General features: G+C 44.1%; 17 protein-coding genes, 1 long non-coding RNA gene and 2 other non-coding genes across 41 annotated transcripts; 9 read left to right on the plus strand and 11 right to left on the minus strand.

Moving 5' to 3' along the window:
- The first annotated feature begins 1,355 nt into the window (after positions 1-1,355).
- Positions 1,356-18,126, plus strand: LY6G6F (lymphocyte antigen 6 family member G6F). Of its 4 annotated transcripts, none has more exons than XM_072637511.1 (7): positions 1,356-1,479; positions 12,487-12,594; positions 13,679-14,008; positions 14,312-14,575; positions 15,989-16,150; positions 16,460-16,526; positions 16,683-18,126. In XM_072637511.1, exons 2-7 carry the CDS (start codon positions 12,531-12,533, stop codon positions 16,705-16,707), a joined length of 912 nt encoding a protein of 303 aa, XP_072493612.1. In that variant the 5' UTR covers positions 1,356-1,479; positions 12,487-12,530; the 3' UTR covers positions 16,708-18,126. The 4 variants fall into 4 exon arrangements, with proteins under 4 accessions (XP_072493612.1, XP_072493613.1, XP_072493611.1 ...); XM_072637510.1 differs by lacking the exons at positions 1,356-1,479; positions 12,487-12,594 and adding exons at positions 12,860-12,981; positions 13,118-13,294 and having other exon boundaries at positions 16,683-17,149; XM_072637512.1 differs by lacking the exon at positions 1,356-1,479 and having other exon boundaries at positions 12,453-12,594; positions 16,683-17,149.
- Positions 18,127-21,661: 3,535 nt separating this feature from the next.
- LY6G6D (lymphocyte antigen 6 family member G6D) lies at positions 21,662-22,890 on the plus strand. The gene is made up of 3 exons (XM_072637557.1): positions 21,662-21,796; positions 21,931-22,068; positions 22,583-22,890. Exons 1-3 carry the CDS (start codon positions 21,742-21,744, stop codon positions 22,804-22,806), a joined length of 417 nt encoding a protein of 138 aa, XP_072493658.1. The 5' UTR covers positions 21,662-21,741; the 3' UTR covers positions 22,807-22,890.
- Positions 22,891-24,068: 1,178 nt separating this feature from the next.
- On the minus strand, positions 24,069-27,795 carry LY6G6C (lymphocyte antigen 6 family member G6C). Of its 2 annotated transcripts, none has more exons than XM_072637560.1 (4): positions 27,687-27,795; positions 26,600-26,661; positions 24,939-25,049; positions 24,069-24,691 (listed from the first exon to the last, which is right to left on the minus strand). In XM_072637560.1, the coding sequence occupies exons 2-4, from the start codon at positions 26,649-26,651 to the stop codon at positions 24,486-24,488; spliced, it is 369 nt and encodes a 122-aa protein (XP_072493661.1). In that variant the 5' UTR covers positions 26,652-26,661; positions 27,687-27,795; the 3' UTR covers positions 24,069-24,485. The 2 variants fall into 2 exon arrangements, with proteins under 2 accessions (XP_072493661.1, XP_072493660.1); XM_072637559.1 differs by lacking the exon at positions 27,687-27,795 and adding an exon at positions 26,774-26,792 and having other exon boundaries at positions 24,379-24,691.
- MPIG6B (megakaryocyte and platelet inhibitory receptor G6b) lies at positions 27,083-29,435 on the plus strand. 2 transcript variants are annotated; one of them, XM_072637529.1, is made up of 6 exons: positions 27,083-27,164; positions 27,407-27,498; positions 27,703-28,062; positions 28,319-28,409; positions 28,865-29,075; positions 29,233-29,435. In XM_072637529.1, the coding sequence occupies exons 2-6, from the start codon at positions 27,441-27,443 to the stop codon at positions 29,335-29,337; spliced, it is 825 nt and encodes a 274-aa protein (XP_072493630.1). In that variant the 5' UTR covers positions 27,083-27,164; positions 27,407-27,440; the 3' UTR covers positions 29,338-29,435. The 2 variants fall into 2 exon arrangements, with proteins under 2 accessions (XP_072493630.1, XP_072493631.1); XM_072637530.1 differs by having other exon boundaries at positions 27,085-27,164; positions 27,428-27,498.
- Positions 29,436-29,603: 168 nt separating this feature from the next.
- DDAH2 (DDAH family member 2, ADMA-independent) lies at positions 29,604-32,872 on the minus strand. 3 transcript variants are annotated; one of them, XM_072637525.1, is made up of 7 exons: positions 32,615-32,872; positions 31,321-31,668; positions 31,091-31,190; positions 30,902-30,975; positions 30,514-30,633; positions 30,114-30,263; positions 29,604-29,904 (listed from the first exon to the last, which is right to left on the minus strand). In XM_072637525.1, the coding sequence occupies exons 2-7, from the start codon at positions 31,618-31,620 to the stop codon at positions 29,788-29,790; spliced, it is 861 nt and encodes a 286-aa protein (XP_072493626.1). In that variant the 5' UTR covers positions 31,621-31,668; positions 32,615-32,872; the 3' UTR covers positions 29,604-29,787. The 3 variants fall into 3 exon arrangements, with proteins under 3 accessions (XP_072493626.1, XP_072493627.1, XP_072493629.1); XM_072637526.1 differs by having other exon boundaries at positions 32,780-32,869; XM_072637528.1 differs by lacking the exon at positions 32,615-32,872 and adding an exon at positions 31,872-31,894.
- A 426-nt stretch (positions 32,873-33,298) lies between these two features.
- CLIC1 (chloride intracellular channel 1) lies at positions 33,299-39,573 on the minus strand. The gene is made up of 6 exons (XM_072637544.1): positions 39,251-39,573; positions 36,369-36,478; positions 35,988-36,113; positions 35,720-35,826; positions 35,040-35,221; positions 33,299-33,689 (listed from the first exon to the last, which is right to left on the minus strand). Exons 1-6 carry the CDS (start codon positions 39,287-39,289, stop codon positions 33,528-33,530), a joined length of 726 nt encoding a protein of 241 aa, XP_072493645.1. The 5' UTR covers positions 39,290-39,573; the 3' UTR covers positions 33,299-33,527.
- Positions 39,574-44,015: 4,442 nt separating this feature from the next.
- MSH5 (mutS homolog 5) lies at positions 44,016-63,624 on the plus strand. 2 transcript variants are annotated; one of them, XM_072637482.1, is made up of 25 exons: positions 44,016-44,258; positions 44,700-44,840; positions 44,970-45,093; positions 45,403-45,483; positions 45,741-45,803; positions 46,022-46,143; positions 46,357-46,466; positions 46,914-46,949; positions 47,278-47,360; positions 48,015-48,060; positions 57,265-57,403; positions 57,522-57,584; positions 58,824-58,952; positions 59,301-59,373; positions 59,679-59,788; positions 60,263-60,343; positions 60,689-60,776; positions 60,958-61,147; positions 61,282-61,408; positions 61,806-61,955; positions 62,139-62,213; positions 62,462-62,605; positions 62,920-63,057; positions 63,205-63,278; positions 63,373-63,624. In XM_072637482.1, the coding sequence occupies exons 2-25, from the start codon at positions 44,715-44,717 to the stop codon at positions 63,482-63,484; spliced, it is 2,484 nt and encodes an 827-aa protein (XP_072493583.1). In that variant the 5' UTR covers positions 44,016-44,258; positions 44,700-44,714; the 3' UTR covers positions 63,485-63,624. The 2 variants fall into 2 exon arrangements, with proteins under 2 accessions (XP_072493583.1, XP_072493584.1); XM_072637483.1 differs by lacking the exon at positions 44,016-44,258 and having other exon boundaries at positions 44,626-44,840.
- A 524-nt stretch (positions 63,625-64,148) lies between these two features.
- SAPCD1 (suppressor APC domain containing 1) lies at positions 64,149-66,088 on the plus strand. The gene is made up of 4 exons (XM_072637555.1): positions 64,149-64,345; positions 64,693-64,833; positions 65,377-65,460; positions 65,799-66,088. The coding sequence occupies exons 1-4, from the start codon at positions 64,229-64,231 to the stop codon at positions 65,901-65,903; spliced, it is 447 nt and encodes a 148-aa protein (XP_072493656.1). The 5' UTR covers positions 64,149-64,228; the 3' UTR covers positions 65,904-66,088.
- Positions 66,089-66,149: 61 nt separating this feature from the next.
- Positions 66,150-75,610, minus strand: VWA7 (von Willebrand factor A domain containing 7). The gene is made up of 16 exons (XM_072637487.1): positions 75,200-75,610; positions 74,003-74,284; positions 73,571-73,667; positions 72,948-73,058; positions 72,334-72,529; positions 72,022-72,191; positions 71,187-71,299; positions 70,827-70,943; positions 69,380-69,556; positions 68,694-68,826; positions 68,366-68,518; positions 68,166-68,258; positions 67,753-68,042; positions 67,328-67,467; positions 66,965-67,139; positions 66,150-66,755 (listed from the first exon to the last, which is right to left on the minus strand). Exons 1-16 carry the CDS (start codon positions 75,425-75,427, stop codon positions 66,579-66,581), a joined length of 2,652 nt encoding a protein of 883 aa, XP_072493588.1. The 5' UTR covers positions 75,428-75,610; the 3' UTR covers positions 66,150-66,578.
- Positions 75,611-76,494: 884 nt separating this feature from the next.
- Positions 76,495-94,116, minus strand: VARS1 (valyl-tRNA synthetase 1). The gene is made up of 30 exons (XM_072637460.1): positions 93,718-94,116; positions 92,514-92,943; positions 91,256-91,390; positions 90,932-91,070; positions 90,377-90,501; positions 90,202-90,286; positions 89,691-89,791; positions 89,379-89,506; positions 88,762-88,926; positions 88,389-88,470; positions 87,050-87,169; positions 86,795-86,903; positions 86,618-86,712; positions 86,032-86,122; positions 85,604-85,728; positions 85,295-85,398; positions 85,018-85,176; positions 84,754-84,844; positions 84,258-84,363; positions 84,070-84,140; positions 83,726-83,851; positions 83,158-83,262; positions 82,760-82,828; positions 81,158-81,236; positions 80,828-80,955; positions 80,277-80,432; positions 79,642-79,848; positions 79,398-79,509; positions 78,207-78,532; positions 76,495-76,652 (listed from the first exon to the last, which is right to left on the minus strand). The coding sequence occupies exons 2-30, from the start codon at positions 92,898-92,900 to the stop codon at positions 76,584-76,586; spliced, it is 3,795 nt and encodes a 1,264-aa protein (XP_072493561.1). The 5' UTR covers positions 92,901-92,943; positions 93,718-94,116; the 3' UTR covers positions 76,495-76,583.
- An 8,043-nt stretch (positions 94,117-102,159) lies between these two features.
- Positions 102,160-107,549, minus strand: LSM2 (LSM2 homolog, U6 small nuclear RNA and mRNA degradation associated). Its single transcript, XM_072637566.1, has 5 exons — positions 107,242-107,549; positions 106,060-106,127; positions 102,955-102,985; positions 102,756-102,815; positions 102,160-102,657 (listed from the first exon to the last, which is right to left on the minus strand). Exons 1-5 carry the CDS (start codon positions 107,242-107,244, stop codon positions 102,532-102,534), a joined length of 288 nt encoding a protein of 95 aa, XP_072493667.1. The 5' UTR covers positions 107,245-107,549; the 3' UTR covers positions 102,160-102,531.
- Positions 107,550-112,284: 4,735 nt separating this feature from the next.
- On the minus strand, positions 112,285-115,140 carry LOC140522256 (heat shock 70 kDa protein 1-like). The gene has a single exon (XM_072637490.1). The coding sequence runs from the start codon at positions 114,549-114,551 to the stop codon at positions 112,623-112,625; it is 1,929 nt and encodes a 642-aa protein (XP_072493591.1). The 5' UTR covers positions 114,552-115,140; the 3' UTR covers positions 112,285-112,622.
- A 624-nt stretch (positions 115,141-115,764) lies between these two features.
- Positions 115,765-118,255, plus strand: LOC140522255 (heat shock 70 kDa protein 1A). Its single transcript, XM_072637489.1, has one exon. It carries the CDS (start codon positions 116,007-116,009, stop codon positions 117,936-117,938), a length of 1,932 nt encoding a protein of 643 aa, XP_072493590.1. The 5' UTR covers positions 115,765-116,006; the 3' UTR covers positions 117,939-118,255.
- A 12,020-nt stretch (positions 118,256-130,275) lies between these two features.
- On the plus strand, positions 130,276-130,338 carry LOC140530628 (small nucleolar RNA SNORD48). Its single transcript, XR_011976056.1, has one exon. It is a non-coding gene; the product is annotated as a small nucleolar RNA SNORD48 (small nucleolar RNA).
- Positions 130,339-130,949: 611 nt separating this feature from the next.
- LOC140530618 (small nucleolar RNA SNORD52) lies at positions 130,950-131,015 on the plus strand. Its single transcript, XR_011976046.1, has one exon. It is a non-coding gene; the product is annotated as a small nucleolar RNA SNORD52 (small nucleolar RNA).
- Positions 131,016-144,315: 13,300 nt separating this feature from the next.
- On the minus strand, positions 144,316-176,424 carry NEU1 (neuraminidase 1). 4 transcript variants are annotated; one of them, XM_072637501.1, is made up of 6 exons: positions 176,138-176,424; positions 174,651-174,843; positions 174,014-174,276; positions 173,194-173,376; positions 172,799-173,021; positions 144,316-144,473 (listed from the first exon to the last, which is right to left on the minus strand). In XM_072637501.1, exons 1-6 carry the CDS (start codon positions 176,270-176,272, stop codon positions 144,457-144,459), a joined length of 1,014 nt encoding a protein of 337 aa, XP_072493602.1. In that variant the 5' UTR covers positions 176,273-176,424; the 3' UTR covers positions 144,316-144,456. The 4 variants fall into 4 exon arrangements, with proteins under 4 accessions (XP_072493602.1, XP_072493603.1, XP_072493601.1 ...); XM_072637502.1 differs by lacking the exon at positions 144,316-144,473 and adding an exon at positions 144,546-144,666; XM_072637500.1 differs by lacking the exon at positions 144,316-144,473 and adding an exon at positions 156,199-156,284.
- Positions 176,425-176,703: 279 nt separating this feature from the next.
- Positions 176,704-190,642, minus strand: SLC44A4 (solute carrier family 44 member 4). The gene is made up of 21 exons (XM_072637488.1): positions 190,543-190,642; positions 188,465-188,513; positions 188,237-188,310; positions 188,044-188,122; positions 186,905-187,004; positions 186,415-186,537; positions 186,081-186,141; positions 184,373-184,460; positions 184,199-184,282; positions 183,665-183,900; positions 183,324-183,423; positions 182,032-182,129; positions 181,509-181,603; positions 180,966-181,237; positions 180,701-180,795; positions 180,425-180,528; positions 180,164-180,237; positions 179,878-179,948; positions 179,328-179,422; positions 179,128-179,212; positions 176,704-176,977 (listed from the first exon to the last, which is right to left on the minus strand). Exons 1-21 carry the CDS (start codon positions 190,574-190,576, stop codon positions 176,853-176,855), a joined length of 2,142 nt encoding a protein of 713 aa, XP_072493589.1. The 5' UTR covers positions 190,577-190,642; the 3' UTR covers positions 176,704-176,852.
- A 495-nt stretch (positions 190,643-191,137) lies between these two features.
- On the minus strand, positions 191,138-211,853 carry EHMT2 (euchromatic histone lysine methyltransferase 2). Of its 11 annotated transcripts, none has more exons than XM_072637457.1 (28): positions 211,721-211,853; positions 211,006-211,075; positions 210,526-210,747; positions 210,148-210,419; positions 209,961-210,045; positions 209,769-209,827; positions 207,116-207,271; positions 206,567-206,728; positions 206,355-206,493; positions 206,134-206,235; positions 205,671-205,819; positions 205,248-205,391; positions 204,840-205,075; positions 204,256-204,438; positions 203,990-204,072; positions 203,787-203,893; positions 202,703-202,825; positions 202,228-202,329; positions 201,528-201,632; positions 201,063-201,217; positions 200,744-200,911; positions 200,503-200,647; positions 200,125-200,202; positions 199,542-199,657; positions 198,974-199,060; positions 193,021-193,099; positions 192,674-192,849; positions 191,138-191,863 (listed from the first exon to the last, which is right to left on the minus strand). In XM_072637457.1, the coding sequence occupies exons 1-28, from the start codon at positions 211,760-211,762 to the stop codon at positions 191,683-191,685; spliced, it is 3,726 nt and encodes a 1,241-aa protein (XP_072493558.1). In that variant the 5' UTR covers positions 211,763-211,853; the 3' UTR covers positions 191,138-191,682. The 11 variants fall into 11 exon arrangements, 10 of the variants coding, with proteins under 10 accessions (XP_072493558.1, XP_072493559.1, XP_072493560.1 ...); XM_072637458.1 differs by having other exon boundaries at positions 206,355-206,469; positions 211,721-211,793; XR_011973264.1 differs by lacking the exon at positions 211,721-211,853 and having other exon boundaries at positions 193,021-193,122; positions 211,006-211,304.
- LOC140522299 (uncharacterized) lies at positions 193,053-195,315 on the plus strand. The gene is made up of 3 exons (XR_011973269.1): positions 193,053-193,143; positions 193,306-193,369; positions 195,227-195,315. It is a non-coding gene; the product is annotated as an uncharacterized lncRNA (long non-coding RNA).
- Positions 211,854-213,147: 1,294 nt separating the features above from the next.
- On the minus strand, positions 213,148-216,467 carry ZBTB12 (zinc finger and BTB domain containing 12). The gene is made up of 2 exons (XM_072637496.1): positions 216,064-216,467; positions 213,148-215,535 (listed from the first exon to the last, which is right to left on the minus strand). Exon 2 carries the CDS (start codon positions 215,507-215,509, stop codon positions 214,076-214,078), a length of 1,434 nt encoding a protein of 477 aa, XP_072493597.1. The 5' UTR covers positions 215,510-215,535; positions 216,064-216,467; the 3' UTR covers positions 213,148-214,075.
- Between the last annotated feature and the right edge of the window lie 14,160 nt (positions 216,468-230,627).

Raw genomic sequence — 230,627 nt, forward strand, 5'->3', positions numbered from 1 at the left:
GACCAGAGCTGAAAAGAAAATTTGACTTTCAAACACAAGAATGAAGAGAACCATGAAAAGGTGAACAACAAAGAGAAGTCATAAGGGACTTACTAAAGTTGAACTGTTTACATTCCTACATGGAAAGACAATATTTGTAACTCTTGAAACTATTCAGTATCTGGGTACTGGGTGGGATTACACACACACACACACGCACATGCACACGCACACACACACATAGAGACAGAGTGCACAGAGTGAATTGAAGAGGATGGGATCATATCTTAAAAAAATGAAATCAAGCAGTGAGAGAGAAATATATTGGGAGGAGAAAGGGAGAAATTGAATGGGGCAAATTATCTCTCATAAAAGAGGCAAGCAAAAGACTTATTAGTGGAGGGATAAAGAGGGGAGGTGAGAGAAAAACATGAAGTTTACTCTCATCACATTCCACTAAAGGAAGGAATAAAATGCACACTCATTTTGGTATGAAAACCTATCTTACAATACAGGAAAGTGGGGGGATAAGGGGATAAGCAGGGTGGGGGGGATGATGGAAGGGAGGGCATGGGGAGGAGGGAGCAATTTGAGGTCAACACTCATGGGGAGGGACAGGATCAAAAGAGAGAACAGAAGTAATGGGGGACAGGATAGGATGGAGGGAAATATAATTAGTTCTTACACAACACTACTATTATGGAAGTCATTTGCAAAACTACACAGATTAGGCCTATATTGAATTGCTTGCCTTCCAAAGGGAAGGGGTGGGGAGGGAGGGAGGAAGAGAAGTTGGAACTCAAAGTTTTAGGAACAATTGTCGAGTACTGTTCTTGCCACTAGGAAATAAGAAATACAGGTAAAGGGGTATAGGGTGGAGACAAGGGCAGAGAAGGATGATAGAAGAGAGGGCAGATTGGCAGACAGGGGCAATTAGAACACTCAGTGTTTTGGGGTGGGGGGAGGGGACAAAAGGGGAGAAAATTTGGAACCCAAAATTTTGTGAAAATGAATGTTAAAAGTTAAATAAATAAATACAGAAGGAAAAAATAAAAAAATAAAATTAAAAAAAATGGACTGTTCAATTGATTAGTTTGGACAGTGCAGAGGCAAGGTGGAAACATAGAATTCAGTAGTTCCACAAACTGCTTCAATTCAGTGTTTATGATTCAAACTCTTTGAAGATTATAACAATAGTTATAAGTTACTGATTGCTTCAGTCTTGTCAATACATGATGAATATTTTTGTGTCTTTTAGCATTTCGATTGTGTGTAGGAAATAATCTTGCCACATACCTGATTTATATTGTGATCCATCCTTTTGTGAAGACCCTAAACTTGAGCTAAAGACTAAACAATATGAAATATTTTTCCAGGGCACTGGAATGGGAGTGTAACAAGCCAAAGAATATGAGAGCCCAATTCATGTCATCAGAGACCATTAGAGACTCCTCCAGGATGAAACCCAGTACCGATCACATGAAGAGGTATTCTTTAGTGGTAAGTAAGACTAATCCATCTTCCCTGAGTCTAGAAGTGGTTATTATTGCTAAACATAGATAACTACAAGTACACAGAATTACATGATGATCTTGGCCTTCTAGACTTATTCCACATTTATTCCCTCCAAACCCTCTTCATTCCAGCCTAACTGATTGACTTACTAATGTCCCTGTAAGTAATCATTCCATTTTTTGCCCCCACCATCCCCGTGCCTATAACATATTCACTCTTCAACTCTACCTTTTGGGATCCTTATCTTCCTTCAAAGCTCAGCTAAAGTGTCACTTCCTGGGGGGAGCCTTTTCTGAGATTTCTAGTTGCTAGTGCTTTCTTCTTCCTCAAATTATCTTCCCTTTAACTTATTACATTGAAGCTACTCTGTTCAATGTAAGCTCCTTAAGGTCAGGAACTACTATTCCTAGGTCCTAGCACAGTACCTGGCACATAGTAATCAATCAGTAAGTTAACAAGCACTAATTAAGTGTTTACTATATGCTGTACTGTACTAAGTGAAAGAAATACAAAGAAAAGCAAATGTCCCTTTTCCTCAAGGAATTCATATTCTAAAGAACAGCATGCAAACAACTATGTTCATATAAGATATATACAGCATAGATGAAAGGTAATCATAGAGGAGAAGGCATTAGCAGTTGAGGGAAGCAAAAAAGGCCTCTTGCAGAAAGAGGAATTTGAACTGAGTCTTTAGGGAAGACATGAGGATGGAAAGCATTCCAGGCATATGAGACAGCCAGTGAAAAAGCATGAAATAAGGAGGTAAGAGTATTCTGTGTAAACCAGGCCACTGTCTCTGAATCATGGCATGGTACATGGGAAGGAGCAAAGTGTAAGAGAGATAGGAAATGGTCAAGTGGTAAAGGATTTTAAAAGCCAAACAGAGAATTTTATGTTTGATCCTAGACATAATAGGGAGCTACTGGAGTTTGTTGAGTGGGGATGATAGAAGGAATGTGACATGGTCAGATCTGTGCTTTAGGAAAATAAAGTTGGTAGCTGAGTGGAAGATGAAGTGAACTGTGAAGAGGGTGAACATATAAAATGGTTAATAATTGCTTGCTAGGTTGGCACACAGTAGACAATTAATTATTGTAAAGGTAGGGAGGTATTTCTGAGGGAAAATTTGGATAGAGGAAGATTGAAAGGGAAGAATTCTGAGGGAGGTGGCATTTTAGCTAGGTTCTGAAAAAAATGGCAGAATTTAATAACTGGGGGTAAATAAATGCTAAAGATGTCCCTCCACTTGAAAAAAAAAAAGAATTTATATTCTCCCATTTTATTATGGACAAAATGGAGAGATATGTGCTCAGTGATACTGCTGTAGAATTAGATGAATTTGGAACTGATTAAATGACCAGACCCATTAAATGGTACTGTCATCTTGAAGAGAGCTCCCTAGTGGAGTGCCTCAGCAATCTGTACTTAGTTCTGTGCTGTTTGACCCTGGATCACAGATCTAAAATTAAAATATATCTTAGAAAATATCTAGCCTATTCCCCTTATTTTCCTAATGAGAAAATTTAGGCCCAGAGATGTTGTCCAAAGTCATACAAGTAATAAGTATCAGATGTGGGATTTTTGTCAATATTTTTGATGATGACTTGAACAAAAGTGTAGCTAGCAAACTAATTAAATTTTTAGATGTATCAGTAAGCACCCCAACATACACAGGGAGGGGGGGCCTGTTATCATCACAGATTCTTAGATCTGCATTCATAAAAGGAAAGGTAACTTTTGAACAGTTAACAATCACTTTAATCAAGCACATACAACATTCACCTAGTTCAGGGGAGTCAGCACCCTGAACTTCAAAGAAAATACAGAGAAATCAAAGATCAACAGACATGGCTTCCTCTGCCTGACCATAATCAATACATATATCATAAATCAACAGACAGGTCCAACTGTCTGACCACAGTTACCAGAGAGGGAAGCAGTGACATCTGGGTTGTCAAGGCCAGGGGATGGGGGTGGGGGTGGGGTAGAAGGGTGCTCCTTAATGGCTTCCCAGAGTCCTTCTCTGACCAAACACTTCCAAAAACTGAGCCCCAAAGTAAAATCTCACCCTCAGATATTTATACCTTTTTTTAGAGCCAGAGGGCACCCCAACCCTTGAGAACCAGTGCCTCATTAACAAAAGGTATGGGCCTTCCTACAAATCTTCCCTAACCAAACTCCCCTTAATGGGTAGGCCTATTAATGGATGGGGAAGATCTTTAATCACATTAACAATACAAATAAATATACTGTTTCTAGTTAAAGAAACTCTTGTTTCTGTACTTTACTCCTAGTAAAGACTCTTGGTTGATAAAAGCAAGATTCAATCAGAAGCATTTGGTTATACTAAAACAAAAACAGCAAAAGATCTCACTTTGTTTGCCATCACAATAAATGACATAATTCTGGAATATCTAGATAGCTAAGATGTTGGAATACAGAGAAAGGATTAAAAAAAAATTCTTGACAAATTAGAGTGATAGATCAAATGCAGGCTATAACATTGAATAGGGATAAGTATAAAGTCCCTCACTAAGTATGAAGAAGGTTAGGACTTTACACCCAGCACTGTAGAGGATCCCTAGTTCAAGCCCCTATCTTTCCTGGGGCTGCCAAGAAAGTGTATGGAAAGTTGGAGAAGTGAGATGGAGAAGACACATTTGACAAAGTTTTGCATGCTGTCTGTGTGAACGTGGTAGGAAAATGTGAGCCTAGTACTTTGCACGTAGCAGGCATTTCACAAGAGGTTGTTGAATTGAATTGAACAGATAATAGATATGAAAGTTTGATGGCTTTCAGCAGGTTGAATGAAAGGACTCAAAGAGTAGTGATTAGTGGATCAATATCACCCTGGAAGGAGGTCTCAAGTACACAGTTCCAGGGATCTGTTCCAGACCTTGGGCTGACTTTTATCAGTGATTTGGATAAAAGCATAGATGTCATGTTTTTTAAATTTACAGATAGCACAAATCTAAGAAAGATAGATAGCTGGGATGTCAGTCAAGTTTTCCAAAACTATTTAAACAAGCTAGGATGGGGATGAATATAATGAAATTTTGATAGACCAAGCTCCTCCAGAATTGAACCTTGTCTGCATGCTTGGATCCATTCCACACTAAACATACGCAGTTCTCTCAATCACTTCTTCCACTCTGGCTCTTTGTTCCCCCATCCTATAGCCCCAAAGAGACTCACTTAAAGTTTAGATCTGGTCTCCCCCAAAAGGGGGTGAAATAGAAATATACTCAATGTACGATGTAAATCAAGTCTAGAACAACTAATATTTTCTTGTTCACAAAAGTCAAACCAACTAAAAAGAGATCCTTAACCCATGATCCTCACAAGAATGTGCTAGCAAAGACATAAGCAGCATCACAACTTATAACTATGGTCATACTCTCCTGGTTGAAAACCAACTCAACTCTGCAGAGTCCTCTACTCTTGCATCCTATTTATTCTATTGCTAATCACACCCTGCAAGCCCCAATCCTAAATTATCCTAACTATCCTGATTATCTTAGAAATCCTAATCCTAAATATCATCTACTTCCTTCACTCCTACTGACATCCACTTATGTGTAACCAAACATGGAACCAAAGAAGGCAGAACCAAACCATGCTGACTGAGTCCACTACAAACTGCTTTATCTAGTTTCATTTGGTCGTTCATGGCAGTAAAGCAATATTACTCCTCCTCCTTCCTAATGGATTCACTATTCCACTTTCTTGGATAGCAATTTCAATACTTCTCATCTCTCCTCAAGTCTCCCATAGTACCCTCACTGTTGAAGAGAGAGATGGGAGAGCTGGTTGAAAATGTGAACGAATTCACTTAGACCTTCTTTGTAGCCATTGGGAGCTTTACTGATGCAAAAGCAACAGACCTGAGATTTAGCAAGGAGCTAAACAAAGGCAGTGATACAGGAAAAGGACCAGATTATATAGGATGATTTCAGGGTTTCCTTATGGGGGTTGGAGATCTAGGGTAAATCTTGCAAGATAAAGACGTGGGGTGAGGACTATGAATTACACAAGGTTAGGGAGATAAGGAAATCCCATTCCCCAGGATGAGGGGTGGGGACAAGGAATTTTATGTCCCCGGATAAGGGGAAGTTTTGTGGTAAGCGGAGACTTTAGGGCACCTTCAGGTTGGAAAATAAACCAGGGGCTTCACAACGTCAATCCTTAATAATATATTTAACTCTTAGAGTATTGTTTCTATTTACATCTCTACCGTCTCAGATGGAGACTTTGCCTCATTCTTCATCCCCAAAATTAAAGCTATTCATTGAGAAGTCCTTCAGTCCAATCTCTGACAATGAAGTGACAGTCTTTCTCTTTATCATGCCAATCCCTCCAAATGTACTCTTGATCCCATGGCCTCTCATATTCTCCAGCAGATTACCCCTTTAGCATTCCACTTTCTCTGTTTTCTTCAGTCTCTGCTTATCTGTTTGGCTTCTACTTGCTGCTTGCAAACATGCCCCTGTCTCTCCCATACTTAAAAAAAAAAAATCTCTTTGATCCTACCATCCCCACTAACTTTTATCCTATATTTCTACTCCTCAGCTAAACACTTTGAGAAAACTAACTCTATCAGATGCCTCCACTTCTTGTCCTGCCACTCTTTTCTATACTTGCTGCAGTCTGTCTTCTATCCTCAACATTCAGTTGAAATCACCCTCTCCAAAGTTATCAGTGATCTCTTCATTGATTTTGGCCTTTTTGACCTCTCTTCTGTATTTGAACTATTGATCACCTTCTCCTCTTAGATAATTTTTCCTCTTTAAACCTTTGCACTGCTACTCTCTACCGTTTCTCCTCCTGAATTTTCCTTCTCAGTCTCCTTTTTTGCTTCTGTATCCATATCATATCCACTAATCATGGGTGTCCTCCAAAAGTGTTCAAGGTCCTCTTCTATTTTTATTGCATATGTTTTACTTGTCGATGTCATGAGCTCCTATGGGATGGATAATCAATAATCAACTCTATACTGATGAATCCCCGTTCTATACATCTCACCATGGTCTCTTTCTCCTAAACTACTTCAACAAAGGTGAATTTTTCTAAAACATAGGTCTGATCATGTCTCATACACAGACACAGACACAAACTCAATAGTTCCCTATTACTTCCAAGATCAAATATAAATTACTCTGACCTTTTTTTTTTTTTGAGGTAGTTGGGGTTAAATAACTTGTCCAGAATCTCACAGCTAGTTAAGTATCTGAAGTAGGATTTGAACTCAGCTCCTTCTGATTCCAGGGCTGGTGCCCTATCCACTACACCACCTAGCTGTCCCTTATTTGGCTTTTAAAGGTCTTTACAATCTGGCCTCTTGCTGTGTTTCTAGTGTTTTAACTTAATACTTGCCCCCTCCATACACTCTTCCTCACAAATTATTCTCCACTTCCTATATCCATGCTTTTGCACTGGCTGCTCCCCATGCCTGGAATGCTCTGCCCCCTCACCTCCACCTCTTAGAATCCCTGACTTTTTTCAAATCTCTAAGAGTCCCTTTCCCATTCTTCTAAGGCTTGCTTTCTGAAATTACTTTCCATCTACTCTATAAACTCAAATGAGTTAACATGTGTAAAGCACTTTGCAAACCTTCAAATACCATATAAATTTTGCTGTTGTTCAGTCATTTCAGTCATGTCAGACTCATTGTGACCCCTTTTTGGAGTTTTCTTGACAAAGGTACTGGAGTGGTTTGCTATTTCTTTCTCCAACTTATTTTACAGATAGGGATACTGAGGCAAACAGGGTTAAGTGATTGCTGGTCGAGCAGCTAGTAAATTTCTGAGGCCAGATATGAATTCAGAAAGAGGAGTCTTCCTGACTCCAGAGCTGGTACTCTCTCCACAGTGCCACCTAGCTGCCCCTATGTAAATGTTAGCTATCATTATTATATCCCTATATATCCTGCATGTATCTATGTACATGTGGTGTTCCATATTCAAATGAAAACTCCTTGAAGGTAGGAACTGTTTTTGCCTTTTCTTTCTATCCCCAGTGCATGGTACAGTACCTGCAACACTGTAAGCTCTTAATAAATTCTTGTTAATTAACTAGAGCAGTGATAGTCGTATTGTCCTCCTCACTGAACTGTATCTGGCGTATTGTCATCAGTTCTCAGTACCACATCTTAAGAAAGAGATTCACAAATCTGAATGGTTCATAAGAGGGAGACCACAACAACTGGAGATCATGTAATATGAGGGTCGGTTGAAGTAACAGGGAATGTTTAAGCTGGGGAAAAGAAAAAAAAAACTGTTAATTTGGAAAAGGGGTTAAACTCGTTCCACTTTAAAACAAAACTAGAAGCTATGAATAGAAATTGCAGAGAGAGACAAATTTTGATTAACTTTAAGGAAAAACTTGCTACCATTCAGGATTTCCTAAAAGAGAATAGGCTGTCTTAGAGGTAATGAATTCCTTGTTACTTTAGGCCTTCAAATGAAAGTTAGATGAGCACTTGGCAGGGGAATTTGAAAGAGAATTCCTTTTTCAGGTACAGGATGGAATAGAGGTACCTTCCAAATCTGAGATTCTGTGATGTATAGACAAGGGTATTCCAGGTATGGGGAACAGGGTAAGAAAAAATGGAAAAATGGTAAAGAGTAGTATGGAGGATAGAAAATAGTCCAGTTTAGTTACTGTGGGGAGTACACAAAGTAGTGTTAGGTTAAGGCTAGACATTAAACAGAAATGTATTAAAAAGACAAAAATAAAATAAAATTTGCCTTGAAAAAACATATTTTCAGGTTGGATCCAGTTTGTAAACAAAAATAGCATTTAATTAGACCCTGAAATCCCAGTGGTGGGGATATATCCAAAGAAGGTTAAAGAGAAATAGAAAGGTTCCAGGTATACCAAAACAATTCAAAGCATTTTTTGTAGAGGCAAAAAGCCAAGAGCACAGTAGATGACCATCAGTTGGAAAATGGCTAACCCAACTATAGGACATGAATGTAATGGAATATTACTGCACTATAAGTTTGAGAAAAATGCAGATAAGCTTGACAAGACATACATACTGATGAAAACTGGAGTAAACAGACCAAAGATATGATATGCACAACTACTTTCCCAGTTTAACAGTGGAGTAAACAGAACCAAAAAGATAATGTGAACAACAATGTAGATGTTGTTCAACAGAAACCCTAAAACTGAATGGTGTGTAATTACAATGACTAAGTCACCTCAAAGAAGAGATGAGAAAATGCATCTCCTTCCTCCTTTGTAGAGGCAGTTATTCTATTGATGTGGAACATTTGGACTCTCTCTCCTTTGATAAGTTTTGCTGAACTTTCTTCTCTCTCTCTCTTTCTCTTTCTCTCTCTCTCTCTCTCTCTCTGTCTTTCTCTCTGTCTGTCTGTCTCTGTCTGTCTCTCTCCATCTTTCTGTCTCTCTCTGTCTCTATCTGTCTGTCTCTCTATCTTTCTGTGTCTCTCTGTCTCTCTCTGTCTCTGTCTGTCTCTCTCTCTGTCTCTCTCCATCTTTCTGTCTCTCTCTGTCTCTCTCTATCTCTATCTGTCTCTCTCTCTGACTCTCTGTCTCTCTCCGTCTCTCTGTCTCTCTGTCTTTCTCTGTCTCTCTTCCTGTCTCTCTCTGTCCCTGTCTGTCTCTCTGTCTCTGTCTCTCTTTGTCTCTCTGTCTCTCTGTGTCTGTGTCTCTCTGTGTCTGTCTCTGTCTCTCTCTTGTTCTTTCATACAAGAAATATTTTTGGTGGTGGTTATTGTTTGTCCTTCCTTCTCAGAAGAGGACCATGATTTCATGGAGGTGATGCCATGACTTGCAAGTGAATTGGATTTAGGTGAGGGAGGGCTGCACAAAGTCACCAGCCTCACTTCTTCCTCTGGAGCCATCTGGGTCTAGTGGCAAGATATAGATCAGGATGACTGGAGATGACCCCACTCTTTTGGTAGGAGAGAAGGGAGGGATATATTTGGAAGTGCAATCCATGCACTTTAAATAAAAGAACCCCTTCATGGAAATTGGAGGTTCACAGGTGTTACACACCGCGCATGTATTCAGACTTTTTCCAATGTTGTGCTTTTTCAGTTGTGCTTCCTTTTTTCATCTTTTTTTTCTTTAAAAAATACTGTTTGTTATATGGGATGACTCCGTGGTAGGGAAACTATGACCATTTTTAAAAATTAGAAGGGAAGGAATTAACTCAGAAAAAATATCTTTGCAAAAATTTTATCTGATAAAAATCTCATTCCAAAAGATACAAAGAGTTGATTCAAATTTACAAGAAAAAGAGTCATTCCCCAATTGATAAATCATCCAAAGATATGAATAAATAGTTCTCAAAGAAAAGTATCTAAACAATGTATCAGCAGTCATGAGAAAACATGTTCCACTGATCCAACCATTCTGGAGAGCAATTTGGAACTATGCCCAAAGAGCTACAAAAATATGCATACCCTTTGACCCAGGAATATTGCTTCTAGGACTGTGTCCCCAAGAGATCATAAAAATGGGAAAGGGTCCCACATGTACAAAAATATTTATAGCAGCCCTCTTTGTGGTGGCCAAAAACTGGAAATCAAGGGGATGCCCATCAATTGAAGAATGGCTGAATAAATTATGGTACATGAATGTAATAGAATACCCTTGTGCTATAAGAAATGATGAACAGGAAGACTTCAGAGAGGCCTGGAAAGACTTATGTGATCTGATGCTGAGTGAAAGAAGCAGAACCAGGAGAACTTTGTGCAAAACAATGACCACAGTGTGCAAGAGTTTTTCTGGTAGACCTGGAACTTCATTGCAATGCAGGGACTTAAAAAAATTCCCAATGGCCTTTTAAGGCAAAATGCCTTCCACATTCAGAGAAAGAACTATGGAATTCAATCACAGAATGTAGCAGATCATTTTTTTGGTGTGTATTACATTTTGGCTTGTATGATTTCTCCCATTCATTTTAATTCTTCTATACAGCATGACTATAGTGAAAATGTATTTAATAGGAATGTATGTGTAGAACCTATATAAAAATTGTATGCCATCAAAGGGGAGGGAGAGGGAAGGAGGAGGGAGTGGGGGGGAAATCTAAGTTATATGGTAGTGATTGTAGAACACTGAAAATAAATAAAATTAATTTACAAAAAAAGAAAACATGCGCCAAATCACTAATAATTCAAAAAATGCAAATTGACATAATCCCCAAATTTCACCTCACATCTGTGAGATGGGCAAAGATGACTAAAAAATATAAATGACAAATGTAGGGGCTATGGGAAAACAGGAATATGAATGCACTGTTGAGGGAAATGTGAATGGGTACACCCTTGTTGGGAAACAATTTAGCGCTATGCCCTCCAAATCATTGAGCTGTGTGTAATGTTTTACCCAGCAATACCACCACTAGGCCTGTACTCCCAAAGGCATCAAAGAAAGAAGGAAAGTACAAAACTATTTATAACACTAACTTTTGTGGTGGCAAAGAGCCAGAAACTAAAGGGGTATCCACGATTTGGGAAATGACTGAACAAATGGTGGTATGTGGATGTAATGGAATAGTATATAAGAGATGATAAAAGGAACAGCTTCAGAGAAACCTGAGAACACTTGTGTGAATTAATGCAGTGTGAAATGAGCAGAACCCGAAGAATAACTGCAACATTGTATAAAGACAACTCTGAAAGACATAAGAACTCTGATTGACACATGACCATCTATGATTCCAGAGGATTTATGAAGAAGCATGTTACCCCCCTCCCTCTTCTGACACAGAAGTGATATACTCAGAATGTGGAATAAAACGTAAAATTTTTAACATGGCCAGTGTTAGAATTTGATTTGATTTTCCATGCATATTTATTTATTTTGTTTTCTTTTTCTTTTTTTTTTTAAATTTATTTATTTAATATTCATTTTAACAAATGCATATTTAGTTCAAGGGGTTTTTTTCCTTTTCTTTCAATGGGGAAAGGTAGAAGGGAGAGAAAATGTTTTTAGTTCATTGAAAATAATTTAATAAAAAAAGAACCAAAGAAAGAAAGAAAGCTATATAGGCAAGCCTTTGACTGGAACACCACCTGCAGGATTCTGAGAGCCAATGGATATCCAAGATAGGATTTTTCTGTTATTGGATACAAAATAATGTCAATAAAAGCCATTATTTCTAAAGAAGGAAATGAGGGAGGTTATAAATAAATAACATCAATAAAAATTTAAAAAAATATATTAAAATAGCATTTAGATTCCTACTCTCAGGGAAACCCCAGTCTGATGGGGGAATGAGAGGTATACCCAGGAAACAATGACCAATATATCACACTTTTCTTTACTAAGAAAAAACTTAGAGTCATAGGGCTAGAAAAGAACCATTAGAAATCACCTAGTCTAACTACTTCATTTTGAAGATAAGGAAACAGAGGTCTGAAAGAGGGAAGTAAATTGCCCAATTGATTCAATGGATTGAGTAAATTGAGGATAGGCCAAAAAGAGAGAGCAATATAGAGCTGAGAAGTCCACTCTAGGCAAAATTTGATAATTGTGCCCTGTGTTACTTTTTACAAGAGACTGTCTTCATTATAATAATTGCACCATAAATACATATGTATTTTGGAACTCTCTGGCATTAAAAAAAAATTGTACTTAAAAAAAAAGCTTTAAAAACTGTCTCTTCTTTAGGATCCCTCATTTTGCTGTGCCAAAGATAGTTGTGTACCCCTAGTCCCAAAGATATGCACGGGCTTGAGAGTCTTTAAACATGGCATAATGTTCTATCTGCTACAGGCCTTTTTGGGTTACAGGAAATGGTCAGTGGATCCCTCCAGATGTGATAGCCCTGAGAGATAATGAAGTGCTGAAGGAACTCCCCCGACACACACCAGAGAGGCCACTATCCTCTTATCTCCAGGGGACAGAACAGTCGTGGCTTTATTATTGCTTGCCTTCTCATCCCCATCAGGGGACCTCTCATCCAGGCCCCTGGAACCACAGTCTGTTATCTTGTCCCTATTTCCTTCTTAGGACTCCCATCTCCCTGTGAAAGCATTCTTGTGTAGACACTTCCCATGGCTTGCATACTCCTCCACTTCGTGTTTCTCCTCCTTCCATTTATCCCTCAGATCTCATCAGGTAAGTAGCAGCAGGTGGAGTTAGGGACCAGAAAATGTCTTCAGGACTGGGGATTTTACACTTTCCTCTAGATGAGGGGTGGGGAAGAAAGGTGGCCTGATGTCAGTGTGGAGGTGTGTCCCCAGTCTTCGCTGCCCCAGCAATGAAAGAGAATTGCCCATTATCTCTTAACACACCCCCCCCCCCCCCCCCCCGGCCCCAACTAATGGTGAAATCTGGCCAAGGAGGCTGTGGAAATAAACAGCACATAATCATTAAGATCCAGAGATGGAAGGAGGGACTGCCTAGAGGCAGAGCTGGGGAAAGAAAAAGAAAGCAGCAACTTCAGTATCTCTCTGTGGTAGTGGTGGTGAAGTATGATAGGCACCTTCATCCACCACCCCAAGGGTAAGTTTCTCTCCCTTTGTTTCAGTTTCCTTTGATTCACTTGTCCAGTGTTTTCTTTTGGTAACTTCATTCTTGGAAAAAATCTTGAAAGACAAAATCTGAACTGAGTTTGGTCCATTTCCCTATTGTTTTCCAGTCACTTTGCATGATTCCATTCTTGGGGAAGGAAGAAAGGGAAATCCATTTCTCCCTTTCCGGCTAGAGCTTGGGTCTGTTTCCCATTATGTCTTCATTCCTATAAAAGGAAGAAGCTTTCCTTCCATTCTCCTCCCCAACTCCATCCTACAGCTTGAGAAAGAGTATTCTCCCACAGGTAATATTAATAATAGTAATAAGCTAATATTTTTATAGTGCTTACAATGTGCCAGGCACTGTGCTAAGTTTATTATTTCAATTACCTTACAACAACCCTGGGAGGCAGATACAATTATTATCACCATTTTATAGATGAGGAAACTGAGGCAAACAGGTTAAATGATTTGTCCAGGGACACACAACTAGTTAGTATCTAGATTTGAACTTAGGTCTTCCTGAGTCCAGACTTGGTGCTCTATCCATTGTGCCACCTAGCACAACCAAGAATATGGCAATGTCTAATAAGGAGAAAGGAAGAAAGAGGTCAGTCTGGTGGGGGTAGGGTGGGGTCTGTTCCCTCTTCTTGGACTAACTTCCTATCAATCACCCTCCTTCTACACAGGTGATATCCAGTCCACATATGTGGCCCTCAGGGAAACTGTGGAACTCCCATGTCCTGAACCACCTACCTTATATGGAGATGAGATGCTATCATGGTTCCGAAGCCCTGTGTCTGGATTCCCTACCACCACAGTGATCCGTGTCCCCATGACCAACAAGGCTCCAGAGACAAGGAAGATCTTGAGGGAAATCAGGCTAAGCCTACTGGGGAATAATTCCCTGTGGCTAGAAAGGGCTAAGGAGGAGGATGCAGGACGATACTGGTGCTCTGTACTTGGCACTTATTTCAGCTACCAGAACTGGAGGGTGTATGACCTCTCTGTGATCAGAGGTAAAAGGGGGTTTATGGAACTTCTTTGGGACAGGGAGAAGAGAGAGGATACGTGGGTCCAAGGGAGTCTCATGGGGAGACCTTTGGGGAGAGGACAGAGGGAGAATATGTGATCATGAAACCCCATGCCAGGTTCTTCAGTCATCACAATGATCCATTTCCTGGAGAACACTGAGCTCTGAATATGATGAAGGAAGTTAGGCAAAAGCTGCTGGCTGCCCTAGTTGTTCACTGTGGCTGCAGGGGTTTGATGAACTTAGGCAATAATATAGTGGATTGCCCCCCCCCTTTTTTTCCCCACAGGTTCCCAGCTATCGGCAAAAACTACTGATGGTTCTCTCTGCTCAATCCTGGTGTGTTCAGTGGTCTCAGCAGTTTTCCTGGACTCTATTGTTTGGCTGGAAGGGAAGGGGAAAGTGAAGGGTAGGACGGAGACTTTCATGGGAAAGAATGCTTCCCTTCTCATGGTATGTCCTATGGAGGGAACATCAGAGTCCCGTATCCGAAAGGCCAGGAGCATTCGTTGCCTTTTCCCCCAGAACAAGGGCATCAGTTTCAACTTGACAGGTGAATTTGGGAAAGGGAATAATAATAAAAAAAAGTTCACATGGTATAATTATTTAAATTTGAGGGGAAAAAACACACTTTCTTTTCATTAACCTTGTATAGTAGATAGTGCAATAGAACTGTTTTATTTCTATTATTATTATAAAATAACCCCTGGGAAAGTCATTTAACTCTCAGAGCTTATTTCCTCATCAGTAAAACACAGATAGTAATATCTATACTTCTTACTTTCCAAGGTTATTGTGAGTCATATGGAAATATATATAAATAAATGTAAAAATATAAATGTGAGTTGTTATTATAAGAATAACACTTGGAGAGGAGAGGACAAGGAAACCCAAGTACTTTTGGTGTAATGGTCTGCAATCCAAAATTATCAAATACTTTTTGGTAAAGGAGTAGAAAGAGGAGAAAATAACACACACACACACACACACACACACACACACAATTTCTGATGGAATTGCTGTTAAAGAAAGGACATGTGTACACTGACACTAGAAATGGCTTACTGCTGGAAAGGGGAAGAGGAAGAGAGAAAAAAAATAATCCCAGTGGAATAGTGCATTAGACAGAAAAGAGTGATGTTATAATGCTGTTTGATGTGGCACAATCCATTTCCAGGGATTGGGGAAAAATCATGGAAAGGAAAAAGAAACCATCCACATATTTCAGGAGGAAAGGACCATTACAGAAAGTTGTTGATGAATAGTAAGAGGTGGGGGAAAGGCAAAATTCATTTTCATGGACTATTCCATTACTAGAAGAATCATCCCCTATTATTAAGAAGTTGGGAAATAAGGTAGTTCTTTAATACGGTTTTTCTCTTTGAGGTTGAGGTAGACAGTAAAATGTACGGCAACAGATTGCTCTGGTTACATTAAACAATTGTACAGAAAGTAGAAGCCTTCTGTTGTGAGAGAAAAAATAATATAGTAGAAAGAACATGTTGAGGAATCCTAACTAGTGTGTGACCTCAGGTGAGTCACTTTATCTTTCTGATCTCTTCTGTAAAATGACAGGGTTGGAGTAAAAGATAAGATCTCTTCCAGTATAAGAATTCTATTAATCTATACTAGTAGAGGAGCCATTCATTACCTGAAGTCATCCATTTTTATAGGGAATGTAATTTGGAATGAAGATGTGGGCTTTTCTACCGACTTCCCTACACATACCCCCAAACCTTCATCCTCCTCCTGAGTCATATATCTCATCTCACCTCAATCATTTATTAACAATATGATCCTGGGTAAGTTGCTTAACCCCTTTCAGCCTCAGTTTCTCCATCAATAAAATAGGGATAGCAATAGCACCTACATCACAAAGTTGCTATAAAGGTCAAATGAGATCATTATGTAAAGTATTTTGTAAACCTTAAGGATTGAAATAAAATGATTATCATTCTCCTTCTAGCTGCAGCCTCCCCAGACGCCCTTCCTGCCCACTGTGTGGTCTCCCCAACATGGGATATCCAAAAGATCCTGCTGCTATTTTGTGTTCTGGGACAAGGGGTCACTATCTTGGCCCTAGGAATAGTTCTTTGGAGACGTCGGAACAATGGGGCTCTATACAGAGGTTTGTGTATCTTCTACAACACACACACACATACACACACACATGACCTGAGAGAGGAGATGTTAGCAGACAAGGAAAAAGAAGGGAAAAAGGCATTTGGGCAGAGCTACAGAAAAGGCTCCTGAACCCAGATGTCTCCATTCCTTAGCCTCTAAACTTCCCATGATTTATGATGGTAAGAGAGAATGGTAAGTAAGAAGAGAACAGGAGTGCAGTTCTGGATATATGTGTATGTATGTCTGTGTGTGTGTTTGTGTGTGTGTGTATGTGTGTGTGATCTTTCTGTCACTTCTTTATACTCCTCCACAGATGACTCCACTTCTCATTTCAAACCAGAAACTCAAGTTTATGAAAACATCCACTTGGCCATCCCCAGGTAAGGAACTAGAAGGCCAGGTGCCTGAGTCCCTAATATGGTGTGAGAGAGGGAGTGTGTGAGAGAGGGAGGCAAAAAACTTAGGTATTTGAAGAGATGGGGTGTATGTCTGTTTCTCTATTTTCTTACCCATCTTCTCCTTCCACTATCTCTCAGTCCACCTGCCCCCAGGACCATGTGATCTTGATGATGTCATCTGCAAGGAGAAGGGATCCAGAGGTCTCCTTGGAAACTCAGGATGAAAAGAAGCTCCTGTTAACTCATCAAAAACATGGGGGATTGGGAGACTGTACCACTACAGTTCCTCTTGTGTCCTATTGAGGGGAGGGAAGATAGGGGAAAGGATGTTTCACAAATGAAATTATGTTGTCACCTATCTCCTTGTGTATACCCAAGCCAGTTTCAACATGTTGGGGAATGCTGTGGCCAACGGTGTGGGGGTGAGGGTGATACTGCAGAAGTAAGGAGGTAATATTAAAGGCAGAGAGAAGGGAGATTAAGGAACAGAAAAAAGAATAAGACTGAGGGAAGGAGGGGAGGCCAGAGAGGGAAAGACTGAGAGGACAAACAGAAGGACTGAATGATAGTGAGAGAGGGAAACTAGCACACAGATTAAAAAGAACAACTTAAAGATAGACATCTCCCATTGCCTCATTCTCCTAAAAGTAAGTCATGAAAGAAATCAAAAGATCAGGTGCCTGCTAATCTCCTGGCATTACATAGCTAGAGAGAACTGTCATTTTACTAGAGCGATGAGGGAATTCAGGCCACATTCTGCTTCAGGGAGCAGAATCCCATGAATCTTATCCATAAATTCACCCAGGACATACAACATACACATACATACATACATATATACATATGCATACCTACACACACTATTCCCCTTATTTTCCCAAAGACAGAAATGTCCAAAGCACTGTTTCCAGAACTGGTATTATCCACTCCCTCTCCACTGTCCATGAATCCCCTATGTATGTCCTCTCCCTTCTTGCCCCCACATCTCCTGAAAGTGACCATCCTGGAGGTATTGTGGGCATAAGGATGGGATGTTATGGTGACTGTCTTAAACATCCAGATTGAAATGAATATTTTATACCTTTCTCCTTAGGATTTTAAGGGTAGTTGGTCACTTCCCAGCGTCTAGGTTAACCCAGGCCCCTGAGCCATTATCTCCACCCTGTTGGCTCTCTGTTCACACACAACTCTCTCTCATTTCTGTTTTTTCTCCTCTTCCTTCTGCAACAGAGAAACTTGGACTGGGGGTTTAGGGTAGGATGAGGAAAGTATAACACCCACCTTCTCTAGCCCTTGAGGACCTCTAGAAAAGAAGGGATGTGCAGAAAGTGAAACTCCACTTATGTCATGATCTTGTGCCTTAGAAAAGTCATCTTGTTGCCCTAACTTAAACCCTGCCCTGGGAGAGGAGGGAAGGAAGATACTCAGTGACTGGATCTTGGTTCCACCTGTTGGGTCCACAGCCTAGAGCAGGGGTTCTCAACTTTTTTTAGGTCCCTGTACCTCTTGGCTTTCAATAAACCTACTGATACCCCTTTTTAAATGTAAAACTCTAAAAATAAATTCTAGAGTTTACCATGCATTTATACAGAAGAAATAAAGTAGATCAATTTCAATTATAATATTGTTACCTACCGATATTCCCCATACTCTTTGACAAGCTTCTCCTACTTCCTGGGGTTACACATACCTCAGGTTGGGAACCCAGGCTTAGAGTCTCTCGGTTTATCACCCTTCTCCCTGTCCCCCAGCCTCCAAGTTACCAAATCCCACAGGCAAATACTAGGGGAATGGGGGGAATTAGGGAGAAGGTCTCTTTGACTCAAAATCTTTGAAACTAGAAAAGGGAAAGGAATTATATTGTAATATTCCCCCTTCCCTAATATAGTCTCAATCCCATTCTTGCTCCCCTAGAGAAACCCACCTCCCACTACTGAGATCTGCCAGCTGCTCCAGGCCCAGAAATCATTTACCTTTCTGCAAGCTTCCTTGGTATTTATGGTCTTCATTTTCATCCTGCACCCCCTCCCCTTCTTTCTCCTGCCCAGGTTGTTCTGTCACAACTCCCACCCTTCCCTTTGGCCCTCTTTATACATTGACCAAATGGATTGAGAAGGCGATTGAAGTATTTTTAGGAGTATTTTTAGAAATGGGAATAGTACAGACTTATTTCTAAGTTTTCAAGGGGGCACATGTGGGAATATCAAGGATTTTAGTTAGTGCCTTAGGATAGGAGGTCCACAAAGTTAGATAGACTGGAGGAGGAGTGCTACTGCCTCCTGAAATAGGGTCAGTGAAGCTCAGATTGAGGAGGCTGCAGTTTACCAAGGTTCTGGTCCTTGGTAGCATCAGCCATACATACAGCCCTGGGGCCAGAAGCTTCCCTCCCAATAAATAGTATGTAGCCTGGGAAAGTAGCCCCACATCTCCATCTCTGGAAACAGAAAGGGAGTGTGGGTCAAAACTAAAAGACAAAAAGGTGGAATGAGGGCAGAGGGAGACCCAGGGGGTGGGGCTGGGAAAGTTCAGCTGCCTATGAAGACTTCTGCAAAACCTGAGTAAAGCTGCAAGTGTAACAGTGGAGCCATTGGGCAGGTGGGATAAAAAGTCCACTTGGGAGAGCAGGTCTCAGACAACACAGGACAGTCAGAGGGGATGGGGGTGGGAGAGACAGCACAACAAAGATGTAGAAAGAAAGAGACAGACACTGAGGGGAAAGAAACAGAAACAGAAGGTGTACTATAGAGAGAGATGAAAAGATCAAAGGATTTAACAAAGTTAGGACCTTAGAGATCATTTAATCCAAGCTCCGCATTTTAAGTAGAACAAAATCCAAAGACCAAAAAAAAAAAAATTGAAGAAAAGATAAAGTACCACAAATCAAAAACAACTGATCCAGTGATGCCAAAAAGAGTTCAGTGAAAAACCCATAAAATATTGAACTTCCTTGAAAGCCACAATTCACCATCATCCATAAAAAAAGTCTGGTACTATACATCAAGCAATCATGAATGAAACTTCAGGGCAAAGTGAAAATTCAAGAATCTACCACTCACCTCCTGAAAGAAACCTTAAACTGAAAATTCCAATGAATATCATAGCCAAAACCAAAAACTTTGAAGTCAAAGAAAAAAATGCAGTCATTCTAAAAGATTTCAAGTAAATGAAAAGTCACAGTCAAGATCAAGCAAAATTTGGCAGCTACCACCAAAAGGAAAGGAAATTGGATATAAGAAATTGGAAAAGAAGCGAGGGAAATGCAGAGATCAGAATAAGAAATCCATGAGTCTGATGTGTGTGTTTGTCCTTCGTTTCTGAAGACCATGCCATCAGAGAAACGATGACATGACTTGCACTTGACTTTGTTTTGAGTGAGGGTGGGCTGTGCAGGTCACCAGCCTCACTTCTCCTCCAGAGCTATCTGAATCCAATGACCAGATATTTATCAGGATGACTGGAGATGACCCAAGATGAGGGAGTTGGGGTTGTGACTTGCCCAAGGTCACTCAGCTAGTGAGTGTCAAATGTCTGAGGTGACATTTGAACTCAGGTCCTCCTGACTCCTGCACTGGTGCTCTATCCACTGGACCACCTAGCTGCCTCTGATACTCATATGTCATATAGCCTGGGATCCTCAAATCTTGGGAAGTCATTGGTTTGCATTGGGAGGCACAGTCAGACTAGCCCTGTCAGAGAATTTGGGAAAGAAAGAGCTTAGTGTTTCCCACATCTCTGTTCCCATAATCTGGGCAGCCCTTCTCCCTTCCTCTATACTGATTACTTTCTATATTCCTCTATCCTCTAGTCCTTTACTCCAGTGATGCTATTCTCTCCTCTCTTTATCTGTCCATCTTATATCTGTCTAAGTATTTTTCTGTCTCAGTTTAAATCTGGCATTTTCACCTCTATTTTCCTTCTTTTTGTCTTTCTCATTCTGTTTTTTTCTCTCTTCTCTCCCTCTTTCTTCTTTCCTTTACTTTCTCATTACTTTTTTATTTCACGTTTCTTTCTTTCCCATCTTACTTCTCTTTCATTTTTCCTTTCTTTCCTATCATTTCTTCCCCTCACCATTTTTCTCATCTCTTCCTACCCTTTTCTTTTTCCTTATCTCTAATTTTCCTTTTTCTCTCTTTTTCTTTCTTCTCTCTCTTCTTTCTTCATTATTTCTCTTATTTTCCCTTTCCTTTTGTTCTCCCTCCTTTTCTTTATCCTTCTTTTACTTTCCCCTTCCCTTTTCTTCTTGCTCTTCCCTTTGTGATCTCTTAATTTTCTTTTTCCTTTCCTCCTTCTATTTCTCTTATTTTTTTCTATCCTTATTCTTGTCTCTTCTTTATCCTATCTATTTTTTTCCCTTCTCATTTTATTCCTTTTATCTTTACACTTTCTTCTACCTCTTCTCTACTCTTTGTCCCTCCCTCTCTTAATGTAATGGTATCTCTGTTAATCTTTTTCCCCACCTGAAACTGAGATGTCACCTAAGTTGCCTTAATCTCAAAATATGTGTGAGAAATGTGGGAACCTTTGGGAAGACCATCAGAGTGTGGGGTAGGGGAATGACCCCACCCAGCCTCAGTTCCCTTTAATTCATTGGAGCTTCTATGTTCCAAATCTGTAATTAACCTCTCCTAGTTTTATTACTATGAAAGAGTTAAATCATTGTTTTGCTTCATTTGGAAAAGATGGAGCTTGTGGAGATAATTAGAAGAGGGATACAGATTATGGAAGGTCTAAGAGACCTGGTCAAGGGACAATGAGATCTCAACTTAAAGTTGTATTGGAATTGAATGGGGAGGTGCCATTGTTCATCAAGAGATAGGGAAGGCAGCATATACTAAACTGCCTGGCACATAGTAAGTATGTTTTATCTTTAAAAATGGAGAACTAGGGAAGGGACAAGACTTTCTGACAAAAGAGGGATGTGGGTGAGGGAAAATTGAGACCTCTGAGAGACAAAAGGCTGTCTGGAAAGGATTGGGGGAAGGTGTCATAGGGGCTTTAGAAGATGCTAGGATCTCCTCCAGTGATTAGAGGCCCCACCCAAGCCCCACCTGAGGCCCCCTGGCGTGGTGAGGTGAGGCATGACTCTGTCTTTTTTTATTGCCCCATAAAGCCCAGCACCAGGGAGATATAAGCCAGCTGCTTTGGTATGAGGGGGTGAGAGGGAGGAAGAGAGAGAGACTAGAGGAAAACTAACATCATGAATTCTGAAATCCTCTGGATCCTACTATGTACCCTATTGGGGAAGACCCTGGGTGAGGGGAGAGACCCAACTGTCTGGCTTTCCCAGCCCCCTACTCTATCTCTTCCTATCTCCCCATCCCTCCTGTTTTCCCAGGGACCCAGGTATATGGTCTTCCAGCTCATCTTTTTTCTGTCTTTGGATCAGGTAATCGAATGCGATGTTATGACTGTAATCCAAATGGTCCCTGCTCTGAAATTGTAAGGACATGTGGGGAGGGCGAGCGCTGTGGATTCCTGGAGCAGAGACTCAACCAAGAGGAGCAGGTCAAGTTCCCAGGGAACCGTGAGTCTGGCATTCTATTTCCTCTTCCCACTCCTCTGGAGAAGGAACCCAATTCCTGATCATTCATCTTCCCTTGAAGATCTAAGCATACATATGCTCCTTCTCCAAGCCCTCATTCCCTTTTCCTTCCCTTCAAAAAGGAAAGGATGTGATACATTTATTTAAACTTCTGTTAGAATTCAATTCTTCCCAAGAGATAAGGGTGAGGGGAGGGAGGGAGTAAAGAGGGGGAATGTTCAAATTTTAATAGAAGCAAATCCTTAAGCTAAATGATTTAATAGTTTAATGTGGGATTTTTAGGCATAAGATAGCAAGTAAGGCAAACATTTGGGGGTGAGATATAATGGGACTTTCATGCTACCCTTAAAATTATCCCAAGTATTATTCCACCAATTATTCCACCTGTAACCACTTGTTAAAAAAGAAAAATAGTCTGGAACCAGGTTTTCTTACTATCTTCTTTCTTCCCAAAGTAAAACTCTCAACTTCAGACGGTACTTGTTCTCTCCTACAGCCACAATCAACCTGATCCATCACCACCCTACCTGTGTGGCTGCCCATCGCTGTGAGCAGGAGGAAACAGAGTTGGTGGGTGGTGTGTTCTATATCACTCACACTAGCTGTTGCCATGGTGACCTCTGCAATGGTGCTGCAACTACTATGGTTCCTAGCATTACCTTGGCTACTCTGGTGGTCATCACACTGGCTTGGATCCTTCCAGGACTATGGGGAGGGTAAAGACATTTCTGTATGGGCACAGAGAGTGAGTAGGGCTCTGATACCCTCCTCCAATGCCTATTAAACTCTACTGACTGATTTACAGCTGAGCAGAAAATTCACATGGTGTGATGGAGGTGGGGGGAGGAATGTAAGGGAGAAAAATGGAAATAGGGCTTGGGAGCCTCAGGAATTGATCAGATCTCAACAGTCAGAGATCCTAATTGATGATGAGAGTAGCTGGAGTGCCTGCTAGGTGCTGTTGTTGGGGAAAATCTTCCAAAACAATCAGATTCTCTGAAACAAGGTATGTGGGTGGTGGGACAGACTCTTGAGCACTCAGTGAGGGTGACCAGGCCTCCCTAGAGCTATCTCTCTGTGTGTCTTCCTACCTCCCCCCACCCCCCATACACACCTTAACAAATAAGATAGAGTTGTTTGGAACTGAGGAGACAGGAGACAGAGGGGGGCATCTATTTAGAAATATTTATTTCCCAGACCTGAGACATTCCCCTATATAACTGAGCCAAAATCTCAAAGGTAAAGAAAACCATAGTAGTACTGGGGAAAGCTACTGGAATCCTAAGGGATAGTGGGGAATTGTCCCTACTTCATTCCGATCCTTCTCACCCAGCTGAAGTCTCAAGCCTACCTGTAGCTCTGGGTGGAAGTTCTCCAGGGGTGTGGTCCCTATATAGTGTGTACAACATGTTCCCCCAAACATTAGGTCCTCTGTGCCAATTCTCCAGGCAAAAGTAGGAACAAATAGTCCAGAAAAACTGGTTGGTCCAGCTCCTCCTTTCCCCACCTTAAACAGAGAAATTCCCTGAGGGAGCTTCAGGGATAAACAACTTGGGTGCCTCAAGGGATCATGAGTCCTAGGTATGAGGATGGGGGCGGGGGAATACCAGAGCTTAAGGGAGGGAACACCTGAATCTGTGGACAAGAAAGCACAGAATTCTTTGGAAAACAGACATTTATTCCAAAGGGGATAGGCACGAGTGAAATTAAAGGAGTGGGATCTCTTACCAGGGTTCAGGGAATCAGACCCTACAGAGAAGGACCATCACATCCCACCTGGAATCTATATTTTGGACTGTATAAGAACTTCTACTTCAGGTTCAGACTTCAGTCTCCCTGCTGGAAAAACTTTAGTGGGGAAGAGACTTGGGTAGGTGAAGGGAGGCAGGGGATAACCAGGAAGGGAGGTGAAGGAATTGGAGAGGGGCAATTGTGGGAAATAGGGCAAGGAGATGCTAGCATAGTAGAAAAAAACAATGGACTGAATTCATTGATTCATGAGAATCCCTAAGATCCATTTACACCTCTAACATTCTACAGTTCCCTGACCACAGGAAATGATTGGAAGAAAACTGAGAATGGGAGGGAGCGGGGAGGAAAAAGTCCAGAGAAAGGTCATTAATGGAACTACATGTATCATAGCATTTAAAGATGGGAAGACCTTAGAAATTACCTAGTCCTGCCCTCTCACTTTTACAGAGGAAACTGAGACCCTGAGAGTCAAAGGTCCAAGATCACACCAATGGTAAGTAGTAGAGAGCCAGGACTTCTAACTCCAAATGCAGTGCTATTTCTACAATACCAGAATACGGGGAACCAGGACACTAAGGGGCTAAAGAACAGAATGAAGTGAGAAGATATGAGGGTGGAATCTGGGGCTAAACAGACTCTAATGAGTTTCAGTGTAGAAGCCAGAAACCAAGGCCAGCAAAAGGGGTGAGCAGGCTGAGGCTCAGGACTGGAGAAGGTCGGGGGGCAAAGCTATTGCAGGAGTCTCTTCTGCAGCAAGTGGTATTGTAGGTTAACTCATTGGTCCTGTTGATGCCGGGTATGCAGGGTTCCGTAGCCGAACCACACCGATATTTGGAGTAAAGCCACATCTTACCTGAAGAGAGAAGGACACAGAGAATCAGCCAGAAGGGACTCTTCCTCATCCTCTCTAACTCAATCTTTCACTTTCCATCTCTCTGCTTTTTCCTCTCTCTCTTTCCTGCTCTGTCCTTCTTGTTCCTATCTAATTTTCTGTTACCTACCTGAGTCTGGTATCAGCACCAATCTCAGCCTTTTCCCTTCCCCTTTACCTTCCAGTTCTACCTCTACTCCCTTTCCCCCCTAAAATGAGTCCTTTTTACCTAAGTAGACATCTGTGCTCAAACACTGATGTCCTTGATCCAGAAGACAGGATTTTCTATCCACACAGCCAACCACAGGAAACTTGTTGCAGGAGTGACAGCGAATGTCAGCTGGGAAGATAAGAGAGTAAGATAGGCTCTGGTTGGGAAACCAAACTCAAGTTCCTGAGGGCAATGGGAAGTTAAAATAAGGCAAACCACCTACAAATTTACCTACAGTAAACTCTTTCTGCCGCCTCCAATGAAGCTTACAAAAGACATTTGGAAAGTATTCCACACGGGTGTGGGGTGGGGCTGTTGATTTTGAAAAGATCTACACCTCATCCTTGTTAACATCTGTCCCCTCTCCACACCTTCCTATTGGCTGAGTCATAAGGGAGGCAGTACTGCCAACGAAAAACAAGAAAGACCAAGGGAGGGAAAGAAAGAATGAAGAGTTTTCATCAGAGAAAATGGGACTAGAAGAAAAAAACCTTGAAAATGAAAAGGGGTGGGGGAACAAAATAGGAAGAAACCATGGGAGAAGACAGGGGAGGTTGGGATTGGACAAGAGTCAATACGAGAAGAAAATGGAAGAATACAAATTGGAGTAAGGAGAGAGAAGGAGGTAAGGAAGAATTGAAATGTGGGATACCATAAAGGAAAAATAAGAAAGATTATTATGGAAAATGGACTCATAAGTTGGGTCTGGAGAATAATTGTCCTCTGGGGACAGTCAAGGAAACTATGTCCTGGAGTTGCCGAGAGTAAAGGCGAGAACAGTTTAACTTCAAATTCCTCGTCCTGAATCTCTACAATAGTCCTCATCCTACCCTACAATCTGAAGAAGAGAATTGCTTGAAGAGAAAGAATCACCCTAAACAGTCCCACAGAACATCCCAGAAATGGAAGAGAGTGAAATCAGAAATTTCTGCCCAAGCTCTCATTCTCGGCTAATTCAAGGCTTGTGATGGCAAATCACCTGACTTTGGGTACTGAGAGTCTAATCTTTGGAGAGGCTGACTAAATGGAAACCTATTCTTTCTCCCATCCAAACAAAATGCCCCACCCATAGAATGATTTGACTAAGGTATCCCCTCCACAGCAACTACAGTGATGTCTCCCAAAGGGATTCCTAGGGATTCTTTTGCAGGTGACTCAGAAGCTGAGTCATTTCAAAGGTCCCCATTGTGGAGATGGAGTTGCCCCAAGTCCAAAACTAGACTTTGAAAAAGGTGCAGGGGTGGGTTCCTAAGGGAAGCAGGGGTTACACGAAAGAGCAAGGAGTAGGAGAACTATGCCTCTTGACCCTAAAAAAAGTGGGTGCTGGTTCAGGAAAAGGGGAAGAATGGAGAGCAGAAAAGAGATAAAATGCTAAGAGAACTAGCATAAAGAAGGCACAAAGAACTTAGCCCTTGAAGAATGAGAACTGGGGCAGGGAGGAAGAGGCATGAGAACACCAGGGAACTAAAATAAAAGATATCTAAGTCTCTGAGGGGGATGTGTACTGGAGGTTGGTCAGATGAGCAAAGGGCTTTTGGGGGCCTAGATCCCCTGAGAAGAGTGCTGGGGAAGGGGATGGAAATCAGGAGCCCAAGAAGCTCAATACCTAGATCCCTAAGCAGCAGCTGGGGATTGAAGGCAGAAGCCAACTGAACACCTGGATTCCCTAAGGAGCTCACCTGAAGCCCAGCAGACCAACGCTGAGAGGCTGAGAAGCAAGAAGGCATTCATGGTCTGGTTCCTGGAGTTGACAGAAGGAGATAAAGATTTCCAAGGATCCAACTCTTTGAAGGGAGGAAGATATTTGGGATTTATAGCAATAAAAGCCCCTCCCCTTCTGACCCAGGCAGCACCTCCTTTCTCAGTTTCATCTGATTGGGGACAGAGAGTATAGGGTGGAGAAAGGAAAGTTGAAGACTGAGGAAGCCCCTCTCCCCCCAAAAATGATTCTTGGTTCCCATTAGTGGATAAAAGGCATCTATAGTTCAGGATAGCTTGCTCCCCCCCCCCCCCCAAAAAAAATCCTTTTACCTTCCCAAGAGAAACAAACAGAGAGGGGGATTGTGACATCACCAAAACTCATTGTGATGTCATAGTTCCTGGGGCAGTAAAGGCTTTGGAACAACATCCAACAGGGTGCGGCTAACAGGTGGAGGAGTGAAAACAGTCCAGCCCCAGCTCCTCCTCCTCTTGGGAGAGGAGTGCCAGACCCCCCCCAGCTCCTGGTGGTTCTCTCCAGTCCTGGTGTGGCTCTCTGCCCTAATGTTCCCCGTGTGGGAAACTTTAGGCCTAGGATCTGGAGGGAGAGTTGGAAAGGCAGCATTGAGGGCTAAACCTGAGGGATGGATGTTAGGCCACCAAAACTTCCTTTGGGATTTGGTGTCCAGGAGGCTCAATCCCCGCCCAGTCCCCTTATCTGTGCCCCCAACCTAGCATCTGCTCCCTCTCTCTAACCAACTTCCCTCTGGTCTCTCTTGCTGACTCAGCTCCCCCATTTCTGTCCCCAGAAGATGCCTGACCATGGTCCCAGCCCTGGGACTTTTGCTGCTGCTCTCAGGGACTGGAGGGAACTTGGGGGGTGAGCGGGGGTGGGGTAAAAAAGGGGGGAATCAGGGAGGAGAAACAAAGACTGGAGGGGGTAGGGTCATCCCCTGAATCCCAGGAACAATCCAAGAATGAGGGAGGGGATGCCTGGGTCCTCAAGGAAAACGAGGTTTCGGGAGAAAGGTTGATGGTAGAAGGAGGGACTCAGAATCCCACCCTCACCTCAACTCTTCCGCAGTTCTTTTGGAGGGACGCCCAGGAGATCGAGTGAATATCTCTTGCACTGGGGTCTCCCGCGCGACCCGCTGGGCTTGGGCTCCTAGCTTCCCTGCCTGTGTGGGCTTGCATCGGGGCCGCCGCCCTGTCTTCTGGGCCTCCGCCCCAGGAAATCCCACCCCAGCCTCCACATCGCCTTTTGCTGGCCGCCTGCGTGCGGTGGACCCCAATGGAATCCAGAATCTGGAGCTGCTCCTGGCTCAAGGAGACTCCGGGACCTTCTTCTGTACCGGAATAGGAGGCCGCCAGAACTATGAGAGTCGTAGCACGCTCAAAGTGCTCGGGGACTTGGCTGCTTGCCGAACTCCCAGCTCCACTTCGGGTGAGTTGGGGAAAGGGTGACTATACTACAGTTTGTTGGGAGAACGATCTGAAACTCTCCAAAGGGAGAAAATAGTTATTTCGGTTTTCTTTGTGTTTGTATCCCCTGAGCCTGGCACAGGTTCAGGCACATAATAATTGATCGAATGAATGGATGGAGATGGAGGTTGTCGGGATGTGTATTGGTTGGTAATTAAAGAAGGGTTCCTAAAAGGGGAACTCTGAATATCCCCTTTCGATTCTGCTCCCCTCTTTAGGATCCTCCTATCCTGTGTTCCTGTACCCTCTGCTGGGCATCGGGTTGGCTTTAGGGCTGGCGGGCCTGGGGATGGCTTGGAGACTTCGTCGGTAAGTGCCAAGAACTAGAAGGTGGAGGAAGAAAAGAGGGGCAAGGGGTAGGACCTAAGGTGAAGAGCTCAAAAACTGAGGGTTGGAATTATCCCAGTGTGAGAGTGGAACTGATTTCTGAGGAAGCTGGAGTGGGGTGTGGAGAAAAGGGGAGATGTCAAAATTTGAGAGTGTTAGGACTGTGCGCCACAGGCTAAAGCCTGGCTGGGGATGGAGAAGAAGGGTCAAGGGGTGAGCTCTAACCAACCAAGCAAAAGACATTTAAATGCCTACTATGTGCTAGGCATGGAAAAGACTGTGGGTTGGAGGAAGTGACAGGTTGGGTAGCAGGAGCCTGCATTTTTCGATTTTGAGCGAGGAATTTAAAGAGATGACTGGGGCATGAGTTGGCTAAAGATAAGAGTAAAAAAAAGGTTGAGCAGAGTCCCGAATTTCCCTTCCCTATTCCTTTCTAGGCTACCCCTTTCCAGGCCTGTCAGAACGGTCCCAGGATTCGGTGAGAATTGCTCCTCTCCCCACCTCCAGTCTATGACTGGGCATATCCCCTCTCCCCATCCCTCAGCTCTGCCCCCATCCCCTCCCATAAAAGCTCCACCTGTGAACACCGAGATCCAGAATCAATCGAAAGAGGAGCCTCGGGAAAGAGGGGACTCGGATGTAGAAAGGGTAAGGATTGGATGAAGGTGTGAGCTGGGGGAAAATAAGTGGATGAAAGGAAGTGTGCATGAAAAGGGCACATTGCTGAGGTCCCCAAAGGAACGGTAGTCCCAGACTAGATGGGATCCCTATTCTACATCCTGTCCTCTTTTCCCATTTTTTCCAGAGCCTTCTCTACGCTGATCTGGACCACATTTCCCTCAGAAACCCTAGATGGGTTCACACCACCGTCCCTAAGGATGCTGCCACCATTTATGCGGTAGTAGTTTGAGAAGACGTCATCCCAACACATACAATGTGGTACTTCCGACTTTCCCTCCCATCTGCCACTTTCTGATTCCCAAAAAATCATCAGAAGCTAATCCTGAACCCTTCTGTGCCTTGGACACTTCCTGCTCCGTACAGCTCTCAAACATAGACCTGAATTCTAAACTCCACCCTTCCCCAAAATTATAGGCCCTCCTAGGGTCACTCCATCCCCTCCCCACATTGTGCCACACACCCCTGCATCACCCCTAATCAGACGCTAACACACAGTGAAGCCTAAAAGGTTAGTTTCATTTATTCTCAGGAAGATGATCTGTTCCCCCTACCCATGCCGCCCCACCCCAAACCCTGGTTCCTCTACCCCATAGCTAGCTTCTCCTACGCATCATCCTACGGATAAGCTAATCGTCCCCTTTCTAGTCCTCCTACTTTCCTGCTCCCACATTTGGGGATCTCAGCTGTGGGGGCGGGTACTGAGGACAAGGCAAAGGGAACTGAGCCCAGCCCCAGCCTTCTCCAGCTCAGAGCAGGACACAGGTACAAGAGTCACATCAGGCAGTTTCTGCAGTACCTAGAAGAAAGAGGTGGAGTTAATTATAAGCCCCGCCCATTTCTCCCCCACACCCCAATCCCCAAGCTCCCTCCCTGCACTGCTCAGCGATTCCAGAAATCCCGTCCCTCTCCTTCAAGGCTTTGTGTCCTATTTCTGCTTACCCCCTTCCTCACCCCCCAACAATTCTCCCTTCCTTTCGGGCTTTTGAAGGAATGCCACCTTCTCACCTCCTGGCTGTTGGGCAAGTCTCCACCCCCACGGTGCAGCAAGAAAGGGGAAGCCCCAGGGAGCCCTGGCCGCAGAAACAAGCAGTCTGCTGCCGCATCATCTGGGAGAGTCAGAGAGGCGTAGGGATGATCGGTCAGCGCTGCCATAGCCTAGAGGGCAGAAGGAAAAAGAAAGGATTTCAAATCTGGTCCCCAAATTACCGGGCTTTCTGGCCCCTACAATGCCCAAGGAACAGAAGGTCGGGGTTAAACTAAGCTTCGGTATTTTCAGCAATTTCATATTTCTCCCAGCACCGCCCCCCCCCCACGTCCATCCCGGTATCTAACACTCATTAAATAGGCTCCTCCCCATAACACTCAAATACCGCCCACCTGTTGCACCCCGGTCCCTCCTCCTCACCCTCACAGCTTTCTGGGCCGCTTCGCTGCTGCCAGCGACTACAGTGCGTGGCCCTCCCATCCCGCAGAGCCCCCGCAAATGGGAGGGGCCCGAGACAGGCACGGTGGAGACAGCAAAGTCCTGGGAAGATGGATAGGGATGGAAATACGTGTTAGAAAGGCAGGACAATACCAGGAGTCCTCCCCGGAATCCTAGAGAGCAACACCTGTTCCCCTTGGTCTTACCCACAGCTCCTCCCGACTCCACTCCTTCTCTAGTCTTACCTCTTCTCGAGACATTCGGTCCTTCCACTCCAGGAATCACCCACTACTCCCAGCTCTCCAGTTTGGGGACCCTTGACCCACAACTCCCTGAGGTCTTTGCTTAGGGACTAGTCAGTTCCCCTCACCCTGAATGTGTCAGCAACAATTTCAGCTCCTCGATGGTTGGTCCACTTAGAGAGGCCCACGAAAAATTCACGGCCTGGAAGGAAGAGTTCAAAAGAGAAATCTGTCTCCTAGCCCCTTCTCCCCAAAACTTGCTCCCCAGAGCACTCAAGCATACCATCCTTCCTCTCCTGGATCCCCTCAGGCCCCACCTGTGAACAGTACATCTGTCCCATCCAGTGTGGCATTCTCATCTTTAATCTCCACAATCCGAAGGCCCAGATCCTGTAGGGCTCTTCTGACCCCATCAACCTAGGAGCAGGGGAAGAGAACTGCAGTTTTAAGATACTGGTGTTCTGCTACCCCAACCCTGCTCTCCTAAAAACTCTAGACCTCAACTCTGTTCCCCTTTTCCCATGCACTCTCCCTCTTCTGCACTCACTTCTGGTCGCCTGGCAGGACTCCAGGGTCGAGTGATGAGGGCTGTATCCCCATGCACCACAGCTGTGTCTCCTAGCAGGGGTCCAAGCGGCAGTTGCTCCTCAGGGGGCAATTCCAATAGCTGAAGTCCCAGGCGCTGCCTCAGTTTCCCTCCCAGCACCCCGTGTTCTCGTTGTGCTTTTGCCAAGTCCAGAGGTGGGAGACCAACTGCCACTCCTTCCCCCTCTTTACCCAGACTTTCTGGGACCCCCCGGATCAGGGCATGGGAACAGCGGCCCAGCCCCTCCCCTGGGGTCCCCATCCCTGCTACACACTCTTGCTTTCTTTATTCGTTTTTCTTTCACTTCACCTGCCAGAAGGGAGAGACAAGCAGTTGAGACAGACAGGGAAGGGCAGGGGTTTAAGGATACCCGGGTCTCCTGCCACCCCCTCCTGGTTTTCCATCTGTCATCTTAATTCCACTCTGAATCTGACAGAGATTGCACTGGGAAGAAAACTGGGACTCCTCCTCTCAAACCCCCCCCCCCCAAAACCCCAATAACAAACCAACACCTGTTGTTTCTTAAAGCGGCCCCGAACCAATACTCTCAACTGCGGTTCCTGTCCGGTTCCCCCCACCTTCCCCACCCCTACCCCTCTCCATTAGCCTCTCCCCTCCTGGTCACCGCTAGGATGCGCTCACTCCCTAAATATGAGACGGGTCCACCCTCTTAACCCTCCGTTATTCGTAGATGATGGGGGACTCCGCGGGCAGATGCTTGGGACTCTGAGGGGAAGTATGGGTTGTGTGAGGAAAAAGGGGAGGGGAAAGGCGGATGAGTAGGATGCCAAGATCCTTAAGAGAAGCGAGGTCTAGAGGAAGGAAAGGAGATTGGAGACTACGGAGTTAACCTTCTATCCCGAGGGCAGGTCATGCAGCCCTTAGTGGACCCAGTATAAATCTGACCGAGTCCCACGGGACTGGGAGAGGTCCGGAGTGGAACTAGAAGGGGCGGAGGAAGGGTGCGTGGTGGGGAGCAGTTTTAGACAACGAAATTTAGTACTCCCCTTGATCGCGACCCCCAACAAATTTTCTCTACAGAATCCTACCTTCCCAGTCCTGGGAATTCAGACATTCGGCCTCCCCACCCGGCTTACTTTAGGGTCCCTGGCGTTAGACTCCTCTACTGCTCATTCCCCTCAGGACCCCAGATATCCGCCCCCCGCCCCAGGACCACTGCTTTCCTCAAGATCGCAAGCAGTCTGCATTTGCCCCCCAACCCCAGCCCCTGCTCCGCTAGCGTCAGATCACTCACCGCTGGCTGCCTCACCCCGCCCCTTCCCCTTTCCGATCAGGGTTCGGGGGTCCCCTCCCCCCCGGGTGCAAGGAGTACGGGGAGGGGAATTCGAATCTGTAGGCCTTGGGAGGGTCTGGGGCCCAGAAATGGAGTGAGGGTCCCCGGACAAGCAGATAGGCTCACAGGGAGCTGAGGGGTGGGGGCGCGGCGGACTGGCGGCTTCGGGGCATTGTCTGTTCGGGTACGGGCTGGACTCCGGGAGGCCACGCCCCCACCGCCCCTCTAGACCACACCCACTCCTCTGGGGCTTCCTTCGATCCAGCCCATAGCCACACCCCTTCCCTTCCTGGATTTCTCCTTCTGCCCCCGTGTAGCTCTCCCCAAATTCTTGAAAATTTGGAACAAGTCATCCTGCATTCCAGGCTTCCTCAAGTTCCTACTTTGTCGACCAACACAACTGAAAATACAGCAAATACAGAGGAGAAATTGCCCCTCAACCCCACTCCAAACTTTTGGTCCTCCCAGCTTTCACCTCAAAATACCCTTCTGGAACTCTAGGGTTCTGCTTCCTATCTCTCACAAATAACACCTAGTCTCACTCCAGGAATCTGCACTCAGTTCCCTCAATACCTCAAATACATCTGTTCTCTCCTGCCAGACTCAGGCTTCCAACATCTCAACACCCAACATGAAGACATCACGGTATTTTAACTGTTTTATTATTGAAATAGTTTCATCCTATCCCTTTCAAAAACAAACAAAAACAAACACATTCATTTTCCTCCCCATCCTGGCCCCAACCACTTCTCCTGCCTTTCTGTACTTTATTTCAAACTTCAGTACTCAGTGACCATCCTGTCATTGAGAAGCCTTATCAATCCATTTGTGAAAGAAGTAGCAGGGTAAAGGCAGAAAGCAGCTCTGTCCATGGCTACTGCAGGGCTTTGGCTACTAGCTCATAGGCCAGCTCTATCTCCTCAGCATCTGGACAGGTAGAGGCGAATTCCTCTCTGGCATAAGCATTACGCAGGTATCTTTGCACCCCTCGAAACTCCTCTGGGATAGAAAATCCCCGATATTTCTTACAAACAACCTGATGGGGAAAGAGAAGAGAGATGCAAATACATTATTATTTGGTGCTCAGCACTGATGATGGTGGCCACAGTGAAGGTCCATTGTGTGCCATGTTGACATCTCTTACGGACTCTAAACCTTTAATATCTCTTATAGAATAAATTCCAAACTCTTTGCCCTGAAACTTAAAAGTCACAACCTGACCCCAGTCTCCATCTCAATTTTCCACTGCCCCCTTGCCCAAGCCCTCCATCTATGTCAATGTAGTCCACTCACTTCTACTTTTGCTCAAGTAATTTAATCTACTTTGAATGCCTTCCCTCCTCTCCCTTCCTCCCATTCTTCCTAAGTCCTACCCTTCATTTTGAAGGCCTTGTTAAAGAAGACTTTACTATCAAATCTTTGTCTACCCTATTAAAACAGATCTATTCCCTAAACTTCTCCATCACTAAGTACTTGTAAAATGCCTTACATTATTACCTCTTTGTGTGAATGTGCTATTTGCTCAACGAGATTGCTAGTTCTTTAGCAAAAGACCCCAACTCCTCTCCACCCCCCGTGTTTCATACAACAGTTGTTGCTGCTTAACATATGTGTGCTGATTGATCAAGTTTGGGTTTTTCCTTTAAGAAGGCCACCAATACATTTACAGATTATCATAAAAAGGAATAAACCATTCTTTTTCTTCCACCAGGGGGAGCAGACTGATACTGCAATGGGAAGAATGAGGTTAGACCCCAGATAGAAGTCTCCAGAAGAAAGAGAGATTCCCCATCTGTTTGAGAGAAGGGTAGTCCACAGGGCATCCTTAACAGTAATCACAATGTGTATGTTGAATAGTCAGTCTTAGAACAGGAATCTTTAACCTTTTTTATGTCACAGACCCCTTTAGTAGGTTGGACTCCTTTTCAAAAATGCTTTTAAATGCATAAAATACAAAGGATTGCAAAGGAAAACAATTATATTAATGTAATACCAAAATAAAGATTTGCAAAGCACTTTACATGCTATCTCATTTGATTCTCACAACACTGTAAGTGCTATTATCCCCATTTTACAGATGAGAAAACCAGCTTGAGAAAAGAGATTAAGACTTGCCTGGGGTCACACAGTTTAAAAGTGTCATAGACACGAAGGACCTCTGGGCTAAAGTCTGGGGAGCCAGCTCAAGTGAGCAGAAACCAGAAATGAACATTAAGGGACACTGGGTTGTATACTATTATCAGATATATTGGAAAGTAAGTCACCACTGAGGAGACACCCTGCTGGAGTAGCCATGATAAGGGATGGTAGTCATTATGAATACAGTTGTGTTGAGAGTTCACTAGAGTAGCTACTTAGTTACTTTCTCCTTCCCCTGCCGACCTACCTGTACAATATGGAGCTTGGGCAGTAGATTACAATCAGCCAACGTAAGCTCATCACCATCCAGAAACTTTCTGTGGGAGACACCTTCATCTTCTGCACTTGTCTCATCAATCTCCTCGGGAAGTGGTGATGTCAGATAGTTGTCAAGAACCTTCAGGGCTTTCAACAGCCCCTTCTCCAAGTCTGTTGAAAAATTGGGACCAAAATGGTGGGGAAAACCTCACAGAAAAAATCAGGACAGAAAAGAATGTGGACCAGGAGAAAAAAATGAGGGATTGCTAATCAGAAGAGGCTAGAAAGTAGCACAGAGAATGAAGCAAACAATTAATGGTCCAAAGGACTAATTATGGAATGAACCGTTAAACACGGGGTGGACTAGAAGCAGAAATGGAACCAGAAAGCCTGGGGAAACAATCATGGAGATGGAAAGGGTTCAACTAATGAAAATGGAAGGAAACACAGGAAGCTATAAAAAAGAGGAATTTTATAACACAAGGTTAGGGAGAGAATGTAAATCACTGCTTTCCTCACTTATAAACTATTAGCATCTTTTTCCTTCTTCTATCTTCTGTTTCCCAGCTTCTGTTCTTCCCTGGCATCTAGGTCTTCCTAGTCCCTGATTTTTCCCACCCAGTTCCCACATTCCTACCAGGACCAAGGCCTCTGGCCTTTCAGACTTACTGGCATTGAGTGCAGGGTTTGAATTCTTGATGTAGGCAGAAAATTTGGCGAAGACATCTAGGCCAGCTGTATTGGATTCTGGGTTCTTAGCTGCCAACTTGGGATACCTGAGATCAGGTGGGAGATGGGGCAGTAAGAAAGAGATGTCCTAAGTAATACCCGACAGCCTGTGGGCTGCTCCCATCCCAGACATTTCAGATTCTTACTGCTCTTTTTCTCATTCCCCTGATCCTTGTGGTCTTCCCCAACCCAGGTCACCCATACATACCTAGGGGGACTCAGCACCTCCTCCAAAAACTCTTCAATCTTGTTAGTGTCTGTGTGTACTTCAGTGCCATACAGCAAAAATGGGAGCTGACCTCCAGGACATAGCTTCTGTACTGTCTCTGTTCTCCTGCAGTAGGAACGCAGGCATCAGGGGAATGGGGAGGGGGTTTGGGATTTCAGAAAGTCAGAAATTTAGGATGGGGAAGGAGCTAAAAAAGAGAATGGCAAGGGGAATGGGGAGATCAAGTCTGGGAAAGAGAGAAGACTTGGTAGTAGGAAGTAACCTCCAGGGGAGAAATTCAGCACAGTAAAAGGGTGGGGGAGTGGGGTGAGAAGGAGTAACAAAGAGAAAAGAAAGGAGTGGGTAGAAGCAGGTTCTCACCTCTTGGTGTCTACCGTGGTGACGTTGAAGGTGACACCCTTAAGCCAGAGCACCATGAAAAGTCTTTGGGAGAAGGGGCAGTTTCCAATCTTGGCACCATCACTGCCAGCCTGAAATGTACCCCCCCCCCACAAAAGTCAGAAATGGCTTCTTTATAAGAGCCAGTACAAGGCAGGGCAATGCAAGGTGGGTGTGAGGGACACTGTTTGATATTACTCTTGATAAATATTAATGCCAGAAAAGTCTGTTCTCAGCATTTCGGAATTCTATGATAAGTTGTTATATATGTTATAGCGAAGGCTCAAAACCTCTGGTAGATAGTCATGAGGGAGGGAGGCAGATGTCAGGGTGACATTTTTGAACATTTCCTAGTATCACAGAATATTTCAGCTGGTAGAAACCACAGATATCATTTAGTCCAATCCCTTCATTTTACAGACAAAGAAACGGAGGCTAAATGACCTGTCCAAGGTCATGGAGCTAGAAAGTACTAGAGTTGGGATGAACCCCAGTCTTCTGATTGCAGAATATCTTCTGATACTGAGACCAGTAGTCTTTCCACCCTACGTTGCTTTTATCCAATATAAATACTGTGTTTCATCTGTGACCCAGACTTCACTTGTTGCTCTCCCAACTTAATTGCCTTCTGTCCAAAGACTCCACAATCCCCTATCCTAACAGCACCAAACTCTCCAAAGCAGTACCCTCCACCACTTCTCAGGGAGGAGCCAGGCTGGACCCAGGAGTAGAGGAGTACTATTTCAGGGAGAACACTTAGTTCCTGAATAAAACTTGGGACTTGGAAGGGGTAACGGTCAGAATTATTGGGGGTCAGGAGCAAGACCTGGAAGATAAGAACTGGGTTCCATATACAAAGGAAGGTGTTGAGGACTGTGTTATAAGGAGAAGGTTGTAGGCCTAGTAGCCTTAATTCTGTAGGAAGCAGGGGATGGGAAAAAGAGAGCTGGAACTTGGTGTCCAGTGCCTAAGAGCTTTCTAAAACTCTTTTACTACCATCTATGCAGCTGGGCGTGGAAGGAGGATTCCCAGTTCCGCCCAGGGATGGGTGAATGTAGAGGGGCCACCAAAAGGGGCAGCACCCTCTGATTGGCAAGTGGTGACCTCATCCCCCTGGGGACCCCCCCCCTCTCCACTTGACTGAGGGTGATTCATTTCTTTATGTCTCCGGTCTGAGCCCACTTCCTTCCTGGAGGTGAGGGAAAATGGCATAGTTTCCGAGGCCCTGGTAGCCTAAGACTTATGTATGGTTCTTCTCTTTCACTAAAATCTACATTTCTTTTTTTCAATCACCACATAGGAACTCTTAGTCTCTAGATCTCCCCTGCCAGGGGACATCTAGGTCCCTAGCTTCTTCCTTAGTAATTTCAAGTAGATCTTGGACTAAAAATAGCCCCTGAGGCTGGTGTGAGAGTAAGGAGGTAAGGACCACACCTAAGTCAGCACTTCACTCTTCACTTGGGGGTGAATTAGAGGAAAGAAACAGAAACCAAGTCACAGACCCTAAAGGGGGGAGGGGTTTGCAGGAAGGCAAAGACAAAGAGAGGAAGAGAAGGTGGAAGGAGGGAGAAAAGAGAGGAATGTAAGAAGCAGAAGGAAAGGAAAGAAAAGGGAAGAGATAAGTAACCTACAGGAGGCTGAAAAATGAGAGGGGGTGGGGAAGAGGAGCAGAAAAGAGAGTCTAGCTAAAACTGCAGGAAAAGAGGAAACAGAAAAGAGAAGACCAGACAGGACAGGAAGGGATACAGAAACATGACAGAGAGAAGCTGAGGAGAGAAAGTAGGGAAGACATCCCACCCAACGTAGGGTGGATGGGGAGACAGAGGGTGGGGGGGAGTGAGGAGGGAGATAGATGACTAAGGGAAATAGCCCAAAGTCCAGTCCTCACCTAGATACCTAAACCTTGGACTCTATGGCAGAAAAGTTTCCTTAGATTCCTAAAGCTCTAAGAATCTCTAATAGATCATTTCACAAGGGGGAAAAATGGAAGTGAAGTCCTTCTGATCTCCTCATCTATCACCCTTATTTCTCCCTCTTTTTACTGCCCTATAGCTCAGTCCCTCCTAATCCCTTCACAAGATGATTCCCCTAAATTCTCCAGCAGTCTTATCACTCCTTTCCCTTCACTCCTTGATTCCCAAAATTGCTGTCATGCCTCAGTGGGTTACCCATTCCTCCTTTCTGTTTCTCCCAGATTTTTCTCCTCCCCAAGCTTATCTCCCATCAATCCCTCTTCTCTACTCAGTCTGATTCTCGTTTTCTCCAACCTTTCCCAAGCCTAGAGCCCCCTCTTCTTCCTTACCTAAGAATGACCCTTATGCCACCACTTTTTTCCTTACTTTTTACCCACCCCCGGCCTCACTCTTACACGCCCACTCCCACCCCACCGCCCCATCCCCACAACCCCTCATATCTTTTCTGATCTCTAACCTTTGGGGACTGTGGAGGGCAGGGGAGGAATTCTTCCCCAGACAGTTGAAAGTCCTCTTCCCAATCCCCTGTCACCCCATATTGCACCTCTGTCCTCGGAACCCAGATTTGTTCTGCATGTCCCATCATCCAGGCTTTCTCAACTCTCTTTCACTCTCAGGCTTTCCCTTTCTCACACATCTGAAAATCTCCACTTTTACAAACTTTCTTCTGTTGCTGAAGAGTCAGAGAGACTCCAAGCTCTGGTGCCACTTTCCATTTGCCACCCCACCCCTCAAAAAACCCCAGCCCTTGAGGCTCCCTGCCGGAGGTCAGCCCAGACTGGGATTGGAAGGAAAAGAGAGTAAAGGGACCTGGGGCGGGGGAGTTGAAGGGAATGAGAAAGGACAAAGTTGAATTTCTTGATGTGTGTGAAGAATAGAAGGTGTTCTTACCTTGACGAACAACTCGACCTGTGCTTGCTCCTCAGCCATGGCTGCAACTGGGACCAGGAAGCAGCAGGCGCTGGGGGAACTGGGAGGGGCCGAGGCTGGAGGGAAGGTGGGTTGTGGAGCTTTTCCCCCAAATGTCCTGGGACTCCCCCTCTTAGCTCACCAGGCAAGACACATATATATATACACACAAACACACATACATACACACACACACACTTAGCCACACCAGCTTGGTCCAGATCCTCCCCCACCCCCCATTCACCCCCAGCTCCTCCTCTACCTTTTCCCCCGCCCAGGCTAGAGCTAAGAGCTGATGACTCACCAACCAACCCCGCCCAGAAGAAGAGGGGAGGATTCCTGAATCCTGGAAATGGGGAGTCTGGGCAATCTAGCTCCCAGAGAGAGTCCTGGTTAGGGGAAGGAGAGAGTGGAACTAGGTACTTGGAGTCCCTTCGTTTCTCTGATCTCAACCCTAGAGCCCTTTCTTCTTGTCTCATTTCTGGGATTGTTGAAAAGGAGAAAAGTCCTATTTTTTCCCTACTCCACATGTGTAACCTGACACCTTGAATTAGGGAGACTTGGAGAACCAGGGAAGGGGTGTCTTAGGAAGCAAAAGGGGAGCGTCTCTCCACCATATCCCTACACCTGTCTTCTCGCTAGGTGACTGGAATTGTAGTCTGGGTCATAGAAGTTAGAACAAAATACAGGGCTGGGGTGGGGAGTAGACTGGCAGAAAGGTCAAGTGTGCTGAATGTGATGGAAACAATCGGTCCTGTGTGTAGAGGGGATCAGGAGGGAGAGCCAATCCCCATCCATGGGGAAAGATCTCTCAGAACTCTCATCCTGTCCATTCCTTCTAACCACTGATCCAGTATGTTGACTGGTTGCCCAGGGAGAAAGGATGATGGAATGGGTAGGGCACATAATTACTTGAGTTATAAAAATGTACCTGAACCCTGAGGTTTGCTTTACTAATCACACACTGAGTTAAAGCAAAAATCAGACAAAGTGAGAAAAACTAACAGTGAAGAACTTCAGAGAGACTTCTTTCCATTAACCTATACTAATGTGAACTTAGGGATAGGGGTGGGAGGGTGATGGTTAAGTTTTCATCCTCCTGAAATCCAGTATTTCACAGTGTTTCCTCAGAACCTGTGTTCCCTGCTACCATCCCTGGACCCCAGATCTTGGACCTCCCTTCTCTCCTGCTACTTTCCTAATATTAACCCTGTCATTCTATTTCTTTTCATCAACCAAAGCCTATACTTCCTAAGTGGAGAGGCTCACTCCAGGGAGAAAAAGAAAGGGTCAGAAGAAGCAGAAGCAGAGGAAACCTCAAACGCAAGGAGAAATGAGGATGTACCATGAGAGAAACTAACAGTTGGTGGCTTCCTCTCTGGTTTAAAGATGTCCTTCCCCTGTTCTCCCTCTGCCTGGAGAGCACTAGCACCCTTTCACTAGCTAGAGAGAATGTGCCCTGGATTGGAATGTTCTAAATTACAGGAACAGGGACCAACCAAACTGTTTGAGAGTGTGTTTTAGGCTGCTTGTGGATGATTCCCAAAGCTTGTCCCTCTTTCCCATGAAGAAGGTGGAATCAGGTATTCTTTACATTTAGGTATTTGGCCTCAAATAGATGACCCCTGTTAGGGGCAGTGAGGGAGTGGCAAAGGAATGGGGTGCCATACTGGGCTAAAACAGGTCCAGCAGCCTCTTCCATTTCCCTGTCCCCATTCCAGCCTCCCCCACCCCTAACTATCAAAGCAGCTTTAGCTGTCTTTATCATCAATATTGTCTTTGGCCTGAAGCCTTGGCCTACTAAACTTCTCCCTGTCTGTCAAGCAACTGCCCCGCCTCTCCCTCATCCCCACCCCACCCCCCCCCTTCACAACATTCATCCAAGTCTCATGAATTTGAGGGCAGGAGGCTTTACATCTGAAATATGCCATCAGGGACAAATCTCATTTCCCACCTTTATGGACACATTTCTTCCCTTTTTCCTTATTTCTCCTCTCTCTCTCTGTGCCTCTGTTTCTGTCACTCTGTCCATGTCTCTGTTTCTGTCTCTTTCCCTCTGTCTCTCTCTGTCACATACACAGAGACACAGAGACAGATTCAGACAGACAGGCACACACTCCTTGAGTACACATTCAAAAAGCTTTTCTTCCTTTTCCTTCCCCAATCTTCTCCTAGTTTCTACATCTTCGCCTCTCTTTACCTTCATCTGAATTACTCTGCCAAGGTGTGGCCCTCTGCCCATCCCCCTGATCTGAAGCTCCCTAGCTCTGGTGCCCTCCTCCCACAAGTTTCCACGTTGTTACTACTGCTCCATAACTACTCCAAGGTAACCATTAACGCAACTCAAGTCTCCTCACTCCCACCCCTCTCCCCGAAAGAGGATTTTCCAGCCACTAGTCTTTTCCTTTACTCATGCCAAGTTACCCAAATCCTCACACTCTCCCTAATTCCCATTCCTTCAGTGCTCATTCCTGTCAACTATATTCTTTTTCAAATTAATTAGTATCTTTTGTTTTTGCACCACCAAAATTTCTTACAGTACCCCTCACCACTCCCCCATATAAGCTACCCCATATAACAAATAATATTTTTGAAATAAAGAGAAAAAAGAGACAAAAAAAATCAACAGAACTGACAATATAGTGAGAAGATATGAAGACATACGCTTGTTCTTTGCAATTTTGCAATATTCACTTTTGAGTGTTTTTTTCTCCATTTCTATTGTTGTGGTCGTTACGTATATTGCTTTCTCAGATCTGCTTACATCACTCTTCATCAGATCATCCACTCTTTTGACTATCTACAAGTTGACATAACATAGAAAAGACGAAGGGGACTTTGGGAGGTGTATAACCAGAAGTGTGCTGATACATATTTAACAACCAGCTTTCAAAAATGCACTGGGTATAATCCGCATTATGAACATCTTCTCCTTCCCTTTTTTAAGTCAACGTAGTCAATAATACATCCAATAAAGTCATAAATTTAAATCAATAATTAAAAGAATAAATCAAAACAATAAAGGATTATATCATTTATAAATTTCTAAGGCTTAAAATTCACACTAAAAATTAACAATCAGCTCTTCCCAGCATCGTCTAGCTCTAGCACACTAGTGTACTCCACTCAGGGTAAGCATTTTGAAAAGGACTATCTGGGAGGAATGAAAGGGGTCTTCTTGGGGGAATGGAGAAGTGAGCCCAATTTACAGCTTAGCTTTAAGATTGGTTTCCAGGGAAGAGATGTGGGGCATGTGCTTTCTATTGGAAAGTGACATTATATGAGTGGTAAAAAATGGGGAACTTGAAGCAGGCATTTATCTTTATAGCCCATCTCACCTTATCTGTCAGAGGGGGATAATTTTACTTTTGGAATATTTTTGGAATTTAGCTGCCATCTATAAAGACCAAGTTTGACTCTTAAGCAGAGAAAATGTTCTTCCCTCCCTTCTTCAAGGAGTTTGGGAATATTGGCTATAGCATTAGATTTGGTTGAGGAGCGAGTTAGTTTTGCAGAACTGCCTTTTTAAATAAATATTTCTTTGAAGTTCAATGAAAGAAGAAATTTCTTCTTTCCTACAAGGGATAGTTCTTGGGCTAGAGTTGAGGAGAGGGATATATTTGGACATGATAATAAAAAGAACGACAAACTCATTTCTAAAGTAAAATTAATATAGTTATAATAAAAAAAACCAAAATCACACACCTTTTTGTTTCTATTATTGTCCTTTATTTTTATTCCATTATGTTTATTTTTTTAATTAAGAAGCATTTATTTTTTTTTTCTCCTCCCTGGAAAAAACAAAAACCTTGTAACAAATATAGTCAAGCAAAAAAAAAAATTCCCAGATCCCAATATGTAGGTCTCATGCCGAGCACCTTGAGTCTATGCTCCCTTTGTCAAGAGGCAGGGAATTCCTTCCAACACGTCATTCTTCACTGAGGCTCTGAAATTGGAGTTAGTCACTGCTTTGATCAGTTGTTTATTTTTGCAGGACTGCCCTCTTACAGGGTTCTCCTGGTCCTGCTCCCTTTGCTCTGCATCAGTGCATACAAATCTTCCCACTTTCTCCACTGCTTCTTACCCAACAATAATTCTTATACCACAATTTGCTCAGCCATCCCCCAGGGGATGGGCACTGCCTTAGTTCACAATTCTTTTTTGCCCATAGAAATCCTTTTCTTCTTTATATGATCTTTGGGGCACTGGTCTTATAATGGTATTGGCTGGGTCAAAGAGTAAGCCCAGGTTTGTGATTTTGGAGGGGGCATAAAAAGACACACACCTGGTTTTGCTTTTTAGGTCTGCTGAGCAGATTTTAAAATAAAGCCAGGAATTTTATTTTATGCACTCGCCCACTCACTTATTCATTAGCTTATAAGTTAATTGATAGGTAATGTTTAATTATTTGCCACATAGGGTCTTCCTCCTTTCCCAGAAGCCCCTGCCCCTTTAAGAATCTCCCCAGCTCTCAGATAACTCCTGAATATATCTCCTAGCTACTCCCCTCCCCCACCCCAACTCGAAAAGGCGGGAAGTTCGAAAGCAGAGCCCGACACCCCCCCCGCCGCCGAATGCATATAAGCCAATCAGCTTTCGGATTTGGGTCACGCGCCTCTGTCGCCTCGTCTGGGAAAAAGAGGTCGATCCCCTTCCACCCCGCCCCCGAGGCCGGAGAGCTTCCGCCCAGACTCACCCCATCCCCACCCCGGCCCTTCCCTCGCGCGCACCCGAGCTGCGCGTGCGCAGTAGACTCTGTCGGTGGAAGGGGAGGGATGCGTGTTAGAGATAAGCCTGTGGGTGTGGTGGCCGCCCGGAGGAAGGGCTGGGAGGACGTGAATTAGAGGGAGAGACGTGGGGGCCTCCACGTGTTCTTTGACATTACTTAATTCCCCCCAACTTCTGAGGAAAAAAAGAGGCAAATTCCACAGTCCACGGGCGGGCCGGAGCCGGGGGCGGGCGCTAGTTTTGCCCCGAAGCCCTTGAGCAGGTTCTCCTCCCCCTGAGAGCCCCCACCCCCCACCCCCTGACATTTCCCACAATCCTCCGCGGAGGCCGGACCCCCACCCGAGCCTAAAGTGCAGCCGCAGGTTTTGGAGTCCACAGACTTGCTGTGTGACCCTGGGCAAGTCGGCCAGCGGCTCTGGTCCTCGCTTTTTGTCAAACTGAAGGGGACGAGCTAGATGAGCTCCCACCTCCCCTGTCATCTGGAAGAATCCTTCGAGATAGATTCACCATTTATTAAGCACCTACTGTATACGTAGGGTACCTCGCCAGTTTGGGGATGGGGGAGAAGATACGCCCACACTTGGAGTGTCCCTCAGCTCACGTTCCCTAAAGAGAAGCTCTGTCCTCATTGGGGAACTTGTGGGGAGGGACAGGGTGGGGTGAAGAAAAGCAAGACCCGGGCCAACATTTTGTCTTTTTCTAGACCCCCGGACTCCCCATGGCTTTCTTGGGATCCCAGGCCAGTGATGTGCCCCAAGATCAGGGAGCAGGGGCACCTTCTTCTCCCCTCTGCCCCTCAATCCTGGTCCAGGAGGGAGAGGAAGAAGATGATGGACAAGCAGAGGTCTTTGGGGGGAGGGGGTATTGCCTGGGAAGCCTGAGTGTCTGCCCACGCAGAGGGGGGTCAGCAGGAACCAGGGGCCTGTGTGCCCCAGGGGAGAAGTGGGGATGACAATGGGTGCTTCTCTGACAGACCTACCTGTGCGTGCTGTGGCATTCTGGATGCCTGGGCATAGCCTACTATGACAGCGCTGACTCCACCATCTATTTCTTGCCAGACACCCCTGACTCTGATGACCTCAAACTTCTCCAGAGAGGTGAGAATGATCCTCTGGAGGTGCCAGGACTGCACCCATACTCATGGATACATGATAATACCTGTCTCTAAACCTATTCAGCCCTTCTTGTGCAGTGTATTATAAGATCTCCAGGGAGGATCTCCACCTAGATAACTTGACTGCCCTCCCTCCCCAGGTTCTCAGTGCCTGGCATTCCTGCCCAGATTCCCTGGTGCAAATGGGCCCTTAGGGTGACAAGAGTGAATACTTTGGCTGAGAGTGGGAGATCTAGGTTGCACTGAAAGGTGAAGTTCCATTTATTAACGAAGACTGCTTTCTCTCACCAAGTTGTGGATGAAATCAACCCAAGATCCATCATCACAAGTGCCAAGCAGGATGAGAACATGGCTCGGTTTCTGGGGAACCTGGGTGAGGGCTTGAGGGAAAACTGAGTGTGTGTGGAAAGGACTTTGGTGTCTAGGAGATTAGGTGTCTGAGAGTTGGAGGTTTTGAGGGAGGACTAGAGGTGTGTGGGGAAGGGCTGATGTATCTGGAAGATATCTAGGTATGTCTAGGAAGGATTGGCAGAATCTTGGGAGAGGCTAAAGATGTCTGATCAAGGCTAGGGGGAAAGAGGCAAACCAAGGGCTTCAAGCTGAAATTATTCTTCTCTGCTTCTCCTGCAGTCTCACCTGAGCACAAGGAACTTGGGACCCCTGAAACTATACTGTTGCCCCATGTGGATTTTGGTATCAGCCTAACGATAACTTGTCCTGCCTCAGTAGCCGCCATCCCCACCCTCATTCTTTAGCTTCTTTTCTTATCCCCCATCATTATCATTAGAGGTCCCTATCTCCTTCCACCAACTCGAGTCCTAAAATGAAAGGGTTGGATTAAACGATCTCTAAACATGCTACCAGCTCTGACATTCTGTGACTTGATTCTCCTAATTACCCTGTCTCCACAGGTCTAGAGATCAGTAAACAGCGCATCCTCTCTGGTAACTTTTCCTTCATGCCAGAGTCCTTGACATGCACTGAGAAAATCCTCTTCCTCTCTTCCATCATCCCATTTGATTGTCCTCTCATGGTTAGAAGGGTCCGGGGGGGGGGGGGGGCGGCGCAGAAGGGAAAGTTGGTCTTGGGGGGAAGAAAACTGCCCCAGACCAGATCAGAGGCCATGGGAGCCCAGTCCTGGAAAAGATCCCATTTGGGTTCTGCCTAGCATTCATACAACCCCCCACAATGACCTCAGAGGGTCTTGACACATCTCTCCCTCTGCCACTGGTCCTGCTATCACTAGATACAAGCCCTGGGAGGGTTGCTCAAGTTTCTGAATTGGAGAAGAGTCGGTGTGGAACTAGAAGATGGTAGCGTCAGTGTCCCGATTCTAGGCTTCAAGAAATTTGTCTTGTAGGTAACCCACTCAAAGTGTGTGTGTGTGTGTTTGTGTGTGTGTGTTGGGGGAGGGTAGGTAGGACTAAGGGAAGGTGATAGAGGGCAGGGAGTTGCCAGGGACCTCAAAGTCATCTGTACCAACTTATATTTGACCAGAAATTCCCTGTACAACACCCCTACTTGACAACATCATCCAGTCGCTACTTGAAGACCTTCAATGATGGGGAATTTCATGGGGCAGCCTTTTTCATCTTTCTATAACTTTTAATTTTTAGGAAGTTTTTTCCACATAAATTTTGCATTGTTACCCCAACACAAGATCAAATAGGGGACATGCAGATGATCAAAAGAAAAATAGGGAGCACAGAAGGGCTACAAAGTGAGACTCCTGGATAAAATGACATTGGGAGAAACGTATATTTCCAATCTCACTTGTCTTTTTGCTTTGCCTCCTATCCTCAGGACAGATCTCGTAAGCATAGACCAGGACACGTATAGGTGAGGAGATAAAGGGACTGAAGGGTCTTAGGGGAAGGTGAAAAGAAGGATTAAATCCCTAAAGCTCTAATAAGCCTAGTGAAGCTCCTTCTTCCCTAACCCTAGGTCTGTCTGGAGGAGGAGGGCAGGAGGGATTTGGGGGGTGGGGTGGGAACAGATGTGTATCATCTTTTTTAAAGGGGAAGGGAAGGCAATTGAGGGAAGAACCTATTTCTGGATTCCAGGATTCTGTGTCCTACATATATTCTTCACCCCCTTAGGGCATGTCATCTGGACAACTAGATTATACCTTTCTCCCTCCCTCCCTCCCCCAACTGTTCCCCCACAGTGTCCTGCAAATATTTAAGAATGAGAGCCATCCGTCTGTGTACAGAGTATCCAGTGGATTGAAGGAGGGACTCAGCCTGTTTGGTAGGTGGTGTCTCGTCCGCTGTCCCTGAAAACGCAGGGCATTCATTCACTTCCCCCACAGAGGCTTTGTCTGCTTTGTGTTTTTGTGTATGCAAAGGCTAAGTGCCTAGCAGCTAGCTGTGTGCCATTTCACTCATTATGTTTGTCAGTTTCTGGGTCCCCTTTGTGTGAGAGCTTTTCTGTACTTAGGAGTCTCTGGATTTTGTGTTTCTTGTAACTATATGTATTTGGCTCATATGTCTTTTCTTCATCATTTTTGCTTCTTCTGTAAATTCTCACTTTTTTTCTGTTCTAACTTACCCTCTTATCCATGTTTTCTCTCTATATATAGCTTTGTCACGTATGTATGTGCTATCTTTATGTGAAATTAGATACGTGGAATTCTGTGCTGTGTGTGTGTGTGTGCGTTATGTGTGTATACACCCAGCCCTGCCCCTTTCCACCACCCTGTAATGCTGGCTCAGGATGTGGCCTGGCACCTGGCTCTGGCTCCCTTTGTGTCCTAAATCCGGGAACGCCCCTGAGCATGCCTCACCAACACTAGGGCCCCAGGCACTGATGCCCCAGCCCTAATCTCCTTGCTGGGTCATGCCCCTACTTGGTCTGACACACCCATTCCCCTTCCCTGATGCTACACCTACTCCTTTCTCTCAGGAATTCTCAACCGCTGCCGTTCCAAGTGGGGTGGAAAACTGCTCAGGTGAGTCTGTTAGAATCACAGTGCCTTATAGGTATGTAGCCATTTACAATTTACAAAACACATTTTTCAACATTAAAAAATATTTATTCCATTGAGGGAAAAAAGTGAGCAACTCTACGGTTGAAAGCCCCCAGTGGCAAAATGGAGAAGAAGCTGCTATAGCCCCACTCCAGCTTTGCCAATCTCCAAATGTGACTCCACAGAAAGCAGGAAATGGTGGGAGACACAATACAAACTCTGCTTGGACAAAGCAAGAGATGCTGGGCAAACAAAATGCATGGAGATAGTGACGGTCGGGATTATGATCCCTATTTCTTTTAATAAAAAACTGTGACCCAGAAATATCCACTGACTTTTCCAAGGTTACACAGGTGATAATCATCGTTGGAAACTTGAAACCTAGGCTTCTGTACTCTTAATGATACACTGAGCTACCTTACATACAAACACTCACAGACTAAACCACTTAGTATACGCAGACACCTATGCCATGTCATAATACATACTGAGCACTTACACATACAAAATGCATGAATACTCATATGGGTAGTAAATATCCATATGGAACATAATGCAAAAACAAGTATGGCATACACACACACACACACACACACACACACACACAATGTGTGTTCATCCTTCATTGCTGAAGAAGACCATGCTAACAGAGAAATGATGACATGACTTGCACTTGACTTTGTTTTGAGTGAGGGAGGGCTGCGCAGGTCACCGGCCTCACTTCTCCTCCAGAGCCATCTGAATCCAGCGACCAGATATTCATCAGGATGACTGGAGATGACCCAAGATGAGGGTTAAGTGACTTGCCCAAGGTCACATAGCTAGTGAGTGTCAAGTGTCTGAGGTGAAATTTGAACTCAGGTCCTCCTGACTCCTGCACTGGTGCTCTATCTACTGCACCACCTAGCTGCCCCAACATATACAATAATATTATACATGAATGCAAACACATAGTTTGTAGTAGTACTCATTACAGTTTATACACACTCTTCCTAGCACCCAGACTTATAACACCCACTCACAAATGTTTACCTATTTCTTCATCTGTGTAATGAAGAAATTCAGCTAGATAACCATTAAAGTTCCTTCTGTCGTTGAACTAGAGGAATTGTTTAGTGCTGGGGTGGGGAATCTGTGGCCTTTTGTTCTATGAAGTTTGGATTCAGTCAAAGGGCCATACTTGAGGACCTAGAGAGTCACATGTGGCCTCGAGGCTACAAGTTCCCCACCCCTGGGATAGAAGGTAATAGTTAACATTTATATAGCACTTACTATGTCCCAGGCATTGTGCTAATCACTTTACAATTATTATTTCATCTGACCGTCACATTGATCCTGGGAGGTAGGTGCTATTATTATCCCCATTTTGCAAATGAGGAAACTGAGGCAAGCATAGACTAAGTGACTTGCCTAAGGTTACTGACTGACTTGCCTAAGGTCACACAGATTCAGACTCAAGTCTTTCTGACTCTGTGGTCCCAGGAGCTCTATCTAGTCCACCTCACTTACCTCAGAAGGAAGAAAAACTTGGGTCCAAGTCTCCTTCTGATATATAATGGCTATATGTGAGTGTCACCCTGGGCAAACTGAATAGCCTCTCAGTCTCTAGGTCAGAGCTGTCAAACAGGGCCCATAGGCTGGGCTAGCAACACACTGAGTATCTTAAACCAGATTAAAATGTAATTTGGAAACTTTGAAATAAAAATACAATAAAAGAGTGTTAAGATGTGGTTAATAAGTCAGTATGCACCCACAGGGATCCCTATGAACTGTTTAGTGGACCTGTTTCTATTTAAGTTTGACAATACTGCTCTAAGACTAAAAGCTGGAGAGGAGTTTCTTTATTTTAAGATATTCCTTGCATCATTGAAAGGAAGTTCTGATATTCTGCATCCATGAGTATGGGTGAATTGATTTTGATTGATTGAATTGATTCACATATACTTGGTACTGCAAGGTGGATTATAGAGCTAGAAGGGACCACAGAGGCCATTTCTTCAAGTCCTCTCATTTTAAGGGTGAAGAATCCAAAGCTCAGGGAATTTAGGGATCTGAGGTGGGATATGAACATGAATTCTCTGCTTTGAGAGTCTTTTTATGTGCCCTGCTACCTCTCTGGGGTACAGTAGTTACAAAACACTTTCCTCACAATACTTTGAAGCAGATAACTCAAATATTTTCATGTTTATTTCACAGATTAAAAAATTAAGATTCAGGGTAGGGGCTTCCCAAAACTAATAAGTGATTTAAATACATGGTTCTCCTGAGATTTATTCCACTACAACATGCTGCTTCCCATAATTCAAAATGAGCCATCTAACAAATAGGGTACTTTCATAACCAACACCCTCTCCAATGCTCTAGGGACAAGTTTCTGATCTCAGCCTAACATATGTGGTAGACATGCCCTTTGAAAAAAAACAGGTTTTGAGTAGGGTAATCATTCTTCATCTCTCCTCTGTCCTCCCCCCCCCCCCCCAAACCCACATTTAGGATAGCTGAAGACTCTGGGATGAACTGAGCCTGAACAAAAGCCACCAATGAGGTGGCTAATATTGGATGGAGCATAGTGGAAAAAATCTATAGACTGGGAGTCAGAAGATATGACCCTATTGTTACTAGCTATGAGACCTTGGACAAGTCACTTTCCCTCTCTGTTTCATCATGTATAAAAGGAGGCGGTAAGACTAATAAATGATCTCCAAGGCCCCTCCCAGCTCTAAGTCCTGGGGTCCCATGATCCTACTTAACATGAATTCTAGCATATGAATAGATATAGTTCTATAAACTGATAGAATTATTCCAGCCATATCCTTCCAGACTGGGACACCTAAAATCACACATACACACACGCACACACAAGATGACATACAAAGATGTTGAAACATTTTTAAAATACTGACATTGTGAGATCTACTCAACTGCCATGACTTTTCCCTCTGCTTCTTCCCAGCTTTAACACAGGGATGATCTTAATCTCACCATCAACCACAAGGACCCTGAAATTCCTTTATTTTGTCGTAATCCTTTATTTTTCCATCTCTGCCTTACTCCTCTTAAACCTACTCTTCATCTCCACTGTTATTTTCAATTCCTCTGGTCCCTTAGTACTGTCCTATTCCATCATTCCTACTTTGTTTACTCTCATCTCCCTTCCCAATCTTGACTCCTTGGTGAACCAGTTTAATTCTCTATTTTCCTTTACTCTTGGGTCCTTCATTTACTTGTCCTATCACTGGTCATGCCTTGTCAAATCTCAACCTTGTATCATTCCTGCCGTTACCTCCTACTCTCCTGATTGGAATGGGAGGAAATCAGGAATCTGTGATGGGATCCATTTAAAATTTATATTAGCAAATTTCAACTGGGCCTTCACAATAACAAACCAAACCTAGTATTTCTTGTAGGTTCTTTTTTAAAATATATTTTTTCCAATCACATGTAAAGACATTTTTCAACATACATTTTTGGAAATATTTTGAGTTCCAAATTTTTCTCCTTCTCTACCCTCCCCTCTTCCCAAGATGGCAAACGGTCTGATATAGATTTTATTTTTTATTTTTTTCTTTTGTTTATTTTTTATTTAACTTCTAACATTCATTTTCACAAAATTTTGGGTTCCAAATTTTCTCCCCTTTTGTCCCCTCCCCCCACCCCCAAACACGGAGCATTTTAATTGCCTCTATCACCAATCTGCCCTCTCTTCTATCATCCCTCTCTGCCCTTGTCTCCATCTTCTCTTTTGTCCTGTAGGGCCAAATAACTTTCTATACCCCTTTACCTGTATTTCTTGTTTCCTAGTAGCAAGAACAGTGCTCAACAGTTGTTCCTAAAACTTTGAGTTCCAACTTCTCTTCCTCCCTCCCTCCCCACCCCTTCCCTTTGGAAGGCAAGCAATTCAATATAGGCCATATCTGTGTAGTTTTGCAAATGACTTCCATAATAGTTGTGTTGTATAAGACTAACTATATTTCCCTCCATCCTATCCTGTCCCCCATTGCTTCTATTCTCTCTTTTGATCCTGTCCCTCCCCATGAGTGTTGACCTCAAATCGCTCCCTCCTCCCCATGCCCTCCCTTCCATCATCCCCCCCACCCTGCTTATCCCCTTATCCCCCACTTTCCTGTATTGTAAGATAGGTTTTCATACCAAAATGAGTGTGCATTTTATTCTTTCCTTTAGTGGAATGTGATGAGAGTAAACTTCATGTTTTTCTCTCACCTCCCCTCTTTTTCCCTCCACTAAAAAGTCTTTTGCTTGCCTCTTTTATGAGAGATAATTTGCCCCATTCCATTTCTCCCTTTCTCCTCCCAATATATTTCTCTCTCACTGCTTGATTTCGTTTTTTTAAGATATGATCCCATCCTCTTCAATTCACTCTGTGCACTCTGTCTCTATGTGTGTGTGCGTGTGCATGTGCATGTGTGTGTGTGTAATCCCACCCAGTACCCACATACTGAAAAGTTTCAAGAATTACAAATATTGTCTTTCCATGTAGGAATGTAAACAGTTCAACTTTAGTAAGTCCCTTATGACTGCTCTTTACTGTTTACCTTTTCATGCTTCTCTTCATTGTTGTGCTTGAAAGTCAAATTTTCTTTTCAGCTCTGGTCTTTTCATCAAGAATGCTTGAAAGTCCTCTATTTCATTGAAATACCAATTTTTCCCCTGAAGTATTATACTCAGTTTTGCTGGGTAGGTGATTCTTGGTTTTAGTCCTAGTTCCTTTGACTTCTGGAATATCCTATTCCATGCCCTTCGATCCCTTAATGTAGAAGCTGCTAGATCTTGTGTTATCCTGATTGTATTTCCACAACACTTGAGTTGTTTCTTTCTAGCTGCTTGCAATATTTTCTCCTTGACCAGGGAACTCTGGAATTTGGCCACAATGTTCCTAGGAGTTTCTCTTTTTGGATCTCTTTCAGGCGGTGATCTGTGGATTCCTTGAATACTTATTTTGCCCTCTGGTTCTAAAATCTCAGGGCAGTTTTCCTTGATAATTTCATGAAAGATGATGTCTAGGCTCTTTTTTTGATTGTGGCTTTCAGGTAGGCCCATAATTTTTAAATTGTCTCTCCTGGATCTATTTTCCAGGTTAGTTGTTTTTCCAAGGAGATATTTCACATGATCTTCCATTTTTTCATTCTTTTGGTTTTGTTTTGTGATTTCTTGGTTTCTCATAAAGTCATTGGCCTCCATCTGTTCCATTCTAATTTTGAAAGAACTATTTTCTTCAGTGAGCTTTTGAACCTCTTTTTCCATTTGGCCAATTCTGCTTTTGAAAGCATTCTTCTCCTCATTGGCTTTTTGAACCTCTTTTGCCAATTGAGTTAGCCTATTTTTCAAGGTATTATTTTCTTCAGCATTTTTTTGGGTCTCCTTTAGCAGGGTGTGGACCTGCTTTTCATGCTTTACCTGTATCTCTCTTATTTCTCTTCCCAGTTTTTCCTCCACCTCTCTAACTTGATTTTCAAAGTCCTTTTTGAGCTCTTCCATGGCCTGAGCCCATTGGGTGGGCTGGGATACAGAAGCCTTGACTTCTGTGTCTTTCCCTGATGGTAAGCATTGTTCTTCCTCATCAGAAAGGAAGGGAAGAAATACCTGTTCACCAAGAAAGTAACCTTCTATAGTCTTATTTTTTTTCCCTTTTCTGGGCATTTTCCCAGCCAGTGACTTGACTTCTGAGCGTCCTCTTTACACCCACTTGGCCTCCAGATCCGCCCAGCCAGCACTTGGGGTCTGAGATTCAAATGCTGCTTCCCAGCCTCAGGGCTTTGGGCAGGGGCGGGGCTGCTATTCAGTGTGAGATTAAGTTCAGGTGCTCAGGTGGGGGCAGGGCCTCCTCACGGGCTCAGTTCCCTCAGGGTATTTATGCAGAGACCTTCAACAATGGATCCAGGCTCCTGCCTGCTTGGGGAGCCCTGGTCTGCTCCCACCTCTGCTGCTGCCTCCCAAGGAGGCCTGAGTTATGGGGGCACCCCTCTCCCCTCTCAGCAAGCCGAGAAGACCCTCTCACCAACCTTTGGGGCCCGTGGGTGGAGGGACCCGCTTAGCTGCTGGAGATTCCATCCCTGAAGCCTGCTTGGATCTGCTCCTCTCGGTGCTGCGCGGCCAAGGCAGGGCTGGGCTCGGCTCCGGTTCGGGGGCAAGACGGACTTTTCGCGTCAGGTTTTCAGGTCCCTCTGGAACAGAAATCTCCTCTGCTCTGTTGTTCTGTGGCTTCTGCTGCTCCAGAACTTGTTGGGAGTTCTTTTTTACAGATATTTTATGGGCTGTGGGTTCGGAGCTAGCGTATGTGTGTCTTTCTAGTCTGCCATCTTGGCTCCACCTGATATAGGTTTTATATGTGCAATCGTAAAACATTTCTACAGTAGTCATGTTGTGAAAGAAGAAAGATCAAAAGAAAAAAACCCACAAAAAACTAAAACCAAAAAAATGAAAATAGTATACTCTGATCTGCATTCAGACTCCATTAGTTCTTTCTTTGGATACGGAAAATATTCTCCATCATGAGTCTTTTGGAATTGTCTTGGATCGTTGTATTGCTGAGAACATCTAAGTCAGTCATAATTGATCCTTGCAGAGTGTTACTGTTGCTGTGTACAATGTTCTCCTAGTTCTGCTCACTTCACTCAGCATTAGTCCAGGTTTTTCTGAAATCCATCTGCTTGTCACTTCTTGTAACGTAATAGTATTCCATTACATTTATATACCACAACTTGTTGAGCCATTCCCCTACATATGAGCATCCCTTCAATTTCTAATTCTATGTTACCTCAAAAAGAGCTGTTATGAATATTTTTTTACATGTAGGTCCTTTTCCCTTTTTTATGATCTCTTTGAGATATAGACCTAGTAGTGGTATTGCTGAATCAAAGGATATGCACAGTTTGATTGCCTTTTGGGCACAGTTTCAAATTGCTCTCCAAAATGTAAACCTGGTACTTCTTGATAATTGATTCCTTCTCCCACTCACCACTATCCTAAACATTTTCTTCTCTCTTCAAGCCTCTAATACCACTTCCTACCCAAACTCTTCTGAACACCTAACTTTCTACTTCAAAAAATTGAGACCAACATAGAAAACTACCTCTTCTCCCTTCTTTCTCATCTCACATCCTTCTGACATTATCTCCCACCATCTCCTTCCCTCTAGTCTCTGAGCCCTTCTGCTTCTCATGGCCAGTTCCTCTACTTGTGCCCTTGATCCCCTATTGTCTTCTGCAGCAGATTGCCAGAATCCTCATTCTCTCTTGAAGCTTTAATGTTTTCCTGGGGCCGCTAGGTGGTGCAGTGGATAGAGCACGAGTGCAGGAGTCAGGAGGACCTGAGTTCAAATCTCACTTCAGACATTTGACACTCACTAGCTGTGTGACCTTGGGCAAGTCACTTAACCCCAACTCCCTCATCTTGGGTCATCTCCATTCATCCTGAAGAATATCTGGTCACTGGATTCAGATGGCTCTGGAGGAGAAGTGAAACTGGTGACCTGCACAACCCTCCCTCACTCAAAAAAAAAAAAAAGTCAAGTGCAAGTCATGTCATCATTTCTCTGATGGCATGGTCTTCTTCAGCAGTGAAGGATGAACACACACAATGTGTTCCTATAGATTTACACCTTTTCCTGCTACCAACAAACACAACAAAATATTCCCCAGCCCTAAACAAATAAATACCGTCATGAGTTTCTACCATGCTTGCTATAGTAACCCTATCTCTCTTCTCCTGAATTCCTTAAAAATCCATCTATGATAGATGCTTCCATTTCCTCTCCTTTCACTCTTTTAAACCTTCTGCCATCTGACTTCCAGCATCATCATTCAGCGGAAATGGCCCTCTTCAAAGTTACTAACAGTCTCTTAGTTATCCATCTGATGACTTTTTCTCCTGAATTCCAGGCCAATATTGCCAACTACTCATTAGACATTTCAAGCTGAATACTCAATAGTTATCTCAAATTCAAAATGTCTGAAACAGAACTCATTATATTTTCCCCTAAGCCCATTCCTGTTCCCTATTACTGTTGAGGCTACCACCCATCCTTCCTATCCTACTCCTCTTTGAAATGTTGATGTCATCCTTTGCTCTCTTCTCTCAAATATACCACATATGAAATTAGTTGCCAAATCTTGTCATGTATTTCTTTACAACATCCCCCAATAATATCCCCTTCTAGCCACTCACACTGGCACCACTCTAGTTCAACCATTTATCACATCTAGCCTGGACTACTGCAAGAGCCATATAATTGGATTCCTTCCTTCAGTTCTCTCCCCAACCCAAGTCATTCACCACATAGCTGCCAAAGTGATTTTGCTGAAGTGCTGGTTTGACCATATCTCTTGCCATCCCTTTTTCTATTCAATATACTTCAGTGGCTCCCTGTTACCTCAAGGATCATGTCTAAACTCTTCTGTTTAGCATTTAAAGCATTTTACAATCTGGCCTCTCTCTACCTTTCTGTTCTTCCATTCTAGTCCCCTCCACACATTCTATGATTCAGCCAGACTGACCGATTTTCTGTTCCTCACACACTACACTGACATCTCTCATCTCCAGCCCCCCATGGCTGGAATGTTCTTCCTGCTCCCCTCTAACACTTAAAATCCCTGGCATCTCCAGCCCCTTCTAGCTCTAAATCTACAATTCTGGGATATACGTGTACTGTCTCACACACACATGAACAATTATATTACAGGGTTGTTGTGAGGAAAGCTTTTAAGTTAGGTTATAATTATGAGTGACTGTCCAGGGTAGTATTTCCTTTGCTTCTTGGCAACAAGGTGGCACAGTAGATGGAGGCTGGGCCTAGAGTCAGGAAGACCTCAGTTCAAATTTTGCCTTAGACCCTTACATGCTGTGTGACTCAGGGAAAGTCATTTCACCTTAGTTTGCCTCAGTTTCCTCAACTGTAAGATATGGATAATAAGAGCACCTACCTCACAGGGTTGTTGTGAGGATCAAATGAGATAATATTGGCAAAAAACTGTTTGGCTCAGTGCCTGGCACATAGTAGGTGCTAGATAGGTTCCTTCTCTCCCCACTAGTCATACAAATACAAAGTCACACAAATACACTCTGGTGTGTCATCTCGATGATACACACTTTGTAACACTGACTTTTGAGCTAGAGACCCATTGACATAGGAAAAAGATAGACTCAGCCTCTCTCCTGCCTACATTGCAGGCTGTGGCTGATGCGGCCAACCCAAGACTTGGAGGAACTGAATTCCCGTCTGGATGTCATCCAGTTTTTCCTGCTGCCCCAGAACCAAGAGATAGCACTGACCCTGCATGGACTCCTGAGCCATATTAAGAATGTGCCTGTAAGTCATGTTGCTTAGGGTGAGGGTGGAGGAAGCAGAGTAAGGGGAGAGACAAGGGCTATCCTGGGAGTTTGGATGCTTGTGTCCCTTTGAGGATAGTTGCCTGGTTTTTCTGTAGCTTATCCTGAGACGTATGGTCCTGTCACACACCAAGGTCAACGACTGGAAAATTCTCTATAAGGTAAGAATCCCTGCTTCCCCCATTCCTGGGTGACTCTGCTCCTGTCCTATCCCCTAACTGCTGGGGTCCAGAGAACTTCCCAGAGTAAAGCCTGTGAGGGCTAGGGGTCTGTCTTCTCTGAACTTTGTGTCCCCTAATACCTAGCACAGAGATCTTCATGCTTGTTCCACATCATTCTTTGTGCTATCGCGTCCATACTGAAATGCTCTTCTTGGCCTATCCAAATCCTCACCAATCTTCCAGGCTTAGACCAAGTTTCTACTCCATGAAGTTTTCCTCAACCATCCTGGCCTGCACAGATTATAGGAACATTGAACTTAGAGCCAGAAGGGTACGAGAGAGATCATGTAGTCCATTTCCTTCATTTTACAGATGAGGAAACTGAAACCCTGAGAGAACTTCAAAAAAGGCATTCAAGGTCTCCTTTTCTCCCCATATGATTTCTTGTTGCATTGATTATACCACACTGTGTAGTAATCAGTTATTCTGTGCAGCATGTACTAAGATCCTGTTCCCATGCTGTACCTCACTGTATTCTTAAAGGCCTTGCCATTGAAGCCACTGAAGCCAAAGCACAAGCTTTGGCAGGTCATCTCAAGCTGGAAACTTGAGTATGAGTTCACCTAGGTTGTCCCCAGGGACCACTGCATCCAACTATGTACCTCCTAGAAGCTTCCTTTCCATAATGTACTCTATGTTGTCTGAGGATCAGCTGAGCAAATCTTAGAGAAGCTTTTTTAGCCATATCAATTGTTTTTATAAGATTGAATTATAGAAGGGAAAGCTCATACAAAGGGTAAAATCCTTAAATATATTTAGATATTTATGTACATTAGTTGTATTTCCCCAGCTAAAATGTAAGCTTCTTGAGGGTAGAGATTACTTTACACTATCTCCTCCCCTTCCTGCCCTTAATGACAAAAACTCTTGAAATATTTGTCCCAAATTGATATCCCCAAGCCTTCCTCTTTTTAGCTCTTCCTTACCCAAATTCAATTTCTGCCAATCTGTGTTTTCCCAAGCATCATTTCTCTTCTTCATCTGCCTTCATCCCAACCATTTCTCTCTTTACCAGTATGTTTCTTTTTGTTTATATATCTTTCTTCATGGCTTATTTCTTGTTTTTTCTAGCTGTGGTCTCACTATTTCTTTTTCTCAGTGTCTGTCTTTCTTTGACACTTTTTTCAGGGTGTTCTAAAAAGAGAACCTCCCTGATTCTTTACCCATCCTCCTCTGCAGACAGTGTATAGTGCTCTGGGCCTTAGAGATACTTGTCGATCTCTGCCTCAGTCCATCCAGCTTTTCCGGGATATCGCCCAGGAATTTTCTGATGATCTCCACCATATTGCCTGCCTCATCAACAAAGTGGTGAGGGAAAGGAGAAAAACAGGCTAGAGGGATAGTACTGGATGGTGGCATAAGGGGAGAAATGATGACAGGGAGGGGCAGAATGTTCAGGACAGGTTTGTGGGGACAGAAAAGGATGTAGGCTAAGGGGGAAGGATAAAAAATAGAGCAAGGAAATTTGGAGATAAAGTACAAAAGTGGAAATAGAATGGGATTGGAAGCAGAGATGGATGGGCTACAGAATATTTGCGATTAATCTGGAGGATGAAGGAGAGGGACAAAACCAGGATGGCCGAAGGCCTGGGGGTGGGTTGGGGATAGGTAGTAGGGTTGGGACTGTGGTGACGGGAATAGGCTTTCCCTATCCAGGTGGACTTCGAGTGTAGCACTGCTGAAAATAGATTTGCTGTCCGACCCAACGTTGATCCAGATATTGATGAAAGTGAGTTTAGAGTGAGAGAGGGTTCCCATACTCTTTGAAATACAGATGTGCTCCATCACAGGATATTTATTGTTCCTGGAAACCTCTCCCACCCCCCCACCCCTATGGCTGGAACCAGGAGAAGGGTGTAGGGAGATCTCAGTCCTTACTTTTGCAACAGCAAAGATGTACAGAGCTGGAGAGGATATGTATACAGATTAGATCAAACAAGGTCCCTGCCTCTATGAAGTTTACAACTCTGTCCTCATATCAAGGAAAATATGTGATAAGTACATCTATCATTAATTCATCACTACTTTCTCTAGAGAAACGGAAGCTGATGGGACTTCCCAGTTTTCTCACAGAGGTTGCCCGGAAAGAACTAGAGACTCTGGATAGCCGTATTCCTTCATGCTGTGTTCTCTATATCCCCTTGGTGAGGGAAGGAGGATTGTGGCCATCTCCTTTACACTCATCCTTACACTTTGGGGCAGTGGTGCATTGGTAATGTTCAACACCTGGATCTCCAAATGGAAAAAAAAAAGTACATCAACACACCATTTAGTTTAATCTATATAATTTTCTATCACTTTTTTAAGTCTATACAGTTGACAACATAGTAAATCAAGCTCTGATTTGTAGTGTTTGCCACTTCCTGATCTATAAATGCACATACTGAAAATTTAATGTTGGCTTATGCTGTTTCAAGCTGGCTGCAGTACAGCTCGGTTTTTAGGGGACAGAAGCCCTATTTTGGTGGGGTATAGATGGATCCAGAGACTCTGGGTGAACCCAGTAGATATTGAGGGGAACATTAGAGCCTCTTGGGGAGACATGGAAGACAAAGGTCCTGTCCCCTTGGATAACTAGAATAGCCTCTAAATTTATTTGCCTTCATTCACCCTTTCAGATTGGCTTCCTTCTCTCTATCCCCCGGCTGCCATTTATGGTAGATCCAAGTGACTTTGAGATTGTGGGCCTAGATTTCATGGTGAGAAGCTGGTCATGTGCGGGATAGGGATGGTGGTAAATGAAGTGAGTGTGGGTGTGGGGCAAGGAAGGTGATGAATGAGCTGAGTCAAAGACCAAGGCAGTTCTATTTCTCAGTCTCAGCCCAAGGTGGGGGCCTCCACAATCTGATGTTTACAAACTCTAGAGAAAAGGGAAGAGAACAGAGAGGGAAGGAAAAAATGTAGAGACAAAGAATGGTTGGAGAGAGGAGGAAGAAGATGGGAGAGGGGAGAGAAGTAGGGGAAAAAAGGAGAAAAACAAGAAGGGGACCCCTATGGAGAAGGGTTGTGAGTATGGCTGTGGGTCCATGCTCCTTTCTCCACAGTTTTTGTCTGAAGAGAAACTACATTACCGAAGTACTCGAACCAAGGAATTGGATTCAATTCTAGGGGACCTTCACTCTGAGATAAGAGGTGAGTGAAGGGGTGGGTGTTGACCTTCTCTATCTTCTTAACTGGCTTCTTCTCTCCATCAACTCTTCCCCTATCTGATCCTATGTATCTGTGTTTCCCCTCTCTGTGCTCCTTTGGTCTTCCTCACTTTCCCTCAACCCTTTCTCCTGTTCTCCCTCTTTGGCTCCATTTCCCCACCCAGATGGAGAGACACTATTGATGTACCAGCTGCAGTGCCAGGTGCTGTCCAGGGGGGCAGTGCTGAACCGAGTGATAGAACTAGCTTCCCGACTAGATGTCCTGCTGGCCCTGGCTATGGCTGCCCGGGACTATGGCTATTCACGACCCTGGTATTCTCCTACAATCCTTGGGGTGAGAATACAAGATGGCAGGTCAGTATATTGTAGAAGTCAAGATGGGATGACGGGTGAGTGGGCATGATGATGGCTCCTACATTACTGTCCCTTGAACATCTGAAGAGGTCAGGAATAGGTAACATAAGTAACATTTCCTTGGCCTCCCCTAGACACCCACTGATGGAGCTGTGTTCCCATACCTTTGTACCAAACTCTGCTGAGTGTGGTGGGGACAGAGGAAAGATCAGAGTTATCACAGGCCCCAACTCATCAGGAAAAAGCATCTACCTTAAACAGGTGAGGGGATTCCTTCCTTTTATGATCTACCCCCACTCCCACCACCTGGCAAATATGTCTTAGAGCTTTCCATTTCTGTGCCTTGATCTGACTCTGGTTCTTATTCTGGTTTTTATTGATTTTTAATCCCTTTCACCCCTTTCTTCCTGAGCACACCTACTCTTTATTCTCAGAGCGACATGAGGACATTAGGTCAGAGATCTTGGGACTGGGATAGTGGGAACAAATGTTCAGTTCCCTTCTTACACCTTAAACATTGTCCATTTTTCTCACTTCCATAGCTCCCCCAAATCCTTCCAATACCTTAGCCTCTCCCTGACTTCAGCCTACAGACCCTGGTTCTTTCTCATTCCACAGCTCCTATTCCCAATACTTTCCTTTCCTCTCCACCATTCAGATAGGTCTGATTACATTCATGGCTCTAGTGGGGAGCTTTGTGCCAGCAGACAAGGCTGAAGTTGGAGCAGTAGATGCCATTTTCACCCGAATCCATAGCTGCGAGTCTATCTCCCTTGGTCTCTCCACATTCATGATTGATCTCAACCAGGTCAGGGGGAGCAAAGGGAGCCAGAGGTGGCAAAGAAGGTGGGGGGGGGGGGGAGTGTCAAGGGAATCTCTGCCTTGAAAACCGCACAGCATATGAGAGACATCCCCTCTGCCTGGCTGAGAGCAAGCGGGGATGGGGGGGAATGGATGAAATGAATCCTCCCTTCTCCATCTGTGTTGTCAGGTGGCAAAAGCTGTGAACAATGCCACTGAGAGATCCCTGGTCCTCATTGATGAATTTGGGAAGGGGACTAACACGGTGAGGCAGGAGTGACTGGGAAACGGAAGGGGAGGAACTGGGGGTGGGCAAATGGGAAAATGAGGGAAAGGGAAAGCCTCATGGAAGGGAAAGGAAGAGGAAGTTAAAGAAAAGAGACAAAGGAGAGAAATGGAGGGAGACGATTGGGGCTGGGGGAAGACTGAGACCAGAACAGGCCAGAGGAATGGAAGACATAGCTCTGGACATGACCTGTTACCCCCATTCTGCTCACCTCCCTCTTCCTCCAGGTGGATGGGCTGGCACTCCTGGCCTCTGTACTCAGACACTGGGAGTCCCAAGGGCCCAGGTGCCCCCAGATCTTTGTTGCCACCAACTTTCTGAGCCTCATTCAGCTGCAGCTGCTGCCCCCTGGACCCCTTGTAGAGTATCTGGTAAGGATATCAATTTACTTTTCAGATGAAAGCATCTTTTAAATCTAAAATTCAGAACCCCAGTCTGGGAGTTTTCTAAGAGCAGTGATCCTCCCTTCTGAAAAACTGAAAGCTAAGGATGGGAATTCTTGCTTCCATCATCATACTGGGAGCTTCCCAAGTGTAGGGATTTTGTCTCCACAGTTCAGACTAGGAGCTCCCCAAGGGCAGGGAAATGTGGCACCTCTTTCCTCTGTCTCTTAAAGAAGCAACTCATCCAGAACACTCAGAAAAATAAAGTTTGTGATAGATTTTCCATTTTTCTCTTCCACAAGACCATGGAGACCTGTGAGGATGGAAATGACCTCATCTTCTTCTATCAGGTTCGAGAAGGTGTTGCAAATGCCAGTCATGCCTCCCACACAGCAGCCCAAGCTGGACTCCCAGCTAAACTCATCACTCGTGGATTGGAGGTAATGGAACATAGCAGCCAGCTCCCTGATCTAGTCTTCTTTCCCTTTGAGTCCCCACTCCTTTCTAGGACCCAGGCATCTATCTGGTCTCTAAAATCTTTAGTCCTCACCTCCTTTCCACCCTATCTTCCTTCTTTCCATTCCCAGATCTCAGAGTTGATCCGAAAAGGAAAACCTATTAAGCCTGATAAAGGACTTTTAAAGGAGAATCAGATGGAAAAGTGAGCATCTAACCCCAGCTTCCATGTTCCTTAATTCCTTCTCCCTTAGGAAACCCAAACATACTCTTCCCCCAACATTCTTTCCACTTTTTAGTTGCCAGGCCTTGGTGGATAAGTTCCTGAAACTGGATTTGGAAGATCCTGAATTGGACTTGAGCATTTTCATGAGTCAGCAAGTTCTACCTGCAGCTTCCTCTATCCTTTGATCAGCCCTCCTTTCGCCAGGATATCAAGTACTCTTCTATCCTTTCTCTTCAACTCTGGACCCCGTACCTCTAATTTCAGTATTGTTTGCCTGAGAAAAAACTGTATGATTTGGGGAATAAAATGTATACTTTGGAAAAGGCATTGCTTTCCTGGACCCTCCAAAAACAGACAGGTGGGAATTGAAGCACCCCATTAGAGAAATAGGCACTTGTCCAACATCATCAAAGGCCTAGAAATTAATAAATTACTTTTGAGAGACCATATGGATAACTCAGGAGAGACCCAGTAATAACAAATCACTTCATGCTGAGAATCTGTTGACTGGCTCTTTGGGTCCAAACTGAACCAGTTGTGGGTTATTTGGTGAGTAGGAAAACAGGACTATGTCTCAGTGAGAAAATCCCTGGAGTGAAAGTAGAGAAATTTGGATTCAAACCCTGGTTCTGTCACTGACTGTGTAACCCTGGTCCAATTTCTAAAGTTCTTTCCAACTCCAACATTCTGTAAAGAATTATAGAATTAAAGAATCTCATAGAAATGAGATCCTTCCAATTCTAAAACAGAATGTCCCAAAAAAGAAATAGAAAGATGCATGGGAGGAAGGGTGCAGGCAGAAAGAATGAGAGGCAAAGAGGAGGGCTGTGTGGAGGGAGGGTGGTGGGAGGGATGTGTCCCCTGGTGGGTGGGGCTGTGCCCTGGGCTGCTTATGTGTGCTGGTCTCCAACCTCCATACACCAAAGGCCATGGGAAGTCAGAAGCTTGGAGGGTCCAGGGTCTCTGTGCAAACTCCTTACACTGTTTTGTTGCTGCCACTGGAGACCAACCGCCAGGATCCTGGGGCACTGAGCTTCTTCCTTTGGGTGAGGAAGGGGAATGAATGGGGAAGTCATCCCTCTGGGGCTCAGACATCCTGTCCTTTTAGGCTTCATTGAACCTTGGGTAAAGGAGCTCTCTCCCTCCTCCCCCCTCACCTTGGGGTCTTAGCTGGCTAGTCCTGGACCTGATCCTCAGTGGCTAGACAATGAATCCATCTGAGGATTAGTAGGGACAAAGAGTGATGTTCAAGGGCCAACCCCCACCCCCAATCCAGAAAGGGGCCCATGGAGCTTGAGGGAAGCAGCTCAGTTCCCTCTGATGGAAAAAACTAGTCATCTTGAGCTTTGACACAGGAGGTTGGTCACCCTCTTGTACCCCTACCCTCCCATAGCTTCAAGGGATGCGTGCCATAGAGAGAGAACAGGATGCCCTGTGGCAGGGGCTGGAGCTATTGGAAAAGAGCCAGGCCTGGTACAAAGGGAGTCTAAAGGAGGCTCAGAGGTGGCAGCTGCATCTGGGAAACCTTGGTGAGGTATGAGGGATGAAAGGGGAAAGACAGGAAATAGATGGAAGACACCTCTGGAAGATCCCTGGAAAGGAAGAAGTTAATGGTGATATCTGAATGGGATTGGATTATACCATTGTACACAGCAGGGAAGTGAGGGTGGGTAAGATTGGTCAATTAGATGGGGGATGGGTAAAGTATTAGGCTGTTCCATTGGTGTGTGGGGGAGATTGGGATATTCCATTGTCATAGGGGAGCATAGTGGGTTCCCTGGGGGGTGATAAATTGAGATACCTAAAAAGAGATTAGGGAGTGAGGGAAAGGGAGTGCTGGGTTTCCATAGGGTTGGAGGTCATGGAATGGTAAAAGAAATATGAGGATGAATTGAATGGAGTGTATAGAAATAAAATAATGAAATTCAGAAAGCAGGGGAGAGGGCTGTGGGATTGGTCAAGAGTTTTTCTTTGTGGCTGGGGTGGAGGGAGGGTGAGACAATGGATCGGAATATTTTACCCTGAAGAGATTGGGGTGGGGGGAGGTGCCATCCTTCTCCCTCTCCTTTCTTTCTAGAATTTCCATTCAGAGCCCAGGGCCCCCCTCCTGGCCCAGATCCAGAAAATGAACAACTGCCTGAAGAGTCTGATTCAAGGGAAGGTAAATTAGGTTTTTCTGCTAGTGGGGAGATTGGCTGGGGGCAGTGGAAACTGATTTTCCCCAGTTTTATCTACTTCTGAAAGTGTCTTATCCTCCCCACTACCCCCTCACCCCAGCCCAGTTTGACCCAGGCCAAGATGGGCTGGAACAAAATGCTGATTGAACAGAACTTGTGGCTGCTGCTGAGAGAATGGACAAGTAGAAAGGAGCAGAATCTCTCCTCAGTGAGAGGGAGAGGGGAGAGAATGCTGGATACACATGATCCGCCCCCCTCTCCCCCCCCAAAAAAACCCATCAAAACAAAAACACTCAATTCTCAACGTTCTTCTCTCTTCCAGAACCTGCAAGGGCAGCAAGAGTACAAGCAGGTGGCCCAGCCTGAGGGGGAAGAAGCCACTCCACTGGGCCAGATGAAAAGGCCGAGGGGCCCCACCCTAGTCTAAGGCCCTCTTCCACCCCCACTTTGGTGGATAAAGAGGAGATTGCTAGAAATCTGCTACTTCCCCTGTCCCCATTCTTGTCCAAGGTGAAATGACTTTGGGTGGTAAATATACGGATATTCCTACTTGTCAGGCCTCCCATGGGAGAGAAAAATAAAGTTTCTTCTTAAATCCTCTCAGGTCCTTTATCTCCTGATCTTCCCAGTACACTCTGTCCTCCCATCTCATATCCCCAAAGAAAGCAACAGCATTTATTGAGAATTTATTTAAATAATTAATATCTTTCCCTACAAAAATAAAACAGAAACCAATTCCCAGGCCTCAGATTTAAACTTCTATAACCAACAGTCCCTGGACTAGAGAGAAGGGAATGGCGGGGAGGGGCGTGCCGAAGTAACAAAACTGAAGTGATTTTCTGTAAAAATAAGTCTTTGATTTGATTTCCCCCCAAAAAAGGTTGTAGGGCAAAGGGCAAAATAGTGCATTATGGGAAAATATTTCTCTCCCTTGACTTCCCCAACCCCAACTCTTTCACCTGAAAGGAAACAAAATGAATGCCATGACTTGAAGAAAAAAACCCAGTCTCTAGATTGGTACAGGAGAGGCAGGGTCTGGGCAGGGTCATAGAGCTTCCCTTTCCTACCCAGAATTATATTTGGAGATGTGGGCAGGAAGTCATCACCAGGCTACTATGCCAAGAACCAGTAGCAACCCCCTCATTGGCCCCCACCAAGGGCCAGCTCCCATGGTACCCCCTGCCCCACTCCTTTGGGGCCCCAGAGTGGAATTGTGTAAGTGTGGCCTAGCTATATTGTGACTTGGCCTTGAGGAGGCACCAGGGTCATCCAGCTGCTCCTAGAAAGAAAACAGGAAAAAAGAGAGGGTACAGGAGTATATGAAAGAAAGAAGAGAAAATAGGTAGAAGGAGAGAGGGAAACAAAGGGTGAGAAAATAAAAATGTAATTGAATGTCCTTCCCACTCACTCAAAGCTAAAGTCTAATCCCTGTGGTTGGCCCAGGCTTCAACCTATCCAAGGGATTGGTGAAGGGTTGGTAGGTCTCACCTGTGGGGGGAAAGCCTGCACCAAGAGCTGGAGGAGAGCATGCGCAGGGGGAGGAGGGTCACTGGATTTGGCTTCTGCTGTCACTGTCACTGTCACTAATGAGTCCAGTGTGGCTGAGCCTGGAACCTGTAGCCAGAATTGCCCCCAGGCTGACTCATTCTGCCCCAGGTGAACCCTGTGAAATAACATATTTTGTTCACTGCTCTTTTACAGAGATCCTAAAGGCCCCTTAATAAAGTATCCCAAACTGAAAGAATTAATCTGAGCTCCACTGAAATAGGGTGGGGTTAAGCAGCCTAGAGCTGACAGTCAGAAAATCAGGGAGTGGCATTTAGAACTAAGTCTTAGGAGGCATACAGTTACCTTGAGAGGTTGGTGGTGAGGGGGAAGCTGGGACTGACAGAAGCTGAAACGATGAGATCCCAGGGTCCTGAGAAGCTAGAGATCTGGAGGCTGAGCAGAACCTGGTGACCAGGGCTAAGAGGGCCAGAAGGCCCACTGAGCTGGAGAAGGGAGATGAGAAGGGCTGGGTTGTGGATGGATCAACATCTTCCCCTCCTCTAAAAATTCAGTTCATAAATTCATCTATCACTACAGCTGGACAGGACCTTAGAAATCAAGTCCAATCTCATTTCAGAGACAAAAGAATGTCCCGAAAGGGGAAGTTACTTACCCAGTTCAATTCTTTTATTAATCACCTACTATATGCAGGACACCACTCTAGGATACAGTGATGAAAATCAAGTCAATTCCAGCTTCCTCTCTTACTTATAACCTCCAAATCTTACCTCAAGAAGGACAGGAACCACAGTGCAAGGCTGAGAGGCTACTCTCTGAAGACTGGATCTCCTATCATCCTGGCCAATCAGCTCCAGGAAGAAAGGCCTTTGGGTGAGAAGGATCTTGGGCTCCAGAAGGGCAGTGAAAAGTCCCTGTTCAGGGGCCCCAATTGGCTTCAGCGCCACATGGTCCAACTCTTCACCCTCTGGGCTTCCCCGAAGAATAACACGAGAGTGATTCATGTTGGGGATGCCAGAAACCAGTCCCATCACTTCAATTAGAAGCAGAGTGTGGAGACCTACGATGGGATAAGAGCAGAAAAGGGTGTGAAGAAAGAAGAAAGAAAGAGGGACTCCAGTTTTCATGTGTCTCAGAAGCCTGGAAAAGGAGGGAGAGACAGAGAACAGATTAACTGTTTTACCTGCAACTGGTTGGCTTAGGGGATAAAGGCCAGGATGGGGTCCACCCTCAATAGGAATCCCAAAAGAGAAGAGGAAATCCAAGGAAGTCTTAGCTGGAGAAGAAAGGGGATGTAAGCCATTTCATACCCGCTATATCAATCATCTCTAGAGGTTCCTGCTTTTTCTGTCATTACCCCTCCCCCCCCAACCTCTTCCTTACCTTTCACTCTTACTCCAGGCATCCCCTGTGCTGTGATCTCTATCACCCAGGCCCCAACCTGAGGCGGGTCATTTAAGTTCACTGTCCAGAACTGACCAAAGCATTGAATATGGCCCAGAGGCCCCCAATCCTGATGAATATCCTGAGAAATGCCTAGAGGGTCATAGTGAGGAGACAATTAATTTTTCTCATATATAACAGAACATATCTAAGGTGAAGGAATATTAGGTCTCTTGAGCTTTCTTTGTCACCCTGTGTCAGACATTCTCCAGCCCAAATCTGTACCCCCTTTATTACCAGTCCCCTTTTCTGCCTTCCCCCTAAGTACCTGTGGGGTCTGAGATCCTGAACATGCTTATCTCTCCATGGAGATGGATGATGACCCCATGAAGCATCTTGTCCACGTGGAACATGAGAGGCCCCTTAGGGGGTGGAACAGGAGGCACCAGGGCTAGGGTCACCTTGAGGTTGTGAGGGAGAGATATAAAGAGAGAGATACATAGGACAGGGAGGGAGAAGAACAGAGGTGGAGAATTTAAGTGACAGATGGAGAAAGGGGTAGAGCTAGTAAAGAAAGAAGGATAAGAGATATGGAGAAGAAAGGGGAAGAGTGATTCACAGGAATTGATGAGGCTAGGTTATGGGTGACCATATATCTTTGTCCCCAGCCTTATCAGGTGACTGCACTTTCAATGCACCCTCCTAGGGCAAGAGATAGTATTTTTATGGTGAGTGGAATCTGGAACTTTCAGGTTAGTCCAGATGACTCTGTAAAAAGTCTTCCTGTTCCCAAGGTTTTAAATGGCAATTTTTTTTAACGAGATCTATTTCCTTTACTCTGATAATGAAAAGAAGCTGGGGAATCCAGAGGGAGAGTATAAAGCAACCCTGCCCCAGCAAAGGATTTATTTTCTGTTTCCCTCACCCTCACAACATGATTGCATTTCCTGTGTAAGTTTTCTTGAGTTTCTCTTTGCCCACACCCAGTATTCCGCAGCTACTGCAGCTACTCACCATATCCATCATACTCTCGCCCACCACACTTGCCACATTCTGAATATACTGGTCCTTGGTAAAAATGACTTCTCCTCCTGAAGCCATGGCTATTGCCTGGTATGGCTGAAACCGCTTTGGGGAAAGGACCTCTCTTCGAACCCGCCTTGATGGGTCCTCTGTCACCAAGAATGTCACCTGTGTTCAGAGAGGTATCAATTTATTGAACACATTATCAATAAGTTTTATTATTGTTATCTCTAACTCTGGAAGCCTGCAGGATATCTCTGAAGCTGGGATTTTACAATGGGGGCTCATGTATTCTCTGGCGGAGTCTGCGATCTCTGCCTCAAGTTGTTGGAAGTTCTCATGCTCTAACACCATGTCACCTTTGTAAGTAATGTCCAGGACAATGTCTTCTGTAACATAACCAAGTTCCTTAGAGACTATGTCTTCTATTGTCATAGATTCCCTTCTAACCTCCACAGTTTCACACACACACACACACACACACACACACACACACACACACACACTCCTTCATGCTTCCCACTTTGAACATGTGATGGGAAAGACTTATCTTTGTGTAGGGGTAGATTATTCTATTTCTAGGTTGATGAAACAAGCTTTAATTTTATGGGAGAGTTCTTTCCATCCCCTCGTTACTTTGGTTGGAGGAAGGATAGATATCTAGCTAGCAGAGTGATAATTTAGGGGAGTGATAAGATGCGGAAGCACCAATGAAGAGTCATTGGATCAGGAAGCATTCCAATTCACTGAAAATTAGACTAGCATTGCAGAAAGGACTAGTAAGTTTTATATCCGAGATACTTCTCTAAAGCAGATTGGGAATGGTAGCTTGCATAGAACAGGTTAAAAGCTTCTCAATATTTTAAAGCATCATGCTTTGTTTATTTAAATTCTTTTACTAATTATATTTCTCTGGTACCTAATTTCTGAATTTGTATAGCTGCTTTTCCCTGGTAAAGAATCCCTGGAAAACAAACTCTGGAGTTCAAGGTAAGGGAAAAGGGAGCACATGTTAGAATAAGGTGCATCAGTTGAAGAACAGGAGAGATAATTAGGTTTCAGTATGACCTCTCTGAACCCCCAAAGCCACGAAAGCTTGGGATATTTGGGATCCAACAACAAGGGAAGTTTTAGCAAATAAGGAGAGTTAAAAAGGCCCAGGAGCAAAGGCAAGGTTTTGGTATCAGAGAAGAGCTGGTGTCCAGAGAAGCCAATGCATCAGTGGCAAAGCAGTAAGCTGTAAGGCCAAGAAGTGGGTTTCTCACAGCTCAGTACAGGATGTGGCATAGGATGAGTGTTCTACTCATGTTAAGAATAGATGTTTCTTCAATTACTATTTGCTGTTTTGAAGTCTCCTGCCAACCAATTTGTCCCAAATGGATTATTAAGATAGGGTCTCTTTCGGCTTTTGCTTACAGCATTATTGTGGAGTGTTCACCTTGCAGTGCTGCTTCTGGCTCAGGGCCTCTACACGATTGGTGAGATAGGCATCTTTGGGGGAGGCATCAGTGAAAACAAAGATGTCTGAGAACTGGGGTGTGTGGAGCAGGGCCAGCTGGAATGGAGAAGAGAGAGAGAATTAAAAATTGAGTTGAAGGGGTGAAAAGCTAGAAGCCCTTTCCATCCAAGAAAAAAAGGGATGTGGTCTAGAAGGAGCAAATTGTTGGGCAAAGAGCAAGGGCCTAAGTCAGGGAGGAGAAGAATTCTTGGAGAAGGAGGGAGGAGGAGGGAAGGAGAAGCCTGAGGATTGTGATAGGAAGGAAGGAGGAGGAGGGGAGGAAACTCAAGGGGGAAGGACCTCCAGGGCTGACAGACACATCTCAGGCTCATCTCCACCCCCCAGGGCATGGATCTCATTAAGATATTTCCAGAAAGTATCAGGGTCACTGGTCTTAAGAACAGGTCCAAATCCTGAAGAGGAGAAGAGAAGGATGAAGTAAGTAAAGGAAAGTAGTAACCCCCGCCCTACTCAAGAGTTATTACAGTAATTCCCTATTCTCCAACCAAAAAGCCCTCTGTGTACCTGGAAAGGGGAAGAAACAAATCAGAAAACGCTACCATTTTGAAATCATATTAACAATAACACCTCCAATGTGTACAGTGCTTTATACCCTTCAAAGAACTTTCATGTTCAGTATCTCATTTAATCTTCACACAGCAACCCCAGGAGGTAAACCAGGTAGACAGCATCACCTTCATTTTACAAATAACAGAAGTGAGACTCAGGGAAATTCAGTGATTTGTCTAAGGTCACAAGGTGTTGGCAGACCAGGACTAGATCTCTCAGAGTTCAAGTAGAAAACAGCAGTAGGGCATTACTGACCACCACTCTGCTCTAGCTGTTCCATGCTGATCTCTACCAGCAGGTTCCATTCCAGCTCCCAAAACTGAGGAAACTGGAAATTATTAGTTGTCATTTAATCCCCTCCTCTAGTCCACTCCCAAAATAAGACCCTCCTGGCTTCATAGCACCTAGGCACTCACCCTCCTAAGGATATGCTGCCATTTTGGAAAGAAGGAGAAGAGTGCTCACTATTCTTAGGCTGCCACAGAAAGGACTGTTGTTTTATAAGGGGAAAAAATAGGAAAGTATAACCCAGGATCCCTGCCCCCTGTCCTGGGGCCACTGTTACCAGGATCATGAAAAGGCACAAGAATGTAGTGGGTAGGCTCCATGGGGCCACCACGACGTTGGTCAATGATTCTCCGAGCCTGTATTTTGGCTGCATTAATTTCTTCCCCCATACTGCCTGTAGTGTCCAGGACAAAGCTCAGGCCTGAGGCTGGGGAGATTTGTAGGAGCCTGAAGGGTGAAAGAGTGCCAATGAGGGACCTAGTTCTCTGACTCTTACCCCCCTGACAGCTCTCACCTCCCACAGGGACTCAGAATTTTAAGTCTAACTGTTTAACCTAGTTTAAGCTGACCTTCCCCTGATCTTGCTCACCTGGAAAATCCAGTATCCCCTAATCGGCCCCGGAGGAGATTCAGGGCCTGGATGGAGGCCTGGAGAGCAAGCTGGGCAGCTTGAGGGTGCAAATCATGGTGTGGGGAGAAAGCTGGAGATGTGCTGTCTTTGTTGATGCCCCCTCGGGGGAGAACACGGCTGCTCTTGTCAAAATGGCCCCCATGGCTACATTTCCCTAAATTGAGGAAAAAGGCCCAAGAGAGATAAGCAATGGGAATGTCCCAGCACCTAGCACCAACCTCCTTAGGGGCTACGAAACAGGTTAGTAGCAGTACAGCCATTCAGACAAGAGAGAGAGTGCTGGCAACACTCCAGTAACCCTGAGGCATCCCCTCATCATCCTACACCAAAATTTTCTTGTGAGCTATAGAAACCTACCCCCAGAAAGATGCTGCATGATTCTGAGAAGACAGAATAGGAAGGACACTACCCCTCTCCACTCCTTATCCCTTTTATCTTCATTCATCAGTCACAGCTATCCCAATGGTACCAATTCTAATATTATCTTTCCCTAACTTTTCATAGGAAGGGGCACCTTACTGCGGAACCTTATAATGGGAAGTGAGTCTTTGGGGCCCCTTCCTGTAGTATACCTGGAGGTTTGGGGGGTTCTACCCCAAAATAGCCAGAGGTGAGGAATATGGAACCCAGCAAATTTCCAGGGCAGCTCAGCTCTTCACAGTCAGAGCACATCGGGTCCCCAGCTGAGAAGAAAGGATTGTCATGGTATGGAAGGCGAGGTGGTAGTGGAACAGAAAACAAAGAGCTTCCCAGGTCCCCAGTGTTTTTTACCCCTCCCTTATCTAGTCTTCTCTCTCCCGCTTCCCAAGAAAAGAAAAAAAACTACCAGGAAGCTTAATTGGTGCCCCTATATTCTTAATGGCAAGACAAGGAGTGAACCTGGGGATGGGACACAAGTGTTCCTCCCTCCCAAACACAAAAAGAAAAGGCAAATGATGTAGGTGGGGGGCAACACGGTGCAATGAAAGTCTCGTGACTTTGGGCAAGTCAAGTCTTGCTTCTCTGAGTCTCAGTGCCTCTATATATAAAGTAAAGGGATGTCCCTGATCTGTCTTGAAAGTCCCATCCAGCTCTCTCATTCTTCCTAGGATTCTATGAAAGACTGTTTTGGGACACTTTTGCCCCGGTAGAAGAGTTAACCAAAGTGACTCAGGACTTCCTACCCCAATCCAGGCAGTATGGCTTGTACCCATACCCTGTGCCAAGTTCTTGAGCTTCCGTGCGGGCCACAGAAGATCAGGGTGGGGCTGCTGCTCTCCCAGCTCTACCCAGTTGCTATGACTGTAGAAATCCTGGTGGTAGAAAGAGGTCAATTATGGCCCACTCCTTTCTCCCCCAATTTTAAATTCCATCCTTCTTCTCCATCCCTCTACTACCCATCAGGAGACTTCACTGCTTCTGTTCACCATGAGACTGTCATGGGTACCCCATAGGGCCAATTCCCTACCAATCTCAATACTATCTTTCAATTTTTCAATCCCTCTGATGACAAAATTCTCATAGGAAGTGCCACCCTCTTGGAAGAGGGGACATAGGAAGGGGCTTCAATTCTCTCCCCCATCCTGAGTTTCTCTTCACCCTTATTAATACCTATCATACACTTCCTCTCCCTTGGTCTCCAGCCCACCTGTAAGGCATGTAGCATGGCTCCTAGGCGTTGTCGGGCCACAGTATATTCCAAGGCACGGGCAGCACTAAGGGCTTCCCGAAGGCTCCCCACAAGGCGGGCCCGACTTCCAATCAGCTGTTCTGCATCAAAGTGCAGCTCAGGGTCATTCCTGGTCCCTGAGAGGAAGTCCTGAGCTGCATTGGCACGAGTCACCTCACCAAGGGCTGCCCGGAATCGGCGGGTTGGGGTCCCAAGTCCAAAGTAAGCGGCAAAGAGGTCATCAGCCAGCAGTGTCCGACCCTGAAAAGGAGAAAAATATCTAGGGTTTAGGAATCTAGGAAGAACCCCACTATTCACCACCAGATAGAGCATTGAGCACCCTAAAATAAAGTGTCTCTGTGCTATGCGGGGGAGGTAGGGAGGCAGAGGTTTTTGTCCTAACCCATGCACTGGGAAGACCTTTCCCTAGAAATCAAGGTTTCTCAAATTACCTTTAGTTTCCTTGTCTTTCCTAGTATAGCACCAATTCTTTGAAGAAAGGGATTATTTTATCTTGATGTAGTTTAGACAGTCAGTCAGTCGGCAAATATTTACTAAGCATGTGCCAGGCACGGTGCTAACCAAAGAAAGATAAGACAGCTCCTGTCTTCTAGATGCTCAAAATCTATATAAACAATTATATACATACGAGCTATAAATCTGATAAAAAAAAATCAAACAAGGGAAGGCATTAGAATTAAGACAGACGGGGAAAGGCTTCTTGTGGAGGGTGGGACTTTAGCTAGGACTTGAAGGAGGGGGTAGAGATGAAGAGAAAGAAGGTTCCAAGCGGAAGCTACAGCTAGTGAAAATGCCCAGAGTAATCTGTACAAAGAACGACGAGGCCAGCGCCCCTGTGTGCACTGGAGCATGCTTCCCCACTCCCAACCATGGGACTCGTAACAATATGACCAGATATGTGAGCTGGAAATGGACCTCAGAGGTCATCATGTAGAAATGACTTGACCAAAGTCACACAGGTGGTAAGGAATTTGAACTCAGATCCTCTGACTCCAAATGCTCAATTCTTGCCAATTACTGGGGACACCTCCCTTTCCACTAAATAAATGTTTGTTCAACTGAACTGGTGTCTTCCCCTTACCAATCAGAGCCCTAGAGAGACCTCAGGGGAAACAGAGCTCTTGGGAGATTTGGGAGCAGCAAATGGGTTCTTACCTGGAAGTCCTCCAGGCGGAGGGGATTCCTGCCAGGGGGTGGCCTTTCCAGGAAGAGCTGTAAGGTAACGTTGAGAGTAGCTTCCTCTGTCAGGTCCTGGTGGGTGATGGAACTGGGGGCGGCCACCAGGCTCCAGATGTTGGGGAAGAAGCCAGATGCTGGGCAAAGACACAGTAACAGCACAAGCAGGGAGCCCAGGCAGGGGCCAGATGTTTTGAGAGGTTCCATGGCTGAGACATGGACCTGAAGGGAGGTCAGGGGGAGGACAAAGACACGGGAGCAAGTGTGTGTCTGTGGGGTACAGAACCAAGAGAGACAGATGGAGTGGTATGCTGAGCTGAAGCTCCTCCCTCCCTGGCCAGCCCTGAGTCTGTTCCTGTCTCCCAGAGCACCTGCCTTCTCCACCCTCAGCCGCACTTATCTAACCCAGCTGGACGCCACTATCTAATCACCAGGACAACAAGAACGTTATCAGGAAACAGACTGAGTGGTGTAGACAAACATACCTGCCAGGAAAAGGTTGCTAAGGACCTTTCTGCTCTTCAGGAACCCAGGCAGCCAAGATCTTTCCTCCCAAGGACCCAACAAACTGGTGGTCTGCCCACTGAGCTCCCTGAAGGAGCTAGACATCCAACCCTACCCTACCCCCACCCAGCCTTCTCAGGTGTCACCTTCCTGTTGTTTTTCTCCACTCAAAAACCGGGGCACCCCTCTCCCACAAGGGGTTTCCCCTTAGGCCCCCCCCACCCATACCTGGTCTCTGGGGTCTCTTCCTGGATGGGGTCCCTGGTCACGCTAGGCAAGCAGTAGTGCGTCCCCGTCCTGGACTTTAGGTCAGAGTTATATTTAACCCAGGGCAGGGGGTGGGGTGTGGGTGTGGCAAATCAAAGAGCAGAGACATAGGCCCAGGAGCTTAGAGGATCCCCAACTGCATTGCTCCCCCAAATCCAAAGCAGTCAAACAGGGACACTGTGTGTAGAATAGGAAGTATACATACGTAGAACTGCCCCTCCTTGACTCACCCCACTGCAGTGCAGAGATGAAACGTGCTGATGAAAGCACATGAGTCAGGGGCTGGAGCCCAGCCAAGGCTGGACCAAGTTCCCTTCTCCCACAGAGGGGACCTAGGCTTCTGGCTCTCCAGCTTTGGGATACCACCTTGCCCCCAACCCTTAGCATCCTCCAGTGGCAAAAGCTCCCCCGGGATCAGATTCTGAACCCCTCCCCCTCCAAGGAATTAGGCATCCAATTCCTGCTCCCTTAAGAGAACCCATTCCTCATTACACAAAAAAATATAAGGTTTGTGCCAAAATATTTTATTGCTGCAGGGCCACCTCCCACCCAATGATGGTAGGTCAGGGTGCTGGGGAGTTGTCTCCAGGTCTCACAGCATCTTCTCAAACAGGGCAATGGCTTCATCTACCTTTTTCAGCTCTGCCTCTGTCTGTTGGAGCTGGGAAAGGGAAGGAGAGAGTGTATGAGAACCCCAAGATCTAAAGGAGATTCTCTTTGCCTCCCAAATGCAGGCAAACCCTCTAGCCCAGAGAGAAAAGACCATAGGAAGGAGCTAAAGGGAAAATGGAAACCACCAAGAGAACAATTTCCTGCCCATCTTGAGGGCTAACCCCAATCCCAGTTTCTGTGAGTCTTACTTAAAACTACCCTATCCCTCTTCTCCCTCTGAGCTCCCAGAGATCACATATTCAGATTTTACATTTAATTATAAAACTTGGATTTTGGAAGCTCGTTTTCCCACGAGGCAGCTGAAGCGTTGTACCAAGTGTCCCATCTCATGACCGTTCACAGGGGTGTTCATCTTTGAAGTAGGAGTTCCAACCAGATGACCCCCCTCCCCGCCAGTTCCACCAACACATCATCAGTATAACAAAGTGTTCATGATCCTAGGAACAGGTCGGGGCACCAGGTGGGAGCCAATTGGAAGATGACAGACAATGTGTTAGGAGGGCTATCATTCCTTTACCCTAATACACCTAACCTAAGGGAAAGCACTTGAGTCAGTTGAGCCTAGATTCTCTGGGAACAAATGGGTTTTCTCCTGGGCAGTTAGAGATAAGGGCCTCATTGTGTACCACAGGCAGGGACTGCCTTCTTTTCTTCCTATGTTCAACACTGCTGTATTGTCTCCCTTAGTTAAACAGTCAGGTTCCACAGGGCAGGCAGAGAAGCCAAGGTATCCTCTTCTCCCTGGTCCCAATGGAGTGGGTAGAATATAGGCAAGAAGGGTTACTTGTTGTCTTACTGACCAACTCCACATCCACCCTGGGAAATGGAACAGGACAGCATCCTAGGAACCTTCCAGAACACCTGCCTACTTCCTCACATTCCAACATTAGCCCCATTTAGTAAAAGGGCAACAGCACAGAGCTAACTCTCAACAAAATACAAAATTAATGCTGGTTTCCCCACTAACTTGCTATATGACCTTGAGTGAGCTGCTGGGCCTTCAGGTTCCTCTTCTGTAAAACTGGGAAGATGGTATTCCCACTAACTTCACCGAAGTATGAACTGTAGAAATGCGAGTTGCTACTGCTGTTGTTAAAATAACTTCCCTTCCCTAGACCTGTTTCCTCTTCAGATCTTCCCAGATCTGATGTTTTCACATGTGCATGATGTTAATGAAAGAGTAGGAGGACAGTCTCATCCCTCCCACTTCCTGCCCCAGCATTCATGTCAAGGATCCCAGGAAAACAACTCAAGGCTTGGTAAGAATATCTTCTGCTTCTAACCTTCTGAGTTCTCTTACAGTTAATGGCAAGAAAAATCCCACAGGAACTGCCAAGGAGCTGTGTACTTGTTAAGTAACAGGAGAGATGATGAAAAGCTGGGAAATTGCATCCTATTCTACTATGGGAGGGGAGAACCTAAAACAGGTGTTGGTAGCCAGGAAGGAACAGATAGACCAGTGCCTGGGACTTTCACCAAGAGAGAATCAAGGGCGAACTGGCCTTGGACCCTGAGGTGGGGATTAACGTGGGGACCCACACACCTTGGCCTCCTCAGACTCCTGAACTTGGGAGGGAACCTTGGTGGCATAGTCGGGAACAGCCCGACGCTCCCGAAGCCTTTCAGCCTGACGTTCAGCTTCCCCGCGTTTGGCCCGGAGCTTTGCCAGCTCTCGAGTAGGATCCACCAGCCCCTGAAGCTGCAGGTGGACAGAGCATCGGTCGGAGGCCAGGCCCACAGCACAGCCTTGTGGGGCGGGGAATCCAGGCAGCAGGATGGTCACGGGTCCAGTGTTGGAGAGGGCCTGCACATAGCCTGACACTGCAGAAGCCTGTGCTCCTGTTGCCTCATCTGCCACTTCCAGGAAACCTGTAGTTAAAGGAAGAGACAAGTGAGGCCAGACGCTGGGACATGTGGTGGGTGAGGAAGGTGAGCAGGAGCTGGCAGAGTGACCTAGACCAACCCTGAAGATATAGACATCCTAAAATGGTAGGGAGCATAGATGGGATAAGTGTCAGGGGCCTAGATGTGATAGAGGTAGAAGACGCCAAGACGGCAGAGTAAGCAGTACTCTATAGTATAGATGTTGAAAAACCCAGAAAAATCCTGGAACAGTGGGGTCCACAGAAAGATAGGGTACAGTAGTATTTTAGCTCACAAGGCTAGGGGGATTAACAGGAACGGTCCGTCCCTCTTGCTGTGATTGAAGGGGACCAGTACAGGACAGGAGGCTTCCAGGCAAGCCCCACCTCAGCAATCCAGCAGGAGATCCTGAGCCCCAGGGTGGTGAAGCAGGCAAGTATCAACATCAGGATCCCTGAGTACCTTCACACAGCCAGGAGAACCGGCAGACACCAGCCCGGAGAACCACCACTTGCACAGCGGCTCTACCTATGCTCTAGTGCAGCCCCCATCGATGAGGAAACCTCCATCAGTCAGATGACATCCCCCAAAAGCTTCAGTATAACCCCAGGGAAACACAGAAAAACTCCACCTGGCCTCGGTACACACCAGCCACCACCACCAGCTCCAGGTCAGCACCAGGTAAGCTACAGCCTCTACAACCTCCAGCACACAAAGCCAGTAACCAGGGCCCTACCCCGCAGCACAAGAAGCATGGGACAGTGTCTTGTATACCCCAGAAGCAGAGATCAACTTTAAAAGCCAGGAAAAAGGCAAACACCATGAGTGAGAACCAAAATAGAAAACAAAGAAAACAAGCTGAGTCGCTCACACTCAGGCTGGCTCCGGGTAAGGTTGTAATCTGCTCGGAGAGAACGAACAGCTCGGGTAATGCTGAGTGACAGCTCAAAAGCAGCCTCAGCCTCAGGATCCTTCCAAGAGAACTGTAACAAGGCAAAAATGCTCATGAGACAAAAAACGGGAAGACAAGCCTTCAACCCTCCCTGCCTCAGGCTCCCTTATGCCCCTCACCCCAGTCCCTACTTCCCCTCAGGGGCTCTGGCATCCATTCTAACCTCACTGGGCTCTGGGTAGGGGGTAACGCAGAGACTAGGTGGGGCCTGGGGTGCCCTCCGAGGCAGGCGCTGATACAGCTCCTCAGTCACAAAAGGCATGAAGGGTGACAGCAGTCTTAGGCCCACATCCAGGCAAGTGTAGAGGGTCTGCCGGGCAGTATCTGCTGCAGCTTGGTCAGTCCCAGAGAGCACAGGTTTCAGGCATTCCTGGGATACAAAAACAGACCAATCCCAACCAGTCAGATTTAGAATGGATCTCAGAGATTTTCTAGTCCAGTTTTCTTACTTTAAATACAAGAAACTTGAAGTACCCTGACACCCAGACAACCTCGAATCCTCCTGTGGAACCCTGAGTACCCAAACAAGTCTCCAGGTACAGTGGAAATGTCTTGGTGAGGGTCAGTTGTAACTTTTCTTCCCCTGGGATCCCAAGTGGCCTTCTGCACTGTCCTGTCCAAAACCCCTTCTATCTCTAGCCTCCCTCACCTTCACTTCTGCTTTTACAGATTTGGGTACCAGAGAGATATACCTCCCAAGATCTGATGATGACTGGAGCATTTCATGTGATTCTCTGGATGATAATACATCTACCCTCCCTGAACCAAGGTACATCCCAGAACCCATCCTACCCTTACCAGGTAAACGTTGCAGAGGTCATAGAGCCAAAAGCTGTACTGGGCAGTGGTGACAGTGGGGAAGTCATAAGCATGGAAACCCTGGTCGCTCAACGCAACAGCTTCACTCAGGCGGCTCTTAATCCAGCGGTCAGCCAAGCTCTCCTGACTGCTGGCCTACACAGGATGATGGTAGGTAGTGTGGGGGGAGTGTAGTGTGAGCAGGAAGAATGCCATTCCCAGAGTTTGGGAATGAGTTAGGTCAGCACAGTCCGCTAGACTAGCACCTGCTGAAACTGCTGTGACATTTGGGGTCAAGCCCTCGAACCTCAAGCCATCTGAGTCTGGCCTATGGAAAATTCCACCCAATTTGAAGTAAGGAATCATATAAACTTGTAGAATCTCAAGGAATTGATTTAAGGAGGTTCAAGATGAGCTAAAAGATTAGCTCATGTGTGGGCTGAACTGTCTTCTTGTCTTCACACCCAAGAATCACCTAGTGCCTATTCAGCTATATTGGAGGAGAGTTTGAGAGTACCACCCTCCCCTTATCAGCCCCTGAGGTCCCTCACTTGGGGAACAGGTGAGGGAACAAATCCATCTCCCAATGCCCTAAGAGCAAACTTGGTGGCGTTCCAGAGCTTGTTACAGAAATGTCGATACCCAAGGATTCGGTTCACGTCCAGGTTAATGTCTCGGCCTGGGGAGATATTGAGGAGTGAGCAAAGGGACATTAGGATGCACACTGTTCCCAGTTCTACATACTGTCCATCACCCTATCCCCCAAGGCTCCAGGGCTAGCAGGCCCCAGGTAAGACTGCAGGGGGCCCAAGGACAGACTACAGGGATAGCTTGGAGAGCAGGGAGGGTTAGTGGGGGGGGGGGAGAGGGTGAGGTCATACCCTGAGAGGTATAGGCACAAAGTCCAAATCTGAGAGCATCTGTGCCGCACTCTGGGATTCCACTGGGGAAATCTGCCTTCTACGTGGAGAGATAAGACATGTCAGAGATAATAGACCCTTATAAGCCCCTCCAAATAGCTGCCCTTTCTGTTCTTCAGTCTCAAAGGGAAGGAAAATCAGCCTTCTCTGTCCCTCACACAAGACCCTCCGTCTCCCAGCCTCCGCTTTGACTGCTCCTCTTGTCTGCAATGTCCCTCCCTTTTCCCCATGTCAAAGCATCCCTTCAAGACTCGGCTTAAGCAGCATGCTCTACATGAAGCCTTTTCTGATTTCCTCTCCCAAACGTCCTTGTCTTTTACTCCTTGGTATTGATTTGTATTCGTTCTCTTTACGTTGATTTTGTATATTTATATATATTTACATTTTTACATATGTTCTGTATATCCTCATACATGCTGTCTACCCTATTAGAAGCCAGGATCCTTAGAGTAAGGAACATTGCATTCTTTGTGTTTGTATCACTAATGCCCAGCACTCAGTAGTTGTTGATAAGTCATTTTTTAGTTGTATCCAACTCTTCATGACCCTATTTAGGGTTTTCTTGCCAAAAATACTGGAGTGGTTTGCCATTTCCTTCTCCAATTCACTTTACAGATGAGGAAACTGAGGCAAACAGGGTTAAGTGACTTGTCCAGGGTCACACAGCTAATATGGGTCTGAGGCTAGATTTGAATTCACAAAGAGGCTATCCATTGTGCCACCTAGCTGCCCAAACACACAGCAGGCAATTAATAAATGCCTGTTGATCTAGTCAAACTAAGGGCAGGAATCATAGGAAATCCGCAGTTCATCAGCAGATGAACTTCAAAGAGCCAGGAAAAGCAGCAAAAACAGAACAACTGCTTTTAGACACTTGTAGAAGTGATCCACATCAGCTAGTGCTGGTACCATGACTCTGTGGAGTTTCATGAAACAACTCCTCACAAGAGGTAATGCAAAAGAGTCAAGCAAGCCCAGGCTATAGACAAAGTCTGTCCTGGAACACAACAGGGGCTTATGAAAGCCTTATTGACTTGTCTTCACTTGTTGAAATGAATGTTGATTATAAACCAATAAAAAAATAGCTTTTCAATCTTGAAAATAAAAAAGCATGCTGACTGAATGATTAAAGGTCATCTAGTCCATTTCCTTCATTTTCTTTCAGGTGGGGAAACTGAGGCTTAGAGGTTACATGATTTGTGTTCATGGTCACACAGCCAATAAATACAAAGCACAGAGTTTGGTATCGTCAGATGCAGGTTTCAGGAAGGGTGCATGGACACTGGGATCCTGACCAAGGATAAAGGGTAGAGGTCAAGTCTCATTTTCTTCACCTTTTCCATGTAATAAGAAGTAGGTGATCAGCACCCAAGTCATTCTGACTCCAAAGCCAGCATTCTATTTTAGTAGAGCATTATCCTTCTCTCCTTCCTTTCTCTATAATCTCCAGATCCTTCCCCATTTCTATCTCTATGAGCTCCCATGTCCCCTCAGAAGATTCCACAGGTCTCCTCCCATCTCTTCAGAAGTCGCATGCTCTCCCCAAGCTCTAACACCCCATACCTGCCCCTCCTTGGCTTTTTCTATTTCACCAGGGTCAAGATTGCTGTTCAGGAGTTGGTCATGGAGTCCCTAAGTAGAGATGAGGGAGTGATTGGCGACACTCATCATAGAGGGTCTAGAAATTTCCTAGAAGAGGGGACCTTAACTTTTTTTTTTTGGTCATGGAACCCCCTCTGGCAGTCTGGTGAAGCCTATGGGGCTGCTTTCAAATAGTGTTTTTAAGTGCATAAAATAAAAGACACAACAAAATAAAAAACAAATTATATTAGAATACGGTTATCAAAATACAAAATATCAAAATACACACAAGTTCACAGACCCTAGGTTAAGAAATATTTTTCTAGATTTCCCAAAGTCCCCTCCACTTCATTCTCTAGGCCTTGGATAGCTAACCTTACCTGCAGGGAGAGCCCACTGATGACATCTAGGGGGTCAATGACATTACCAAGTGACTTGCTCATTTTCCGGCCATGGGAATCTCTGACGAGGGCATGGAGATAAACCTGTGGGGACAGAGCAGGGAGTAAGGGGTCACAGGTCAGATGGCTTCTCCCTTCCTACTCCTACTAGTTGCATACAAGAGAAAGGAGTGCTCTATCCCCAAAATCCTTGATTCAACTGTCCACCGTGCAATTCAGCAGAATTCTCCATAGATTTCTGGTGGCCCACACTCTGGCTTATCCCTCAGATCCCATCCTGAGGGATCAGACAGATAACTTGGAGATTCTGGGGGAAATATGCTGAATGTCCCAGTGGAGGCCCTTAAAGCAGATATTCTAAGATAGGGAGGGCATCCAGACCAAATATTTTAAGATATTCTTTGTGGAATGATCTTTTTTTCAGGGGTGAGGGCAGGGAGGGGCACACTGTTATCAGGGGTTGACCAGGCTAAAGATGGAAGTTCCACTGTTAGGAGAGAAACTATGCCAGAAGCCACAGCACATAAGAAAGGGCTTTTCTTCCTACCTCTTTGAAAGGCAGTTTCCCTGTTAGCTTCAGACCCAGCATCACCATACGGGCTACCCAGAAGAATAAAATGTCATGTCCTGTCTCCAGCAAGGTCCCTGGGTAAAATACACTTAGGTCCTCTGTCTGAAGAAAAGGTAGAATAGGGAACCAAGTTTCTGAGGTGAAAAGTCCAGGACATCTGGTTTCTCAGTCTATTTCCCTCACCACCAGTACCTACTCTTCTGTTCTCACCCCCAACCTATGACCCAGGTGTCCAACCCCCAAGTCCTTTTACCAGTAAGCCAGTATCTTCCCTTATAAATCCTATGGAGGAACCAAATGTCAGATCCCAACCTTCATACCTGGTTGGGCCATCCAAAGATGGAAAAAGGAAAGATGCCAGAGGAGAACCATGTATCTAAGACATCCTCGTCTGGAGGGGAAGAAATCAGGGTCAGTAGTCAAGTTGGAATAAGGGGTCCAAGCTCTACCACAGTTGTCCCCTCAGACTCTGCACCCCCTCCCTTCCCCACAGCCAATCCTCTCTTACCCTGTGAGAGACTAATCTTGTCTGGGGATACTCCAAACTCCTTGGCTGCCTTCTCTCTCGCCTCCTCCTCGCTTCGGCCACTCACCCAGTACCGACCATCAGGATCCTGTCCCCAGAATAAGAGAACATGCTACTCTGATACCCTCAGCACCTTTCCTTGGACAACATTTATTCCTCTTTCCTTTATAAGAATGTAAGCATCTGCCCTGCCCTAGCTATGGGTCTCCAGCTTCTATCCACTCCCCTTCCCCCATGTTCCCATTCTCCTCAAGGACTTTGGAATCCACTCCTTCATGCCCCTAATTCTTCTCCCATAGGGATCCCTGTCTATCTTGTCAGCCCCCCTTCAACCTCCTTCCCCTTCACCTACCTCCACCCCTACTCCCAGATCCCAGAAGGCTGACAAAGGGCACAGTTCCTTAGTTTCTGACTTTCCTTGCCCCTAATATCCTTCCCTCCCCTCTCTCTCAGGGATGCCAAGGTCCAATTCTTTCACCTCTCCAGGGGGCACTCCAGGATCATTAACAGTGACAAAGTAGGCAGGGATTCGGTGACCCCACCATAGCTGCCGAGAGATGCACCAGTCTCTGGGGAGGAAGGGAAAGAGTACAGAGTTAAGAGAAGGGGCTCAAGCCTAGGAAGCCACCATCTTCCTCTCCTGATTAAATCTTACCCCCTCCCCATCACCCTGTTCTAGTCCTCTCTCATAGCCCCCACTTGTTTCTGCTTTTAACCTCCCCAGCCCTCCCCTGACATGTACCTGATGTTGTCCATCCAGCTGTGCCATATTTTCTGATGGATCTCAGGCACTATCTTAAGGTCGCCGCGAGTCACAGCTGCACTGGCTGCCTGGGCCATCTCCCCACACCTCACATACCACTGGGGCTTAAGGAGGGGTTCAACCACATCCTTGGAGCGGCTGCAGAACAGACACATATGAAAAATGAGACCTTTTCTCTGGAGGCCTGCCCTGGCCTCCAGCTGAAAGATTTGCTCAAAAAAAAAAAAAAAAAGGGGAAAAAAAGATTCACTCTTACGTGCATAAAGGTACCACCATTGGATTGTCCTTCACTGCCCGGAATAGTCCCTTGTCTTTTAGGGCTGCCAACACTGCTTTTCTTGCCTCGAACCGAGGAAGGCCCTATAAGGTAGAAGAAATGTCAAGAGTCCTAGGAGAAACCACTGCCTCCACAGCACAGGGATCCAACAGCCCTCTCTTCTCCCTCAACCCTAAACCTTCTCCTTTATCTAGCCTCACTTTTATGAGGCTTCTCTCTTCTTACTTTCTCCTCTCTGTCAGACCTCCCATCACCCTCTCAGCTACTCCACCTCTTAACCTTTCTCACCAGAAAAGGAGGGGGAACATTGATGAGGTTGCCTTGGTGGTCCATGATGCTCACTGCCTCTAGATTGTGCCTCTGCCCAACCTCATAATCATTCTGATCATGGGCTGGTGTGATTTTTACAGCACCTACAGGCAGGGGAAGACAAGGGCATGAAGGTCCCAGAGGTTTCTAGTCCCAGAAGAACTGTATATACCACCCAAGTCACTGTCCAAATGTATCACTGCAAGAAGCTTCTCCCCCAAATCTCTGGGAAAGCTCCTGCTCTGAGCAAATATACTTTCTCTATCCTCTGGAAAAAGTAAGGTGAGAAATGACATGGATGCCACTCCCCTGAATCCCCAAACACATGAAGAAGGCCTCCTATCACCCTTGTTCCTGAAGTGGGTTGGGTAAAAAGTCTATTCCTTCCTAGTTCTGCCCAAACTCACCAGTGCCAAACTCCATGTCCACAAACTCATCAAAGATAATAGGAAGGCTTCGAAGGAGAAATGGGTGCATAACACTCTTTCCCCGAAGGTGCTGGGGACAGAGGAATCAGGACAGAAAAGGTCAGCACCGAGGGGAGTCCAAAGACAAGGGATAGGAGAACACAAGTATCTTCCCTGATATAAGCTCCAGACTGGGACTGTCCTTAAACCCCTACCAAAGGACTTCTTCCTTAAAAATGGATCTACAGCCTGCTTCAATATTCTCAACCATTCTCTTATCTAGAGGAAATTCTACTCTCTCTGTCCTTAGAACTTCCTCCAGATGTCCAGGGTCCACTGAACAGGAATATGTAGCTCCAGATAGGGATACAACCTGGTTTTATGTGAAAGTCTTCTCCTCTGAACCCTTATTTCCCCTCCCTCCTACCCACAGCCCCTTCTTTTGGGAGTAGGTTTACTCCACTTGCTTCCTGAGACCAGGGACTGTTGTGCTGCTGCCTATCCTGGGGGTCTGGCTAACACAGAGGTTGTACTTAATAAAGAAGACTTGTGGGTGAAGGGATTGGTGAGAGAATCTGCCCTTTACCTGGTATCTAGGGTCATTGGGGTGCACAGCTACAGCTACATCTCCCAGCATGGTCTCAATACGAGTGGTTGCTACCACCACCTCCTCATCGCTCTCTGGGGAAAGGGAGGAAGGAAAACTTAGTTAGCCTCTGCCTTTTCCCTGGGATAGAGGACCCCAGTTGTCGCTGGACCCTACCTGAATCCTGTAACTTGTAGGCAAAAGAAACAAGGACCCCAAATTCCACTTTCTCCTGATAGCCTGGGACAGACAGTAGGGTTCGGCCCGACAGCTCCTTCTTATCTACCTGTGGAAAAATCGGGAAGAATGGGGGCAATTAGAAAAGGAGCTTTATGTAACAGGAAATGGACTGAGGAGATGATACAGGGCAATGGAGGGGAGTCAGGAAGCTAGCCTGGAGAGAACAGCAATCTTCCTGGGATCACTACACACCTCAATGTCAGAGATGGCAGAGTTGAGACTACAGGACCAGTTGACAAGGCGGGTACTCCGGTAAATGACACCATCATTATGGAGGCGGACAAAAGCCTCTGTGACAGCTGTTGACAGTTTCTGGAAAGGGATGAATGGTGGACAAAGGTAAAGAGAAGAATGTTTTGCTTTTGGAGAAGGAGGTCCTAGTTACCAGGGTGAAGGATCTGGGGTGAAAGGGAAAAGGAAAACCCTGATGGGGGCCTGGTCACTCCCACCACATGCCCAGGGAAGAATAGTCTTCTCCACCTCAAAGACCATGAGGGTAATGAATTTCAGCCCTTACTCTAGTCCCCTTCCCTCTACTCCCCTGTCCCCATCTTTACATCCTACACTAGCCATAGTGATAGAACTGTGTGTTTCCTGTAGCAGCAATGATTCTGTCAACTGATAATGGCCTCACTGGGACCCAGCCTGACAAGAGTAGAGAAAGTATGCCGGGAAAAGAGCACTGAGACTTGGAACCAGGAGGTCTGGGAGGATCCCTGGCTCTGCCTATCTTTGGGACAATGGACAAGTTCACTTAACCTCCCTGAGTCTCAGTTTCCTCATCTGTAAAATGAGGGGGTTGGAAAAGGTCTCTCCCAGCTCTACATCTATGATCCAAATGAAGCAGTTGAACCAGATGATCTCTGAGCTCCCTTCCACTTCTAAATATTCTGATCCCACAAGTAAATAAAGACAAAGGTAGGACCTTGAAAGCCAGGTAGAAGAGTCTGGACTTGACACAGCCACTGAGGGAACATGAAAAAGGGCATATCTGCATAAGCTAACACTTCACTGTCCCCTCCTGTTTCTATTGCATTTATGGAGTCCTTCATGAAACTGTGTTAAGAGGGCACAAAGAGGCTGTACCTAGTAAAAAATACCTGCGGGTGGAAGGGTTGGCTGGTGAGAAAATTTGCCCTGTACCTACTATCTGGGGTCACTAGGGTGCAGTCACAACTACACCTCCCAATGTGACTGCTGCCGCCACCACCTCCCCTTACAAGGGGGTCCCTTGAAAGCAAGGATATCTCCTACTTTTCTCCCCTTACACCTAGCTCACAGTGCTGTGTGCACAGAGAGCAATTCACTAAGGATTTACTGGTCCATCAACCTCACTTTCTTCCTTGCACAGACCCTCCCTCTCTCAAATCAAAGTCAATTGCAAGCCATGTCATCATCTTGACGTCATGGTCCTCTTCTAGAACGAAGGACAAACACAACAACAGCTGGTCCATAAGTGATACTGCTGGATCACCAATCTAGTGAATCCTAGCTCCTAATCCCCGTTCCTTGGGATACCCTCTACACTCACAGGGTCCATGGTGAAACAAGCTCGATCCCAATCCAAGGAACCACCGAGCTTCCTCAGTTGATGGTAAATACGGTCTCCCTTCCTGAAAACAGATGAAGGAAAAGCTTTGGAAAGAAGGTTGGTCAGCCCTGTCTCCACTCTTCCTAATCTTCATAGCCCCTCTGGCTGCTGAGAGCAGACAGACAGACAGACACTCATTCTCTCTCTCCTACTCCACAATATGCTTCCCCATCATGGAATCAATGACAACTGAGCCTTGAAGTAGGGAGAACCTAGGTTCTCAAAGTTCTCATATGGAGAGAATATGGAGGCACTCTTCCCTGACCCTGTGAATCCTTCCATGCCAAGAAAAGGATAAGTGTTGTGCACTCACTCATTCTTCCATTTCCAGACTTCCTGCAGAAAGGCCTCTCGACCAAGCTGGTGGCGGTTCAGACCACGCTCCCGCCATAGTTTCTTCTCCACAATAACCTGTGTGGCAATACCAGCATGGTCACAGCCTGGGTTCCACAGGGTTGTCTCTCCTCTCATTCGATGCCTGGAAAGGTTAGAATTGGGGATGGGGTTGTGATGTTTCAATAATATTAAGAAAGAAAAGAGCCAATAGTCCAATTGGAGGTTATATTGATAAGGCAGGAAGGCCCAGAAATAGAAGGCCAACTAGAAAAAAAGGGAATCAGAGGTTGAAGATGGATGTGTCAGACTGCATCAGTGTAAGTGAGGGAAGGGACTCTATAAACGAACTGGAGAAGGATGACAAAACAGTCCATAAAGATACCCAAGGCTGTTCTAAGATGGATGGACAAAGAAGCCAATGAATAAGTGAAAAAAAAAGCTGAAACAGTAAAGGAAAAAAGAGGACTCATGGAGAAAAACTTATCAAAGGAATAAAAAGCTAATGAGAAGAGAGGAAAGTCAATGAAAAGAAAGAATTAGAAGCAGAGGTCCAGAGACCACAGAGAGGGGTCTTAGGAAGTAAAAGAGCCTTACCAGCGAGTCAGTGAGTCCTGAATGGCGTTGGTGAGGGCATGGCCAAGATGCAGGGACCCTGTCACATTGGGAGGTGGGATGCACATCATGAAGATACCTCGAGGATTAGGCTCGGACACATTGGCACGCTAAGGGGAACATGAAGAGGCGTGTTATCTTTAGATTTTCCAGCATTCCTTGGCCCTGGTCACTCCCAGTCAGTATTTCCTTCTCAGACCCCAGTTTGTAGCCCCCTAGCAGTTGGTTCTCAATCGAACCTTCCATTTTAGCCCAGATTCCTTTAAGGGAAACAGCATCCATCTATATGCTTACCCCGTACTCTGGTTTGAAGAATCCTTGGCTCTCCCACCATGGGTACCAAGCAGCCTCAACATACTGGGGGCTATAGGAGTCAGGCATGGCACCACTGACATCTGAAGGAAGAAAAGGGAAGTCAGCGGGATCACAGTGCAAACTTCTAGGCATAAAGGATAGAAATAGGGGGAAAGGACTAGACTGGATTTTACTGGTCGAGAGAACTCCCAGATAAGAAAACTCCCACTAGCAATGTAGGCCAGCAATTTCTCTGCAGCTTATAGTCTCAACAGAGTTGCTTAGGGCAGTGACAAGTAAAGTAACTTGTCCAGAATCACACAGCCATTATGTTACGTATCAAGATAGAACCCGAACCCCAAGTCTTCCTGAATGCGAGTCCAACTCTGTCCACTATGACATGTCCTCCCCAGATGGAGGAAATACAGTAGAGAGAGAGATGTGGATTCAGCTTAGGAGTCAGGGGTAGGAAGAGATGCTGCCATGTCTTTCTCCTCCTCCTGCTCAATACCTTTCTTCTCCCCTGGTGGGGTAGGGAGATCATAAATTATGACCCCAGGATCCCGTTTCTCCTTCTTCTCAATTTTTGGCTTCTTCTATATGGGAAAGAGAAAATGATTCAGATCCTGTCCTAGGGTACCCTCCCCCTCAGCCCCTTCTACCTCCCTCTTCTCCCATGCCCTCACCTCCCCAGGAGGTGGCTGATGCAGCTGATTTTTTTGCTTCTGCTGAAATTTCTCCAGCTTTTCCCGCTTCTTTGCTTCCTTTTTCAGCTGGGCTGCGGTCTTGGGGAGCCCAGAAGCTTCAGAACCTGAAAAAAAGGCTCAGTCGTCTAAGAGTCTTTGCAAAAGGCAGCTTCACATTTCAGATAAGAGTCAGAAAATGTTAGCCTGGTACCATTTTGTTCATCGCTTCCTCCTTTTATCACTTTACTATCTTACCTCTTCCTCTATAGTTGCCCCTGAATCTTTCCACTTCTCTCTCTTATTCAGTCAAAGACAGGAAGTGAGCTCCATAGAGGAGGAGGACTGGAAATCCTTAAGAATATCACACAGTATAGTAGAAAGAGCCATGAATTTGTAATCATAGGACCAGGGCTAGTCACTTAACCTCTTTGGGCTTCAGTTTCCTCATTTGTAAAATAAGAATTGAACTAGATTGCTTCTAAAGTCCTATCTAACTCTAAATCTGTGATCCTACAATTCTGTGATCCACTCAGCCTCCCCTTCTCCAGTCCTTACCTGATTGCTGTGGGATAGACCGTATCCCTGCACACAGGGACACTTCCCCTAACACAGCTCGAAATTCTGGTTGCTGGATGCATGTCATGAACCAGCGGCTCACGTTACCCCAAGCCCAGCGAGCAGGAGGATCCAGAACCTAGGGAGGAGGAGGTATAGAAGGCCAGATGAAGGAAGGTACAACATACCCTCCTACTCATCCAGACTGCCCAGAAATTCCACTCCCTGTTTTCCTGACACTAACCCTTTCCATTTTGCCCAATCCCAGGTCTGGTTTCTCCCCGCAAACAGTCTTCTTCCTCAGCCCACCCCAGGGCAACTCACATAGCGGAAAGGTAGCAGAAGGGCTGTAACAGCTGCCAGGTCGGCCAAAGTTGGAGCTTCCCCCGCCAAATAGGTATGTAGCCTCAGTCTCTCCTCCAGTGGACCCAGTGCCCGTCCCAGGGCTCCCAGAGCTGCCTGAGGAGGAGGTGAAAAGAGAGGAAGTTATGCAATTGTAGTCAAAAGAAATCTGGGTTCAAATCTCACTTGGGATATCTTGATACCACTGTTCAGTTCAATTTTTCAGTTGTGTTTGACACTTTGTGACCCCATTTGCCATTTCTTTCTCCAGCTCATTTTACATGAGGAAACTGAGGTAAAAGTGGTTAAGTGACTTATCTAGGGTCACACAGGTAGTAAGTGTCTGAGGCCAGATTTCAACTCTGGGAGATGAGTCTCCCTAACTATAGGCCCAGTGCTCTATCCACTCTGCTACCTAGCTGCCTCCTCAAGACTGTGGGCAGGTGATTAACCTCTTTAAGCTATTTGCCACAGGTAAAATAGGACTAATAATAACTAAGGTGCCTAGCTCACAAAACTGTGAAAAGCAACTAATGTGAGATGTTGTCAAATACTCAAATGCCAGCCATTCTTCTTCTTACTGCCAGCTAATTATTATTCTCCCTCCTTTATTATATTACCCTAATCTCCCTCCCTCCCACCAGGATTCACTCCCATCTTAGGGCCATACTATTAATTTCTTCTTAATGCTCTCCAGAAATGAGACTTTTGTCCTATCTACAGGCTGGTCTTGGTCCCCTTTCCGCCAATCTTGTTTCCTAATCACTTAAATTCTCTTCTCTCTACTGCTCCCTCATCAACTAGTCTCTCCTCTTCCCTTCAAATCAATTTTTACTCATCATTCTCATCCTGTCTCCCCTCTTTTGTCTAAATCGAAACCTAAATGAACAAGCCATGATAATGCTAATTATGATTAAGTTACAGAGTTAATGTTGACCTGCATTAGTGTATGGAATTTCTGTACCAGTGTGTGTTTACGAACATCCTTTGGGTTTAAAAATAAGCCTGTAAAATAGTTGGCAGCATAAGTACCCCAACTTTGCAGATGTATAATCTCTGGCTCTGAAAGATGACATGATACTTAAGGCTACATCTGGGAAGTACTGGTTCCGGGACTCTCTAAATCTACCAATTCCAAATCCAGCACTCCTTTCACTCTACTTGTCTCACTATCTCTCCAAGACCCACCCTCCAGTTCAACCTTTTCCACTTTCCTATCTCCCCATGAACCCCTCTTCACCTGAGGGTCCTGGGTTGGGTTCCGAAGCCCTAAAGCAGGTAGTGTGGCCCCACAGGCGGCAGGCACAAGCTCTCCATCAGCATAGCTGACCCACTGTTGGACAAGGGTAGCTCCCCGGCTCCCTCCAGGACCTCCCATCCCTGCAGGCCACAGCAGCTGGGCAACAGCTGCTGCTCCCCACACCCTCAGGCCCCCTGGTCCCTGCTCCAGGACTGGCAGACGAGGTGGGGGGATGGAAGTTCCACTGGAAGGGGGTGGCTGGAGACAAACCCGGGGAGGAGGCCCTCCCCACCCTGGGCCAGGTCCAGATTCTCCATATCGTGCAGCAATGAGGGCCCGGAGGCTGGGGAAGGCATCAGGGTGAGGAGAGACATATAGGATGGACATAGTCCCCAGGTGTGGCAGGAGCCTCCGCCACACTTGCTGAGACCTGGGAGGTAAAAAAAAAAAAAAGGAACAGAATTAAGGGAGAGACAGGACCCAAAGGGATCTCAGAGGATCAAGAGGCCGAGGGGTAAATGTCAGACAAAAGTTTAAGCTATCATGCTTCACCAGACCTCACTGACAACTCCCCATCGCCTACAGATAAATGAAACGGCAAAATCTGTGAAACGGAGTGGGGGTGACGGGGTACAGATAATAAAACACTAGAGACGGAGCAAACCAGGGTTTAGCCAAAGATCCCGAGACCACGGTCAAGAACCATTTCCTGCCCTGCCTCATCCCTTTGGGCCCCAACTGCCTCCAGAGCCATAGTACGGAAGATGGGAACGCTGGAGGTAGAGGCTTAAATCCCATCTCTGTGTCCCCTAGAGGGGGAAGGTTTGGGGGGGCCGGTAATGAGCCTCGGTGAACACAGAACGAGGGAGCAGTGAGGGGCCGAGTCAGGATCTGATCACTCGGTGGCCCCAAGTGCTGGGGAGTTGGGGTTTCCTAGCATCGAGACTACGAAGGGAAAAGGGAAGGCTGTTTGGCGATACTGCAGGAACTCGAGCGGGGTCGGGGATATGGGGGAGGAAGGGATAACAACTTCATGTCCGGACTACAGGGAGGGCCGGGCCGGGGCAGAGTAAATGGGGGCCAGGGGGTGTTGGGGGGATTGGTGCGCAGGCTGGCCGATAACTTCCAAGCCATGTAGGCCGGAAAAGGGCCCGTGGAGAAGAGAAGCGGATGAGGACGAGCTTCAGGGAGGATGGGGCCGTACCCTGCAGCAGGGTAGCGGCGACAGCTCGGGGTCCTCCCCTGCTACCAGCGAACACCGGCTCCAGCCAAAGCCGCGACTGCGTCCACGTGTCTCGCCGCCTTTGTGACAGACCACCACTTCCGGATTCCTCGAAGGACCCCAGGTTTCATAGCTGTTTGGTCTGGAGCCTGTTCCGAAAAAAGAGAGTCGGGGTCCTGGCGGGCTGGGACAGGGTTGGGGGAGATATAGAGCTCTCTCCTGGAAGGGGGTCTGACCCTCGCTGGGGTGGTCAGGGATTGTTGGGGGGTGCGGGCAGCTAGCGTTGGGAGGGTGGAGCGGGCCTTGTAAGGCTCGGGATCAGGCGGCTCCCAGAGCTGCCCTCGCCTCGGGCAGGCAGGGGGCGGGGCTCTCATCAACAATGGCCTTAGTCTGAGGCTTGGGCATGCGCAGGTGCCCCGCTGCGGTGGGGTTCTCGTCAGTGCTGTCTGAGTCGCGGGCCCAGACCTACACCTGTGAGCCCGCTGGCGTAGTCTGCAACCGGTCCCGGGGACGGGTTCCTTTGGATGGGTTTCCTGGTCTCACGTTTGACCTCCCACGGTAGAAGAAATTATTAAGTAAAGCTCAGTCAATCTACAAGTATTATTTAGTGCCTATTATGACACACTTTAGGGGTACAAATAAAAAAAGTGCGCAGTGATGGGGCCCGGGGTTGGGGAGTGGGCAGGGGAACACCACTAGGAAAGCAGGCTCTTGGAGGCAGTGCTTGGGCTGAGACTTGAAGGGAGTTAGCTGGAATTGATAAGGGAGACAAGCACAGGGATGGAGGGCAGGGTGGGGGAGCAGCCAGTGCAAAAGTCCCGAGGAGGGAATGTCCCAGCAACATCAGATAGGACAGTTTCCCTGAAATGCACGTGAGTGGGAGTGACGTGTTATTGGCATGGCAAGATGTCAACAGATTGTGAAGGGCTTTGAATGCCACACCGAGGAGTTCGTATTTTATCCTAAAGGGAGGGGGAGCCACTGGTTCTTGACAGGTTCTGCCCAGCACTTCAAGATTATCATTCTGGCAGCTGTGTGTGGGGTGTACTGAAGTGAAAACGGAAACAAGGGCCAGTTAGGCTATTAGAACAGTCCAGATAAAAAAATGATTGGAGGTCTAAAAGGGGAGGGGCAAGAAGCATTTATTAAGTATCCACGATGATGTGCCTCTAGCTAAGGGCTGGGCACTCAAAGGAAGGCAAAATCCCTGTTCTCAAGAAGCCAAGTGTTATTGGGGGAAGGGGGGAGAACAGGACAACAGGTAAACAGGGATGTACAAAGGGATCTACAAAATAAATTGGAGATTATCTCACTAGCACAGTACTGGGAAAGGTGTCTTGCAGAGAGTGGGATTTTAGCTAATACTTGAAGGAAACAGAATCTGAGAGGTAAAGATGAGCAAGAGTTGTTGGCGTGGGAGACAGCCAGGGAAATGGGAGAGTTTGGAGATGGAGTGTCTTGTGTTCAGAACCACAAGGAAGCTCTCATCACTGGATCACAGAATAGTGGAGGGGAGAAAGATGTAAGAAGTTTGGAAAGAGCAGGGGATCAGGTTAGAAAGGGCATTAAGAGCCAAACAGGTCTTTATATTTGATCCTAGAGCTGATGGGGAGCTCTGGGAGTTGACTGAATTGGGGAGGAGGGTGTTGCAGACTGACCCAATCAGTTTGTCAGATAAGTGGAGGATAGATTGGAGTGGGGAGAGAGAGACAAAGACAGAGACAGAGACAGAGAGAGACACACACAGAGGAAGATCAAAAAGCAGTCTGTCATAGCAGTGCAGGCATCAGGTGATGAGGGCCTACACGAGGGGAGGAGCAGTGTCAGAGGAAGTGGAGTAGGGAGGACAAAGTGAGCACTCAAAGAGAACACTAGGTTTAGAGTCTGGGAATGGGAGATTGGTAGTACCCTGGTGATAATATGGAAGTTAGGAAGAGGGGAGGGTTTGGCAGTGAGGTAATGAGTTCAGTTTTGAACATGATGAGCTTATGATATCTGCATGGCATCCATTTTGAGAGTGGGATCAGGAGAGATGAGGTCAAGAGAGGTTAGGGCTGAATGAGTAGATCTGGGATCATTGAGATGATCACTGAAACCTGGGCTCTGGTAAGATCACCAACGTAAATAGTACAGAGGCAGAAGAGAAAGGGGGTCCAGGACAGAACTTAGAGGAAACCAAAAGTGATTTAGGAGCAGGGGTTGAAAGACACTGAGGAAGTGGACTTGATGAAACTTGACAACTCTCTGGAGGATGAGTGTGAAAAGCTGAGGATGACTCAGAGGTTTCAACTGGGTAATGAACATCAGTGGTGTCTTTGACAGAACTAGGGAAGTTATGAGTGGCTTTGGGAGAAAGATAATGAGTTCAGTTTTGGACAAGTTGAGTAGGAAATGCTATGAGAAATCAGTGGAGATGTCAAACACCTGGCTGGTGTTTGGACTAGAGTTGGGGAGAAAGATGAATGCTATGTACAAAAACTATTTCTAGCAGCTCTTTTTATGGTGGCAAAGAATTGGAAATTGAATGAACAATTGAATGAACAAGTTGTGGCATATGAATGTAATGGAATACCATTGTGCTATAAATGATGAGAAGACAGACTTCAGAAAAACCTGGACTTATATGAACCGATGCTGAGTGAAATAAGCAGAACCAGGAGATTATACACAGTAACAGCCACATTGTTTGATAGACTTAGCTCTTCTCAGTGATACAAGGATCTAAGACAACTCCAAAAGACTCATAAAAGAACTTTGAAGTCTGAATGCAGATGGAAGCATACTATTTGCTCTCCTTTTCTTTTATTGTTTTGTTTTGTCTCTTCTTTCTCTTGGTTCCTCCCATTAGTTCTAATTCTTCTTTATATTATGGCTAATGTGAAAATATGTTTAATATGAATGTGTAAGGAGAGCCTATATAGATTGCACACCGTCTTGGGGAGGTGGGAGGAGAGGGAGGGGGGAGAAAATCTAAAACTCAAAATCTTATGGAAGTTGAAAACTAAAAACAAATTATAAAAAAAAAGAAAGATGAATGCTGGAGATGGTGATTGTGAGTCATCTATATAGAAACAACAGTTAAATATAAAGGAGGTAGTAAGATCATCTGTTGGGGGTGTAAGCTCAGTTTTCACGTGGACAGTCTCGGGCAGGTAAAAGTGAGGACTTCTAAACCTCAGAGTTCTCACCCGAGGTCCCCCAAGGAACAGCTGGGGATTGAGGCGTGAAACATGGGCTACCTTGTGTATTTCCACCTCTTCTCAGTGGGAAACTTGCTGGGGAGAGCATCCCACCCTTGAGATTGGTCCGTGGTCTGAGCACACCTGTTGTTAATTAGCTAGGGGCTGAGAGCACGAGGTATTCACGTGCAAACTATGTGGTTGGGAGAGCTTAAGTAGGGACAGGAAAGCCTGAAGGCCCTCTTCTGGCTTCGGGGTCCCCTCCCTGCTCTTCTTGCTACGGGGCCCTTAGAGGGAAGAGGGTCCCTTCCTGTTCCACTCCCATCCTCTTGCTGTATGATCCTTGCCCCTTGGGAGGAGGAGGATTCCTCTCTCCTAAGGAAGAATTTCACCCTGCATATGGATATGTAACTAAGACCCTGAATAAACCCTAACCCTTGTTTGACTCTGGAAAGTCTCTTCTCTCAATACGTTTATCTGGTTGGCCACCGAAGACCTGGACAAAAGGTACGAAGGCTCGGGTAGCTCATCGGGCTCTAGGCCGAACAATCACCAAGAGCCAAAGTCAGAGTCCTGGAATAGGCAAAGTACTTACTAAGCATCATGTGGCAGATCCTGTACTATACTTTAAGGATACAATTACAGACTTGAGTTCTACCTTTAAAGGATTTACATTCTAATTCAGGAAAGAAAATATATTAGAGTTGGAATGCAAGGTGCAGGGGATGAAGAGCTACATGGCTGGTAGAGGCAAAGTCCAGGCATTAATGAAATTAGGAGTGATACACCTACTTGTTGTGTTGTGACTGAATGCTTCTTGACCCCATTTGGAGTTTTCTTGGCAGAGATACTGGAGTAGTTTGCCACTTCCTTCTCCAACTCATTTTACAAATGGAGAAGCTAAGGCAAAAAGGGTCACACTGATGTCTGAGGCTTGATTTAAACTCAGGTCTTCCTGACTTCAGGACCAGGCTCTACCCACTATGCCACTTAGCTGCCTGAATACACTCACATAGTAGGGCAAAACATGGATATGTGTTCAAAAGGGACCTAGGGTTCAACAAGTAGGAAAAGTCACTAGAAAGCAGTGTCACTGAAACTTAGGGAAGTGAGTATTCAAAAGAAGGAGGTGGCCATATGGATCAAATGCTGCATAAAGGTGAAGAAGGATGAGAACTGAAAAAGGTACTATTTGATTTAGCAAATGAGATTTTTGGTAACTGAATAGAGCAGTGTTAGTTAAGTTGTAAGGCTGCAAGCAAGATTACAAAGTGAGAAGTTAGCAAGTGGAAACCAGGTGTAGTCAGTTTTTTCTGAATTTGGCTATCAAAGGAAGGTGATAAAGGATACTACTTGAAAGAAAAAATTCTGAAGAATAAGAGAAAATGGTCAAAGGATATGAATAGGCAGTTTTCAAAGGAAGAAATCAAGGCTATCTATAGTCATATGAAAAAATGTTCTAAGTCACTTTTGATTAGAGAAATGCAAATTAAAACAACTCTGAGGTACCACCTCACACCTACTGGATTGGCTAACAGGACAGAAAAGGAAAATGATAAATGTTGGAGATATGGGAAAATTGGGACACTGGTGTATTGTTGGTGGAATTGTGAACTGATCCAACCATTCTAGAGAGCACTTGGAACTATACCTAAAGGACAATCAAATTGCACACCCTTTGATCCAACAATACCACTACTAGGTTTGTATTCCAGAGATCATAAAAAAAGGAGTTACATGTGCAAAAATATTTATAGCAGTTCTTTTTGTAGTAGCAAAGAATTGGAAATTGAGTGGATACCCATCAATTGGGGAATAGCTGAACAAGTTGTGGTGTATGAATGTATGGAATACTTTTGTGCTATAAGAAATGATGAACAGGAAGACTTTGAAAAACCTAGAAAGACTTATATGAACTGATGCTGAGTGAAGTGAGCAGAACCAGGAGAAAATTGTGCACAGTAACAGTAGTGTTGTACTATGACCAACTTTGATAGACTTAGCTCTCCTCAGCAATGCAAGGATCTAAGACAACTCCAAAAGACTCATGATGGAAAATGCTATCCATATCCAAAGAAAAAACTATGGATATGTATAACCTATATCAAATTGCTTACCTTCTCAATGAGGGTGGGTGGGGAGGGAGGGAATTTGGAACTCAAATGTTTTAAAAATAAATGTTGAAAATTGTTCTTACATGTAACAGCAAAAAAAAAAAAAAAATTAAAATACTATGACTGACTTAGGTTTTCTCAGCAATATAACAATCCAAGACAATTCCAAGACTCATGATGGAAAATACCATCCTTGTCCAGAGAAAGAACTGATTGTCTGAATGCTGATGGAAGCATACATACTATTTTCACGTTGGTAGTTGTTTTTTCTGTTTTTTTCCTTTCTTGTTTTTTCTTTCACAACATGACTAATATGAAAATATTTTACATGATTGCACATGTTTAACCTATATCAGATTGCTTGCCACCTTGTGGAGGGGGGAAAGGAGGGAGAAAAATCTGAAACTCAAAATCTTTCAAAAAAATGAATGTTGAAAATTTTCTTTACATGTAATTGGAAAAAATACTATTAAATTTTTTAAAATGAGGGAGACCTGGGGTTATTTCTAGGTTGCTAGCAGGACAAGAATCAGTAGATAAGGTGAGGTTAAATTAAAGACATAGATGATGTGATGTACAAGCTACAAGATGAGAGGATGGGATGTAGAGGATTTGGTACTGGCAAGAAGGACCAGCTCAGGGCTTCTAAGACTACTGCAAAGGAGAGAATGAGATGATACCATGCCATCATCGAGTATGGATTTGAGGAAAGGGAGCCTGGCCTTCCCCAAACCCATGGCTGACTGCCTCACCACAGGTAACTGGGAAAAATCCGCAACAAGTTTCTCTTATAAAGGACTTAAATACTTAGGACTTATAAAGGAAGATATACAAAGAACTGATTCAAACTTATAAAAGCCATTCCCTATCAGATTGAACAAAAGATACAAACAGGCAGCTTTCAGAGGAAGAAATGTCTACGTTTTCCACAATTGCACTTTAAAAATACTTTAAAATCACTAATAGACCTTGTATTCTTATAGGTTTGACAAAATTCTTCATAGTTTAGCTATGAAGAACAAAAAGAGCAGAACTAAGAGAACATGGTATACAGAAACAGCAATAGTTTTAAGAACAACTTGGGGCAATTAAGTTATTTTGACTATTATAAATACCCAAAATAACTATAAAGGACATATGAAGATACTACAGGCATCCAATGAATTGAGAAATAGATGTATAAAATAATTTTCCATTTATATACCTATTTCTATCTAATGGTGGCCATCTCTAGGATGGGGGATTGGTGGGGGAGGGAAAAAAAGAGAAACTTACATGATAACTTGTATATTTAAAAGGAATAGTAAGTTATACACAGTAGAGTTGCAGTTTCATGTGTGACTGTCTTTTTTTTTTATGCTTTTATGTTAATGCTTATTTTATTCCATAAATTAAATTTTTAAAAAATCACTAATAAAGAGATGCAAATTAAAGCAGCTTTGAGGTTCCACCTTATCAGGCTAATATGACAAAAAGGCGAAGAGTTGCAGGGAAAACAGCTATACCAGTACACTGTTGGTGGAGTTGTGGATTGGTCCAGCCCAGAGGTGGGCCTTTCATTAAGGGGATTTGTTCTGTGAAATTTGCATTCAAAGGGCTGCATTTGAGGGCCATATGTGGCTTCAAGGCCCCAGGTTCCCCACCCCTGGTTCAGCCATTCTGGAAAGAAATCTGGAACTAAACTCATAAAGTTACCAAACGGAGCATACCACCTGACCCAACACTATCACTACATGACCTATACCCCAAGGAAATCAAAGAGGATAAAGGTCTATGTGTATAAAAATAATAAAGCAGCTCTTTTCATAGTACCCAAAATTGGAAATTAAAAGGCTGTCCTCCTTCTAGAGAATAACTAAACAAATTGTGGTGTATAAATACAGAGAATATGATGAAATAGTAATTTTAAAGGAAAGACAACTTATGAAATGATGCAGACCAAAGTGAGAACTACAATTTATACAAATAACACTGAAGGATTTTAGAACTCTGATCAATGCAATAATAAGCCAGGAGTCCCAGAAATGAAAATGAAATACCCATTTACTTCCTGACAGAGTGGGGAGGAACTTAAAATGAAGACAGAGATGTACATTATCAGATATGACCAATGTAGGAATTTGTTTTTTGATGCACTCAGTATTGAAGGATTTGGTTTTTTATTTGCTTTTTAAAAATTTGCTGAGTGGGGACAGGAAAATAGTGGGAAAGATAGATTAACTTTTAAAATGCTTGCTACTTCAAAGATAAAAATAAACTATAAAAATTAAAATATAATCACAAAAAAGAAAGGAAACTGGAGACAAATGGTCTCAATTTTATCAGTTAAGCTTTCGAAGAAAGCACCATCTTCTGCTTACGGGGAGGGGTAGCGTGGGGGCTTAAAAAGAAGTTTGGAATAACTAGGGAATTTGATGGATGTTTAGGGAAAAGTAAAAGGATCGGCATGTACCAGTGATGATCCAGTTGATACTGTTTGGGATAAATATGAGGAGATAACATACTAAGATTTAATCTAGGGAACAGCCCATAACCTAACGACCAATAAGCACCTACATAATACACAATGCTTTGTTAGGTCAGTCAATCTCTGACCTTGTCAAGGCCATAGAATCATATTATAAAGAGTTGAAACGGATCTGAGAAGCCACCTAATTAAAATCTCATTTTACAGATGAAGAAACTGAGTCCCATGGAGTTTAGGTGGTTTGCCCAAGGTCACAGAGTTGGGTACTGGGATTTGAACCCAAATTCTCTCTCCATTGTACCATCTTACCTGGAGACGATTGTACAATGGTAACTCTAGTGTCAGAAAATCTCAGTTCAAATTTCACCTTTGATATTCGCTACTTGTAACCTTGGGCAAGTCACTTAACCTTCGTAGGCCTCAGTTTCCTCATCTTAAAATGAGCAGGGTTGAAGCTGATTGGCCTCTGAGGTCCCTTTCAGCTCTTGATTTAAATAAGTGAACTACTTGAAACCAAGAGGGGAAAGGACATAAGACAAAAAAATTAGCAGGGATGACCTGGAAAATATTCTCTCCTTTTTTTTTTTTTTGGACTGCCTCTTTCCCTAGAAAGTATAATTTTGATACCATTCACCCCATCTTGATAGAGACAACAACTCCAAAGTTCAAACTTTATTCCCGATGCGGGACAGGTTTTTTTTATTCCTCATTTTGAGATTCATCTCTATCCCAGGTAGACAGTCCCATTACCTTCCACCCACTTTTCACCTTTCCAGCAAGGAGAAAGAAATGAGAAGTCCGAGAAGAAGACAAGATGAATGCTTTGTGCAACACCCCTCCTCTCCCCTGCCCATCTTTCCTGTCACTACAGGGAATAACTTCTGCCCTGCACTATCACTTTTAGCAATCATTCTGTTATTCCCCCTGCCCCTCCAAAAAACAAAAAAACAAGAAACACCGTCACTTTAAAAAAAAGGATCCTGAGCTGGGGGGGCTGGAGGGGGTGTAAATGTCACACAGGCAGTGGTGACAGCCACTACTGTTTCTGCTGCATAGCCTCCTTCCTAGCTGCGTCCTGTAGCAGCTGGGTGTCAACTTCATCTGCTGGCAGCTGCACATATCTGACTACAGAGCCCCGGATAAAACAGTTCTTCACAGAGAGCTAGATTGAAAGACAAAAAAGAAGGCCAGTTTTTACCAAGAAGTCTCTTTCCCGGGCCCAACTACAGCCTCTCCCCTTATTCACCCTTTCCAACTCACCATGTGAGGATATTTTTCTGGGTCTGTAACACTGATATCTGTTAGTTTGATGTTGAGATACTGGATAAGGGAAGAGAGACACACCATTAACACCGAAATCAGCACACAAATATCTAGTTTTGCCTTCCAGCTCTTCCCTTCCATCCCACATGTTTACATTTCCCTCAAGGAAACTGATATGAGGCCCTTTCTTTCTTACCTGGTCCACAGAGTGGAGGGTCCCACAGATGCTGTGAAGGAGAGGGAGGACTGCATTAGTTAGAACCAAATTCAGCACAGGCAAAGCAAGGTCCTCCCTACTGCCACCACTTTCCATTGCATCTCATGCCTGAATTAATACAACCACCAAATGGGTCCGTGCCGGACTGTCTTCCTTTCTGACTGGTAAATCAAGAAAGCTGTAGATGCTGTTTACTCTAATTTTAAGGAAGCATTCTACAAAATCTCTCCTGCTACTCTTGTGTAGAAGACAGAAGAGACATTAATGGTTCTACATCACCGTGGGAGAAGCTTCCCAGAAATCTGTTTGGCCATCTTATCCAATATCTTAGATGAAGGCATCGACGGTACGCTTGCTACACTTAGAAATATCATGAAGCTGGGAGGAATAGTTAGCAGACTGAATGACAAAGTAATAATTATATCTTTATAGGAAAATATCTTTAAAAGGCAGGTCTTTCTACCAAATCCACTAAAATGAAATTTAACAGAGATATCAATTTTATATTTGACTTTACAAATCAACTTTACAAGCACAAGATGGGGATGTAGAGCTAGATTTAAAAAAAAAAAAAAAAGGTCTAAGAGGCTTAGTGCTCAAAGCTCAAAGCATGTTAATCTTGGACTGAAAGCAATGGTACCAGGATAGAGAAATAGCACTATAGTCTCCACACCTGATCAGACCATGCAAATGGAAAAGGGTGTTGAATTATGGGGAACCACTCTTGTTAGGAAGGACATTCACTGATAAGCTAGACTGGGTATTCAGAGGAGAGGGTCCAGATAACCAAGGAACTCAAAGTTTATGCCATGGGAGGATCAGTTAAGGAAATGGGGGTATTCAAAAACCTGAAGAAGAGAAGACTTACAGGTGGGGATATAACATTGAACTGAGCTTTGAAGGGTTATAATGGAGATTAACCTTGTTCTAATTGACTCTAAGACAGAACTGGGAGACATGGGTGGAAGTTGCAGAAGGACAATGAAATGTGATGCAAAGAAAAATTTAACATGTCAGGGGCACCCAAAAGTAGACCTAGGAAGAAGTGAGACTCCTTCCCAGGAAGTCTGAATTGGATCCCCACTTGTAGGGTGCCTTACAACATAACTTGATTCTTGTTCAGATAGCTAGTCTGTGGTCCCTTCCATATCTTGGATTCTGTGGTTTTCCATCCTCTCTCCTCTGCACCATCTGTTAATACTATTCTATATCACACTGCCATGCTCAAAAGTCTCTTTAAATGATCCTTAATAGGAGGAAAACCTTTTTAAGTGTACTTTGTTATAGATATATCAAGTCTTCTTTTAGCACCTCTAGAACAGCAAAGGAATGGATTCATGAGAAAGATCACTGATAGGTGTCCTTCACCCCTAATCATGCCTTGTGAGTTCCCTATTAAAGTAAAAATGTCCCTGAGAATAACCCTAACTTAAGCCCTTGAAAGCTTGCATCTCAGTGAGCGTGTTACATGGAAATCACGCACAAGAGCTAGGTAGGATTTACCAGAAGATAAGGGGGGGGTGTAGGGTGGAAACTGGCAAGACAAGGTTAAATTTCACCCTCTTTACAGTTTTGCCTAGGACTCACTTTGTCCTTTATATAAGCCTTACTCTACAACTCTGGATTCCATGCTACTAAAATTTGTCCTCAATAGCAAAAATGTCAAGTCAATGAATTCTCATCCATATGACCAATCCATCAGCAAACATGTATATTAAATGCTTACAATGTGCTAGGCAGCATGCTAAGTGCTAGAGATAAAAACAGCCCCTATTTATTCTTAAGAAGCTTACATTCTAGTAAGGGAGACAATGTGGAAATACACAAGTATATGGAAGATACAAAGTATATGGAAGGTACTCTTAGAGGGGAAGGCTCTGGCAGTTGGGAAGGATCAGGAAAGGCCTCCTCCAAAGATGGGATGTGCTTGAGCTCCTGAAGGAAGCCAGAACTGGACATGAGAACATTCAGGGAATGCTGGACTGCCAGTACAAAGGCACCCAGAGAGGAGATTCTGGAGTGAAGAAGATCCAGTAGGTCAGAATGGCTAGACCGTAGAGTTGTTGGAAAGAGATAATATTTAGGAAGACTAGAGAGGTAGGAAGGGACCAGGTTACAAAGAGCTTTAAATGCTAAAGAAAGAATTTTATACATGATCCTGCAGATAACAGAAAGCCACTGGAGTTAATTAGGGGGAAGTGGCAGGGGGTACCACAGAATTATATGATTAGACCTGCACTTCAGGAATATAATTTTTGGTAGCTGTGTGAAGGATGGATTGGAGTGGGGAGTGACTTGGGAAAAGTCAAGAAGCAGACTAGAATGGTTAACTTGTAAAATTCACAATGTGTAGGAAGAGGCTAGGTGGTAAAGAATTTTAAATGTCAAACAAAGGACTTTATACAGGATTCTGGAGTTAACAGGAAGCCTTTGGAGTTTGGGGAAGGAGGGGTATGACATGGTCAGACCTATACTTTAAGCAAATCACTTTGGTAGTTGTGTGGGAAGATGGATTGGAGTGATAAGAGACCTGAGACAGAGAGATTAATTAGAATGCTACTGAAATAGTTCAGGCAAGAAGCAATGAGTGCCTAATCAAGTTTAAACTCTTCACCAGTCAGACCTGACTGGCTGTCTCCTGAAAACACTGTGCTCATTAGCCCTCTGCTCAGTGTTTCACCTGGAAATCTCTTGTCCATTTCTATCTCAATTCTATGATCTCCATGCCTATCCAAGTTCTATCCGTCTCTCAAGGTCCAGCTAATATATTGACCTTTCTCTTCCCTGAATTCCTTTAAAACATATTTAATATACCACATCATCTAGTATCTGGTAACATATTGTTTGGTACTGTATTCTTGAATTTCTCCCCTTTGCAAGACTTATATTCCCATTCTGACCGTAAAGCTTAAAAGCAGAAATATGTCATGTACTCTTGTATGCTGCACCCAGTGCCTATTGCAGAGTGTAAGTTACACAACATTAATTAAGAAGCCTTTTTTCAAAAGACCTCTGTGGAAATTCAGCAAAGTTGCCTTCCTCAGCTCTGCAGGAAGACTCCTCGGTTGCTCCTGTGCACATTACCTCAAGTCATTCTTGAGTTCCACAACCACATCCTTTCCCACAAGTGACTTGAAGAAGGAGTAGAAGAGCTGAGAGAAAGGAAAAGGGGGGAAAAAATCATGAAATGGGGCAGAGGTGCACTGATCACCCATTTTCTATTCCTTTTATTGATGAATTCTTTTCAAAACGGCCATTTGGGGGAAGAGCCCAGATGGTCATCCCACATTTTCTGGAGCACGATGCTGTTTGCTTTCCTCCATCCTCTCTCCTTCAGTCCTCCTTTCACGTGTAGTTCCATGATTAAAAAGCAAGCTTTTTGCTTACATTTTCATCTGTGATTAGCACAGTACCTGGCACATCGTAAGCACTTAATACAAGCCAGTTACTAGCTCTGTTAACTTGGCCAAATCAACCCCAATGACCACACCTGTAAGATAAAAATCTCTAAGGTCCGTTCCAGCTGCAGAATTCTATATCCTGTGGTTCTAACAGTTCCTTTCCAGTACATCATCCTTTGTCCTCTCTCCACCTCCTCCCCAATCAGGAGTATTACCCTCTCCTTAAGACTCAAGGACCACCACCATTTAATGGCAATAATGGGCTGCAGATTTCTCAATTGTCCATTACACAATGTCCCCAAAGTCTCATTGCTATTTCGGACTAAAACTTTGGGACATCCTGTACTGTTACTTGTTGAGGAGAGGGGTACCTAAAGCGCCGGGGATGAGTTAGGTGGCCCATGTGGACAGAAGGGCAGACTCGGAGTCAGGAAGAACCGAGTTCAAATTCTGCCAGCTGTGTGACCATCAAGTCTGTGCCTCATTTTCCTCACTGGCACCCACCAAATTGGTTAACCGACGGAAAGCACTATCTGTACACGTTCGCTATCACTTCAACATCCACAATTCAGGTCCCAAGGGAGCTTTGAAAGAGCAGAAAGGGTTAACCCTTTAATTCTAAACGAGGCATAAACTGAGGCCCGGAGAGGGGGGAGGCGAAGCGCCCGAGGTTCGCCCGAGGGGGGGAGGGGGCGAGGGCTGGGGCTCGAATCCTGGGCTCTCCGAACCGCCCGACCCCGCACCCTTCCCAGTTTCCGGGGAAGGGGGAGTCCCTCCCCCCTACCCTCCCGTCCCCGCGCCTCCGAACCGAGTCAACGGTCTCTTCGGGAAGCGGTACCCCCGCCTATGACGTCACAGCCCCTACCATGGTCCTCGCACCGCGGCTCGGGTCCGGGAGAGGAGGTGGGGCGGCTTAGCTGGGGTTGCGGGGGAGTGTGGGCCGCCGATCTTTGCCACCCGAGTCCGAGCCCAAGGCCGGCGCGCGCGGGCGCGGGGGGCGGGTGGGTGCGCACGTGCGGCGGCGGGCGGAAGGCGCGAGCGGGTTAGGAAGAGACACCAGCCTCAGCTCCCCCAGCTGCAGCCTGAGAAGGGGAAAAGCTCGGAACCTTAGGGTTGAGACTTGGAGGCTGGCCGGAGCTTATAGCCTGCTACCCAGTTCCAGAGTCTCACTGCGCAGGCGTTGTTTTGGGCTCGGGGGTTGGGGTGGCTGAGGTCAACTTGGTTAATGACATATTCAAGGATTGTCCTGTGCAGTGGAGATAGAACGACGCGAGACAAAATTACTATGTAGCGAGTGATATGGGAAGAAAATCATTTACTAAGATACATTCTGGGATCTTTCCACCACAACTGGGTGACCTTCCTGTAATAATTCGTGTTTAAAAAAATAATCGCCAAGGTTCTGTCTTGGAGCTTCTTGTCCCTCCATACTATTTACCTTATTGATCACATCAGTTCCTGTGGATTCAATTATCATCTTTATGCTGATGATTCTTAGACCTACTTATCCAGCCCTAACCTCTTTCCTGACCTCCAGTTTCTCATCTCCACCGTCAACTGGACAACTCAAAATAAACGTCAAATTTATTTTTTTAAACGATGTCCTTTTTTTTAAAAAAAAAAATCACAATAATTTCCCCCAGTATACCTTCTTCTCTTTTTCTTAGAGGGTCATTTCATATAACAAATATTTTTTCTTTCTTAATAGTACTTTTTTCAACTATATGTAGTTTTCAACATTTTATAAGATTTTGAGTTCCAAGTGTTTTCCCCTCCTTCCTGTCTCTCCCCTTTCCCCAAGAAAGCAAGCAATCTGATATAGGTTATACATGTACGATCATGTTAAGCGTATTTCCATATTAGTCATGTTGTAAAAGAAGAATCAACAAAAGGGGAAAACCATGGGAAAGAAAAAATAAAAAACGAAGTGAAAATAGTATGCTTTGATCTGTGACTCCATAGGCCCTTCTCTGGATGTGGTTAGCATTTTCCATCACAAGTCTTTTGGAAATATCTTGGATTATTGTTATTGCTGAAAAGAGCTAAATCAATCATAGCTGATCATCTTACAGTGTTGCTATTACAATGTTCTCCTGGTTCTGCTCACTTCACTCAGCATTTGTTCATATAGGTCTTTCCAGATTTTTTTGAAATCATCCTGCTCATCATTTCCTATAGCACAATAGTATTCCATTACATTCATATACCACAACTTGTTCAGCCATTCCCCAATTGATGAGCATCCCCTCAATTTCCAATTCTTTGCCATCACAAAAAAGCTGCTATAAATATTTTCATACATGGAACTCCTTTTCCATTTTTAAAGATCTCTTTGAGATACAGCCATATAAGTCGTATTACTGGATCAAAGGGTATGCAGAATTTGATTGCCCTTTGGGTATAGTTTGAATTGCTCTCTAGGATGGTTGGATCAGTTCACAACTTCACCAACAATGCAACAATTTTGTTGGACACATCTTGTCCAACATGTATCATTTTCCTTTTCTGTCATATTAACTAATCTGATAGGTGTGAAGTGGTACCTCAGAATTGTTTTAATTTGCATTTCTCTAATTAATAGTGATTTAGAGCATTTTTTTATATGTCTATAGATAGCTTTAATTTATTCCTTTGAAAACTGCCTGTTCATATCCTTTGACAATTTAGCAACTGGGAAATGACTTGTGCTTTTATAAATTTGACTCAGTTTTCTATATATTTGAGAAATGAGGCCTTTATCAGAAACACATGGAATTGATTTCACAGGACAGCTGGGATATCTATGAGTCCTATAGGAGAAAAGTGGTTGTTGTACTAATATTCTGTCTTTATTGGTCCCCAACCAACATGACCCTATATTTAAACCTTTAAACTAGCCAATAATTCTTCCTTCTCCAGCCCCCACACTTCATAATCAGTATGCTGGGACAGTATTGTAGGACTGTTCTACATGTCCTTAGCTCTTCTTAGTCTTTGCCTTCTCAAGCTTTCATATGTCACAGACATATGTACACTAAGACCCATTTATAGTTGTACTTTCCATGTCACACATATTTAGCCAAGCACATAATATACTGATAGTCATTTTATTAGTGGGACTCAGGCTTTTTGGGTTTTTTTTTTTGCATGTACTGTAATAAAGACAGATTGAACCGAACTGTCTTCAGTTTCCCCATTTGTGACCAACTGCCAGTGGTTCTCTATAGAAATTCCTCTCTTCAAATAAATGATATACTCTTCCTAGTCCCAGTGAGCAGTTCTGAGTCTATCAGCAACTTGTGGGCCCACAGCTTCTCCTCTGATAAAGACCAAGTTAAAAAGCCATAACAAAAGCATAATCTTCTACTACTGGTACCCCAATTGCTAAGGTCCTCTCTCCCCAAACTTTCTTGTATTTAACTTGTTTGCATGTATTTGTATTTATTAACTTTGGTTTTGTCATATTTATATATAGATTTGCTCCCCCCCCCCATTAAAATGTATGCTCTTAGAAGTAGGAACAACATATTTTTAATTCTTGGATTTAGTACAGTGCCTGGCACATAGTAGGTACTTGATGTGAAACCCCCAAAATTGTGTGCTGAAGCCTGTTTTTCCTCTATTTATTTTGGTTGTGCAACTTTGCTTCCTAAATCCATGAGAAAGTCAATCATCATCCCATGATGAAATTAGAACTCTTCAAAAACAAAGGATAATATAATATTGGTGATCACATCAGCTCCTGTGAATGCAATTATCATCTCAATGCTGATGATTCCTAGATCTATTTATCCATTTATCCTGAGCTCCAGTTTCTCATCTTCAACTGTCTATTGGACATCTCAAAATAGATGTCCAGTAGACATCTTAAACTCAAAATCATGTTCAAAATGAAATTCATTATCTTCCTTCCCTTGCCCTCAAGTCCTCCACTCTTCCTCATTCTGTTTTACTGGTGAGGACGCCATCACCTTCCCAGTTAGCCAGACTCACGACTTAGGTATCATCCTTGATTCCTCATTCTCTCAACCTCCATATCCAATTTGTTGACAGGTCCTGTCAATTTTATCTTTATAACCTCACTTGTATATGCCCCCTTCTTCTTTTACCTTGCCACCATTCTAGGCCAGATCCTTTTCAGTTCATACCTGGATTATTATGATAGCCTGCTGGATGGTCTTCCTGACTTGTCTCTCCCTACTCCATTCATTTGTCAAATTGATCTTTCTGAACAACAGGCCTGACCCTGTTATGCTTCTACCCCATTCCCATCCAAGAAACTTCAGTGGCTCCCTATCACCTCCACCTATCACCTTTGATTCTCAAAGTCCTTCATTACCTGGCCTCCATCCTATTTTTCCAGTCTTCTTACACCTTCCTTATCTCTTCTTACTATTCAATCTAGTGACACTGACCTCCTTGCTCTTCCTTGAACAAGAGAATCCCTATTGCTAGTATGCCTCTAGTCTCATTTTGGCTTTGTTTGAGTCCCAGCTAAATCCCACCTTCTACAGAACTTTGGCTCCCTTAATGCTAGTGCCTCTCCTCTGATAATATAACAAATTTATCTCGTACACAGTTGTTTGTATGTTGTCTCCCCCATTAAAATATAAGCTAGCAGAGGGAGGTGTCTGGATTTTTGTTTTTATGATGCCTTTCTTAATATTCCCATTATTTAGCACGGTGTTGGGTCCATATTGGGTGCTGAATAAATGTTATTGCCACTGGACATGGAGCAAACCAAGAGGTACAACTCCCCACTGTTACTGAGTCTTAAGGAAGGAAAAGAGTCAAAAAACAAAATTGAAAAGGGCGCATATTTTAGTCATTGAGTATACTTTATTTGAATGCTTGGAGGTAGAAGATGATATGTCAAGTTTGGAGAGCAAGTTAGTAATCCAATTTTGCAATAACAGAGGGGAACTAATGTGAAATAAGGGCTGGGAAGCTAGAATGGAGTCAGCTTGTAGGGAATCTTAAATGAAGCAGTTTGCATTTTATCCTCAAGGCAATAGAGTATCACTGAAGGTTTCTGAGAAGGGGAGTGTCACAACCAGATTTTTGCTTTTTTTTTTTTTTTTAATTATTGTAAGACAGAAGGGACCGAAATTAAGAAGACTACTTAAGAGGCTGTTACAACAACACAGGTGAGAGGTGATAAGGACTTGAACTAAGGTTGTAGCTGTAGGAGAGTATGTAAGTATGAGAATGTGAATTCCAGAAATAGAGTGGACATGACTTGGTAACTTAATTAGATATGGAGAGTAAGGAAGAGTGAAGACTCTAGAATGACTGCAGGGTTTCCAGCCTGAGAGGCTAGAAGTATTATACAGCAGTTCAACTGAAACAGGAAAGTTTAGAGGACACTTGAGTTGGGGAGTAGCTGGTGGTAAGGGATGAATTCTTTTTTGAACACACTGAATATGCGAGATGCTGGGGGCATATTTGGATATATAGATTCCACAAGGTGTTGGCAGAGTGGAGTTCTAGCAAAAGATTTGGACTGGGTTTACAGACTGGGAATTATCAGTTTAGAAATAATAAGTAAATTCGTAGAAGCAAATGAAATCTCCAAAAGAGTACATGCAGAGAGAAAAGAGAAAAGGAGGCCTAGGACAGTCTTGGGAAACTTTGATTAGAGAGCATAAAATGGAGGATAATCCACCAAAGGAGACAGAAGGAATGGTCAGAGAAGGGAAACAGGAAAGTCACAGAAATATTTAGAAGTAGGTAGTCAATAACAAGCAGTAAAAACTGCAGAGAGGTCAAGAAGGATGAAAACTAAAAAAATTGGATTTAAATTTTGGCTTCATTAGTCCTGTGACCTTATTTAACCACCCTCAGCAATCAGGCACAGAACATACATTCATAGCAATTTTTCTCATGACAACCAGGTATCCCACTTAGACCCCCTAAATATCACACATCATTTCCTTTAAGCATGAATTTATTGAGTGATAAACTACTCAACCTCCCTGGATGGAAGTGAAAAATCCAGGGCTAGATTAAAAATAAACAGAAATTCAAATTCACCTAACTAGTCCAACAAAGGCCTTGCTATTCTAAGAGTATTGTTCCAGTGTCACAGGATTGTGAGATTTGGAAATGGAAAAGTAATCACCAAAATCCTTCTAGGATGGTCAAGGACAATTGAGATACAAGTAAAGTGAATTGGAAAGGCATAACTGGTACTGAGGGAAGGGGGCAAGAGGTAAAATGTGGGCTATGGGCTCCTCAGGGCCCTCTAATCCCACATAGAGAAGGCTATTAATCTACTTCCTCAATAGTGGGACCAGAGTGGGGTCCTTTTGGAGGAACATATGAACAAGTGCCTCCCATCCCTCCCCCAGCTCCCTGGTAGAGCCTGGTGATGATAGGGTTACACACCTGCTCTAATTCTTTCCTCTTATGCTCATACTCCTCCTTCTCAGCTAACTGATTGGATTCTAACCAGGAAAGAACCTCTTGGCATTTTTTTAGCACTTTTTTCTTGTCCTCATCACTGATTTTTCCCTTCAGGCCTTCCTCACTCACTGCATTCTTCATGTTGAAGGCATAGGATTCTAGGGCATTTTTAGAAGCAACTTTCTCCCTCTGGGCCTCATCTTCTGATTTATATTTTTCTGCATCATGCACCATTTGCTCAATCTGTTCCTTGGTCAGGCGGCCTTTATCATTAGTGATGGTGATCTTATTGGCTTTGCCTGTGCTCTTATCCATAGCTGTGACATTCAGAATTCCATTGGCATCAATGTCAAAGGTCACCTCAATCTGGGGAACACCACGAGGAGCAGGAGGGATGCCACTCAGGTCAAAACGACCCAGGAGGTTGTTGTCTTTGGTCATGGCCCGTTCTCCCTCATATACCTGGATCAGGACACCTGGCTGGTTGTCAGAATAGGTGGTGAAGATTTGGGTCTGCTTGGTGGGGATGGTAGAGTTGCGTTTGATCAGTGTTGTCATCACACCCCCTGCTGTCTCCAGTCCCAGGGAAAGTGGTGCCACATCCAACAGTAACAGGTCCTGCACTTTCTCTGATTTGTCACCCATGAGAATGGCTGCCTGCACTGCTGCTCCATAGGCCACAGCCTCATCAGGGTTGATACTCTTGTTCAGGTCTCTGCCATTGAAGAAATCTTGCAGCAGTTTCTGCACCTTGGGGATTCGAGTAGAGCCACCCACAAGGACAACGTCATTAATTTTTGTTTTGTCCATCTTGGCATCTCTCAGGGCTTTCTCTACAGGTTCCAGGGTCCCCCGGAACAGATCTGAGCATAGCTCTTCAAACCTTGCCCTAGTGACAGAAGTATAAAAGTCAATGCCTTCAAATAAGGAGTCAATCTCAAGATTGGCTTGAGTGCTGGAAGACAGGGTTCTCTTAGCTCTCTCACAGGCTGTTCGAAGTCTTCTCACAGCACGCTTGTTCTGGCTGATATCTTTCTTATGTTTTCGCTTGAATTCCTCAACAAAGTGGTTCACCATTCGGTTGTCAAAGTCCTCCCCACCCAGGTGGGTGTCTCCAGCAGTGGATTTTACCTCAAAAATTCCTTCCTCAATGGTGAGAATGGAGACATCAAAAGTGCCCCCACCCAGGTCAAAGATCAGGACATGTCTCTCTCCCTGACTTCCCTTATCCAGTCCATAAGCAATGGCAGCTGCTGTAGGCTCATTGATGATTCTCAGCACATTGAGGCCAGCAATCACTCCAGCATCCTTGGTGGCCTGGCGTTGAGAGTCATTGAAATATGCTGGGACAGTGATGACAGCATTGGTGACTGTATGGCCCAAGTAGGCCTCAGCAGTCTCCTTCATCTTGGTCAACACCATGGAGGAGATCTCTTCAGGGTAGAAGGCCTTGTTCTCACCTTTGTAGGAAACTTGCACTTTAGGCTTACCCCCATCATTTATCACCTGGAAGGGCCAGTGCTTCATATCAGACTGCACCACAGAATCTCCAAATTTGCGGCCAATTAGACGTTTGGCATCAAAGACTGTGTTCTGGGGGTTCATAGCCACCTGGTTTTTGGCTGCATCCCCAATGAGTCTCTCTGTGTCTGTGAAGGCCACATAGCTGGGAGTGGTGCGATTACCCTGGTCATTGGCAATGATCTCTACCTTGCCGTGCTGGAACACCCCCACGCAAGAATAGGTGGTGCCCAGGTCGATGCCAATGGCGGTACTTCTGGCAGATGACATGACTCCTTCCCACAAGCTCTGGGAAGGCTAAAGGATGGGTCCCTGTCAGGGTGACTACTGGGCCCGGTTACAAACAGGTCCTCTCAGGGTGGGGGTTGGGAGATGTTTTCCTCTCTCTGGCTAACACCTGGGGAGGGGCCGGGCCTCTCAGAAAGCCTGCCTCCCAGCACCCGGTTCCACCAGTTTTCTCCAGATCCAGGTCCCTTTTGGCAGGTTCAGCTCACTTTTCTTTGGGGGTAAGGGGAGATGACAAAACTGGGGCCAAGGCTCTATGGGGGTCACCTCAGGAGGGCCTAGCTCCGCCCCTCATCAACATCAGGCCCCTATCCTAAGCTCTCACCCCACCCCTTCTCGTTTCAACCAATTACGGCCCTGAGAGGTTCCCGAAGAGTCCTAGTCCCTGGCACCCTGCCTCAACAACGTTCGCAACGGTCTGAACCGCAGGTCCCGCCTCTTTCTGACAGAGCCAACCAATCACGATCTCCATAAGCGCCACCCTCCCACCCATCTCTCCTTCTCCGCTCTGCCCAAGGCCCCGCCTTCCTCCCCGGGCGCTGGTTAAGGTCCTTCTCAGGAACATTCGGGTACTTTCTCTGCCTCAGTCAGCCGCCCCTCCCCCCAACGTCCGGGGACCAATCAGAATCTCCAATAGCCTCACCCCTGCGGCCCTCCCCTCCCCCCATTCTGACCAGTCTAGAATTTCATGCGCCTTTCAAACACTCCCCTGGCTTTCTGCCCTTAGCCTATGTATAACGTCGCGGGCATTAACGTAAACACAGCCCCAGTCGCTCCATGGACCAAGTGGCGCGGCAGACGCACAACTCTCTTTGTCCATTTTATTCTCGTTCCCAAACGGGAGAGGGTGAGCCGGCAGTCCGTTGCCATGGTAACGAAGGGAAGTGGGCGGCGCCAAAATCAGCTGTCCACTCACTACGTAAGCCTCCTCCCCTCTATTCTCTCCCGCCCCCAAGCTCGTAATTCCCAGGAACACCCAGAAATATCCCGAAAGTTCTGAAGAGGGGTGGGACGCCCGCGATGATTGGTTCGAGTCGCTTTGGGGGCGGGACTGAGCGCCTAGAGGCCTCCTCCATGGCGCGAAATCGCTGGAAAATTCTTGAACGGGAGGGGGAGAAAGGGAGGGGCCCCCTCCCCATGAGCGCTGTGATTGGCTGAGACATAAGAAAAGGCGGGCCCTTGGAGAATATATAAATACTGAGCACTGCAGCTGCTTCTGACAGCTTGCTAACTGGAGAAACTGCGCCACAGAAGTTTCTGATTTTTCGCGGAAGATCGAGAGTCCAGAACGACTGCGAGACAGCCAGAACTGTAGCCTCTTGGAAGATCCCGAGTCAAGGAGTATTTTTCCGAGTCTCCTGCGCTCCCGTTCGGTGCGTGCTGTGCCTGCAGCTTCCTGGGCTGAGCTTCAGAACCAGAGCTCCGGGGAAATTATCCAGTATGTCATCTTCTAAAGCCACCGCCATTGGCATCGACCTGGGCACCACCTACTCTTGCGTGGGGGTGTTCCAGCACGGCAAGGTAGAGATCATTGCCAATGACCAGGGCAATCGCACCACTCCGAGCTATGTGGCCTTCACAGATACAGAGAGACTCATTGGGGATGCAGCCAAAAACCAGGTGGCTTTGAATCCCCAGAACACAGTCTTTGATGCCAAACGTCTAATTGGCCGCAAATTTGGAGATCCTGTGGTGCAGTCTGATATGAAGCACTGGCCCTTCCAGGTGATAAATGATGGGGGTAAGCCTAAAGTGCAAGTTTCCTACAAAGGTGAGAACAAGGCCTTCTACCCTGAAGAGATCTCCTCCATGGTGTTGACCAAGATGAAGGAGACTGCTGAGGCCTACTTGGGCTACTCAGTCACCAATGCTGTCATCACTGTCCCAGCATATTTCAATGACTCTCAACGCCAGGCCACCAAGGATGCTGGAGTGATTGCTGGCCTCAATGTGCTGAGAATCATTAATGAGCCTACAGCAGCTGCCATTGCTTATGGCCTGGACCGGTCTGGTAAGGGTGAGAGAAATGTCCTGATCTTTGACCTGGGTGGGGGCACTTTTGATGTCTCCATTCTCACCATTGATGATGGGATTTTTGAGGTGAAAGCCACTGCTGGAGACACCCACCTGGGTGGGGAGGACTTTGACAACCGAATGGTGAACCACTTTGTTGAGGAATTCAAGCGAAAACATAAGAAAGATATCAGCCAGAACAAGCGTGCTGTGAGAAGACTTCGAACAGCCTGTGAGAGAGCTAAGAGAACCCTCTCCTCCAGCACTCAAGCCAGCCTGGAAATTGATTCATTATTTGAGGGTATTGACTTTTATACATCCATTACCCGTGCTAGGTTTGAAGAGTTGTGCTCAGATCTGTTCCGGGGGACCCTGGAGCCTGTAGAGAAGGCACTGAGAGATGCCAAGATGGACAAGGCTCAGATCCATGACATTGTCCTTGTGGGTGGCTCTACTCGCATCCCCAAGGTGCAGAAACTGCTGCAAGATTTCTTCAATGGCAGAGACCTGAACAAGAGTATCAACCCTGATGAGGCTGTGGCCTATGGAGCAGCAGTGCAGGCAGCCATTCTCATGGGTGACAAATCAGAGAAAGTGCAGGACCTGTTACTGTTGGATGTGGCACCACTGTCCCTGGGGCTGGAGACAGCAGGGGGTGTGATGACAGCACTGATCAAACGCAACTCTACCATCCCCACCAAGCAGACCCAAATCTTCACCACCTATTCTGACAACCAGCCAGGTGTTCTGATCCAGGTATATGAGGGAGAACGGGCCATGACCAAAGACAACAACCTCCTGGGTCGTTTTGACCTGAGTGGCATCCCTCCTGCTCCTCGTGGTGTTCCCCAGATTGAGGTGACCTTTGACATTGATGCCAATGGAATTCTGAATGTCACAGCTGTGGATAAGAGCACAGGCAAAGCCAATAAGATCACCATCACTAATGATAAAGGCCGCCTGACCAAGGAGGAAGTGGAAAGAATGGTACAAGATGCAGAGAAATATAAAGCTGAGGATGAGGCCCAGAGGGAGAAAGTCTCTGCCAAGAATGCTCTGGAATCTTATGCTTTCAACATGAAAAGTGCAGTGGAGGATGAAGGCCTGAAGGGCAAGATTAGTGAGGAAGACAAGAGAAAGGTGCTGGAGAAATGCCAGGAGGCTATTTCTTGGCTTGATGCCAACCAGTTGGCTGAGAAAGAAGAGTTTGAGCATAAGAGGAAGGAGTTGGAGCAGGTGTGTAACCCTATCATTACAGGCCTTTACCAGGGAGCTGGGGGTCCCCCTGGGGGAAGTCGTGGGGCTCAGTCCCAGCATTCAAGCTCTGGAACCGGCCCCACTATTGAAGAGGTGGATTAATTGTACTCTGTCTTCCACCACTGGACTATGTTACACTTCTGAGATTCTGGGAATTTGGGGAATCTTTGCTTCCATTACGATATTCCTCCTTTAATATATATAATATATAATCACTCTGAAATATAATTACAGCCTTCTGTCCTTTTAACAAGTGTTTTATTTTTTCTTCTCCTTTTCCCAAACTTGGGAGTGAATCAGCACTGCCTCTCCTACTTGTCTTGCTGTGTAGTGCACTTGTTCATAATTCAGATATTTTCTATTTTTATTTTCAGTAGGTAATGACTTAGAAACTAGGAAAAATAAACTGTCAAAATGAATCACTAGTGTCTGTCTGTTTTTTGTTTTTTTTAATCCACTTCTACTTAATTAGTAACACCTATTGATTAAAGGTTGGGGGAAGTTGCAATGAGATTATGTAAAACATGGTTTTTAGTAAGGAGAGCAATTTCTGAGGGAAGGGTAAAATGGGTTTGGTGAGGGGAAGGTGTCTGGTTTGTGGGTGAGTTAGTGAGATAGACTTGGATTTGGAAGAAGGGGAGGGCTAAGGGAAAGACCTTTGAATCCTGAGAGAGGAATGGGATCTTTGCTGATAAAAGACTTTAGGTAGAAAGAGAGGGCAAAAGGATTTTAGGTCTGTTCACTGAATGACCCCAGAGCCCTGGGACTGAAAAGTGGTCCCCTTCCTTATATGACCCTCTGCCTACAGGCAGTACAAGAATGGCCTCCAGTGACTAGCAATAAAACATTAAAAATGTAAGTGAAGTGACATTAGAGGGAGCATGGGACCCAGAACCACAAGAACATAGAAAAATTCTTCTCACTTTACTTGATCCTAAGATTCCCTAACACTGGTTTAATGGATAAGTTCTATCAAAGTACGTAAAGCTTTAGGTGCTTGGTTAGTGGGGAGGAAGGAGGATGGTGGTAAATTCCTAAAGAACAAAGTATTGTGAATTTAGAGCTTGCAAGGGAACTTAAAAGCCAGTTTATCCAACTGCTTGCCCATTACACAGGTGTTGGGCAGTAGAGCTAGGATTTTAACTCATTCTTTTGACTCTGCAGCACAGTTTCTTTTATTAAACTATTAGTCCTGGGACACAACCCTGGAGGGATAAATTACATTTATCATAGGATGACAGGAGGTATCCCTGTCAAGCTTCTGACTGAAAAGACAGAATTAGAAAGGTACGTTATGAGTTGGGGAAAAGGGATAGAAGCTGTCAGTTGTCTGGGTCAGGAGTAGTTCTTAAAATTGGGAAACAGTGAGCTGAAGTTTCCACTGTCCCTGTAGCCAAGATCTCAATCAGATGGCAAGAAGCAGGGAAGCCTAACCTTCTTCAAGTTAGGACATGCTCACTGGATTTCCCCTACAAGCTAGTTAGGCTGAATCAAAGGCTGTGCATATCAAGGCCTCCATAATTTTCAATTCCCATTTAATTTCATAGGAAAAATATGAGCCTTTCCATGAATAAGTGTAGGTATTTGCTTGCATTCCTTGTGTGTCTCCTTGTACATACACTGTGCTTGCTGGTACCAGTGTATTTATTTCTCAGTACTTCGGTATGTAGATGTTTATTTCTAAGGCCAAGCCCACTTAAACCTTTAAACCTTTTAATTAAAAAAAGTTTAGAAAAATCTTCGTTTCCGTAGATGGAATTATTCAGTTGAATATATCATGAAGTACTGAATATTGTATTACAGTGTCATTACTAATTAATATAAAACATCTACAAGGTATGGAATTCTGCACTAAATACCATGGAGGAATGGACAAAAAAAGAAATAGGAAACATTCTTTATCCAGACAGACTAAAGAAGACAGACCCAGGCAGCTAAAGAGGCATAGGTTTTAGACAATGTTTTTGTTTTATTTAAATCTCTCCCTCAATCCTAAATTACTGTTTGCTGTTTGAGAACAAGGATATTTGTCATCTGAAGTTTGACCACTTGGTCATAATATGGCAATGATAATCTATAAATATTTCACACAAAACATAAACTCAAAGATTAAAATTAAAATTGCTAAAGTTTTCATTAATAAGTCTACTGGCTAGGGGTCCACAACCTTTCAAAAGTGAAGTGCTACCTCAATCCCTTCTTTTCTTAGGTTTAACTGTAGTGGCACAAAGGAGAGAATAGGCAAGAGCCATTGGAAATCCCAGATCAAAAAATCTGCCCAAATATTCCATCAATTAGAGAGAAATTTGGGTTAATAAGTACTTAAAAAATAAGTACTTCTTTTAAAATGAAAGTAGTCCCTAAGAAAGTTGAGTTTATCAAATCAGTAATTAGGAAAAAGTCATTAGTAAATCTCTTTTTCCTTACATATGTTGTTAAACATGATTATTAGATTCCTGAGTCAGCCAATTTAACTCAAAATGTAGGTGAATTGTAATGTTACAGAATCTAACCATAGGGTTTCTATGGGAAAATATATATGAGGTTTTCTTGTTTGGGTTATAACTAAAAACAAATCCCTTACATCCACAATTGTAAAGAAGGGTTTTCTCTATCCTCACCAGTCAAGCCAGTTGATTAGAGGACTCTAAACTTTGAGGCATCAACTAGCTCCTTTAAATAGTAGGGGAAGGGAGCAGGAGTTCCCTTTATAGTCAGGCAGTAGGGCTTCAGTGTGAACCAAAGGGTAGGGACTAGAAAGGGAATGGAGAACGATAGGGTGTTTCATTGTGAGAAAGACCCAGTGATGGTTGTGTAGTGAAAGGATCGGAAAATCACAAGATCGTAAAAAAATAGAGCTGAAAGGACTTCAGAAATCCTCTGGAACAGCTTTGTTGCAGAGGAGAGGAGAATTCCTGGCCACATACCAAAGAATCACAGAAGATGGTGTAATGGAAAAGTACAGGAATGAGGCAAAAGACCTGAATCCTGGTCCTAGCTCTACCACTAGCTTGCTAGGTGACCTTGGGGAAGTCTCTTTTCTCTATAAAATGAAGGTTAGTTTACATGATTTCTACAGTCCCATTGTTCTCTGACATTCTTTGATATGTCAGATCCCCTTAATTTAGAGGCCTTCCTCCCTTTGATCCACAATACCACTACTAGGTCTGTATCCCAAAGCGAGATTATAAGAAAGGGAAAAGGACTTACATGTACAAAAATATTTATAGCAGTTCTTTTTGTGGTGGTGAAGAACTGGAAATTGAGGGGATGCCCATCAATTGAGGAATGGCTGAACAAGCTGTGGTATATAAATGTAATAGAATACTATTGTGCTATATGAAATGATGAACAGGCAGATTTCAGAAAAACCTGGAAAGACTTAACATGAACAGATGCTGAGTGAAGTGAACCAGGAGACCGTTGTATACAGTAAAAGCAACATTGTTCTATGGTCAACTATGATGGACTTGGCTTTTCTCAGCAATATAATGATCCAAGACTATTCCAAAAGACTCATTATGGAAAATGCCATCCATATCCAGAGAAAGAACTATGGAAAGAACTATATAGATTGAAGCATACTATTTTTTCTCTTTTTTCTTTCTCCTGGTATTCCCCTTTTGTTCTGATTTTTCTTTCACAACATACCCAATGTATAAATATGTTTAATATGATTGTACATATATAGTCTATATCAGATTGCTTGCCACCTTGGGAAAGGGGGAGGAGAGGAAAGGAGAAAAAAATTGGGAATTCAAAATCTTATAAAAGTGAATGTTGAAAACTATCTTTACATGTAATTGGAAAAAATACCACAAAGGAAAAAAATTTTAGAGTCCTTCCTGTTTCTACACTGATAAACCTGAAATGTTGCCAAGAAGCATCACATTTGTGAAACCTTCCATATTTTCCTATTACCTCTGTTATGAAACCTTTCCTGATCCTCTCCTTTAATGATCTTTCCTTCCTTAGAACTCTAATAATATTTTGCTTGTGCCTTTCTTACTATGTATAGATGATGGTCTGCTTTTCACTGTAATTGATTAGTTGCATATGTGGCACTGGAGAGCACAAAAGACTTGGAATCAGGAGACCTGGATTCAGAACCAAGCTATGATTTTTATTAGCTTTGATTCTGGAAAAATCACTTAATCTGTTTCCTTATTTGTAAAAATGCACAAATAATATAATAATTATTATACTACCTGCCTCAAAAGGTTGTTGTAAAGAAAGGGATTTGTAGAAGTGAATGATATACATATTTGAGGTATTATGTTTGTGAAATACCGTGCTCCATTTTGATATAACCCAGGTTCATTGTTTTCTGCTATTAAATGCACTGAGGCCCAAATTGACAATGGTGCAGTCTCTGTCTAAGCCACAAGGTGGTGCTCCCAGCACTCTAATTTTCAGGTTCAGCAGGGACATATTTGATTTTAGGTTGTAAATCCCCAGGCCTTTCGCACATATATGAATAAGATTTATTTGTGTGGATCTTTTAATCAATCAGTAAAGCAATGAACATTTATTAAGGGTCTACTATGTGTGCCTACTACATGCCAAGCACTGTGGTAAGTACTGGGGACACAAAAAAGAGGCTTACAATCAACATGCAACGAAATACATCTAAAGCACGCTACAGGATAAACAGTGAATGGTTAACAGAAGGGCGGCAATAGCATTAAGAGGTGTTGCAGAAAGCTTCTTATAGAAGGCGAGAATTTAGTTGGAACTTCAAAGGAAGCCAGAGAGGTCAGGAGTCAGAGAGGAGGGACAGCATTCCAGTAAGAGAACATGCCTGGAGCCCAGAAATAAAGTGTCTTGTTTCTAGGACAACTGGGAGGCCAATGTACTTGTCAGGGAGTAAGACATAACAGTAGAAAAGGGAAGAGGGGGCTACGTGATGAAGTGCCAGACAAAGCATTTTGTATTTGCTCTTAGAGGCAATAGGAAGCCACTGGAGTTTGGGAGGGCGGGAGAAGGGAGGGAAGGTGATATGATCAGACTTGAATTTTAGGAAATCACATTAGTGGCTAAATGAATAATGTATTGGAACAGGGAGAGATTGGAGGCAGATGGATCCAGCAGCAGGCTGTTGCCATAATACAGACATATGGTGACAGAGTAGCACTAGATTGATGACAGGTGTCAGAGGAGAGATGCAGGCATATTCAAGAAATGTTTTGAAGGTGAAATCAACAGGACTCGGCAGTAGATTGGATGTGGAGAATGAGTTTTGTTTTGGACATATTGAATTTAAATGTTACATGTTAAATGAATTTAAATCCAGTTGGAGATGTCTGAAAGGAAGCTGCAGATACAAGATTGAAGGTCAGTGGAGAGATTGGGGCAGGAGAGGTAGATTTGGAGAATCATCTGCATGCAGATGGTAATTAAATCCATGGGAGCTGAAGAGATCACCAAGCAAAGTAGTATAAGAGGATCCAGGACAGAACCCTGAGGGATTCCTGTGGTGAGAGGGTGTGATCTGAAGGAGGATCTAATAAAGAAGGCAGAGAAGGGATAGTTAGATAGGTAGGACAAGAAGCAGGAGAGAATGATGCCCTAAAATGTGGGGAGAAGAGGGAGCTAGTTCATGGCATGTAGTCTAATTTTTTTCCTGTAAAATATGAGGCAAGATTCTAAATTAGAAAGGGGAGCCATGGGAGGTTTGAGGTGGGATGAGAAAATCCAGAACTGTGTTGAAGAGTAGGAAGTGAGTTCACAAGAGAGATAGGCTTGTCCAGCAGCAGTGAAGACCCAGTTGAGGTTATGTAACATAAATCAGTCAGAAAGGTTACAAGCTTTTCTCCACCTTTGTTCAGTTGCATAGGAATAAGGGTGGGAGTGATCTAAGGCTGAAGCTTGGCTAGATATAGTCAGTGATATCAGGGGGCTAGAGACAACTTAGAGTTGAATTGGTTCACATTTTAGAGAGGAGAGGAGAGAATAGGGGAGATAACCTAGGAGAGAATTATTATTAAATTATTAAATATACAGGAAATTTTCTGGGACAAAAACCAAGGCGTTTCAAACATGGGTTACATGTGTACAAATCTTAGGACCTTAGGTTGCATGCACCACAAGGACAGGAGCCAGATTCTATTTATCTTTTCATTTTCCTCAATACCTAACGCAATACCTTCAGCTTCCAATCTTTTAGTGAAATCACTACTCTAGTCTAGGGTATGCAATATGAAAATTTTCAGCAGTAATAGAGGCAGTATGATCTAGTACAGTGGCATCAAAATCAAAGAGAAAGTGAGGAGAATGGAGGAACTAAGCCATACATAAAGGATATCTGTAGGTTGTATGTTGACTTAGAAAACCACAAATTAACATTCTCTATGTTCTATTGTATTTTCATTTATTTTGTTAAATACTTCCCAATTACATTTTAATCTGGTTTGGCCGACACACAGTAGTGTTGCAGCTACAACTGTAGGTTTGGCACTTCTACTCTAATGAATAGACTTGAGCCAAAGATTTGGGTTCAAATCCTGCCTATCACACAAACTGGCTGATTGATTGAGCAAGTCATTTAACCTTCTATCACCCCAGGCAAAAGTCTAAGACCTAACAGTTGCACAATTGCTTTGTCAGAGTCTTTCTCTGGGAGTTACCTTCACAAAAAAAAATCATAGGCCCCTAGTAAAACAAAATGAAACCCCTCACAAAATTTATTTGGTGCTTTTTGCCTATATCCCATATCCGTTTGAGATTCCATTCTCCTTCCAAACTACACATGACATATACTCATTAGTTGCTATGTAGGTGTTAATAACAATAAACATTATTATATATTAGAGTGCATTTACTCAATAGAATAAAAAACGAAAGATATGACTTTGAAACTCCCAAGAGTCTGAGCCTAGCCACTCCTAGTAAGGTCTGATAGTTCAACTTTCCCCACCTAGTTCTGTACATGTGAGCATGTACTTTCCACACCCAGCTTTTAAGGGCCCAAGGGAACAGGAAAGACACCTCTCTGCCAACTCTGAACTGCCCAACAGACTGGAGAAGGCTTTCTACCTCCAGGGTGGGTTCTCATAGTATCTGCTCTAAGGACCTAACTGCTAGTTGCTCAAACGGGCCCACCTGAGCCAGCTGCCCGATCGATTGCAGCCAACTTCTGGTTCCTTCCTTGAATGTGTGTGGGGTCTGAAATCAAACCGAAATGGTAGCCATTCCTGTCCTATGCTGTATCTCTTGCTGGTAGGTTTTCCACAAAGCATGGAGATTCTCTTATGGAAACAGTAAACTATCTTAAACAACTGTTTTTCAGTTAAAAGGCTCAGATAATGTAGCTTTTGAGTCCTGCACTTCCCACGTTTCCTTGTCTCTTGCCAAAAATATACAGGAAATTTTCTGGGACAAAACCCAAGGTGTTTCAAACATGGGTTACATGTGTACAAATCTTAGGACCTTAGGTTGCATGCACCACAAGGACAGGAGCCAGATTCTATTTATCTTTTCATTTTCCTCAGTACCTAACGCAATGATTTACACATAGTAAGTGCTTGATATTGTCTGTTGAATTTGTAACTTCTGAACATTCAGCTGTAAAGCAAACAATGTTGGGAATGTTGAAGAGTTATGAAATAAAGAAGTAAATAGAGTGAAGTGGGGTCATCTAGGAAAGTTTCATGGAAGAGGTGTTCTGAGCCTGGTTTGGAAAGAAGTCAGAAATATGAATCAGTAGAGAAAAGGAAGAGAAGAAATTCATTTGAGGAGGAACTGTTGTCAGATTTCCCTGTCCTCTGCTGCATTCATCACTATGTCAGCTGTATTTGGTTATGCTACATCCAAGTAATGAAGACATAATAACTAATATGTGTCAAGACACTTTACGAATAATATCTCTAATCTTGCAAAGCAGCTCTTATTATTCCCATTTTATAGTCGAGGAAACCGAGGCAGGCAGGGGTTAAGTGATTTGCCCAGGGTCACATAATTAATAAACACATCCAAGGTGGGACTTGAACCCAGGTTTTCCTGACTCTAGGTCCAGCTTTCTATCCATTGCCCTACCTAGTTGGTGCTAAAGACAAGATAATAAAGGTATTACTGATTTCAAAAGCATGCATTAAAATCTGTTTAATTACTTTATAGCCATAACTCAGAATAATCATTTACATGTAGTTTTAGAGTTTGTAAGGGATCCTTCCATACAATCCTGTGTTAACAAAACCTGTCAAGTATTATTATCCCTATCCTACAGATTAAGAAACCACAGGTCAAAAGAAAAGTGACTTAGGTCTATAGTTTTAGAGCTAGAAGAGACCTCCAATCCAACTGCTTCATTTTATAAACGAATAAACTGAAACCCAGGGAGATGAAATTATTTGCACAAGGGCACATAGGTATTAAATGATCATAACAGGATGCAAACCCTGTTCTTCTGATTCTAAACTTAGTACTCTTTCTTTTATTCCATACTATATCAGGCTGTTTCACATATCTATTCATTCCAAATATTTATAATGGGGCCCTGTCTTCCCATAGAAGAGGCAAGAATAAAATGTCAAAATAAGTCACCAAAGGTGGGTTTTAGGAAGGAAGCATTTATTAAGTATCTATAATGTGCCAGATGCTGTGCTAAGTCCTTTACAAATATCTCATTTGATACTTCCACAATCTGGGAAGATAGGTGCTCTTATAATCCCATTTTACAGTTGAGGATACTGAGGCAGGCAGAGGTTAAGTGATTTGCCCAGAGTGACACAGCTAGTAAAGTGTCTGAAGATGGATTTGAACTCAGGATTTCCTGACTCCAGACTCAGACTCTACTAAGGTTTCAACACAATTTTCCCAAAGTGCAGATCTGACCATATCATCCCCTTATACAATAAAGGCTTTACTTGCTCCTTCCTTTTTGAATATAGGGATAAGGGCTGGATATGGATTAAGTGTATGGATTATGAGAGAAGATGCTGTAGAAAATCTCTCCTTCTCAAGGAGAGATTCTGCAGGTAGATGAGAAGGTTATTTGGCAACATTTCCCAAAACTGTTGGCTCAATTTCAGCCATAATCTTCTTTCTACTTGTGGTATCTGAATGATGGTCAAAGGTTAAGCCATTTTGTAAACAAGCCATTCTATACCAACAAACCCAGGCCTGCTGACTGGAGATGTCCAGTACTTGTCCCAAGATGGCACCATACTTCTTCCTCCACACCTCTACAAAAGAATCAAGGGTAAAATGTTAAAGGAGTCATGGACGGGTGGCTTTACTTGCTTATTTATATACGTTGGTGGATGTGGGGAGTGCGTTAGACAGAATGTATTGGGTGGCTATGCTTGAAACTAGGGTTCCCCCTCACCTCCAGCAAATTCTGCCCCAAAGTGTGATTCACAACTTGAGCTGGAAAACCTTCCAAATTCTCTCAGAACCTTGATATCAGAAGAATCCAGAAAGGTGACAAATGAGCTCTGTATTAGAATTCAAGCTCTGACCCTGACCAGGGCCAGAGGCTAACTTTTGTCAGCTACGATTTATTTCGTTATCCACTGGGAACCAGTTTGAGCCCCTCATCGCTGGAAAAGGTCAAAAACCTGGATTGACCCATCGGGAGAAAGGCATTGTTTTTGCCCTTCTGAGGCTACCTTAATGCTACCAATACCTACTTTGTATGCTCTCTGAGTGAACCCCAAATGCTCCTTTCTGGATCAGCAACCACAAGGCTCGATGAAGCAGATCAGAAACTTTTTTTTGTTGTGATTGATAAGGACCAGGTGTCTTGATCCGGACACTATCTTGATTAACTGGCACTTCTACGTTGATATTTTATGGGTACTATCCTGTTATGACATCCATGTTTTATGACAGCCCCATGTTTATGGCTGACAGATAAGGAAACTATAGTTTTGGCTGACACAGGCATCCTGAGTCAGGAAGAGAAGGAGGGGAAACACTTGTTTATATAACCTCCTTCACTTGGCCTTACTCTGAGCTCATTTTTATGAACTCTCACACATAAACATGCATGTGTGCCTTCTTTGAGAGAAATAAACATGTACATGCAGCCTAAATTTGTTTATGTTTGTTAGAAAAAACTCACTATAAGAACATTCAGCTCTTCTGTCCTGTAGTGTCCCACCGTTTCATCATCTGCTCTTCAGGATCCAGGATGGTCAACTGCAATTCATCTTGTATTCAACAGCCTTTTATTGTGGCTTTCACTTATACCGCCACAGTCCTGGTGGTGTTTTTCTCCTGGTTGTGTTTACTTTAAAATCTGTATCAGCTCATATAAAATCTCAAGTTTCTCTGAATTTCTCATCTTTGTCATTTCTTAAGGTACAATATTTAGGTACATTCATATACTATAGTTTATTTAGCCATACTCCAATCAATACAGGCATCCACTTTCTTTCCAGTTTATTACCACCACAAAAAAGTATTACTATGACTACTTTGATTTACATGTGACTTTTCTTTCTGTCTCTGACCTTCTTGAGATAATATGTCCATGACTTTGGGGGCACATTTTTCCATATTTTTCATCTTATTTGTATATATTTATATACATTTATATTTCACGAGATTCTCTCCCTTCAGGTGGCTCAAGGGATAGAGCGCTGAGCCAGGAGTCAGGAAGACCTTAGCTCAAATCTAGCTTCAGACATTTACTAGCTGCTGTGTGACCCTGGTTAAGTCACTTAACCCTGTTTACCTCAGTTTCCTCATCTGTGGAATGAGCTGGAGAAGGAAATGGCAAACTCATTCCAATATCTTTATCAAGGAAACTCCAGATGGGGTTGGACACATTAAACTCCAACAAAACTTTAATCTCTATCATAACCAACCTGATATTTTAATTGCTAGCATACCCATATGGTTTTCCTGAGTAAAACCTGTAGAGTGCATATAAATGAGTTACTGTGTTAGATTCCCTATTTGATTGTAAACTCCTTAAGAGCAAGGAACTGTTTCACTTTATATCTGTGCAGTCCAGCCTCCCTACTCAAGGGTCTCAGTGAGAGCGGTGATCCCAGCCCCAGACTTGGGAAGCACGAAGACGAGAGATCGAAACCTGCCTCAAGCCTCTGAATGTCTCCATGACCTTGGGCAGGTCCCTCCCAGGTCTAAGTTTCTTATTTTCTCTCCCCAAAATGGGGATTGATTGCATAATAAGACCTACCTCACCGGTGGCTGTGAGGATTAAAAGCTGCCCAGGTAAGGCATTTTGCAGACCACACAGTACTATATTTATTTTGGGGGTATTTTTTTTTCACCTTCGCAACAACTTTGTGATGCCCTCCGCTCCTCATCAAGCGCCCCCCACCCCCAATCCCATTCCCAAAAGGCAGCAGGAGAGATTCACGAACACAACAGACACAGAACTCCCCGGGTAGGAGCAGACAAAGGGAGAAGACAAAGGCGAGGGTGAGATGGGGGCGGGGCGCAGAATTCCAAAGCCCGAGGGATCGCCGCGCGTGCGCATGAGGGCTCGTCTCCCTGGGAGCTTCGCGCCCCGCCCCCCCTTTTTTAAAACTCCTCCCAACTGCGCGCGCCCGGAGGTCTTAGGGGCGGATCCCGGTAGGGGAAGCGCACCCCAGCGCTATCCCCGCCCCTTCCTCCTCTCCCTCGCGGCACTTCCCTCGTACTATGGGGACGTTCCTTCCCGGGTTTGGCTCACAATCTGCCTGCATTGTGTGTGGCTTTGTTTTCATCAACAAAAATTCCTCCGTAGATTTCCCCTCCAAACAAATAATAGGCTTGCAAGAGAAGACATTATCACTTTCATTCTGCTTTGCTTTTTTCTTGTACCGAGAGAAGAGTCAGGAAAGAGGCTGGCGCTTGGGTTAGGCATTGACAGGGTCAGCCTCGCCTTTCAAGGCCCTTTCCCTCCACCCCCCACTCGCCCGCGGCTTTAAGTAATCGCCTCTAGGCGCGCCACCGTCCTTTCTTCTCGCGGGTCGTCGCTCTCTCTTAGTGATGCGCCCTGGGCGTAGCGTCACGGCGGCCGTGTGTGCGGCCGAGCTTCGCCGTTCGGCCTACGGCTGATACCCCGTGCGTTGTCCCGGAAGGGAAGGCGTGAGGAGCTACTCCAGAGCATGGGTTGAACCGGGCAGAGTGAAGTTTGCCCACCTTGAATTGGGGCGCGAATGCCACCGGGACGGGCCTCGGTTGCTGGTAAGGCCGGCATGGGTGTAGGGGAAGGTACTAGTCGGGGTCGGGTAAAGGCTAAGGAGCTGGAAAGGATGATCTTACTTTTACAGACTAGAGTTTCTGATGCCCCCGTGACGTCAACATTTGGAACTGATCCAGCCTCCGACGAGAGGAGGGGGGCATTTCTCGCCTCCCTCTTCTGTGCTTCTGACTTGATTTTCCTTCTTTTCAGGACTTCGGACCCACTGGGCTGAAGGCACCCGTGGGTAAGTGACCCGCTGTAATGGGGGTTTCGGTGGTGGGTAGGGATGAGGCCTGGATTGGCATGATGACCCCAGAGTGGATCTGAGTATCTCCTTGATGCTATTACCGCAGCGCACTGACTCTCTTGGTTGGGGTTTGGGGGACGTGGGACCTTCAGTTTCTTGATGGTTCTCTGAATGCTCTGCTTTTTTTTCCTTTTTCCTTCTCTATTCTTCGTTCCCACCCTCATTACCCATACGTAGGGATTCTAAGCAACAGATTCTGCTTAAACACAGGAAAGGTAAGTGCTATGTAGAGATGTAGTAGTAGCCATTCATAGTAGTAGCCAGTCCTGTTTTCTTTTTTCTTAGTTGAAAATTACCCTGCCTTTAATTTGTTACTTTTTTTAAAAATTATTTTCTATTTTCTCTCAAAAAGAGATCCTTAGGTTCTTTCCCCATTGGTTGCATGGACCTTTCTAAAAGTCTGGCTCTTGTTTTTAAGTTGTATGCCACCTTCTGCAGCCCATTAACTTATGATTCTCCTATGCATCCTGTCATACATATCCTTTCCTTTTGAAAGTAGTATCCAAGTGTCTTTTCTCCTTAACCAGGCTCTACAAATTTCTGGACTCATCTCCCCAATGGCATTTTCTCCCTCCTTGAATGACATAGTACCCTTTTTGTGCCTTTTCTGTGCTCCTAGAATACTATTTCCCACCCTAGGCCTCCCTCTCTGATGCTCCTAAAAGGTGGGAATGATGAGTTTGCAGACTAGAGTCTCTGACACTTGCATTGGAGACAAGAAAAACACTGACCCATCTTGGGAATTTGAGACCATGGATTGTAGGGTAGTCAGGGAGTCATTCCTGGGTCCTTTGTCCTCTAATCTCTTCCTATAGGTGTCATTGAGTAGACCTAATAACTTCTGCTGTGAAACTCTTATGTATTCTCTCATATTTTTCTCCACTGTTAGAACTAAATTTCTTGGGCTTTTAAAAGTAAATATGATTTCTTGTTTTTTTCTTTCACTTTTCTGTCAAAGTCATGGTTTGCAGCACTTCCTCTTGGTAAGGGTGAAGATTGGGATTTAATACCATTAGTCCTTGAATTCTGTTCTGAAAGTGGCTTTGTAGCTATTTTCTTTTCCCTGGTCAATTCCCACTCAGACCTGCTTCGCATCTCGTACCTAGTTACCATCTTTATGGACTATGTACTTTGCTAAGAAACAGAATTGGGATGCTTCTGTTGGGAAGGGGGGGGAAGGACAAGTTATAAACCACTGATGTTATTATGGCTTTTCAGGGTCCTGTCTTGCTTGTACAGTGTTGCAGCTATTCCAGATCTACAAACCACGAAACCAGGATTTTTTTGTTATGTGGACCAATCATCAAATCAAAGGTGCCAAGCGCTTGGAAGTTTTGTGTTTTTCTTTTCATTCTTGAATTCTTGTTTACAAGCATTATTCTTGAAGTAATAAATTCTTTTTTAATAAGATCTGCCAGCTTCCTAATTTCAGTTTTTTATATTTCTTCATATTTTAGGTTATATGAATTGTTTCTGACATTGTTCTCCTTCATTTGTTTTTATATGTTATTGAGTCAGGTTATGCATAGAGTTGCAAATGATTTTAACAACCATTTTTACAGTCTCACCAATGATTTGTACTGGTGTCTTTCCCAAATCCATCCAGCTTCTTTATTGTAATATATGTAAAATAGCAGATCTAATGGATCATTTGAAGCACTATTGAAAGTGCTAAGGTAAAGGTTTGGACTCTGAAAAAAGGAGCACAATCTGATATGGTTTGTCATTCAGGTTGAGTGAGTCCTATGGAAATTCTAAGGAAAGATTATAGATTAATCAAACCTAGGGTCTTAAACTTATTGAAGCAGTGATATAAATTATGATCTTTAAAATGATAAGAACTATGCATTTGTTTCACAATGGGATCATTTTTGAATAAAGGAATTTTGTAAGACAATCCATAGGTCTCATTGTGTAAATCTATTCAACAAAAAATGGGAAAATAGAATAAATATCTTAATCTGCAAAGAAGTAATGGTTCTCAACTATAAAAAATTCTCCACTGAAAAATGGTGAAAACAGATAGTTACTTTAAAAAGCTTTTCATGAGTATGAAAAAATGTTCAAATTCCTTAATCAGATACAAATCAAGGCAACGCACTAAATTGGCAAAGAGGGGATTAAGAAAAATCTAAAGTCAGCAGAACTGCAGAAATAGGCTATGTATATGTGAGACAGTGGAAGCTGCAGATCATACTGAAGAGGAGCTTGACCCTAGGAAAAATCCATAACTTCCTTGTAATAAAAATTCAGAAACTAATTGCATTGTGGCTGAAGAAAGGATGGTATGTTGACAGTTATAGAACACTGTGGTTCCATAAAAGGGATTATGAAGAACATAAGGAAGTAAAGATGAAAGGCTAATGGGGATAGGAATGCAGTAAATTCTCTTGGGTGGGGAATGTTTGGTATAGATATTCCCTGAATGAGTCCTAGGGAATTGCTTGAGGCACTGCATTAGTGGTTGAACAACTTGCCCACGAAACTAGTTAGCATCAAGGCTCTTTTCCATGCCCTATACTATAATCCTATAGTTAATACTGTCTCTTCTTTACATCTGATGTCTGACTGTATTTGGGGTATTCTTATTTCCTCATCTGTAAAATGAACTGGAAAAGAAAATGGCAAATTACTCCAGTGTCTTTGCCAAGAAAACCCCAAATGGGGTCATGAAGAGTTGGACACAACTGAACAAAATAAATATCCTATGAATTAATTAGGGACAGAAACCCTGTTACAATCCTTTCTCCTTGATCAATACGGGAGGCTGGTGTTTGGTGACTTGCCACAAGGGACCAAAGCAAGGGGTGATTGATAAATCCACCTTGACTAGATTAAAGTAATGATCCACTAGAAATAGTAACCCCTTTCCCTATTCTTTGTAGACAGTGGCTTTAGCAAAATGATTCTTTAAGATGAATATTTTTGTTTTGGATTAAGGAAAATATTAACTATATATACATATGTACATGAGGATAATTGGATTATGGAATTTTGATAAAGATTCTTGCAACTTTACACAACTTTACACCCAGAGGTTAGGTAAGGCATTATGGTACACATGAACTGGGATTTGGAAAATGGATAGAATCAAAAAAAAAATACTAAAGTTCTTTGCAAACCTCAAGTGTTGAAAGTCATGGAAAGTTCAGCAAAATTAACTAATATGCCAGCTGAATCTGATAGTATATAGGCAGCATTCCATACCCATAGTTCCTCTCTCACTTTGTCAAAAAAGAAAGGGAAGTCAACAAACATTTGTTAAGTGCCTATTATATGCCAGTGGGCACCTAGGTGCTAAGTGCCAGACCTTTAGTCAGGAAAACCTGAGTTCAAATGTAGCCTCAGATATCTACCAGCTGTGTGACCCTGGGCAAGTCATTTAACCCTGCTTGCTTCAGTTTCCTCATCTGTAAAATGACCTGGAGAAGGAAATGGCAAGCCACTCCAGTATCTTTGCCAAGAAAACCCCAAATGGGGTCACAAAGAGTTGAAAATTATATGCCTTACTGAAAGTTATATGCTTGACACTGCTAACTATTAGGGATACAAAGGAAAGGCAAAACAAGCCTTAGCCTTGGCATATACAGTCTAAGGAGCTAAAGGTATGCAACTTTACTTTTTAAATTCTTGTCTACATCTTAATAATTTTTAGGTATGACCTGAAAATTTGAAACCTTAAGAGCCAGAACAGGATTTCTCATAATTCTCAAAGAGAGTTATTTGTTTTTATACTCCCCACCTCATGTCTTGAAAGATAGTTATTTCAAGTCAAGAACAATTATTTACAACAATTCCAGTTTAAGTATTAAAAGGGAAGAGAATAAGCATTTATTAAGTGCCTACTGTGTGCCAGGCACTGTGTTAATTATTATCTCACTGGATCCTCACAGCAACCCTTGGAGGTACATGCTATTATTATCCCCAATTAACAGGTAAGGAAACAGGCATTCAGAACTTACGTGACTAACATGGAATCATAGCAAGTCAATGTTAGATGTAGGATTTTGAGTTCAGGTCTTCTGACACCAGGCCTAGGATTTTATCCTAGTTGCTTCTGATTGAAGTTCTCCACAAGGATTAAGTCCTTAGTATTATGATTGTCTTGCTCAATGTCTGATATCTCTAGAGCACAGCCCTTCCTCACTCAAAACAAAGTCGAGTGCAAGTCATGTCATCATTTCTGTGATGGCATGGTCTTCTTTGTCAGTGAAGGACGAACGCAACAATCTCTAGAGCTATGTATTTAGATAGGTGGACTAAAGAGAGCAAGAAGTAAAGGAAATGAGTTGGAATGATAACTCTACCTTTTGCCTTGAGTAAATGATATCCTCTCAGAATCATGGATTCTTTATCTATAAAATAATGCGTTGGATCTCTAAGGACCCTTCTAGCTCTAACAAAATGCATGCAATTAAATTTTGTTGTTCAGTTATGTCCCAATTTTTTGTAACCCCATTTGGGGTTTTCTGGGCAAAAATACTAGAGTGGTCTGCCATTTGCTTCTCCATTTCCTCATTTTACAGATGATGAAACTGAGGCAAGCAGGGTTAAGTGATTTGCCCAGGGTCGTAGAGCAAATGAGTGCCTGAGGGCAGATTTGAACTCAGGAAGATGAATCTTTCTGACTCCAGGCCTAGCACTCTACTATGCCACTGAGAAAGGTGATTCATTGAGGACCTCAAACTCTAATTAGTATTAGTCCATTATGATTCTATAAGGAGTAATGATTGTTAGTAATTATTTTAATATATTCATCTTGTAATATGTATTTATTCAATTATCTAATAATAAATAGATATAAGAGTAAACAGTGTATTAATCCATAATTTGTTTAAGTTACATAGAAATATAGATTCTAATAGGAAGGCCCTGTAATAGGGCTCATATTTTAACATAATGTTCATTACTTGTTTACTAAGTTATGAGGCTCATTTGCACCACCACAAGAATGCTGACAAAGATCGCCATCCTATTTTGTTCAAATTCCATGACCAAACCAAGCGTGGGTGGTGGCATGGTATGGAAAATACCCCTTTCCCCCATATGTTCTTGGGCTGTATATATAGCTTACAGCATCTTCTCCTGCCTAACCTAAGGAGAAGCTCGTCCATCTTGTGACCGCCTAGTCAGTGGAGATATTCCTTGATTCACCCAACTCCTGACCCTACTGACATATCATTTTTGCTTATTTTAGCTTATGTGCCATACATATGTCAACCAATGAGATTCTGTATTTTACCATGCCTCTTTTGCATGGTAAATACATGGTAAATAAATACAAGGTCCTGGAAAAAGGGGGCATCTCAGATTGTGAGGAAGATCTGAAATCCACTTTATCAGAGGGGACCGTGGGCCCTTTAATAAAGTGCCATTTACTCAGAGCTTTGCTTCAGAATCTTTTGTTGTAGGCTGGACGATTTTAATCGACACACCACCCATCTCCACCTATACTTTAAATAACTGTTGGCTAAGGGTTCCTTTGAGTTTGAGTCTGGACTCTCAGACCCTCTGGCTAGGGATTAAGAATCAAATACTCCCACCCCCCTGCCAACTAGCATTCTCTCCTGCTTCACAGGAAAACTTTGGAAAGGCAGCATGTATGAGGGAAAAGAGGAAGGAACAGGGATATAGAATTAAATTTGTGTAAATTTTAAGTTTCTGAATATAGGTACAGATTTGAAAGGAAGAGTGTAGGGGAGTAGGTCTGTTAGAAAAGGTGTGCCTGTGATAAATCTGGATGTCCATTATAAACCAATTACAGCAGTGACTATCCAGTATCATGATGTAATGGAAAGAGTTCTGCACTTATGCAAAGTCAGAAGACTGAGTAGGAATCTTTGTTCTGACAGTTGTTGGTTATGTGACTCTGGACAAATCACTCGAACTTCTCTGAATCTCTGTTTCCTTATCTGTAAAGAGGAGATAATATTTGCAATACCTACCTTCAGTTCACAGGAGAAGTGATATGTAAACCCCAAAGCCCTGTGTAAATGTGAGCTGTTATATTTACTCAGCTGGAACTCTGGATATAGACTAATCCTCCAGATGAAGGTCTATGGGGAAGAATCAAATTAATAAAACTAAACATACTGCGTGCCCAACATAATCAGGTGGCATAGAGGAAATACAGAAGGTAATGTAGTTATTTTCCATTTTAGCCACTTCCAATTTGGGGTTTCTGGTAGGTAATAAGGACTTGTATTTCATATCTAAAAACAAACAAACAAACAACTTTAAGTCTCTACCACAAGATGTGGAAGGCATTTGTATCTGAATCCCAGTTACTAGTAAAATGTTGCTACTATCTGTCACTTCACATTAAACATATTCTAAAGTAAATTTCATCTTCCCAATTCAGGTTTTCCTCCAGACTTCACTATTCCTATCCATGGTACTATCATTCTCTTGTCACCCAGGGTAGTGTGGCATTTAGAGTAATTTAATCATTTTATTAATAATGCCAACATTTTAATAAAAGGATGGTCTTTTGGCTGCCTTGCTCTTAGACCAAAGACAGTTATGGTGGTGGGTTCACAGTTTTTATGCCCTTCCAAAAGTAAGTGTTCCCCAGGGTGGCAATCCACTCTGATTGGTTAACAATTAATGAGAGAATGAATATTACAAGGAGGGCTGTGCCTAAACTTTTGATTATTTTGTTTACTTCTTAAGTCAACCCCACCCTTGGGCAATCTATTCAAAGAATTCCCCACCCAAACCTGAATGGACACAATGGCTGCCCCAACTGGATAGGGTCTGGATAGAGGAGGTTATCGAAACCTTCAGAAATTGAGGTCTTGAAATGAGAATAAAAGAAAAGGGGAAATCTGAATCTTCCCAAATAATTGGTTATTAATAATCATTTCTCTCGGTAAAAACAGTTATCCTTCTGCTTCCAGTCTAAACCTCAGAGCCATCATCTTGGGAAGTAATTCCTGCTAGCATTCCCAATAGCTTCTAGTCAATTTATGCCCACAGGGCAGGCAAGGTGGGATAACTGAAGTATTTGGGCCCCTTGAGGTTGAGACTGGAGGCTGAATGTGCTAGACAAGTTAAACCACTTTCAATCTTGACTACCATGTCCCTTTAGACACTTATGGGCACAGCCCAGGACCCTGAGTCCAAGAACCCTACGAATAATGTCATTAAATGATTGTAAAGAACAGGCATTAACATCTACACCCTAAGGACCATCAAACTTTTACATCTGATTTGCAACTAGAACCTTTTATTGTTGTCTCCCCCATTAGAAAGTGAGCTCGTAGAAGAGTGTATTTCATATGCCCAGTGCTTTGCCCATAGTATTTTATTAAATATTTCATTCATGCATTCTTTTTATCTCTCACAGTCCACATCTAGTTACCATTAATTCTATCTTCTTCTCATGAATACATCCTACCCTTTTTCGCTACTCTGATGGTCACTACCCTAAATCTAAGTCCTTTAGCTTTAGGCCTATGTACAGTATTTCAAGGGTTATCTTGCCTCTGGTCATCCCCTCCTGGACTTTGTTACCAGGTTAGTTACAAAGACTCCTTAATATCTTTCTCTTCAAATCCATACTTCTTTTTCTGGCTATCAAGGCCATCCATAGTCTGGACCTATGCTGCCTATCCAGCCATGTCCTCCAAATGTCCTTCAATTTTTCAAGATCTTGTTTCTGTCTTTCATATTATTCATCCTCTACCAGTAATACCTTTCATGCCACCACCCAACCCATCCCTTTCCTTTAAGAAGCCTTCCCAGACTGATCAGAAAAGAGCTAATATCTTTGCCTCTTTGTTTCTGGGAAATGCTTTGATTAGTTCTCCCTGTACCCTAGCTTCTTCACTTATATCCACATACTCTCCCTTCTTCTTCCCTGATATCCACAAAATATGGATGCTTTTTCTACTCAGACTTCAGGCCTCCGATCAAGATTCTATCTCTTTCACAAAATCTTTCTCCAGTGCTTGCAAATGTTTTCATTTTTTTCTATAATCTTCATTTTAAATCACTAACCCCACCATAACACATAGGTCAAGAATTCCCTCATCATGAGACAAATAAGATAGCTTGTGAGGGAGGTTGTTTCCAGGCTAGTTCAGGGCTCAGAGACAATGATAGTTTGGAATTCAGTCATTATCCTCTGTGCCCTTCCCTCTCAGTGGCCCTTGCACTCAAAGTTAGAGCTGCTCTCCTCCCTCATCAACACTGCCCCCAGCACTAAGCTGAGTTTTTAACTAAAGTAACTGCTGAGTTTTCTTTGATAATCCCTAACAGTCTCTCTGCCACCTCAGTCCTTATCCTTTGTTTATTTACCTCTCAAGTGACATCTTGGAGAAGTTTTGGATGCTGTGCATAAGTTCACTTACCTTGATAGTGTACTTTCCAGGAATGTACACATTGACAATGAGGTTGATGCACGCATTGCCAGAGCTAGCTCAGTGTTTGGGAGGCTCTGAAGAAAAATCTGGGAGAGAAGTATTAGACTGACTACCAAACTGAAGGTCTACAGAGCCATTGTGTTGACCTCATTGTTGTATGCCTGTGAAACATGGACAGTCTACCAGTGCCATGTCAGGAAACTGAATTGCTTCCATTTGAACTGTCTTAGGAAGATTTTGAGGATCACCTGGCAGGATAAGGTACCAGACACTGAGGTCCTTGCTTGAGCTGAACTGCCAAGCATTCAAACTATGCTTCAGAGAGTGCAACTCCAATGGGCTGGCCATGTTGTTTGAATGCAAAATATATGCTTGCCAAAAAGACTATTTTATGGAGAACTCACATGGGGCAGGAAATCACAAGATGGTCAGAAGAAGTGATACAAGGACACTCTCAAGGTCTCTCTTAAAACCTTTGGATTTGACAGTGCAACATGGGAGGCACTGGCACAGGACCACTCAGGAAGGCGTGCCCTCATCAGGAAGGGTACTGTGGTCTATGAGTAAAGCAGAATTGAGACAGCACAAAATAAACATAGGATGTACAAATTTGGAGAATCCACCCCAAATATTCACATGGACTGTCTGTGCCCAACCTGTGGTAGAGCATTCCGAGCTTGTATTGGTCTGATCAGCCACAGTGAGACACACTGAAATTTCACTTTATCATGGTGATGTCATTTTGGTCCTCTTTGAAAACTAAGGACAACAGCCAACCAAGTGACACCTCCAGCTTCCTTCCTATATATAAAAGGTCCCTCTCCTCATCCAACATTGAGACCCAGACCTTCCCCTCCCACAGGTATCATACCCTACCTTCCTACTATAGTTCTAGATTCTAGGTTTAAAGCTGTCACAGAAGAGGTGGGCAAATAACTTCATTTGACACATGGCTTGGGTTTTTTTTTCTTTTTGGCTTTCTAGGCACTGAAACCAATCTTCCTCCCTCCTTGAACCTCCTCAGTTGGGAAACATAGGATAAGACACATGACCAAGTCCTCCATGAGACTCAAACATCATCTTCATTACCAGATAAATAGAAACTGAGTCACTATCCTTTTATGGCATTTTTATGGCAAGGTAACTGAATAGGACAGAGGCTGGGAGGAACTTGATAACATGGTTCAGTTTCCAGACATGTTCACCTTTGCTCCCTGAGCTCTTGTGACTAGTGTTTCCTCCTTCTAGATGGGCTGGATTGTGCTGTGATCCAGAGGGGTCATGCGACTAAATGACTGAACAACAAAAATCTCTAATCCAAGCCAAAATGGGGTTTGTAGAGCCTGCTTTTGTCCTCTAGAAATCTTCCCCTGCTGTTCAAATGGTTGTTTTTGCCTGCCTCCCTCTTATCAGGTCTCATGGCTAGACCCCTCTCCTCCACCCCCCCCAACATCTTTCCGCCTTAAACTCACATACAAAATTTACATATGTATTTGGTTATGAATCTCATATTATTCAAATGGATTGTTTTGCAGGAATTTGGAACATTTACTGGGGAAAAAAAGCAAACATTTCCTAGAAATATTTTCTCATTTGAAGTGTCACCAAAACTCAGCACATCATAGTAAAATTGTTTCTAGAACATTCATCCCCTATACTTCTGCATTGAATTAGAAGAGAAAAGTTTAGAGAGGAGCCCTGTGTAAGGGAAGAACTTCTCCAGGACACTCTACAGGAAACATTCTTACAAACAAAGAACTTACAAGCATCTGCTACTAGGAGATGCCTGTTTCACAGAGGGTAAGGCTGGTTGGTTAGGTTTGCTTCAGGCATACATGACTTGAAAGTAAGAAACAGCACAATATATCCTCAATTGTGCCTTTTATATTTCATTAGTTGCCAAAATCCAAAGGATTCATCACTTTTTGGCTAACCTTCTACTGACATGCCCCTCTACTTCCTAATGCTGATGGTTCTTAGATAGCAGATGTTACGTTGGTCCAGGAACCCTAGCGGAAGCCCTTGAGTCATTTTTCAGTTATATTCAACTCTTTATGACCCCATTTGGGGTTTTCTTGGCAAAGATACTAGAGTAGTTTGCCATTGCCTTCTCCAGCTCATTTTATAGATGAGGAAATTGAAGCAAACAGGGTTAAGTGACTTGTCCAGGCTCACAATTAGTAAATGTCTGAGGCCAGATTTGAACTCAGGAAGATGAGCTTTTAGACTCCAGGACCAGCACTTTATCCACTGTACCACCTAACTGCCCACAGGTGTAAGGAAGCCTCATTAGTAAAACCTGCCAAAGCTTGTGTTGAGAAGGCATAGTAATGCCAACTATCCAGGTATCAGGAACCCAGGGTCACTTCCATACTATGAGGACTTTGTGGAAAGTCTTTTTATACCTTATCCCTCAACTATAGATGTATGAAATGGGGTGGCCAGAGAGCCCCTCCTGATCTGCTGGACTTAGGTTTGTACCCTGGGTCACTTCCTGAGGGACATGTGTTTTGGCTTAGTGCTGAAGGACTTACATGTGACCGGAAAATCCTTACTAGTCTCTAATTCTCCATGATGTGGGAGTGCTGATAGGCACTTTGGTCACTTCCAGGAACATATAGTCTTTGAACTCATGTTGAAAGTTAAGTATGACCAGAGGTTCCTGATTGGCCCCTTGATCTCTGTAAGGGGGTGGGGAGGAGGGCTATGTTTCCTCATTTCCTTCATGACTCTGCTTCTCACATTCTGGGCTTTAACACCACATCCTTATAACTTTCTTATCTTGCAGCATTCCTCCATCATTCTGGCCTCGTCTCATTGGTAAATTCTTCCAGTTGCCTTCCTTTTGGGGAGGGGTTGGCCTTGGATAGCCAACCTTCATTCCCCTCCCATCTCTGCTTCTGACTTTATGGACTTTTATACATAGGGACCTTCCCTTCCCCCTATGTCCTTCAGCTTTCTTTCTATATGTTGTCTTCCCCCATTAGAAAGTAAGGTACATGAGGACAGGGACTATTTTTCTTTTTGTTTTTATTTGTATCCTCAGTGCTTAGCACATGGTAAGTGCTTAATAAATGATTGCTGCCTTGCTCATGCCAAGTAGGATTGGCCATGGAGGTCAGGAGAAGTCACCCAACTCAGTATATTTTGTACGACTTGGGTTACCTTTCCTTTGGAGTTCCTGAGAAGTAAGGAAGGGAAATCTCCCTTCCACTTCCCCAGCCCAGTTCCAACCAGCAGCAGTGGTGAATATGAGCATGTGGCATCTAGATCTGAGAATGGACACCAAGTTTCTGGATGCCTTTTCTGCTTTATTTATTTCTCTGAGTGAATTATAAATCCTGAGATGGCTGTTTCTGGACTTTACCAGGATAACATGAGTTCCATAAGTTAGGAGCTCCTGATATAGAAGATGTGATCTCTTTAAAAACTTCTCAGAGGAGGAGATCACTACCATGAGGATGATATTAGAGAAGAAAGAACTAAAAATAGTCTAACATTTGCCCTTACTTGCCAGGAGATTTGGACTTATGAATTGCACAGAGAGCATTGGTCAGAGGTGGCAGTGGAATATTTGTTCAACAGTCCAAGACTTCTGGAAGTGTTTACCTCCTGGGGGATAAACAGCATCCATGGATTTAATTACCATCTTTATATTGCTGATTCTCAAATGTATCTTTCTTAAGTTATTTATAGATCTCTTTATGTTTGTCATACTTGTCTACTTTAATTGCATTTATGATATTCCATTATATTTGGGGAGGTATCTGGACCTATGATTTCATGCCTGTAGGGCAGAGGTGTCAAAAACCCTGCCCACTAGTTGCAACACTCCTAAGTGTTGCCTGAAGCAGATTAAAATGTTATTGGGAAATATTTAACAAAATAAATAATCACCACATTTTGAATCTAACTCAATATGTGGCCTGCAGGGATCCATATGTACAGATTAGTGGCCCCATATCTGTTAGAGTTTGACACTACTGATGGATAGGATTCTCATGAAAACTCCACTGATGGAGACTGGCAATTCTTCTATAAGGCGGCTCAGTGGATAGAGCTCTGGACATCAGGAAAAGTATAACTGAAATCCTGCCTCATCTGTTTACTAGCTGTGCAACCCTAGGCAAGTCACATCACTGCTGCCTGCCTCAGTTTCCTCATCTGTAAAATGGGGATAATAACAGCACCTACCTCTTATTGTGCAGATAAAGTGAGTTATTTATGAAGCACAAGATGCTTCACCGTTTTAGCTATTATAATTATGTAACTTAGAGTCAAAGAGGGTTGCCTAGAGAACTGAGAGCTTAAATTACTTTGTCCATGGTTACAAAGCTAGTGTGTATCAGAAGCACGATTTGAATCCTGGTTGTAGGAGATTAGACTTAGAGCTGGAAGAGACCCTAAGTCCTTTCCATTTTTACTGATGAGGAAACTAGGTTTGGAGAGTTAAAAGGCAGACAGCTTGAATCAGAGATGAGATTTGACCTTCAAGTTCAGTATGCCATGCTGACTCTCACTGAAAGAGATTGGATCTATGTTTTATTGGTATAGGGAGCTCGCTGGTGAGGAAGCTCCTTCCCCTTAGAGTGCTGAGAAGTTAAGGGTCAGTCAGTCTTTCTAAGTCAGAGGAAGGATTTGAGCCCAGGTCTTACTGGCTTCAAGGTCTGTTTTCTATGACCAATGGACTCTCTTCCATTCTACACATTGTTGTTGTTCAGTTGGGGTCAACTCTTTGTGACCCCATTTGGGGTTTTCTTGGCAAAGATACTAGATCAGTTTGCTACTTCCTTTTCTAGCTCATTTTACAGATGAGGAAATGGAGGCAAATGGGGTTGAGACTTGCCCAGGGTCACACAGCCAATGTCTGAGACCAGATTTGAAATCAGAAAAATGAGTATTCCTGACTCCAGTCTCGGCGCTCTAACCACTGTGCCACCTAACTGCCCCATTCAATAAATGTATTACAATTAATTTAACCATTCCCTTACTGTTAGATATTTATATTGCTTCCAGGTTTTGGCAATTACAACAAATGCTGTTAGAAAGTATCTTTGAACAGCTAGCTCTTTTTAAAAACCAAACAAAACAGGACTCTTAAGACATATTCCCAAAGTGGAGTTATTGGGTCAAAGGGCATGCTTGTTTTTGTAACTTTTGCTGAGTAGTACCAGATTGTTTTGAAATAAGATTTCACTAGTTTAAAATTTTGCCAGCAGGGGATACTCACAAGCTGGCCAGCACTGTTGGCTACTTTACAAAAAATAATCTGGCCCACCAACTATCACTCCCTTAAAGAAGGAACAACCATTACAAATAAAGCCCTCAATACATAGCTATGTAGTCCAATAAAACAAATTTCTACATTAGCTATGCCCCAAAATGTATCTGATTCTGCATTTGAATTTCATTACCTCTCTGTCAGGAGTGGGGTGAGGTGTTGTTTCATCTCCTTTTTTTTGGACTCATGGTTTATCACTGTGTTGATCAGTTCTAAAGTATCTCAAAATTGTTTTTCTCTGTAAATGTTATTATTTCATAAATTGTTCTAGTTTTGCTGTCTTTAATCTGCATTAGTTCATAAAGATATTACCAGTTTCCTCTGAAATTTTAAGTTTCATAATTTCTCATGCTACAATAAGGTTCTATTACATTCATATGACACAATTTATTTAAACCAAATAGTTATGGTTTTTATTATCATAAATGGAGTTTCTTTTTTATTATCATTTTTCTGCTCCTTATTGTTAGTATATAAGAATGCCAGCCTGCACTGGTAGGGGAATGTACTCTTTCCAGCTTCCTACGTCAATGACATTTCAAGACTAGAGTGGAGAGAGAGAGAGAGAGAGAGAGAGAGAGAGAGAGAGAGAGAGAGAATTATTTTAGTGGGTTAATTTAGTGCTTAATTCACTTATTTTATTTTTTATTTTTTTGGTTGAGATTGTTGGATTTTTTTAGATGTTTTATTATTTCTTCTGTAAGTTATGCCATCATCTTGCCCTTTTCATTTCAAATCTAAATAGAAAGACAGACAGACAACATTTATGAAAATGCTTACTATATCCTAGGTACCATGCTAACCACTTGCACTAAAAATAACAAGTTAGACAGTCCCTGTCCTTCAAAGTCAATCCCCTGCCCTCAAGGAATTTGGAAATTATTAACAGAGGGAAGATTCTAATTAAGAGGGGTTGAGGAAGGCTTCCTGTAGAAGGTGGGATTTTAATTGGGACTTAAAAGAAGTGAGGGAGGTTAGTAGTCCAAGAGGAGATAGAGCATTCCATACATGGGGGACAGTCAGAGAAAATGCCTGAAGCTGAGAGATGGAGTGTCTTTTTTGTGAAATAGCCAGGGAGTCAGTGTCACTAACGTCAATGCGAACAACAACAAAAATAGGTGTCAAAGAGCAAGGTATAAAATGACTAGAAAAGTAGGAGAGAGCTGGGTGATAAAGGACTCTGAATACCACACAAAGCATTTGCTATTTGCTCTTAGAGGTAATAGGAAACCACTGGAGTTTATTGAAAGAATGGCGGGACAGTGACGTGGTTAGACCTGCACTTTAGGAAAATCATTTAGTGATTGATGGAAAGGTGGATTGAGCAGGGGAAAGACTAGAGACTGGCAGACCTGACAGCAGACTACTGAAAAAGTCCAGGCATGAGGGCATGAGGGAATAAGGGCCTGCACCACAGTGGTGACAGTGACAGAGGAGAGAAGGGGGGATATTCAAGAGATGTTGTAAAGGTAAAAGTGACAGGTCTTGGCAACAGATTGGATATGGGGGTGGTGGGGTGGTGAGAAAGTGAGGAATCCAAGATGACTCCTAGGTTGTGAGCCCAAGGGATGGTGTTGCCTTCTGTTATTGTTTGACCTTCATTTTCAGAGGACCAATGATATCATAGGTGATGTCTTGACTTATTTGTGAATTGGATTTAGGTGAGGCAGAGTAGCACAAAGTCATCAGCCTCAGTCTTTCTTTCAGAGCCACCAAAGTGCAGTAGCAGAAAAAAAAGTTAAGACAATTGGTGATGACCCAGGATGCAATGAATACCCATGTCATCTTTGATCCCTGATCTAAGCTCTAAATTCTAAACCACCTTCATGGTCCTTGGAACAAGCTGTTCTCATCTGCCCATTCTACTGGGGGAAGTCTTCACATGATTGAGGTAGACATCCCCCCCTAACTCACTCATAGGTTTGAGGCTTGTCAGTTACCTACAACCTGGTTTATCCCTTCTGCCCAGATGGTTTATCAGTTACCAGACATAGCCACAGCTTCTTGGAACCACAGGTGAGAGTTGGGTGAATCAGGGGGACATCAAAGGTAGATGAGCAGCCCTGAAAAGGACTCAGTAAGCCCTCACACCAGAGGTGCTAGTCCTCCTGAACATCCCATACAACCCCTCTACAATAATAGGGAAGGGATGTGAGTGTGTGTGCATGTGGTGTGGGGCAGGGCTTAGGGGGAAAGATAATATTTTGTTTCAGACATATTAAATTTAAAATGTCTGCTGGACATCCCATTTGAGATGTCTAAAAAGGAAGTTGGAGATGAGATTTGGAGGTCAGCAGAGAGGTTGGGGCAGGAAAGGTAGATCTGAGAATCACCAGCATAGAGATGGTAATTAAATCCATGGGAGCCAGTAAGATCACAAAGTGAAGTAGTGAGGAAAGAGAAAATAAGTGGGCCTAGGACAGAACCCTGGAGCATCCAGAAAAGTAGACAGAGGGGTAGTCACATAGTATTTCTTAATTATATAAATTTCTTTTATTTGTTGCATTCTCTTATTTATCATTGGTAATTTTGTTTTCTTTTTCCTTTTTTAATATTAAATTTGCTTTTCTTTTTTCATTTTTCCTTTTTTCTTATTTTCTTTTTTAATATTTTCTTTTTCTTTTTTAATATTAAATTTGCTAATAATTTGTTTTTGCATAAATTTTCATATGACTCATCTTTGGTAATATGATACAGACTACTTAAGCTCTTTGTGAATCTTTCCATTATCCTTTGAGTCACCCATAATTTTGATTATTGAAATTTTTGTATTCTATCATTTATAGTCAAACAACACCCGCAGATGTGGATCTTAAAACCATTTATGTGTGTGTGCATGTGCGTGTGCGTGTGCGTGTGCGTGTGCATGTGCGTGTGCACGTGCGTGTGCGTGTGCATGTGCGTGTGTGTGTGTGTGAGACAGAGAGAGAGAAAGAGAGAGAGAGAGAGTGAGTAAGAGAGAGAGAGAGAGAGAGAGAGAGAGAGAGTGAATTTTTGGTTGTTTGGATAACTTTCACTGTTTCTCCCTCATGTCACATATATCACTGGGAAAGTCTTCAGCATCAAGCTGTTTGGCAAGTTGCCTGAGGTCTTACATATCAAATTGCTGAATGATGATAACTCTACATCACCAGGTCAGGGACAGCATAATTCTTGACATCTTCAAAGCACTTTTCCTATTTTCTCAGATATCCCTGTCAAAGAGTTCACGGGATGTTGGCAGTCACACAATCACAAAATCTCAGAGCTTGAAAAGCACCATCTAGCCTGTATCTGAATAGTGTTACAAAAAATCTGACAAGTGGTGAACGTCTGCTGGGTGGGGACAATGGTTAGTGGTCATATTAGAAGTTAGGGTTTGGAAGGATAATGATAAACCCTGGACAGAGCTGATTTCTGAGATGGCAAGTTCTAGGTTCCTATTATCTTGAGAGGGCTCAAGGAGAAGCCAGGTGACCAAAGCTTACTTAAGACTTTTGTATGTACACCACAAGGTAGGTCATAATGACTGGGTCACAAGATCAGTGATCACCACCTCCTTTAGCCACTTTCTGGGCCTGTTCCTATTGTCTAGACTGTGCTTGTGTTGAGATTCTTGGGATCCTGACAGATTTACTTCATCATTCCTGCTCATGACACCTGGTTTTATATTAACTGAACCATTTTCAAACATACTTAAAGTTTTTAAAAATTATTTTTATTTCTGTTAAATTGTGTTGGTTTTTTAAAATTAATTTGTCCCTTTTGTTCCTTCCCCCTTATCCCCATCGCCCCAGCAAACACAAACGCAGACAGTCTAATTCCCTCAACAGATAGCTCAACAAATTCCAACATCAGCCATGTCAAAAAATGTCTCTGTATTTTAAGTTCATCACCTCTTTCTGTTAGATGAGATGTTTTATTTTTATTTTTTTGATTCATAGTTTCTTACTGTTTTGATCCCAGTTCCAAAGTCTTTCAAAGCTGTTTTTCATTATAATGTTGTCATTGTATAAACTGTTCTTCTTGTCCTGCTCTCAGTTCATAGAGGTCTTCCCAATTTGCTCTGTAATTGTCCATTTCGTTACTTCTTATTGCACAATTTTCATCAGCTTGTATACCACAACTTGCTTATTCATCCTCTAAAAGGACAATACTTCCTTAATTTCCATTTGTAGTTGGATGAAAAAAGCCATTATAAATATTTTTTTACATATAAAGCCTTTTCAGCTTTAAAAAATTTTTGTTATTTCTTTGGGGGGGTGTCTAATAGTGGTATAGCTGGACCAAAGGGTATGAATACAGAGTGTGACAAATTTCTAAGCATTCATCTAAATTGCCTTCCAGAATGACTAGACTAATTCATAGCTCCAATAAACAATGCATTAATTAATGTACCTGTTTTTCAATTGTCCCTCTAACATTTCTAATTTTCCTTTTTTGTCACTGTTGACACTGTTTCTCTTTGGAACAGCAACCCTGAAGGTCTTCCTTTCCCAGCTTGATTTTTTTTCTTTTTCTAATTAAAGAGGTCATCCTTTGACTCACTTCTTAAAGAGACATTCACTGAATGGGAGTTAACTCACTCTGAGTACCTAAAAGGGTCTCCCATTGCATCCTGAGCCATCTCCAGTCATCCTGATGAGTATCTAGTCACTGGATCCAAATGGCTCTGGAGGAGAAAGTGAGGCTGGTGACCTTGCACAGTCCTCCCTCCTCAAATCAAAGTCAACTGCAAGTCATGTCATCATTCCCTGATGTCATGGCCCTCTTGAAAAATGAAGGACATATACAACAACTGATACTGATAGGTTTGAGATAAAACCACATGGCTGCTTTAATTTGCATTTCTCTAATTATTAGTGACCTTGAGCACTTTTTTCATATTTTTTCATATTGTTAGTAGTTTGAAAATTGCCTACTTATTTTGTCTGACCATTTATCACTTGGGGATAGTCTTAAAAATTTGAATCAATTCTTTACGTAGATGGATGAGACTTATCAGACAAACTTGCTGTAATGATTTTCTTCCCTAGGTACCCATTTCCCTTCTAATATTTACTACAAAAGTAGGTTTGAGTCACATTGTGAAATGCTTTAAATTCCAAACAAGAAGTCTGTGTTTATCTTAGAGGTAAAGGAGAACCATTGGAGTACTGAATTTACCGAACAGAGGAGTAACACAGGGAGACGTATACTTCTGCAGCTATGTGTGTGTGTGTTCGTCCTTCATTGCCGAAGAAGACCATGCCATCAGAGAAATAATGACATGACTTGCGCTTGCACTTTGTTTTGAGTGAGGGAGGGCTGTGCAGGTCACCAGCCTCACTTCTCCCCCAGAGCCATCTGGATCCAGTGACCAGATATTCATCAGGATGACTGGAGATGACCCAGGATGAGGCAATTGGGGTTTAGTGACTTGCCCAGGGTCACAGAGCTAGTGAGTGTCAAGTGTCTGAGGTGAGATTTGAACTCAGGTCCTCCTGACTCCTGCACTGGTGCTCTATCCACTGCACCACCTAGCTGTGTGAAAGATAGACTGAAGAGAGGAAAAACTTGAGGCCAGGAAAAAGAGAGGAACCAAGCATTTGTTAGGGGTCTACTGTATGGTCAGCCACACTCAGATGGTCATACCCTTGATCTTGCCACTGCCCACAAATATACTACCTCTATGTTCAAGAATTCTGAAATCTCCTTATCTAACCACAATCTATTGGCTTTTCACTTCCCTAGCTACCTTCCCTTACACAACCCCACTCTTCGTCTATACTGGGACCTCCAATCCCGTGACCCCTTAATTTTCTGACAGGCCATGTCCCTCTACACCAACCACTCTCTGCTCTTTTCTCTATCTTGACTCCTTGGTGAACCAATTCAACTCTACACTTCCTCTCTTCAATTTCTATCCCCTTGCCATATCGCCAATTATAGCCAGCCAAGCTTCAGCCTTAGATCAGTACCACCATTCATCGCCTTTGCTCATATATGTGTACTGCTGAATAAAGGTGAAGAAAATCATGATACCATTCTGACTGGGTCCACTATAAATTTATATTACTTATATTACAGATCCTCAACTGGTCAACAGGCATTATACCTGTCTTATTAACACATTATCCCACTCTCCACAGCAGCTTTTCCAAACCTTTTCATCCCTCCTCAAACCCCTCATAGCTTTCCTTCCTCCCACCCTCTCAGCTGATAACCTGGTCTCCTATTTTATGGGAAAAATTGAGGCCATTTGCTAGGAATTCACTTTTCTCCTTTCTTCCACATCAATTTTCATTCAAGTACTTTTAGCTACTATCTCCTCCTTTACCCGTTTTATATGATGAAATGTTCTGAGTCCTTACCAAGGACCAATCTCTTTACTTGTTCAAGTGAACCAATTCTATTCCATTAGATTGCCTCCTCTCTCATCCCCACTCTCACTTATCTTCAATCTGTCTACTGTCTCTTTCCCTATTGACTTTATATATATGCCCATGTTTCCTCCATCCTGAAAAAGGATCCTGACTTGGTCCTTCCATCCCTGCTAACTACAGTCCTATATCTCTTCTGTCCTTTGTAGCTAAACTTCTTGAAAATATTTGTCTATAAAAGGTGCTTCCCCTTTTTTCTTGTCAACCCCTTAGAGTCTGGCTTCCAACTGTATTATTCTACAGAAACTGTCCACCAAAGTTACTAATGTTTTCTTAGTTGCCAAATTCAATGGCCTTTTCTTAATCCTCATTTTCCTTGACAACGGCAGTTTTTGATACTGTTGATCACTCTCTCCTCTTTGATATACTCTCTGTTTTGGAGGCACCACTCTCTTTTGGTTCTTGTCCTACCTACCTGACTGTTCCTTCTCTGTCTCCTTTGTTAGATATCCTTCACGGTTCTTTCCTGGGCCCTCTTCTCTCTACTCTCTACTTTACTTAGTCTGGAGTTCAAGAAGCTGCCTTCCAAGCCTGCAGGGCTGCAGGGAGGCTGGTGACCTGCACAGCCCTCCCTCCCTCAAAACAAAGTCAAGTGCAAGTCATGTCATCATTTCTCTGATGGCATGGTCTTCTTCGGCAACAAAGGATGACCACACACACACACACACACACATACACACACACGTGATCTCACAGGCTTCTATGGATTTAATTACCATCTCTGTGCTGATAATTCTTGAATCTACTTATCCAACACTAACCTCTCTGCTGATTTCCAGTCCCATATTCAGCAAATGTCTTTCAAATATCTAAAACTGGTTGTCCAGTAGATACCTTAAACTCAATAGAAATGATTCAGTTTCCTGGTGTGGTCGTGGAAGACTATCCAGGTTTCACAAGCATACAACAATGAGGTGAGCCCAATGGTTCTACAGATCTTCAGTTTCATAGTTTAATACCTCTTCTCTCCCACACTTTCCTTTGGAGCCTCCTGAACACTGAGCTAGCTCTGGCAATGAGTGTGTCAACTTCATTATCAACATATCCCTGGAAACTATACTCCCTCTGCCAGGAAAATGAATCACTTCCATTTGAATTGTTTTAGAAATATTCTGAAGATCACCTGGTAAGATAAGGCACCAGACAATGAGGTCCTTTCCGGAGCTAAACTGCCAGCATTCAAACTCTACTGGAGAGTGCAAGTCTGATGGGCTGGCCATATTTTTTGTATGCAAACAAAAAGACCATTTTATGGAGAACTCCCACAGGGCAAGTGTTCACATGGTGGTCAGAAGACGCGATAAAAGGACACCCTCAAAATCTCTCTTTAGAACTTTGGAATTGATTGTGAGATGGGAGACAGTGGCACAGGACCCCTCAGCATAGTATGGCCTCATCAGAGAAGGTGCTATGCTTTATGAGCAAAACAGAATTGAAGTAGCTCAAAAGAAATGGGAGATGTACAAATTTAGAGTTTCCACTCCAAATGTTCACATGGACTATTCATGCCCAATCAGTGTTAGAACACTGCAAGCCCATACTGGTCTGATCAGCCACAGTTAGCCACACTATAACTAGACTTTAACATAATGATGTCATTTTGGTCATTTTTGAGAACAAAGGACAACAATCAATCAACTAAACTCACTATGTTGAAAACAGAACTCATTATCTTTTCCCCTAAACTCTCCCCCTCCCTTCCATGTTCCCTACTACCATGGAGGGCAACATAACCCTCCCAGTTCCTCAGGCTCACAACCTAGAAGCCATTCTGGATTCATCACTTTCTCTTTCCTCATATCCAATCTGTTGCCAAGGCCTGGTGAACTTCACAACATTTTTTGAAAATATACTTTTTACTGTCTCCTTTCCTCCCTCTCACAATCTATGTAAAATCATACTACATAGATGTCTATCAGTCCTTTCTCTGGAGATGTATAGCATCTTCTTTCATAGGTCTTTTATATTTGATTTGAGTATTTATAATACTCAGAGTAAGTTGGTCATTCACAATTATTCTTTGAAAAATATTGCTGTTGCTGTATACAATGTTCTCTCGGTTCTGCTCATTTCACTTTTTACTATTTCATGCAAATCTTTTCATGTTTTTCTAAAATCAACCAACTCATCATTTCTTACAGCATAGTAGTATTCTATCACAACCATACACAATTTGTTTAGCCATCCCCTTCAACTTCCAGTTCTTTGCCACCACAAAGAAAGTTGGTATAAATATTTTAGAACATATAGGTTCTTTTCCTTTTGCCTTGATCACCTTGGGAAACAGATCTAATAGTGGTATTGCTGGGTCAAAGGGTATACAGTTTTATAACTCTTTTGGCACAATTCCAGATTGCTCTCCAAAATGGTTGGCCCAGTTTACAGTTCCACCAGCAGTTCCACCAAAATGTCCCAGTTTTTCCATATCCCTTGCAGCATGTCATTTTCCCTATCATTTTAGCCAGGAAATAAGTGAGATAATTTCTCAAAACTGTTTTAATTTTATTTCTCTAATCAATAATGATTTACTGCATTTTTCCATGTAACTATATGTATAGTTTTTATTTCTTCATTGATGGGGTGTAGGGTGTGTTCAGGGAGGATCAGAACCTTTGGTGTGATGGCTGCTAAGCTCTTTTCAGGGCTCTTTCCACCTTTGGTGTTCATCTGTTTCACCCAACTCTCACCTGTGACTCCAAGAAACTATAGCATGTGTGGCAGCCACAACAGGGTAAACCATTTTGGCAGAAGGGCCAAACCAGGTTGAGAGTAACCAAGGGGTCTCAAACCCATTGGTGAGATAGGGAGGTGTCTACCCCAAGCATGTGAAGACTTCCTCTGGTGTAATGAGCTGATGAGAACAATTTGTTCCAACAGCCATGAAGGCAGCTAAAGCAGGTGATGTGGAGCACTTAGAGCTTGGTTAGACACTGAAGATGCCAAGGTCATCCACTGCATCCTGAGCTATCACCAGCCATCTTGACTCTGTGTTGCCTCTGGACTATGATAACTGGAGGAGAGAGTGAAGCTGACAACCTCGTACAAGTCTGCCTCACTTAAATCCAATTTATGCAGGAATCAAAAGACATGACCCATACCATTTAAGTATTATGCCTCACAGTCCTGTTGCTACAGCCAAGTGATGAAGCAATAGGTGAAGATATACTGGGAGCTGGAGTCACAAACCCTGTACATAGGCAGCCCAGGTTATAGGGTCATTTCTCACTGGAAGCAGTAGTGGGACTCAGTAGCCCCCTGGATATCTGAGCAGTCTTTTAAGGATTGCACTGTTCACTTCCTGGTGTGAGGAAGGGGGCTAGAAAAGGTGCCCTACATACTGTCTGTCTACCCAACCCTGGCCTGATTACCACGACAGGCAGGGAATCCCACTATACGGTTGAAACACACAAAAAATGTACAAAATGTACAAAAACATCTGCAAAAATGATTCCACTCACCATCAGCACATGGAATGTGTGCACACTTATAGACAACACAAAATCCAGTAGACCTGAAAGACAAACTGCTCTTGTTGCAAGAGAACTCAAAAGGTATTGCATCCAAATAGGAAACCTAACTAAAACAAGGTTGGCAAATGAAGGCCAGTTTACTGAAGCTGGAGCTGGACACACATTTTTCTGGAGTGGGTGCAGTGAAGGGGGGTGCAGCGAAGGAGAGCACCATGAAGCTGGTGTGGGTTTTGCAATCAAAACTAATCTAGTCAGCAAGCTGGTATGCCTGCCAAAAGGAGAGAATGACAGGTTCATAATGCGATTGCCACTCACAGGAAAACTCCATGCCACCATCATCAATTCCTATGCTCCCACCATGACGAACCCTGAAGAGGTTAAGGAAAAATTTTATGAAGACCTAGAGACCCTTATCATCAATGTGCCAAAAGACGACAAGCTTATAATTCTGAGTGACTTTAATGCTAAGTAGGTTCAGACTACCACACTTATCAAGGAGTCCTAGGGAGGAATGGATTTGGAAACAGCAAAAGTAATGGTCATTTACTGCTGATGACTTGTGTATCACATGACCTTCTTATCACCAACACTGTTTTCCGTTTACCTAAATGCAATAAAACTTTATGGGTGCACCCTTGCAGCAAACATTGACATCTAATTGACTATGTGACTGTAAGGAGAAGAGACAGACAAGATGTGACAGTGACAAAGGCAATGTGTGGTGAAGAGTGCTGGATCATAGACTTATCTTTTCCAAGTTAAATATTCGCATTCATCAAAAGCGCCGCCCCCAAGGCAAAATGACTACCAGAAGAATTAATGTCAACAAATTAGAGCTCTTCTCTGAGCATGAACAGTTTGTTGCTAACTTGGAGGGAAAGTTGAGCCAACACACAGTTGGCAACAGTGGAGCAGAAAAGGAGAGGGTAGGTTTCAGAGATTTGATGTATAGCACTGCATTTTCTCATCTAGGTCAGAACACTCGCAAACACCAAGACTGGTTTGATAAAAATGATGGGGAAATTCAGAAGCTGCCAAATGAAAAATGAGAACTCCACAGGATATACTAGCAAGATAGTTCATTTACCTCTAAGAAGGTAGCAAAACACAAGCAAAGCTTAGAGAGATGCAGGATTCCTGGCTCAGTAAGAAGGCAGATAAAATTCAGTTTTATGCTGATTGTAACAATTCAAAACACTTTTATGATTCTCTGAAAGTTATTTATGGACCAAAAACCTATGGTGCATCACAGCTACTCAGTGCTGATGGAGTCACATTGATATAGTGATAAGGATATGATCCTAGAGAGATGGGCTGAACACTTCCATAGTGTTCTCAATCAATGCTGAGGCTGTTGACCATTTACCACAGGTTGAAGTCAATCCCTCCTTAGCTGAACTTCCAAATGAAAAAGAGGTTTTAAGGGCCATTAGGCTCCTTTCATATGGCAAAGCATCTGGTGCTAATTCTATTCCAGGTGAGATTTACAAGATAGGAGGGACTATTGCTCATACAAAAGCTGACTGAAATTTTCCAGGTTATATGGCAAGAGGAAGTTATCCCCGAGGAGTTCAAGGATGCCTCCATTGTTCATCTCTATAAAGGTAAAGGGAATAGATTGTCCTGCGACAATCACAAGGAGGTCTCTCTCTTAGTCATTGCTGGCAAAATTCTTGCTAGAGTCCTCCTTAACAGGCTGATCCTTCACCTGGAAGATGGTCATATACCTGAGAGTCAGTGTGGCTTTAGAAAGGGTCAAGGAACAGTTGATATGGTGTTTGCTGCCTGACAACTCCAGGAGAAATGCCAGGAGCAGAACAGAGATCTGTACACAATGTTTGTAGATCTGACTGAGGCCTTTGACACTGTTAGTTGTGAGGGCTTATGGAAAATTATGTCAAAACTCGGTTGCCCAGAGAAGTTCATCAATATTGTATGTCAATTTCATGATGGCATGTTTGCCTGGGTTCTGGATAGTGGACAATGCTCTCAGGTCTTCCCAATCTCCAATGGAGTGAAACAAGCATGTGCTTGCTCCCATACTTTTTAGCATGATGTTTTCAGCCATGTTGACAAATGCTTTCAATGAGGATGAACATGGCATCAAGGTCAACTACCATACTGATGGTAAGTTCTTCAGTTTGAAAAGGTTACAAGCCAACACCGAAGTAGAGGGAGTGTTGGTGTATGATTTTCTGTTTGCAGATGATTGTGCACTCAATGCAGCCTCTGAAGCTGAGATGCAACAAATTATGGATCAATTCTCTGCTGCCTGTGCTAATTTTGGCCTAATAAGACAACACAAGTGCTCCATCAGCCACCACCACACCATCCATACGTGGAACTATCAGTTACAACAAATGGAGAGGTTTTGAATGCTGTGGATAAGTTCACTTACCTTGATAGTGTACTTTCCAGGCATGTACACATTGACAATGAGGTTGATGCACGCATTGCCAAAGCTAGCTCAGTATTTGGGAGGCTCTGAAGAAAAGTTTAGGAGAGAAGAGGTATTAGACTGACTACCAAACTGAAGGTCTACAGAGCCATTGTGCTGACCTAATTGTTATATGCTTGTGAAACATGAACAGTCTACCAGTGCCATGCCAGGAAACTGAATTGCTTCCATTTGAACTGTCTTAGGAAGATTTTGAGGATCACCTGGCAGGATAAGGTACCAGACACTGAGGTTCTTGCTTGAGCTGAACTGCCAAGCATTCAAACTATGCTTCAGAGAGTGCAACTCCAATGGGCTGGTCATGTTGTTTGAATGCAAAATGTATGCTTGCCAAAAAGACTATTTTATGGGGCAGGAGATCACAAGGTGGTCAGAAGAAGTGACACAAGGACACTTTCAAGGTCTCTTTCAAGACCTTGGATTTGTAACATGGGAGACACTGGCACAGGACCATTCAGGAAGGTGTGCCCTCATCAGAAAGGGTGCTGTGCTCTATGAGCAAAGCAGAATTGAGACAGTGCAAAATAAATGTAAGATGTGAAAATTTGGAGTATCCACCTCAAATATTCACACAGACTATCTGTGCCCAACCTGTGGTAGAGCATTCTGAGCTCATAGTGGTCTGATTAGCTACAGTTAGACACACTGAAACTTCATTTTATCATGGTGATGTCATTTTGGGTCCTCTTTGAGGACGAAGGACAACAACCCACCAACCAATCTTCATTGATAAACCATGTGTTCATATCCTTTGACCATTTATCAGTTGGAAAAGGATTCATATTCTTATAAATTTGACAAGGTTCTCTATTTGAGATATGAGACCTTTATCTGAGAAGCTGTCTATAAAATTCCCCACCCCCCCCCAATTTTCTGCTTCCCTTCTAATTTGGGTTACATTGATTTTATGTAAACAAAACTTTTTTAGTTTAATATAATCAAAATTATCCATTTTATGCCTTGCAGCGTTCTCTATCTCATTTATTCATAAATTCTTCTCCTACCTATAAGTATGATAGTGTTGCTTGTTCTAATTTTCTTATATCTCCCTTTTTAACTAGGTCATGTATTCATTTTGACTTCATATTGGTAAATGCTCTAAGATATTGCTCTATACCCAATTTCTGCCAGACTGCTTTTTCAGTTTTCCCAACAATTTTTTCCAAATATTGCATTCTTATCCCAAAAGCTTAAATCTTTACATTTGTTGAACGCAAGAATACTATGATAATTTACTACTGTGTATTGTATGTCTACCCTGTTCTACTGATCTACCTTTCTATTTCCTAGGCAGTATCAGGTAGTTTTGATAATGACTTTTATAATATAGTTTAAAATCTGTTACTGCTAATCCTCCTTCCTTAACATTTTTTTCATCAATTCCTTTGATATTCTCAACTTTTTATTCTTCTAAATGAATTTGTTATTATTATTTTTCTAGCTCAATACAATATTTTTTCTGGTAATTTAATTGGGATCACATTGAATAAGTAGATTCTTTTAGGTAGAACTGTCATTTTTATTATACTGGCAGCATGTCTTGAACATAACCTGCTTCTCTCCTCTCACACTGCCAGCACTGATTCAGTCCCTCATCACCTCATACCTTGATTATTATAGTAGCCTGCTGGGTGGGTCAAGTCTCTCCCCACTCCAATCCATCCTTCAATCAACCACTAAAGTGATATTCCTAAAGTACATTTTTGATCATGTCATCCTCTACTCAATAAACTCCTGTGGCTCCCTCTTGCCTCCAGGATCAAATACAAAATGCTCTGTTTGGTGTTCAAAGTCTTTCATAACCTAGACCCTTCTATATTTCCAGTCTTCTTACACTTTATATCCCAACACACACTTTTCAAGTAACACTGACCTCTTAGAAGTTCCACAAACAAGGGCTCCAGGAATTTTTTTCTGGGTATCACCCGTGTGGAACGTTATCATTCTTCAGAAATTCCAAATTTTACTAGAAGCTTTCCCTAACCATCCTTAATTTTAATGCTTTCTCTTTGTTAATTATTTCCTATATATCTTGTGTCAGCTAAGTGTCCAAGTAGATGGGGTATTAAGCCTGGAGTCAGGAAGATTTTTCTTCCCAAGTTCAAATCTAGCCTCAGATACTTACTAGGCATGTGACCCTGGGCAAGTCAGTTAGCCCTGTTTACTTCAGTTTTCTCATCTGTAAAATGAGTTGGAGAAAGAAATGGCAAACTGTTCCCATATGTTTGTCAAGAAAACCTCAAATGGAGTCACAAACAGTCAGACACAACTGAATAACAACAATGTATAGAATGGAAGAGTCCAACAATTTATCCTGTAATATCTTGTTTTGGATATATTTGTTTGCATGTTGTCTCCCCCTTTAGATTATAAGCCCCTGGAGGCTAGGGACTCTATTTTTCCTCTTTTTGTAACTCAAAAACTGTAACTGTGCTTAGCACAGTACCTGGTACATAGTATATATTTAATAAATGCTGATTGATTGAACTCTTCCAAAAAAACCCCAACCAACCCCTGTAGTTTAGTTCCCTAGAAAACCACTGCCCATAATGATTTTCCCATTAATACTACTTTCTCTATAAACTGTTGCTGTCTCTAATGCCTCCATAATCTCACAGTGAGGAACTCAGTTTGTAAAAGTCAGTAGCAATGGCAGGTAGCCCAAGATGAACTCAAAAGCCATCATCCTGTATGAAGTGGTGGAGAGAGAGAGGTCAGGATTATAAAAAATACTAAGTACAAATTTAAAAGTTGGAGATTTTTCCTTAACTATTTTGGTGGAAAGATTTTTTTTTTTTAAAGGGACAGAACTATTACTCTGTCTGGATTTGATGACAGCTTATAACTGAGAGAAGGTAGAGCCAGTCAATTTCTAGTTTACTTCTGATTTCTTTACTAAGGAGAGTGATCTTTAGTCTGAGGACAGAACAAAAATGCTTAATTTTGTACAGTGAACAGTTGAGTGAGAAAATAATAGAGCTCTGAGATGTTTGAAATCACCAGGTTGGAAAGAACTGAATATGTCAAAATATTGAAGAAATAAACAAATGTGATTAAGTTGCTATTGGTGATCTATGGAAAGTCGTGGAAAATCTGAGAGGCACTTGTAGGTCTGTAGATGAAACTGCTTTCAAAAATGTGCATTCTATAAACCATAAATCAGTGAGTTTGACATCACTAAGGCTGAGAGGTTAGATAGTTTGCCTAAGACCATACAGATCCAGCATTTATTAAAGCACCTACTAGGCACAGTGTTGGAGACACAAAGAGAGGCAGAAATCCATCTTTGCTCTTAAGTAACTCAGTCTAATGGAGGAGACAACATTCAAACATTTATGAAGAAACAAAGATATATATATATATATATATATATATATATATATGTATATATGTCTATGTGTGTATATATATGCATGCATGTAAATGTAAATAGTATAAATTGGAGATAAATAACAGAGAGAAGTCCCTAGCTGTTCAAAAACTATTCAAAGTTAAGTTTCCTGACTATACTTTTGCATGCTATACCTGAATTTCAACAAAGCATTAACATTTTTTATTTGATATCTTCATGGACAAGATGGAGAAATGGGGTTTAAGATGGATCTGAAGTTGGTTGAATGACAAGATATTAATCTTGAAGCAATTCTCTTGTAATTAATGTGATTAATTAATTAATATAATATATTAATATAATTAATGCCACTGATCTGATTGTTCTCATAAACAACTTGGCCAAGGGCCAAGCAAGTTAAGTATGCCTATGATTATTTGTGGATTAAACAAAATTGGGAGATACGTCTAATATGTTAGACAACAAAATTGCTATCCAAAGTGATAATTTCAATAGAATGAAATCTAACAAGATTAAATTTAATAAGAATATATCTTGCACTTCGCTCAAATCAGTTGAACTAATCCTGCAAAAACATCAGAGGGTTTTCAAGAACTACAAACTCATTATGTCAAAAGTGTGGCATGACTACCCAAAAGGGCAAACTATTTAACCTCTCTAGGCCTCAGTTTTCTTATTTATAAAAAGGGAATAATAATAGAGAGATAATATCTCAAGGAATTCTTGTGAGGAACAAATGACAACATATGTAAAGTGTTTTTGCAAACTATAAGATGATATATAAATGCTACTATTTTTAAAAAATTCAATAATTTAGATGGGGTCCAGACTCTGGGAACTTCCTTGAATTCTCCTTGAATCGCCCCACTTAACCTGGCTTTTCATTTCCTTTAATCTTGGCCACTTAATCTGGCTTTTCTTACTCATATCTAATCTTCCCATTTGTTCCAGCAGTCTCAGGAAGCCCATGGGATTTTCTTTATCACTGTGCCCAGGTCTCTGTTGCACTCCCCATCCTTGATCCTGTCAAAACCCCATTCCCCAGGCTGCTGACCACTCCCATCAGGATCCTCCCTGGGTTTGATCTATGGAGACCATCCCTGGGATCCCAGACTACCTGGCAACACCTGCTTCTGGCCCAGGCCCTCCATTGTCTGATATCTCCTGATTGCCTCCAGCTGTTTCCAACCCTTGACCAGTCACCCTAGTTCCACTGAGGTCCTCCTTGGACTTCTCCTCAAGATCCTCCCTAAACCCCTCCTCCCATCACCCTAGACTACCAGACCACCCCCAGATCCCTGCTATAGTCTTTTCTGTATTTAAATTCCATCTTGCCTCTTTGAAGGCACTCAGGTAGAATCCAGCACAGACTCTGTCTAGCTGAGACTCTATGTGGCCCGCTTTGCAATACAAGTATTACAAATGCTTAGACTCCTTAAGAGCCAACCCAAAGTGTCAAATCTTTAATAAACTTTGTTTTTCTTTGGCTTTAAGAAGGCTTGATTCGAATTCATTTGAGCAGGACCCGGTGTGTCGGTATTTTGGGTTCCCCAGCACACCTAAACCTTGTCAATTTGATAGTCTGGATGAGCACACATATAATATATTGCACGGTATTCTGCTATGATCAGACCACATAGGTATTATTTGTCTCATTCTCGGGATATTTTTAAGTGGAGCATGGATAAAATGGAGTTTGCCCAGAAGACCAGGATGGTTACAAGGACTAGAGATATCAAATAAGAACTTGTGAAGGAACCAGGGGAAACTCTTCTTAATATGGTAGCTATTTTACAGTCTCTGAAGGGCTGTCATGTGGTAGAGGGATCAGATTTATTCTGCTTGACTCCAAAGGATTAAATTAGAAACAATAGGTGGAAGTTGCAGATAAAACAAACTTTCTGCAATAAACATAAGAACTATTTGGTATTGAGTAAAAAACAAAAAGAGAAAGGTAGATGAGTGGGAGATACTAGAGAAGAAAGAATCAGAAACAACTGAACTCAAAAAAATCCAATGTATGATAAATCTGAAGATAAATTCATTGAGGAAGAACTTCAGATTTGCTAAGGAAACTGGAAAGCCACTTGGTAGAAGTTCGGCTTAACACCATACACCAGCAGGTTCAAAGTGGCTTTGTGACCCAAATACTAAAGGTCACACATTAAAAAACAAACCATCTCCCCTCCTCCAAATCTAAGAGAATGAGAGCAGGTACCATTCACAACTCTGGCTAAGGGAAAATTCTTTACCAGATAACAGAAAAAGGCAATCTCAAAAGATAACAATAGTAATTACAAGCAATTGAAAAGCTTTTGCATGTAAAAAATCATAGCAATTAGGATAAGAAGCAGCCCATTAGAGGAAAAGATATTTGTATCAAGCACCTCTGATATTCAAGATAAAGAGAGAACACAAATACAGAAAACAAAGAATTACTCCCCAATGGCTAAGTGGCTGATCAAAAGATATGAATAAACAGTTGTCCAAGGAAGAACTGCAAATTAGCAACTATGCGTCAAAACAGACAAAGCCTGCTTCCTCTTTTAGAAACATTAAGAAAACATTTAAAGAAAAACTATCAGTTCTGAAACAATGCCTCTAACCCACTCAGGAGAAACTCTTCCCTTTAATTAGGGCAATTACTTGACAAAGGGTCCTAGGAAAAGTTAGGGCAGTATAGACCAGCTAGAAAGGAGAGTATTTAAAGGAAATGGCCAAAGAGGTACTGAATGGTTTTAGAAAAATGATTCTCCAAGGGTATACCCAAATTTTAATAATTGTTGTTCTGCATGATGTTAACATAACTGAACTTTGACCCTTAATTATGATAAACATGTTTCATCATATTTCATATGAATTTTTGCCTGTTGCCAGAGTAATACTATAATCTTTGGTACCAAAATGGTTTGGACTGGAGATTTTCACAGTCATGGGCTGGCTCTGCCCATCATTTGTTTTCTCTATAAGAAGTAATGCATGGATTAATAATCAAAATTAATATAGTTTCTGGCAGGCCTGTGCTTATAACATGTTTTACAGGATACTGTTTCACACATGGGAAGGATTGATCCAAATCACTAACAATAAGATAAGTGCAAATAAAAATAACTTTGAGGTTTCACTTCTCATCCAGCAAATTGGCAAAGATGACAAAAGATGGACCTAGGTCTTTGGGTTATGAGAACATGCTGCTAAGATGAGCTGCAAATTGATAAAAATCAGAATTTTGGAGCAATTTGGAATTACGCTAACAAAACAAAACAAAACCCAAACAACTGACTACAATGTCCATACCTTGTGTGAGAGAGAGAAAAAAGTTAAGTTTCCACAGAAGTCATTAGTTGATGAAATCACTGAGAATAAGTTAGATAATAAGAAAGCCAGCAGACTGTAGGTATACATAACAAATGAGGAGACAGTGGCCTTCAGAAAGTCACAAAATTTTTTATAAGAAAGTCTGGCCTGAACCAGTTAGGAAAAATGACCCAGAATAACTTGGAGAAAGCTATTCTACACTGTGCTTGCTTAACAAACCTCATGCATATAAGCAGACACACTTAGCATAATATTATCCCTCCATTTTCTGATCATGGGTCCTATGTTAAAGCATGTTTGGGAGGGGGGAATCACACCAAGGGTGGTTACATAATGGGCATGTAGAGAAGATTGATGATGTAATGGAGAATGGACCAATCTGTCTTCTGGTGGGAGAATCTGTCTTGGAGTTACAGTATATAGCTCATCTCGCTTCTGTATTCAGTGCTCCCTCCTCCTGAAAAGAGGGTTGGGGCCTGTTTTGGTCGAAGTGTTCAATTCCTCTGAACTCTGCTGTAGTACATTTTCCTTGATACCTTTTTAGTGTCGATAGTGTTTCTAACAATTTGGTGCCTAATGTTGGGTGCCACTTGCTGAGTTTTGGCGGAGTGAGATAAGATATCATGGGAATGCTCCTTTTAATTTTAATAGTTCTTATGGTTGAATCTGATCCTTTTGGACACTCTACCTCGAACCGTTCAGAGAGTTCAGAGGAAATGGGGAGAGACACCAGTTGACCATAGTAGTCGATATATCGAACAAAGGTCAGAAACATCCTTTGCTGGTCAGAGAGTTCCTTTTCTTGCAGGAATTTGTGTGGGCTGATCCTTGATTGGCCAGCTCAGCAGTGATAGGAACAGGTACTAGGCCTGGCTGGGGAGGAATCCCAAGGACCGGAAGATATCCCCAGGTACAGCTTTTGATAGCTGGGATCACTCCCTACTCAGGGAGGCTGTCAGGATTGGCAGTAGGCTGAAGACAGGCTCGAGTATGGGAGGGGCAAATTCTAAGGTCCTAAAGAGGAGGGATAATCTAAATTCTGGGAAAGATTCTTTAACACTGGCTAGAAATCAGTAAGAGTAAATAACAGCAAGTTTTTGACCAGTCTTTCTGAATTTGAAATTGATGTGCACTCTATAATATTTTGTCAAATGTCTTGTCTGTATATGTTGTATTGATATTTCTGTGTGAATGAAAGTTTGTATCTCTGTTTTATCTGACATTTTGTAAGACTGTAAATTTAGCCATTCAGCCAGCAAGAGCAGAAAGGCTGAGCTGGACTGTCCTTGAAATGCCCAGTTACCTCCCTTCTTCAACCTTCCCAGATCAGTTTCAGAGGAGTGGAAGGACAGGGAAGGAGAGAAAAATTATTTTTCTGTTTAGTTTATATGGTTGGTAATAGCATGCAAAAGAGTTTAGGAGAAGGGTCAGGTCAGGAGTAGAAAGAAAGAAATTATGTGCAGTTTTAAAGGGGCTTTTATCAAAGCCCACCAGAGGGAAAAGTGAGAAAGTGTAAGCAGGTAGAAATGAGAGGAGCCTGGATACTGCGTAATCAGAAGGCTTGAAAATAAAAAGGAGGGAGGAAATCTCTTTTTTCTCTCAGACCAAAGAAAGGCAGGCTAACCAGCATTTAGCCATTTCTTGCCTCACCCAAAGGAGAAACTTTTGTGTAATGGGAAAGTTAACTGAATTCATTCTGGTTGTATCTGGAATTGTGAAAAGGTGAATTGTGTCACTCTTAATTTAATGTTTAAGATAGGTTAGAATTTATTAAACTCTGCTGGAAGTAAGTGAAAGATTAGCAGGTAAAAAAAAATTCTCAAGCAGGCAGCTTAGAAGAAGGGCTAAGAGTTTTGAATTTAGGTTTAATTAGGTCTTGAAGATAAATTTGGTTCTTTATGTTCAAATTAAGTCAATATATCTGGTAGCAGACAATGTGTTTAAAGTGACAAAAAAATAATAATAAGAGGTTTTTTCTGTCTTTAAAAAGTGATCACTGAGGGGAAGAAATGAGGCTTTCTTGGTATGCAAATTGTTAGATATTTAACTCCCTCTAGTTTTTAAGGTTCAGGGTAGGAAAAATTGTTAGGAATTTTATTTTCCTTTGGAATATAAAGGAGAATAAAAAGTAGTTTGAGTAAAGGTAGAGGAAAAAAAAAAGAATGGTGCATAGAAAAACCATAGATGGAGAAGCAATGGGCCCGTGTGTTTTCAGCCACTCTCTTCCTCATATTATTTCAAAAGATCTGGGTATGATAAGGAAATGAAGATTTGTAACTTGATTGGAAAAATGACAGTTATAGAAAGTTTTGTTAAACTTAAAAATGGGTACTGACTGGGGTAAAGATATTGATTATCGTGATTGATATTGTTACAATTCAATGAATTATTAAGTTTACAAGTTCCCTACTTGGAGGGGAAGTCAAGTCCACCAGTTAACATTGGTTTAGAATTAGTAAGATCTCTTTTACCTGGGCTAAAGACAGTTAACTTAAGCACTTAAGTTAAATTAACACAATTGTAAACTTTTTAAGAAAAGGAGAAAAGTTATTCAGATTGACCTTAAATAAAAAGTAATAACTCATGAACTATCTTGTCTTATAGTTAAAAATGTAAAGGAAAGATGCATAATCTGAGTAATGGGACTGAGAGATTTGGAAAGATGAATAAAGATTTGATAGAAAAGATGAAAGGCATATAAGAAGGTCTGGGAACAAAACAGGGTTATTCAAACCCCTTATGTTCCTAGATAGTTGTTCTGGATCAGTTTCAGATGGGTTAAGTATGTTATGAGGGTGTGATGAAGCATTTTAAGAGGACAGAGAAATTATGTAACTTGGTTTGATAATTAATAGCTCAATCAAATCTGAGATAGCCCTATCTGAAGGATACCAGGGAATATTTATTTGCTATTTAGCACTTTAAGGGCCTGCAGTTTACCTTTGTTTTAAGCTCTGATTATAGCAATAGTTGCCTAACTTATCATAAAGCCAATTAACATGAACTGTAGGCTGACACAGCCTAGAAAATTTCTATAATCAAGAAGATATATTAAATGATTATCAGGTGATATGTGTCCACATGTTGGTGAGGAGATGAATTTCTGTGCAAGGTGATTTGGAAATATCTAGATGTTGTTATATTAGGAATTGCATTGTTACATTAATGATGAATGGGTTAAGAAGCTTTTAAGTAAGGGGAAGTTCTTATAATTCTGTGTAAAAGTTGTGTTGCTGTAAATTTTCTATTGAGGAAATGAGAATCCTTGAAAGAAAATTAGTGTGATTTTTAAGCCTGTTTCATCTAAGGATATATTGGGGTGTGTTAATCTGGAGGCTTATGCTCTACTACATTAATTCTGCAATAATATAGGAATAAGTCAGACTTAAAGTGGTTTTAGCAAATTGCAATGTTTAAAGGTTTATTTTTGCTCTAAGGGAGAAGTTTTTATCCAAAATTATTTTGCTATCATTTCTGAAATTCGTGAGATTGTTAACTAAGTTGTTTGGTGTTATTGTTTTAATGCTAAAACCTAAAATTGTTAATTGATTACTGCATATGGAAAGGAGGGGATTGGGTGAAAACTTTGTTTGCATTGGTTGTGCCCATTCAGAACAGTCCTCCTGTAGGAATACAGAGTCAACAAGCAGGAGCACTTGCATCAACCCCTCTCCCTGGGGTCTGTGCCAATTTCCCTTATTTTTTAAAACTGCCAAAGCCCCTGGAAATCATCTGTGTGGACAAGGTCATAAGCCCCTGAGAAGGAGGGGAGGAACCTGTTTGGGTTATGGAGAGAGAGAGAGAGAGAGAGAGAGAGAGAGAGAGAGAGAGAGAGAGAGAGAGAGAGAGACAGAGAGAGAGAGACAGAGACAGAGACAGAGACAGAGACAGAGATAGAGAGAGAGAGAATGTGAGGGTTATTCCTGAGTCTCATTCTCTACTAATATCCTTGCTTTTCCTTTTTATGGCATGTTTTCTGAAATGAACACAATGCAAGTATGTGGAATTTTGCTGTTTTCAATACAATAATTGGATGAATTGGTACTCTTGTATAGTCTTGCAAATGATAAATTGACTGGAATAAGAACATTCTTTCTGAATGATACAGGAACAATAGGATAAAAGAAAAGAAACAAAGATACAAACACAATGGTGAATCGTTATCCTATAGACTATGGTTAGAATTTAAAGTTAATAGTAATAAAGGTAAATCTATATGGAATAAGGTTTTTACATGCTATAAAATGGTGTAAGAGCAATTGGGTTTTGATACAATTGACTGAATTAATTACTGGGACTAAATCAGAGATATCTTCAGTTGGGGGAAAGAATTTCAGTGTAGGTTTCTTAGAGGCAGATAACTTCTGGTGATATTTTGCATTGATGGAAAAAATGTTTTTATTTTGATTTGAATTCATTTCATGAAAATAAGTTGAAATTAGTGTTTGGACTTATCATATATGTAACTCATTCTTTAGACTGAGCATGCTTAGAAAATGATAGACAAGCTTGGGAAACAGATGTAAATTAGAGCAATAATTTATGATTTTAATGGTAAATTTGATTTTGATTGTTACTTATTCGGGAACTAGACCAAGTATAGTAAGGCATGCAAGCTACTTAAGACTTGCTTCAGATGTTCCTCAACCAATGTGAGATTACAGTCATATCTGAGACTGATTATTGAAGCTTGCTATTTTAAGATTTTATGGGACTGTTAACTGACTGTTCTTCTGAGTCTAACTTCAGGTGTGGATATAAGGGAAGACTGTCTGAGCCATTGAACAATGATGCCAGTGAGCATGTGAAATACTGGTATGAATTGCAAAAAGGTGATCTCATGGAAAGGTTGGAAAAACAACTTTTCAGCCTGAGTTGAGGTAGGATTCTCCTGATTCAATTTCCCCACTGACACCTGACAAACTTTAAGCCTAGCTAAGTGCCAGTTGACGATCTACTCCTGCCGGGAACTGACATGAAGTTAGGGAGATGTTCCCCTGATATGTCCCTACTCTTAATGGCAATTTCCTATAATCAAAAGTTTTGTAAGCATAATACCAGCTCTATTAAATAATAGATTGTTGGTAGGGGAATATCTAAGGTTAAGTCCAAAAATTAAGCTATTAGGCTTAGGATTTTAGACCAACAACAATAAGTTAGGATCCTTTCTTAGTAATAGCATGGAGACAGACTGCAGGCTTGTAAAGTGTATGTGTGTGTTCGTCCTTTGTTACTGAAGACCATGCCATCAGAGAAATAATGACGACTTGCATTTGACTTTGTTTTGAGTGCGGGAGGGCCGTACAGGTCACCAGCCTCACTTCTCCTCCAGAGACATCTGAATCCAGTGACTAGATATTCATCAGGATGACTGGAGATGACCTAGGATGAGGCACTTGGTATTAGGTGACTTGCCCAAGCTAGTGAGTGTCAAGTGTCTGAGATGAGATTTGAACTCAGGTCCTCCTGACTCCTGCACTGGTGCTCTATCCACTGCACCACCTATCTGCCCCCTTGTATATGAAACAAGTACTTGATATGTACTGCGTTAAACATTGATCACTTATTATATTTATGTAGGTATTGGAACCTGTTGTTAATTTCTTAGTGAAGTCTCATCCTCTTGAAGGGGGAATGAATAATGGATAATTACCCAAAGTCCCAATTTTAATTTTGTAAGAGTGATAAAGGATAAGGCTTAAGAATGGTAATTCATAAATTGTGTCAGGATCAATTTTGTAGGAGAATGGACACAGGAAGAAGGACTTTTACAAAAGATGGCAAGAAGATACTCTGCTAAAGACAGCTAAAATGAACATCCAGACCACAAAGATGCAACAGATGATGATGACCTCCCCCCCACCCCAATTGCTGTATGAGATTAAACTTCTAAATGGACAGTTCATTGATTCACCTTTTTCTTTTGGATCTCTGTTTCTGTACTTATGAAGGGGACCGCTCCCTTGTAATTTGTCAATGCATCAATCACCCTCTCCACCTTTCTACTTAAAGGAGAGATATATGAAGGGAAAAATTCATATGAGAGAGTAAGGGAGCATTAAAAATGTGGAAACAAAATTTTAAGGAGGGAAATGTTAAGGTCTTAGTGGAAAGAGCCATAGGAAACATTCCATCACATGAGGAATGTGAACTGATATTTAAAAGGTTTGAAGAAAGTATTAGGGAGAAAAGTGTAGAAATATAACTTAAATGGAAAGAAAAGGAGGGATTGTGAGAGACAGCAAAAAGTTAAGTTTCCACAGAAGTTATTATTTGATGAAATCATTGAGAAGAAGGTAGATAATAAGAAAGCCAGCAGACTGCAGGTGGAGTCAACCAATCAGGAGACAGTCAATGGCCTACAGAAAGTCACAAAATTTTTGATAACAAGGTCTCGCCTGAAACTGGCCTGAACTAGTCAGGAAAAATTACTTAGAATAACCTGGAGAAAGCTTTGTTTCATTGTGCTTGCTTAACAAACCTCATACACATAAGCAGACATACTTGGCATAATATTATCCCTCCATTTTCTGATAATGGGTTCTATGTTAAAGGATAGGAGGAGGGATCACACCAAGGATGGTTATTACATAATGGACATGTAGAGAAGATGGTGACCTAATGGAGAATGGACCAATCTATCTCCTGGTGAGGGTATCTGTCTTTTAGTAATGGTATATAGCTCATCTCGCTTCTGTATTCAGTGCTCCCTCCTCCTGAAAAGAGGGTGAGGGCCCACTTTGGACAAAGCGTTCAATTCATCTGAACTCTGCTGTAATAATTTTCCTTGATATCTTTTTAAAAAAGTGTCAAGAGTGTTTCTAACACCTGTGAATCAGAGATTACATTGCTAGGCATTTACTCCAAGGGTGTCAAAGACAAACCAAAACGTCCCACATACATCAAAATGTTCAGTGATACTTTTTGAGTTTAGAGAAGAACTAGAAGTGAAATAAATATCGAACAGAGAATGAATAAACCAATCATGGTATATTAACAGATTGGAATATTACTAGGCTACAATAAATGATGTGAAGAATTCAGAGAAGCATTGCGCAACTAAACTGAGGTAGGATAGCAGAATTGGGAAAGCATTCTATGTAATGACCACAAAAACATGAATGGAAGAAAAACCAAAATATGAAAATGCGTACTGACTAATCATAATGACCAAGCTTAGCTCTGGAGAAGATATGAGAACACGAAGTTCCCTCACTTCCCAGAGGTGGGGAACTTCTATAGGTATGGAACACTGTTTAATGTCTATGCTATCAAATACGGTTGATTCATTGGCTGTTTTTGCTGAACTACCTTTTATTTTCTTCTTTTTATAAGGTAAAGATTGTTGGGTAGGAGTGGGAGAAGGGATATATTTGGAAATTAAGGTGTTGTTTAAAAAAGGTAATTAGGATGGATCATTATTTAGCAGAAATGTTACAGAGGGGATTCATGCTTTAGATAGAGGTTGAATTAAATGACCTCTGTGATTTCAAATGCTCAAGATTCCTTGATACTAAGGCTCTGAGCAATTGAAGGACTTGGCCAAGGACCACAGCTAGCAAGTGGCAGTGCTAGAACTGAAACCCAAGCCTTGTGCTCTTTCCCTCATGACAGAGCTCTCTCTTCCTTAATGTCATTTTTTCTTTCATGGCTGTATTTAAGAAACTCAAAGACATACAGAGATTGAGACCACAGCTTTAATAAATAGACATTGGTAAATTCTTGTTTTCCTTCATTAGAACTACTAATTTAACTGATTAACTTATTGATCTGTAAACAATACAAGGTGTCCTTTCCTCACCCAGAACTTCTTACTATCCTCCAATAACCTTCACTCCCACTCTAAATATCAGCACCCCTCCCAATCCGAAGTCCCTGAGTTCAGGTTTGTGCAAATTTATCCCGCACTATGAAGAGGAATGGGAGTGGGGAGGGGGGAATCAGTAGAGTTAGGAGCAAGGGCCCTAAGAGAGAGATTATTAGGATCTAAAGGAAGCAGGGAGAGAAGTGGGGCCCCATCTGCTAAGCAAAAAAAGGCATTATAACTGAAGAAGAAAAGCTCAGGGGGGAAAAGAGCCTAGTGTTTGTCAGAGGAGATAAGACAAAAAGTCTTAAAGGAGGTATCTTCCTATCAAAGGGAAGATGAATATTCCAAAAGTCATGACTTCTTGGGAAAGAACCATGAATCTCCAACGATGGATCAGCAGAATCCTAAAAGACAAAGTCTGAGGTGCTCCGCCACCCCTCGTATCTTTTCACCCCGGCTTTGGGGTAAGACTCAGAGAGTGCCATAGACACTGATCTTGGCTAGAGAGATACTCTCACAGTAATTATTCCGACCCTTTTCATACAGGACATAGATCTGGGGGGTCCCATCCCCCCAAGTCTGAGCTCTCTCCACAACTGTCAAGGATGAGTAACCACTGGGACCTGGCCACAGCTGAATCGTGTCTTTCCACCATGAAGTACCATTGCTGAAACTCCAGCGTATAGTCAGATTTACCCCTACAGAGAAAGATGAAATGAGGAGGTATTGTAAACAGTAAAGACTTACTTACTATCTGTTGAACTGGAAGGTATAGGGGATACCAAAACAAAAAATGACAGTCCCTTATCCCAGGGAACATACAGTCTAATAGAGGGGATATAACGTGTCTAAACAAATAAGCACAATGAAAAGACAGAATGTGAAGTAAAAAGGGAGAAGTCAAGACAAAGAGACAGAAGAAAATGAGGAGGGAAAGATCACTTTCAACTGAGTGATTAGAGGGGGCAAGGAAATAAAGACAGACTTTATGGAATGGGTGGTGTTTGAAGTAAATGCTGAAGGACAAAGAGAATGTAAACAGAGATGTCTGATGAATTTGTTCCAGGTTGGTGTGAATGCAAAGAACTAGGAAAGGGCAGGAAGAAATTGATAAACAGTGACTAGCATAGTTTTTCTGGACTACAGAACAGATGAACAGGGAAATGTGGGAGAAAAAGCTATAAAGGCAAATTGTTACTAGATTGAGAAGGTGCTTGAATAAGAGTTTATATTTTACTTAGTAAGCAATGGGAAACCATTCAAAATTTATAAACATAATAATAATATACATAATAGCTAGCATTTATATGGCAGTTTGAAGTTTGCAAAGTGCTTTACAAATATTAACTCATTTTATCCTCGCAAGTTAAGTGTTATTATTACCCTCATTTCACAGATGAGGAAACTCAGGCAGAGAGAAGTTAAGTGACTTGCCCAGGGTCATATAGCTAATAAGTGTTTAAGGGTGGATTTGAACTTAGGGCTTCCTGACTACAGGTCTAGAACTCTATCTACCATGCCACCTGGTTGCTTCTAATGACGTGGGCAGATGTTTTTTTATTTTTGGTCTGCATCTGTATTTTCAATAGGGGAAGGGGGAGTAACTCTCACTGAGGAAATTTCCTCTGCCAATGCAAATCACCAACTTTTCTGCTACTTCAAAGCCTCAGAAAGCAGCCAGTTCAAGGGATTTGCCCAGTCAGTGTGTTGGAAGCAGGGCTTAAACCCAGGTTAGCTTCCTCCACCACAACAGACTACCTCTCATTTAAGCTATAGTATTATGAAAATTATTTTAACAACTGTGTAAAGGAAGATTGCAGAAAAAATGGAAGCAAGGAAACCTATTAGGAGGCCATTATGATGAGACATGAGAGTAGTAAGAGCAGATGAAGGCTTGAATCAGGATGACAGCAAGGTGCATAGAAAGCAGAGAATAGTGACAAGAGATTCTGGAGATGTAATTGTATGTGAGGGAGGGGAAGGAGGGAGAGAGGGAGAGAAAAGGTCAAAAAAAGACACTTGAGGGCAAAGAAAGCATTCCTCTGCCCATTCCAGGCACTTACGATCATCTGGATGAGCTGGATTTGAGAAGAAGATCACACCAGAGCTGGTGACTGCAGCGCCTGCAGCGACAACAGGGTCGATGAGTTCTTTGTCAAAGGTCACGTCTTGGAGCTTGAGAGTTTCACATGCATCATAGCTTCGGAGGATAATCCGGCAGTGACAATGGTAGTTATTCTGGTTTCGGGTGTTAATAACGACCGAGCCATCAGGGAGTTCGTAGGGCTGAGGAGGCAGCAAGGCAGAGGTTTCAGGGAAGAAGATTCTACTGAATCTCATCCAGTAGAGAGACTGAAATGTGTGTGTGTGTGTGTGTGTGTGTGTGTGTGTGTGTGTAGGGGGACTGATGCTAAGGGAATGGGTGGGGAAGTAAGTTCTGTTCTCTTAAGTTTCTAACCTGGCACTCATCAGGATTGAAGTCATTTGGCTTCTTGAGCTCCCCATAGGGAATCCCGTTGATAATACCACCATAGCGCCAGGATGCTCCATTGTCATCACTAATGAGGCACGAGACCCCATCACGCTCCAAAGTTCCATGGCCACAGACAATGAGCCGGCCTTTATGTGGCTTATGCCGCTTCTACTGGGAAAACAGAATGTCATGGAGTGAGATACATGGGAACTTCTAAATCCAGGGATTCCAAGAGACACCCTCAGTTACATAAAACCAATCAGAGGAAGTCTCATTCTCTGAAGCTCCTTTCAGTTTTCTAGCCTCTAACCTCAATAATAGGCCTTGTTAAGGAAGTAATGTTCCAAAATCTCAAAAGGTCCTTTTTCCTAAATAAGAAGCTTCTCCTTGGAACAAAACTCAGTGACAAGAAATTTGCCCATTTTCCAAATGGGAAAGTTCATTTAAAAAAATCTCATTGTCTCTGGTAAGCAAAGTCTTTCTAGGAAGACTAGATGACTTTTAAAGTCAGCTCTTCCAGCTCTAAATCTATCCTTGGGTAGGTTAATATTGCCTTTTAAGAGCACTTTCCTTCCAAAAAGTCCCAACTCCTATTACCATAATAATAATCAAAAGTCATGTGTTTTAAACTATAATTGAATGAAAATCTTCTCTACAACCAATCTCTGACAAGTAGTCATCCAGACTGTTTGAAGATACCCAGTGGAAGAACCCACCTGATAAAGAGGCCCATAAGAGTTCACATTTATATAATAAATGTTCATTTCAAGTGGTTCCCCTTCCCACCCTACCCCACCCCAATGACCTGAATGCCAGAGCCTGGTCCTGGAGCAAACATTTCAGTTCCAATATCCAAGGAGAGGTTTCTGGGTGGGCTCCAAGTGATGCCATCATCCTTGCTCCACACCAGCATGGTGGAAGCCACGGAACACCCATAATAATGTGCACAGAGAGAATAGAAAAGGAACATTGTACCCGTTTCAACATCCCCAACTACAGCCCCCAGGTTCAGTCCATCAGGAACATCTCCATCGTCCACTATAAATGATGTGGGGGACCATGTGGCACCTGATAAAAACACAAGATCAAGATATAGGAGTCAGAGTCTTAGATTCCATCCTATTCACCTTCTTCTCTACTGCCTAGAATCTCATCTCAGATTTAGCACAACACTTTGCCTGGACTTCTCATTCCTCCTTGTCTCCTAGGTATATGAATACAGATTTTGTACCTCCCTCCCCTCAATTCCCCACCTTCCATCAATTGACTGTAAACACCTTCTCAGCAACAGCTATATATTCATGTATCTCTAATTCCTTGCACAGGGCTTTGTACATATTAAGCACTTAATAAGTATTTGTTAAATAAATGACTCAGCCATTTGGAACCCCAGGCTGGATCCTACCTCCCTATCCCCAACCCTTTCCTCAGAATCCAAGCACCTCCATCTGTGGACCTCCGCATGGCAATGAATTTAGCCCCTTCATCTGAGGACGTCTTCTTTCGGGCCTCTGCAAACGCAAGAAGGGTTCCTCGTGGAGTAGCTGAGATCAGTGGTATTCTGAAAGTGTCCACATTTCCAATTTGCTTCCCACTCATCCAAAGGAGCTGCTCCAGAGTCACCAGTGGTTGCACCTACAATAATAGGAGGAGGTCAAAATAGGTGATAGGGCCAGGGTTCTCTAATATCTAATTCCGAAGAGGAGTAAGCATTGTAGTCCGATGCCTGGGTCTGATTAAGGAAGAATTATCAAGCATCATAGATTTAGAGCTAGAAAGGCCCTTAGAGACCTTAATTTTGTCCCTCAAAATTTTATGGATAAGGAAACCTAAGGTACAGAGAAAAGGAGAAACTAAGAAACTTATGAGAAACTAAGGCACAATGACTTGGTCAAGGTTATAGCTAGTAAATGTTTGAGGTCAATGCAAGTCTTCCTGACTCCAAATCCAGTCCCCTATTAATGGCCCTGGATTCTTCCCAGGATCCCTCCCAATGGCTATACCTTATATGATTAGATAGCAGGGCAAGATGGAAGACTACTGCAAGAAGCTAAGCATAGAAGACTGAGTCCGACAGAATAAAAGAGCAGGAGATAAGGAGTAATAAAAGAGTAGGAGTTCAGGTGTCTTGGTGGATGTCAGTGTTTCCCCAGGGAATGTGGGGATGGGGGCTCTGACATCTGAGCCTAGGAGGACAGAAGAGATGAGAGCACTGAGTTACATTCTTGAGAAGTTAGGAGTTCAGATGCCTGGGATTCCAGTGCTTAGACAGAGCTGGAGAACCGATAGTTTTGGTAGCCTTAGGGCTAGAAAGGTGGAGATCTGGGTGCTCACACAATTAAGCATGGAGCTGGAGAATGTGTTTACCTAGAGGATAGGACAGGAGAGGAGAGAGAAATAAGGAGCCTTAATTGCCTAGATGCCTGGGGAAAGGTGGAGGTGTGGAGTCCAGATGCCTGGGTTCCCGGGCAGAGGTGGGACATACATGGTCCTAATTAGATACTTCAGTCAGCTGAGAAGTCTTTGTATGAGAGTTCATGTAAAGTCTGGGGGGGGGGAGGAGTGTTTAATGTCTGGTCGTGTGCGTGTGTGTGTGCGTGTGTGCGTGTGTGTGTGCGTGTGTGCGTGTGTGTGATGGGAATTCACGCTGGAGGGGGCATTTTATGGAGTATCTCGTATACCTGGGTCCCCAGAGGGAGGACGGGCAGAGATGTCTGGAAGGTGTCCCAGGTGCTGAATCGGGAGGGCGCGGGGCCGGGAGGAGCTGGGATGAGATGACCATCCCTCGGGGCAACAAATGAGGCTGGGAAGTCTGGATCAGAGGCACTGCCCCGGAGGGAAGCCGGGATGGAAGGCTGCCACGCTGGAGGGAGGGCTCGGAAGCCTGGGTCCCCGAGCCCAGGAGATGCGGGGCGGACGGGGCACTTACCAGGTTAAAGTCACTCGGCACCCACGCCCCTTCGAGCTGCGGCAGCAGCAGAAGGCTCACCAAGGAAACCCAGAGCCCGCGGATTCGGCACGACCCCGGCGACCGGGTCTTCCGGGGTGCTGGTCCCTTCTCCATCTCCCAGACACCTACAGCACCGCAGGGGAGCCGAGAGGTCTGGGAGCCAAGTCAGCTGATCCCGCTCCCTTGCCCTTTAAAAAAAAAACCCGCCCGATCCCTCCGATTGGGCAGCGCCTTACGCGCGGACACGGACCCTTCCGTTCCCCTATGACGGACGGCACCGCGGCCCCTCCGACTGGACAAAGAGCTCCCACCTCCTGCCTCTCGCCCTTCCTACTAGTGACTCATTGGCTAGCTTCAGGAAACAACGTTTCCGATTGGCCTAGGCGGTCCCATGGGCGGCTCGGGACCAACGAGAGTTCATTGGCTGAAGCCAATAGGAAAAAGCTCCCGGAACCTTCTGATTAGTCTCAGAAGCCGGCCATGGGGGAACGTAGAGGACCAATTTCAAGCCGCAGAAATCTTGGGAAAGAATGAGACTGGCCGAGTTTGTGGGAGAAAAAAATCGATTTTTAATAAAATCTGCGCTTTACAAAGTCTCTACAAGGAAGTCCGGGGAACTGGGAAGGGGGGAGGCGGGTTAGACTGGGGAATGGGGACTGAGATCCGTGTGAAAAGCTTCCTAGGCCGGGTCTGGTTATTTCTTCTTTTTTTTCTTTTCCCGGGAGGGACGTTCGTTCTTCTTCCCTAGAATCTTCATGAGGTTCTTGGACATGTAGTAGGGCTTGGTCTGCGAGCCGTCATTCCGTTCCAAGTCTTCCACTGAGCAAGGAATCAGAAGCACCCCCCGTGAATTCTGTCCTCTCTCAGTCTCTCCCTTCCCCCCACCCCCCAGTCAGGAGGAAAGAGTTTCTTGAGGTTGACCCTCCTTGGCTCAATCCTTTCTGCTACCCTCTTCCATCTTAGGGGTGAGTTCATCCCATCCATGGTCACTGTAATGACTATTAACTGTATTTCTCTCCATCCTATTTATTAATTCTTGACCTTTTGAAAGCCCGTCTCTCCTTCAAAACCTAGCTCAAATGTTACCAGCATGATGGTTGGTTCCCTGTGAGATGTATTTTCTTGGTTCCCTGGCATTGCCCAGCACCTCCTCATTCTAGCTTTGATCGTCTGTAGCTTAGTGTGACCAAAGTCACTTCCTCTCTCTGAGCCTTAGTTTTCTCATCTGGAAAACTGAGTAACTAGGTAGAGCATCAGATCTGGAGTTATGATGACTTGAGTTCTAATCTAGTCTTACATAGTTAATAACTGTGTGACCTTGAGCAAGCCATTTAAACCTTTGTGTGCCTCTGATTCCTCAGCTGTAAAATGAGATAACAGCACCTATCTTACTAAGTTGTTGTGAGGATAAAATGAGATATTTGTAAAGCACTTTGCAAACCTTAAAATGCTACGTAAATGTGAGCTCTAATGGTTGCTATTATCTGTAAAATGTGGATAAATAATGCTTGCACTGATGTGAGAAAAGAGTCTTATAAACTATGAAGTATCACAAATTGTGAGCTGTTATTGTATCCTAAGGTTAATTTCTATGTGTAATTTACATATGGAATGCTTACTTTCTTGGATTTTATATGTTCTGTATAGCATATTCCCCCACCCCTCTTAGAAAATGAGGCTCCATCAGGACAGGAAAATGCTCTGTCTAAACTTTGTACCTCTCCCAGCATCTCTCCCAGTGTTCTCTCCATAGCAGTAACTTAATAAATTTTGTAGAACTTAATAACTTTTTGTCTCCTTTGCTGGATCATTATTAATCTCCCCTTACCTATTAGTCTCCTTCCTCTGTGTGTCCTAGAAGGCCCTATTTAGAACCCTTTTTCTTTCTTTTCTCTTCTACTATGCCCTCCTTAATGATCTCATTCACTGGCAAAAAAATCTATATATCCAGCCCTGACTTCTCTACTGAACTCCATATTCACATTTCCAATTGCCTGGTAGACATCTCCAAATGTTACATTAGATTGAACATTGTCCGATATGGAAGCCCCAAACCTCCTCTCCTTCCTATTGATGTCATAACCATGCTCCCAGTCACCTCAAGCTTATCCTTGTCTTTTCTTTCTCCACCTTCCACATCTGGTCAATTGCTACATTCTGACAATATTATTGCCATCCTAATTTAGGCTCTCATCACCTGTCCTGTAAACTATTGAAATAACTTCTTAATTACTGTCATTGGCTTGTCTCTTACCTTTCCATCCATCCTTCATACAACTATCAAAATAATTTTCTTAAGACACAGGTCTGAACAAGTCACTCTCTTGCTCAGAAACCTTCATGGTTCTCTATTGCACCCAGGACAGAATACAAATGCCAGTTTAAATGCTGTTTAAAACTCTGCACAGACTGGTTCCAACCAACTTTTCAAGTCTTATTTTATCTTCTTACTACTACTGTCCTTGAGCACTCTCCATTCCATCTAAAACAGATTACTAGGACCTCAACAGTCCATTTCCCATCTCCTTGCGTGGAATAAACTCCTTCCTCATCTCTGTCTCTCAAAATCCTTTTCTTTCTTTAGATCTTAGCTTAGGTGCCAACTTTCCAGGAAAGGTTTCCATGTTCTGATGCCATTCCTACCCTAATTTTTAGTGCTTCTCCCCCTTACCTCCCAGTAGAATGTAAGTTCCTGGAGGTCAGAGGCTTTCTCACTTTTGCACAGAGTCTTCCACATAGTCAGTGCTTAATAAATATTTGGTGAATTGGTTTGAGATTCAGGTGGGGATCCCTCAGCTCTTAACCCATTATGCCTTTTGGCTTGTATCCATTATTTTTGTCAAGATCCTTCTACTTCCAGATCTTGGGGGATACAGCAAGGGTTGATATACCAGTTTGTTGAAGGCACAGATGAATGTGTGGGGAATTTTATGGGGAGGGGCATGTTTCCAGGAGGAGGAAATACTCACAGAAACAGAGGAAAAGAGTATCTACACACATGCTGAAGACACTGAAGAAGCCGGAAGCAATGACATAAGCACCAACAATGGAGATCTGGAATATAGAGGATTCTGATAGGAACTCAGAAGAGTGGGAGCTCCTGGAAGAAGAATTCAGGTGAGGGGAACACTTGGGTTCCAAGAAGTAGGGGTGGAGGCAAGTCACTCACCATGATGGGGAGCCAGTAGTAATTAAGGTTAGGGGAACGAAATTCCTCCTTCAGGGCTGGAATTTGGCCAGTGAAGAAAAAGAAAGAGAGGATGCCTGGGGATAGGAGAAAGAAGGTATGAAGTGGGGGTAAAGAAGCTCTCTTTCTCCCCTAAAATTATGCTCATATCTTCTAGTCCTTTGTTTTTCTCCCCTCCTTCACACATTGGCACACATTCTCCTCAGAGAATCATATTTACCCAGGCTCTTCCAGACTCCATTGTGGTGGTATGACAAATGATTGGCTTTGGAATCAGGATCTGGTTTTTCCTACTGCCTTTACTTCTTACCTATGTGACCTTGGATAAGGCAATTAACCTTGATGGACCTTAATTTCTTAATCTGTAAAGTAAGGGGTTAGATTAAACCTCTAAGGTCCCCTTTAGCTCTAAATTGTGGATCCTGTGAAATGATATTCCTTAGTTTTCTTCTCTGTAAAATGAGGGGGGACAAAGGGAGTTGGACTAGGTAATCTATTGTCTTCTGTCTCTAAATTTTATGCCCCTACTTACCAACGCCTGAAACCACCAGCAGTTTGCCAAAGAAGAGCAGTAAGTCTGTCACTTTATCTAGGACGACCACTCTGTTGGCAGAATTTGGGGAATTATCTCTGGGGTAGGGGAAGGTTACAAACAGAGCAGCTACAGAGATGGGATAGGGGTTGAGAGGAATGATTAGGGATTTGGGGGAAAATCGTGATGGTGAACCTTTATGGGTAGGAATTTCCTTAAGGAAGGGAGGCAGGGGCTGGATCTTAGGAGATTTGAAGGAATAAGACTAAGGATTTGACACTCTGACCTGATAATGTTCCTCATGAGCAGCATGAAGGCATTCTTAGCAGAGATACAGAAATTCTTCCCATAGATAGCAATCTGGGAAAAGAGAAACCAGAAGGGAAAATTCCTATTATATTTCCCTTTCTTTCCCAGTACTTACACTGTCAGCTAATGGGGGTAGAGATAGGAATGAGGGTAGAGAGAGACACTGAAAGTTCTTGAGGTGATTTATCAGAGGTTAGGAGGGAAGGGATATTTTTAGACAGGGTCCCAAAGACCTCACCATGATGTATGCATTTCGGTTCAAGAATTTGATGAATTTCTCCAGACACCAGAAGCAGCATTTGAGACAACACATAATACATCGGATCAGGGGATTCTGGGCTCCTAGAAGAGGGGGTAGGGTGGAGAGGACAGGAGAGGAGAGGAAGATCTAAGTATCTGGTCATAGCCTCTGTCAACCACCATCAGGAGTCCCCTAAGTTACCAACATTCCCCTCCCCACAGAACTGAAGGGTCAGACCCAGCCTGGTCAGGTACCTGACCCCTCAGGTCCTACCTCTTAGTTTGTGATCCAAGTACTCCAAGACAACTCTCACTATCTGAACCAGAGTCAAGATCAAGGCTCCAAAGGCCAGGGACCCTGTGTGGTAACTGAGGAGATGAGGCCAGCTGTTAGGGGCTAGCCTTCCTTGTCCTCTCTTCAGAGACTGAGGTATCCCCTCCTTTCTCCAGTCCCCAGTCCCCTCCCTTTAGAAGCCCAGGTTTCAATCTCCTGACTTTTTTGGAAGTCCCAAGCATTCTTTTTCCCAAACTACACTGACCGCAGAGTCCTGAAGAAAGAAGCACTCAGAGGACAGGAAGGGATATCCTGAGGCTTGTTGAAGGCCCAGTAGAAGGAAGCAAAGGCTCCAGCCAGGACACACTGCCCTAAGGCCAGCACAAAGTTGAGTGTCCAAAATAATCCTAGGATCCCATAGATCTGCAGATTAAATAGCGAACGCTGGGCTGGTCCTGAAGAGGAGTAACCTAGGAACTGGCAAGTTAGACCTGGGCATGTGTCGGTGGAGAAATTGAGTTGGTTGGAGAAATTGCCCTGAAAAGAAGAAGAAAGCATAGGGAAGGGCCACTAATCAGTCTGTGTCCCAGCTCTAATCCAGGCTAGGCAGTAGAAAATGGGAAAACAGAGTAATCTCATTCTCTCTCTTCTGTCCCCAGATTTGAAAGCTATGTTAGACTGACCCCCTCTTCCATTTTATTTCCCAATTAATTGTAAGGCTATCCACCCTAGGGAACACAATAAGATCTCCACCATACCCTTTAGGTTTCTCCCCCCAAATATCCTTCTTGTCCTGGAGCTTCCTTACCAGGGGATTACATGTCTTATTGATGACATCATGACAGCCTGGGTCACTGCCATTGGGAGCCCACCATCCATATTGAGGTTGTCCAGATGTAGCCAGATACCCAGGGAAGAAGTCAAAGAAGCATAAGATAGTAGAAGGAAGTCTGGATTTGAGGTCAGAGGATATGGGTTGGAATACTGGCACTATCACTTATTACCAAGTGACTTTGGACAAATCAATCAATCAAACCTTTATTAAGGGTCTTATACATGTGCCAGGCACTGTACAAATCATTTTATCATCTCAGGACTAAGTAACCACTTCCAGCTCTAAATTCTGCTATCTTATCATAGTAGGGAACATGTTAGGGTGAGGGAAAGATGATTCACCAGGCCCTATCATCAAGGAGCAACAGCTTCCCCCATTAACAACCAAAGCCCTTCAACTCAAAGGAAGATATCATTCCCCACTATATCCTAGGACTCCCTGTGGGACTCAAAGATTAGAAGCTTAGTGCACAGGGGATCTGAGACTTCATTCAGAGGATACAGAGCAGTCATGACCCAATAGGCCACACAGATGAGCAGGAGGACAAAAGTCAGGAGTGGGAAGAACAAGGTGGACATCATCTGCCCCACGGCCCTGCAGAAGAGACATTCTCATTTATTCATAGACCAGGCTGCACCCTTTGAATTTCCCAGTTATTGCCTTGGGTCTCTGCAACTTTATTATCCTACCACTCTCATCATTTCATTCTTCCTTCCAATCAGGCTCTCCCTCCTCCATATTTTTAATAGAATATAGAATATATTAGAATATATTGTTCAGTCGTTTTCAGTCATATCCAATGCTTTGTGACCCCACTGAAGTGGTTTGCCATTTCCTTTTCCAGCTCATTTTACAAATGAGGAAACGGAGGCAAAGAGAGTTAAGTGACTTGCCCAGAGTCACACAGCTAGTAGGTATCTGAGGCCAGATTTGAATTCAGGAAGATGAACCTTGCTGACTCCAGGCCCAGCACTCTGTCTACTTCACCACATAGCTGCCCTGGGGATTAGAATATAGGTTCCATGAAAGTCATTATTGGTAACATGAATTGCATGCCACAAGTGGAATAAAAGACAAGAAGGATAGTTTCCTCACCTGTGAAATGAGGGGTTGGACTTGACAATCTCTAAGGTCCCTTATAACTCTAAATCCTTTGATCTAATACGTGTGATTAGAAAAGGAAATGGGTCAGCCATAGAGGGGAGGCTGAGAGTTAATAATTGGAGAGTCTGAGGGGTACAGTGGTACCCTTATGTTTCTGAAAGAGCCCCAGAAAGGCCTCTAGCAGTGGGTGGAGGATAAATCCTTCTGAGGATGGCTTATGAAGATATGGATGAGAAATACATAGTATGACAAAATATGTTGGAGGACATAGCCCTCACAACAATGAAATCAACTAAACATCTAAGTATCTAAATATAATTTATACCTAGAAGTCCTATTGAAGTTTTAAACTTTAAAATGCATAAAACTTCTTAGGTTTAAAAAGCTTAAAGCTCCATAATCCTTCCTTTTAAGGAAGACAGATCCCTACCACCCAAAATGGGATAATTACCTACATTTTCCTATCATCCCTCCCATCCCTCCCCCTCCCCTCCCTCCCCTCCCTCTGTCTCAGTACTACTTTCTCTCCCTTTCCCTGATTCTCCACCTATTTTGTCCTTTCTCTGTGATGAGCCGTTTCTCTCTTTAACTCATTTCTATCCCCCTTTTTCTGCACCCCCCCCCCTACTCCTCACTTTTATGTTTTCACATCTCATATCTCTCCCCACACTCTTCCCCACTAACTTGCTGGCTTCCTCGAGGAGAGCAATGGCTATCCGGATCCTTTGTCTGAGAAAGATTAAAAGCAGCAGGAGGATCCCTTCCAGCACAGAGACCACAATCACTATGGAAGAAATGGGGAGGGGGGTGGGAATCATAGGAATGGTGGAGAAGAGATGAAGTTAATACGCTGGGGAATATGGTCACTAACCCTGAAGGGAAATATGGTGGGGTTGGGAAGGTCAGAGATATACCCAGTATCTTTCAAGGAGCATGGGTTGGGGCTTACTCTATAGGGATCAGCTTTGGTTGCATTTTAGAGAGGCTGGGGATTCAGGGTGCTGAGGGAAGAGGGCATGACTCACAAGCAGCTAACCAGGTCTCCTGTACATTTTGGTAGGCGGAAAGGTTGGTGGTAAAGCCCAGCTGGGAAATGGTGGCTCCTTCATCCCGAAGTCTCTTGTATTCCTTCCAACAGTGGTAGATCCCATATGCGAGAACCCCTAGCACCCCCAAAATCAGCACCAACACCAGGGGCCCCGCCACAAGACGAAGTAACAGCAAAAACAATAAACTCAAGACCAGGGATATGGCCAGGGCACTGAGGATAGGAAGGGATGGAATGAGGGATGGATGATCCTGAAGTGCTTGTGTTCTTCACACTGTTCCCCAAACCCCTAAACATTCACCTCCCTTGCCCCTCATCCAATGGAACGATGTGTTGTCTCTCCCAGGGAAGCTTTCCTTTCCTTCTAAGCCTATTCAGCTTATGATCTACAGTCATCCCCAGTTCCTCTTCTGCTTTCTCATTTTCCTCGCTTCTACTTCTAAGCCAATATCTCCTAGAGTAAAGGGACCAAGGAAAGGAAAAAAGATTCTGGAAAAATCTGGCAACTCACATAAGGATCCAGTACCAGGACCGAGCAATATCTTCAAAAATCTTGGTGCTGATTTCTCGGGCATTAATGGTGTCCAAGATACCACTGAGGTGAAGGAAAAGGGTCAAACTAGATATGAGGGCCAAAGGGCAGATGGAAGGAGGAACAGGGATGAGAGAGAAGGGGATATCTCACTTGATGCCTTGAGTGACAGTGGTTGTGTTCAATGGAGAGTGAGGAGGAAGACTCTCAGAAGTGACAGAAGGTATACATCGGCCCAGAGCTGGAGAGGGAGAATTCAGTGAAGGTTAGACTCATTTGGTACCTGGCTCCCAACTTTCTGCTCAATAAATACTTGGATGTAAGGATGGTTGGCTCCTGCTCCCCTTGGGAAGCAAACAGAAACCTCCCTAAAGTATGGGCCTGAACTGTTCCAACACTTCAGAGATCTTGGTCTCCTTCAGAGGTTCATCATCATGTTTTACCTCCTATCTATTGCTTTGTCCTGGGCCTTCTTGTTTCTCTATACTCTCTCTTGGTGATCTCATCATCTCTTACAGATTCAACCAATCATTTCTATTCAGATGAGTCCCTAATCTATCTCTCCTGAATAATTTCAATCTCAGATGATCAGGTGCCTAATTCTCCTGAATGTTTCATAGGCATCTTAAACTTATCATGTCCAAAAGGGACCTCATTATCTTTCCCCTTAAATCCATCCCTCCTCCAAGCTTCCTTATTTCTGTTAAGTGTGGCACCATTCTCCCCATCACTTAGGTTTTCTAATTTAAGAGTCATCTCTGACTCTTCATTCTCATTTTTCCTTTCCTCACATCCAGTGAATTTTACCTTCTCTCTGTTCACATCCCAGCCCCCATAGTTCAGGTCCTTATCCTGGACATGGATGACTGTATTAGTCTTTTAATTGGTCTCTCTGCATCCAGTCTCTCCCCCTCACCAATCCATTTTGCACAAGAATGCCAAATGGTCATTCCTAATGGTCTAACTATGCATGTCACAACTAGGGGAATCAGGAAAAGTCTATTAAAGGAGGAGTTACCTTAACTAAGCCTCAAAGGAAATGAGGGGTTCTAAGAGGTGGAGGTGAGAAGAGAGAGAATTTCAGGTGTGGGGAGTAAGGGTGGAGAGGGAACACATTAAATAGTCCAATTAAATTGGAATATAGAGTTCTAATGTGTGAGGATAGGCTGGAGTTACACTGTGAAGTGGTTCATCTGTAGAGTAGGAGTCTGTGAGTGACTGGATTTGGGGAGACCAATTATCAGGCTATAATAATGACCCAGGTGAAAGGTGATAAGGGCCTAGACAAGGATGGTTGTCTCATTAGTGAAGAGATGTTAAGGAAGTAAAGTGGACAAGACTTGACAACTGATTGGATATGAGGTGGATGGAGTGGATGGGGCAGGAGCAGGGTGAATGGAGAGTGAAGAGTTAAAGATGACTAAGGTATTGAACTGGGGTGACTGGAGGAATGGTAGTGCTCTCAATGGGAAGAGGGGAGTAACGAGAAATGGGGGAGTCTAGGGGAAAGAAAATGAAAACTTTTAAACACATACTGAGTTTGGGCTGCTTATGGGACTTTCAATGGAGAGATCAAGTGGACAGCTGGAGAAGCTGGCCTGGCACTCTACGTATGTGCTAAATGCACAATTAATGTACCACAAATAAATATGTGCTAAATGAAGCCCAGTGCAGGGAAAAGAGCCCTGGACAGAGAGCAACAGGACACCGGAGTTCTGATCGACACCAACTTGCTGAGTGATCTTGGACAAGTCCTTTCTCTCTGGGCCTCCAATTTCCTCCTCTAAAGCAGTTGGCCTAGAGCGCCTCTAAAACCCCTTTCATATGCATAGTTTTGTAAAAGGATAAATCACTTACTAACCTGGAGTAGAGGGGAGGAGGAAAGCAGGGCAGAGGTCCAGATTCAGACTTGAAATCATGTCCTGGGAAAAGGGATGAAGATACACATACATATGGCACATATACACCTAACACACACACACACACACACAGACACACAACCTGGGGGGAAGGGAGAGTGATGTGGAGTTGGTAGAGAAGATTCATTGTCCTGTTGACATATGGTCCTGCCTTTACCCTAAACAGAAAGTCTTTAATTGTTGTTGAGACTTGAGATCATATTCCTCTGTGTGTGTGTGTGTGTGTGTGTGTGTGTGTGTGTGTGTGTGCGTGTGCATGTGTGTTTGCTGGCTCACCATTTTCGGATCAACACTAGGCTGGCAATACACCAGGGATGAGTTGAAGACGTCATTCACAGACTCAGACATCTCACCAGGATTCACCATCCAATACGAATCCGGGCAGGAAGAAACACAGATCTGAGCAAGGTACAGAGGGAGGGTACGACAGGGAGCTATTTGCCAGAGTCTCGTAGGACATTCTTAGGGGATAAGATACAGAATGCCAGGATCCCTCTCCTAAGGTGGAGAAGAGGACATTCCGGTCAAAGGATGACAAATTCGAGTTGGGCAGGACCTTATAGATCATTTAATTCAGCCTCTTCAATGTGATACCCGAGGTAAGGCCCATAGAGGTTAAGTGATTTTTCTAAGGTCACATGGGGTAACAGAGCTGGGATTTAAACCTGGGTCTCCTGACTTCAAATCCAGTGCTTGATTTGGGTCCCCAGGGGCAGGGAGAGGACATGGGATTCCCTAAGAGGCTCCCCAGATTTCAGGCTCTGACCTGGGTAGTAGGGCACTGAAGTCCATTCATAGTGGCTGTAACAATACTAGTAGTTGTGATACAGCTGAGGATGTTGAAGTAATAGAGGTATGGCTTGTCTCTGTAAGGAGAGAGGTCAGGACCACAAGCCCTGGTCAGTTAACTGCAGACTCAGAGAATAAGAGGCTTGTAGATGTAGAGCCAGAAAGGATTTTGCAAAGGTTATCTACTTCAAGGGGCACTAGGTGGTGCACTAGAGTTCAGGACCTGGAGTCATGAAGACTCATCTTCCTGAGTTCAAATCTGGTCTTAGACATTTACTAGCTGTGTGACCCTGGGCAAGTCATTTAACCCTGTTTGCCTCAGTTTCTCCTTCTGTAAAATGAGCTGGAGAGGGAAATGGCAAACCACTCCAATATCTTTGCCAAGAAAACCTAAATGGGGTCACGAAGAGTTAGACAAGACTGAATAAGAACTACTTCAACTCCTTTGTTTTACAGATGACCAAACTGAGACCCAGGGAGTTTAGGTGACTTGCTGAAGGTAATACTGGCCATGAACCTTGGAGGAATGATATGAACTCGGGTCCTCTGAGCCTGGAATCAGTGTTTCCTCCAAAGTACCACTTTTCCTTCCTCGAATCTCTCAGGTGATAAAGTTTAAACTTCTCTATTTCCTGAATAATTTTCTAATATATGATACTATAGATTTTCTAGATTGTAAGGTCACTGAGAGCAAGTATTATGCTATTTTTAATTATTTTTTTTGTAGTACCTGTGGAGTGCTTTGGCCATTTAAGAAATGTTTGTTGAATTGAGTTGGCCCTACAGGACCTGGGGTGGTAGGGACCTTAAAGATCTAATACAAACCCTGTCATTTTACAGAGGGAAAAAAAGGTTGGTTACCAAGCCCTGAGCTTCTGGGGAGTAAATATATTGTTTTTCCCCTCAAGGAACACAAAGACTGACACACAAAACAGATAACAACTGGGTGCTAAATGATATGGTGCTGACTTTAAGGACAATGTGGGCAGTGAGCAAGGAGAGATGCCTCTGTCAGAGAAGTAAGCAGGGATGGACAAGGTGGGTCGTGAAGGATGGGGGAGGATTTCTTCAAGTAGGAGGGGAAGAGAGGGGACCCAAGCCTTCAGGTTCTCTCACCTGTTCTCTCCAAACCCACAATAGGCCCCTGTAGAGTTCCTGGGATAAAGAACTTGACGAGGATCTCCATATAACCAGGCTGAGGGACAAAGAAAAACGGATGGGTAGAGGACACTGTGGTTTTAGGGATTTATTCTCTTTGTCCCCCACCCTCCTCTCTCCATCTTTAGATTTTGGGAAGGGAAAAGCTCACCCACAATCCCCACAACAATGTAGCCTGCAATGAACACCAGGAAGAGGACACAACAGATGACATCAGTGCAGCTCCTAGGGAGAATGAGGGATGAGAAAAGATTTTTTTTTTTTGCAAGGCCATAAGGAGGGTATTAATAGGGGTTAATGTTGTTGGAGAATTGGAGAGATCATTGGCTTGAAATTTGTGTGTGGGGGGGGTTATATCTGGGAATGTGAATTTTGTTACCTCTTGTTGATGGGGCCTCTGAAAGTGGGATCATATTCGACACGCTTCCCTGAGGGGAGAGTAAGGTAAGGCAGAGACTCAGAACCACATAGGTTAGCATATAATGGTTGTCATTTTGTGGGTCAGCCTTGTCATTCCCAGAACAAATTCCTTCCCTTCTTTCTTAAGGGCTAGCCCAAGACTTTTTGCTTCTTTCCCTGCTGTCAAATGACCCCTTTCACAAGTGCCAAACTTCAATAGTAGAATGAAGGAAAAGAAAGAACTGGGAGAGAGAGGGAGGGAGATAGAGACAGAGATGGAGGGACAGAGAGGGAGATAAAGAGAAGAGACAGAGAGACAGAGACAGTGAGGGAGAGACAAAGACAGACAGAGACATTGAGAGAGACAGAGACAGAGGGAGAGACAGAGACAGAGAGACAGAGACATTGAGAGAGAGACAGAGAGGGAGAGACAGAGGCAGAGAGGGAGAGACAGAAACATCGAGAGACAGAGACAGAAAGGGAAAGACAGAGACAGAGATGGGAGGGAGAGAGAGAGAGAGACAGAGAGAGAGAGAAGGAGAGACAGAGAGAGACAGAGAGAGACAGAGAAGTGGTGAGGGAGAGACTGAGAGAAGGGGACAGACACAAGAATGAGAAGGAATGGAACAGGATGGAGAAGTAAAGGGAGGTGGGAAAGCCAGAATAACAGGCAGCAGGAACTCCTGCCTAGTCCCGCCTTGGGTCTATATGCTTATCAGACCTTTTCCTGGTTTACATCTCGGTGGCCTGGAGCCCAGGAAATAGCCTTTACCTTGCTCCCTCCCCCCAGTCAGGATTCTCCTCCTCTAATTGGGATCTCTGCATGCTGTACGATCCATCTCTCCAGGCTCCATCAACCTCTCTGGTACTTTCAACCCACCAGCTTCCACCCACTTTGGCAATTTTCATTTCTTTATTAGTCCTCTGGGCAAGGATTTCCAGTACGGACTCCTCACGCCTGTCCCCCAGGGTATGAGGAGCAGCTGCTGGAAGGAAGACCAGGCGGCTGGCATCATTTTCGTCAGGGGACTTCAGATTGTATAAACACAAAGAATTAACCCTTAGGATGCCCTTAGCCCCTCATCCGTCTTAGGGGAAGATTATCTCCTCCTCAGCTCCTAGATTCTTTAGGTTCTAGTGGTGAGTGGAAGGGGGAGGGCTAGGGGGACATCTGAGCCTAGCTGGAATCGTGTTGTTCTGATTGTGGACACAAACTCTGTGGGGCACCTGCACTTACAGTACACACGGTGGGAAGGGAAAGGGCAGTCCTGAGAGTTCCAGGGTTCTTTTGAAGGATTAGGGTAGGGGAGAAAAAACCAGGGGCAAGGGAAGAGTCTAGCAAGAAGACTGGGTGTGTGTGTGTCTGTTTTCCCCAATTCCCTTGGACTCTGTTCTTCTTAGAAGAGGTCAATCATTGACCTGTAGCCGTCTCCAGGAAGTCCACGGAGACGCACCCTCCCTCTTTCTGATTCCCTATAGGAATGGACACAGGCAGTTGGCACTCTCAATGGTCCCTTTCCTCTAGTCCTCTCACTTTAGTAACTCAGGTGTTCAATTTCCCAGTCGTACAGAATCCAAGAACCCAGTTTCCCCCAGCCATCAGAAACCTAGGTATTGTCTCCTGAGGGGATTCTTCCTCTAATCTCCAGAGGGACCCAGGAGTCCTTTCTCCCCTCTGCCCCTCAGAGGAATCTACATGCCCAGTCCTCCACCCAGCTTTCAAGGACCCAAGCACATAGTTCTTCCAGCTTCCAGAGTCAAGCATCCATCCTTTTAACTCCTGCCCTTCCTCCTACCTCTAAGAACTCAATAATTTACCTATGTCAAGCTCCCTAAGTCCTCCCCCTTACCCCTCCAAACCTAGGGAGCTCCCTGTTTCTCTCTGCTCCCTTTAGAGTTCCAGGGAACCAGCCCTTTAGTAATTCTTCAGCTTGTTTCCCTGTACTCCCTTTGAAGTCCCAGGGATCTAGTTCCTCCCTAGATTCCATAACCCCCTGCTTTCCCTTAATCAGTCCCTTCAATCCTCAGGGTCCCTAGGCATCTAGCCCCAGGTCTTACCATAAGCCTCCTTCTCATCTTGATCCTTCCCCATGACTACAGGAAGGCTCCAGAGTAATTGTTGCCTTCTCTAGGGAACCAGCGTCTTACCTGCTGCTTGCCTCCAAGCTCCACCTCCTTCTCTGCTGATGTCACCATTCCCACCCCTCCTACCCACCTGTGGTCCTAAAGCACTGCCCTACTAGTAACCAACTTCCAACTTACCCTGTCCTGTATCTTTAACGTAAGCAGGAACTGAGGTGGCTGAAATTGGGGCTAGGCTCAGGACAATCTGACTTGAAAGAACATTCAGAGGCTCTTAAAAAACATATGCAAATTAATACAATTCTGTCCAGTAAGGTTTGGATAGTCTGTCTCAAAGAACAAGGGTCACCTTTTGTCCCTATATCTAACCAGATCCAGATACTCCTGACTTTTTTTTCTCACTCAGTGTGTGCTTTTCTTTTTTCTCCAGTTTCCTGGATTCTTTCATAGCTGATACCTGTCCACCCTGCTTCCTCCTTTTCCCAGGCAATGTTACTTGAACTCCTGTTCCCTCCTTAATACTATATCTAGTGTCCTGCCCCATCCCACCCCTTACTAAGACTAAAACAGCTTTTAACCAAATCAAAACATTTATTGAGGAAAAAAAAATTGCCAGGAAGTGGGGTGTTGGTGGTCAAGTGAGATGGAGGAGGAGCCAGTGTCCAGGATAGGGAAGCACAGATTGCCCTGGTCTTTCTGGGGAGATCAGGCTGTTGCGTGATACACACCCCAGCTGGGCGTTCGGATCTCCAAAGATGCCCCTTCTTTAATCCAATTCCAACTTCAGGTGTATGTGTGTGATGGTTGTATGTGTGTGATGTGTGTGTATCCCTCTCTGATGGAGAATGGGGAATACAAAGGAGGTCACTTTTGTCCCAAAGTGGGAAACTGAGTCTAGGAATCAATCATTATGGCAGAACAGGACACTATTTCCCAAGACTCAACTCTTGGTGATGGGGAAGAGTATCCCAGTTTCAAAACAGGTGACACAAATGAACAGGAATGGCTCGGGACAGTGTGTGGGCAGGAAAAAGGCAGCTAGTTCTGAGGGATGAGAACAATTCCCAGGAGAAGAAACTCCGTGGAGAATCCCCCCAGAAGTCACTGGATCTGGGGTCAGGAACTGAGGGAGGGTAAGGACCCAAGGTCAGCAATCAGTTCTGGGTGGGGATCCAGGCGGGCTAGGCGGCTCTGCTCCAGGGCAATGGCCTCTGCTGAGTGCTTGCATTTTTCAGAGCCACACTGACAGGTGAAATACTTGCTCTTAATGTCCCAAAACCGGTCGCCATAGTCAAACCTGCCAGGAAGGTCAGAAGAACTTGGGATCCAGACCTCAGAGTCTTCCCAGGCTTTTAGTCTGCCCACCTTCCAACCCCAGAAGCTTTCATCCCAGATTTCACCCTCTTCGATCACCTTTTTAGGGACTCACGCTCTGGCCAACTAGGCCCAAGCCTCATGTTAAACTCAGCCCAAGACTGGAGACAGGAGCAAATACAAACCTTTAGGGAGTAAGGAGTGGGGTGTAACGGAGTTCTTTGCCACAGTCACCTGGAGGATTCTGAGGGGTTAGGATTCTGAGAGAATGCCAGAGTACCTGAGCAACTCTCTTCAAGGGACATTAGGATCATACAATTTAGAGTTCAAATGGACCTTAGAGATAATTTAATCCAGTAGTTCTTAAGTTGTTTTGTGTCATGGGCAACTCTGACAGTCTATGGAAGCATACTAAGGCTTCTATGCAGGTTTGTTGCCTGCATTAATAACTGAAAGAAACGCTAAATTTCAGTACAGTTTAAGTGAAAATGAAGATATCAATTCCCTCCCCCCATCCAAATCCATCTATCTACAGACCCCACCGGTTAAAAATCCATGATCTAGCCCCAATTCCTCATTTTAGAACTGAGAAGTGACAACTTGCCCAAAATCACACCAGGTGTGAGGTGGCAGAGCTCATTTTGGGATTCAGATGCTAACCCCTGGAACCCAAGCATCTCCTCCTTCATATTTGTCTCCCCAGCTTCTCTAGGTCTATACCTGGATGTCTCATTAAAAAGATCCAGGTGCCTGCCCTTCTAGCCACCACAGGGAACCCTTGCATCCTTCTTACCCTAGCTCCTCGCCAGTCCGGATGTCTCGAGAACTGAAGAAGGCAATTCGGGGGAACCTGAGGTCTTGGTGCAGCATGAAGACTCGAACAGGGATGATGTTAGGGTCACACAAATGATTGATAAAACGACTGATGTTACCATAGTATCGGGCATCGATGCAGTAAACTTCTCCATCCTGGAGAAAATGTGGATTGGTTACCTCTCTTAACTCACACCTTGCTGGACTGGGCTCTAGTCTCAACATAGTTACTGATGCTGTATCATCATGCTGACTCAACTCAAGATTTAAGGGAGGCACTAAAGAGGAAATAGGTTAAGTCCTCCCCCCTCACCCCAATCTACTCACTTTATTGTCCAGGTCAAAGAGATAAGAGTCATCTTCTCGAACATCTGCCTCGGCATCTGAGATCAGTTCCCCAACATACCTAATCCAACAGGGGGAAGAGTTCTGAGGGGGATACAGAGGAGGGTAAGGTTGTCCAAAGATCCCCACATAACACACACTCTTTTCCCCACCCCCTAAGCTTTTGTGGCTTATTTTTGCATTATCCTTTTCAATTTCTCCAAAGAAATCTGTCCCTACCTCAAATTTGTCATTCTCCCTAACCCCACCCCATCCTCTTTCCTGCAGTGGTCCAGATAGTAGGTACGATTGGGAGTCCAGAAGACAGCACTGTAGGATGTTATGATTGGAGGTACGTAAGTTGGGTCATCAAAATGGGTAATACTGGATAGGTGTAGGTCAGGGGTGGAGAACCTATGGCCTCAAGGCCACATGTGGATTTGAGGCTGCAGGTTCCCCATCCCTGTGGGAGCAAGTTTCAGGTAGGGTGAATATCTTAGCCAAGGCATTTTTAGGATGTTGGGGGTGTAAACTCAGTTTTCACGTGAAAACTGAGCTTACACCCCTAACATTAGGGCACAAGTACACTAATCTTATAACCATTTTCTCTCTCCATTCATTCCCAATGCAATCATCCTACTTACGACTGGTCAGTAAACATTTATTAAGTGCCTACTATGGGCCTACTATTGTGCTAGGGATATGCAGAAAGGCAAAAGACTGTCCTTGCCTTGAAGAGTTCACAGTTTAAGGGGCCCCATGACCACCAGACTGGACACCTTCAATAATTTGCTAATGCCTCTATTCTCTCGGCCTTCCAAGGCATCCTTCATATGGCTGCCAGAATTATTTATTACATACAGATCGGGTCAAAAGCTTCCAGGGACCCCTTACTGCTTAATGAATAAAGTTTAAATTGCTTGTTTGGCATTCGGTGAGTATACGTATGTATATATAAACATATGTATATATTTATATTTCTTCACTTTAGAATGTAAGCTCACTGCAGGAGTAAAGTTTGCTTCATTCTTCATCCATGTATCCCTAGAACTTAGTTCTTAGTACCAGGCACAGCTTAATGAGTATTTGCTGACTGACTCATTAATCTGGTACTACTCTCCCTTTATAGGCTTATTTCCTAACAGCCCCTCCCCCATCCTACCTGTACAATGCATTCCTATGTTCCAGGTCAATCTGGAACTGCTCTCTGTCCCCATATCCAATTATCATAATTTTGCTCATGCTATTTTCTACAAAAAAGAAATGTTCTCCTTCCACCAATAGACTTTGCCTACTTTTTTTTTTTTTTTGCCAGACCTATGATTTCATGGGAGTGGGGAAACCTTTTCAGCATCTCCTCTGTGCCTCATGGTCTTCATGGAGCTGCCTGGGGACACTGAGAGGTTGAATGAGTCGCCTGAGGTCATAAGGACAGGATGTGTCAAAGATGAGATCAGAATCCTGGCCTTATGGATTGTAAGGCCAGCTCTCATTAAATCACAATGATGAGCTTTTTTACTCATCCTCTATTTTAAATTTTATTTTCTCAGTTTATATAAAAGCAAAACAAAGAGTTGTAGTCAAACAAAATAAATTCTTGAACTGACCATATCCAAAACTGCATATCTCATTCTGCATCTTGAGTCTATCACCTCCCAGCATTTACCTATCCTTTCAAATTAAGTGCTACCACCCTCCATGAAGCCTTCTTGGATCTCCCTGGTCAGTAACTCTACACAACACTTCTAAATGCACTTTTTCTATAACACTGTGAATTAGAATTGTGTTTTATGCCCTACCTCCTTGTCAGACTTTAGAATTCATGAAGGATGGAACTGTATCCTATCTCTCCCAACACTTACCTAGCATAGTGCTTGAGGGACACAGTAGGTGTGTAATAGATGTTAAATGAATTTACTGTTTAATTGAGAAGAGTAAAAATAAGGAAGTAATGGGGTAGGAGGAGCAGGGGTTAAGTATAGACTGTAGTAGCCTTGAATGACAAGTGAGGGGTTCCGAATACTTTTGAACAAGACAGTGGTATGATAGACATGTTAATACTGATGCTTTGGGAAGAAAGTGTTGGTTGAATGGATTAATGGAATTAATCTAGTAGAATGTTTAGAATGGATTTGAATGGGGGAGAGACCAGAGGAAAAGAGATCTGCTAGGAAATTGTGGTAATATTCTATGATCGAGTTACGTTTAGAAGCTGGACATGGCAGGTGGCAGTGGAAGTAGAAAAGAAAACAGATCTAAGAGATCAAAGGAAAATCTGCAGGACTTGGAGATTTGACTACTGGATGTGACAGACAAGAAGGAAGTAACTTTTGCAAAAAAGGTAAGTCTGGTATTAATGAATATGAAGTGCTGTTGGAATATTAAGGTGGAAACTTCCAGTAGAAAGGTAAAGAAGTAGAACTGAAGGTCAGGAGGGAGGTTAGGATTAATAATATAGATCTGGGAGATGATAGGAGAAGCCATGAGAGTGGATGAGGTCTTAAGATCAAAAGGAAAAGGGGGTGTGTGTGGAGGGGGGGAGGAGAGTCAGACAAAAGAAGCCTGAGGCCATGAGAGTGGATGAGGTCTTAAGATCAAAAGGGAAATGGGTGTGCATGGGTGTGCGTGTGTGTGTGCGTGCGTGTGTGTGTGTGTGTGTGTGTGTGTGTGTAAATAACTACATTCCAGGGGTAGGATGAGGAAGAAGAATCAGGGAAAGATACAGAAAGAAGGAATGATAAGGAGTAGTATCAGAAGGTCAGGAGAAGAGGATGTCATGAAGGCCAAAGGAGGAGAGTACTCACTAGGAATGAGTGGTCAACAGCATCAAGGGCTGGAGAGATGATCACGATTGGGGGGGTGGGGACAACCAGGTGGTGCAGTAGATTGAGCACTGGCCCTGCAGTCAGGAGAACTTGAGTTCAAATCCAGCCCCTGACACTAGCTGCATGACCTTGGGCAAGATTGCCTCACAAAAAAAAAATAATAATAATAATGAAGGGGGATGAACTCTTTAAAGTCTACTGTGGACCTCTGTGAGAATGGTTTTAGTTTTTGGGTAGGCATAAAAGCCAGATGGTTAAGGAAGGTTGTATACGATGAAGTGGAAGCACTACCTATAAAGATGACTCTTTGGAGAAGCTGAAACGTTAAATGGGAGGATTAAAGGGGTGAAGCCAGGATAGTGGAGTAGCAGGAAGTAAGGCAGCTGAGTTCCTGTCTACAACTCTTCCAAACAGATCTATAAAATTCACCAGCCCAAATTCTGATGGAGAAATCCAGAAAAAGTCACAGTGAGTCATTTGTCTGGACCAGGTTGGCACAGGGAGACAGAGAGATCTGTAGACACTGGTAACAGGGGTAAGTGGCACACATGGAAGACTCCAATGTCCAGGGACAGGCTGCACACTACCACAAAGGGAGATCGCACACCCACACTGGGGGCACCGTAACATGGATGGGTGCCAACCGACAGCTTTGCTCGACCAGCCCAGACCTTCCTTCCAGAAGTGTGCCAGAGCCCTGCCCTGCCATTAAATCCCAAGTCAGTAAGTGGGATGGAAGAATGAACAAACAAAAAGAACCCTACCATAAAGAGCTATTATGGTGGGAGAAATGAAGCAAGAGTTCAGAAAAAGTTAAAAATATTTTTATAAATAGAATGAAAATGCTTAAGGAAAAAATTAGAAAAAGAAATGAAGGCTAAGAAAAAAGAACTGGAAAGGGAAGTAACAGCTTGGCACGAAACCTCTTCCAAACATCAAATTCCCTGAAAGTCTGAGTAGACCAAACAGAAGCCAATGACTTTATGAAGCAACAAGAAATATTAAAACAAAGTCAAAAACTGGGGAAAAAAAGAAAGAAAATGCAAAGAATCTCATAGCAAAAACAACTGATCTGGAATTAGATCAAGGAGAAAAAATCAAAGAATCACTGGACTGTCTCAACACTATGACCAAAAAAAAGGGCAAAATGGAAACAGAATCCATCAGTCACTTCCTGAAAACTGGTAGGAACCTTCTAGGTCAAAGCAAAAATACTGGAACAGTCAGAAAGAAAGAATTCAAAATACTGAGGAGCCATAGAAAAAATCACACATGACTTAGCAGCCACCACTATAAGGCAGGAAACTCGGAATAAAATACTCCAGAAGGTGAAAGATATGTATTTCCAGACAAGAATAACTTACCTAGAAAACAGAATAAAATTGTACAAGGGGAAAAAAATGAAATCCTTAATGAAATAGATTTCCAAGCATTCCTGATAAGAAGACTCAAAAATAGCTGCACAGAAAACTCATTAGTTCAAACTAAAGAGTGAAAAGAAGTACAAAAAATTGCAAACAGGAATAAACAATGATAAAGAACTAAACAAAAGATATGTGTATCTCCACTGAATCATGTCATCAGGGAGTACAATCAGAGAAGGTGTGGGAAGAAGGTGAGGGATAATCACTTCCCGTAACCTGGGTACAAAGACAGTACATAGAAGGGTGTGGAATCACTGACACTCGAACCTCACAGTTGGCTGAACTAATCAAAACAAGCAAGAATACACACACACAAAGCTGGGCACAAAAATCCATTTTGCTCAATAGGGAAATAGGAGGGGAGGGGTGGGGAAGGGATGAGAATATGAGGGAGTGCCCATAAATTAGGAACATATGAACAAATTACGATATACAAACGTGATGGAATACAATTGTGTGTAACAACCAACCAGGAGTTGAGAGAATTAATAAGGAAATATGCTACTTACATTCTGATACAGAGGTGAATGACTCAGAATGCAGAATGAGACGTTTTTGGACATGGCCAATGTGCAAGTTTATTTTGATTGTACACATTTGTACTGGATTTCGTTTTTCTCATGTTTTCAACTGGGAGAAAGAGAGTTGAGGTGGGAGGGTGAGAAGGTGGATCTTGGCAGATTAAAACAAATAAAAATATTTGTTTTTTTTATAAAGAGAAAATAAGGCAGTAGTTTGAAAGTGTTATTCAAATATTTTGAAGAAGGGATAAAGGCAGAAGAATCAAACCAGAGACTGCAGACGCTGAAAACAGAAAGCATGTCAATAAGTGTCAAGGTCCAGAAGGAATCAGGTAAAGGCATGGGATCATGAGGTAGGACAGATTTAAACTCTTGAGATAGGTGAGGGTGGATGAAGAGACATGGGATGGCAAATTAGGAAGGCGAGGCAGCTCAGAATAGGACGATTTTGATTTTCTTATTAAAGCCCTTAATGAAATTGTCTGTTCAGAGAAAGAGGAGACTGGAGACTGAAAGAACATGGGAAAAGGTCTGTAATAACAGTACTGTATATAAAGTACATAATTAAAAGTAGATGAGCAACAGGACTGATAAATAATAGCAAAACAAGAGCTAAGACAGCACAAACTGATAGTGGGCAGGTTTCTCCTAGAGATCTATCTACATCTTGACATGTTTACGGGAAGGGGCGCTTGTTTGGAATTTGAGGACCCGAGTTCAAATTCTCCCCCTCCCCCTTTCCTATTTTCTGTTGTTTGTGACCAAATCTCTTCATCTCTGAGCCTCCTTCCTTATCTGTGTTGGATTGGATGGCCTCTAAGGCCATGTTCACCACTATCCAAAGCTATGAGCCAGGCTCAGTTTTTTCTTGTCTACACCTGTGATGTCACTACTGTGGGGGAACACCTTTTGTGAAAATTTTTTCCACCAAAGCAGGTGGGCAACTATTCTGTAATTTAGCCTTCTAAACGGTGCCTGAGGGCACCGAGAGGGTTAGTGACTTGTTCACCATCACAAAGTTAATATGTGTCAAGGGGTATGACTTGAAGCCAGACCATCGTGACTCAGTCTGACCTGTCACCCACACAGGAGACTGCCTCTCCTTTTCATTCCACCAGGAAGTCCCAGGCCTTGGCCTCCCCCAACCCTTCCATGCTCCCTTATGGGCAGGCCCCAGCAAACTCACTCGCAGATGAAGGTACCCTGGGGAATGGTCTGCAATGCACGGACACCCCAACCCATCTTAGCAGTGCGGTAGAGCTGGAGCCGGACCCTAGAGGGTGGGGAGAAGGGAGAAGACACGGAGTGTCATTACAGGGGGATGGACGGGAACCCGTTCAGGGCAAAGACAGGAAGAGGATTCTAGATCCAGAGCTGGCAGGGACCTCAGGGGCTTATCTAGAGTAGGTCGCTCAGCAACAGATAGGAAAACAAGGGGCCCAGCAAAGTCAAGTGCCTTGCTCAAGGTCACTAACAAACAAATCCCACTCAGAGGTGGGATTTGAACCCAGATCCTCTGACTCCCCAAATCCAGTACTTTTTCCATTGTATCTCTCGATGGACCTCCCAAGGAGAAAAATATGGGAAGGTGTTCGTGTCAGTTGGGGAATGAGGAGGGAAGAGAGAGCCCTAGGGCCAAAAGGTGTCCCACTACCCACACTTCACTGAAGAAAAGGGGCTAAAACTGCAATAGGGGATTAAGGATGCCCAGGTGGTCCGGGATAAGTGGGAATCTGAAAGGCAGTGGTCCTCACTTGATACCACTCTGTACCACTCGATTCTTGCAGCTTCTCCAGCAGGCGCAGGCTTGGTTACATTCAAAGATCAGGGGGGGCTCAATCTTATTAAACTCCTGAAGCAGACGTCCATCCTGGTTCCAGAGGAAGAGGGGAGAAGAGACAGTGTTATTGATAAGAGACCACTTGCTGTTCTACTTTCCCAATCTTTGTCCTATCCCATGGGAAGAGACTAGCTGGTGGGTAGGGCACTTTTGTATAGGAAGCAGGACAAATACAGGGCCATTTGAAGGTTATTTGCATATACCAACACAAATGGCACAGCTACTTTCTTGGCAGTTTCCCAAGATATGTTCTCTGTTACCCTTGGTTTGGGATCAGGGGAAGGGAGAGAGAAGCACCATGAAGGGAAGGTTTCCTCCTGTCTAAGCCCCACTCTGTCCTTGACATCTCCTACTCTCTGGGAAGGGACAGAAGGTGAATGAGGGGTGTTGGGGGAATGACTCCCCCATTCCACCCCCGCCCCCGTCCATGACAGAAGGGCTCTTTAGGAGAAGGGATTTGCTGAACAGACAATAAGGGGCTCAGGAAGCTCACTCACCTTGTCATACCAGCACCGGATACTGAGTTGGCCACAGAGACAGTTGGAGCTTGAGCAGTCATCCACACAGGTGCAGTGCTGGGGCGGGGGGGAGGGTAGGATATATCCTGGGGTCATACCCTCTAAGCCCAGGCCCCAGATATCCTGCCTTCCAGCCTCTAGAATGCTCCCCCCTCCATGACCCAGACCCCTCACTTCATAAGGGATCATCAGACTTTCGTCCACATGGGGTGGGAACAACACTTTGGGTACAGCTGTGAGGAGTTGGCAATGGGCATGCTCTGACATTATTGTAGGTGAATCTGGAACTGGCTAAGGATCTCCGAAGTGTTAAAATTAGGATATCAAAGTCTGGGGGACCCTTCCCACCCCACTTACCTGCAGGTGTGTGATGTTGCGGTCAATATTCATAGTTGAAGTTTCACAATTCTCAGAAATGTATTTGTAATCTTCTGGGCATGGCTCCCCATCCACCCCGTTGACACAGGGGATTGGCACATTCTCATAACCCCGAGCTACATCTCTAGGGGGAAAAGGAGCAATATGGCTGAGTGGATGAGATCCCCAGACCCTTGGGGGGGTGGTAATCAAACAGACAGGTGACTCTGGGCACCCCCACCTGCAAATGATCTTTTCTGTCCGTAGTACTCGGTTACCCACACCAAGGCGAAGCTTTCGATTGAGCTGCAGGGCCACCCAGACATCCGAGCGCTCAGGGGTCAGGTCCCATGCTGTGTCTCCTTCTTTGTTGCGTAACTCTGGATCTGCACCCCTGGACAGGAAAAGCCTGAAGGGGTAGAACAAGAAAAGCAGTCAGGACTATGTGGCAGAGGAGCCAACGACAGAAGCAAGGGAAAGACATCGATCCAAAGACACAGGAAAGGGAGAGACAGAAGGGAAGACAGGAGGAAGAACTGGGGAGTCTGGGAGCTGCTCACAGCACACAGTCGTGGTAGCTCTCTCGAGCAGCAATATGCAAGGGTGTGTCTCCATGATAGTTGACGGCGTGGAGGTCACAGCGGGCATTCAGTAGGACCTCAGCAATGGCAGCACTGCCTGTGAAGGATGCCCAGTGCAAACAGATGTTCTCTTCCTGAGGGCAAGGGAAAGACAGAGGAGCTGGTTCAGGATATCTGGTCCCTAAGGCTCAGTTAAAGCAAAAATAACAACAGAAACCCAGTGACAATCACATGCCAAGCATTGGAGAAGTGGCGAAGATTAAATAAGATGTGGTTCCTGCCATCATGGGGCTTATGGTGTAGTATATGAATATGACATGAATAAGCGTAAAAACAACAGCTGATAGCATGTTACTAAGTCGGAGGGACAAAATGAAGAAATGTGAGATTTCCAAGGTATCACCCTCCCCTCCTCCACCCCTGGGCACCCATGTTTTCTCTTACATTGTCAGTGAGGGTGACATCTGCTCCTCGGGTCAGCAGCATTCGAATGACTTCAATATGTTTATGTTCAGCTGCCCAAATGATGGGTGTCCAGCCCCCATTATCCTGGAAGGAATAAAAGGAGGCAGGTGAGGGTTGGTCACACAGTCAGGTGGTCTCCTATAGCTGTATCTGGTTAAAAGGGGAGGCATGGGATTCCCCTTGTTTCCAACTCAGAGAAAAAGAGAAAGACAAGAGACAGAGAGAAAGAGAGAGAGAGACAGAGACAGAGACAGAGAGAGGGAGAGAAGACCAAGAGAGACATGGAAGACAGAGGATGGAAGGGAGGCAATAGAGAAGAGGAATGGGTGACAGTATGGGAGAGGCTAGCAATAGATACCAACAAAGACAGAGAACAACACAGGGATGGAGGGCGAGGTATATGAGTTGGAGGTGGGGCTTGGGCAGTAAATGGTACCAGAAGAGAGACAGTGACAGGCAGAGAGAGAACAAGTCACCATCACGCAGGGAGAAAGAGTCAGAGAAAAAGAAAAAGAAAGATGGGAGAATTAATGAAAAAAGAGCATACACAAAAAAGGTGAAGGGAGAGATGCAGAGACTGGAGAAATGGAAACACTCAGAATGGTTAAAAGACAAAAATGAATGGGGAGGGAGGGGGTCTGGGAAATAGAGGCAAGGGAGAGAACCACTGGTCACTGACCTGAGCATTGACATCCACTTGGCCAGTGCTGAGCAGCAGGCTGACCATCTCCAGGTTGCCGATCTTAGCTGCGTGGTGAAGACAAGTAGAACCGTCTTCCTCCTGGGAAGACAGGTGCACATAGACCTTTAATCCCCCAAGCAGGGGTGCTTGACATTTTTTTTTGGGCGGGGGGGGGAAGGAAGGGACGAGGCGGGAAGAAATGGATCCCCTTTGGCAGCCCAGTGAAACCTATGGACTCCTCAAAATGATGCTGTTAAATATCTGAAGGAAATATTAAATTTCAGTTATGGGCTACTAAAAATAAAGATGCATTTTTTTTCTTATCCAAGTTTATAGAGCCCTTGCCCCCAAGGGACCCACATAGCTACCTCCTGCTCTTTCTCCTTCACTTTACCACATCTCCCACTACACAACCCAGATCAGTTCAACTGTGCCCACCAGCCAGCCAAGGTTCCTGGGCTGCTGCCCCCACCTTGCTATACACACAGCCTCCTCGCTGCACCATGTATCGAGCGGCCTCCACGTGATTGTTGGCCACAGCCTCCATCAGAGGGGTTCGCTGCAGCTTATCCACAGCATTGATATTTGCCCCAGCCTGGCAGGTGGGAAAAAGAGTTAGTTACTTAGTCAGTCAACAGGCCTCTATTGAGCAATAATTATAAGTCAGGCACTGGGGATACAAAGAAAAACAAAAATAGGGTCCCTTCCTGAAGGAGCTTCTATTTCGACATGCACATATCACTAGGTACCAAACTAGCTACATATAGGGTAGGTGAAAGGTAATCTCAGAGGGAGAGAATTAGCATCTGGAGGGACCAAGAAGGGCGTCCTGTAGAAAGTGGGATTTGGGCTGAGTCTTAAAGGAAGCCAGGGAAGCTAAGAAGTGGAGATGAGGGGGTAGAAGATTCTGTACCTAGGTGACAGTCAGTGCAAAGCCATGGACTAAGGAGCTGGAGTGTGTAAAGAGCAGCACGTAAGACAATACAGCTAGACTCTATGGTGGGTGGGATAGAATAGAGTCTAAGAAGGGAATGACAGATAGGAAAGGACCAGATTGGGCCACAAGAGAGGATCTTATGGTTGATCCTGGAGCTACTGGGGTGACATGGTCAGAGCAGTGGCTCAGAAAGATCACTTTGGAGGTTGAATGGGGGACGGGCCGTAGTGAGGAGAGGCTTGAGGCAGGAAGACCAAGAGGAAGGCTATTGCAATAGTCCAGGTGAGAGGTAGTGAGGGCCTGAACTAGGATGGTGGCTGTGTGAGTGGGGAGAAGGGAATGTACAGAAGAGGTACTGTTAAGGCAGAAATGAGAGAGAGAGAGAGAGAGAGAGAGAGAGAGAGAGAGTATACGTGTATGTCTGTAGGGGTATCCCAGGTGAGTGGGACAACAGGGCAGGAGGGATGAAGGGAGATGGACCAGGGAAATGAAAACTAAGGTGGTCAAATAAGGGCGGCCTCCCTCAGTGACTAGGATAAAGGGGAGAGACTGGGAGGAGAGGGCCTAGATCCTAAATTGAGGGGGATCTCCAGACACTGAAGGTCTGGCCTGCTCTCACCTGCAGGAGCACATGGCAGATCTCAACAGAGCCCTTCTGTGCGGCCGCGTGCAGGGGTGTACGCTTGCTCTGCTGGTCACTTTGGAAGTTGGGGTCCAGGTTGTCCACTGGAGGTCGGGGGGAAGAGTGTCATTCACAGAGAGAGACTGAGGGAGAGGGACAAATGGACAGAGGGAGAACCTTGGGCTGGGATGGACACTCACAGAGCATGAGGACAACCTTCTGCAGCTCCCCCTGCTTCACAGACAGGTACAACTGACGAGGATGGAAGCGAAGTTTCTTCCTTCTGCCAGGGAGACATGGAGGAAGGAAGGGGATGGAATAGAGAGACTTAAGGGCTTTACACCCTGAGTTCCTCTTCCTTCACCATGCCTTTACTCCTCCATAAGTATGAGTCTACTAAAAATAGATCCCTCTCCCTTCAGAGACCCAACTAACTGTGCGACCTCCAGCCACTAGTTTCTCTCACCGCTCAGACTCCTGGATGACTAGTGCCTTTTCCAGGGCTTCTCGGCCTGGGCCAGCCCCTAGGCCTACAGCGGAAAGGATATTGCCATTGGGCAATGCCAGTGAAGGGCCTGAGCTGTCGATGGTATCAGCCAGTGGGTCGCAGAGGGGGCGTCTTGGTTCTCCATGACCCCGCATCCTGGCACTGGAGAAACAGAAGATGTGTGGGGAGAGGGGCTCTTATGTCCCAGGGAGGGAAAAAAGACTAGGGAAAGGGAAAAGACTCTCATATCCCAGGGAAAGGATGAGAAGGAAGGAAGAAGAAAGGAAGGAATGAAGGATGAAGGAAAGGTGGAAAGAAAGAAAAAGACAAGGAGGGAAAGAAGGAAGGAAAGGGGAAAGGAGAGGGGAAGAAAAGGGACAGCAGAAAAGACAGAAGGAAAAGGAGCACAGCAAGGTAAAAGAAGGTATGAAAGGATAAGAGGAAGGAATGAGAAGAGATGTGAGATAAAGACGGAAAGGTATAAGAGGTAAGTAGAAATGGAAAGATAATAGGTGAAGAGCCTACAAAGGAGAGGGCTCTTTTTTCTGTGGGGGGAGGGGTACCTGGGCTGGGAAGTGTCGGCCCGTCCAGGGGCATCCTGGGCAGGGGGTGGGGGGACAGGAGCAGCAGTGCCAGGAGGTGGGACCACCCCATCACTCCGGGCAATTGTCACCTCCTGGGCCTCAGAAGCGTCCTCCCCACAGTGGGGACAGAAAACCATCCCATTCAGCTGGGACACGCAGGCTTTGTGGAAGCGATGGGCCACTCGGAAATCAGGGTGACACTCCAAGAATGTGCCCTTGTTGGGGGGGGGGATTGGGGGCAACGGTATTAGGACCCAAATAAATGACCCAGCTTCATGGTTCCCTCCAACTCCTCCCTCCCCGTGGAGGTCTGGTTGTTTGCCCAGCAACCTCCCTCCCCTACCCTGTCCTGGGGATTTGCATAGCCCTACTAATATCCCTCCTCACCGCTGTGCAAAAATAGCCACAGCCTGGGCAGCAGTGATGCTTGACCATCCGGGCTCGATGTGTCTCACAGAGGACCATCAGAGCTACTCTGCTAGAAGGCCTCATCGTTTCCCGCTTTTGGATTCCTGCACTGCAGCCCGAAAGCTGGAGGACAATGTGTTAGCAGAGGAGCCATGGAAGAAAAAAATAACACAATACGGTGAGGCAGAGAAGTGAGAAAGACAAGCTGAGGATCCCATTATCTCCCTGTTCCTCTTTCCCAATTTTTCCCCCAGCTCATCCACACTCCCTATCCTTCCATCCACTGCATAACTACCAGACCTCACAGTTCCAAGGAACTTCAAGGGTCTAACTCATACTAGCTATCTGTTGTCATTCCCTCCCACCCCGTTCTCCTTCTGTATTCTCTGAGTCCAGACCCACCTCTCCATCCACGCTCTCCGTGGCCATGCATTTGTGACCAGCCCTCTCGCTGATCCGGTCAATCTTTGGAGCCTCCATGCGGCAGCTGCACAGGGGTAACTCCTCAAACCCCCGCTCTGTCTCCAGGGATGATGTGTCATTGGACACCCCTTAGGGGAAGGGGATGCAAAAAGAGGAAAGTCACAGGGAGACCCAGACACTACTTCTACCCACCAAGTCCCTTCATCTTATTGACTCATTTTCTCAGCCAGTTAGGATTAGTGACTGGACTCTTCCCTTCTTCTGCCCAAGGAAACTAATCTACCCAATAGATCAGAATTGCTCCTAAGCCCATTCTTCCAATAACAGGAACCCTTTCTTCTGCTAGCATTAGTTATGCGGGGATTACTAGGAGTTAGGATTCTTATCCTCAGCTCATCCCACCCAAGGCTCCCTGAATCAGCTTCCCCATTTTCCCAATTACCAGCATGGTTGGGAGAAAGGTTTCCCTCGCTGGGTAGCTCTAGAGACCCCAGAGGCACCTCTATATACTCACTGGGGCCAGAGGGACCAACACCATTCACCCCTAATACAGAGAGAGAGCAAGAGAGGAAAAGTTGGGGGAAACGGAGGCTGAGACTTATGTGTATGTGAGGAGAACAAGGATTTGGTGCCCTAGGAAGACAGGAACTTAATCTGGATTACCCCGCTGCTCCTTGCTGCGCGGTGTTTCCCGCTTTCGACGTTTTCTGGTGGGCTTCACCCAAGGACTGTCCTTTCGCCATTTCTTCTTGGCTTTTCGTCGACCACTAGAACCACTCTGATGAGGGGGAAGAACAGGAACCTGGGTATGCAGGTTTATCTCCCCTGTTCCTCAGCCCAGACTTCCTTTACAGACCCAGATACCAGACCCTTACCTTATCGGACTGATTGCCAGACTCCTCATCTTCTTCCTCTTCTTCTTCCTCCTCTTCCTCCTCCTCTTCTTCCTCTTCCTCCTCCTCCTCTTCTTCTTCTTCCTCCTCTTCCTCCTCCTCTTCCTCTTCACTCAATGGATCGGCCAAGACCTCTGCCTCCGACTAGAAAGGGAGAAGAGGATAGGGCTATGGGAGGGTGACCCTCAGATCAAAGATCCTGTCCTTTGGGTGCTCTGATGGGGGAGTCTGACAGGGGAGGCAGTCCCCTCTGTTGGGGAGACAGAGATAGGACCGTTATGACCTCAGGGAAATGTGTGTAAGCCTGCGTGTGTGTACAGGTAGTTTTGTGTGGTAAATCAGGGAAGCATTCCTGGTAGTTAAAGTATGAAATGATGGTTGGAAGAACCAAAGAGACAGGGTCACAGAGAAAAGATTAAGCACAAAACACACAGACTCTCTAAAAGCTCTAAGGCTCAAGAGGCATCAGAGAAGTTGGCAGGAAGCTGGTGGTAGGGAGGTCACCTCAGCCCAGACCCAGCTGCTCCTTACCTTACTGTCTGAGTCAATTCGCTCATCCACAGAGTATGAGTCATAGTACAAACTGAAGCCTTCTCCTACATCTGTATCCCAGTCCTCCATGGCCTCCTGGTTTGCCTTCTCCAGGGCCATGTCCTCAGACCCCCCAGCAGGCCCCAGCTCTTCCAACTGGGAAATAAAGAGTTCCCCTTCCATGAAGATTTCCTGATTCCATTAGCTAAAAGTGTTCTCTCCCTCCATGTTTCTAGAATGATACTTTGTCAAGATATCTCCTCTAGCTTTATCAACTTCTATCTTATGATGTGTGTGTGTGTGTGTGTGTGTGTGTGTGCGTGTGTGTGTGTTGATGGATCAATCAACCAACCAACAAGCATTTACTAAGTGCTTACTAAGTTCCAGGCACTGTGCTAGGTACTGAGAATACAAAGAATGATACAATCTGTACTCTAAAGGAATTTATACTCTATCTGGAGGAGATATGTGTACACACATACACACGCAGACACACAATACAAGGCAATCTGAGAGACAGGGTACTAGCATTTGGGAAAATCAGAAAAGCTGAAGGTGGTGACTGAGTTGTATCTTGAAGTTCTGTAAGCGGAGGAAACTGAACAAAGCGAAGTGAGGAGATGGAGTGTGAAATGTGAGGAAAAGAGAAAAGGTCAGCTGAGTGTGGAAAGGGAACCTTACTGCACATTAGTGAAGGCAGGTTAGGGTTAGGTTATGATGAACGGTTAAAAACTAAAAGGAATGTATTTTATCCTAGAGGCAATAGGGAGCCACAAGAGTTTACTAAGTAGGGGAGTGACATCATTCAGATTTCTTCTACCATTCTCTCCTCCTTCACTCCTATCTCATTGGGTGAAATGGTCCTTTACTCTTTACCAAGGTTAACCCTTCTACTTGTTCAAGTGATCCCATTCCATCCTGTGTCTTTACAACAGACTGTCCCCCTCTGTCATCCTCAGTCTTTCCCTTCAATCACTCATTGACTACTGGCTCCTTCCCTACTAATAACAAACATACCATCTCTCTCCTATCCTGAAAAAACCCTCACTTCATCTTTCTCTTAGCTGCCAAATCCAATGGCCTTTTCGCTCGCTGTCCTCATTCTCCTTGACTTCCCTGCAGGCTTTGACAATGTTGATCACTCTCTCCTCCTTGATACTCTCTTCTCTTGAAGTTTTCCTGGCTCTCATCCTACCTATCTGGATCCACTTCCATGTCATACTCTAGGGTTTCCCTCAAGATTCTGTCCCCGGCCCCTCTTCTTTCTATATACTACTTTACCTGGTGATCTAATTAACTCCCATGAATTTAATTACCATCTCTATAACAATGTCATTCTGAAATCTACCTCTCCTGCCCCAATCTCTCTGCTGATGCCCAATCTCATATCTCCAACTGTCTTTCAGACATTTCAAACTGGATGTCAAGTAGACACCTTAAAATCAGTATGTTCAAAATGGAACTCATTACGTTTCTCCCAAACCACCTTTCCCCCTTTTCCCCTTTCTTATTATTATAGAAGGCAACACCATCCTCCCAGTCCCTCAGGCTCACAACCTAGGAGTCAGCTGGACTGCTTACTATGTCTCATTCTACCGTATCCAATCTGTTGCCAAGCCTTGTCAATTTCACCTTTGCAACAACTCTTGTATATGCCCCTTCTCTGACAGTTATTACTATGATAATATAGGACCTCATTACCTCATGCCTACACAATTACAAGAGCGTACTGCTGGGTCAGCCTGCCTCAAGCCTTTCTCCCCCCTCCAATCCATCCTCTATTGAGCCACTAATGTGATTTTTCTAAAGCGCAGGTCTGATAATGTCACCCCCCCCCCCCCAACTTGACAATCTCCAGTGGTTTCCTACTGCCTCCAAGTTCAAATACAAAATGTTCTGTTTAGCATTCAAAGCTCTTGTAAGTCTTCTTACACCCTAATCTGAAACACATATTCTTTGATCCGGTGACACTGGCCTCCTGGTTGTTCTACAAACAAGACACTCCTTCTGTGGGCTCTGGGCATTTTCTCTGGCTGTCCCCCAGGCCAATCATTCGCTCTAAAGACCTCCCCTTTGGTTTCCTTTAAGTTCCAATTAAAATTCCCTCTTTTACTAGAAGTCTTAACCAACCCTCTTAATTCCAGTGCCCTCCCCCAGTTAATTATTTCCTATTTCTCCTGTATATAACTCATATTTGTATACATGTTGTCTCCCTCACTGACCATAAAATCCTTGAGGGCAAGGACTTTCTTTTGCCTCTTTTTGTATCCCCAGCTTTTAGTACAGGGCCTGACATATAGTAGGAGCTTAATAAACGTTGATTGATTGATAGACATGGTTAAATCTCCTAAATGGCAGAAACTATCTTTCTTCTTTGTATCACCCTGTGTACCTTGCACTTAAAAAGGCACCTTAGTGTTTTAAATACTAGAGACTTGTACCACCCAAGAGTCAGTACCTCTCCCCTCCCCAGCCTTACTCCAGCTGAGTTGTCCTGTTAGCAAATCTCTTCTCTAAGGAACTAAAATATTCTATTTCCACACCTCTCTCCTCTTTCCACTCCATTTTAGTACTTGTTTTCCTCTCAAAGATGCTGGCACTCTGTTCTTAGCTCCCTTATTGCCCCTTGGTCCAGTCCCTGATGCAGCCTTACCAAGCCTCTCTTGTGGGACCCTGCACTTCCCAAGTCCAGCTTCCTCCTTTTGGCAGTGTCTGGAAGAGATAAAGTAAGGTTTTTCTCTTCAAACCTAAGCAAGATTTTTGATACCCCAAACCAAAGTTAACTGTTGTCCCAATGGTATAGGCGAGAAAGAAGCTAGAATCTATCTATGGTTGAAGGATATACCTGTTCCCATATCCCCCATTGAGTGAAGATCATCACTCATTCGAAAATGCTGAACTTCAGGGGGGCGTTTCTCAGGGACTGGAGGCTAGGGAATACACAGAAAGGAAGATAAGACTCCCCTCTTCCCCCCAACTCCCGCTCCTTATTACAAGATATACCTCTTCCCTTCCCTGCACATGCCCTTTACCTGTCCATTCCCTGGTTTGGACATGGTTTTTCGAGCTCGGTGGACCTTGGGCTTCCCTTCAGGGCTGGTGGGGGTGGGGGTAGGGGTCGGGGTAGGGGCAGGCTCAGGCCCAGCCCCAGCCCCTTGTGCCCCAGGCATGCTCAACAGCCGCATGGCTAAACTCTGGACTGAGGGAGGTGATTTCCCGGTCCCTGTCATGGTAATCTTCGCCCGGCTTGGGCAGGTGCTGCCCCCTTTGCTGGGGGACGAGGGAAAGGACTTAGTGGCATGGCCTGGACAACATGGTTGGGAGAGAGAGGAGGGAAAACGGTATGACCTGAGAGCCCAGTTCTCCCTGCTCCCTGAATTCCCCAACCTCAAGCTCTCCCAAATCCTTACCTAACAACATCCTACCACTGTGGATGCCCTCATCTCCCTCTGAACTCTCTGGCTCTTCACCAATGAGGGGTGTGGACCCCACTGGGGTGTCAGCACCCTCATCTCCTACAGTCACTGTGACTGAGGCAGGAGATGAGGGGCCAGTGGGTTCCACAGACTCGGGATGGTCCTGGGGTGGGGTCTCCTCTCCAGGAGACTTATCTCCTGAGGAGGAGCTAAGACCTGAGAAGAAAAAAGAAAGGTTGGGGAGTGAGGGGTGTCATGAATACCAAGATCCCCACAAGACACACAGACATATACACACACAGTTGGGGAACATGATTCCTTTCAGGAAGAGATCTAAGGGGAAAGGGCAACTTACCATCCTGCCAGGTTGTTCCAGATAGGAAAAAGAAGAGGGTATTGGGAAGCAGACTGCTTTCACAACAGGGAAGAAGAGGGGGCTGGGGAGCAGACATCCTGTATACACTGTATGCTTACCTCTCTCTGCAGTTCCCCGAGGTTCTTTCTCCAGCAGCAGCGCCCCCCCCATCTCACCAGGGGCCTCCCCCTGCGAGGGGAGACAAGGGGTAGGGGGACTGGTCAACCCGGCTGGGGGCAGAGGAACCCAGGACGCCTGGGTCCGGGCGGAAGAGAGCAGGCTTCGCCCCCGTCCCCGGCCCCGATGGGTTGCCCCTCGCCCTCTGCCGCGACTCCCAGGAAGTGGCCCTCGCCCTCTCCCCCGGGTCCGAAGGGACCCCCTCCCCCTTGGTAGCCCCCGCATCCCGGGAGCAGAAAGGAGGGGAGGGGGCGTGGCCAATGCGCCCCGGCCCCGCCCCCTCCTCCCGGGTGCTCGAGACGCTCCCCCTTTGTCCCCGGAGCCGCGGGGGCCCCGCGCGACACCCCCCCCGGCACCCACTCCCCCCCAGCTTGGCGGCCTGCCCCGCGCACCCCGTGCGCGTGCCCCTGGGACCCCGGCTCCATCCGCCCATCCGGGGGTGGCCAGCGGCTGCACGCGCACCTCCGTGCCCGCTTCCCCCGCCTCCCATCCCCTGGTCCCCTCCCCGGCCCCCGGCGCTGGCCCCCCGGCTTGTTGCAAGCCCGGCTCGGGCCCCCCGGCCCCGTTGCACCCCCGGAGCATTGCACGAGTGCGCGCTTCCCCCGGGCGCGCGCGCGGGCGGGCATGCACCCGCCTCCCCCCCCTCCCCTTCCGCACCTCGGCGGCCGCCGCCGCTGCAGCTCCCGCCGCCGCCGCCATAGCCGCTCGCGCGGGGGGCCCAGGAGGCGCGCGGCCGCCCGGGTCACGTGGGCCGGGGGGGGATGGGGGAGTTGTGAAAGGGGGGAGGAGGAAGAGAACCCTTAAAGGAGCCGTGGCCTATTCCATTGCCATTTTCCCGGGATAGGATCCCGGAGGGCTGCGGAGGATGCCCGGGATGGGGCTGGCGGGGGCGCTTCGGAGGCCACTTCGATCTGGCCGCCCCAGCCTTCACCATGGGGGGGCGAGCGCGGGCGCTCTGCCGGAGTGTCTGGACTGGGGGCGGGGGCCGCCGCTGCGGTGCGAGTCTATTGCCCAATAACTCCCGAGCCGCGGTTCGTCCGGTCCGGGTGTCCCGGGAAGGGGAAGGACCGTGCCTCTGCCTCCGATCTCGGTCCGGGCAGGAGCAGGAGAGAAGCCTTTGCTCCTGGAGGCGGGAATGGGGGTACTCCGAGACGCTCTTCCCCTTTACCTAGGGCTTTTACTCCCGGCTCTTATTGTGAGTAATTAGGGCTTAGTTAAAGACCACTCCAATCCCGCCCGGCCGTCCACGGATCTCTCCAAGAACTTAATTCAATCACAACTTCGCTAATGTCATCACGACCAGAAGAACAGACGCCGCGGTCCCAGCACAGACGGACGCCCCGCCTCAGCAGCCTGTACTACAGCCCTCGAACCCGGAGGACTCCACAGCCCCGGGCTCTGTGGGTTGGCACTGGGCACCCGGGGCCGCCTCTGAGGCCTCCTGGGAGCTGTAGTTTGCACAAGCTGCGAGCCGCCTCTAAAGTTTTCCGCCAACTCGCAGACTCGAAGTAGTATTGGAGAAGGGCCCCAGGGTCCATCTAGTTCGGGGGTTCTTAACCTTTTTGGGGGCGTCATGGACACTCCTTTGGCAGACTGGTGAGGCTGATGGATCCCTTCCCAGAAAAAATTTTAAAATTCGTAATTGAAGGAAATGCTGTTTGTTTGAGCTTAGTGGGAAAAAAACCCAAATACATTTCTACCCCATCCAAGACCATCATCCCAATTTGAGAACGCCCTGATGTAGTCTAATCCTCTCACTTTGTAGAAGCAATAGGCTCAGATGCCCCTTCTCATAGCTAGATAATGACAAGAGCTGGGACTGAAAGACAATGGCCCGACTTCACCATAATGAAGAGTACTTAGAATTTTGAAAAGTACTGCTGAAACGGGTTTACATGATTTTTGCCCACATGGTGAGGAGACCAGGAGGTGACTAAAAACACTGGACAGGCACAGGAAACTCAACAGAAGCAGAAGATGGAAGGCCAGGGTATTCTTAGGAAAGAGCTGTTGGCTGAAGGTACCAGGATGCTCAGAATGGAAAACTAGGGAATGGAAAAAGGAAGTATCAGACTCAGACAACAAACGTTAAGAATTTTTTTTTTATTTTGTGGAAAAGCGGAAACTGAGACTTCAGATTCCAGAAAACTCCTGAAAAATATGTCTGTTTCCTTAAAAAATACCATTATGTCTCTACCACACCCTTTCCCTCCCCTCCCCAAGAGCCTTTTTCTAGGTATTTTCCTTTTCTCCCCATATCCCCTCCCCAACCCTTACTACTTCTGACTTTTCTTATTTTGCCTCTATTTGTTTTCTAGTCTACTTCCATTCTCCTTTTTTCTTTCATATTATAACCATTTGTCACTTTTTGTCTCCTGAGACAAAAGCCCGTCCCAGTCCCCTTCCCTCCTCCCTCGCATGCAAAAAAAGACATTCTCTACCCTTTCTCCCTGGGACTTGTTAACCTTTTCCTCATAATAGTTGCTCTCCCAGGAATTTAAGAGGTTTCCCCTGTTCTATTACCACCCAAGGACAGGTATAGCTTTGGTAAGATACCCTCCCAATTCCCACCCACCCTACCTCAACTGAGTTGTCTTCTCTATAGCTTTCTTACCCAATGATAAAACCATCTTCTATTTCCCCTTTTTACTACTTACACCCTGCACACCATCCTCACCTCAATTATCTACTTATTCCAGAAAAGAGCCATCCCTCTTCCTGGGCCCTTTTATCCTAGAAAACAGGAACCATTTCTTTCCTCATCATCCCAAGGAATGGTTAGTTAATCTCCTCAGCAAGGTCTTTTAACCCCTTCTTATTCTCAGAGGAAGACCTGAGCTGTTCTTTTGTTAAGACCTCTGCCTTTAACCCCAAGATGTATGTTAACTCTCCTGGAAACAGAAAAGCCCCCTTCCCCTTCAAACTTCCTCCCCTTTTGGAGAGAGAATCTTTCATCACCCCCCTCTACCAGCAATCTCACCTCACCCCTTCCCCTAGTTATCCTTCCTCCAGCTAGTGGAGGAGGGCATTGAGCTCTGACACACTGGCATCAAGGACATTCTCTGCTGTGGTCTTGCCATGCTGCTCCTTGAGGTGTCGACGAATGGCAGGTTTATGGGCAAATCGCACATCACAGTAAGAACAACGGTAGGGTCGAGCCCCAGAGTGAAGGTTGAGGTGGTCGTGTAGAGTAGACTTCTGTGTAAAGCATTTGCCACAAATACCACAGGAGTGTGACTTGACACCTCGGTGAACGTTCATGTGACGGTTGAGGTTGCTGCTATGATTGAACTGCTTCCCACATCGAGGGCACATAAAGATGAAGTGCTGGGCTCTCATATGGAACACAAGTTTTTCCACACCCTGAAATACTTCTGGGCACTTGGTACACTTGATGTTCTTCAGTGGGTTTCCCACTGGGGAGCCCCCTGGTATAGGACTCCTCATGCCCCCATAACTCCCACTAACTCCACTGCTCCGGGACATAGTGGCTGCAGCTAGGGCTTCATCTCCCAGCCCAAGGGTAATGCCCTCCCCTACTTGACCTCCAGGAAACAGCAACAGACCCTCCCCTTCCGCATCTTCTGTAAGGCTATAGCAGGCCTTCACCACTCCCTGGGGTGCTGTGCTATCATCAGGGGCATCAATAGTTTCTCCAACTTCATTGATGAGGAGTCCGCTACTCCCTCCAAGGCCAAGACCCCCTCCAAGGTTAAGGTTCCCCCCAAGCCCAAGGCTCCCTCCAAGCCCAAGGCTCCCCCCAATGCCTCCAGGGGGCTTAAGCCTCTGTGCCACTTCCAATGCTGATTCCACCTTGACAATGCAGATATCTGATACATCCTCATCTTCATCCTCTTCTTCTTCTTCTGCCTTTAGCTCAAGATCCTCATCGAGGGGAAATTCTAGCTTCACTGGTCGGAGAAGAGGAGGTGGAGGAGGTGGTGGTGGGGGTTTGGGAGCTGGTTTAGGGGTTCGAGCGGGTGGGAGGAGTGACTTGGTGGAGCTGAGCCCAGTCAATCCAATCCCTCCACTGACTCCATCCTCTTTTAGGCCAATCTTGGGTTCAATGAATTGGCTCAGGGCATTTCTACATTTTTCTACCACGTGCTCCATTTGGAGATAAGAGGCAGCAGTCAGGTAGTTGACAATGTCCCGGACAGCAAACTCCAGAGCACCTGTATAGCAGGAGAGGAGGAGGTCTGCCACGATTCTGGCACTGTGCATTAGCGAGACCTGCAGCTCTGAACTGGGATTGAGGAGAAACTGGTCACGAAGAAATGGGGAGCAAGCTGCCAAGATAACCTTGTGGCCCCGGAACTTGAGGCTGTCGGCCACAATGGTGACATCGCAGAAGCGCTCTTCTGCCCGAAGCTGGTTCATGTTTCGAAGGGTAGCAGCCTCATGTCCTGGGAGCTGGAATCGCAAGACTTCCACTCCAGAGGCCATGGTACTGGGTGGGCTGGGGGAGTTCCCTGTGTTTGGTGGAGGGCAAATTAGTTAGGAAGCCGGTCTTTCCCCCTTCCCCAAGCCTCGGCCCCCTACTCTCACCTCTTTCCCGCTCCCCGGGGGCAGAGGCAAGCTACTTTCTTCTCCAGACCACCCCCTACCCCTCAGTTTGGGCTCCGTCCCATCCCAGGGGGAGGGGAGGGAACTCGAAGTCCCACGAGGGGCGGAGGTCGCATACTTTCTTCCCCCAAGCATCCTACCCACGAACTGGGGGCCCAGACAAGAGAGGGGGGAGGTGTGCTTGAGAGGTGTGTAGGGGGGAGGGGCAGGGATTTGAGGGTTCCCTTGTCAGGGGCACGCTCGCCCTTTCCCCGCCTCCCTGGGCACGTTTACACGCGCCCGTTCCCGGCACCCCCCACCCGTACGTGCCGCGCACGCCCCCCCATCCCCACCCCAGCACGTTACTCCCCTGCCCCCCAACCCTCGGGGCCCAGTTGCTCCGCAGAACTTGTCCCCCTGAACCCCTAGACCCCATCAGCAAGCTCGCCTCTCACCTGGATCGGTTCCACGAGCAGTTTTTTTTTCTTTAATTTCCCCGCCCCCCCGGGGGCCGGCGGCACCCACCACGCACTGGCAGGCCTGGGTGACGCGCAGGCGCAGGGACGTGCGCGCCCTTGCGCGCGGTCTGGCGCGCGACTCCGGCTCGGCGTGGGCGGGGTGGGGGAGGCTCGTGCCAGGCGGCTTGGACTCAGCGTGCGCGGCTTCGTCTACTGCGGCGGCGGCGGCTCCAGGAGGAAGGGGGGAGGGAAATGGGGGGGGGGAGAAGAGTGTGGGGTGTGTGTAATTAAAGGGTGCGATACCTCCCCACTTTTTCCCGCCGTTTCCACTAAGTTAAAGGGTCCAGGAGTAGCCTTTACCCCCCTTTGGCCAGTACTATTTGTCTGTCGGAGCGGAAATACGTCCCCCGTCGTCCCCCTCCCCCCCCCCCCCCCCGCTTGCTTTCTTACGCCCGCACTTCGTTCAGGAATGGGGCTGCGCATGCGTGCTGGTCTCGCGCCCGGGTAGTACGGGGCTTGGGTCGCGCGGATCCCTATGCTCCCCCTTTCCGGAGAGAGCTACCTTCCCGGGATCCAGTCGTGAGGAATAGGGGGCGTGGCTTTGAGGCCAAGTGAAAAAAGTGTATCAAGACTCCGTGTGGCAGGCAGCGTGCTAGGAACTGAACAAAGACAAAGCGAGCCGTATTCCTAGGACTTACACCCAGTGGGGAATACGGGAGTAGGTTCTCCCTCCTTTCTCAGCCACACCAGAGGGATGGGACAGGGTGGCCGTAGAACACGTACACGTACACGGATTAACTCCGCGTATTTTGAGGAGGGAGAGAACTATTGGGAAAATCAGGAGAGGCCCTTTCTGGGAGTTGGCGTCTAAGCTGAGCCTTGAATGCCTGCATGAATGAAAAAGTATTTGTTTAAAATAAAAGAGAGGCGTATAAAACCCCGGGCCTGGAGTCGGGGAGACCCGAGTTCAAAAACAGCCTCAGACACTGGGAGCCTGTGTGACCCTGAGCAAACTTCTGGTGACATGCCGGGTGACACGGATTCACTGGAGAAGGAAATAGCAAAGTTTGGTCATGAAGAGTCGGCCACGACCGTACAAGAACAAAAATAGTGACCATTAGGCGCCTACTTTCTGCCAGCACAGCAAAGTATAAAGGATACCAATTAAAAAGAGGCAGGCTGGAGGGAAGGGAGAAGGGAGTTTTAATTCAGTGAGTCATTCCCGGGGCATTACGCTGGGGCGGATGATGGTCGCACCCTTTCCAATATCCTAGTATTGATCGGATTACTCTTTTCCCAGCCTTTGGAGGAAAAAAAAAGAGTTGGTTGCCCGCCAAAACATCCAGGGTGGATGAATCACCTAGAACTGGAAGGGACCTGAGTCTTCCATTCCAAGTCCCTCTTTTTATAGATGGGGAAACGGAAGCTCCAGGAATTTTAAGTGACTCGCCCAAAGTCACACAGGCATCAGAGGTGAGACTCCAATGTCTTATTTTTTTAAATAAAGTTTTATTGATATATTTTGTTTTTACATCAGCTACATTTCCTAACGTAACCCTCCCCCATCCCTCCCAAACAGACATTTTTTAAAACAAAGGGGAAAGGAAGAAACAGATTGTTCAGTAAAATTAAACAACGTATTAAAAAAAACTCAATGAATTTAAAGTTAAAGGACGAAAGCTTAAATCTTGGCTCCTTGGTGCCTGTGTAACCTTTGACAGTCAATTCACTTCCCCGCACTTCGGTTTGGAAAATTGAGGGGAGTTGGCAGAGATGGTCTTCTAGGTTTCTCTCTTTTTAAAAATAAATTTTATTGATTTTTTTTATGACCCAAATTTCCCCTTGTAGCCCTCTTTTCCCCCCTCCCAGGAAGCTATCCCATATAATAAAGAATTTATTTTAAAATAGAAAGTCTAGAGCCAATGTCCATGAGAAATTTGGTTTTGGAATAGCTAGATATAGTAGGTAGATGAATTTGCACTCAGTTGGGACTTCTTAGCCCAGTGAGTAGTAGCTTAGTCTGTAGAGAATTGGGGTAGGAGCTGGAGGTGTGACATCAGGTGAGAAAAGGGTGGGGAAGAGATAGGCGTATGGTAAGACATCCAGGGTGAATAGATACATGGAAACTAGGGGTTAGCACTTAAATCGCATTTTTACATATATAATCTCATTGGAGCTTCAAAACAGCCCCTAAGGTAAAGTATATAGTTACTAATATTCTCCCTTTGCAGACATGGAAATGGAGGCTAGAGTGAAATATTTACCAATATCGCACTAATAGTAAGTTTCAGAAATAATATCGGAAACCCTGCATTATATAAAGCTGACTAAGACGCAGGAGGAAGAAGGAAGTGGATTCCAGGTGTCATAGGAAACCTTGGTCTTATTTGCCAAGCAGAAAGGTGTGGTAGCCAAAAGAAACACCAGTTTAAAACATAAATTCATTTGCAAAACCTTGTGCAAGATGTCAGTAGAAAGTAATAATATTAACCAGCGCTTTAAGGTAGCACTTTAAAGTCTTCAAAGAACTTTACAAATATCTCATTTTATCTAAACAACAGTCTTGGGAAGTAGGTGCTATTATTATCCTCATTTTACGTATGAGGAAACTAAAGTTGACTGTGAGAAGTTTGGTTGGCACAGTGTATCCGGAGAGTGTCTGGAATTAGGAAGATGTGACTTCATATATGGGCATAGACACTAACTAGCTATGTGACCCTGGACAACTCACTTAACCATGGTTTGCCTCAGTTTTCTCAACTGTAAAGTGGGGATAATAACAATGCCTACTCAGAGTTGTTGTGAGGATAAGATGAGATAATGTTTGTAAAGTGCTTTTAGCACAGTGCCTTGTTTATTTTTGTTCAGTTGTCCCCCTCCTCATGACCCCATTTAGGGTTTTCTTCGCAAAGATACTGGAATGGTTTTCCATTTCCTTCTCCAGCTCATTTTACAAGTGAGGAAACTGAGGCAAACAGAGTGAAATGACTTGCCCAGGGTCACATAGCTAGTAAATATCTGAAGTCAAATTTGCTCCCTGGCAGATAAGTGTGCCTGACTCCAGGCCCAGCACTCTATCTACTTCGCCACCTAGCTGTCTTGGGATGTAATAGTCTCCATAGAAATAGATTATTCCCTTCTCTTCTCCCTTGTCTAGATCACATAGCTTGAAAGTATTTGAGACCAGATCTGAAATCAGATCTTCCAGATCCCAGGTCCGATTTGCCATCTAGGTGCTCCAGTTATTCCACCTGATTATGAGCAGCATCTTCTTGGAAAATAGCAAGAAATTGTGGAAGGAAAGTTCTCTGAAAGTAACTCAGTGAAACCAGATTGTAGCAATCATTTAAACACGTGACAATTGGTATAGGCTAGGTCTATATTTGGTGGGTGCTGCTGTGGTAAAAGCTGACTGCACTAGGCTTATTTCCCTTCTTTCTTCAGTCTACATTAAAGTAGGCTATTACTTAATGAATCAGCCAGGTAGAAAGGAATACATAATTCAACCCCCGCATGGCACTATTCTCAAAATGTGAAAGTACCAGAAGATATTCTGTGGACATGTGCTGACTTCCCCAAAGGCCCCCATCCTCTCTAGATCTCTGCCTACTAACTGCCAGACTAAGTTCACACAGCTTGGGCTGCCTGTACTGAACCAATTCAAACTTTGTGCATAAAAGAAATCAAATATCACTCTGAAATATGAAAATTATTAAACTCTGGATCTGGTTCTCTCCATTTGCCTTTAGGAAACCTGCTATTCGTTGTCCAACCTAATTCATAGATTCAGACAATTGACTTTTTAATGACAATATGGTTTACAAAACACCTTAAAATAGTTGTTTCATAGCAAAACTATAGGGAAACTATATTATCCTTCCTGATAATCTTAGAGCTTTCTCCTTCAGTGACTCTCAGGTTTACTTTCTATTGGGAGTAAGGAGAAACAAAAATTACAGAGATAAGGAAATATAAAATGTACATGAAGACAAGGAAACTTCAAAGGAGGAGGAGTATTAACAGTTGCAGGAATTGAGAAAGACCTTTTATAGGATGTCATGCTAGCTTTATGCTTTGAAGAGACTTAGGAATTCTGAAGGCAGAGGTGCTAATGCTAAAGGATATGATTTCAGTCCTGGAGGATAGTTTGTGCAGAGGCACAAAGGTGGGAGATAGGGCATAGTGGAAGACATTGAGTGGAAGACATTGAGTTGGCTAGAATAGTGTGAAACCAGTATGAAGGTATAGTCAGGAGTAAGATTTTGCAAGACTTTAAATGACCAAAGATAAAGAAGTTTTCATTTTTCTCTTAGATACAGTGGGGAGCCATTGTATTGAACGGTGAAACTGCTGTGAAATCTGAAGCTGTGAATCTCCATTCCATATCACTTACTCGAAAACTCTAGTAATGGTTCTTGATGTACTTGAGAAGTGATAAGATTGATTGTAGAAGGAGAGGATGGATGCTAATTAGAAGGCTTTGGCAGAGAAATGCAATTAAAACAACTCTGAGGTAATTCCTCACACCCATCAAGATTGACTAATTGAAATGTTCCAGGCAAGAAGTGATGAAGATTACATATGTGAGTATAGAAAATGGGAGGTGTTGTTGTCAGGTCCTGATTCAGGCCAGTCCTTTGGTAATTTAGATATGACATTAAAACAAAATAAGACACTAATAGGTCATTAAACAGATAACAAAGAATTTGTTTAACCGTAGCAGGGAAAACATTCAATAAGGACATAAAGTGAGGACACCTGTCCTGGCCTAATTGCCGTGGGCTGCCCGAGTCATCTTACTTTTCGGTGGCCAGCCAGATAAACAAGAGAAGAGACCTTCCAGAGTCAAACAAGAGGTAGGCTTTATTCAGGATCTTAGTTATGTGTCCATATGCAGGGCAAGTTCTTCCCCAGGAGAAAGGAACCCCCCTCTTCCTCAAGGAGCAAGGATCCCACAATCGAGAGGACAGGGGCAGAAGAGGGGAGGGACCCCTCCCGGACCCCTCCCTCAGGCTTTCCTGTCCCTACTTAAGCTCTCCCAGCCTCATCGTTCTCATGTGGATACTGTGCATGCACTCAGCCCCTTAGCTAATTAACAAAAAGGTGTGCTCAGACCACGGACCAATCTCAAGGGTGGGATGCTCTCCCCAGCAAGTTTCCACTGAGAAGAGGTGGAGAAACAAGAAAGCTCAAGTCTTACTCCTCAATTCCCAGCTGTTCCCTGGGGAGGCCTCATGAGAGCTCACAATCAAGAAGCCCTCATTTTTACCTGCCCGAAACCGTTCACGTGAGAACTGAGCTTACACCCCAACAGACACCATTGAGAACAGCTTTTCCTTCTTTGGTGGTCTTCCAGTCAAGCAACAGATCCAAGTTGCAGATCCTTCTTGCTTTTTTTACTTGTTACCAGGAAGTGATATCAATGATCAAAATCTTTAGCTCCTGAGACAATTAAGTCTCAAGGATGATTTTGATATTTATTATGATAGATTGGTTCACATGGTAAAGACTCTGGTAGATATTCTTCCTGCCATTAGAGGAAGTATGAGAGATATTGTAGAACTGGCTTAGACTTAAAAGGTGATTGGATATGGTGAGAAGGAAAAGGAAGGGGCAAGAATTGAGGGTTTCTTTTCTTCGGAGGCAAGTCAGGGTTAAATAACTTGCCTAGGGTCACACAACTAGTAAGTGATTTGAACTCAGATCCCTCTGATTCCAGGGCCAGTGCTCTGCCAACTGCTTCACCTAGTTGCCCTGAACTTGAAGTTTCAAACCTGGTTGACTAAATGGCTGGTGGTGCTCAACAGAAACCGGGAATTTGGGAGAACTGATGAGTTTACACACAGGATAATGAATTCCTCTTTGGACATGTTGAATTTATGATGTCTCTGAGACATCCAGGTAAAATTGTTTAACTGATAGCTGGTGATTCGGCACTAGAGCTCAGAAGAGAGATTAGGCCTAAATTACATAAATTTGGAATTCATTTGCAGAGGTTATAATTGAATCATGGGAACAGATGAGATCAATGAAAGAGAAAAGATTAGAGGGCTCAGGAAAGAGTTGGGGTATGGCATTTATGCTTAGGAAGTAGGATGACAGTTGTCTAGCAAAGACTGCAAGGAGCTGGTCAGATAGGTAGGAGGGGAAAAAAAATAGACAACAATGATCTAGCAACACAGCTGTCTCTCTTGTCTGCAAAATAGCATGAGATAATTTGTCAAATTGAAATTTTAGTAAATGTGGCTTTCACTTGAACCTCCAGTCTAGTAACTCCATCAAAAAGGAAATGAGGTTAGTCTAGTATGGCTTGTTCTTGATTAAGTAATACCAACTTTTAGGAATCACCACCTTTCTAGATGACCATCTTTTAAGTTACATAATCTAAAAATTTGCCCCAAATTGAAGTCAAGGCTTAGTAGAGTAAGTAGGCTCTACTTTATTTTGTCTTTGTAAAAATTAGTACATTTGCCTTATTTCAGTCCTATGATCCCTTTCTCATTCTCTTTAAAATTATTATTTTTTAAAATTCTGAACTTAATACCAAAAAAAAAAAACCCCAAAACATCTCCATATACACAGCAGACTGGAAAAAGGAGATTGGAAATGAAAACTGTGAATCTCCATTTCATGTCACTTACTGCACACACACACACACACACACACACACACACACACACACACACACACACACACACACACAGAACAAATTCCACACCTTACTTTCAAAACTATCCTGCTTGTCCAGGCTTCCCTCTGAACTTCTTTTGTTTGTCTTTTATATGTCTTCTATTTTTGGAAATGTTTCTATGGCCCACCTCACTCTGCATCAGCTCATAATTCTCTCATACCTTCTTTCATAGTTTCTTATGGTGAAATAATATTACACTGCATTCTTTACCACCATTTGTTTGTGATTCCCTACTTGATAGGAATCCCATCCCACTTCTAATTCTAGTTCTTTTCTGTTCTTTTTTCTTCTTAATACTCCTTTTAGGATGAGGAAGTTTGTTTAGTTTGTGACTTCCATTCCTGCAATCATCCTCCTTCTTAACTTCTATTCCCACCCCCATTTGTCTCTCTGTTGAATTTGATGTATACCAAACTGTGTGTATTCACCTCACTTTTTCAATTTGGATATAAGTGAGGTTCATTTGACACCTGCTCTTTACTACTGCCTTCATGTTTGTATTCTCTTCTCCTTACCCACCCCAGTGATAAGAAGTATCAAGTTCTACCCCCTTCTTAAAAAAAATATTACAAAAATATTAGTTTCTTGTATGCAAGACATTCACTCCAGCCTGATATTTCCCCCACCTCCCCTTGGGGATTGTGGTTTCTCTCCCTTCTTTCTCCCATTGTGACCCTGATATTGGTCATTTTATTTGGTCTGTGCTTGTTTAACCTCCTAGTTCGCTTTGTGTCTTCTCACCCACAACAACTTTTAGGATTGCCTAAACCTGCCCTTGATGTCACCATCAAGACTTGCCTCTCTCCACCCTGGACTCAGTTGGCACTGCATTCTGCACCCCATGCTGATCACCCTCAGGGTGCATCCCCCCCCATTCTGGCCCCTGAAGTGTACTCTTCTCCCCTGCTCAGCAAGAAGCAGCTACTGAAGATGATGACCTTCTCCTCTTCTCCCCCCCCCAATTTTCCTACTTAATGGTTGAGTGGGGAAATGATGTGGATAGAAATAGTGCCCTAAGAGTTAAAATAATATTGATTGACTTTGTGAAGCCCTTGGTCCCCTAAAGTCTCCCCTTACTACAACTTCCCCTTATCCTGGACCATATAATACTTTGTCCCCACCCCTCATCCTGGGGAATGGGATTCCTTATCTTGTGTCACTCATAGTCCTCACCCTGTGCCTTTATCTTGCAAGACTTACCCTAATTATAAATTTAGTAAGACAAGACAATTAACAAAGTAGATGTAGTTGGGTTTTATGATTCCAAGCTGTGTAAATTTCCTCTCTGTAGCATGTGTCTCCGTGACCTATGATTGTAGCGTATGTCTCCGTGACATAGGATAAAGAGAAAATCCTACCACTCTAGTGGCAGGCATCCTGTCATAAACAAGTCCTTGAAGTTGCTGACACAAGAAAGGATATCTTTAACAGAGCTGACAAAGTTGAAATTACAACCCAGGACATCTGTGTTTTTCCTTTTCATTAACATGCCATAAAAAGGTTCTCGTAAGGAAATTACTAAGTCAGCCCCATTTGCTTCTCTGACATACCAAAAGGTATTCTCTGAGTTTACTTAAGATAACAAGAGACTATTAGGTCCAGACTCTTCTTAATTCAAGCTTTGGCCCTTATTAAAGAGCAAAATTTATATTAAATATTATCTGGGATGACCATGCCTTTCTTTTATTCCTTTCTATGAGTCAAGAACATACGTGGCTCAGAAATTTTGCTGTCTGTCCACCTAAAGATCTGGAGAGGCAAGTGTGAAGAAGTTTAAGAGGTGACTAGAGTCCAGTGTCTCCTATCAGAGTTCTTGAGCTGTTTCTTTCCTTTCACATTATGTACAATAAGGAGGTCATAGAATGTTAATATATCCTTCATCCAGGAAGGTGTGAGTAGGTGTGGATAGAGGGTGTAATCAGAAAGCCAGGTGGGGCTCAAACAGGGTGGAGGCTGACCATAAATCTTACATTTTAAATAGTTTGAGCAATGTTCCATTTTATACCTTAGATAAATTTTGGACTCGGCTGACCAGGGTTTGAACCCAACTGCATGGTGTTTCTCCTGAAGTCAGTGTGGACTTGGTAATGGTAGGGGAGCAGTGTTCACAGTTAGGGTTATTTGCCTTCTGGTGGCCAGTGAGGGTACTACGGCATTTTTAGGAAGAGGGGAACTGAGGAGGTTGGTGTGTTGGTGGCCCAAGTAGAGTGACACCTGTTGGACAACTTAGCTGTTGCACTCCCTTACTTAATAATACAGTGACATGACATGTTTCTGTAGAAAACAGTCCTATGACCATAGAAGATTGGCCTGCAACAAAATGCCACGAGTGTCACATACACAAACATGCTTCCTTTGCCAGGACCACTTCCCTTTTATGTCCCTCAGGCTGAGTACCCCAACATCCCCTCAAAGGACACTCTGATCAGGTGCAAGCCTGCTGTACCAAGAGGAAATTATAAACTCATCCAGGTTAGGCTATGTCTCAGTCTTTTGTAAGTCAGAAACATCTCCATTTTTTTTGTAAGTATATTTGCATCCCACAAAGCTTAGGAGATTCACATAATAGGTGTTCACAAAATAATAATACCACCCTCTATATAGGACTTCAAAGCTTACAAATCCTATGTACTTCATATATCTCACTTATAGGACTGTTGAAGAGAGATGGTTCAAAATGTGAATTCACTTAGACCTTCCTTGTAGCCATGAAGAGTTTTATTGACACAACAGCAGCAGGCCTGAGATTTAGCAAGGAGCTAAACAAAGGCAATGGTATAGGAAAAGGACCAGATTTATATAGGATGATTTTAAGGTTTCTTTGTGGGGGTTGGAGATCTAGGGTAAGTCTTGCAGGTTAAAGGCACAGGGTAAGGACTATGAGTGACACGAGGGGCCAGAATGGGGGGGCAGGGGTGATCAGCGTGGGGTGCAGAATGCAGTGCCAACTGAGGCCAGAGTGGAGAGGCAAGCCTTGATGGTGACATTAAGGGCAGGTTTAGGCAGCACAGACCAAATAAAATGACCAATATCGGGGTCACAATGGGAGAAAGAAGGGAGAGAAACCACAACCCCCAAGGGGAGGTGGGGGAGATATCAGGCAGGAGTGGATGTCTTGCATACAAGAAACTGCCTGTAATATTTTTTTGAGTGCTCAAAGGAAAAATTCCATGTAGGACCTTCAGGGAATATAGGGGGAGAGCTATGGGGAGTAAGCTAGTATCCCCAGCAATCATGTACTCTGCCTACCCCACAGAATTCCCTATTTGAATTAAGGCATTCGACTTCCAGTCCCAAAGAAGGAGGCCTAACCCTTGGTACAGGGTGGGAATCAGGAATCAGTGGGCTAGAAACAGAAGTGGTTCAAGGTGGGGTCCAGAACACAGCATAGCTAGAAAGCACACAGGCATGCCCCCAAGGTGAGGGGCTTCAAGGAATACTCTTTTCTGGCTAGTTAAGCCCTATATCCTTCCTCTTGCTTGCTTCTCTGTGTGCTTCACCATCCACCCAAATGCTTTTGGGAGAAGAACAAAGGCACTGTCCCTGTCTGAGTGGGGTTGGGTAGGAGAGTAAAATGAGGCTGAAGCAGCTTCCAGGGGATAAGGGGAGTGTAGAACGGGTATGCTTGTAGCATGACCATCTGCAGGTGGACAGCATAGTGTATGAGACACAAATGTGACAAACAAGTTCAATATGCAGGCCCCAAAGAGAAGGAGCATTAAAAGGGATGTCATAAAAGAGGAAAAACAAAGAAAGAAACCAAGAGCCCCATGATATTATTATTTATTTTCTAAGAAAATTGCAATGAAATTCTTTTCTTCAAACTGAAGATGTTTCTGATATAATTTCAGTGATTAATAGAGTAGCATGCAGGTGCCTCAATCAGTTGTATATTATATTAGCATCATTTGGAAACATTTAAGTACCTTATTCCACATAGACATATATCTAGTAACAGGCAGATGACTAGGCCAAATATCCTTTCGCTAAGTTGTTTAAGGGTATAAAAAGGAAAATAATCTTAAAATGAATAACCCAGATCTTAAACACACATTTTAATGTAGTAGCTCTGATGTATCCCAGCCTTTGTCTATAGGCTAAAGATTCAACATTGTGTTTGTATGTTTATTTCACAAACTTCTTTTCCCTTTGTCTGATTATTTCCACATCATTCAGAAAGAATGTTCTTTTCCAGGGATTTAATCTTTCACATGACTATGCAGGAGTACTAATTTACCCAACTGGCCTGTAGAGTAACTACCCATTCAGACTGACCATTTGCTTTGATTACAGAAATTTGCCATTAAAAGGAAAAGCAAGGATATAAGTGATAAAGCATCACAGTTTTGCAAATATGTTGTTATCAATTCCACCTCAGGCTCAGGAATACTCAGGTAGGAAACATTCCTTTTCAAAGGAAGGCAATAGGGAAACTGAGCCAGGAGGATCGCATGCTAGGCAGAGGATAAACTTGTCCTCTCAGCTGTTCCAGAGGAACATCTCCACCTGTAATGGTCTCTGAGTAGCTTGTGGCATTTCTCTCAGATGGTGGATTACTATTGATTATTGATGGATTTTTATGATCCATCAGATAACTCAAAACATAGTTCATTATAGTCCCAAAAGCTTTTACCTCAGATGACAAGTTCCACTAATCAGAAATTTACCAGGATTCACATCACAAATTTTAAATTAGTTCTGGTGCAAAAGCCAATTACTAGAGATCATTTGTATATATTTTCAAATGCTCACCAAAATAAGTTCCTTCTTTAGGAATTCCATGAATCAAACAAGTTCCTTAGAGCTGTTGGGGCTGTACTTATCCTTTCCACACAAATGCATACAGTGTACCAGTTTTAGGTTTTAGCATTAAAACTGTAACTGGCAAACTTAAAATTTTCATTAAGTGAGAACCAAATTGTTTTAGCTGTAAACACAAACAATAAACTTCAGATGACATCAATTGCATTTCCAGATCATATAAAAATTATAAGGATGGGCTATCTTACCAATTGTAGACAGTGACTGGCTAGCTTCTTTTTCTTGACCCATACTCCTTCATTCACCCTCTTGACTCAAGGGAAGGGAGTGGGGTAAGAGAGTGACTAGTACTGTAGGGAGGTGTTTCAGAACTCCTTAATGAGTTTCAAAATCCCTTAACCTCCAGAATCTGCTAAGATTCTAACTTTTCACTTTTATGTTCACCCCTTAAAAAATTTAGAGTGGGGCATTGAACTTTTCAGCCCGACATTCACAAGAATGCCCTTTCTTAGGATACCTGAAGCATGAACCTGTTTCTCTGAAAGCACCTATTTAAGGACACAACAAACCTCAGGAGTGAAACAGAAAACTTACAGTGGGTTTGGATACAATTGTCAGCATCAAGTAATCGAAACAAATTAGCTTGCAAATGGAATTTAGTAGGCCTTTAGAATCACACAAAGAGATTCTGCAAAGCATTTCTTTGTAAAAATGCTTTCCAAAAAAGCTCTCAATTCTTCCCAATGCTAAAAGTGATAAGGACTAAACTTTGATAAAGTAAATTAGTTGGAAACCTTAAAGATTGGGATTTATGGAAATCAAGTTGGTGCCAAATATCTTTTAAGCATCACAAATCCCCAAAATTCCATAAGACCAAAATTCTCAATAATCATAAATTCCTAGGTACCAAAAGGTGTTTTACCGTGGGGAGAAAGTTCAGTTTTTTTCCTAAGACAAGAACATACCCAATCAAACTGGCTTTATCACAATAAGTGTACCAGACCTTTAAAAATTTACTCAGTAGGAACTCTACTACACAGAAGACTACACAGGCTTGATTAGATTTTATGACTAGATGGTTCTAAAATTGCGATAGTTAAGAATCTCATAATCTGATAATAATCTAACACCTAGGTTACAAGAGAAATTGCTTTTCTAACATAGGTAATACAAAATTACGCAGTAAGAAAATACAGAAATATAACTGTACCACAAGCATGTATTTAAAACTTGAAACGGAACCAATTAATTACCAATCAGGTGACCATAACTTAGGTGAATGAGCAAATCAAATCTGGATTCATAATCACTAGTGGTAACATTTTAATTTCTAAGGCACAATACTCTTAGCACTTTAAAAGAAAAATATTATCCATAAATTCACATTTTTGCTAACCTAGGGGGAACTCTCAGGGAAGTCCTGCTGAGTCCAGCTGCAAGGATTTGGTAGCCAGCAGGCCAGGAGAGAAGGGTGATCCTGTAGGCATGGGCGTGGGGACAGGGAGTATTGGGGTGTAGAGGGAAGGGAGTACCTGCAGTTTTTCCATTTCCCTAGGGATGAGAGAAATGAAGGAATTGAATTTACCCTTCCAGATAAGGCTTTGGAAGGTGTGCCCAGATCCATGGCCTCTAACCGCTGGACCCAGAGCCTTCCAGTTTTGACTGGAGAGGAGCTGTGGTTGGTTGTCTCTTTTACCTTTGAAGCTTAACTGACTAGAAAATGCATATCCCTCAGGGAGGGGAAGAAAAGTTTAGGGACAAAGAGAAGGCTTACATCTAGGCAGTAAACCAGGCGCACAGGCCCACAGGGCAAAGTGACCCTGAAACTGGGGTGCAGAGACCCCCAAAGAAAACCAGGCAGAAGCCCACAGGGCACAGAGACCCTGAAACCGGGGTGCAGGGATCCCCAAAGAAAATGTACTCACCTCCCTCAACGGGAGGGGAAGGAACCACAGGGTAAACCAAGGTGCTGGGGAAACAACGCAGGGTAAAAAGTCTGCTCAAGCAGAGCAAGGTGAGTTTTCTTTGAGTTTTGGAGACCAAATTTTCTACTAAGCTTATTTTGTTTAAAAACCCCCTTCACAAATTACTTTTCTATATTATATTGAGGTCAGGCTGTGTTACAATGGAACACTGGTCACTTTTCCTTAAGATCTCCTCCCCGAATTCCCCTCTCAGCAGTTTCCAAGCAGCCTCTCGCCACTTTTCCCAGTGTCCCAGGAAGAGGGGAGATAAAAATGTGACCAACTCAGCACAAGGGCGGCCCCTTATATGGGGGTCCACTGTCCGACTGACCGCCCAGAAGTCAGTGGAGCTACAGACACTGCTGGCGGTGTCTGGGCACTCCAGGGATCTCGCTGCTAGGGAGAGAGTGGGAGCAGAAAGGTCTGAAAAAGGGGACAAAGAAAAGGGCGCTTACCTCTTATCCCAATGGCTAGGAGAAGATCATCCGAGTCCAATTAATATTTGGACTCCCGGGTTTCAGCACCATTATGTTGAAGAGAAAGAGATGGGAGAGCTGGTTCAAAATGTGAATAAATTCACTTAGACCTTCTCGGGAGCTCCTGAGAGCTTTGTTGACACAAAAGCAGCTGGCCTGAGATTTAGCAAGGAGCTAAACAAAGGCAATAGTATAGGAAAAGGACCAGACTTACATAGGATGATTTTAGGGTTTCTTTGTGGGAGTTGGAGATCTAGGGTTGTCTTGCAAGATAAAGAAGTTTTTGCAAGATAAAGGCACAGGGTAAGGACAATGAATACAAGATAAGGAAATCCCATTCCCCAGGATGAGAGGTGGGGGCAGGGAATTTTATGGTCAAGAATAAGGGAAAGTTGTGGTAAGGGAGACTTTGGGGCACCAAGGTCTTCACAAAGTCAATCAATATTATTTTAACTCGTAGGGCACTATTTCCATCCTTATCAGGACCACATGATCATAAGATTTTAGAGGTGACAGGGACCTTTTGTTGTTATTGTTCTGGGCAAGTGACCAATGGAGCATGGGGTATGGAGACAAAGGGATGGTGTGCCATCTGATAACATAAAAAGAAATACATTTGGAGTTAGAAGAGACCTGTTCAAATTGTTTCAGTCAACTCTGTGATCCCAT

The sequence above is a fragment of the Notamacropus eugenii genome, chromosome 2 (assembly GCF_028372415.1).
Source record: "Notamacropus eugenii isolate mMacEug1 chromosome 2, mMacEug1.pri_v2, whole genome shotgun sequence".
NCBI classification, from domain to species: Eukaryota; Metazoa; Chordata; class Mammalia; order Diprotodontia; family Macropodidae; genus Notamacropus; species Notamacropus eugenii.

What these genes read in the sequence shown, in the direction of transcription:
- LY6G6F (XM_072637510.1), top strand. Translation starts at nt 12,951, where the DNA reads ATGATAGGCACCTTCATCCACCACCCCAAGG. An exon ending in TGACCTCTCTGTGATCAGAG is followed by an intron (nt 14,009 to 14,311) that starts GTAAAAGGGGGT and finishes TTTTCCCCACAG; the next exon opens with GTTCCCAGCTATCGGCAAAA. An exon ending in CAATGGGGCTCTATACAGAG is followed by an intron (nt 16,151 to 16,459) that starts GTTTGTGTATCT and finishes ACTCCTCCACAG; the next exon opens with ATGACTCCACTTCTCATTTC.
- LY6G6D (XM_072637557.1), top strand. Translation starts at nt 21,742, where the DNA reads ATGAATTCTGAAATCCTCTGGATCCTACTATGTACCCTATTGGGGAAG. An exon ending in CCTATTGGGGAAGACCCTGG is followed by an intron (nt 21,797 to 21,930) that starts GTGAGGGGAGAG and finishes TCTTTGGATCAG; the next exon opens with GTAATCGAATGCGATGTTAT. An exon ending in GGTCAAGTTCCCAGGGAACC is followed by an intron (nt 22,069 to 22,582) that starts GTGAGTCTGGCA and finishes TCTCTCCTACAG; the next exon opens with CCACAATCAACCTGATCCAT.
- LY6G6C (XM_072637560.1), bottom strand. Translation starts at nt 26,651, where the DNA reads ATGAATGCCTTCTTGCTTCTCAGCCTCTCAGCGTTGGTCTGCTGGGCT. An exon ending in GTTGGTCTGCTGGGCTTCAG is followed by an intron (nt 25,050 to 26,599) that starts GTGAGCTCCTTA and finishes TTATCTTCCCAG; the next exon opens with CTGACATTCGCTGTCACTCC. An exon ending in GAGCACAGATGTCTACTTAG is followed by an intron (nt 24,692 to 24,938) that starts GTAAAAAGGACT and finishes TTCTCTCTTCAG; the next exon opens with GTAAGATGTGGCTTTACTCC.
- MPIG6B (XM_072637529.1), top strand. Translation starts at nt 27,441, where the DNA reads ATGGTCCCAGCCCTGGGACTTTTGCTGCTGCTCTCAGGGACTGGAGGG. An exon ending in GACTGGAGGGAACTTGGGGG is followed by an intron (nt 27,499 to 27,702) that starts GTGAGCGGGGGT and finishes ACTCTTCCGCAG; the next exon opens with TTCTTTTGGAGGGACGCCCA. An exon ending in ATGGCTTGGAGACTTCGTCG is followed by an intron (nt 28,410 to 28,864) that starts GTAAGTGCCAAG and finishes ATTCCTTTCTAG; the next exon opens with GCTACCCCTTTCCAGGCCTG.
- DDAH2 (XM_072637525.1), bottom strand. Translation starts at nt 31,620, where the DNA reads ATGGGGACCCCAGGGGAGGGGCTGGGCCGCTGTTCCCATGCCCTGATC. An exon ending in TTGTTGCTGACACATTCAGG is followed by an intron (nt 30,634 to 30,901) that starts GTGAGGGGAACT and finishes CCATCTTCCCAG; the next exon opens with GACTTTGCTGTCTCCACCGT. An exon ending in CGGCCCAGAAAGCTGTGAGG is followed by an intron (nt 30,264 to 30,513) that starts GTGAGGAGGAGG and finishes TCTGCCCTCTAG; the next exon opens with GCTATGGCAGCGCTGACCGA.
- CLIC1 (XM_072637544.1), bottom strand. Translation starts at nt 39,289, where the DNA reads ATGGCTGAGGAGCAAGCACAGGTCGAGTTGTTCGTCAAG. An exon ending in AGGTCGAGTTGTTCGTCAAG is followed by an intron (nt 36,479 to 39,250) that starts GTAAGAACACCT and finishes GGTACATTTCAG; the next exon opens with GCTGGCAGTGATGGTGCCAA. An exon ending in CCAAGCTCCATATTGTACAG is followed by an intron (nt 33,690 to 35,039) that starts GTAGGTCGGCAG and finishes TTTCCCCATCAG; the next exon opens with GTTGTTTGTAAGAAATATCG.
- MSH5 (XM_072637482.1), top strand. Translation starts at nt 44,715, where the DNA reads ATGGCTTTCTTGGGATCCCAGGCCAGTGATGTGCCCCAAGATCAGGGA. An exon ending in TCGGTTTCTGGGGAACCTGG is followed by an intron (nt 45,484 to 45,740) that starts GTGAGGGCTTGA and finishes CTTCTCCTGCAG; the next exon opens with TCTCACCTGAGCACAAGGAA. An exon ending in CCTTCACTCTGAGATAAGAG is followed by an intron (nt 60,777 to 60,957) that starts GTGAGTGAAGGG and finishes TTCCCCACCCAG; the next exon opens with ATGGAGAGACACTATTGATG.
- SAPCD1 (XM_072637555.1), top strand. Translation starts at nt 64,229, where the DNA reads ATGGGAAGTCAGAAGCTTGGAGGGTCCAGGGTCTCTGTGCAAACTCCT. An exon ending in ATCTGGGAAACCTTGGTGAG is followed by an intron (nt 64,834 to 65,376) that starts GTATGAGGGATG and finishes CTTTCTTTCTAG; the next exon opens with AATTTCCATTCAGAGCCCAG. An exon ending in AGAGTCTGATTCAAGGGAAG is followed by an intron (nt 65,461 to 65,798) that starts GTAAATTAGGTT and finishes TCTCTCTTCCAG; the next exon opens with AACCTGCAAGGGCAGCAAGA.
- VWA7 (XM_072637487.1), bottom strand. Translation starts at nt 75,427, where the DNA reads ATGGAACCTCTCAAAACATCTGGCCCCTGCCTGGGCTCCCTGCTTGTG. An exon ending in TCCGCCTGGAGGACTTCCAG is followed by an intron (nt 74,285 to 75,199) that starts GTAAGAACCCAT and finishes TCTCCTTTTCAG; the next exon opens with GGTCGGACACTGCTGGCTGA. An exon ending in CAGGATCTCAGACCCCACAG is followed by an intron (nt 68,519 to 68,693) that starts GTACTTAGGGGG and finishes ATGACCCTCTAG; the next exon opens with GCATTTCTCAGGATATTCAT.
- VARS1 (XM_072637460.1), bottom strand. Translation starts at nt 92,900, where the DNA reads ATGTCCATCCTATATGTCTCTCCTCACCCTGATGCCTTCCCCAGCCTC. An exon ending in TTCTGCTACCTTTCCGCTAT is followed by an intron (nt 91,071 to 91,255) that starts GTGAGTTGCCCT and finishes CCTCCTCCCTAG; the next exon opens with GTTCTGGATCCTCCTGCTCG. An exon ending in GTCTATCCCACAGCAATCAG is followed by an intron (nt 90,502 to 90,931) that starts GTAAGGACTGGA and finishes CCTTTTTTTCAG; the next exon opens with GTTCTGAAGCTTCTGGGCTC.
- LSM2 (XM_072637566.1), bottom strand. An exon ending in GAACTCAAGAATGACTTGAG is followed by an intron (nt 102,986 to 106,059) that starts GTAATGTGCACA and finishes TCTCCTTCACAG; the next exon opens with CATCTGTGGGACCCTCCACT. An exon ending in CAGAAAAATATCCTCACATG is followed by an intron (nt 102,658 to 102,755) that starts GTGAGTTGGAAA and finishes CTTTCAATCTAG; the next exon opens with CTCTCTGTGAAGAACTGTTT.
- LOC140522256 (XM_072637490.1), bottom strand. Translation starts at nt 114,551, where the DNA reads ATGTCATCTGCCAGAAGTACCGCCATTGGCATCGACCTGGGCACCACC.
- LOC140522255 (XM_072637489.1), top strand. Translation starts at nt 116,007, where the DNA reads ATGTCATCTTCTAAAGCCACCGCCATTGGCATCGACCTGGGCACCACC.
- NEU1 (XM_072637499.1), bottom strand. Translation starts at nt 176,272, where the DNA reads ATGGAGAAGGGACCAGCACCCCGGAAGACCCGGTCGCCGGGGTCGTGC. An exon ending in TGCCGAGTGACTTTAACCTG is followed by an intron (nt 174,844 to 176,137) that starts GTAAGTGCCCCG and finishes CTATTATTGTAG; the next exon opens with GTGCAACCACTGGTGACTCT. An exon ending in GCGGAGGTCCACAGATGGAG is followed by an intron (nt 174,277 to 174,650) that starts GTGCTTGGATTC and finishes TGTTTTTATCAG; the next exon opens with GTGCCACATGGTCCCCCACA.
- SLC44A4 (XM_072637488.1), bottom strand. Translation starts at nt 190,576, where the DNA reads ATGGGGAAGGATCAAGATGAGAAGGAGGCTTATG. An exon ending in AGATGAGAAGGAGGCTTATG is followed by an intron (nt 188,514 to 190,542) that starts GTAAGACCTGGG and finishes CTCTCCCCTCAG; the next exon opens with GGAAGCGTGTCGAATATGAT. An exon ending in CCTCCTCCCCTCTACTCCAG is followed by an intron (nt 184,461 to 186,080) that starts GTTAGTAAGTGA and finishes CTCCCTCTCCAG; the next exon opens with CTCTGGGCCGATGTATACCT.
- EHMT2 (XM_072637450.1), bottom strand. Translation starts at nt 211,288, where the DNA reads ATGCGGGGGCTACCAAGGGGGAGGGGGTCCCTTCGGACCCGGGGGAGA. An exon ending in GCGCAGCAAGGAGCAGCGGG is followed by an intron (nt 206,236 to 206,354) that starts GTAATCCAGATT and finishes TCTCTGTATTAG; the next exon opens with GGGTGAATGGTGTTGGTCCC. An exon ending in ACAGAAAAGATCATTTGCAG is followed by an intron (nt 200,648 to 200,743) that starts GTGGGGGTGCCC and finishes TTTTCCCCCTAG; the next exon opens with AGATGTAGCTCGGGGTTATG.
- ZBTB12 (XM_072637496.1), bottom strand. Translation starts at nt 215,509, where the DNA reads ATGGCCTCTGGAGTGGAAGTCTTGCGATTCCAGCTCCCAGGACATGAG.